Raw genomic sequence first — 288,358 nt, forward strand, 5'->3', positions numbered from 1 at the left:
TTCGAGCAGTAATATTTGTCGCTGCCTGTACGTGGGTCGGCTTTTGTGCGCATTCAACCTTTAATCCAGGGATGGGAAACCTGAGGCCCACCCAATGTTGGTCTGCAATTCTTTTCCTCCATGACCATTGGCCATCCTGACTGGGGCTGGTGAGAGTGGGGAGTCCCAACAGCAGGTGGAAGCTTTCCCCATTCCTGTTTTTAACCTCTCATTATCCACACCAGCAGGGTCGTCTTAAGCATACCTGGCGCCGTGGTGCGACGGATCCCTCCGGCGCCCCCGCCCCATTTCCCAGCGCGGCCGGCGGGTGCAGCGCGGCTGCCGCCTGGAGGGCCAGAGCCCTGCGCAACCCAGCCTGGCCGTAGGGCCGGTCCTGGGCCAGGGGGCGCTACCCGCCCCCTGTTGCGACGCCCCTGCGCGTGGCGGAGGCGGCCCCAGGCCCGCGCGCCTCCGGAGAGCAGCTTGAAGCTGCTGAACAGCTGAGAGGTGCGCCTGTGGCGCCGCCGCTCCTCTCAGCGGGCGCAGCGGCGCCCTGGGTGGCCTGGTGCCCCGCGCCACCGGACCTGGGCCTAGAGACGGTCCTGCACACCAGTCTTCTTCCTACATATCTAGACCATGATCAAAAAGAGGGCAAATACCACATCAGCATGTGTACCCAGCAGAACCACTTGGTATTTCTCTTGCTTTAACAGAAGGCCCATTTCAGGACTAATGGAAGCGATTCTCTGGTTTGCCTCCATTTTTTTTTAAAAGGTTATGCTTGTGCAGAAGCCAGAGGAAAGGGGTGGGTGGCAGGTCTTTCCTGCCCCCCCCCCCGCTTCCCAGAGTGCTCTATAAGCCTCTCCCAAGTGTTGGAACTCCTGAATGGGCTGGGCTGTACGGTAGTAGGAAAGTGGATTGCTAAAAATTCGGCTAAAACAGCTCTACTGCTTTTGGCTATCAGCTCTCCCCCTCAGACCCCCAAATCACAGCACATCCTATTCAAGGGGTCCCCTGAATGTCAAGAATGGTGTTTCGGGGTGCTGCCAGCAGGTGAGAGGTTAGGAAAGTCATGTGCTACGTACCTCCTTTTGGTGCTTCTCCAGATTCCAGTTCTTAGTAGATTGTGCTCCTCATTCCCATGTGAATATTCCTCTTTAGACCATTTAGAAGAACAAATGACCAGAACTTGTTAGAAAATCTGTTTGAGGCAACTGAAACGAGACATTTCCACCCCACCCCACCCCATTTCAGACATTTGAATCAATCTTCTTGAAGACACTTCAATCAAACTTTCTGCATGTAATGGTATATGAGAACCCTAGTTTACAAACGAAAGCTTTGGCTTGCATCCCAATCCAAGAACTGAGCAAGAATGCTCATGAAAAGCTGATCCAAGCAAGGAAAATGGACAGAGGTAATAAGTTAGATATGATTTGGAAACCTGACGATATAACTGGAGCGTTTGTCCACAAGTAGGCATATTTCTATCCATGTACAAAATAGACAGAAGGGGAAGCATTTCAGAATTAGCAGCTGCCAAGTATGGGGCATTGATGAAGTTTTTCTTTAAGAATATTATTTAACATCTAAAATAAATACTGCCCCAATCCCTCAAATTCATATGCAGCTAAGAATTACTGTTTAGCATCTGTGTACACAGAAAACAAAGAGCTGATTTGATGTTGACTTGATCCTCTTTAAGCAGCTCCCTTTTTGTCGTTGGCCTGGTTCAATGCCTAGCCAAATGTTGGCTTAACAACATTTCGGCTTCCAGAGAGCTCTTTGCTCTTCCCCAGTTCTTTTTGCTGCTGTGCTAAGTCAGGTTTGTCTTATCATGTCAAAACATGGGCTCTGCTATTGAGCTACATCCCTCTCTCTCCCCAGGTGCATCTCTACTTCAGGTACCTAATGAAAACTTTCAGGTTCTATACCAGATTTGCTGTCAAATGATTTGCCGTGATTATTTCCCTGTCCTCTTTGGGAAATTGCTCCCGATTTCTGGTCTGCTTAGGCTGCAGTCCTGTGCATGCTTGCCTGGGAGTAAACACCAGTGACTTCCTTCTTAGTAAACATTCCTGGGATTGCACTGTTATAGCAAGCCTGGGTAGCTCAGTTGGTTGGAGCGTGGTGCTGATAATGCCACCGTTTCAGGTTTGATCCCCGTATGGGACAACGACGTGTTCCTGCCAGGGGTTGGACTAGATGATCCACAGGGTCCCTCCCAATTCTGTGATTCTATGAATCAGATATTCACATGTTCCATTGTAATTGCATTGTTTTATTTTTTCAGGCTCCCTGTTGAACGAACAGGACATGCTGTTGCTGGAGCTCCTGAACTGGTTTAAATGTGATTTTTTCCAGTGGGTAAATAACCTTCCGTGCAGCAAGTGTGGGGGCCAGACAGAATCTAAAGAAAATTTGTCGCCTAGCGATGATGATCTGAGATGGGATGCGAGTAGGGTTGAAAATCACTTCTGCAACCAATGCCAATTCAGCAACCGGTTTCCAAGGTTTGTATAGGGCATAGGTGGGTTAACAATTTGATCTGTGTTTGAAACGGTACGCTCAGTACAGTCGTACCTTGGTTCCTGAACGCCTTGGCACTCAGACGTTTTGACTCCCGAACGCTGAAAACCCAGAAGTAAGTGCTCTGGTTTTCAAACATTTTTCAGAAGCCAAACGTCCGACGCAGCTTCCGATTGAGTGCAGGAAGCTCCTGCAGCCAATCGGAAGCCATGCATTGGTTTTTCGAATGGTTCCGGGAGTCGAATGGACTCCCAGAACAGATTAAGTTCAAGAACCAAGGCTCCATTGTACATTTTCGGGAAGACACTTTTTCACTTATTTATTGACTAATCCCTCATATAGCACGTGAGAACGATAGCGCCCTGTGAAGCAGTAGCATGAAGATACTCTTAGCCCTGCATTCTGTTTTGCTGATAGGTAGCATAGAAGAATAGATTTGTCACTCAACTCCCTTAAAGCCCAGCCAGCTTAACCCAATGGTCATGAGTGATGGTAGTTGTAGAACCTTTGGCCCTTCTAGATGTTGCTGTACTACAACTCCCATGATCCCCAGCAAGCATGGCTAATGTCCAGGAATGATGGGAGCTGTAGTTCAGAAACAGAGGGCTGGCCAGAGGTTCAACCACCCAATAAAAGATGGGTTCAGAAGCACTGTCGTCATTCAGATATCCCGTGTTTCAGTCTGAATAAATGCAAAATATCAACATACCGAAGTTAGTTCTGTTGGCTGTGCTTTTAGCAGAGGTTGTAAGATGGGATGTCCTTGGTCCGCAGTTACCGTACTTTTCTGTGTATATGACTAGGGTTTTTTTTAAAACTAAAAATAATTTTAAAAAAGGGGGGTAGTCTTATACATGGGGGCAAACTCCCCCCATTTTCTTAATTTTGAGTCCTCAAAAATAGGGGGTGTCTTATACACGGAAAAATACAGTACTCGGTTTGATAGTAGGAAGGGATTTGGGGGTTTAAAGCAGGGGCTAGATCACAGAAGAAGCCTATACATTACCACTTTATGTACTACATTTGTGTATTGCTTCAATGTCATTGCACTCTAAGTGGTTCCCACCTCTGAGCGTATTTTAATAATGTAGCATTTCAAAAGGTTGGCAGCTTATGCTAATGGTTTTAGGTATTCATGGCAATGACGGCAACACCCCCCCCTTTTTTTAAAAAAAAATTGTGCACAGGTACAACAATCCCGAGAAACTTCTGGAAACTAGGCGTGGCCGTTGTGGAGAATGGGCCAACTGCTTCACCCTCTTCTGCAGAGCTGTGGGTTTTGAAGCAAGATATATTTGGGATGCAACAGGTATCATTACAACTCTCTCTCACACACTCTCTCTCTCTCTCTCTCCCTCTCTCTCTCTCTCTCCCTCTCTCTCTTTATAGCTTCCTGAGATGGAGGAGGTGCCTTTACAATGTTGGTTACTTTCCTCTGGCTTTTCTCTCCTGCAGATCATGTGTGGACCGAAGTTTACTCCTCATCCCAGCAGAGATGGCTTCACTGTGACCCTTGTGAAAACGTCTGCGACAAACCCCTCCTCTATGAGATGGGCTGGGGGAAAAAGCTCTCCTACATTCTGGCATTCTCTAAAGACGAGGTAGGGGAGGCGGTGTGGATCTGAAATACAGTGGTACCTCTACTTACAAATAACTCTACTTACGAATTTTTCTACTTACAAATGGAGCTCCGTCCGCCATCTTGGATGTGGTTTAGATAGGATTTTTTCTACTTACGAATTTTTGGATAGGGTTGCTTCGACTTACAATTTTTTTCTCCCAATGCATTCCTATGGGATTCGACTTACAAATTTTTTCGACTTACAAATGTGTGTTCGGAACACATTAAATTCGTAAGTAGAGGTACCACTGTAAAGGCAATGCTTGCAAGGGAAAGTTTTCCCTTTAATCATTTTTATAGCAGTTCAATAATTCCTTGACAAAGGAAAGAGGAGCTCTTTCCTGGAGTAGTTCTGATATTGCAGTGCGTGGAATTTTGAGCTACTTCATAGCCAGTGTGGTGTGCTGGTTGGAAGGTCAGACTAAAAGGTAAAGGGACCCCTGGACGGTTCAGTCCAGTCAAAGGCGACTGTGGGGTTGCGGCGCTCATCTCGCTTTCAGGCTGAGGGAGCCGCGGCGTTTGTCCACAGACAGTTTTCCGGGTTATGTGGCCAGCAGGACTAAACCGCTTCTGGTGCAACGGGACACCATGATGGAAACCAGAGTGCACGGAAATGCTGTTTACCTTCCCGCTGCAGCAGTACCTATTTGTCTACTTGCCCTGGCATGCTTTTGAACTGCTAGGTTGGCAGGAGCTGGGACGGAGCAACAGGAGCTCACCCCGTCGTGGGGATTTGAACCGCTGACCTTCCGATCAGCAAGCCCAAGAGGCTCAGTGGTTTAGACCACAGTGCCACCCACCTCCCTACCCAGAAGTTCAGACTAGGCCCTGGAAGACTAGGGTTGAAATCCCCATTCAGCCACGAAGCTCGCTTCCGACCCTCACCAGCTCTCAGGAACCTACTTTGCAGGGTTTTTATAATATGCAGATGCAGAGAGCCCTGTACGCCTCCATCTTGACTTCCTTGGAGCAGGGAGTGGGGAGATGGGATATGTATATATATATATATATATATATATATATATATATATATATATATATATATATATCAAATGCTGTATGTAATACTTCGTAATTTCACCCCCCCCCCTCTTCTTTTCCAACTCATGCTTTTCAGGTTGTTGACGTCACCTGGCGCTACTCTTGTAAGCATGAAGACCTGCTCCCACGGAGGACCCAGGTCAAAGAAGCAGTCCTTCGAGAAACCATCAATAACCTTAATAAAGTGGTGGGTCCCTTTATCTTAGCGCAGGCTGGTTAAAATTGCACAGGTATTGAAACGTAAGCTGCCCTTGAACCGGGGACTCAATCAACCAGTAGATTTTTATTGTTTATAGCCAGTGGCCATCACAATATAATACAAGCACAAATCACACGACCGCAGAACGAAAGACGTTACATGCACCAGACCAAGACAAATCTACAATGTCCAGAATGTCTCCCCACGTGTTGCAGTTCAAAGTTGTTAATAAGAGGGCAACATGTTGTGAAATATCGTTTCTGTTTTTTATTATCGTTTTGGGGGGGGAAATGACTTTTTACGTGGATGGAATGACTGTTACAAGACAATGGAATCATGGTGTTGGACCTTTGCCATAGGAGTATCAGCTTGTGACTAGAACTGGGTGATATATTGATGAATTGTCTGGAACTGGTATGGTGTTAAGCTGGCAATGCATTGTGTCTGTTCAAATGGCCTGCAGGTGGCGAAGGCACAGCCAGGCAGAGCCTGAGAAGGTTGCAAGCAAGCACCTTCTCAGGCTCCATCTACCTGCCTGCTTGCACCTTTGAGGATGTCGCCTCCCCCTCTGACTCACATGAGCTGGTAGGGCTGGGAGATCTATCGTGGCAGCTGCTGCTTCTAAGGTGGAGAGGAAGAAGCAGCCGAGATACATTCCAGAGTCGGACGCCGTGATACATCAGCATATATCGTAGTATCTAGCTGCTGATAACATAATGATGTTGAAAAACATATTGCCCAGCCCTGCTTGTGACACCAGGGAAGCAGGCAGCACGAGTTGGTGGCAGAAGGGCACCTGCAACTAGTTGGGCCTGCAATCTTCCAGGCTTTTTTCTGCCACCCTAAGCACATCCATTTGAAAGAACTGCCTATGTACAGTTGAGCATGCTGGAATAATGCTCTCTGAAATTTTGGTTTTGGCTAGTGGCATATTTTCTACCAAAAAAAAAAAGTCCATCGCTGTTTTAAAACAGTTACAGTTTTTATTATTATTACACTAAAAGTGCTTGGTTCAAAACGGCCACATTGAGTCTCATTTTACAGTTCTCTTTCCAAGGCCCATGCCAGTTGTGAGGTGGTTTCAGGTGGCTTACTAGCCACTTGGGATGCAGGTGGTGCTGTGGTCTAAACCACTGAGCCTCTTGGGCTTGCTGAGCAGAAGGTCAGCAGTTCGAATCCCCACGACGGGGTGAGCTGCTGTTGCTCTGTCCCAGTTTCTGCCAACCTAGCAGTTCAAAAGCACGGCAGTGCAAGTAGATAAATAGGTACCGCTGTGGCGGGAAGGTAACTGGCGTTTCCATGCGCTCTGGTTTCCGTCACGGTGTTCTATTGTGCCAGAAGTGGTTTAGTCATGCTGGCCACATAACCCAGAAAGCCTCGGCCTGTGGACAAACACCAGCTCCCTCGGCCTGAAAGCAAGATGAGCGCCGCAACCCCAGAGTCGCCTTTGACTGGACTTAACCATCCAGAGGTCCTTTACCTTACCTTACTAGCTGTGCCTGCCTCACCACTGCAATCTGGCAGGTGCCTATGAATCACTTGGTATTTTAACATTCTCACAATGCCCCACAATGTCATGCAGTGATGGTGAACCTATGACACGCGTGTCAGACGTGACACGCAGAGCCCTCACTGCTGGCACGCGCCCCATCGGCCCATTCACGCTATTGTTGTTGTTTTTTCCCCTCCATTTGTTCTCCCGCTCCTCCTACAGCTTGTCTCCGCTACAGTTTGTCTCCACTGTTAAAACCTGGATCCTTTTTTTGTTGTTGTTGTTGTTACTGGTAGCCAGAGATTGGTTTTTTTAACCCTTTCTGTGCTGTTTTTTCTGGCGCTTTGGCAGACTATGGGTGTAACAGCGTTCATTTTTTAACTTGTTCTGTGCTGGTTTTTGGGCGCTTTGGCAGACTGTTGGTGCCGCGTGTTAGTTCCAGCGAAGGTATTAGTCATCATTTATTTCTGTTCTCTTTCCCCCCTAAAAAGCGCAGCAGCTTTGGGGCACCCCCCCAAAAAACCCCCTCCAAAACATGTCAGCAGCTCCCCCCCAAAAAGCTCAACAACTCTGGGCACTTTGTGATAAATAAGGGGTTTTTGGTTTGATTTGATTAAATAATTAGTTTTTGGTTTATTAAATACAGTTATATATTACAATTATACATTTTTGTTATTTAAACTATAAATATTGTGAAATTATGGATTTTCTTCTCAAAGTGACACACCACCCGAGTTATGCTCGGTTTTTTGGTGAATTTTGACACACCAAGCTCAAAAGGTTGCCCATCACTGATGTAGTGTCACTCTGGGAAATTGCAACAATTTGAAAACGGCATTTCCAAACTTCCTGATGCTGCTCAGGAAACCTCTCAAGGGACAGAGGTGAATGGGAGCAACCAACATAGGGCAAGAGTCAACGTAGGTGCAACGTGTTGGGACCCTGTGTCCTGGCAGCTGTCTTAGGTTGTAATAATAATAATAAATTTATTATTTATACCCCAGCCATTTGGCTGGGTTGCCACTCTGGGCAGCTTCCAACGCATATAAAACATAACGAAACGTCAAACATTAAAAACGTCTGGATACATGGCTGCTTTCAGATGTCTTCTAAAAGTTGTGTCGTTCTTTATCTCTTTGACATCTGATGGGAGGGCGTTCCACAGGGAGGTTGCAGACCCTGACTCTACCTGTAAAGGAAATTGATGCTTTGTTTTGTAGGATTATCAGCAACAACAACAACAAAAGCAAACACACCTTCCAAATATTTTGTTGTTTTTATACTATTGCTTCCAACTTTTTCTGAATTGTACATTGAAAGGGCTGTGTTTACCATAGGTAAAGGTAAAGGGGCCCCTGACCATCAGGTCCAGTCGTGTCCGACTCTGGGGTTGCGACGCTCATCTCACTCTATAGGCCGAGGGAGCTGGCGTTTGTCCGCAGACAGCTTCCGGGTCATGTGGCCAGCATGACAAAGCTGCTTCTGGCGAACCAGAGCAGCGCACGGAAACGCCGTTTACCTTCCCACCTGAGCGGTCCTTATTTATCTACTTGCATTTTGATGTGCTTTCGAACTGCTAGGTGGGCAGGAGCTGGGACCGAGCAACGGGAGCTCACCCCGTTGCAGGGATTCGAACCGCCAACCTTCTGATCAGCAAGCCCTAGGCTCTGTGGTTTAACCCACAGCGCCACCTGGGTCCCTGTGTTTACCATATATGGGTAGAATTGTTCGAGGCTTACATGAATTGTGACTGATATACTGTAGCTTGAATTGGGCCTTTCAATTTAACATGTGAGGCTCTGCAGGGAACAAAATAATTGATCCAGGCATTATCCTTCCTTGAATTTTCTCTCTTATGTAATAAAATGTTAGAGCTCAGCAAAACGCAGTGAGTTGGAATAAGATATACAAACCTTGTAAATCCAAAACTTAATTTCCAAGTTAATTATAAAGATTTGATACTGGTCCAAAGTAGTGCGAAAAAGGTTTCAACCTGCTTTCCTGTTGCCCTTATGTTCAAACGGTGCATTAATACCAGGGTGGATAAAAATCAATGATTTTTTTAAAAAAAAATCAAAAAAATCGGATTTTTTTGATTTAAATCGGATTTTTTTGATTTAAATCGATTTTTTTGATTTAAATTGGATTTTTTTTAATAAAATGCTTTTTGAGGAAAACATATTACCATCCAAAGGTTATTCCATCATGAAATAAAGATTAGTTTTTTTAATTATGTAGTATAAGGTTGTATATGTTTAATTTTTGGGGTAAATAAATTCCATTAATCCATTCACCTCTTCCAGAGGTTTTTGTAAGATTATTGGGCAGTTTCTCTGCCTACAAGATATTATCACAGGTGCTTGGTTTACTTTTGCAGTTCTCAAAGCTGAATTTGACTCAACAGAGATCACATGCCTCTTCTTCACAGCAAAAATGTTATAACATGAACAGAGTTGAGAAAAAGACCTTAATCCTATTGTTCTACAAACCTATGAATACAGAAGCAACCCCTTCAGTGCTAAGTTTCAAGAAGTTCAATGAATAGAATAGAAACAATATTTTTCTGATTGTTTGGACAGTATTTAAGTTTTTCATGTGTAGGCTGGGCTGACAGTCTAAGTTTCTTAAAATATATATATATTGTTTTTGTTTAGCCAAATTAGTTAACAAACATGGATGTTTGTTTAAGCAAATAACATTTGCTGAAATGTTATTGTTTCTGTTGAATAAATCTATTTAAATTGTTATTATTAAGGTAATGATTATTTTTCTCCTTTCTAAGTACAACAGTAAAGTTGTCCAAATATGAATGATTAACCTATTAAACTGGGGATAAAAAAACTAATATGAAAAGTTGTTATTCTAAAAATCTTCATCTACTTGCATAATAAAGTTATACCAGCAAGAATTAGTCTTTATGATTTAAATCAACTATGATTTAAATCAAGCCTTACTGACTAGTGATTTAAATCGTGATTTAAATCAGTTTGATTTAAATCAAATCCACCCTGATTAATACAATTTTACGCCTATGGTTATCTGGCCCATCTGCAGTGGTTTCTGACATTCAAAGAGATTGTATTGAAATAAATGATTTGCATTTTTTAAAAAAATTGTTACACCAGGGAGAGTGGTAATACAGTTGAAATTAAAAAAATTTTTAATCATTGCTTTCTGAAATCACAGAGACAGCAGTCTTTGACGGAAGGAAGGAGAAGGGAGCTCTTAGAAAGAATAATTGTGGAACTTGTTGAGTTCATTTCTCCTAAAACCCCTAAGCCGGGAGAACTTGGCGGAAGGGTATCAGGATCAGTGGCTTGGAGAGTCGCCAGAGGTGAAATTGCTTTGGAGGTATTTAATGCATCGATTGGTGATCATTTTAGAATTCTTAGTTTATGGTCCAGTTGCAGCTTATTGGCTTTAGGGCCTCAGTCCAGAGAAAGTTAATCATGCTGTAATTAGTCATGAGTTACTTGTCCTATTGATTTCAACGTAGTGATAGTAATACTTGTTTTAGCCATTATTGAGAACAAAAAGAACCCGAACGCCCACTGATCTATATATAGATGGAAGCAATCGAAAGTAAAGCAGGTAACTTGTTAGGATAAAAGTAATAATTCACTCCAAAATTTGTTGTCAGCTGTCCCAATTACATCTGCTCCGGGCAATCAAAATAGATTTGTTTTGTGGACATCAAAGCAAAAGTGCTAGGGTTTTTGTTTTAATCCTAAAGTGCTAGGATCAATGATGGCATTTTATCATTGCATAGCAGGGTATTGCCCTACGTATTACTACTACTACAACAACAACTAATAATAATAATAATAATAATAATTTATTATTTATACCCCATCCGTCTGGCTGGGTTTCCCAGCCACTCTGGGTGGCTCCCAACAGAATATTAAAAACACAATAAAACATCAGACATTAAAAGCTTCCCGAACAGGGCTGCCTTCAGATGTCTTCTAAAAGTCAGATACTTGTTTATTTCCTTGACATCTGATGGGAGGGCATTCTACAGGGCGGGTGCCACTACCGAGAAGGCCCTCTGCCTGGTTCCCTGTAACCTTACATCTCGAAGTGAGGGAACCGCCAGAAGGCCCTCGGAGCTGGACCTTCTACAAGAGCTCTATCCCGCTTTTTGATTGAATTGTCCTCTAGGCAACTTGCAATAGATAGTGATTGCACGCATAGAGCCCAAATGCATAGAGCCCACAGCTGTTAGTCACCTGCCTGAGGGATGGGGCCAGAGCAATCTGCCCTTCAACTCTGCAGTCCCAGGGAAACTTGTCTGTCCATCCTGGCTGATGGATGGGGGCAGGTGCACCTCCTCCTTGCCATCATGCCATTTCTGAGAGGCCGAGGTACAGCCTCCCAGTGGCCCTTGGCATGTTCTCTTCCACTTTAATGTCATTGACTTTCTGAAGACTTGATACCAAGGTCTCTGATTCCCTCCTATGCCCCCTGGTATCCCCAGAGCCCCCCTTTCACAATTTAGGCATAGCAAAACACTCCTAGACGAGACAGTTTACCCTGCTAATGTTGCGTTCTCCCTCTTCCTATTTAACATCTAGTGTTGACTGGTGCATAGGATATAGAAGTGATACAGTTACAGTCATACCTTGGTTCTCGAACGCCTTGGTACTTGTACGTTTTGGCTCCCGAACACTGAAAACCCGGAAGTAAATGTTCCGGTTTTCAAACGTTTTTCAGAAGCCAAACGTCCGATGCAGCTTCCACTTGAGTGCAGGAAGCTCCTGCAGCCAATCGGAAGCCGCGCCTTGGTTTTCGAACCGTTTGGGGAGTCGGAACGGACTCCCGGAACGGATTAAGTTCGAGAACCAAGGTTCCACTGTATTACTCAGAGGGTTTTGAGTCTGTTAATTTATTTTCACTACATACACTTTGTACACAGTCTTACTGACCAAACCCTCTTGCAGTTTAAAACGGTGGTGTACCATCTAAGGTATATGATTCAAGCGGGGGAAAAATGAATGAGTAGGAAAGAGGGGTGTAATGAAAAATGGTGGTATCGATTTTGTCATGTTGTTACATAATGATCTCAGGGACAGTTCTGGAAAGGAGCCCAATACCCAGCTGAAGCGATGTTGCTTCCCCTTCTCCCTCACTGAGGTGCTCACATGAAGAGCGGCTAACATGCGGCGGTTCTGGGCGAAGATAAACTAGGTTTACTCCATTACTAAGCCAAACCACCTTGTCGGTTTCTGAAGATGGCAATCAGGCAAGAAGATTGCTTCCACAACCTTCTTATTCTTCCCTGGGCAAGAACTGTCAAATTGTGCCAGAAATTCGCCCAGCAAGTCCTTTCTCATGTGGTTGCTTCTTTGACCCTGGCATCATATTGCTGGTTATTTTGGCCCTCCTCGTTAGATTGATCAGGATGAGGTTAAGGGGAAAGTACACTGAATAACAGGAAATATGATAATGGGTGGACTCAGGTGATCAGTCTTCTGAGATATCTTTGAAGTCACCCCTAGAATATACTTGCGTATGTGTGTGTGTCTGTGGCAGATATTTATTATAAGTAATTAGGGGACTAATAAATATCTAATGAAAACCTAATTTGTACCTTTGGTCCTAATAGAGCAAAGAAAGAATTTTTATTCCAACTGGAAAAGAAAAGGCCTCTAAGCTTCTCCACCTTCGATACAATATAGTAGAAGATTGTTACACACGGATATCCAATAATAATGAAAAGATTAGTGGCTGGGAAAAAGGAGTATGGAGGATGGACTCTATGTGGAGAAAGGTTGAATCAGACTGGAAAATGGTGAGTATTGTACCAAGGAAAGTTATTTTATAAAACTTATTCGTTCTAAGTGTAATCATCTTGAAGCTGCAAGGTTTTTTTTTTGTTGTTGTTTTTTTTTTTTGCACCAATGCTTCTGTGGATTTTTGTGTATTCAGCTTGAGTTGGTAAATATTAATGTCCAGCTTCAGATCAGATTGCCGGATGACCAGAGTGGCTGGGAATAAAAAGCAGTGTGTCTTTCAAAGCAGGATGGTAGAGTTGGCTGAAGATAACAAATATCTGTTCAGATATTAAACCTTAAATCTGACATTTCCCATTCATAGGTGGACTGGTATAAGAGCTTCCTGTAAAAAAAGAAATCCTGACTTTCCATAAAATTATTTTGTCAGCTTCACGAAAGGGTCTTTACATTATATCCTTTTTCTTCATTGCACACGAGTAGGTAGAATTTCCTAATCCAAAGTGTTTCTTCGCCATCTGCAAAGCACCAAAGTACAGTGGTGCCTCACTAGACGAATTTAATTCGTTCCATGGGTCTATTCTTATAACGAAAAATTTGTCTAGCGAATCCCATAGGAATGCATTGAATTTTTTTTTTAAAAAAAATTGCCCATAGGAACGCATTAATTGAATTTCAATGCATTCCTATGGGAAACCGCGATTCGCTAGACGAATTTTTCGTAAAACGAATTTGTCTAGCGAGGCAACCTCCGCTAGAAAAATCCTTTCTTTAAGCGAAAATTTTGTCTTACGGGGCAAAAGTTTGTTAAGCGAGGCACCACTGTATGCCAGTCAGCTTGCATTAATGAAGGTCCTACCAAGCTCATTTTCATTTCTAAAGAAACTAAATAGCAGTTGGAACATATGCTCACAAATCTAAGGAAAGGAGACTGGCAGATTACGATATGAAGAAAGCATTGGGCATAAACAGCAAATCAATTCCACAATCAAATCAAAATGATGTATGAGAATTCTGCAAAGTATTATTATGTACAGTATATGTTTCAGTAATGAATCGAGCTATTCATACATGTTAAAAAATTCTGTCCAATAATGTATGTTTGCTCCAAAATAAGTCCCATTTTGCCTAAACACACTTGCTAGCTAGGGAGTAACTCTCATTGAGCTCAGCGGGATGTAAGTTGAATTAACATACATAGAATTGTCATCGGGTTCATACTTAGACTCCTTAGGTTTTGCTTTACAAGATTGTAGCTATAACAAATATCATTTTTTTAGTGTTTTATGTGTGCATTTTGTTTCTAAATAGGTTTATTTAGCTCGAAAAGAAGGATCATTATCTGGTTACATCTGCTGGAAGTTTGAGTGTGGCTCAGTTGGGCTAAAAATTGACAACGTTTCAGTCAAAACGAGCAGCCAGACATTTCAGAGTGGAAAAGTAAGGTGGATGCTGCGATCTGGCAACACTGTAGTTGATGTAAACGGAGGCAAGTGTGAAATTTCTAAATTTTTGAAAGTGCGCTTGCAAGCAAAGCTAGAGCAATTAAGATTGATTTATGTACAGTATATTATTTTAACTATGCATTACAGTGGTACCTCGGTTTAAGTACACAATTGGTTCCGGAAGTCTGTACTTAACCTGAAGCGTACTTAACCTGAAGCGAACTTTCCCATTGAAAGTAATGGAAAGTGGATTAATCCATTCCAGACGGTCCGCGGAGTACTCAACCTGAAGCGTATTTAACCCAAAGTATGAGTGTAATTGGTTCTGGAAGTCCGTACTTAACCTGAAGCGTACTTAACCTGAAGCGAACTTTCCCATTGAAAGTAATGGGAAGTGGATTAATCCGTTCCAGATGGGTCCGCGGAGTACTTAAGCCAGGCATCCCCAAACTGCGGCCCTCCAGATGTTTTGGCATACAACTCCCATGATCCCTAACTAACGGGACCAGTGGTCAGGGATGATGGAAATTGTAGTCCAAAATATCTGGAGGGGCAGGCAAAGTTTGGGGATGTCTGACTTAAACTGAAAGTAGTCAAACCGAGGTGTACTTAAACCGAGGTATGACTGTATCTTAATACTGTTAATAATGCTTATTCATCATCACAACAGCCATGCAAAGTAAGCCACCGGTTCCATTTTACAAACGTGAGACTGAGTGATAATAGCTGGCCCAAGGTCACCAAAAAAGGCAGCGGCTGAAATCGAACTCCAGGTGTTTCTTACTTACAGTACAATCCTACCCATCTTTCCTCAGAAGTAAACTCTACTGTTCTCAGTGGGGCTTACTCTTAGGCAAGTGTGGGTAATATTGCACCCCAAAGCTGTAATCCTAAACCCACTTAATTGGGAGTGAGCATCATTGAATGTTCGATCAAGCACCTATGGGATGCTACTGGTTTTTTTAGATTTTGTGGATTGAAAAGAGGAACATATACAATTCTGAGCTGCTCTTTGTTGCATATTGGGGAGGTGAACCTCCCTTGCGCCACCCTCCCACCAAGGGCTGCATTCCCTCAATGTGCGTTTACCTTCCCGCCAGAGCGGTACCTATTTATCCACTTGCACTTTGAGGTGCTTTCGAAGTGCTAGGTTGGCAGGAGCAGGGACCGAGCAACGGGAGCTCACCCCGTCACAGGGATTCGAACCACCGACCTTCTGATTGCCAAGCCCGAGGCTCTGTGGTTTAGACCACAGGGTTGTTGTTGTTTTTTTGGTGTTTTTTTTTAAAAGGGTATCGCCCAGCCCTGGTTGGAACTGCAGCAACTGAATGAACACATGAGATTTCCCCTTCAGAACCTTTTTTGACCCTGTCCTGCCCTCTGCTTAACCCCCTCCCCTCCAAGGATGTATGGACATTGTTTGGTTTCATAATTCTCTTCATCCCCTCCCCCCCTTAAATCCTTTGCATGATTGCACATTAAAGCAGCATGTCCGTATTCCTTTAAATGTGCTTGTTTTGCTTTTTCTAAATTGCTTCCTGTCCTGGACACAGTGTTGGCCCATCTAACCCATCTCCACCAATCTGGAATAATTTTTGGCATGATAAACACACACACACACACACACACACACACACACACACACACACACACACCAATTTCCAGATCTTTACAATGCAGATCAGATTTACATTATATATGACTCTGACCTGGGGGGTGGGGGTGGGACCCAAAGAAGAGAAGCCTTAAGTCAGTTTAAATGCTAACATTCAATAAGCTTGTGTCTTGGGCTATACATTGGAACAGGCATCGCAAATCCCTATTTGATTTTAGTATATCTAGGATTTTTCCTGAAGCAGATAAAGCATTAAAAAAACCCTATGAATAATAAATTAATTTTGACAATGGCCCATACAATTATCATTAAACAAAAACAAATTTGCAGTGTGTCTTTCGCACTATCCTTCTAAAATCAATGTTTTATATTGGTATTTAATACATTTTGCTTTTTTAACAAAAATAATTTTTTGTCTTTCCCTTCTTTGTAGATAAAAGTCTTCATTCTTATCCCGGTATTTCCAACGTAACAGATGTTATCTTGGAAGCTGAACTGAGTGGAGGGGACGGTGATATTGCATGGCAACACACACAGCTATTTAGGCAAAGTTTAAATGAGGCTGAGGATTGTTTTGAGATCATTTTAAAATTCAGTGATCTTTGAATATCTGGATAGATATTTACAGAAGACATCTGTATCAAGCAAGGACTTCTGGCACAAAATATAAAAGAAATATATGAACTACATGAAAAAGTCTTGTGCAAAACATTGTATCTTACTTATGACTGTTGAGAAGAAACAAATTTTTGTTAATATAAAAAGTAAAGAAATCCTTGAAACCTAGCACCAAATAGTTACATATCAAAGGGAAATGATGTATCATTTTGCATTTAAAAGGCAAGAGAAATTAAGTCTGCAATTCTATGCACGTTTACTTGAAAGTAAACTCCATTTGACAAAGTAGGAGTTACCTCTGATTAAACATGCATAGACTTAGGTTGCATATAATTGAAAATTAATATTTTCTTATGTTCAATCTGTACTGAAAGTTTTTTTTAAATTACAACTGAATGAAGATTTTAGCTTCTTTCAACTTTGGATTTTGGAATTTGTTAAAAATGCCTCATGTTATGTTTTGTGTCATCTGTTTGCTCATAATTTTATAATAGGCAATTTATTGCAATACTAATATTGAAGTAAGATTATGGAACTGCAGAATGATTACTAGCTCCTGATATCATTTTTGCTTGAATTTATTAGGCTTTCTAAATTGAAACTTTGTAGACAAAATAACTAATTTTGATGACTGTTAAGTCCTCCTTAAATCTCCCCAGATGAAATTTTATATATATACCGGTATATACTAGAACTAAATATTTTGGAGCTTGGTTGGAAAAAATAAAGGTATTTTGTCCCCGAAATCCTGTTCTGGCCTGTGATTTTAAAAGATACATTTAAGGTAGGTTATCTCAAAGGATGGAATTTTGATAAATAAATAAAAAATCTCTTTTTTGCTTATCTTGTACTGCATAAATTTGGATTTACCCAGTTTCTGTAAAGCTGCTACTTCTGTTACGTTGCTTGTAGTCACTCAATAAATGTCGTCTTGGGCCAGCTTGATGCATGCAGAACAGGCTCTCCACTGAAGTTATTGCAAAAACTTTTGAGAGGGCTCCATGCCTGCCACAGATCATTGGATACTTATACTGGCTTTTAAAAAATGTTATGCCACAATATTAACTGGCTGTTGTTTTGATGCCAGTCCAACAGAAATGAATGGGGATTGATTGCATCAGAGCAGGTTTTGGTGGAAGGTACACTAAAATTGCTGCATTCACTGTTTTACTATTAGCTTCCTTCCTTAAGTTGCTGCAGAAAGCTTTGTTCTTGCACACTTGCTTGCTGAGTAGATGAAATGGCCCTGGTCCAAGTCTCATTGGACTCGTGACTCATTTATCCGTTGATTTCAAAGAGACTTAACCATAGCTAAATTCAGAGTCATGGGTTCGAGTCCCACCTTGGAGGGAAAGATTCCTGCATTGCAGGGAGTTGAACTAGTTGATGCTTGTGATTCCTTTCAGCTCTACTATGATTCTATGAAACCAGTGTGAAACTAAAGTCGATTATAGACATGTATATAGGGATGTAGCCAACTAAGTTCTACTCCGAGTAGACCCATTGAAATTAATAGATCCAAGTCATGTCCATTTGTTTTGATGGGTCTACTCTGAGTATTACTAACGTTGGATACAACCCAGTATCTTGGCATTCAAAAGGACGGACAGAAAGTTAAAAATGATCCTCCATATTGCATAAGTGATCATAAGGGTCTAAACATGTTTTGCTTATTATATTGACTTTCTAAAGGCACACTAAAGCTTTGCAAATGCAATCATGCTTAAATCACTAAAAACCTTTGAATAAAAATATTAGAAATAGATCCACTATTCAAATTTAAAACCCTACATTTTACTATGGTCATTATCCTGCAATCCTATACACATACCAGAGCATAAGCTATTTTGAACTTAGTTTGGCATACACAGCTGGACATAACGCTCTCCATTTAACGGAAGATTTTTATGTGAGCAGAAGTCTACATACAGGCAACATAGCTTAGTAAAGAGGTCAAGTTAAACAAAATATAAAGAGATGGGCACTGGGGGAAATGTGCACTTTTAGAAGGAAAATAATTCTTTGTGTTTTGAATGTTATTTGGGCCTTTACAGTTCATAAATTCAAAACGTTACAGTCCAAACATCCTGTATATTAGGAAACCTAGAAGGGATCTGCAGTCCGATATCAATTCAATTGCAGGTATTCTCGCCATGGGTTTGAACCTACTGTGCACAGAACGGAAAAGACCATTCCATAAGAAGTTGTTATGTAGTGAAGAATAACAACCCTACGGCTTTGGTACCTTGCAAACTAACACATTTATTGTGGCATGAGTTTGTGCAGGTTATAGATTATCAGATTAATAAAATGACCGGTAAACCTGGTTAGAGTTATGTTCAGTGAAGAAGCAGGATTGTAAAAAAAGAAGAAGAAGAAGAATACCGGTAATATGCTAAAGTTTCTGAGATGATCGCCATGTTAGTCTCTTGCAGCCAAAATAACAGAGTTTTGTCCTCAGACCCAGTCCTAAAATCAAGGCAAATAGTACCAGCCGGGCCAAAGCATTTCAAAATCGCACCTAATACTATATGAGATAAAATCAATGCTTTAAGTATGTTAAATCTTGGAGACTGGAATGTTCAGCCACTGAGGGATAGCCAACATGGTGCCCTCGAAATGTTGTTGGACTCCTACTCCCATCAGCTCCAGCCAGCATGGCCACTGGTAAAGGATGATGGGAATTGTAGTGCATCAACTAGCCACCTCCATTGTAAAACACTTCCTTATCTGTAGGAAGGCGCTCAGCCTCCATTGATCATATCAGTTTCCATAGACTAGGAAACTACCTAGACTCATAAAAGCTTAGGCTAAAACCAGTAGTTCGTTCTGCAGCACATTTAATGTCCTATATTCCATTTATATAAGAGATGTGGCTTTTCTTTTCCATTAGATGGGAAGCAGAGCTATTCCATCCACTCTGCTGAGAGATTAGCTCATTTTTTGCTGCTTTTCTCCTTGAACTGTTGGAGACCCAGATGATCGCTTTAAGAACTTTGCAACATTCAGAGCTGGTACCTGGGTTTGCTTTTTCCTTGTGTGTCTTGTGCTGTAGATTTTAAGCCTGCTCTGGGAGCCTCTTTGGCTGAAGTGTAGGATAAAAATGCTTTCAGTAAGGGTGCACTAAATAAAGGTTTATTATATGAATTGAGCACAGCAGGAACGTATGTCTGAAAGCTGTAATACTGGTTTGACAAAGGTGGAACATAATTGTGTGCCTTGGGAAACACAATATTGCCACAGCCTGAATTGAGAGTATCGTGAATGCATAAGCATGTCTCATCGCATTCTTCCCATGACCTGACATGCATGGCTGTCTAGTCCTGTAAGGTGATAGACCATAATTTCTGCATTATCTGCAGGCTCTGGTGATGATCTGGAAAATAAGATAAAACCATACAATAAAGTTAAAAGTTAAAAACAAAGGTCAGTAACCCATTTGAGGGGAATGCGCTCTTAATTGCCTGCATAGGCCTGGCTGAATAGAAAAGTTTTCAGCAGGTATGTAAAAGTTGGCACAGAAGGCACTTGCTAAATCTCTATTTGTTGAGTATTCCACAGGACTGGGCTGATGACATCAAAGGCTCGGTTTCTTGTCAAACGAGGCTCCTCAACTCTAAACAGTCAGTGATGCTCCTGTAGATAAGATCAGGCTGGGACATAAGCGTTCAGGTGATCCCTGAGGTACCCTACATCTAACTAGCTTTATAAATGAATACAATAACTTTGAACCTGGCTTGGGCAAGGTAGGGCAGCCAGTGCAGCTGTTTTAACAACGGTATCACATTTTCTCAACCAGACCTTCTGAACCAGATGCAATGGCTGCCAAGTTACTTCTTCATAGAAGAGCAGGATATGAAATGTTTGTATATACTGTATGTTTATGTTTCCAACACATAAACACTTGTAGTGCATTATGCAGATCCTTATTTGTAGTAATTTCAGAGTACGGGGATTTTGAAAGGTTATATAAGTGTTTATCAGGGAATTTTAATAAATACTGGCTGGTTGCCAATCTTTCTTGGAGGAAACGTGCTTGTCTGCATATGTCTGGGTGCTCTTGGATGAAGTTGATTATCTGATTTCAGTCTATATTTGGGTGTGGCCAGGCCCGGCTCTACGTAGACCCCCGGTGGCGCAGGGCACCATGGCGCCGGCCCGCCAGGAGGGCGCCGCGAGCTGCGCCCGCCCGCTGGCTGGCCGGTCCGCTGCACAGCTGCGTGTGGCGCCCACCTGCCCACCGCGCTGGGAAACGGGGCGGGAGGGCGCCGGAGAGATCGCGCTGTGCCTGTCCGCCTGCCCGCCATGCAGCAGCGACGCGCCCACCCGCCCACCGCACTGGGAAACGGGGCGGAAGGGCGCCGGAGAGATCCGGCGCACCATGGCGACAGGGGCGCTTAAGATGGCGCTGGGTGTGGCTTTGGCATTTCACAAATAATCTGCAATGGGTGAAAGATGCCAAGCGAACAAATCCCTTTTCTCCCAGGCCTTTGGCTAATTAAACAATCTATGGCCTATTAAACTGGAGGCAGAGAGTATTCTTTTGTTTGTTATTATGTTCTGTATGTTTGTGTTTTTATACTGTAAACTGCCCTGTGATCCTCGGATGAAGGGAAGTATATGTATTTAATAAGTTTAAAACATAAAAACATAAAACAGAAGAGTGTGGTCTTGTGGCTTCTCATAGACCTCTCATTAGCTTGTTTCGATTCTGTTAAAATTTAATCCTTGTGGGTGATCTGTCTAGGATGGAGATAGGAGGTACTGTTTTGCAGTGGTTCTGCTTCTTCCCGGTGAGCAGATTCCAGAAGAGTGAGGGAATTGTGATTTGGTACTATGGCACTTGTGCTTTGAAACCTCAAGTTTTTTATCTTACATAAACATTTACACAAAACCTGGATGAAATTGCCTGGAGAATGGGAATGAGATGTGAACAATATGCTAATGACTCCCAACTATATTTTTCTTTATACCTGAATCAGGCATGACAGCTTGGAATTAGAGATGTGAAGGCCCGGAAAAAACCCGGAAAAATTAGGGGGGGAACCGGGGGTTTTCCCGTTTTTTCCTGAAGGTTTTGTTTTGTTTTGTCCCCCCCCCCCGAAAAATATGGAATGTTTTATTTTAACACGATGAATAAAATATTTTAAAATAATCGGTTCAAATATTTTATGAATATTTTTTTAAAAAAAATATGTATGGTATCAGATTATTCTAATTTCTAATTTATGAGAGGACAAGCAAGTCCTAGTTACAAACTGAACTCTCCAATGCAAGAATAAGATACATTTCTTCCTTTAGGAGGTGCTGTTGTCACCAGAAAAGAAAAAGGTTTCAGCTTTGTTTTTGTATCCGTGTGGATGGGGTCTGTTCCTCTTCACTAGGCCTCAAAGCACTGGAAGATCATTACACCTCAGAAAATGATTCTGATTAAATTTCATGCCCATTCATTGAAACTTAGTCCCACTTCCTTCTTCCATTCTTTTTATGAGAATGTTGTTGTTTTTTAAATACTGTGAAGTGGAAATATGAATAATTGTTACTTCTGGATTTTTAAATTTTGTTTTGTGGAGTTTTTTTTTTGGTGTTTTTTTTTTTTGTTCCACATACACTAGTAAACAGTTCAAGAGATTGTTGCTCCATTTGTTACAAATACAAATAAATATTATTTTAAAAGTAAATTCTATTTGTAATAATTGTTTGGATATACTATATTTTTAATATGCTAGTTGTGATAATTTTATGCCCATTAAGATTGTCCATAGTTATGTTAGAGCCATATGTTAGGTTAGAGCCGATAGAGCCATATGTCCATATGTTAGGTTAGAGCCGATAACTAATGAGGCTCAGCTGTCGGACTTGGCTGATAGCCCGGAACTGGAAGGGAGGCTTGCTTTGATAAAGGAACTGGCTGGGAGGGGTGAGCAAATGGCAGAAATAACTCAAACCTCAGAAGAGAGTTTGTCCGAGTCTGTTCCTAGTTCTTTAAAGTTACAGGAACGTAGGAGGGGAGGGTTACAGGATAAGAGGAAATGGCAATTACAGAGAGAGAGGCAGAGGGCGTTGTTCGAGCGTAGGAATAAAAGGAGGTGGACTCACGCTAGAGAGCTAGATGAGTCATCATCTGATTAACTAGTGGTCTTGAGCAGGAAGTTGCAGTCTTTCTTGTGGTTACTTGCCTTTGTTTTGTCTATTTGGAATAAAACTCACTATTTACACACAGACTGTGTGCTAGCCATTGCTGTTGCTTACAGCATGACTCATCTAACTTGCTGCTGAAGGGGAAGCATGTGGATTTAAGCAAGAATGGAAGAAAAGGGGAAGCAGCAACCGGCTGGGGATTTATCAGTCGGCGCAACAGCAATGGAGATGAAGTTAGAAGATAATACTGAAGCTCTCTGGGCAGAGAACCAAGAGTTGAAGGCAAGATTAGCACGGCTGGAAGGAGTGACCTCAGAACAAGCAAGACAACTCTCTGACTTATCTGGCAGGCAAGTGGCAAAGAATTTTGTTCCCCTTCCCCCACGTTTTAGTGGGAGCGGTGCAGAGTATGATTCATTTCGGGCTTCCTGCTTGTATTATTTAAGGCTTAAGGGAGAAGAATACAGAGATGATGATGCCAGAGTGGCCCTGGTGGTGGGGCTTTTGGAAGGGAAGGCGCGGCAGTGTATTGCCCCTTACCTAATGTCTAATGACCGAGTGCTCACCAACTTATCAGCCTTCTTGAAGCTTCTGGATAGCATGTTCAGGAATCCTGCACAAGAAGCAGAGTGGGAACAGGAGTTCTTGAGCCTTAAGCAAGGAAAGGGAACTGTAGCACAGTTCTGGTCCTCTTTTGTGAGACTTGCTAGACAACTAGGCTGGGAAGGAAAGGCCTTGGTTGGATTGTTTAAGGCGGGACTCAGTGAAGAGATTCGGGTGGAGTTGGCAAAAAATCCTGGGTTGAAGACCTTGGAAGAGGTGGCACAAGTCGCCTTGCAACTAGACCTGAGGTTCCAATCGCTGGACAGGTTGCGTAGGGGCCAAGGAAGGTCAGAGAGCCGCAGGACATTTGTGCCCTTAGAGCTGCCGGATTCACGAAGGGTGGAGGAAGAAGCACCCATGCAACGTAGTTCTATCAGAAGGGGTACAACACCTAGTATTACACACGCTGAGAGAGAGAGAAGGTGGAGAGATCGGTTGTGCCTTATCTGCGGCTCCCCCAATCACATGGCTCGTCAGTGTACTGTAGGAAGAAACCGAGGTGCGCTGTCTGGCACAAATGTAACAACACCTGGAGAGGGCATAGTGGAGCAGTCGGGAAACGAGATGACCCAGCCCGTTCTGGAGGCCTCGGGTTGGGGGAAAAGAGACCCAAAGGGCTTCCACCTGGACCGATCTTACCAGTAATTACAGCATTCGCAATGCTACGACTCCCAGATGGAAGGGGCGAGCGTGTGGAAGTTCTTATTGATTCTGGAGCCTCGACTGATTTTATAGACATGGACTTGGTGAGCAGGTTGGGAATAGAGACACAGTCATTGGAAGAACCTTTAGAAGTTAGAACAATTGATGGTAGAGTGTTGCTGTCTGGCTGTGTGTCAGAGGCCACAATGCCAATTGGTCTAGAACTGCCGGGACACCGAGAGGTCATTGCATTCCATATCACCAGGTTGAACTCCTACCCCGTGGTTTTGGGGATGAGTTGGCTATCCCGTCATGATCCGATGATCTCCTGGGGCCAGAGATCGATGACCTTTTCGTCAGTGTATTGCCGACTACATTGTTTGGGAATCAGGGCGGAGAAGAATGGTGAGGCCAATGGTACGCCAGACTGTGGTCCGCTCACTGGGGAAGAGAGACAAATACCCCCACAGTATAAGTCTTTTAGAGACGTATTCTGCGAGAAGGAGGCAGATCGGTTACCACCGCATCGCCAGTACGATTGCAAAATAGATCTGGTGCCAGGGGCTGAGATACCCGCCAGCCGTATCTACGCTATGTCAGAAGTGGAGTTGGCAGAACTGAGGGAGTTCCTGCGAAAAAATTTGGAACGGGGTTTCATACGGCCTACCAAGACTCCGGGAGGAGCTCCAATTTTCTTTGTGGATAAGAAGAACACTTCTGAAAAAAGACTTGTAGTTGATTACAGGAAGATCAACCAGCGCATGATTCCCAGTCGTTACCCGTTGCCACGAATTGGGGATTTGCTGGAAAGATTACGGTCGGCTAAAATTTTTACAAAACTGGACTTGAGGGGGGCATATAATTTGATACGAGTAAGAGAGGGAGATGAATGGAAGACGGCCTTTAACACCAGGTACGGCACATTTGAATATCTTGTCATGCCGTTTGGACTACAGTCGGGCACGGCCACCTTTCAGGCATTTATTAATTACGTGTTGTCCGACTTGTTGGATCGTTCGGTCCTTGCTTATTTAGATGACCTATTAATCTACTCGGAGAGTCTGGAAGAACACGTACAACATGTGAAGGAAGTGTTAGAGCGTCTAAGAGAACATCGATTGTACGCTAAGTTGGAGAAATGCCACTTTCACGTAACAGAAGTGGAGTTCTTAGGCTATAGAATCACCCCAGAGGGGGTGCACATGGATCCAGCAAAGGTTCAGGCAGTAGTGTCATGGCAAAGACCCAAGACTCGAAAAGATGTACAAAGATTCTTGGGGTTTGCCAATTACTATCGGAAGTTTATACCAAGGTACTCAGGCCTTACAGCACCGATAACAGATTGTTTGAAAGGCAAAAAGGCGTTTAAATGGACTGAGGAAGCCCAAAGGGCGTTTGAGAGACTTAAGAACTTGTTTGTGGAGGAAAGATACTTGGCTCATCCAGACCCGTACAAGCCGATGGTCGTGGAAACCGATGCTTCGGACAAAGCCATTGGGGCGGTGCTTCTCCAGGAAGATGACAAAGGGGAACTGAGACCATGTGCCTTTCACTCAAGGAAATTAAACTCGTCAGAACAAAATTATACTATATGGGAGAGAGAGTTGTTGGCAATAAAGGATGCTCTACAAACTTGGCGGCATTTCTTGGAAGGGGCGCAGCATCAGGTGGAGGTACGCACTGATCATAAAAACCTAGAGTACTGGCAGACGGCTCGTCAATTGAACCAACGACAGATTAGGTGGGCGCAATTCTTTGCCAGGTTCAATTTCCGGATTAAGTATGTGTCTAGTGCTCAGAACCAGCGGGCGGACGCATTGTCCCGAAAACCGGAGTATTCCGAAATAGAGACCGGGTTAGAACGGAGATTGATCCTGAGCCCCGAACAACTGCAGCTAGCAACAATGACGGCATTAGAACGGTCAGACTTTCTCCAACAAACGCAGAAGGATGGGTTCGCTCAAGAGAAGAGGAAGGCAATACGTAAGGGGGAAGTCCAAGGGAAGGAGTTTACTGAGAGAGGAGGGCTGCTGTACAAGGGGGAAGCTCTCTATGTGCCAGAGGGAGAGCTTCGTGCGAGGGTGCTGAGACAATGCCATGACAGTCCAACAGCAGGACATTTTGGGCAGTGGAAGACGGAACGTCTGGTATCAAGGGATTTTTGGTGGCCACGGATGCAGGAGGAGGTCAAGGAGTATGTCCGGGCATGTGAAGTGTGCCAACGGTCCAAAAGACCTCGCGAAACACCAGCCGGGCTACTTCAACCACTGCCCACACCACAAGCACCGTGGGAAGGCATTGCTATGGACTTTATCACTGATTTGCCCGAGTCGCAGAAACAGACAGTGGTTTGGGTGGTAGTAGATCTGTTCTCCAAGATGGCACACTTTGTTCCTTGCAAGAAATTACCGTCGGCACAGGAGACCGCGCAACTCTTCATAGAACATGTGTTCAAATTGCATGGATTGCCGCAGAAGATTGTGTCTGATAGGGGAACGCAGTTTACCTCCCAGTTTTGGAGGAGACTGATGCAATTGCTGAAGGTGGAGGTGTGCCTCTCATCGGCTCGGCATCCTCAGACAAACGGAGAGGCCGAACGGACGAACGCGACGTTGCAACAGTACCTACGTTGTTACGTGAATTATCAACAGGATGACTGGGTTGGGAAACTAGCGTTGGCTGAGTTTGCTTATAATAATGCTGTGCATGCTTCTACACAGCAGACGCCATTTTTTGCCTGCCATGGGCGACATCCACGGGTGTTTCCAGGTCAGGGAGATGGACTGGCAGTGCCTGCAGCTGAACAGTTCGCAGAAGAAATGGAAGCGTTGCACAGTATTCTGCGAGAACAGCTAGAAAAAGCGAAGGCTCTGTATAAGGCAGAAGCTGATAAACACCGGCAAGTGGGCAAGGAGATAAGGGTAGGGGACCAAGTTTGGCTATCCACTAAAGATTGGCCGAGCAAGGGACGTTGTAAGAAGTTACTGCCGCAACGGGTAGGGCCATTCGAAGTGTTGGAACAAATAAATCCTGTTTCATATAAGTTACGTTTACCGACTTCAATGAAGATGTATCCGGTGTTCCATCGGTCACTCTTATCGCCAGTAACGCCAAGACACCGGTATCAGAAGAGGAAGGAGCCACCACCTTTGCCCATCTGGGTGGAGGGTGAACCGGAATATGAAGTGGTTCAGCTATTGGACTCTCGTAGAAGGGGCAGGGGGGTACAGTATTTGGTGGCTTGGAAAGGGTACGGACCAGAGGAGAACTCATGGGTGAATGCGAGTGATATACATGCATCTAGGCTGCAGAGAGAGTTTCACCATAGGTACCCTAATAAACCCAAACCCCGGGGTTGGGTAGAGGAGCAGGCAGAACAGGCAGACTGGGAAGCTGAAGTGAATGGTGGGTTTGAAGAGGAGGAAGAAGTAGAAGAGTCGCAACCGGGTTGCAGTTATTGGGGAAGTGAAGAGGGAGAATGGTGGGAGGTATCTCATAACGCCCCAAGTAAGGAAGTGCGGAGGCGGGAGGAAGGAGAGGAGGCCCCTAGAGGGGGGGATGATGTTAGGTTAGAGCCGATAACTAATGAGGCTCAGCTGTCGGACTTGGCTGATAGCCCGGAACTGGAAGGGAGGCTTGCTTTGATAAAGGAACTGGCTGGGAGGGGTGAGCAAATGGCAGAAATAACTCAAACCTCAGAAGAGAGTTTGTCCGAGTCTGTTCCTAGTTCTTTAAAGTTACAGGAACGTAGGAGGGGAGGGTTACAGGATAAGAGGAAATGGCAATTACAGAGAGAGAGGCAGAGGGCGTTGTTCGAGCGTAGGAATAAAAGGAGGTGGACTCACGCTAGAGAGCTAGATGAGTCATCATCTGATTAACTAGTGGTCTTGAGCAGGAAGTTGCAGTCTTTCTTGTGGTTACTTGCCTTTGTTTTGTCTATTTGGAATAAAACTCACTATTTACACACAGACTGTGTGCTAGCCATTGCTGTTGCTTACAGTTTCTAAAGTAACAGAATGACTTTCAATCTGGAAAAGAAAAAAGAAGTGCTAATGTAGCATTTTTTTCCATTTTTCCGAAAATTTCCGTTTCCCCCTGAAAAAAATCAGGGGGAAACCGGGTTTTTCCCCCCCGAGCTTTTCTGGAAATTTTACATCTCTACTTGGAATCAGTTATGGCTAGATGAGAAATAACTGGAGCTTAAACCACATAACATGGAGCTGCTGTTAGCTGATTCTGGGAAGGTCTTTGGTTTGCTTGGGATGCATTTGTGCACAAAAGGCCTTTCTGTAACAGATGCAGCTCATCCTAGACAAAACATAGTTATGCCACAGTTATCCATGTTCTTGTAACATCCTGACTTAGTTTAAGATATAGCAGACTGCCCTTGAGAAAAATGATGCAAAATCAGGAAAGTACCACTGAAAGGGCAGGGGGGAAGAAAGGGATAAATTTAAGGTGTTTGATGAAATATTTATCTCAGATTCGTATGGGATAGCTCAGTTAGTAGAGCATGAGACTCTTAATCTCAGGGTCATAGATAAATGATGTAAGTAGGGAGCTGCAGCCCAAGATAGGAAAAGAGGTAGTATGGGAACACCTAGCTACTTTAAATTTCCAGGGCCCGATGAGCTGCATCCAAGTTTACTAAAGGAGCTTCTGGGTGTAATTTCAGAGCTTTTGAGAATTCTTGGAGAGAGAACAAGTGAGGTCCCTACAGACTGGAGGCAGACAAATGTTGTCCCCATCTTCAAAAAGGCGGGGAAGGAAGACCCAGGTAACTATCAAACGGTGAGCTTGACATTGATACCTTTGATCCTAGAACAGACAATTCAACAGTTGGCCTGCGAGCATTTAGAAAAGGATGCTGTGATTACTAAGATCCACCATGGGTTTATCAAAACCAAGTCATGTCAGACTAATCTGATTTCTTTTTTTTTTAATGGAATTACAAACTTGGTGGATCAGGGAAATATTGTATCTTGATTTCAGGATGGTTTTTGACAAAGTCCCCCATTTATTCCTGTGAAGAAGCTGATAAAATGTGGGTTGAACAAGGTAACTGTTAGGTGGATTCATAGCTGGTTGACTGACTGAACCCAAAGAGTACTCATTAATGGTTCCTCGTCATCCTGGGGGGGAAGCGAGAGGTGGGGTGCCGCAGGGTTCTGTCCTGGGCCCGTTGTTATTCAACATCTTTATGAATGACTTGGATGAAGGAATTGATGGGATGCTAATCAAATTTGCTGACAGTACCAAACTGGGAGGGGTAGCTAATGCTGTGGAAGACAGAATGCCCTTATCAGATTGGAGAACTGGGGGCAAGCAAACAAAATGAATTTCAATGTGGACAAATGTAAGGTTCTGCACTTACACAGGAAGAACCAGCTGCACAAATATAGGATGGGGGACACCTGGGTTACTACCAGTATATGTGAAAAGGATCTAGGGGTCTTGTTGGACCAAAAGCTTAGCATGGGTCAAACAGTGTGATGCAGCACCAAAGCTAATTCTATTCTGGGCTGCATCAAGAGAAGTATAGTGTCCAAGGGAAGTAATAGGACCACTTTATTCTGCCTTGGTCAGACTACTCCTGGAATACTGTGTCCAATTTTGGGCACCACAATCTAAGAAGGATATTGACAAGCTGCAACATGTGCAGAGTAACCAAGATGATCAAGGGTCTGGAAACTAAGCCTTACAAGAAGCACTTGAAGGAGCTGGGTATGTTTAGCCTGGAAAAGAGGAGACTGAGCCATCTTCAAATATCTTTAGGGCTGCCACATGGAAGAGGTAGCATGCTTGTTTTCTCTTGCTCTGGAGGATAGGACTCGAACCGATGGCTTCAAGTATAAGAAAGGAGATTATGACTAAACAGTCAGAAAAACTTTCTGACAGTAAAAGCTGTTCAGCAGTGGAAGAGACTCCCACAAGAGGTGGCGGACTCTCCTTCCTTGGAGGTTTTTAAGCAGAGGTCATCTGTCATAGATGCTTTAGCTGAGATTCCTGCATTGTGTGCGTGGACTAGATGACCCTCGTGGTCCCTTTCAAACTCTACGATTCTATGATTTATCGTGTTTGGGAACAGTCCTTCCTCACAGGGATGTTTTGAAGAGCTGTTCCCAAGTGCACAAACCACTGTAGGAACATGAATCGCTATACAGTACACGTGTTTCCCTATGCGTGTTTACCCGGGTCCCATTGGGTCCAGTAGTACTTAAATCGCTTAACTTTGTTCAGTGGGTCTAGGCGGGCGCTTAGGCTTTGTCCCTGACCTGGACCTGGACCCCGGAGCTGAAGGGAGTACGTAGCTAAGCTACCAGGCACCAGTGGCTCTCCCGTTACTTCAGCGCCACGGCCTCGCGGCTCACCTCTCCACAATTGGGGAAGTACAAGCGAATTCAGGCGTCTTCTTGCCGCGCGCGGTGACGTAGGCACGCCCGTTTGACGGGTTGTGGTGGGCCTTTTTCTTTTTAAGCGATTGGCCTGCACGGCACTTTCCGCTCCTAATTGGCTGACAGGGAAGGGAAGGGGAGGGCGGAACCGCGAGAGCTCGGTGGCTGCGGTGGTTTATGTTGGACGGCGGTGGGTGGGGAGGAGGGGCAGCGCAGTTATTGTCTGAGGCTTTGGGGCCTCGGCGCTTGCAGGGAGCCGCTGGCGGTTAGGCCGGGCGGCCTTTTAATTCCACCCCGCGCCTTCCTCCGCGGGTCCTTAATTCCCAATTCGGAGGCACCTCCAGGGGGAGCGGGTTCCTCAGCTGCCCGTGGGCAAGGTCCGCAAGCCGCGTCTCGTCTAGGGCTGCCGCCACCCAACATTTCCGCCGAGAACAGCGCCGGAAAAGGAGCTCTTTTTAAAAAGACATATTCTGGTCCCTCACGGGCCGTGTGTGTGTGTGTGTGTGTGTGTGTGTGTGTGTGTGTGTGTTTTGTCACTTTTCTACACACACGCACACCTACCCACCGACTCCTTCAGACGGCCGGCCGTTATTTATTTATTTTAGACTGAGGTGAAAAGCTCAAACGTGAAATAAAACGTCCGTGGCCCTCAGCTCGAGCTATAGAGACAGGAAAAGGCGGCGAGGGGGTGGTACTACGCGCGTGGCCGTGGGCTCGCGCGTGCGCGCTGAACCTTTGAAGGGAGGAGGGACAAGGGAGGAGAGCCTGCGGTGTGAGTGTGCGCGCGGCCCACAAAGCGAGAGTGTGTGTGAGAGAGAGAGGGGGGGGAAAGGGGGGAGTTCTTCCTTGTGTGGATGCGCGCGCGCGCGCATTAGCGTGAGGGCAACCTTGGGGCCCCGTCGGACTGCGCGTGCGTGTGTGAGGGCGCGCGCGCGCGCGCTGGGTGGGAAAAGGATCTTTCTCTGTGTGGGAAGGAAGGCCCCCCATCCCCCCCCCTCACATACACGCCGCCACCCCCCCCCCCAAATTGCGGTGCATGAGAGAAGCGTGTGTGTGCGTGCGCGCGCCTGCAGCCGTGTGCCGGCCGCGGGTGGCTTCCCTCTCCCCTCCCCCCACTTTTCTTTTGAAAAAAAAGGCTTTTCTATATATATATATATATTTATAATTATTTATACTGAGGTGAGGGACAAAAAATGGCAAAATCCGGAGGAGGTGGTGGAGGAGGTGGAGGCGGCGGCGGCGGTGGAGGAGGAGGAGGAGGCGGCGGCGGCGGCAGCGGGGGTTTAACCTGGGTGGTAAGTTGCCTTGGCATTTTCTTTCGATTTCTCTTCCCTTCTCGGTGGTTTTGCTTTCTTTTAACAGGCTTAGCTTGAAATGGGAGGCGGAAGGCCTCGGGGGAAATAATGGAGGAGCGGCGAAGATGCTTGCAGGGATGGAGAATGGGGATGCAGGGAGAAAGAGAGAAGGGGGAGGACTAGGCTGCTTCCAGGGTTGGGTGTTTGCCGATTATGGCGAGGAAATGGGAGCCCTGGCTTTGGTGGCATGGGACCTTCACTTGCTGACTTTTTTTGGGGGGGTGGTGGTGGCCTGCCAGAGGTTTGCAGAGTTAAAGGGGGGTACGTGGCACCCACTTGTTTTACTGTCTCTTCCTCAGTGTGCTTCTTGAGTACAAGCACACTGTATAAGATCACATGGCTATTTTGTTTCTGTTGATCAGTTGATAAGAGAGGGGTCTCCCCACCCCGCAATTCCTGCAGAGTGGAAAGGTTGAAACAGGTTTTAAGGCCTCTTAGATTTGTTTCGAGTCTAGCCAAAGCATTGAACTAGGAGGCTGAAAGTGAACCATCTCTCAGCTGGGCCACTGCAGAATTCACACCTGAACTAGTAGCAAGGAATTGGGCTTTATCAGTTTTCTGAAAACAGGCACTTTGGGGTCCATATGTGCAAGTACCTTTAGCTCCATCCCTACACAAAATAGGTAAATTATGAGAGGATAAGCTTTTGGGTCTTGATATAAAAATACAGTGAGTATTCTGGTGGGAGAAATTTAGTGGGAAAGGGAGAGTTAAGTGATCACGAAGCCATATGATGGGTTTTAAGATTAGAGGTTGTGATATGCTGTTTCTGGCCCAGTTGAAAGAAATCCCATTTGGAAAGACCCCAGGAGGGAGGAGATAGCTGAATGGATACAGTTCCCCAATCATTCATTTTCTTCTATTTCTCTTGTTCAGCAGAGAGTTCAAACCAGGGTCACTTCCTTAATGTAACTGGCAAGAAAAGGCAACACAGCACAATGGTGTAAAGGAGCAGTTTTCTTCAAGACGGGCTTGCTGCTACTCTAGAGCTTCATGTAGTAATACAATGTTACTACCCTAACTTCATTAGGACTCTTGCTCTGAAAACAAAAAATATTGCCATTCCATTGTCTTTCCATTACAGGTGTCCTGTAAAGGAAAGACAATGTTGCTATTCTTTATACAGTAAATTGAAAAGTGGCAAATTCTATGTGTGTCCCAGAATGCCTATTTTTAGGTACATAGTGGCAGCCACGCTTTAAAAATAAGGCACCAGGCAACCCGTGGAATATTGCAATCCTTGCTGACAAGTAGGCTATGTTTCTATAACCAGGAGGGCAAACTATTCATTGTTCTTCTGTTGTACTTGACTAGCTGCAGGAACAGTTGACATGTGCAAAGAGCAGAACAGATATTAATGTAAATGTCCCAGTTTGCTTTGTAGAGCAATAGACTGGACTGTATGAGTGGATTTGTGAGCAGGGATGGTCTTCACCTCGCTGCTTCATATAGCAGTGGTACCCACTTTCTGATGAGCGGATTGACTTGATGATAAATATGCCTACTAGCCATTTGAAACAGTTAGTTGATCTCATAGATCTATCAGATGCCCTTGCAGGTGCATGTATCCAGCCAGTTGAAAGTTTTGAGGGAATGTCATTCTTAAGTGCTTTCTAGTCTTTCTTCTTTAATAAATTAACTTTGAAAGTGGAGCTGTAATAAGGGTCACTATTTGGGATGATGTATTAACTCCACTAGCTTTTTAAAAAATATGTCCAGAAATGCAAATTGAGCAAAACATTTAGTTTGGACACAATGCCATTAATGTTCCAGCTAAATTCCCAACTATCTTCGAACTTGCACTTTGAATTTAGTAGTTGAGGGCTGGGATTATTTTCCTAAAAAGTGTTGCTATTTGTGTGCATTGTGTGTATAGTTGTAATTGTCTGCTACTTCCATAGTCCTTGTTCTTTCGGCTTTCAAAGTGATCTTTCATTGCTTTACAATATTTGTATTAAAATTGTGATTCTGTGCAGATAAAAATTGGCAAAGCCTCAAACACTAGACATAGTGAGCTCTCTGCTAAAGGAAGAATTAATGTTCAAAGGTGTCTTTGACAAATTATTACTATTTATTGTGAGTTAAACTAGTACATGCATCCTTGGCAGATATGCCTTTTGGAATTTCTTATGGATAACACCAGTAAAGCAGTAGAGTTAGGATCCTTAAATGGAACTCCCCTCTCCCCAAATTGTGTATATATATGTTTTGATATTAATATAATAACTTAATTACTTTTTTTAAAAAAAAAGTTATGCCCTCAAAACTTTTCTGAATAAATTGTGGAAGTTGAGTAAACTGTTTCTTTTCAATAAATATTAAAGTTAAAACTGGAAATGATTCACAGTGATTTCCCCCATTGTGAGTACTGGATGTAATGATCTATATCTCCAAGGGGAGGTATCTGCTCTAATCTATTTTGTATCTTTGCCAAGGGGGTTACCATTTACAGCGTATTAAAGAAGTTGAGGAGAGTTTATCTGTAAAAGGAATATAAACTTTAACTTTACAAACATTAGCTTTTCTAGCACAACCTTTTTGTCATAACAAAAACCCCTTAAGCAAGGAGATTGGTACACAACTAAAGCTTTTATTGTGTTTCCTGTGCAAGATCATTTTCTGCACTCTCACCTTGAATGTTTCTGCACATCATGCCAGTAATACATCTTAGAATAGCATGTTCCTAGAATAAGGAACCAGAGCAAATACGCATATAGTCACAGTAGATTTGATCCATTCGGCCTCTTATAGAAGGGAAAGGGGGGGAAATGTAAACAAAATATTAAGACTTCTTCCATTTTTGCTCAGAGGTTAAAAGCATAAAATAATTGGCTTGTATGTATGTACAGTATGTAGCACTAAAACTTGGTTTAGTGCTATGTCTGAGCCTTGGCTTGTATGCTCCTCTCCGCTCCCCTCCCACATGGCCTGATGGAATTCTGTACAAGTTTTACTTTCCACAAATCCTGGCTTGTTAATGTAGCAGCCAAATAGGCAATGATTTAAAACAAATTTTGGTTTACCAAGCCAGCTTCATGACTGGTTTGAAATTGTTTTGTTTAGAAACCTATCAGTATTTATTTTAAACCATGATACTTAGTTCAGATGCCTAAAAGCCAGGTTGCATGGAAACTTAAAGTAAACACTGTAAAAATCTCATGGGGTGTGCATGTGGCTTCAGGCTTTTTCCAGGTGATGCACATAGCACTAAACCATGTGCACTATCCATCTATCCATCTTTTGCTGGCCATACATTTGCTTGCTTGAAATCACACTGACATTCGAAAAGCTTGTATCTATTACTATGCTCAAGTGATACATACAAACAATACAGCTGACATGCAGACCAAGTCCAAAACTGCATTTAATTTATGAACAGGGCCGTCTTAAGCATATTTGGTGCCATGGTGCAAAGATCCCTCTGGCACACACACACACACCTCTGGCACACACACACACATTTCCTAAAGTTGTTGACCTTTTTTTTAGGGAGCTGACACCATGCTTACACATTATCTCTAACAAGCCCTTAGAATAAAATGAAAAGGCAGAAGAAAATCTAATGCAGTCCTCAATTCCAAAGCAAGACTCATTCAAGACTCAGCAGTTCTTCTAATTCATCCTACCCGATGCAGACATTTTTTGGCAGCCCCACAGATTTCAATGTTTTGCGAAGGGTCCCCCAAAGTTGTTTCCCCAAGAAGCAACTTTATTCACCTCAGCAATTGGCCATAGCAACAAGAGAACATTACAATATACAGTACACAGAACAAAATAAAAGTTGATTATAAAAACACAGTTTAGAGTCCTGAGTCAGCAGTCAGATAGTGGACCTTAGGATCCCCCAAGCAGGGTCTCACCAAGCTGCTGAGCTACCTTTAGGGAGACTTGCTGTGCGGAACAGGATTTCTGTGGAACAGGAGTGCACATGCCGGCTGATGGGGATGTGCAAGCTGCCAGGCGGGCGAGCGCCACAGCACAGAACCGCCCGGTGGGGATTTTGACACCAACCCTGGGGGATGACACCAGGGCCAGCCCACCTTGCCCCTGTCTCTTAGTACATTTACCATTGCTCTAAGGAGCTCAGGGTGCCATGCATAGTTTACCCCTTCCCCATTTATCCTCACAACACTGTAAGGTAGGTTAGGCTTGCAGACAGAGAGTGGCCCAAGGTCACCCAGTGGGCTTCCGAAATTGCATTTGGATAGAATGGCCTTACAAACAGTGGACAGCTCCAAATGGATCAGAGGATGGCAAAACAGAACGCACACATACAACTCGTCTGCCAAAAAGGGGTTGGGTGTCACACCAGGGCAAAATCGGTGTTTTCTTTTTGTATTTAAAAACATGGTACTCTGGGAAAGGGAGCAAGAAAGTCTTATTTGAATAAAAAGTCCCACACCTCTCTCACACAAAGCTTGAGTGCATTTACAGGGTGGGGTAGCAGATGCAGCCACGCCATCCAAGTGTTTTATTTTGGGTCTGTGTGTTTATTTTAAAGACAGAAAAAGCAAAAAGAAATGGAAAAGCGGAAGGAGAAGGAGAGAGAAATGCAGAAAGAGGAAAGTAGGGTGTCCAGCAAACACAGTATAGCATAACATTAATAATAATAATAATAATAAATTTTTATTTATACCCCGCCCTCCCCAGTCAAAACCGGGCTCAGGGTGGCTAACACCAATAAAATTACGATAAAACATAAAAAACAATTAATTAAAATACAGATTAAAATACAATATTAAAATTTAAAATGCAGCCTCATTTTAAGTAGTCCATAAATCCAAGCCAAGGGAGGAAAACACAGGGGTCAGACTAAGTCCAGCCCAAAGGCCAGGCGGAACAGCTCTGTCTTGCAGGCCCTGCGGAAAGATGAAGATACACTGGGAAATAACATTTGGGGTTGAAGCCCCATCCAAAGCACCATGCACATCTCTACCGCTGCCACCAAGAGTCCCGGGAACTGTAGTTTACCCCGCACAGAGCTACCACCACCAGCATCCTGATCAAACTACAGTTCCCATGATTCTCATTCCACCTGTGTGTGAATGTGCTCTATGTATATGCACCAATGGATACCATCCAAGAGGCCCTGCCGGAGATCTGAAGGCTGGAGGAAGTGGCTGCTGGCAAGGCGTAGTAGGCAATCAGTGTAAAGCAGATTGGATCCCACTGCGTGATCTTCCTGCTGGTTTTGCACCCACGGCGGTGCATAGCGTGCAACATGCATGTCTGAATGGCAAGAAGGGGTGTGGGGGGAGGAATACTTGTGGAGCCGTTCCTCTCCTGGCCTCCCCGCAACTCTCGCGCTGAACCCTCCAAGCTCCTCCCCGCCTCTCCTGTCGCTTCCTTGTTGCAGCGGTGGCCGTGCAAAGGCGAAGTGGGGAGATGGTTGCTGGCCAAAGGCTCAGCCTGACTGCCCGGCCACAGTGCCCGACTAGGGGAGGGGAAGGAGGGAGGGAGGCTACCAAGGCAGCCGGCGACGGAGGCGCTGCTCTCTCTCGCTCTCTGCAGCCAAAATAAAAAAATAAAATAAATTCCTTCCAGTAAGTAGCACCTTAGAGACCAACTAAGTTTGTCATTGGTATGAGCTTTCGTGTGCATGCACACTTCTTCAAATACACTGAAACACAAGTCACCAGACCCTTATGTATAGTCAGAGGGTGGGGAGGGGTAATACTCAGAAGGGTGCTGGGAATGGCTGATTGGCTGATAGGAGTGGTAAACCTGTTGACGACTGTTAACGACTGCAATTGGTTTTGCAGGAAAAAGCAAGGGGTGAGATGGCTAAAGAAAGCTTTATCATGTATAATGAGATAAGAATCCAATGTCTTTATTCAGACCAGGTCTCTCCATGGTTTTAAGCTTGGTAATGAGTTGCAATTCAGCAACTTCTCTTTCCAGTCTGTTTCTGAAATTACTAGTAACTAGTTCTCTGCAGCCAGCCAGCTGAGCCCGACGTGCAAGCACAAGAATTGCACGCTTTTCTGCGCCTCCCTTGTGTTTGCGCGCCGGGTTCGACTGGTTGGCTGCATGGGGGCGTGGCACGTGTCTCAGGAGGGCGCAGGGCATGCTGGGGGGGGGCAGCCACAATGGCACCCTTTCCCAAAATGTTGCCGGGGCAGTGCACCCCCATTGCCGGGGCGTTAGTTGCCTATTGGGTAAGACACCCCTGGTTATGAACTGGTGGAACAAATGCAGCCTTAATTCCCAGAGCTACTGGCAGCTGAAGATGGACCAATACTTTCTTCTTGCAAGCATATATAACAGGTGACATCTGTGCCCAAAGAGATGTATAGGGCTGCAAATATTTAAATGCGTCCATCTGTGATTAGTTGTTGATCAAGGAGATAATACAGAGAATGTGTAACTGTTAGAGCTGAGAACATGATCTGGACCATCTGTTCCATAGTTTTGCAAAATAATGTGTATGTTAAGGAACACCGCTTTAAGATATTACAAGACAGCTTCTCTTCTGATGGAGTTGTAAAGTGTTTGAATAATGAACATCAGAATATTTTATACCCTATGTACTTATGACCTTAAATAAATCTCATTTTACTAGGAACTAGTAAAAGGTGGTTTCTTGAAAGGTAACGATAAGTGTCTAATAATTTGGGAACAAACCATCTATTCTGTCACCTTATGAGAAGAAGCCTCTCCTGTTCTCAAGCCAATTTAACACATTTACATCTTGGATCTATGTATGCTGACTTAGGAGTAAGTCCCAAGTCATAGGATTACAACCTTAGGCTTTGTGAATTAAAACCCAACATAACCATTTGTTTGGGTTGTTGTTTTTTTAAGTGCTATTTTGGGGTTCTCGGACAATGAGAAGTAGGAAAAGTGAGGCAGCAGCTGTAGTTCATTTTAAAAAATTAAACCTCATAGTAGAGACTTCAATGCAGTTTAAAATATATCTTTGACCACACCTTCAATAAATAGTTGAAAAAGGCACAATGCTTTAATGGCATAAGAGCTTTGTCTGATCAGGAATCTCACAAGACTGCTGAAATAATACGTTGCATATCTGTCTAAAACATAATAGGAGTTTGTCATTACAAAGTGTTTTGCAACCTTGGAACAACAATAAGACTGGCTGTATTCACATACCACTTGGAATTCTGGTTAAGCTTAACTATGTCTTAAAATGCACCATGCTGGTGTGCAGGGAGAAAATCACTGCCGCTTCACTCCTTCTGTGGTGCTGCAGCATTATGGGAGCCTAGCCATGGTTTGTATTGGAGTTCTGTCTGAAGCTGGACTTGTGGTTTCTCTCTCCCCCACCCTCCCTGTAATCCATGAGCTATAAGCTTGGTTACAGCTTGTGCTTCGGGAGAGAGACAAACCACACTTCTGAGTTCAGACTACCAGTACACTAAGGCAAACCATGGCTTAAAAAGGTAAAGGCAAAGGTAATCCTGACCATTAGGTTCAGTCGCGGATGACTCTGGGGTTACAGCGCTCATCTCGCTCTATAGGCCGAGGGAGCTGGCGTTTGTCTGCAGGCCTGGCTCTAGGGGTAGTCTCGGTGGCGCCAGGGCACCGGGCCGGCAGGAGGGCGCTGCGCGGCAAAGCCGTGCGGAACCCGTGCTGCACACTGCGCCCACCCACCAGGGAGGGGGCGCTGGAGCGATCTCCGTGCCACGGCGCCACGGCGCCCGACCGGCTTGAGACAGCCCTGTTTGTCCGCAGACAGCTTCTGGGTCATGTGGCCAGCATGACTGAGCCGCTTCCGGCGAACCAGAGCAGCGCACAGAAACACCGTTTACCTTCCCGTATTTATCTACTTGCACTTGCTTTCGAAGTGCTAGGTGGGCAAGAGCTGGGACCGAACAATGGGAGCTCACCCTGTTGCGGGGATTCGAACTGCCAACCTTCCGATTGGCAAGCCCTAGGTTCTGTGGTTTAGACTACAGTGCCCCTCACGCCCCTCTAAACCATGGCTTAGATCTTACTAATGGAGCAGCAGGAATAGGGGAGGAGTGAAGCGATCATGATTCCCTGTGTGCTGGTGCGCTGCATGATTCACCTTTAAACTATAGTTAAGCAGTACTCTAGTTTAAACTGAGATGTTAACTATGCCAGAGTTTCTGGTCCTGTCACAGTTTTAAACCTTCAGATATGCTATTCTTTGCACATATATCATTCATACATACATCATTTCATTTGTATGTCCCCTTTCCGTAGTTAACACATTGCTCAAAGGTGCCTTACAATATGAAGAAAATACCTTAATTATAATCATAGAATGCTTACAAAAATAAAAAAGTACACAACCAGATTAAATAATTCCCACATAAATCATAATAAGATCTAAAATAAATAAGATCTAAAATAAAATAAATAAGATCTAAAATAAAGATACAAAACAACAACACTCCCCCCCCCCCAAAAAAACCTTTCCCTGAAACATACCTCAGCCAAATAATCTGCTCAGCAGCCTCCGCTTTTGTAGCCAAAATGGTATAGTAGCCATATATGTGTGCTGGGGAAGAGATCATGTGGGGAGAACAACTTCTTAGCATATATAGGCCATGGAGTGCTCTAAAGCAGGTATGAGAACCCTATGGTCTTCCATATGTTGCTGAAATGCAACTCATGTTATCTCTGATGTTTGGTAATGTTGGCCGAGGCACCTGAAGAGCCACAATCCTCACTCCCAGTTCTGAAGGTAACTAGCACTTTGAATTAGGTTCCAGTGCTACTTTTTCAGTGGGGTTGCTGGTGTTGCTGTTGTTATTCATGTCACATATATACTACTTTATATTTTAAAGGAAAAAATCTAAAGCTGACTACAATACATTGAAACATCAAATAAATTTGGGGTGGTGGTGAACCATGTACTCCTTGCAAAAAAAAAGGTGGGATTTAAATGCAATAAATAAGCTCTTCAGCTTACCTGCTTAAGAAAGCCAGATGGAGATGTCAGTTGCCAACCTGCAATCAGACCTGCACCAGTTGCAAAACATGCTTGGAACATGGCTAATTTCAAACACTGCTAAAGCTAAACCACAATTTTGCCCTGAGCCTTTTAGGTGTCACAGGCCTACATGTTCCCTCCTCTCTGTTGTTCTTTCCCTAGTTTGTGACAACCAGGTGCTTTGGGTTAAATATCAAAATATACATTTTGCTACAAACTGGGAACCTGTGGATTATGGAGTGTGTGAGCTGAAGGCTCATTCACCTAGTGCCAAACCATGGTTTGGTGTTAACCTTTGAACCAACCCTATATGGCACTCTCCCTCCCTTTTAAAAGTGAGGGCACTTTTAACATTATGGTTTATGGTGTGAGGATGTTTCCTGTATAGAAGGGTGGAGAGAAATCTTTAACATGACCCAGTAGAAAGTGCAGAAGGTAACAGGGCAGGTAAATTCCCATATTATATATATATATATATATATGTGTGTGTGTGTGTATATATATATATATATATATATATATATATATATATATACTCTTCTGCCAAAGCCAACAATATGGAGGCATGTCCTCTATGCATCAAGAAAATTCCCTCTTGGTTTGTATCTTTTCCCCTGGTGGCAACAAACATTGCTACTAGCTCAGTCTTTGCACAAGGAAGAATTAGAAAGCTGTAGTTATTTTATTCATACATTCTTCCTTGCTGTTGTAGAACAGTTGGGATGAATCAGTGTAGTTTGGTTACCTTTCCGCCTTTAATTTCAGACACTTTTTGATAATCAGAATAATGCTGCAAAAAAGGAAGAACCTGAACACATGAATAAGAATGATTCAAAGAAGATGTCTGTTGAGAGAGTTTATCAGAAGAAGACTCAGCTTGAGCATATTCTTCTCCGTCCTGATACATACATTGGTTCAGTGGAACCTGTAACTCAGGTAATTTTTTATTTTTCTCTTTATTTAAAATAAGTATTTGTAACTGAAGGTATCAAGCAATGTTTCTGTTTGTGTGTCCCCCCCCCCATGTCAGTCCAAATGTATGGGAGGAATATGGAGGGGGGGGACAGTGCTGAGAATCCATATACCGTATTTTTCACTCTATAGGATGCACCTGACCATAGGACGCACCTAGTTTTTTAGAGAAGGAAAACAAGAAAAAATGCTTTATTGAATTGTCCTAGGCGCGGCTCTGGCTCTGTCTTTTGCACGGGCTCTGGCTCTGGTCAGGCTATGTCTTTTGCGCGGGGCTCTGGCTCTGGCCAGGCTCTGGCTTTTGTGCGGGGCTCTGGCTCCATAGGACGCACAGACTTTTCCCCTTCCTTTTTAGGAGGGAAAAAGTGTGTCTTATGGAGTGAAAAATACGGTATATAAAAATGTAAACTGGCCATGTGGGTGTGTCTCCACTTTCCGCTGAAACCGCTTGACCGATTGCGTTCAAATTTGGACACAGCATCCCATGCGAATATGCGAGTTACCATATACAGTTCGCATAGACAGATGTAACACCTACGCCAGATAAAACCCCAAAAGCCTCGTCTTCCAGAACTCACAACTCACCCTAAACTGCATGCTGGGAAATAGAAGCCAGAATCAACATCCTAAAGTGCATGCTAGGAAATAGAAGCCAGAATCAACATCCTATCCCTAGACCCCAGCGTCCCAGTGTCAGAAAAATCCCTGCCACACCGTGCCGAAAACCAGACCATGCCCCACTGTTACGTCAACAACAACACCAACAGCATCCGAAACAGGCCGGACCCCGGGTGGGGGGAGGAGGGGTCGGGATAGCTCATGGGTCGGGACAGGGGGGTGAGCTGGGGGAGGGGGGAAGAGGGACCCAGATACCTCATGGGTCGGGACACCCTGGGCGGGACTCATAGGGATGGCCCATACTGATGATGAGGGGAGTCTGAAGGGGGACTCTGGGGGTCCATTTAACAGACTGAGCCACAGCAACGCGTGGCCAGGCCAGCTAGTTAAAAATAAATATGTTCTGTGAATATTTAAAATGATAGCAGTAAATATTTATTTTAAAGTTCAGTAAAGTAAACTCTTGTTTCTTCGTGTGTTTCTGTGTGTAGCTGATGTGGGTGTTTGATGAAGATATAGGAATGAATTGTAGAGAGATTACCTATGTACCTGGCTTATACAAGATCTTCGATGAAATTCTTGGTAAGTGTTTATAATTGTGATATTCTGCCATCCTCAGCATTTTCAAAGTGCTTACAATGGAATAATTTAAGAGAGTTTAGAACTGGTAAAAACATGTTAGTAATCAACCACAATAAAGAGTAAGAATAGATTGTGGGATTGCATGCTCCCCTCTTTCATGGTCATACTCTTACAAATTTCCTCCACTCAACCCCGCTACTCTTAACTATGAATTGGGTTTATGCTAATTTTGAACTGATTAATGTTCTGTGTGTATTTCCAGTACAGAATTTGCAATGATCCAAATGGTACATAAGGAGTGCAGTCAGTTCAAAGTTAACCATAGTAATTTTTGAGGAACTCAGCATTGTAAGGGACATCTAGGGTCATCTAGTATAACTTCTTGCTGATTCAAGAAACTCCACCACTGCAGCACCACTGCATAACACTGTAACATTGCTAAGGGTAGAGGGGAATGGGAAATGAACAATCAATCCTACAGCTTTTTCCCTGTCTCCTAATAATAATAATAATAATAATAATAATAATAATAATAATAATGGCTATGTACCATCACAGCAACCTAAAATTCCTTTAATTTTATGTGGAACACTAGAACTATGCATTGGTGAGGTTTTCAATTTTACATTTTGTGTGATCAAGGATTATGGCTGCATTGGGAACACCATAATTGAGGCTCACAAATAAATCAACACAAGTTATTAGCTCTAAAGTATATTACCAACCTCCTATCCACCCATGTCCAGGTTGATTGTCTGTGAACCTAAGAAGATAAAAATGCCAACTTTTGTAAAGATTCCTTCCCCTGGTCATTTGAAGATAATTATTACTTGCCACAGGTGACTAGTGAGTGGATATTTACAATCTTGCAATCATTTTACATCAGGAATCTAGCTCAATAGTAACTTCAGCGAAAGTACTACTGTACCATCACCAATATCATGTACAATTTTATTTATCTTGTTGTCATTTCATATTAGCTATTGGCACATGCTTGCTAAAATATTCAAGCATATTAAAAAGCTGGGAAATAGTCAGTCTGATCCTCACTCTGAATCATAATACTTGATTTTAGACCATTTTATTCATCTGAAAGCCTTTATTATCCCCCCCCACCTCTGTAGTATAAATAAAGAGATGTCTGATGACTTTTTCTGTGAAAATAAACAGTCTACGAAGTTTACCGTTCAACAGCACAGAAGTATTCAGTAACCAAAGTATGGCTGGTGCTTTAATCATGCTATTCCACATGTTATTGCAATTTTCTAAATTACAAGTAGGGTTACCACATTTTATTAGCAGGCTCTTACACATTTCATAGCTCTTTTGCAGGCAGAATTTCAACCGGAATTTCCTCGCATAAATATGCATTATTAGAATAAGTTTCACAAATTGAATTAGACTGTTGTGCAGCTGTTAAAAACACGGGACCTCTGTCAAATTAGCTGAGAATTTACCCCTTAGTCTACTTTTTAAAACATGATTTGTCCACATATAGGCCAAATTCATAATATTCAGTTCAGTAAAGTGATTTTGTTTTAGTGGGCCAGAGTACTGTTTTAGTGATTTCAGGGAATTGAATTAAAATTTAATATTGCCAGATCTAATAGAGGCAGGAAAGGATTATATATGTGTGTATGATGTTCTGTCACATGAAAAACTTTGTAATCATGTAACTAAAACTACATGTCAGACTATTGAGATTCGAATCCTATAACCACTTAGTTAGGAGTATGCCTCATTGAAATCACTGGAGCTTACTTCTGAATAGATGTGTATGGGGTAGTACTGAACCAGATGGCAGTAGTACTCTTGCCTTCTGAATCCTGTATAAACAAAGACTTTCAGCTTATATCCTTCTTTGCTGTCTTAGAAACAAGGCACAGTTGCTGGTCAGTGGTGGCTAATAGCCATGTGTTTGGTGTGGAGGGGAGGTGAAAAGGGAGAAGCAATTAAGAAATGCAGCATTAAATAACCATGAAAAATAGTGGAAACCGCAACAGCAAAAAATTAAAACAAAATGTATGTGTCACAATGGCATTCTTCATCTCATAATGCCAGTAAGAACTGGATAAACTAACTAGAAGTGTGTTGTAGTGTATTTTGTGACTAATATTTCTTAAGGTGAATTAACTGGTACATTTGAGTAGCCTTTTACTGATTTACTCTTATTCCTGGGAACATATCCATGAACTCGGGAGTCACAGATTTCTCTTCCAGATTTGTGAGCTCCAACATTTGAGTTGCCAGGGATCACATTACTTTGGGGAGACATGCTTATCTTGAAAAACTGGTACTGGCATAATGTGTGAACTATCAATTGGTATTATTTTTGATATCGAAAAAGTAGAAAAACTAAAACAAGAAAGTTGGGGCCATTGACACCAGAATGAAATAAGTAAGAATGCAGTGATAAGTAACATACTAGAAAGGTCCGAATGAACTCAGTGGGCTGGAAAACCAGAGGTATAGCATGTGTTGCATGTGAATACAAAAATATTTATCTAGTTGAAGTTGGTTGGATATTTAACTAGGTAAAGTTTTTTTTACTGCCACTAAGAAATGTTTATTCATTTTTAGTAAATGCTGCAGACAATAAACAGAGGGATAAGAATATGACATGTATTAAAATATCAATTGATCCGTAAGTAAACTTCTTTTTCTAATTTACCTGAGAAAAGGGCATTCATATTTTTTTTGTAGTTGACATGTTTAAGTAAAATTTGGCTTGCATTATTTACAGTACTTAGAGCAAAGGAATGTTAAAATACATACCCATATAAAAGGCAGTTAAAAATAGTGGGGAGAATTTTGAATGTCATAGCAGAAGGACATTTTGAATGTTGAGTCTGCAGTAGGCAATTGTCCCTGTTTTTATGGATGTGAAATAAAACTGAGTACATTTTTTAAAAGAGATTACTTCATTGAGTACTCAACATATCCAGATTTTAATTTGTACGAACAGTTTTGTTTTTTTAAAGCGGAAAACATTCATGTGATACCAAAGGTGCATTTCCACTAGCAGAAAGCTTTCTTTCATGGAAGGGCTCTTCACTTGGTGGAATAGCAATACATGATAAAAGTGACCCCAGTTCAGAACGGTTCTTGTGTAAGACTTTTCATAAACTTATTCTTGGGTCTGTTCATTGCTTGCTACAGTTTATAGCCTACAGCCTGTGTTTTCCTTATTCATTTTTATATAGTGTAAATCTGAAAACAACCCTGGTTACTTTGTGGCACTGCACTTTCAGAATTTGTGGTACAGCCCAAATATAGTGTTTCTTTCTGCACATAGTTATTTGTTTCCATCTTATAGTATGTATATACAGTGGTGCCTCGCTTAACGAATGCCCTGCTTAACAATATTTCCGCTTAACGAAAGGATTTTTCGAGCGGAGGTTGCCTCGCTAGACGAATTCGTTTTATGAAAAATTCGTCTAGCGAATCACGGTTTCCCATAGGAATGCATTGAAATTCAATTAATGCATTTCTATGGGCAAAAAAAAAATCCCCCAAAAAATCAATGCATTCCTATGGGATTCGCTAGACGAATTTTTTGCTATAAGAAAAGACCCGTGGAACGAATTAAATTCGTCTAGCGAGGCACCACTGTACAGTCAGACCTTGGAAGTCGAACGGAATCTGTTCCGGAAATCTATTCGACTTCCAAAACGTTCAAAAACCAAAGCGCTTCTTCTTCTTCTTCTTCTTCTTCTTCTTCTTCTTCTTCTTCTTCTTCTTCTTCTTCTTCTTCTTCTTCTTCTTTTTCTTCTTCTTCTTCTTCTTCTTCTTCTTCTTCTTCTTCTTCTTCTTCTTCTTCTTCTTCTTCTTCTTCTTCAAATTCAATCTTTATTGGTTTATAATTGACACGGACACACGGGTGTGTGTGTGTGTGTGTGTGTGTGTGTGAGCAAACAGCACATAACTCGCAAGAAAAGAAATAAAATAAAACAGTACAACGTGAAAACACAAAAACATTTCAGCCACCGACTTCCGACCTCATTGGCGAGGGTTCTTTGTTTCCTTGTTACCTGCCTCTATTTTTCAATAATTGTAACCTGTATTATATCTTATTTGTGTTATTTATACCTTATGCAATTCTGAGAGTTTTTCAACGCATTCTAAAGTTTTAATATGGGGACAATGTTCTTTTAAATATTGCCTATAGATCTCCCATTCCTTTTTAAACTTTTGGGTCGTTCTATCCCTGATCTTTTCCGTCATATTTGCTAGTTCCATATATTCAAGTAGTTTAACTTGCCACTCCTCTTTTGATGGAATTTTATCTCCTTTCCACCCCTTGGCAATCCAAAAACCAAAGTGTGGCTTCTGATTGGCTGCAGGAAGCTCCTGCAGCCAATCGGAAGCCCCATCAGACATTTGAAAACACTCACTTCCGGGTTTCGATAGTTCGGGAGCCAATTTGTTCAGGAGCCAAGGCATTCAAGATCAAAGGTACAACTGTAAAGTATTTTGAGGCTGCAGTCAATGGGAAAACTGAGAAGGTTGGGTTAAGGATGGCTTTGTATTTGTGAAATCCATGATTTTCACTTCTATATTTTGCCTGAAAGGTGCCCTGAAACCTGAGCTTTCTTTTTTTTCTTCTTAAAGTAAGGTTATGGGGGGAAATGTGTAGGCACCTTTTCTGTGAAAAGAGATTGAATGCAGTGTGATCAGTACAGTACTCACTTTTCCTGGTACAGAGGAATGTTCCCTGTTGCTATTAGACAGCAACATTGTGTGTAAGTGTATGCAAATTCAACATTGTGTGACGAAATATTTTTTGACAAAATATTTGTTTACATCTCCAGTGAATCAAATATTATAAGTATCTGGAATAATGGAAAAGGCATTCCAGTTGTGGAACACAAGGTAGAAAAGATGTATGTTCCTGCCTTAATCTTTGGACAGCTGTTAACTTCCAGCAATTATGATGATGATGAGAAAAAAGTTACAGGTAAACATTTTGTTCAGGACCTATTAGAGGACTAATACTAATTTGTTGTCATCATTTTGTAATGCTTGGTTTATTTTTGATAGAAGGGAAATACTTTGGTTGGCAATAAAGTATATGCAAGATTTAATTTTACATTCCTCTAGCTTAAAGTTCCTAATCCTTCATTAATACATAATGTGTATACTTACTGGAATCCCTTGTGCGCACTTAGTATCATTAGGAAATGTTTAGTAGGACAAGCAAAATTTTGGGATAAATTGTTTTCTAAATGTTTTTCCCTTGTTTTTTCAGGTGGTCGTAATGGCTATGGTGCAAAACTTTGTAATATATTCAGTACAAAGTTTACAGTTGAAACTGCTTGCAAGGAGTACAAACACAGCTTTAAACAGGTATGTTGGTTTCCCTTTAATTCTTTGGACTTACTCACTTTGGTTGAAAAAAAAACCCCACCCCTTTTTAAAAGCTTTATATTGCACAAAATATATCCATTTGTAATTCTTGTGAAAACACCAATTAGCTCAATAAGATGTTTGGTCCATTTGCATCTTAAGGATATTTGTGTTGTTTGAAAAAGTCCTAACATAAAACTATAGAAGCATGTGTGTGATTCTCCTTAATTGTCTTAACCCTAGTGGAGAACTAACAAAAACTACTATTGTGAAGAATCCTGTGTCATCTTTTCCAGTGCATTCAGTTTCTGGTTAGTGTGCGTGTAAATTGATTTATCTTCTCACACAGAGGTCGTTGGCCTGGTTTAGGAAAATATTTGGAATCTTCATTGCTGTTGTTACCATATCTTTTGAGATAAAATGGGGCCTCATTTCTAGCCTTCTCAATATGGCATCTGTCATTAGTACTGTATTGTTTTTTCACCTAAAAGCTGCTGTTACAGATATGTTGCAGCATAGGATGAAAATGTCTAACTGAACTATCCATTTTGTAATTTATGAACTTCTATGTCTTCACACTAGGAAATTTTCAAGGAAAATTGAAAAACAAAAATTGTTCAGAAATTATGTTTGACTTCCACTGTTAGTATTCCTGTAGGGTTAGCAAACTTTTAAAATAATTTTGTGATTTATTTAATTTTGGAGTCACTCTATCATCGTTCTGAATCAATGATGCAGTGGCACAATCAAGTTATTTGGTTGCAGTATCAATTATGACATGGGAAACAGTTATGTTATACTTGCTATGTTGTTGCTTATAATCATGTTGGAGTGGTATTTATTTTATTTTCGAAGAATAAAGTTTAAACTCTTCATACTACCCTTGAATATAGATTTAACATACCTGCAAATTGCAAGAATCAACAATCTTCTATGCACCTTTTTTTGGTAGAATATAGAAAGATTGCTATTGACATGTACACCTCCTCTCTTTCTCTCATTTTTAAACAAAGACTTGGATGAACAATATGATGAAGACTTCTGATGCCAAGATAAAACATTTTGAAGGCGATGACTACACATGTGTCACATTCCAACCAGATCTTGCTAAATTTAAGATGGAAAAACTTGACAAAGATACTGTGGCCCTCATGACAAGAAGAGCTTATGATTTGGCAGGAGCATGTAAAGGGGTCAAAGTTATGTTTAATGGAAAGAAACTACCTGTAAGAGGCTTAGTAAATTATTTCCATACTTGTATTTGTGTGCTTTAAAACAGTAAGTAATTAATTTTGTAAAATCACAGGTGAATGGTTTTCGTAGTTACGTTGATCTTTACGTAAAAGACAAGTTGGATGAAACTGGAGTTGCTCTGAAAGTTATCCATGAACTTGCAAATGAACGCTGGGACGTGTGTCTCACTTTAAGTGAGAAAGGATTTCAGCAAATTAGCTTTGTGAACAGTATTGCTACCACAAAGGTGAGTTGTTTTACATAATTTACCGTGGTTGAACTGGCAAACAGCATAAAGTGAAATGTGGCATTAAAGTACTCGTGAATGTCATGTTACTGTGGTTAAAATGTCCAACTTTTAATTCCCAAGCAGTATGTCAGTTCAGTTCTTTAAAGAAGACTTTCAGTTTAAATATTTTGCAATAAATTTCCTTAGTAGACGGACAAGGTGAGAGACTGGAATAAGGCATGAATAGATGCACCCAAGTGTGTCTGAGATTAGGTTATTTTTCGTTTATTGCAACATTCACACTTTTAAACAATGCCAACCTTCCCTAACCTGATGCCTTCCAGGTGTTTTGGATGGCAATTCTTCTCATCCCATACCATTGGCTGAGGCTGATGGATATTGAATCCAAAATATCTGAAAGGCACCAAGTTTGGGAAGACAGAACTATGTCAGTGGTATGCATTCCAGGTTTGGCAATTTGTAACATCCTGTGCTTCCACACATCTTAGGCTCTCTTAGGCAGTTCATGGAATTGAAATATATATACAGTGGTACCTCTACTTACGAATGACTCGACTTACGAATGTTTCTACTTACGAACGGAGCTCCGTCCGCCATCTTGGATGCTGTTTTGATAGGATTTTTTCTACTTACGAATTTTTAGATAGGGTTGCTTCGACTTACGATTTTTTTCTCCCAATGCATTCCTATGGGATTCGACTAACAATTTTTTTCGACTTACAAATGTGCGTTCGGAATGCATTAATTTCGTAAGTAGAGGTACCACTGTATAATAAAGAAGGCTTGTGGTGTATTTTGTACACATGCACCTTTACTAGTTTAGAGATGTTAGAATATGAGGGAGAGAGCAAACATCTCTGGGTATCTTATTTCTTTGTCCCTCCTGTGGAAACTACAGATAAATTAGTAATTAGTAATTCTAAAGTTTAATTCTCTCTCTTTACTAACTTTCTTTGATTTTTAATTTTAAGGGTGGTAGGCACGTTGATTATGTTGTAGATCAAGTTGTTGGAAAATTGATAGAGGTGGTGAAGAAAAAGAACAAAGCTGGTGTTTCAGTGAAACCATTCCAGGCAAGTTGATCCTCGCTTCAGAGAAAAATATTGGTCTATCCTCATTTCAGATAAAAAAGGTTTATCATTTCAGTATCTTTGATTCCTTTATTGTTTGTGTGTGTGTTTGCTTTTTGAACAGGTAAAGAACCACATATGGGTTTTTATTAATTGCCTCATTGAGAACCCATCTTTTGATTCTCAAACGAAAGAGAACATGACACTTCAGCCTAAAAGTTTTGGGTCCAAATGCCAGTTATCGGAGAAGTTTTTCAAAGCAGTAAGTATTGCATATGTATTTGATATTTTTATGGGAAATATGGGAAATGTCATCCTCTTTGCATGAAGGAAGGGAACTATGAAATTCAGATTTATGTGGTTTTCTAGTATGACAGTGTTGACTGTTCAGAAATGACTGTTAATGTGGCTGAATAGAAAGTAATGAATTACCAGAGTCCTCCTGGTTTTGCTTGTAAAATACCCTATTTAATAAATAAAATATCAAGGTTATTGTGCACAAGAAAAATGTTGACACTGCTTTTGTGATGCAGTATATCATTCTTGGAGAGAAATGGATCCTGACACTTCAGTACTGTATATTTTATTTCTATCAGTGTGAACCTAAGAATGACTGTGATATTTGTTTGTTTTGTATTATAGGCCTCTAATTGTGGTATTGTAGAAAGCATACTGAACTGGGTGAAATTCAAGGCACAAACACAGCTGAACAAAAAATGTTCATCAGTGAAACACAGCAAAATTAAGGGCATTCCAAAACTTGATGACGCTAATGATGCTGGTAAGAGCAAACTGTCTTCTAGCATAGTTATCTGTATAAAATATGCATTTTATTTTTTCATAAAATTTTTGAACAAATATATTTTCCCTTTAAAAATGTCTCTATTTCAGCATAAATGTCTTCACACTGTACACGATTATGTTAAAGCAAGCTTCTCATTTCCTCTTTATATTGTTTGCTGCTGAAAGATTAATTCTGGACAAAGGGCTTAAAACACTTTCTTATATAATTGTTGGTTAAAAGAAGCAAATGTCAAATATGCATCTTTGCCTTTTTAATCCATCAGTTGCTTTTAAAAAATTGAGTTAACTGTGTGTTGCTTTCTTGTATATAGTATTGGCTGAAGATTTCTTCAACTTATTTTTTTCTCTCTCTCCCCCTCTCCCCTCCTCCCAATTTGAAGGTGGCAAACATTCCTTGGATTGTACATTGATTTTAACTGAGGGAGACTCTGCCAAATCTTTAGCTGTCTCTGGCTTAGGCGTTATTGGAAGAGATAGATATGGGGTGTTTCCACTCAGGGGTAAAATTCTCAACGTTCGAGAAGCGTCTCACAAACAGGTAAGGAAAAGCCATTTAAGAATGTGGCTAATGAATGTATACATCAAGCATCCCCAAACTTCGGCCCTACAGCTGTTTTGGATTACAATTCCCATCTTCCCCGACCACTGCTCCTGTTAGCTAGGGATCATGGGAGTTGTAGGCCAAAACATCTGGAGAGCCACAGTTGGGGATGCCTGGTATACATAATGCACATATAACACACACATGTATGTCTCTGTGTAATATATACATGCTAAACTGTTGCTTGCCTCCATTTCTGCTTTCTACACAGATTATGGAAAATGCAGAAATTAACAACATCATAAAAATTGTAGGTCTACAATACAAGAAAAGTTATGAAGATCCAGAGTCTCTGAAAACATTAAGATATGGCAAAATAATGATCATGACTGATCAGGTCAGTTAAAAATTTAGAATTCAAACAACCCATTCCACGTTGTCACGCTGCTTTGAAGATAATTCTGTTCTCCTTAACATCTCTGTATTACTTTTTATATCACTTGCTTGGCTGCCTCTCAGCCTTTATTTCCCACCACCTTGGCAACACCCCCACTTTGCTCCTTAGTGATTCGGACATTCATATCTGTTTAGCCCCCTTAAGTCCTGTCAGGGGAAAAGGTGTGGCATAAATAAGTTTAAAATATTATTGTTTAAAAAATACTTCTGCCTTATTCAGCCTTCACATTTCATTTATTTTTTATATTCAGGATCAGGATGGCTCTCACATTAAAGGCTTGCTGATCAATTTTATTCATCATAATTGGCCTTCCCTTCTGAAACATGGATTTCTTGAAGAATTCATCACTCCAATTGTAAAGGTAAGTACACATTCTTCTGACACTAATTATAAACATACAGGGACAAACATTCATGTTCTTTTCTGATGTCAAACATTTTCAAAACAACATCCTTCTATGTAGTAAAAATATATATATTTAGGGAATAGATACCTTGCTGAATTGAATGATGTCCTAAAGCAAAAAGTGACAACAGGAAAGAGAATAAACTCAGATACAGTACATACAAACCCTTTCTTGGAATATACCATCAAAAGAAAAATGTGAAAAGTTGAAATAGAAAAAAGTGCCTTTTATTTTATTTTTTCTTCTGACTTCGGGGAATTTGGAAAGGGAACTCTGGGTTAGAGAGTTCCATTTGTTTATACAAATGCTGTAATATGTGATTTATTTAGCATTGGCACAGGCATTCACTGCATAAACTTGAATTAAAAAATCAGTTGCAGGATCTAACTGGTATATCTTTCGTTTTTAAGGCAAGCAAAAATAAGCAGGAACTTGCCTTCTATAGTATTCCTGAATTTGATGAATGGAAAAAACATATGGAGAACCATAAAGCATGGAAAATAAAGTACTACAAAGGTTTGTGTTTTAACTTCCTTGTCCAACAGCCAAGTGCCAAATCCTTTGAGATCCAGTCCAGTTAAACTTATTAATAACTAACAGCCCGGTCTTTACATGTCTCCCCATAAGTAAGTTCAACTGAGTTTAGTGGGGCTTACTCTCAGGTAAGCAGGTATAGGATCATAGCCTCAACTCAAAACCAATGGAATAGTGAGTTGAGACTTAGCTACTCCCAGGGCGTTCAGTGAGAGTTAGTCGTTACTAACTTCAGCTAAATTGGCCTTTGGATTTCTTCAAGTGTAATAATTGACTGGTGGCAAGCTATTTTATCTTTTGCCTCTTAAGATGTCCTCAAGTAGCTTTAAAATTAATTTTGTAAAAGGTTGAGGATGGAAGATGGACTAAATTGGCATTTTTCTTTCTTTGTCTCTGGGGTAGGTTTGGGCACCAGCACTTCTAAAGAAGCAAAAGAATATTTTGCAGATATGGAGAGACATCGAATTTTATTTCGATATGCTGGTCCTGAAGATGATGCTGCCATTACATTGGTAAATACCTCCTGCACTAATTTCTTGCTGTCTGTTATCCCCTTGCCATTTGTAATTATATAAAACTCTGTCTTTCCACTAAAAGCCCCAAACATTTTTTCCCAGGTTGGATGGCATTCTAGCCCTTTGATCATTTTAGATTTCTGTTTTTGTGTCTTTCCTAACTCTTGTGAAAGCACTGTTGCTAGAGACCAACCAGAACTGTACCACAACTGAGCCAGACAGTAGAAGATTCCCCTCTAAAAGTATTATTTTAAAGGAAGTCTGTTTAACTTATATCAGGTCTGGATCAGAAATGCAGGTCTGCCAAGATAACATGGAAACCATATTCACCATCCTCTGGCCATGTGTACAATTGTCTCTCTTTTATAGCTTGCGGGATCCAGGCTAAAGCATTCCCCCCCTCCCAAGTTGTGCTTTATCTAACTATAGCATGTGAAATGTTTGTAGGCCTTCAGTAAGAAAAAAATTGATGACCGAAAAGAGTGGCTGACAAATTTCATGGAAGATAGACGACAGCGTCGATTACATGGATTACCAGAGGTAATGTTTCAGTACAGAACTAAGATGGAGTTGCAAATGTTATTTCTGTTGATGTTAAAGTAATAATAGCTTCTATTTATTTTAGCAATTTCTATATGGTACAGCAACCAAACATCTCACTTACAATGACTTCATCAACAAGGAGTTGATTCTTTTCTCCAACTCGGACAATGAGCGATCCATTCCATCCCTTGTTGATGGTGAGTGAACCTTCATGGAATACAGCATCTTCTTTTGAAGAAGAGATATGGAAATTCTTTAAAATTTGTTTCTCAGGCATATAATTATTGAATGGGGTATTTTTCTTCTATTGCTAAAGAGTACAAATTTTTTTTAAAACGTGTTTTTTTAAACTTGATTGTTCAACACAGGTTTTAAACCAGGACAACGCAAAGTTTTGTTCACTTGTTTTAAAAGAAACGATAAGCGTGAAGTTAAAGTTGCTCAGCTGGCTGGTTCTATTGCTGAGATGTCAGCGTACCATCATGGAGAGGTGAGTATGAGGAGAAAAAGAGGAGCAGGGAAACTGTCTGCGCCTTGCTTATCACTTATTTAGTTTTGCAAAATGGTTGGTTTGGAGTGGCAGGGCAAGGCAAGTTCTCGAAAGTAGGCCTAGCCTCACTCCTTGCTTCATCTCTGGTGGTTTCAGGGATGAGTGAGTATAGAAGACTCTCTCAGTTCAGCTCCCAACTTCTCATCACTGTTTTCATCACTGAAGCTATACAGGTGAAACTCGAAAAATTAGAACATCGTCGAAAAGTTCATTTATTTCAGTAATAAAGGCTGACATATCTCGCTTTGCATGTCATGAGTCTGTCAAGCCTTTATAACTGAAATAAATGAATTTTCCGACGATATTCTAATTTTTCGAGTTTCACCTGTAGATTTGTTGCAGATAATGCAGGACTCAGATTAGCATTTTTTATTTTTGGTGTGAATGTGGTGACACTGGGATGGTGAATGTGTTAGGGAAAGAAGTTCCTAAAAAAGTGACAGTCCTTAGATGTGGTGCCCCCTTCCCCAACTTGATGGGCTGTTTGCTAGTTATGTCAGTAATTTATTCTGCACTTGTTTTGTAGGTTAGTTTTTGGTGAGGAAAATGTGTTGCAGTAGTAACAACGCTCTAAACATTTTCTTCCAGCAAGCTTTGATGATGACCGTTGTCAACTTGGCTCAGAATTTCGTTGGAAGTAACAATGTCAGTTTACTGCAGCCTATTGGTCAGTTTGGTACTAGGCTTCATGGTGGCAAGGATGCTGCAAGTCCTCGTTACATTTTTACTATGCTAAGGTAAAATTTTGTTCAAAGCGCAAGTGGAACTAGTCTTATTTAAGTGGTATAGATTGTACATATTTGTGATTGAGGGAGATAGCTAAAGATAATTAAATGAGTATTTCAAGTCACTTGCAACTTTTCATGGATTGTTGGCAAAACTATGTGAGCCTAATTGTAAATGTGGCTTGATTTATTTTTAGCTAATGAAATCTCCATTCCTTCCATTTCCTAATATGCAGTGGTTAGGAAAAGTGAATAGTTTGTGCACTGCATTTCATTTGAGACAATTGCCTCCTGTTTTCCCAAAGAGGAGAAAACATAACTCATATATATCTGGAACTCTTGACTTTCTGCTGTTTAATGCTTAAACTCTGACTTCAACGGGTGAAACATGTTTTGGCATTCGCACATTGTAGCAGAGCACTGCTTATATATCCACTGGGCATAAGGCACCAAAAGTTTTTTGCAACTAGATCCCATTTTGCAGTCTGACTTTGCTTTTGCCAGATTGTGCCCTTGAAGTTAGACATAACATACATACATACATACATACATACATGCTGCAGCAGTTTCCCCAGTTTCTGCCCCCGAGGCATTTACTTGTTATATCTGTTACTCCTGGTGACATAGTGGGGCTTCAAGCCTAAACACTAAGCCATTTGTTTTAATTCTGCTGTGCTCACAGGTTGGCTCACAGATGAACTAACAACAAATGGCTTACTTCTCTAAAGTGTGATTTCTTTTCCAACTGCTCTTTCCTGTAAATAATAAATAAATAAATAAAATTTTATTTATACCCCGCCCTCCCCAGTCAAAACCGGGCTCAGGGCGGCTAACACCAATAAAATTACAATAAAACATAAAAAGCAATTAATTAAAATACAGATTAAAATACAATATTAAAATTTAAAATGCAGCCTCATTTTAAGTAGTCCATAAATCCAAGCCAAGGGAGGAAAACACGGCGCTCAGACTAAGTCCAGCCCAAAGGCCAGGCGGAACAGCTCTGTCTTGCAGGCCCTGCGGAAAGATGACAGATCCCGCAGGGCCCTGGTCTCCTGTGAAAGAGCGTTCCACCAAGTTGGGGCCAATACTGAAAAGGCCCTGGCCCTAGTAGAGGTCAATCTAGCCACCTTATGGCTTGGGATCTCCAGAGTATTGTTGTTTGTGGACCTTAAGGTCCTCCGCGGGGCATACCAGGAGAGGCGGTCCCGTAGGTACGAGGGTCCCAAGCCGCATAGGGCTTTAAAGGTCAAAACCAGCACCTTTGCCTTTATAACTTGCTATGGTTTGGGATCGAGTGCGGGAACAAACCATGGTAAAGCAAGTCTGGGTTTAGGTTTGGACTTAACATCAAACTATAGTTAAAATATACCATGCCTTCACGTTGTGGTTTGTTGGTGGAACACAATTTACGTTTTCCTACTGGGTTTTCCTTCAAACCATAATTAACCCTAGTTAAGTATTACAAGCAAACCAGACTAACGAATGAAGAGAGAAAGAGATGAAATGTTGTAGGAATGAGCACCAGTAAAATGATGCTGATTTCACTGTGAATTACATTTCCTAGAACTGTAGGGTTTGGAATTAAAGATTCCTTGTTTATCTCTCACAGGCTGCTTGCATAATATCTCTGGTATATGTTTAGTAGGTGCAGTGACAGTGGGCTATGGTATCAAAGTAGTGTTCTGCTGTGAAAATATTGAGCTAAAAATATCTCCTGAATGCTAAAACAAATGTAAGGATGACAATTCAGATGATAAGCAGACAGAAATCTTTGGTGAAGGATGACACTACTGAAATAGATAGGCCAATGGTCTGATTTGGTATTAAGCAAATTCCAATTTAAGTGCACTTCATACTAACGGATTTCAAAGAGACAAAAAACATTATTTACTATGCACAAGGCTGTACCCCAAAATCTGTTTCAGAGGCTTCTTACATGCACAGGAGCTCTGGCTCTTGCACATTTACAGGCATCCTGTTGAGTGCATTATTGTTTACTGAGAATGCTGTGCAGTATGTTAGAGGAACCATGATGCTCTCTGCTGGTGCAATAAAAAGAACAGTTTATAACTTAATAACTAAAAAAAAATCTTTATTTCCTTTCTCTTTAAAGCCCTTTAGCAAGGCTGCTTTTTCCTGCAGTGGATGATAATCTGCTTAAATTCCTTTTTGATGATAACTTGCGTGTGGAGCCTGAATGGTACATTCCCATAATTCCCATGGTCTTGATAAATGGTGCTGAGGGCATCGGAACAGGATGGGCATGTAAAATTCCAAACTACGATACCAGAGAGATTGTGAACAACGTCAGAAGAATGCTGGACGGGTTGGACCCACTTCCTATGGTAATGCAATGTTCACTGCAGACCAATATATTATAATGCTTTCATAAAGAAGACAAACTCGTGACCCCTCTCATATGCCATTATTTTATTCCGTCTTGATAAATTATGGTATTATTGTGGCTGAACGTGTTTTCTCAAAGAAACTTTAAAATTTGCAGAACTAAAATGGAAGTTCTTTTGTCACCAAATGAATCAATAATTGGCTATGATCCATGCTTAGCAAAGCTAATATAGGAAAGCTCGCCTATAGGAAAGCTAGCTTTCCTCGCCTATAGGAAAGCTAGCAACTTTTCACTAGGTTTTTCTCTAGAGTAACTTTCAGACTTGGAGTGGAAGGGTGATATGCAAAGGGGCACCTCTGCAGTTTCCACAGTTGTGGCTGCTAGAAAAAGGTGTAGCCACAATGACTGCCATGATTCATCCTAACCTTTAACTGCTCCTTGTGGTACCTACATGCAGCATTGTATGGAAGAATTACTGGACTGGACTTGGCCACAGAAATAATGTTATACTGCTAGTTTCTAGGTGGACATCATTTTAGTTTTAAATGCCGATAGAGCATCACAAGTTGCTAATATGTCACAAATAATCCTTAATGTTACAGCTTCCAAACTACAAAAACTTCAAAGGAATGATCCAGGAACTTGGTCAGAACCAATATGTAGTGAGTGGGGAAATATTTGTGGTTGACAGGAACACAGTGGAAATCACAGAGCTTCCAGTTCGAACATGGACTCAGGTGAGTACTTTTAAGATGATTTTCGGTTTTGAACATTGGCAACCCCCCCCTTTTAAATAACTATTTCCCCTCCTTTTTAAATGTCTGTATAGGTTTACAAAGAACAGGTGTTAGAGCCGATGCTGAATGGAACGGAAAAAACAGCAGCATTAATTTCAGATTACAAGGAGTATCACACTGATACAACTGTGAAATTTGTTGTGAAAATGACCGAAGAGAAGCTTGCTCAGGCCGAGGCGGCTGGACTGCACAAAGTCTTTAAGCTTCAGACAAGTTTAACTTGTAATTCTATGGTAACTTTTCTATATGTTTGACTACCAGCTCTAATAGCACTTTAATCGTTTTTCTGTTGCCATGGCAGCAATATATTCTGTACACCATGTGACTAAAATGCCTCCCTTCATATTTCCTTCGATACAAAAAGCAAAAGGGGGCTAATAGTAATTTGAGGTGGTAAACCTTAACTTCAAAACTTTATCAGACAAATCTGGTGTAAAAAGTGTAATCCCCCCAATAATAATGATGATGATGATAATAATAATAATAATAATAATAATAATAATAATAATAATAATAATATATTTATACCCCACCCATCTGGCTGGGTTTCCACAGCCACTCTGGGCAGCATCCAACAAAAGATTAAAAATACGTTAAAACATCAGTCATTAAAAACTTCCCTAAACAGGGCTGCCTTCAGATGTCTTCTAAACGTCAGATACCGGTAGTTGTTAGTTTCTTTGACATCTGACATTAGGTACAGATGGGTCTCATATCTGGTCATTAAAAAAATGGTACAACCTGGACAATGCCTATTCAGGTGATCTTAGAATAAAAGCACTTTGACTCACTCAGCTGGTGATTTGTCGATCATTTTAAAGAGATTACTCAAGATTTGAGAATTCCAAACTCTTGGCAAAATTGGGGGGCGCTTAACTCTTTCATTATCTCCCTTTGAAAGTGGGTATGGGACTTCAGTTGCCATTTGAATTTGAAAAAAGAATTATATTCTCAATATGTGTACCTAATTGCATTCTGATCACCTCATTGTTTTCAACAGCATGAATTATTTACAAAGAAATAGAATGCTGAATTGCAAGTCAAGCCAAAGTCGTCCTATACTTGGATAATGATTTTAATATGAAATATTTGAATTTGACAAAAATTAAAAATTCATATATACTTGGCAATAAAGCCTGTTAAATGCCCAGAAAAACCATCAGTACCAGCTTAGTTAAAATTCATTTCAAATAATTAAAATTGAATCTGAATAGGGAATTCTTTAAAGGCTTCATGCTAGTTGCATGCGCAGTCGTATACAGTGGTACCTCGGGTTACAAACGCTTCAGGTTACAGACTCCGCTAACCCAGAAATAGTACCTCGGGTTAATAACTTTGCTTCAGGATGAGAACAGAAATCGTGCTCCAGCGGCATGGCAGTAGCAGGAGGTCCCATTAGCTAAAGTGGTACCTCAGGTTAAGAACAGTTTTAGGTTAAGAACCTCCAGAACGAATTAGGTTCTTAACCAGAGGTACCACTGTAAAATATTCACACAGCTTGTACTTACTTAACCATATGCAGTGTTGAAATAATCAAACATTGGCTGGGAAGGGAAGACCTTCTAGGGTTAGAGACTGGGAGAAGAAAGGAAAGCTCCCAGGTGAGAGCTGGGAGAGTCCACAACTTTTCGTGTTAGGCAAGGGTGAAGAGTTACTTTTGAGAGAGGACCCTGAATTTTCATTTCTCTTTCTCTGTTTTTGTTTTTGTTTAGATTAGTTTCTTTTATTATATTCCAAAAAAAGCTTTAATAAAATCTCTTTTTTTAGAAAAAGAAAAAGAAAGAAAATAAACATTTTATATTTGTGGCAGGTGCTATTTGATCACATGGGGTGTCTGAAGAAGTATGAAACTGTGCAAGATATTCTGAAGGAATTCTTTGACTTACGATTAAACTACTACAGCTTGCGCAAGGAGTGGCTTGTAGGGATGTTGGGGGCAGAATCCACCAAGCTTAACAATCAGGCTCGCTTTATTCTAGAGAAAATACAAGGGAAAATTACCATAGGTAAGAAACATGTGGAATTTAAAGTGCATTATGAAATTGATAAAAGATGTAAGTGGAGGAAAATAGAAATATACCATTTAAGAAAATTGTAATTTGTTTTCTTCTGTTTCACATAGAAAATAAATCAAAGAGAGATTTGATTCAGATGTTAGTCCAGAGAGGCTATGAATCTGACCCAGTGAAAGCCTGGAAAGAAGCACAAGAAAAGGTAAACTATTTAGGTGACAAGCAATTGCCTTTGAATGTTTAATAGATTTTAATGTTTAATAGATTATTGTACTTTAATATTCTGTTGGAAGCTGCCCAGAGTGGCTGGAGTAACCCAGCCAGATTGGCGGGGTATAAATAATATATTATTATTCTTATTATTATAACAGACTTTTTAAAAGGAAAATATGTAACAATATTAATCTTGGGCCTTTCCTTCTGTATGAGAGGATGTTTAGGGTTGCATCTTAAATTAGTCCCAGATTATGAGTAGTTAACTAATTTATACCAATGCAAACTATACATACAGCTTTTGCTGGATGTTTATTATCTTAGAGAAATTACATTGTTGGCTTTGGTCTTTGCCACATAGTTTATGGAGCTGTACAGAAATAGCAAACAGCTATTTTCTGGAGTACATGTCCCATCATCCCTGGCCATTGACCATGATGGCTGGGGAGAATGAGAGATGCAGTATGACAACAGCTGGAGATTACCCTATCAGTACCTCAAGCTGAGTGGCAGAACTCCTTCTCCCAGTGAAAATGCTCTGGCAAATAAATTAGCAGTTTCCAAAGATGAATGAGATGTCTGTAGAAAATCATGTGAATAATTGTCTTCTGATTATGCCAAACTCTGCCTCCATCTGCCATAATTTTTATGAATAACTCTGCCCCTAAAACAGGGGCATTGTAACTGGTAGGCCACAGTAATTTTCAGACATTTCAAGTTAGATTGTCTGAGAACCCATTGCTGTATTGTATAGAGATTTGTGTGTTTCTAGCTGCACATAATAGCAGCTTTGGAACTTTGTTGTCCTGGGTACTATGCCATGATTTTTTTTCTATTTTATTTGTTTATTTTTCTCCTACCAGCATTCCTTGAGCTTTCCCTCTGTACATCACCAATATAGTAGAAATATAACCTAAATAAAATACAAAGTCTTAAGTATACCCCTTTGTAGCTGTAGGATATATGAATAGCAGCATAACTATTTTATTATTATTATTATAGGCAGCAGAAGAGGAAGAAATGCAGAATCTCAATGATGACAGTTCCTCCGTTTCCGGATCTACCTCAGGCCCAGATTTCAACTACATCTTAAATATGTCTTTGTGGTGTCTTACTAAAGAGAAAGTAGAAGATATCATTAAGCAGCGAGACACAAAAGTAGGTATCTTTCAGGGTTCCTGACTGGAAAGCACTTCCTAATCTGATGTAGGTGCAGCTGCATTCTAAATTCTAAAATTTATCCCCCAAACCCAAACTTGTGTCTCAAAATTTGCACATTGGTTTCACCATTGCAATGCTATTGATCAAACATATGTTTATAAAAGGTAATATGTGCAGATCTTTGCATGAGGATGACTGTCATTGTCCTAGTTTGCTTATCTTGGATGTTCAGAATATGTTTGTTCAAAAATCCTTTCTGTATTTGTCACCTTGAAGGGAAAGGAACTCACTGACCTCAAGAGAAAATCTCCTTCAGACCTTTGGAAAGAAGATTTAGCAGCCTTTGTAGAAGAGCTTGATGTATGTACAGTACCAAGGATTAATGTTTCGGTTTCAGTTTGTCAACTTGAATCAACCATAGTTTTTGTTTCAGCAAATAGTCTAGCAAAACTGTTGTTTTTTAAATATATCAAAGTCTGTTGGCAGAAGAGGTGAATGGGGATCTGTGTAATTTTACACTTCAGAGCTGTGTTCTCAGACGCATATTTTCTGCAAGTGTTATTGTGGCAGAAAACCCAGAATCCAGGGGATATCACCAGTCTGTAGGTTTTGCATTTAAGTTTAGCATGTTTAGCTTTAGGTTTTGCATTTGAGTTCAGCATGTTTAGCTTTGAGTGTCTATAGTTGCTTACGGTACTTATTGCTCAATTTCCCTACATACTTGTTCTGTAACGTGGTCTACCCATGTTTCTTGGCAAAGACATTGCATGTATAATACTTCTCTTTTAAAAGCTTTTGACTGGTTCTCAAATTGAAGACATGGGAGGAATTACATAGATCCCTGCAAAGACTGATAAATACTTAATAATAATAATAATCTTTCATCTGCTTTACATATGGCTTTGTCCAAAATTACTCAAATGTATTACTCAAATATTCCTTAGGATTAGTAGCTAGTATTGGCTGTCTTAGATGAGGTAATGCAGTTATAGCATTATTTTAACCTCTTAACGTTTTTAAAATCTCTCTCTTTTTTTAAGCAGTCACTGATTTTCTATATGTAGTAGTAATAGATCCTCTTTGGAGGTGTTTACGTTTTTCTTTCATTTGTGTTTATTTTAGAAAGTAGAAGCACAGGAAAGGGAAGATGCCATGTCTGGCATGACAGCAAAGCCTATTAAAGGCAAAGTTGGTAAACCCAAGATGAAGAAACTTCACATAGAAGAGACAATGCCATCGCCATTTGGTAGGAGAATAGTTCCACAGATTACATCTGCTATGAAAGCTGATGCCAGTAAGAAACTGCTAAAAAAGAAGAAGGCAAGTCAATATATCTTGTTCCTTGTCCTTATATATTATTTATTTTTTGTACAATTTATATTTATATCCAATATACTCAAGGCAGCTCAAAGACAATTACAAAAATGCTAAATAAACACATAAATTTAAAACACTAACGACAGTAAATGTAATATGATTTAAAAGCATTGGTAAAACAAAAGTCAATCAAGAGGAAATAACTTTAAATGCCCCTAGTGCCTGTCTTCAGTGCCCGCCTAGAAGTGGACGACTTAGCAACTGAGGAGCCAGGCATCCCTGTCAAGGGAAACTGTCCTGGGCACTACAACCAAAAACACCCTATGTCTCACGTTGGTCCATTCACACATTGGCTAAAGGGGACACAGAGAAAAGGTCTTGAAGACTGAATTAAGTGACTTGGACTGGTTCATATGGGAGGAGGCAATTCCTGATAAAGCCCTAAATGGCCTGGGATCGGGGTATACAGATCAAACCAGAACTTTGCCAATCTGTTTCTGGAATCCATTCAATCACTGAAGCTGGTAGATGATTAGCATTAAATGATCCAGTCTGGTTACCTCAGGCGAAACACGGACAGCTGCCTTGTCCAATTGAAGTTTGCAGACTTCAAGGGCAGCCCTGTGGAATGCGCACTACAGTAATCTAACCTGGAAGTATCTGGACTGAGTGTGAACGACTAAGGGTTCCCCCAACCCCCCAGATTGAGGACCTCATTCTCATCTGGGCAACAACAACAATAGGCTAGTTTCCACACACACATACGCCTCCATCCGGGCAACCAAGAGGCATTATCAGGTTGAAGGACATTCCAGCAAGGCAGAAATGTTCAGGGAGAGTAAGACTGGCGAAGGTGGTGACCTGGGGGTGGGGGGTTGGGGGAGTCCTAAGGACCAGATAGAGAGGCCTGCAGGAATTGAAGTTCCTAGAAGCACTCTGGAATATTGTATCAGCTCAGCAAACTTTATTACATCCAGCCATTACATTGACCTAATTAGTTTGGTTAAATTTCCAGGGAGAACTGGATACTCTAGCAATAAAACTGGAATTTGATGAAGAGTTTGGTGGCATACCAGTCGAAGCTGCTGGTGAGGATTCGCTTAATACCTCTGTCCCAGTGGCTAGCCCAGTGGTTAGCCCAGTGGCTATCCCAGTGGCTAAAACACCTAAGCCCAAGAGAGAGAAGAAAGAGCCTGGTAAGTAAACAGAGAGTGACTTTGGATGTCACAAAGAAGCATCGCTAGCTGAAGTCACATATATCGGAAGGAAAGCTCATGTGGATAAATTGAGTGGGGTCTAGATTCACAGTGCCTTGTTCCAAGGAGGACCGTCAGCCAAATATTCAGTGTGCAGAACTGCTCTGTAATGCCCGAAGCGATAGCACATAGATATGCTGCAGATATAGACATATATATATAGGAATTGCACATCTTGGTGTGCAGCTACTTTCTGGATACCCAGAGTTTTCCTCTCTTCACAGCAGCCAAAGACTTTGGGTTTAAGAAGCAGTCTTCTCTGAAAGAACTTGAACAAGCACTTAGTTTAGATTGGTTGGGACTATGTGCTCAAGTCAAAGGGACCCATGTTAAGTAGTCTCCATGGTTCTCACAAAAGCATTGATACGGATTACTGTGGCTTATTTGTTGCCCTGCCTTTTGGTTAACAGACTTGTGAAAGGTGTGAATTGGCCAGGTGTTTTGTCAAATGCATTTAAAAAAAACTGTGTAGGGAGTATGTATAATAAAAGATTCTTTACTGTACTGAGAATAAAATTTTATTCTAGGCCCTAGGGTGAGAAGAACACCATCTTCCGCCCCAAAGTCCAGTGCGAAGAAAGTGAAGAAACGGAACCCGTGGTCAGATGATGAAACTAAATCTGAAAGTGACTTGGAGGAAAACGAACCTGTGATTATTCCAAGAGACTCGTTACTTAGGAGAGCCGCAGGTAATAATGGAAATGTGTTTTTCGGTTTATGTGCAGAAAACAATGAGAGCCTTCTAGAGGTATTTAGCTAAAAAGAGGGCAATGCTCCTTTCAAGGGATACTTGCCCACTGTACCTGCTTGTGTGCACAGGGTTTCCACTGGATATACCTTAATAAAGGCTCACCATAATGTTCTTCTTGAAATGTACAGTATTGTACAACAGATGACTGTGTTTGGGCATCATGCAAACCATGGGGAATGAGCCGCAGCCTTAGGTTCGGCTCTCCTCCCTCTCAAAAGCCAGCTTCATGACCCATAGTTTCAAACAAACCATAGCTAAAAATAACCACAGTTTATTGGGTGGTTGACAGAAGTAAAAGCTTCCAAATTCATCTTTGCAGCTTATGCTCCAGGAGAAAAGTGTGCAAGCCTAAAGCTTCCTGTGGTGTATTATTTCCATGATTACCTGTGGTTTATCACGACATCAAAATGTACCCTATATTTTGCATAGCTTTGGTCTCAGAATACAAACTACAGACTTTTTAAAACAGATGTTCAAATGTAGGTTACCCACTGAATGATTAATTGGAGAATATTAGCCGGGGAATTCAAGCCAAACATGCAGAAACAAGTTTTTTCCCCTGGGAAACATGATTTCACTGGCAGGATTAAGAGAAAATAGGTGTGATGCAAGCTGGTTAAAACTTCAGATGCCAAGGACCAAAGTAAATATCACCTATCCCATAGAGACAATTATCCTTGATAATAGATGCTCAGTGGGCAAGATACTGACACTTCCTCATCCTGGCACTTGGCAAGGCTATGATTTTCAGTGAATCTTATTACCTCCCTGGTTATAAGTGTGTACACACATAAGTATATATAGACACCTGTAATTTTATTTTTATGCTGCCATAGTTAAAATGATGCTTAAGGCGGCTTACAAAATGAGAAAAATACATAATTAAAAGCATAACAAAAGTAATAAACAAAAAAAATAAAATATCAAAAAGCACACAAACAAATTGAACAATTTCCAATTAAATCATAAGATCTAAAATAAAGATGCAAAAAATTAATATCAATAACAGCAACAGCTACAAACCACCCCCACCTCTGCAACGCCACAGTCTAAGAGTCTGTTCAGCAGCAACTTACATTCGTAGATGTAGTCAGCCGCACCCTTGCAGGCCAGGTGGGAAAATGCCTGCAAGGCAGGGAGCAGGTCTTCCAGGACTCACAGCCAATATGGGGTGAGTGAGTGAGTGAGAGCAAGAGCAGAAAACAAAACAGTCGTCAACACAATTAAAATACATTTAAAACCACTAATGGAAAATATGCTCATGGGATTCAAAACCCCACTAAAAGCCTTTCTAGATTACAGTGGTTTCAACCAGTGTCTAAAAACAGAAGGGGTTTTTCAGGGGACCATTATGGAGGTGCTTTCTTGCCACAAGGTGCAACAAAATTAATGGCAAGTTAATAATAATAATAATAATAATAATAATAATAATAATAATAATAATACATTTATTATTTGTACCCCGCCCATCTGGCTGCGTTTCCCCAGCCACTCTGGGCAGCTTCCAACAAAGATGAAAAATACATTAAAACATCAGTCATTAAAAACTTCCCTAAACAGGGCTGCCTTCAGCACAAAACTACTTATTGTTTGTCTGAGTTTTATTTTTCTTTACATGCGTTCTGGTGCCCTGGGCAGAAAATGCCTAGCTCACCCTGGCAACTAGCAAAACCCGTTTTAAAGAGGCAAATCACATTTTTTTGACCCAAATATCAATGCTTATTGAAGTGGAAGTGATTTGAACATCAATCAAGTAGGGAGTGGTCTCTGTCTCTTTATTGTAAATTGGCCTAAGCAAAAAAACTGATTGGATAGTCAGAAAATCATCTCACTGGCAACTGACCAGCAGTTAAAGCACACCATTGGTTTAGAGCACTATCCAGAGCAGTTGAAGCAACACCCAGCTAGACCAATTAAGCCAAAGGAATAAAGAAGACAAATAAGCCAGTGTCAGGAGAGGAAGCACCAGAAACTGAAGTGGTTAGATGCACAACCTTCAAGCCCTTGACCCCCTTACAGTCCTTTGCAAACTGACACAGCAATTATTATTATTGTTATTATTACTATTTCATTTTATATACCACCATTTATCAAAAGATCTCAGGGTGTTGTACATTAGAAACACATTACAAAACATCCATGATAAAAACACAGTAAAAAGCATTTTGACGGACGGCCTAATAGTATAACAACAACAACAACAACAACAACAACCCCACTTTCACAGGCCATAGTTTATTTAATAGCCATAGGCCTGGGTAAAGAAGAATGTTTTTGTCTTGCGTCTAAAGATATGTGGTGATGGCGCCAGGCGAACTTCTCTGGGGAGACCATTCCACAATCGGGGAGACACCACAGAGCATAAAAAAGGACCTCAGATGACAAGCGCAGGGTCTGGGTCAGTTTGTATGAGGAGAGACGGCCCTTTTTGTCAAGATGGATGGCACAGTTCCATCAAGGAATGTTTGCTGTGTTTAGTATGTGTGTTTACCAGAGAGCTTTCTGGTAGCTTTCCTTTAGAAGAGATTGCAGTGTAGTTCATTTCTTTGTTGTTTACAGATCATTAGTGTCTCCCCAGGGATGGGCTGCTAGTCTTTATCCCTTATGGGAAAAGTTACTTGTTCATCTTTCTCTAAGCTGCCATACCCTACACGTTTGTCGTTTTCCTAAGGTATGCACAGTATCTTGCATCAAACACTTTAGGGTTGACATTTATAATGTGCAGGGTAGAAATTCACAAATAAATATTGATGCCTTTATCTGTCTTCACAGCTGAAAGGCCTAAGTACACCTTCGATTTCTCAGAAGAGGAAGACGATGGTGATGTTGAGGGTGACGAAGATGCTAACAATAATAATGATCTAGATGAACTGAAAATAAAAACATCTCCCATCATCAATGACAGAGAAGATGAATTTGAGCCCTCGGATGGTCTAGAAAAGGATGAATATGACTTCTCCCCAGTCAAATCGAAACCTTCTCCAGAGTAAGTGCAGTAACTTCAGGAAAGTGTGTTTGAGGAATACTGTATCTGAGAACAAATCTACCTGTTTGAACAAGTGGCCAGTCCTCCCTGGTGTGGTTACTTTAGCCTTAATATCCTTTGAAATACATGCCACTGAGGCACTCTTTGATAAAAATCATTAGACCAGGCACAAGCCACCTTGGTGCTGTTCAGATGTTTTAGGCTACAACCTCCATCAACCCCACTCACCATGGCCAGTGATCACAGATTACTGGAGTTGTAGTCCACAAAATGTGGATGGCCCACTTTGCCTTAAAAACTTGGATTCTCATCTGTACCTATTAATATTCGTTTTCTGTAGAAGAGCCCCATATTGCACTATTAATACCCAACAGCCAACTACTGTGGCTTGCCAGGTGCTTGACAACTCCTGTCCCCACTTAGGCATGTCTTTAAAAAGGTGTGCCTTGGATTTGGATGAATCCCGAATGCCGCCTCTCTCATGGCTGCAATTTTCAGGCCAGCTGCCCCCCAAATGGTAGGAGAGATTAAGTGATTCACACCCCAGAACTCTTGAGAAAAACAACAACTGTAGCTATCCTGAAATTTTAGCAAGATTCAAGCCATCAGAAGGAGAGAAACCTTGCCTGCAAATTTAATATAATTCTGGCCAAAAATAAAGAAGGATTCTTTCTTTGGTTGTAATGGCGGGGGGGAGAGAGAGAGAGAGAGATAGATACAATTCAGTTGTGTACAGCACCCAAGCCTTTGGATCTAGTTTGGTTTCCCCATTACTGAATGGGGTGGGCAGGGGGTGGGTAACTTCAGTCCCCAAGCTGAATTAGGCAGCACTTATGAATTTGTGCAAGTCAAGTTGGACTCTTTATGAAGTGGTGAATCAGGGTCCGTGATTGGTGACCTGCATTCAGGCTTATGTGTTTGCAAATTGTGCAGAGCTTCTGCCCTTGTAAAAGTAACTAATGGTTTCAAGTGCATGGTGCAACAGATACTTAAGTTTTCATTTTTGCAACAGGAAGATTTCCCCAGAGAAGACTAATCAAGACTTCGGCAACCTCTTCACCTTTCCTTCTTATTCCCGGAAAGCCAATATTGGTAGGTGTGTGTGAATATAGTGAGTATTTCTGATATATCTACAAAGATAGCAACGTGCTTGGGATATATGAATTCCTTAGGTCTGCCTCCAATTGCATACCTCAAGGAGCGATCATTTTCCAGTCAGGCAGTCAGCCATCAAGATTTCAAAACTTTGAATTGTATGCGCATGAAGGAAGCAAAAGATGTTTAGTATGCAGTGTGCTGGTCTTGTTCCCAAGAAGCTTAGAAGCTGTCTGGAAAAAGCTCTGCCACCGTGGTCATGCCAGATGCCAACCCCCCCCCCCCCCCAGAACCTATGTCCCTGAAAATGGTAGGCCTGCTGTGTTGTGGTCCATCCCTGAGATATGACAAGCTGTAAAAGGGTTGCTAGATAATAAGAAGACCAGGACCGTGCTGTATGAAGTACACACGATGCTTCAACTTGTTCTGTGAACCGCCCTGAGACCTCTGGGATATATATATATATATATATATATATATATTTCCAGTAAATAATAATAATAAATCACTTGCACTGGTTTCTCAAGGGGTGAGACAACTTGGTGTGCAATCCAGTGAGCTTTGCACATGCTGAGCAAGCCGACCACTTCTCCCCGTTAAGTGCCCATCCATCATCTGCCACTGTGTGGGTCACGAAGGAGTCATCCATACAAAGGCACAAACTGTGTAATCTTAGAATTAAGTGGATGCTGGCGAGCTTGAATGGGAGGTAGCATATTTCAAACATTGTTTAAGATCTTGTCTGTGTGTGTGTGTGGAGGGGGTAAATTTAATTTAAATGTGAGGAAGTAGAAAGCGTTCCTATATTTAGCCTAACTGTGAAAAGGGTGATGACATGACATGTTAAAACCTTTTATTTAGATACATCCAAGTTTGACAGTGATGAAGAAGATTCAACACCAGTCTTCTCCTCCTCTTTTACTCAGAAACAGACAGAGAAACCTCCAAGTAAAGTAGTAGTTGCTAAAAAAGGCAAGTATTTGGATTTGTTGGTTACCCTGCTCATTTAAAATAACGCTCTATTGTGTTGCAGCAAAAGAAGTGGTAGCATTAAAGGTAAAGGGACCCCTGACCATTAGGTCCAGTCGTGACCGACTCTGGGGTTGGCCGAGGGAGCCGGCGTATAGCTTCCAGGTCATGTGGCCAGCATGACAAAGCCGCTTCTGGCAGACCAGAGCAGCACATGGAAACGCCGTTTACCTTCCCGCTGTAGCGGTTCCTATTTATCTACTTGCACTTTGACGTGCTTTCGACCTGCTAGGTTGGCAGGAGCTGGGACCAAGCAACAGGAGCTCACCCCGTCACAGGGATTCGAACCGCCGACCTTCTGATCAGCAAGCCCTAGGCTCAGTGGTTTAACCACAGCGCCACCTGGGTCCAAATTAATATCATGGCAAGCCATGACCTGAATACGGTGGTACCTCGCAAGACGAATGCCCTGCAAGACGAATTTTTCGCAAGACGAATGCGTCTTGCGATCTGATGGTGACTCGCAAGACAAATTCGTTTTGTGAAAAATTCGTCTTGCGAATCGCGGTTTCCCATAGGAATGCATTGAAATTTAATTAATGCGTTCCTATGGGCAAAAAAAGAAATTTCAATGCATTCCTATGGGAAACCGTGATTCGCAAGACGGAATTTTTGCAAAATGAATTGTTCGCGGAACGAATTAAATTCGCCTTGCAAGGCATCACTGGACTATTCTTTAAGCATCAGTGCCAAAGCCTTTTAGTTCCATAATCCACCTCTAAATATATTGGGGGTTTTTTGGGGGGGGGGTACCTTTGGTCTGCTTAGCCTTGAACTGTCTACCCTGACTGGTAACGGCTGTCCTCTGTCTCAAGCTGAGGGTCTTCCCCTGTTTTGCTACCTTTCTGACTGCAGGTGGCAGAGACTGAATAGGACAGGGGTCAGCAAACTTTTTCAGCAGGGGGCCGGTCCACTGTCCCTCAGACCTTGTGGAGGGCCGGACTATATTTTTTTTTTGGGGGGGGGGAATGAACAAATTCCTATTCCCCACAAATAACCCAGAGATGCATTTTAAATAAAAGGACACATTCTACTCATGTAAAAACACGCTGATTCCCAGACCGTCTGCGGGCCGGATTTAGAAGGCAATTGGGCCGGATCCGGCACCTGGGCCTTAGTTTGCCTACCCATGGAATAGGATTTTAATGTTCTTTAATGTTCATAGTATTATTAATTAAATATGTTAGTACAATTTTTTAATAGACAGCTAAGAAAATACATACCTTTCAGTCTCAAATAAAATCACCAAGGTATTTAAAACTACTTAGTAGAGATATCCATGATTTCACTTCTTTGGATGTAGCAAGTTTTTCTTCTACCTCCTTTCTGGAGAATGAGTGCAATGCAGTTCCAGCATGAAAGGAATACTTTGCCAAGTTTTTCTACTTGATAACCGTCTGCTGTCTACACTTACGGACTATGAACTTTCACACTAAGAAAGTACAGCAGTTGCATGTGGAGAGAGTCCCATGGACATATATTGCCTCCACAAAGCCCTGCTTCCCTGTTACCTTCTCCCACTTCAGCCTAAACTAAGATGATGAGAAACGGAAAGACTGAAGCAAAATATAGGAGTCAGACGCCCACTGACTATCCTATGTAATCTTTGCCTGTGCTAGGGTGAAGGGAAAGAAGATCAAGGAGAAACTTGTGTGCATATTTTCTTTTTGTTGTTGTTAATATTAGCACAACAACATTGGACGCGGGTGGCACTGTGTTCAAAACCACCGAGCCTAGGAGGTTTTGTGGTTTGAATCCCCACGACAGGGTGAGCTCCTTTTGCTGGGTCCCAGTTCCTGCCAACCTAGCAGTTCGAAAGCACGCCAAAGTGCAAGTAGATAAATAGGTACTGCTCCGGTGGGAAGGTAAACGGAGTTTTCGTGCGTTGCTCTGGTTTGCCAGAAGCGGCTTTGTCATGCTGGCCACATGACCCGGAAGCTGTACGCCGGCTCCCTCGGTCAGTAAAGCAAGATGAGCACAGCAGCCCTAGAGTCGTCCGCGACTGGACCAGGGGTCCCTTTACCTTTACCTTTAATATTAGCACAATTCTTCTGTAGTGCCCTAATATTGTTTTTAAAAGATAAATCCATAGTATCACAGAGGGATAATGTTAATCATAACAAAATATGCAACAAAACCCCGGGCACTCAAACTAATATATATATATATATATATATATATATATATATATATATATATATATAAAACTAGCGTATTACTAAAAGAATATTCTATATTACCAGAAGGGTATTGCATTCCATTTCTGAATTTCACTAATATTTCCTATAATAAATCAAGCATACCTATATCTGTTTTCCAAAATTCATCTACATGAGTTGTGTTTAAAAAAATATCAAATATGGAATTTAGTTTTCAACACACAATATAACACGTCAAGAAGCACAGCAATTACCCTTCTTTATATGTTAGAATCAGAAGCAGAAAATACTGGTGTATAGTTAATTGCTAATAGGGGCAAAGTTACATGTCGCTCAGATTTGGAAATAACAGTTGCAGAAGATACGGGACTGAACTGACGTTATTAGGAAAGAATATAAAATAACCAGCAAGACAGGTCCATAGAAAGATGGGGATTTTTATTAACTTTTGGAATAATATCCTAGAAATAATATCCTAGATAACATAGTCCTGTGTAATTCTTTCCCACCCACATGATTTTGCATCCCATCTTCTTTAACAAAGTCAGATTTCTAATCCTTTCCTTCTTACTTGTCGAACAAAGCAAGCAAGTTTGTGGGTGGGTGGGTTTGCAATGAACACAAAGGATATCTGAACCCACACATGCAGAAATTCACAAGCCATTCCTGAGCCTTTAAAAGTGAAAAAGAAAACGTAGGGAAGAAACAGAGCATTTCTTTGTAGGGGCTCGGCATACTTGTACGGAAAATCTGTTGTACTCATGATAATGTAGTATTTCTTAATATAATTAGCAGCAAAACTGCCGGCGGATGTGCCCTCTAAACCGAAAAGACCTCCTAAGCCCAAGAAGATGGAAATAATAAACTCTGATTCAGAACCTGAATTCGGCATCCCAAAGAAGGCTGCAACTCCCAAAGGTAACACTTTGGATGTTGCCTATTTTCGCTTGATGTAGCAATGTGAGTGTAGGTGATACCAATTCTTTTTTTCTTTATCTCGGAATGAAGATCGTTTAATTGGAATGAAGCAGGGGCGGAGTGCAAATGAGCTGCGGCACTTCTTTCTTGCTGTTGCTGTTAATATGTGAAAGGGAAACTGACCTTTTAGCAAGATGTACATTATCTGGCTGTGGATGCAGATCACACATATCATGCCCTTGTGGGGGCTTGCATTTCTTATTCACACTGGCAGCGTGAAGAGATGATGCATGAAGCTGCTTTGAGGATGGGATGGAATGTAATCAGGATGTGGAATCAGATATGATAGCCTATGATAGCTTATGATAGCCTAGCTGGAGAGTCACATTCACACAAACTGCTATGTAGTATCACAAACCCTTAGCAGACCTTAAATCTTGTGTTCAACTGTTGTCACCGAGAGAGAGAAAAATACACTTTAAAGAGAAATAATTTTTTTAAATGGAAGAGTTTGAGAACTGCAAGGCACACTGTGCTATTACTATAAACTTTATAGTGGACACAATGTTTTTCTTTCTGTGAATGCAGCTGTAGCCATAGCCCTTACTGAGTATGAAAGCCCCATGAAGTTATGCTAAAGCAAGAGTGGGGTACCTTTGTTTCCTGCCTGCCCCCCCCCCCCCCATGTTGCTGAACTACAAATTCCATCAGCTCTAGCAAACATGGATAGTGGCTAGGGATGGTGAGTGTTGTAGTTCAGGAACATCTGGAGCCTGAAAGGTTCCCAACTTTTGTGCTAAGGGGTGAATTGTAATAATTAAATCAGTCCACAAATGGTGAATGAACATTTAGCAATGGCAAGTGATTTTTGATGAAAAGGTAGCATGTCTTGGCTCTAACAATAGTAATTGTAATTGTAATCAGTCAGCAAAAAGAAAGGGAAGTTTCCTGTAACTATTGGTTGTCTTAGCAATCAAAGGATTACTTCTTCCGCAGTTCTTTAGTCCCTAAAATGAGACTCCTGTGAAATGAAATAGAATTTGAGTTCCATAATTAATGTCTTGTTTGATGATGATAGAAGATACTGAGCTGCTAAATTGGTAGCATTAGCTTTCATTTTGCACTAGTACAAAGGTCTGGGTTGTGGAAATTTGGGTCTGACGTTTCTGGAAGAGGCAACAGAATGTGTTGCATTTCTTTTGATGCTCAGGTATGGGGCATATACTGGGAAGTTTTTTAAAATACCTTTATTATTGTAGAGGAATTTCAGTTCTAATGTGTTTTGTTAATACACATAATCAAATTCCTGTAGAGAATCATAGGTAAAAAAATTCCACTTGATTCAATCTATATTCTACTAAAACTGTCAAATAACTTTCAGATAATCCAATTTGCTGTTCTGAAACATAAAAATAACTGTTGCATATATATTTTCTTTAATGTTTTAGTAGGAAAAGGCAGAGGAGCAAAGAAAAGGAAAGCATCTGGTTCTGAAAACGAAGGTGAATATAACCCGGGGAAGAAAACACCCAAGTCTACGCCAAGCAAGGTAAATTCAGCATCTACAAGTTATTCCGACTTGTATTATTTTTATTCCAACAACATAAACATTCTCTTCCTGGAGAATACAATAGTCAGTTAGAAGGTTAATAATAATAATTTAAAATTTCTGCCGGCAAACACCAACACGTTAATATAAAACATTTAAAAACAATTACAAGCCCTAACAGCTAATAACCTTAAGGTTTCCAGGGACAATATCTTTCAGCCATCAAATTCCTGAGTAAACAGGAATGTTTAAAGTTCTTTCTAAACATTTCTAAAGAGAGAGATGGATGCAGGGAGGGCAATTCCACAAATGGGGAACTACCACTGAGAAGACCCTTTCGTGGATCTGTGCCAACAGTGTCATCCTCAACAGGGTCTCCCTTGCCAGTTGTAGAGCTGGAGATATGGGGTGTACTCCTAGGTGCTTGTGTCCCAAGCTGTTTATGACTTCATATGCTAGTACTGACACCTTGAATGGGACCTGGTAGCTCACTGGCAGACAACGCAACATTTTCAGAAGTGGAGACCCATGTGTCTCATCAAGCTGCTCCGTTTACCAGCCTAGCAGACATATTCTTAAAAGACCTACATTGGCTCCCAGAAAGTTTCCGAGCACAAAGTGTTGGTGCTGACCTTTAAAGCCCTAAACAGCCTGGGCCCAGTATACCCGAAGGAGCGTCTCCACCCCATCGTTCACCCTGGACATTGAGGTCCAGCTCCAAGGGCCTTCTGGTGGTTCCCTCGCTGCAAGAAGTGGAGGTTACAGAGAACCAAGCAGAGGGCCTTCTCGGTACTGGCGCCCAGCCTGTGAAACGCCCTCCCATCAGATGTCAAGGAAATAAACAACTACCTGACTTTCAGAAGACATCTGAAGGCAGCCCTGTTTAGGGAAGTTTTTAATGACTGATGTTTTAATCTCTTGTTGGAAGCCGCCCAGAGCGGCTGGGGAAACTCAGCCAGATGGGCAGGGTATAAGTAATAAAATTGTATTATTATTCTGCAGTAGCTGCAACTTGCAGTCTTCGAGTTAATGTAGAGTCCATTACAGTAGTCCAGGCAGGAGCATGGACAACTAGGCCAGACTATCACAGTGCAGGAATTGCTGCAGCTGGCAAACTAGGCTAAGTCACAGAAACCACTTTGAGAAACCAGGAGTACTCCTAGACTACAAGCATATGTATGTTGAAGATTTTGGTTGATTAAGCAGGGAATTTAGGTAACAGTTAAATTATCGAATTGATGTTAAAAGAACACTTCACGTGTGGTCTTCACTAACTGTAAAAAAAATAAATAAAAATCCTTATCAAACAGAAACCGAAGAAAGCCTCCTTTGATCAGGACTCAGATGTAGACATCTTCCCCTCAGAGTTTGCCTCTGAGGCAGCCTCCAGGCCGCGGACTGGACGGGCGAGAAAAGAAGTGAAATATTTTGCAGAGTCTGATGATGACGACGATTTTGCGATGTTTAATTAAGTGCCCAAAGAGCACACAAACTTCCAACAAATATCTTATGTTGTCCCTTTGTCCCTTTTTGTCGCAGACTTTTTGTACATTTGACTTATTTTATGTGATGATGTAATTGATGGTTTTTTTCTTATTGTGCGTAGGCATTTTAACATTTTGTTCTTACACCGACAGTTTTATGCTCTTTTTTACTCATTGAAATGTCATGTATTTGTCTGACCGGCTTGTAGAAATGTTCTAGGGAGCTGTGCAAAAGCACACATTTTAACTGTCATGGTTGCAAACTGCAAACCTGCTTTTTGAAATGAAGTTTAAACATTAAAAAAAATATAAAAACCATTTCCTTGTGCTTGGGGGCTTGGACTAAAAAGACACTGTTTTTGACCACAGGTTTAAAATAAATATATTTTATTCTTTGCCAGGAGATTCCATGGAAAAAGGTAAACAGTATATGAACATAGAAAGCATTGTTAAACAATCTCAATGTACAAACAGAGCCAGTGAAAGTACATCACAGACTTGCTAGAATATATAAAAAAAATTCACTAGTGCTTTAAAATGAAACCTAAGAAACTGACACTTAAAAATTGTAACCACGCTACCACATTTTCCACTCTGTTTTATGGTGATTAACAAAGTCAAAGAGGCAGATTCTAGTCTCTGCTTTTGGGTATTCTAGTGACAGCCCCTTGTTACCAGAGAGGAGGACTGTGGGGCTTGGGGGCGGGGAACGACAGTTTCTCCATATTTGTTTTCACTAGTGTCACCAATTCAGAGGTAGTGAGTATGCCTGGTCATTATTAGCCCACGAATTTTCCCCTAACAGCTTGTGAACAAGTGAACAAAAACAAAAACAAAAACCCCCACATTAACACTGGAAAGTGTTTCTGCCTTGAAGGCTACAATTGAAGTTAAAAATTTAGTATTTATTTTTAAATGTAGAGAAGTCAGCCAAGTAACAAACCCCCTTGTAAATTTTAAAGTGACATTAACAGTAAAACAAATTACATCCAAATAACTGGTCTGGCAGTTACATGTATACAGAAGTTCCTTCTGCTAGTGCAGTGAATTTCTTTGTATCCTTTTACAGGGAAAGAAAGAAATACAAACCAAGGCCATTAAAAAAAAAGAGCAAAGACAAGTTTTCATCCTAACCAAATTAGAATGTCTCTTAGAACTTTTTTTCACCTGGACATGTAAGCGGTCCATTTCGTAAGCATGTTGTCTGGGTCATTTCATGTACGTAAGAGAAAAGGAGAGCACCAAACATCCAGTAGAGAAAGTACAGGCCCATATATTTTGTTTATGTACAAAGTCATCAGAAATGGGTAAAAACCATAATTTTAACCTCTTGTCTGAGATCTGTCTTGTCACCGTACAATCTTGGATTTCCAGCAGAAACAATTGAAGCTTAACTAGTTTATTATTTCATGAACTAGTTCATTTAGTATTTCAAAAGTTTATGGTTTCAAGTTAAGCTGCAAGGCATCTGTTTGGGTATGTGTGTGTGTGTACACATAATACGGATACACATGAAAAGTTCTTGGTCCGTGTTGGGTTTTAGTGTGTTTATATATAAGTCCAGAAAATGAGCAGCAGTAAAGACTATTCTTGCGTCTCATCCCTGTCTATAAAATGTAAGGAATGTCACTGGAGAACATCTTATTGCACCAGTGGGGATTGACTCACACTGCTGTTATCCACGGAGCTTGGGGAGATGCTAGGACTGTGCTCTGTTGTGGTCCCGGTTGAGCTTGGGGTCAGTGGTTCGTGTCCTTCTGAGTTTTCCAACATTTCTTGGATAAGAGGCGGCATAGAGCCAGGGATTTCCATTTTCAGTGTAATAACACGTTCAGCGCCTTTTAAAAAGACAAATACAAAAACAAGATTTAAATTTATCAAGTTGGGTTTCTTTAAAGTAAAATGCACAGCATTCAGCGGACAGGAAGCCCAGAGACTAGGATTAGCCTCTCTTTCAGGCGGAAGAGAGGCTTGTGCACGGCAGGAGCCAGTTCTGTGTATGCACAAGAAAGGGAAAGTGCTCAGAAGCAACGTTTGCCCAGGTAGAAGCACCTTGTTCAAAGCTGCTGAAGAACACATCCTTTTCATGCCACAATAGACTATACTAAAAGTGGAGTCACAGGTCACTTACTTCAGGGGTCACTTTAAAAAAGAAAAAGCTCTTACATATCAGGGGAACCCATATTTTGTAATCATCAGCCACATAGCGCAGCAGGCTTCTGTAGGCGTCTGCTGCTTTGGATGCCCAAATATTTTTTATCATGCTACATAAGTTATTTAGCTTACCAATGCCAGGTTATTGTAGCTGTGCTATCTATGACCGATTCTTGTGAATGGTTCCATCTCCCACTAAATATATCAATTGCCGGTTACAGTCATACTTCGGTTTAAGTATGCCTCAGTTTGAGTATTTTCAGTTTAAGTACTCCGTGGACCTGTCTGGAACGGATTAATCCACTTTCCATTACTTTTAATGGGAAAGTTCGCTTCAGGTTAAGTACGGACTTCCGGAACCAATTACACTCGTACTTCGGGTTAAGTTCGCTTCAGGATAAGTACGCTTCAGGTTGAGTACTCCATGGACCCGTCTGGAACGGATTAATCCACTTTCCATTACTTTCAATGGGAAAGTTCACTTCAGGTTAAGTACAGACTTCCGGAACCAATTGTGTTTGTAAACCGAGGTACCACTGTATTACCAATCTGCTGCTATAAAGGGGTGTACGTTTAAAATACTTAAGCTCTCGTCACCATTGCCTAATTTTTGCATTTTATTCCCATTCGACTACCCCCTTAGAATTTTCACCTTTAAAAATCTGCCAACTAAGATTTCATTTTGTGTATTTAATGCACTGAATGCGAGTCCATGACAGTGTCCAGCCAAAATAAAAAAATTAGTCTACTGCAGCAACAACAAAGAGTCTAGGTTAAGACTAAATATTTAACCAAAGATGCAGAAGCACAATAATACTTGGCTGACTGCATGGACAGGTTACAAAGGAACACAGGGCTGCTTCAAGTGGTAATCATACAGTAAGTAGTCCTAGTATTCCACCCTTTATATGTTAAAAGCCATAGGTGCAAATAGAGATGTGAAGGCCTGGAAAAAAACCAGTCCCTCACCCCCCCTTTTTTTCAAAAGCCAAAATGGGGGGGGGAGTGTGTGGAATATTCAAACGATATCAAACTCCCCCCCCCATTTTTACGGAACCCCCCCACAAAAACCTGTCCCCCCCCATTTTTTCCAGGCTTTCCCATCTCTAGACAGTGCAAAACATTTGCTCCTATTTTCTCCATGTACTTCTCTGCATGGAAGATGTGAGCAACAGCTATAGAATGGCAGGAAGGAAAGTCAAAACCCATTCAATTTATCTCCGATTTCTGTATCTTCAATGCTTCAGGACAAACAGTAGTGGAGAGTACTGGAGGACGTTGAAAGATAAATTTATTTACCAGAAATCAAATAACCACCCCCAACTTCCTCTTATAAATTGGTTTACTAACAAAACTAATGGATCAGTAGGATTCTTTTAATCACTCCTGCCTAATGAGAATGCGGAATTATTGTGTCACAGAGAGAGTGAAAAAAGCCTTTCTGTTCAATTGGTGGGTTATGTTTTCACATATGTCTCGGCGGGTTCCAAAGCTGAAATATAACTGGAAACATTTACAAGTTAGCTAAGACCAGGCACCCCCAAACTTGGGCCCTCCAGATGTTTTGGACTACAATTCCCATCATCCCTGACCACTGGTCCTCTTAGCTAGGGATCATGGGAGTTGTAGGCCAAAACATCTGGAGGGCCGCAGTTTGGGGATGCCTGGCTAAGACCTTTAAACACGTTCCCACTTAAAACTTTCAGTTTGAAAGCATGTGAGGACACGAAGTTCGGAGCGAATAATTTCTAACCACAACCTTATGAAAAGTTAGAGTTGTCTATACTAATTGACAAACACTGTTGGGTTGTGGCTATAATGCATTGCTAAATGGGAGGGCTGCTCACATGATGCTAAGCAAAAAGGGAAAATTGACTGTCCTTATATACAAGGTATTTGAGTTTATACACTTTAGGCATCTCCAAGGAACTGCAGAAGGAACTTAACCTCCAAAGAAAGGGCATAACACTGCAGACACATTAAACAGCCACAATCTCTTCATTTAGGCACTCTAGGCAGCTTTCCTATCAAAGGGGGCCCATTTCTTATAAAACCAGAGAGGTACAGGCAGGTTTTGCCTAGAAAACAAACACACACAGGCAGCTGCCAGGTGTTGGGAATTCATTCCCCTGCAATAAAGTATAATAATATAAACTGACTGTTAAGAAATTCCTGGAAAATTTTCTTAGCTTAATGCAGTGCTAAATATATATACTGCTATCGTTTATGCTTTCTGTAATAATTTGGTATAATAAACCAATGTAGCCTCTATATGCTCACTGGAAGGACAGATCCTGAAGCTGAGGCTCCAATACTTTGGCCACCTCATGAGAAGAGAAGACTCCCTTGGAAAGACCCTGATGTTGGGAAAGATTGAGGGCACTAGGAGAAGGGGACGACAGAAGATGAGATGGTTGGACAGTGTTCTCGAAGCTAGCAACATGTGTCTGACCAAACTGCGGGAGGCAGTGGAAGACAGGAGTGCCTGGTGTGCTCTGGTCCATGGGGTCACAAAGAGTCAGGCACGGCTAAACCACTAAACAACAACAACAGCCTCTATATATGATTGCATGAGTATAAACAGTTCAATCAGAAATAATGGTTCACTAGAATCACTTGGAAGGTTTTCTTCAAGAAGGTACTTCTACATTTAGAGGGGCTGTTCTTGGGGACAGGTATGTGATCATAGCGCTGGAGTTTGCGTATGCCCCTCTGAGCTGAATGCTGCCATGGGTCAAGCCCATCACCGCTTGAACGGCATGGCAAATCAAGTTCATCCATGGTTAGATGACATGACTCAATAGCTGGGCACAGGACTCTAGACAAATTCCATTTCAGGAATCAGAGCATAAATGTTTTCCTACCAAGCAAGAGTCATTATTCCATAGGAATCTACCCTGTTTCTCATATTTTAAGACATACCCATAAAATAAGCCATAGCAGGATTTTTAAGCATTCAAGGAATATAAGCCATACCCCGAAAATAAGACATAGTGATAGGCGCAGCAGCAATGCCGGCCATGGCAGGAGGAGGGGAAAAATAAGCCATCCCTTGAAAATAAGCCATGTGTGGTTTTTTTGAGGAAAAAATAAATATAAGACGTGTCTTATAATATGAGAAACACGGTAGCTTACCTTTTGCACTGATACTGCGTAGATCTGTGATTTTCATTAAGATCTTTGGAAACATATGAGGCTTGTTGGGTCTTCTTTTTCTGATGTATATTTTGAGAGCCTCCAACAACGGCTCTTGTAGTTCATCTACCTTAGCTGGTTCTTCGAGGTCCTGGCGGTCTGGAAAAAAACACACAAATATTACAAGCAGTGAAAAACAGCAAACGGCAAAACTTTAGGGTCGGCATTCAAATTAACATGACCCAATTCTGCCTGTTGCAAATTCTTTGCTTTCCATGGCCCAGATCCAAGCTAGCATGATGACACTTCTGGGCTTTTCCTGAGCAAACTGGCAATGTATTTAACAAGTCTGGAAAAACAGTTCCTGTTCTTCTTTAAGGCTATAAACAAAGACAATTGCACTGCCATAACTAACTATATATTTGTGTTTACTTAAGAGACCAATAATAAAGTATAACTTTACTCATTTTGAATTTGTAAAATGAAACCCAACTCAAAAATGTTTATTTTTCTACGGGATATCTTCTGGCCATTTCATCTCTCAATCGGAGCGCAATGCTATTATCCCTGTGTGCCAGTAGGTGTCGGCATAACACTGAGTTAACTAAGAGCCATTGAGTTAAAAATAAATAAATCGGAGGCATGTCACTAGTGCTTCCTGTTTAATACATTTGCCTCCAGATTTTGCCTAAAGGCAAAGGACTGTCCTGTTTAGATGAAACATCTGTAAGAGTCTCGAGCGATTCAAAAATACAGGATTTGTGAAAACTTTTGTGGTTCATTAAACTACAATGGTTTATCTGTAATGTACATAGGATTTGATGATCTGCACATGATATCTATACATTAGGAATAGCTTCAAAATCCTTTGGCACAGGCGTAGTCCAGAAATGGAAGATTGAAAGAAAAGTTCAAACTTCTGCCTTCTCAGCAGCCCCAAATCCAGGGAAGGGGTGATTTTTTTAAAAAATTATTTATTCTTATACATCATCCAAACAAGCATTGAATAAAATGAACAAATAATACAAAAACAGAAGAAAATGCAAAAACAAAATTACAAGGATGTAAACATAATAACATAAATTGCAATAAAAATATAACACATTAAAAAGGTAAAGGTAAAGGGACCCCTGACCATTAGGTCCAGTCGTGACCGACTCTGGGGTTGCGCGCTCATCTCGCATTATTGGCCGAGGGAGCCGGCGTATAGCTTCCAGGTCATGTGGCCAGCATGACAAAGCTGCTTCTGGGAAACCAGAGCAGCACATGGAAACGCCGTTTACCTTCCCGCTGTAGCGGTTCCTATTTATCTACTGGCATTTTGATGTACTTTCGAACTGCTAGGTTGGCAGGAGCTGCGACCGAGCAACGGGAGCTCACCCCGCCACAGGGATTCGAACCGCTGACCTTCTGATCAGCAAGCCCTAGGCTCAGTGGTTTAACCCACAGAGCCACCTGGGTTAATGTAAAAACACATTACATTCTCCTAAAAAAGGAAAAAGAACAAAAAATAATACCAAAAAAGAAGGGGGGGGAATTGACTTCCAACTAATTCCATGTTAGAACATTTCTCCAAAAATTTAAATGTTAGAACATTTCTTCAAAAATTTAATCATTACAGATAACCAGCGATATGAGGAATAAAGATCCACATGGAGTTCATAGGGAAGAGGTGATTTCATCCCTCTTTCTGCAGCCTGTTTTGTCATGACTGCAGCTAAGACAGCAGGGCAATTTCTGGCTACATTGGCTCCCATTTTTTCATATGGTGTGTGTTCCCACTAGTCTTTGTGACACACCATAGCACCATATAGTGTCATTCCCCTCTCCCCACACCACTATTTCCCCTCAAAAAGCCATGTTCCTCAACCTTGGGTCCCCAGATGTTGGACTACAACACCCATCAACCAAGCCAGATTCACCAATGGTCAGGGGTGATGGAAGTTGTAGTGCAGCAACACCTGGGGCCCAAGGTTGAAGAACACTGAGCTAGGCAAGTTCAGTAGAAACGTCTCCTTGGAAACAACTCTTCATGAATTCTAGTAAACCCTGAAGATACTAGCACTTGTCGAACACAACTTCCTTCTCTGGCCTGTGCTCATTTCAGCATATCAAAAGCTAAAGCAAGACATACCGCCACAGATTAAGCAGATGGCACTAAGCAGGCCAGTTTCCGTGTCATCCATTTCCAAGGGCAGGAGCTGATTGGCAAACGTGAACACAAGATCTGTCAAGGGACCAAATCCTGCGTTATGCATCTGAGTTCGGTTCAGTGTAAGGCCGTCGGAAAACGTCATCGTGTCTTGTTCGGGCGTGTATCTTGTGCAAATTCTAAGGATCTGGGGGTCGGGAAGAGAAAAGGCATTTTGTTTATGGACATTGCAATTACGGAATTTATAGAGTCCAGGTGCCTGGATGTGTTCTTCAAAGGCAGATGAAGGAGCTGTCTCAGTCATTGGGAAAGGACCACATCAGATTATGGCCTTCTTGAGAACTCTACAATTATAGGACCAGAGAAGGAACGACCGCTGGGAGGAGCGCAGGAAGAAGCATCACACCACTAGACGCCTTCATCTGCCCCAGCTGCAACAAAACATGTCTCTCCCGTATCGGTCTCTACAGATAACAGCAGGCACTGACTTCACTCCCAAAGGCACACTCCTCTGTTGTCTCCCAAGACAGACAGATAAGATAAGATAAGATAAGATATCTTTATTGTCATTGTCCCCTTGCGGGAACAACGAAATTACTCGGTTGCTACATCCACTCAGATAAAGCATTCCGCATAATCCAAAATTACAAAACCTAATTAAAAACAGTAAATATAATACAAATAACAAGTAAAATAAGATGACTTCAAAGTCCAGGCTTTCCATTTAAGGCCAAAATCGCTCTAGAGAAGAAACTGTTCCTGAGACGGCTCATTCTTGCCTGCATAGTTCTATATCTCCGTCCCGATGGCAGAAGCTGAAACAAATGGTGACCAGGGTGCGTTGGATCTCTTGATATGTCTAGTGCTTTTCTATGGCACCTGGTGGTATAGATTTGTTCTAAGGTGGAGAGTGAGCAGCCAATAATGCTCTCTGCTGTTTTAATAATTCTACACAGCCCTGCTCTGTCCTGAGAAGTACAGCTTCTGTACCACACACATAAACCGTACGTGAGCATGCTCTGTATGGCACAGTGATAGAAGGCAAGCAGCAGCTTTTGTGGAAGATGGTTTTTCCTTAAAATTCTCAAAAAATACAGTCTCTGCTGCGCCAACCAAATCTAGCTGAAGTTCAGTACTTCCTACATCCTGATTTTAGCCTGATGCTTAAGTGCAGTGGGTGCAGCCAATCCTACACATGCTTAGGTGAGACTCGGTGAGTTCAACAGGAGCTGCTCAAAAAGCGAAGCTTGAACAGAACCTGCAGCCACCGTCTCTCCCACTGGAAAGGTCCCAATGGGGATTTAGGAGGGCTTAATCTTGGCTAGATTGTGTCCTGCATTCACCCCGCACACGGGTTTGGTTTCTGCTGTTTTCTCAGATCCCCTTTGACCCATAGATCCTTATTAACAGCAACTTTTAGAAAGAAGAATGACATAAAGGTCTGAGAATTGCCAGTGGGAAGGATAAACATTCTGAGATTTGCAGTCTTAAATCCATGTCAAGAAAAGTAACTGAGGAATACTAACACCACCACCACCACTTCCATTTCTTGTGCCCAAGGAAAGCTTCTTAGCTGTGGGCGAGAGGAAGGTGGTAACAGCAGCTCCTAGGAGCTGCATGGGCTGACGAGGTATTCAAGCAACAAGGGTTTCCTTTCCCAAGGTAAGGTAAAGGTAAAGGGACCCCTGACCATTAGGTCCAGTCGTGACCGACTCTGGGGTTGCGCGCTCATCTCGCATTATGTTTACTGTTTGCTGTTTACCTTCCCGCTATAGCGGTTCCTATTTATCTACTTGCATTTTGACGTGCTTTCGAACTGCTAGGTTGGCAGGAGCTGGGACCAAGCAACGGGAGCTCACCCCGTCACAGGGATTCGAACCGCCGACCTCCTATCAGCAACCCCCTAGGCTCAGTGGTTTAACCACAGCGCCACCTGGGTCCCTCCTTTCCCAAGAACCCACCTCAAATGTCCACACCATTCTTATCACATTATTTGCAAAGGTATCCACAAAGCATATAACATACGCAGAAGTTGCATGATGATAGGTTCTTCTGCTTCCAGCTCAGCATGCAGGAAGAAGCCACCTGAATCTATCCCCTCACTCTTCTCTCTCCCCCCCCCAGGAGAACGGGAGAAACAGTGGCTCATGCTATGCCAATAGATTTGAGAAATAAAGTGACATATCCCAGACTTTTGACAGACCAATTCAGAGTTTGGTGGGAGGAGGCCAACTCTGCTTATTCTTATTCTCTCTCTCTCTCTAATTTGTATTTATTATTTTTATTTATAAATGGATGTCCTGCCTTATCCATGTGAAAGAGCATCTTTGCACTCTGAAAAACAATGGAATTTGCTACCACAGGATAGAGCAGGCACCCCCAAACTTCGGCCCTCCAGATGTTTTGGACTACAATTCCCATCTTCCCCAACCACTGGTCCTGTTAGTTGGGGATCATGGGAGTTGTAGGCCAAAACACCTGGAAGGCCGCAGTTTGGGGATGCCTGGGATAGAGGGATGGCTATTGACGTGGATGACTTTAAAAGAGGATTAGACAAATTTATGGGGTGGGGATAAGGCTTTCAGTGGTGACCAGCTTTGAGTAGAGAACAGAATGCCAGACTAGATGGGCCTTCGAAGCCACAAGAGCTCTTCCAATTCTCTAGTCTATTTTCTTTAACGTACGAAATTTATCTACGACAACGTCCTCTTCCACCCGGCTGCAATAAGATATATTGGTAGGGTATGAAGCCTGTGTTGTGGCTCCTCTGGCAGTATTCTTGGTTCAGCCCTAGGCCGGTTTTCCAGAGCAATGGCCAAAGGAAAGAACCGGGGTGGTAGGATCTTCCTTTCCCCCAGAAGAGTCTCGCCAAGAAATAAAACAGCACATCTGAGCAGGTTTTCTTCAGAGAGGAGGGGAACAATGGGCAACGTGAGTGAAAAGGACCCTTCCCACAGTCCCCGAGAGCAGCTGACATTCAGGGAACCTGAGCTGCCTCTCGTTGCTACTTGGGGAGAAGAATGTGGTCTCTTTGGGTTACATATCATACTGCCAGTGACAAACGCGGCGGCATATTCCGATGCAAGGCGTTTCTCTTATTTCATGCTCCTTGTTGCTGTTGACCATAATCTGGTTTTATCGAGCACAGCAAACAGGAGGGTTTCATGAGAAATTATTTATGAATGGCAGGAGCATGGGAGACACAACCCCAGAGAACCCCACCCCACTATATTCGCCAATGAGGGCAAGATACAGTTTAGAAACTTCCCACTGTGTTTCTCGTGTTAACACACACACACACACACACACACGGACACAAACTCAATGCGATGATTAGCAGGCCGCAGTTTACAGCTACGTTCTCTGTTCTGCAAATGGTTCTCCATCAGGGCTGATTTGGGGCGCAAGCAGCTGCGTTTCCTTTCAAGGTGCCACAGCAAGCAAGGGAAAGGTGGCTTACACAAATGCAGCTTCAATCTAGTTTCTATACTGAAAGTTCTCATAACATGAGATTCGTGTTAAGACTCACAATTAAAAAAAACACACGACAGGCAACAGCTGAAGAAAAGCACACACAAGATCCCAGGGTATGGTCTGCCTGCACATGAGGTCTCCGCCTTGCTGGGGCTAAGCAGATAAGGGTCTGGTTATGGGCTGGATGAGAGACCACATGGGAAACACATGTATGCTGCCTTGGGTTCCATGACAGGAGAAAGGCAGGATAGAAATGTTAGGGAATACACAAATCCAGTGACATGCTCATTACTGGCCTTTTCAATGTATTTGCCCAATGCACTGCTCACTCTGCATGGGGCTACCTTTGAAGGGGACCTGGAAACTACAACTAATCCAGAATGTGGCAGCTAGACTGGTGACTGGGAGCGGCCGGACTGGTGACTGGGAGCGGCCGCCGAGACCATATAACACCGGTCCTGAAAGACCTACATTGCTTCCAGTACGTTTCTGAGCACAAGAAAGTGTTGGTGCTGACCTTTAAAGCCCTAAACAGCTTTGGCCCTGTATACCTGAAGGAGCGTCTCCACCCCCATCATTCAGCCCGGACACTGAGGTCCAGCTCCGAAGGCCTTCTGGCGGTTCCCTCGCTGCAAGAAGTGAGGTTACAGGGAACCAGGCAGAGGGCCTTCTCGGCAGTGACACCCTGCCATCAGATGTCAAGGAAATAAACAACTATCTGAGTTTTAGAAGACATCCGAAGGCAGCCCTGTATTGGGAAGGTTTTAATGTTGATGTTTTATTAAGTTTTTATATGTGTTGGAAGCTGCCCAGAGGGAAACCCAGTCAGATGGGTGGGGTACAATTATTATTATTACTACTACTACCACCAGTACTACGGTACTACTACTACTACTATCTACAACCCAGAACTAAATGAAAGGGAAGGAAAAACTGGAAATGTTTGGGGAACTCAATCTTTGCAAGTCCCGAGTTTATAATGACCCAACTGCACCACAACTGGCTGCCAGGGCGCAATCCACCAAGCTAAGCAAATATTTACGAGGATAAGGAGGGTGTTCTTAAGCAACCAAAATTACAAGCGATTGTGTCTGGCAGCTGACAAGCATTCCTGGAACTGACAGGCTGAAAATAGATGGCAGGCATCTTAAGAGTGAAGGGCTGGAGAGGGAAGTTTAAGCTATGTAAACTCTCGCTCAACTTTAAAACAAAACAACAGCAACAACAATATATTAACCGTTGTTTTTTTGTTTTTGTTTTAAATTGCACTCTCAACCTCCGTTCAGCTCCCTTCTCATATCACTGCAAAGGAATATGCTTGGGAACCGTGTCATATTTTATAAATTAACAGTACACTTTCCTGGGGGGGGGGGGTAAAGAAGAAGTTAACTATGCCTTATCATAACAGCGCTCACCAAGGCAGGCATGCAGTTCGTAATAAATGGCTCTGTCTTGTGGTGAGACCACACACAAGAAGGAGGCGACGGCAGCAGGCCAGTATAAATAGACGCCGGAAAGAAGAAGAAGAAGAAGAAGAAGAAGAAGAAGAAGAAGAAGAAGAAGAAGAAGAAGAAGAAGAAGAAGAAGAAGAAGAAGAAGAAGAAGAAGAAGAAGGGACTCTGAGACGGGGATCTTGGGAACTGCAAGGCCAGCTCCTACGATACTTTCCCTCTCCTTTTCCACTGTGCTCTCTTCACCCATATACATCAGTGTCCTACGGTAAGGACTGTTTGCAACAGCTTGTGACAAAGCAACGAGAAGAAAAATGGTCAGAGCAGGTAATATTCTCCTCCCCGGGATCTTGTGTGAAGTCACAAGGAATTATGGGAGCCCAATTCCTTGGATGGGAAACTTTCCTGAACAAACTGTAGGCTGAGCCAAACACAATATGCACAGCAGAGGACTGGGCCACCCAACAAAGGGCGGAGAGGAAACAGCTGATGATCTGACACCCATATATTGCAAGCCCAGACTTTTGTGGAGCTGGACTGCCCCTAAAGGAAAATGCATGTAGTCGGGGGGGGGGGGGTGGTCCAAAATCCAGAGTTGCCACTTGAGGTTCAGCTCATAAAGCATCTACAACCCTATCTGGGCAGAGATAACCTTGCCACAGTTCTGCAGGTAAGCTCCTGGATAGATTACTGAGGAGTTACACATGGGGGCTGCCCTTGGAAATGCTTTGTAAGCACCAGGTGGCCCCCAAAAAGGACAGCAAGACCATTAATGGGGACTTTGTCATCTGTGCTAGCTTCCCGTCTATCTCCAGGCCCAATTCAATGTGCTAGTCCTAAATGGCTTTGGCGCAGGTTACCAACCTCTTCCTCAAGACCTACCCAGACCTTAAAATATTCATCAGAGGCCCGTCATCAGCTTTCCCTGTCTAAAGAGGTGAGGCAGGTAGCCAGTACGAAAAGAGTGTTTTCCGTTGTGGTACATTCCTTGTGGAACGCTCTGCACATAGAGGTTTAGTGCCAAGCGAATATCTTTTTAACCTCCCAGGTCTTTTACAAGTATGTTTCAGTGCATTTTAGTACTCAGCACACATTATTTTAAACTGGATTTTAGTACAGTTTTAGAATGATTTTATCCTACTTGTGTTGGTTTTATATGGATCGTTCCACTAAGTTTACTTTTAAAAAAATGGATTAATGGGTGGTTATATGCATACCTAAATAAATAAATAAATAGACTAGTTAGAAAAGCAAACTATTCCCCCCCCTCTTTACATGATGTTATCTTGAAGAAATTGACATTTGTAGTCTGCCACTCTTCTGATGTCTTCCTCATAGCACTTCTTTGAGGATAACAAAGCCAGATTTAATATCAAGGCTGTGTGTGTGCTCTTACACTTCAAGAAAAGACATCACAATTTTGCAACAGCTTAATGCAAATTCTGGTAAGAAAAGTTCTGTGACCTGCATACAGCACAAAAAACAGCAAATTTGAAGATATTGGCATAGTTTAGTTCTTAGAAGAGGTGAGGATCATCGCCTGAAAATCGAAAATCTTCCTGAGACTCATCCAGCTTTGAGGGTTAAACTATCTATTGCCCAAACACTTAAACTCTCCACAAACATATTGCAAGCCTAGTTTAGTAGAAACCACATAGATAAAGGCCACTGTTTGTGTCCATGTTTGCTTTCAGCAACATAGAAAACCTGGTTTCAGTCATTCAAGTTTCTCACTATACAGTGGTTGGGTTGCAGTCAAGTGAAGGGTTAGAGAATTCAGAAGGAAACATTGTTGCTCCTCAAGTCATTTCAGTGGAGCCTGCAAAGGATACACAATATAAGTCCCTTTGAACTAAATCACAGCTGAAACAGTTGCTTAGCAGTGGGTTGGGCCATTGCCTGGGTGTTGCTGTTGTTTCAGCCACCAGTAAATGACAGCAAAATGCAAGTGACTCATCCAAAACGAGAAGATACGTACCAAGATGTCCAAGCATGCAGCTTTAAGTAGTGTGATCTGGTCTGCAATTGTCAAACTTGTAAAACCAGGCAGCCGTTTTGCAAATTCCACTATCTTAATAATACACTTGGTTGCAAGTTCGCTGAATTTGTCCCAGAGCCCAAGGTCCAGCCGAACTCGATGGTCAGCGCTAGAGTTCTAGAAAGAACAGAAGGAATCATAAGATCAGCCAATTTCTGTGCAGCGTAGCTGAATCCATATAAATAATGAAGAGTGGGGAGATCCTGCTGCAAGCAATTTTTATTAGCAATCTGAATTGCAGTGAAATTTGCAGCTAGGAATGCTCTTGGTGTAATCATTCAAAAAATGAAAGCTGCCATCTGTCCAGAAGGCAAAATAATTTTCAGCCTTTCCAAATACCATTGCCATTTTTCTTTCCCTTTAATTATGCAATGTTTATAAGCTGGGATTTAAATAAGTGGAACTGGAACACTGGTTTCCATATCTAGGAAAAGGACTATGTCTGGTGGCACATAATTTCAGCACCATGGCTGTGCTCGTGTGCCATGAAAAGTCAGTTAATAGTCTGCTGTGAATACGCAGAGCACACCAGCTTCATGCCCCTGTGCTAGCGAGCAGAAGCAAGAAAATCTGGGTCAGTGTTAGGTTCAAACTGGGTATCCAACAAACCACGACTGGTAAACCAAGAACATAGACAGATTGTGCTTTGTTTGGAGCAAAACAAACCACAACTATTAGCTTGGACATAACACTCAGCCACAGCTTATTGGTCTTGCTCACTAGCAGGGAGGGGCAAATCAGGAGGAAACTATGCATTCATGGTAAACCATGGCTTGCTATGACATGCAAAATGCAGTCAATGTGAGATCTTTTCACATGCTATTGGTTTAGCAAATTAGTTCAAAATAGTTTATCTTGTCTATACACTGGAAGAGTTTTAGCGCTCTGTCAAAAATCAGTGTTATGAACAGATGAGCCATCTGTTATGAAAAAACTAATGAGCCATCTTATACACGATTACAAAACCCTGGATTAAAAAAACTAACACATGTGGTATTGGAGAGTGATCTCTTTATCTCAGCGCACAAAGTTCAACAGTTGTGAAACGTTTGCCTATCAAGAAAATGAAAGTTGTGATGTTTACTTAATGCGTGCAACACTATTCCATGTAGCGGATTTCACCCGGTTTAGCTTTAGAGCATCCCAAAATGATTCAGGCTCTTCCAGCCTCAAAGAAAGAACAGATTTGTAATGCACCTGGACTCTGCAAGCTGCCTGCACCTGTGAAATGTAGAATTAAACATATCCTAAGTGTGCCCCTGCTATTGGAAGAAACCCTTCTTGTGCTTTATCAATCAATCAATCAATCAATCAATTAATTAATGGCCTGTCCTAAGCACTGTGGACATAAAGAAAATGACATTGGTTTAGAACAGGAAATGAACCTTTCACGTGCACAGTGCTGCTACAAAAGTGGGACAAAGAGGAATGTCTGCAAGAGAGCCCAGCAGCTGAGGGTTCCTGGTTGCAAGAAGAAGGGATTGGGGAGAGGTTCAGTTCAGCTTAGATTCTGTCTAATCTGCAGTTTGTGAAACAATATGCAACGGAAGCCCTATCTTCCTTCAAAATTCACACTACTCCGAAATTTGTGCTTCTCCAGCCAAAAAACGTGTACGAGTGTGCTGACAAGTTTCCTTCAAACCTTCCGGGAAAGTCAGGGGTGGAGCAGACACACCCAGGAAACATGGGAACACTGGAACAGGGGTTGAAATGTTCTCCCCATTTAAAGCCTTTGTGCCTTCTTTTGAAGGCGTGAAGAGGGCTACTGAAAGGCCAGGAATGTCACGAGACTTGCTGCTGCTGCTGCTGGATCCACGTCTGAGGCCTATTTAAAACGGGTTTAGAATCTGGGCATTCTCAGACAAGAACTAGCACAGGAGAATGCAAAGGCCTGAAGGACAAAGACTGGTACCAACTTGATGAATGGGATAACTTGAAAACGAGGCAGAGAAACTCAAAAGTTCTGATGAACGGTATAGGTAAATTCCAGGTCCTGGAGCAGTTTGACAAACAGGAAGAGGATCACACAACCATCTTCCCAGCAGCTGAGCCTGCACTCATTTGCTGACAGAAACAAGGCACTCTTGTGACATGTGAAGGAAATGCTTTTGCTTGGGCAGAAGGAAATGTCCCCACAAAACATTTCCTTTAGGAGGCACAATCCAACAGGAACGTTTCCCACGCATGTTGTGCAGAGATGAATTTTGATGCTGAGACTTGCCCTAGGACATTCTGCGCCATAAAGGGGTTAACAGTCACCGCTTTGCTCATGGAAACTTTTCCTTCTCCTACCAGTGAGTCTGCATCCTTAAGATTTATTTCAGACCATCCTCAAGGACCTCAGTGAAATACTGTAGGTGGGGGGGTGGGGAATAATATCAAGATGTGCAGCCATTCAGGTTGTAATTAAATTTAATAGGCAGTTTATCCACTTCCACAGGGGGGGAAATGGCAGCGCAGAGCAGAGCCTAGAGCAGGAAATCATTTTACAATAGGGTATCCATCTGGAAAGAAGACGTTGCATGAAATCAGCTAGTGTGAACAAAATCTTGACCGGGATCTTATGAGCTCGGTTTATCATGCTCCTCCGCCCACCATCCCTGAGCCAGGCAAGTTTGACAGAGATGCTTTTGAGCGGATGCCCGGCAGCCTTAACAAAATGCAAATCTGATTTGGCGATTATGCAAGCTGATGAGAAGAGGTTAGTCAATAAAGCGCCAAGTTCACTTGCTGTTTTATTGCACTGCTTTGCTATGTCAAGAGGGACCAAAAATGGCTGTGCCTCACCTTACGAATGCTGTAACCAGAAAGCGCTGCAACAACATTCTATTCGGTAATCAGAGCTGCTAAAAAGCACCACTTGGAAAAAAACAAGCACGCTTGTAGTCGTTCCCCTCGATATGGAAATATAAAACTGAGTCAGCATTGATATGCAGGCTGATAAAATATGGAATTAATATAAAAGAAGGTTAGAAGCGGAAATTCCAGGATTCACTCTCCATGGGTTCTGAGAAGTATCAAACTGGTGGAGTTTTGCTGAATGTTTTACAACAGCATGATTTCCGAGTGTTGTTGTTTTTTCCAAGAGTGTTCAGGCATGCAGCTTAAGGACCACATTTCCCATAGTGCTGCAACGAAGGACATATGGTGGAATAATACTATAAGGCCCCCTAGTGACATTTTTATCAGCAGAAAAGCCCAGCCATGCTGTAAAATCCAAACACATGGCCATTTTTAAATTTTCTTTATTTTTATTTTTCATCTAAATTGATCCCCTTTGGTGATTTTTTTTCAGGTTTTTTTTTTTTTGGCAGCAATCTGCTGCATCTCCAACTAAGAATATAGTCGGTATCTGAAGAAGTGTGCATGCACACGAAAGCTCATACCAATGACAAACTTAGTTGGTCTCTAAGGTGCTGCTGGAAGGATTTTTTTATTTATTTTGTGAAGAATATAGAATAAGATATTTATGGAGACCCACACTTTTTTTTGCTCCTCAATTCTGTTTAACCTATTGAACACAATTTCTGGTTTGGTTTGGTTGGGAGAGGCCTGAGCCCCTGAAATGAATGCAGACCTCCTCTAGTCAGCCTATCGGGGGGTCTCAGGAAACCCTCATTTGTTCCTGACCGCTTTGGAGAACAAAATGACAGTTTGCAAGCGCAAAGCAGATGGGCTGGATTAAACGGACGGCTCACAAATTTGGGAGGTGACTACCTTATCAAAAGCAACAACACACTATTTTTTGTTCAACGGGCTGCAAAACATTCTGTGCAGATTTCTATGCCAAATAAAGCTGGAGTTTATAAAACATACCATCTTTCCTCATGAAAATACCTAAGAAATTTAAAATGAGGGAGCTGTCCAATTTATTATTATTATTATTATTATTATTATTATTATTATTATTTCTATATGGCAAATTCATATTAAAATCTATGTGGTGTGCAGAATCTGGGTTAAAACAAAAATTAATTATCAATATGGTATGGTACTACAATATTATCCAATATAATATGAAGACTGGTCTTGGAATACAAAGCAATCCCCATCAGGGAAAATGTGTTCATTTCTCTTGTTTGTCCTAGCAGGAATGAGCAGACTTTCCCCCCTACATGGCAGAGATTTACAACTCACTCATCACTTTCCTCTTGCATGTCCTCTAAGTACCTTGCAGCTCCTCCAGAGTGTGGTTCTTCTACTCTCGATAGGCCTCTGTTTCTGTGATTCCCACTATGCTATCATTGATCATTTCAAAATCTTTAAATTTTTGTTTTATTAAATGGATCTTTTTTGCCCCATCACCTGGTATGTGGCTCCCTCCTGCTCTCACGCATAGCACTACACAGCCTGGATCATACCAACAAAGAAAGAAAGAAAGGCTTTTGGTATGAAAAAGGCTTCTGTTTCACAGCATGGGGTTGAATTAAATACTTCCTGGTCCCTTCCACATCAATTAACGTCTGTGATTCTAACAGCCCACCAGACCCCTCCAGTCTTCAGTGCACATATCTCTTACCGTAGTGTATTTGCCCAGCTGGCAGAGAGAAGGGAAGGTTTCCTGGTGAGATTTTCGGATTTTCTCTGTGAGATCATCCAACTCTGCCGTCATTTCGTAATTCTCCATAAACTCCTGCTTTAAAGGCTCCTTCTTCTTTTTGTTCCTGTCATTTCTGACAGCTGGGAGGGGGGCAAGAAGGGAAGCAGTTCAAGTATGGCACACTAACCAAAGTCCAACAGCTCTTGGTTACAGCACCAAACGTTAAAGAAGCAAAACATACCGAGAGCACCAAAACACCACTAAGGAGCAATAAAATACAACAGGGATATAGGAAGTAAGATCACTGGTCCTTCTAGCAAAAGATCACCTAAACCAGGGTGGCTAACCTGCGCCCATCCAGGTGTTGTTGGACTGCAACTCCCATCAGCCCCCAGGCAGCATGGCCAATGGTGAGGGCTGATGGGAACTGGAGTCTCAAAAGGCCTCATGAGGAATGTTTGAAGGAGGTATGTTTAGCCTGGAAAAGAGGAGATATGACAGCCATCTTCAAATGTCTCAAGGGCTGTCACGTGGAAGAGGGAACAAGCTTGTTTTCTCCTGCTCTGGAGGGTAGGACTCGGACCAATGGCTTCAAGTTACAAGAAAGGAGATTCCGACTAAACACCAAGAAAAGCTTTCCGACAGTAAGAGCTGTTCGACGGTGGAACGGTCTCGCTCGGAAGGTTGTGGACTCTCCTTCCTTGGAGGTTTTTAAGCAGAGGTTGGATGGCCATCTGCCATGGATGCTTTAGGTAAGATTCCTGCATTGTAGGGGGTTGGACTAGATGACCCTTGGGGTTCCTTCCAACCGTAACATTGTATGATTCTAAGGTCTAGAGAACCACAGGTAAGCCACTCTCAGTCTATGCAAACCATCCATGGCTCAACAGGATTTCAGGAGTCTTTACCCAGGCCTACCTAGAGATGTTGAGGACTTGATCTGGGATCGTTTGCACACAAGGTATGAGTTCTACCATTGAGCTGAAGCATCCTACCCCACAACCCCCAATAATAATAATAATAATAATAATAATAATAATAATAATAATAATAAATAATATCCTTCATAGTAAATTAACCCAGATTGACATTGTACGGTAAGGCTGTTCCTAATACAGTGCAAGGATCTCTCTTCAGTTATTTATAGGCAAACTTCATGCAATGACACATGATATTATAATATTCATCATTGGCACTGCCCATGGAATCACTTTGTGCTATAAGCAAAGGTGTTTTTACCTCCAAGTCTTTTACCTCTTGGAAACGGCATTTTGATATGTTTTGCTGCAATTTCCATTTTTATATAGGATCATGCTGCTTGGTGGCCAATTATCATTAGATTAACACCGAGATACCAAACTCAGTAGTACCACAGGGACAAAGGCAACATTCCAAGTATGGAGTGGATTGAAATTGTGGTTAGGGTAATACTGTATATGTCTGGGCTGAGGCACTCTGGGAGATAAACTGAATTAACCAGGTGAGCTCTAAAGGGAATAGCACTACATCTAGACTCTGATGGAGGATTAAGCCTACTGTTAATACAATGCAGGCCCCAATGGAATCAGTATATGGAGTCAGCTACCCACAATCCCCAAGAAGCCCAAAATGTGATGTCATTGAAAGAGCACTGGGTCAAATCATGACTGCCTTGCAATAAGTTACCTATGCCATCTTAACCAGTGACAACAAGGCTAAACTACAAACATGGTTTGCTTGTATAGTCAATGAGAAGAGTGTAAATGGAAAATTAAGAACCAAGGGTGATGAAAACGTTGGCCTAGGGAAGAGTTGGACCAGGACTGTGTAGATATCATTGGTTATTTGGCTACCCCATTTTGTTAATGGCTATTCTCCTGCTGCCCTCAAAATTGTTTTCTGTGAATCCTTTGGAGCTCATTTTATGGACTGTGTAGTATGGAGACAGGCTCAAATCCACTTGTCCCCTTTTCTCCCTCTAGGAATAGGTAACCAGTTCACCCGCAGAGAGAATCCAGCCCACACCATCTGAAAATACCTTCCTCGGAGGGACGTGAACCGTATGGCAAAATGAAGCCAGAACTGCAGCCAAGCTCACAGGGTGGATTTGATTTAAATCAATCTGATTTAAATCACGATTTAAATCATGATTTAAATCACTAGTCAGTAAGGCTTGATTTAAATCATAGTTTTCTACATAAAGACTAATTCTTGCTGGTATAACTTTAATATGCAAGTAGATGAAGATTTTTAGAATAACAACTTTTCATATTAGTTTTTTATCCCCAGTTTAATGGGTTATTCATATTTGGACAACTTTACTGTTGTACTTAGGAAGGAGAAAAATAAGCATTACCTTAATAATAATTTAAATAGATTTATTCAACTGAAACAATAACATTACAGCATATGTTATTTGCTTAAACAAACACCCATGTTTGTTAACTAATTTGGCTAAACAAAAACAAAATATATATATTTTAAGAAACTTAGACTGTCAGCCCAGCCTACACATGAAAAACTTAAATACTGTCCACTCTAAACAATCAGAAAAATATTGTTTCTATGCTATTCACTGAACTTCTTGAAACTTAGCACTGAAGGGGTTGATTCTGTATTCATAGGTTTATAGAACAATAGGATTAAGGTCTTTTTCTCAACTCTGTTCATGTTATAACATTTTTGCTGTGAAGAAGAGGCATGTGATCTCTGTTGAGTCAAATTCAGTTTTGAGAACTGCAAAAGTAAACCAAGCATCTGTGATAATATCTTGTAGGCAGAGAAACTGCCCAATAATCTTACAAAAACCTCTGGAAGAGCATGACATTGTGAATGGATTAATGGAATTTATTTACCCCAAAAATTAAACATATACAACCTTATTCTACATAATTAAAAAACTAATCTTTATTTCATGATGGAATAACCTTTGGATGGTAATATATTTTCCTCAAAAAGCATTTTATTTAAAAAAATCCGATTTAAATCAAAAAAATCCGATTTTTTTTATTTTTTTAAAAAAAATCATTGATTTTTATCCACCCTGCAAGCTCATCACCCAATAGCAGAAAAGAAACCTAGAAACACAAAGCAATTCCCATCTGAATCATCTGGTCTCTGGGAGTTCTTGGCAGCAGCTCGCAAGATTGCCCTAAATAAGGTGTTTGTGTTCTACAAGCTGTTCCAAGCTATTGAGCTAAGTAGCTGCTGAGGCCTTATGTTTAGCAAATGTGTCAATCAGCACACAGAAATATATGCAAATGGAGCTCTATGGCAAGAGGCCTGCTGCTCCTTGCAGTGGGAGAGGAGTTGACATAACAAGGAAGCAGGGCAATTCTACTGCCTTGGCACAGCGCTGCGTTTGCTATGCTTGACCACCAGCAGCTACCGTAGCTACGGTAGCTGTTGTCCATCATGCACTCTGGAAAGGCACAGGAGCCGCGTTAGAACAAAGGTGGCAATCCCATAGGCCACTGCTGCTGTTGTTGGGGGTCAAACATATGTCCTGTGTGTCTCAAGTCATAGGGGGGAAACTTCGTTTTCGGGTGGCGTGAGTTAGATTTGTGTTCTGAAGCAGTACAGGGAACCTGAGTTGATGGAAAGAGAAGTGAAATATTACACTGACAGCTAACACATCCCTCCAGGTGTCCCTATTTTCCAGGGAAAGTCCCAGCTTTGCAGAAGCCATCCCAGTTTCTCATGTGATCCCAGAATGTCCCGCTTTTCCTTAGGATGTCCCTATTTTCATCAGAGAAACGTTGGCGGGTATGGAGTTATCTGACCCCTGAGCCATCTGAGGGCAGCCCTGTATAGGGAACGTTTTTAACGTAAAATGCTTTATTATGTTTTTATGTATGTTGGAAGCTGCCCAGAGTGGCTGAGATAACCCAGTCAGATGGGTGGGCTAGAAATAGAATGATGATGATGATGATGATGATGATGATGATGATGATAGATGCCCTTATTTTCATCAGAGAAAGTCATGCCTTTTAATGTAATTGTGCTATCAAAAAAGCCCCACCCTTTAATGTCAGGCACACTTAAAGCTGCTATTCTGTAAACACTTAGAATCATAGAATCATAGAGTTGGAAGAGACCACAAGGGCCATCCAGTCCAACCCCCTGCCAAGCAGGAAACACCATCAAAGCATTCTTGACATATGCCTGTCAAGCCTCTGCTTAAAGACCTCCAAAGAAGGAGACTCCACCACACTCCTTGGTAGCAAATTCCACTGCCGAACAGCTCTTACTGTCAGGAAGTTCTTCCTAATGTTTAGGTGGAATCTTCTTTCTTGAAGTTTGAATCCATTGCTCCGTGCCCGCTTCTCTGGAGCAGCAGAAAACAATCTTTCTCCCTCCTCTATATGACATCCTTTCATATATTTGAACATGGCTATCATATCACCCCTTAACCTTCTCTTCTCCAGGCTAAACATACCCAGCTCCCTAAGCCATTCCTCATAAGGCATCGTTTCCAGGGCTTTGACCATTTTCGTTGCCCTCTTCTGGACACGTTCCAGCTTGTCAGTATCCTTCTTGAACTGTGATGCCCCGAACTGGACACAGTACTCCAGGTGAGGTCTGACCAGAGCAGAATACAGTGGTACTATTACTTCCCTTGATCTAGATGCTATACTCCTATTGATGCAGCCCATAATTGCATTGGCTTACTTGGGAGTAAGCCCTGCTGATCTAAGTGGGGCATACATTTGAGTAGAAATGCATAAAATCTGCACTGTTAAGAAAGTCAAAGTCAGATGAAGCGATAATTTAGCACTTACACAATTTACTGAAAATGGTGAGGTGCAAATTTGAAGGGTGTAAAGAACTTATGGACGAACAAAGCAATACACATACTCAGTGATATCGCTAATTCAACGTAAAAGTCAATGGCAAGACTCTTCTACAGGCCAGGGAATTAAATAAACATACAAAAATCAGTAAATTCCAAGCTAGTGTTCCCAGAGTGACTGTAACTGCCGTGCTGTGCAAATACAGAATATGTGATTATGCTGTATATTGTATTTTATGTAAGTTATATCTTCCCAAAGCTAGTTATCTCTGCACAAATCCCAAGTGCAAGATCATGGGCTTTAATGAAGTCACACCAACTATGAATCTAACTATTGTATTTAACATGCCTGGAGTAATGTTGATATAAGAATTCGTTATAGCCATTAAATACTTAGGACTCAAGTGCTGCAGTATTTCATCGTTCCACTGAGTGTGTTGAATGGGAGGCAGAATGCTTTGGAGAGCCAGGCTATTAAAGGGGAAACACTGGCACATATTTGCACACCGGGTGTATATAGCTGCACTCACACGTTTACGTTTTATAACATATCTATACCTACATGCAGAGCCAACTTTACCCAATGGTTGAAGTGGGAACCAAAGGCAGGGGGAAAGGAGCTTGCTCTGAATCCTACCAGATGGGTGTAGACCCTAGGGTACAAGACAACAGTCCACACCATTTTCTCCCTGGAAGGAGACCAGCAAAGCCTCCTATTCACCAAGAGACTTCTGTAGAGGCGGCATGGGGGTAAGGCTGCAGGGGTGGCAACAAATCTGGTCTCCAAGGACTGTGTTGCAGCTGTTACTGCCACTGCCGCAAGAGCAGTGGATGATGAGTTGCTTGGAGGCTGGACCTTTGCTGCCCCTGTAGATCCTGACACCCAAGGCAGTTGCCACACCTTGCTTCACGGGTTGGTCGGCACTGCCTAACGGCCGGCACTGCCTAAATCTATTTAAAAATACAACAGCAGGGCCATCACATACTTGGTTTTGCATTCATAATAGGCATCATTCATTCACTGAGTGTACTTTTACCCCACTCATCCATTGTGATAGCCATTCTCAGGGTGGTTTACCACATATTGAAAAAGCCAAGCAGCTGAACAGTTTTTTAAAAAAGCGTATTAGTTTTCTTAATTTAGAGAAACGGCATTAGTCAATGTCCTCAATTCGCTCACATATCCCTAAAATTAACACTCAGCAACAAGTGGCTAAGAAAACTTACTATTAAATGATTAGTGAATAAAGAAATAAGCCAAACTTTTTGTCACCAGCCAGCATCCACAGCACATTGTTCGACCACATGTACATCCCTACAGCTCCATACCCAAGCAACTTATGTATCAATAATAATAAAAAATTCACAGTATTAGATTAGCATATAATATAGCCATAAAACAAGGGCTTAGTTGAGCAAAGTTCCTTTGCTTCGCAGGTCAAATGCCTGCTGGAAGAAAAATATCTCAACCAGGCAGCAGCAAAATTCCAAAAGAGGTGGCTGAAAAGACCTCACCTGGCAGGGAATTCCACCACTTAGGCATTGCCAGAGAGAAGGACCACTCTTGCATCCCAACTACAGTGGTTGCACCTTCACCACTGGTGGGGATGTGAAGAATAAGCCACAGGCCTTATTGAGCAGCCAGGCTCATATGGGAGATGGCTCTTTAAGTATCCTTGGTCCAAGCCAAGGATCATACTACAGTGGAACCTTGGTTTTCGAACGTAATCCGTTCCGAAAACCGAGGATCAATGGGCGGCCGGCAAAATCCATTGGAAAAATGGAGAAACACACATCGGAAGCCGTTCGACGTATGAGGCACGTTTGAAAACGGAAGCAATTACTTCCGGGTATCCGGTGTTGGCTTCCGAAACGCTTGAAAACCGAGGTTCCACTGTGCATAGTCCCTTTGTCTTTCAGAAAGGACAGAGCAGATTACCCAAGGCTCACAGTGGTCTTCTATCCAGACACTGATGAGGTTTACATTGACTTCACTACATGAGCCAGCCTTGCTGCTTTAGTTGCTACCAATGAGCACAGGGCTGATGTCAGCACACAGCACCATCCCAGGGCCCTGGCAGGCTGTGCCACTTATGTCAGCCCTGCATCATCCGTGCTAGGAGGCTGGATCTGTGAGTTGTTCACTGCTTTGATTTCCTACAAAGCCTTGGTTTGATGCAAGATTGTGGACAATTAAAATGCCAGGTGGTTCACCATTGTCAACTGTCAGTGGCACCAGCTGATTCTGACGTGGGATGGGACCTGAGATACCTTTCAAACATTAAGCTCTCGAATGGACACCTTAGACAGTTGTACCACTCCCATCGTTCAGCCCGGACACTGAGGTCCAGCGCCGAGGGCCTTCTGGCGGTTCCCTCACTGCGAGAAGTGAGGTTACAGGGAACCAGGCAGAAGGCCTTCTTGGTAGTGGCACCCACCCTGTGGAACACCCTCCCATCAGATGTCAAGGAAATAAGCAACTCTCTGACTTTCAGAAGACATCTGAAGGCAGCCCTGTTTAGGGAAGTTTTTATTGTTTGATTTTTATTGTGTTTTTAATATTCTGTTGGGAGCTGCCCAGAGTGGCTGGGTAGGCCCAGCCAGATGGGTGGGGTATAAGTAATAAGTTGTTGTTGTTAACTTCCTGAAGTCTGCCACCTTGGTGTTTCCCCCCTATGTTGTGCTTTTTCATCACTTCCTCTTAAGATATGCTGAATTTGCCTTAAGGGGGGGAAAAGATTAAGATGATCAGCTTGGGCTTAGTGCCAGAATCTGGTAATAGCTGTGCATTTCATTTATGATTTACAGACTACCCTCACTACTGGAAAGGAAACTTCCAAGCAGGGGTTTATAGAATGTGAGAGCAGGCAGAAGGAAGGAAGGAACATCCTTCCTTCTCCCGGGTTCTTCTTAAGAAACAAGTTTATGCTTTCACTCTTTGCGCCAAAAAGGTGGCATGGGAATGGAAAGGGGTGTGTGGCAACCCCAGAACCTATCCTTCTGTCAGGGAGCCCAGTCTTCAGGGGACATCAAATAGTACCACAGATTTAATGAAGGGTGTAAGATGCCTGAAAATAACTATTGGGTTGTTTATTATTATTATTATTATTATTATTATTATTATTATTATTATTATTGTTATTATTAAAAGGGTATTGTATGAAGGAAAACCAGATGACACTAACTGATACATACACAAGGCACCCACAGAAATCATCAGTATTCCAAAGGTAAGGTTAATATGCACAGTTTTAAAACACAGTTTTAAAACACAAACATCCTAAATGAATTTTCACACTGATACATGTAGAATTTAATATACACTGAATATATCTAGGGGCTTGATACATTCAGATATATCAGAGGCTTCCTACATCACAATTTCAATTTCAATTTCAATGGTGTTTGAAATGAGATGTTAGTGTATAAATATTCAGCACATGCAGACACGTATTAAAGTAAAGCACATAGCAAAAAAAAAATTACAATATAATAAAATAAAATATATTGTGTAGTATCCAGCACTATCTGAACCAGCTTCCGAAAATGTGAAGAGAGCTTCCTTTTTTTCCTCTTTCCCCTCCCACCAAGCCTCCTGCGGCCCTTGAAATCTGTTCCACTAGTGAACAGACACATTTTTCAGTTATGGATTGAGTTATTCTACAAATCAAAATTAAGGTACTGGAAACTGGTACACTGTTGGTTTTCTCTAGGTGCAGATATAGTTTAGAGAGGCAAAGCCCTCAATGTGTCCACACTTAAAGACATTTCTCTAGTAGATTTGTCCTTGCTAATTTTTAGCATCCTCTCACACAAAAGGAGGCAGTAGTTTTGGAGGAAACCAAAATGCTTTAAAGGACTCGGACAACACATGAACCACGTGTACATCACAATTTCTAGACCCTGCCAAACAACACATAGAGACTGAATTCTGCCTGGTTTCCATGTACTTTTCATTCATTACATAATTCTTGCTATATTGCTATAAACTTGATCTATTATAACCTTCAGTACTGTACATTAAATGACATTGAAAATTAGATTATTCTGATTATTAGAGAAGTGAAAAAGGTACTAAACATCTGTAAGCCTCATAATCAATCACTGTAACCATCCGAGTGCAATAAAAATCAATCAGGAGCTAGTGCATTTAAATCTAATTTTTTAAGCATGACATTTCCCTCCAAGTTTCTTTCTTTAAATGTCACCCTTTTCTAGTACAATGATTGATTCTATCCCCAGGGACAGCCCGTGAACACGAGCAGTTTCATCTACTCTGTGGAACAGATATTTACCCCTAAATATAAAAAATAACAGTGAGCACTACATTTACCTTAAGCAAAGAGATATTAGTATTAATTGCTAGGTGCTGAATATCAGATACAAGTGGTTAAAATACACCCTGGCCATCTTCACTGTCAACATTTTGTGTATTTTTATAGACAACAGCTCCTAGAGGAATAGAGGCAGTCATTCAAAATAAAAGCTTATGTGGATTTTTAAGCAAGGAGTGGAATAATTAAGTTAAAGTGAACATTGAATTGCCATTATTAGGCTGCTATTAGGCAGAAGACACGCCCATAATTAGGGATACATGAAGTTTTCCATTGCAGTTTCTCATTTGTCAAATCAAAAGTTCAGTTCTTCTTATTTCCACATCAGTTTGAGTTACCGTATTTTTCTGCCTATTTTGGGGGACTCAGATTTAAGAAAATGGGGAGCGATGTATCCATGTATAAGATGCCCCCTAATTTCTGACATTATTTTTTAGGGATAAAAATCTAGTCTTATACACGGAAAAATACGGTAGTTAGTTGGGTTTTTTTTTAAGTCCTCGTGAAAATTCACCAGTGTTAATTGCATACAGGTTTGTATGCAATTCTGCCTAAAATAGTCTGCATTATCATCATTGCTAAGAGTACCCAAATTCAAAATTGTCATCTAAGAGCTAAGTCCCAACGCATAGTCCCAACAAAGGCTTGGGCTCTCTTTTATTAAAGCCAATATTCCTGATGCATAGAGATTCCCAGTTTTGCCCATCTCACAGGTGAGAACATGGAAACCTCTGCAGATCCAAAACTCTGCCTATTTTTTGGAGCTGCTTGGTTATGGCACAATTCCTTAATGTGGGATGAGCTCCGATATCATTTTGATTGGAAGCGCTCACACACGTTAGAATATATACATGCACGATCTTTTCTGCCCAGTCTACAAAAAGAACAGCAGCTGCCTTGAAACAACAAGCATTTGGGCTGCAATCCTACACCTGCAAGTTTACCCTAAACTCCATGACACTTACATCTGAGTAGACATGTACATCTGAGTTTTGACTGTTAATGCTTCCATTGAGAAATCTGAAAAAATCCCAAGTATTTAAACTATGAGACAGAGGCCACAAATAGGTCATTAGCAAGTTGTCTCATCCGATTCCAGCTGTTCAAATGCCCTTTGGAGCTACCTTCTTGAAGCCAATGCCCTTTGGACCTATGGTTTTGAAATCTGGAACAGCAATTTCCATGGACAGTGGATTACAGAAATAAATAGCCAAATTTGACCTTCCTAGCATACATCACTCAAAGGCTGGTCATCTAAGAATGTATGAATATTACATTAATGCTCCCTAAAAGTCAGGAGAAAGCCGCCTAATTTGGAGAAATGAAGGTCTCCAGAGATCAGCAGATCAGTTTATTGGATTTTTGAAATGAGAAAACATTGATAGTAACCGAGTACACTGCCTGATATCAACCCTCCGTTGATAGTAATTAGCTTAATTTTACGGTAGGCTTGGATAAAGTACAGTCGTACCTTGAAAATCGAACAGCTTCGTTCTCGAACGTTTTTGGCTCCCGAACGTCGCAAACCCAGAAGTGACTGTTCAAGTTTGCAAACTATTTTTGGAAATAGTGTTTTGAAAAAATAAGAGGGTTCTGACCTCCTTTGCCTGGTCCTCGGACCCTAGTGGGCACAAAGAGTCCTTGAAAAAGAGTACTTTGCAGAATGGTGCTTTTATTACAAAAACAAAAACTTCTCCAACCACGACCAACAGCTTTACACATCAAACGCAACCAGCTTTCTACCCTCTAACCCAGTGTTTCCCAACCAGTGTGCCTCCAGATGTTTTGGGACTACAACTCCCATCATCCCTAGCTAGCAAGACCAGTGGTCAGGAATGATGGGAGTTGTAGTCCCAAAACATCTGGAGGCACACTGGTTGAGAAACACTGCTCTAACCAACCAACCAACCCTAACATTGACCACTCTATATATACAGGTACAATTAGGTGAAAGGTTGCATGAGTCCTTATAGGCCGCTGACTCATGTTGACTTAAGAGTTCTTTTAGCATTTAAGAAACAGCGGCCAATTTTTAGCCATGACAAACAGAACGTCCGACGGGGCTTCCGATTGGCTGCAGGAGCTTCCTGCAGCCAATCAGAAGCTGTGCTTTGGTTTTTGAACATTTTGGAAGTCAAACGGACTTCCGGAATAGATTGTGTTTGATTTCCAAGGTACGACTGTAGTCCATAACATTTAACACTGGGATGGATGGAACAGTCTGTTTTTGCTCTATATCTGTTTCATTCAAAAGTCTGTTCTATCCAATTTCCACATTAATTTGCATTTTTATATTAAAAAACAAAACCCACAGAAATGTTGTTTGAGCAAGTACAGAATTTCAAAATTTGGAGAAATGCATGATCCAAAGAAAAAAAATTATGTTCCAACCCATTCATTAGGTGGATCAGTTACTTCAAATCAGAATTCACAGAAATCGTATTCCTTAAGCATTCCTAATGCAACCTGCAAATTCTTTAAAAAAAAAAATGAAATAAAAGATATTGAACAACAGATGTTCTTATTTCAAACACATCATTCTTATTTCAAACAACTGATGCAAACAGTCAAATAAAAGAAAGTAAAGAATTACTCTCATTCTCTGAACTTCCAGAATGGTTGCTTCTGAGAATATAAGACATACCTTCATAAAAAGGAGACTCATTGCATTCAATAACCAATCGCTTTGTCCTTGAACTTTTGCTGTGCACTTAGAGATGGAGTGACATATAACAGGCTCTGAAGCAATGTGCTGTTTGTGATGTCCATGCAATAAAGAGCATGTCATCTCCACTCAAGTTGTTCTTATGAAATGATGCAATGTAATGGCTTAGACTACGAGCTTTAAACAAAGAAGCTGCTGGTTCAGGGGGTGCTCTTATTAAAGCCACAATCACTCAGTTTTCTGTTCATAATTAACTTAATTATTGTAGTGCATACACAGAGGGTATGCATTTCAAAATGATCAGAAGACTGCAGAATAATTGTCACTATAAGCATGAGAATACTGAACGTTTTGCAGAGATTCACATTGATTTGATTTGGGCTGGTCTGTTTTTCTAAATGTTAATAGTTTGGTTCCCTAAGGACTCATAGTCTAGGACGAATGGAACTATGGTTCCTATTATGCCTGATCATCATCCACAGGGGTGCCAACCTGAATAAAATATTCAATAATTCCTCACAAGATGCAGCACACACACACCATTTGAATGGCAATGCCCATCAACTTTTGGGGAAGGCCAATCCTCTCAAAACAATTTTTGGGACCTCAGCCCCTAGAAGCTGGCTCCTGTGATTGACCATGGTGGATGTGGCTGATGGGACTTGTAGTGCAACAATAACTGAAGGACCACAGTTACCACCCCTAGTCTAAGACATCTGAATGGTTTGACAGACTAAAGAATCAAGGGAAATGAAAATGACGTTGTTAATTGTAAACATAGTGCATTATAGATCACTACAACTGCTAGGAAGTCCCGCTTGGACTACTGCAATGCGCTCTACGTGGGGCTACCTTTGAAGGTGACCCGGAAACTGCAATTAATCCAGAATGCGGCAGCTAGACTAGTGACTGGGAGTGGCCACCGGGACCACATAACACCGGTTCTGAGAGATCTACACTGGCTCCCAGTACGTTTCCGAGCACAATTCAAAGTGTTGGTACTGACCTTTAAAGCCCTAAACGGCCTCAGTCCTGTATACCTGAAGGAGAGTCTCCACCCCCACCATTCAGCCCGGACACTGAGGTCCAGCACCGAGGGCCTTCTGGCGGTTCCCTCATTGTGAGAAGTGAGGTTACAGGGAACCAGACAGAGGGCCTTCTCGGTAGTGGCACCCGCCCTGTGGAACGCCCTCCCAGCAGATGTCAAGGCAATAAACAACTATTTTACATTTAGAAGACACCTGAAGGTGGCCCTGTTTAGGGAAGGTTTTAATGTCTGGTGCTGTACTGTTTTTAATATTTGGTTGGAAGCTGCCCAGAGTGGCTGGGGAAACCCAGCCAGATGGGCGGGGTATAAATAATAATTTATTATTATTATTACATTATTATCTTTCCAAAGGTGGAATGTTTATTAGATATCCAGTTTTTAGCAGTCTAAAGCTGTGTTACACACCATACATTTAAAGTACGGTGGTACCTCGGGTTACAAAAAGTCCTGCTTACGAACACTTCGGGTTACGAATTCCACAAACCCGGAAGTAGGTGTCCCAGGTTGCAAACTTTGTCCCGGGATATGAACGCAATCCACTTTCAAGGCCACGGGAATGCCCGCCTCGGGTTAAGAATGCTTCGGCTTAAAATGGACTTCCGGAACGAATTAAGTCCGCAACCCAAGGTACCACTGTACATGGTCCCCCCCCCCCAAAAGAAAACATTGGGAACTGCAGTTTACCCCTAAGAAAGCTACAATTACAAACTACAGCTCCCATATGTATGGTGTGTACAAAGCCTAGGTGTTTTCAGTTGTCCCAACCCTACGTTTGCAAGTAGTGTGCTGTGAATAATGAAGATTTGACCATCTTTATCAATACAGCACATTTTATTTCTTGCACTTGTAAACCAGCTGCTCTGGAAACACCCTTTCTTGACATTAACGTTTGTAGAACTTGATAACTTCAACACTCCTGCACCAATTTAACTTGGTTCAATAGAAAGAAAAACATTTTCCTACTTTGTCCTATCCAACATGCAATCTCCAATCTATTGTGCTACTGTGATATTTTATAGTAATTCTTCCTCCATTCCATCTACATCCCATCAATGGATATTATTAATGCCTGCAAATATCTGAAGAAACATGCATTCCAGATGAAAATCTTAGCAACTAAATACCAAAATTGCTATATGACAATGCTTTATGATTTAAAGCCTGTTCAAATGTACTTCCACCCCCCCCCCCTGCTGATTCAGCTGTGATCCTAAGGAATATCTCAAGCCTGTAATTATCAGACTGGTTTAAAAGCTGCAGTCTGCAACATATGGTCCAGACTCTCCAAAATTCTCATTTGATCTACTGATAATCTTCTCACTTTTCACTTTCTGCTATACTGTTTTAAGCGAAATGGTTTTAAGAGTTACAAAGGCTGATCTAATTTACTGATCAAAACAAGTGGCAAAGGAGACAAGGGGGGGGCAGTTGTTTCTGGAAACACTTCATTTTTCAAAAGAAGAGTGGTGGGTTTTTTTGTTTTTTGTTGTTGTTGATTTAAATTCAACATTATTACAGAAGATCCTGGATAACTTCAATGGGGAGACTTATTGCAAACCAGGAAGCTTGTTTCGATAAGGCAAAGCAGCAGCAGTCCACCACAGAGTTAACTCAATAAAACGATGCTTTCTACTTGGATTAACTGACCCAGTTTCCAGACTCCTGCATGGAAAACAAAAGATGAAACTTGGGTATTATACAGAATAGGAAGCAAAGGACAGGGTGTTCCAGCTCACTGAAGGCAGACCCTTTCCCCTCGAGCCTGCTGTCTGGTTTCAACAAGTGGCCACTCATTAGATGGTGGTGGTGGCCCAACAAGGAGGCCTGAGCTGGTTGTAATTTACATCACAAACGACTGCACATGGTATGGTATAATTTGGCATAGCTGCTGATCTCCACTCCCAGAAGAGAGGAATGCATGGCTGATGATCCTGCTCTCGCAGGGCAAAACCACTCGAGCTGATAGTACAAGTTTCACCAGGGAAGTCTTGGGGTGCAGCTGATCCATAAAAGGGAACTTTTAATCAAAATTAAAGAGATCAGAAACAGGGTGTGGAATTTGGCAAATCTTTCTGCTCTCCAGAATGCAAGCATACCTATCTTCTTCAGAACACTTTCACAGGAATAATATCCCATCCCAGTTGCAGAACGCCCTCCCCCTTGAGATTTGGCTGGCACCAGGGCTGTTTAAGCAGAGGCTTGACAGGCATATGTCAAGAATGCTTTGATGGTGTTTCCTGCTCGGCAGGGGGTTGGACTGGATAGCCCTAGTGGTCTCTTCCAACTCTACGATTCTATGATTCCCCCAGCCAGAACTCAGTTCCAGCACCTCTCAGGTGGGCCACACTGCCATTCTAAGAGAACGATGGAGGTGTTCATGGCGAGTTCCTGCACCTCTTTTTCTAAAAAAAATATTGCACTGGCTGGCACAAAGGTGACTCATCTTTCACCAGCAGCTAAATACCTTCCTCTTCCTCCATGCACTCTAGGTATGCATTTATATAGCCTGCACAATGATATAGAGACCAGTGTCTGCATTTAAGCACAACTGATGATTCCCCTTGTTTTTAATAGCATTGTATTTTGTGCCTTTACACTGTTGTTACTCATCGTTTATTCATTTAAGATGAATGGAAGGGTATAAAGTCTAACAACAATAACAACAACTAATAATAGTACTGTCACTGAAAGAAGTGAAGCAACATCCTTTTCTGTAATTTTTCACTTCTAAAAAAGAGAGAGACCGTATTATTCACTCCATGTTATGTACTGCAGAGTAACTATAACTTCAGCTCAATTTCAAATCAGTATTCCGCATTGCTACTGAACATAACTTTATCGTAGTTAATGAATATAGGTCATTTGCCTTCAATGGAAGTAAGTCAGTTTGCTGTTTTAATGCGAAAGTGTACCTACTGACGCACAAATCAGACATGCACGATCACATTTGTGTACCATTATTTGTTTTAAAAATATGGATGTGGGGGCTATGGTATTTTTTATGAAATGTAAAGATACAGAAATATGACACTACATTTAAGGCTGCAATTCCGATCTCATTGAATCCAATACAACTTACATCTGAGCAGGCATGATGAGGATTGCTCACCATAAACATATAAACTAGTCTGGGTCTTCAGAGAGCTGTGGGGTGAGGTGTAGAGTAGACTGTCAGACTAGACGTGAGCAAAACTAGGTTCAAATCCCCACTCAACCATCAGGCATACTGAATGATCTTGGGCCAATTACCAAATCTCACCCTAACCTGCCTAACTGGATTGTTGTGAGGCTAGAATGGGAGGCAACTACTATGAACTCAGAGCACACACAAAAGGAATACCAATTGCTCTAGCAGTGTTTAACATTTTCCAGCCTCCACACAGTCATTTGGCATCTGGTTTCCACTATCTGATTTCTGGGATTCCATGATAATGCTTTTGTTTATTTTTAGACCTTATAAGTGGAACAGTAGAAGTGGAAGGGGGGACAATAGAATATGGTTGTCTTCGTTCTAACTTCAGTGCTGGAGAATAAACTATTTCTGCAATTGCAAAACTGCATCGCTAGCATGCTCAGTACGGAGGCAAATGGCGCAACTCTTGCTTTTGCACATCATTCCACATGTTTTGGAGTTCCATGAAGCACTTACCTAGTCAATGTGCATTATTTGTCCAGTCTGTCATTTTAATACAACCCTAATGATTGTTCCTCCCTCTGCTTTGAGCTTGGATATACAAACACAACAGGAACACTTGTAATTCCATCCTTAAGACTTCCCCATCTGTGCAGAGTTCAGTATCTAAATTATTTACTTTTACTGTATAACAAATAAATACAGATTTGGCTTTAAAAGAGCAGTGAGAAAACTCAAGTAAATGATTTTTTTTTGCACTCTTGGCAACCCCCCCCCCCCAGTTAGGCTTCAGTTCTGCACACCAATGAAACTACTTGATAAAGTGCTGGGCTTGACCAATTAAGGCTGCAATCCTAACCCCACTTACCTGGCAGTATGCCCCCATTTAATTCAATAGGACTTGAATAAGCCTAGCTAGGATTGCCCTGTAAGTGGTTGTGGACTTTTCTCAAGTTCAATTTTCCGTCTGCAAAATGGAAATAGTAGGAACCTACCCTGCAAGGTTACCAAAAGAATGAATAACAATTGTAAACAGGTTGCGGGTTGCAAGTGATGTGTGTATGATCTCTACAGCCAGCAAAGATAAGTCTCTTGGCAGTTTTATTTTAGTTTGTATCCATCAATATTCCATGTATTTTAGAAATCATTAATTACTGGTTTTATTGGCTTAATAATTATTCAGATCTACTTTCTAGTTTTACTGGTCTCGTAAAAAAAATATTGATAGCCCAATACTAAAAAAATTAGTAACCCAAAATTACGAATTAAGAATATGCATGTTGGACCCTAATTACATTTGTTAAGCTAACTCACTGGATGAAGAAAGGGAGGTGGGGAGAGAAAGGATGTAAAGAAGCACAGCTCAGATAAATTCTTAAAATATTACAGTAAAGACCCTGTTCTAGGAGCAATGAATTAGACAAAAGTAATGACTAATTAGAATTGAAGTTTTTATTGTGAGTTAATTTGATGCAAAGTTCTTCAAATTAAATGGTTGCAGGAAGTAAGGATCATTATTTTTAATGAAGATTTACAGTAAGAATTCTAAATGGATATGTGTGATTAAGAAGAAATGATTGTAATTTAGTAGTTTTGTAACTGAGAAATGGGACGAAAATAAATATCTAAGTCTGAGACAGAAATGTATGAAAAAAATAAGCATCTTGGCAGTGGCCTTTCTATGCAAAACCTGGATCAAGACAACCTTCAGGGGGAAATTTCCAGTGAACATTACCCAACTTTTGGAATTCACTTCCATCCAGAGGTTGTAAAAATTTTGAGGTTAGATGCACAGTAACATTTGGGGGAAGAAGCAAATATTTTGTAGCTTGGACCGAGCTAGGGATAAATCATAGAATTTGTAGAGTTGGAACGAACCACGGGGGTCATCTAGTCAAACCCCCTGCAATGCCCAGAGTCTCATGCTCTATCAATTGAGCTAGCCCAGCTGCCAGTCCACTGGCTTCAAAAAAATATTCTAGGGGCTTCGGGTTCCGCTCCACCTTAATAGAGGCAGCCCCCACGACAGTGGGAGATCGTAGGCCAAGAAAAAACAAGGATGACTAAGGGTTAATCATCATTGCAAATTCCTTCCAGGGACCGGGGGGGGGGGGGTGGGACGGGCTTCACTTGCAGTTCGTCTTGGTACCTGGATCTTGCTCCAGCATGGAGGGGACAGGGAGGTGCTAAGTCCAAAAGCACTTTCCCTGGCAAAAATCCTCCAACGCCACCATTAAGAAGCAGAGGTTCTGCCTTCGACATGGTCAATCATGAACTTTTGGACCACTGCCTTGCCGACGTAGGGATTCAGGGCACAGTCTGACAATGGCTGTGCTCCTTTATCTCAGGTCGGGGACAGAGGGTGGCGCTAGGGAAGGAGTTGTCGTCATGGCACTCCTTGGTGTGTGGAGTCCTGCAAGGCGCAATCCTTTCCCCGATGCCTTTTAATATCTTTATGCGTCCCCTTGCCCAGATTGTCCGGTGCTTTGGGCTGGGTTGTCATCAATATGCTGATGACACCCAGCTTTATCTGTTGATGGACAGCCGCCATGACTTGGCCCCGAACACACTGACCAGATGCTTGGAAGCTGTGGCTGGATGGCTGCGTGGGAGCCAGCTGAAGTTAAATCCTTTGAAGACGAGAGATCCTCTGGCTCGGTCGGGACGACATGGGGTTGGGGGGCCAACTTCCATCTCTTGCGGGGGCTCAATTAGTGCCAGAGCCTTCTGTCAAGAGTCTGGGTGTAACCTTTGACGCCTCCCCTTCTATGGAGGCACAGGTTGCAGCCACAGCAAAGGTGGCATTTTTCCATCTCCGTCATATCAAGCAGTTGGTCCTTTATCTCTCTCGCCCTGATCTGGCCACAGTGATCCATGTGACGGTCACCTCCAGGCTTGATTATTGTAACTCACTCTACGCGGGGCTGCCCTTTGAAGCAGCGGGTGCAGAATGTCGCAGCGAGGCTCCTTATGGGGTCTTTGCCGCGGCATCACATTCATCCAGTGCTTTACCAGCTGCACTGGCTCCCATTGGAGTACAAAGTAAGGTTTAAGGTGCTGGTTTTGACTTTTAAAGCCCTATGCGGCCTAGGACCCTCGTACCTACGGGACTGCCTCTCCTGATATGCCCCGTGGAAATAAATAAAATCATCAAATCTGGCATGTGGGGCCCCACTTTAACTAAATTATATAATTTGGTTCTTGAATGACTGGTATTAATAATTGCATTATAAATTGATATTGTAATGAGGTTAATGTTTGACTGAAATTGAAAACTAATAAAATTGATCCTTTGGAGACAGGCTCAGTTAAAAAGTCCGAATCCATTCAGGAATTAACAGGGAAGCCTGGTTAATTAACTTTAATACAGTCATACCTCGGTTTAAGTATGCGTTGGTTTGAGTACTTTCAGTTTAAGTACTCCACGGACCAGCCTGGAACGCATTAATCCATTTCCCATTACTTTCAATGGGAAAGTTTGCTTCAGGTTAAGTACGCTTCAGTTTAAGTACTCCGTGGATCGTCTGGGACGGATTAATCCACTTTCCATTACTTTCAATGGGAAAGTTCACTTCAGGTTAAGTACGCTTCAGGTTAAGTACGGACTTCCAGAACCAATTACACATACTTTGGGTTAAGTACGCTTCAGGTTGAGTACTCTGCGGACCCGTCTGGAATGGATTAATCCACTTTCCATTACTTTCAATGGGAAAGTTTGCTTCAGGTTGAGTACGCTTCAGGTTAAGTACAGACGTCTGAAACCAATCGTGTACTTAAGCCGAGGTACCACTGTAGGTCTTCTCTGGGTAGGACTAACAAAAAAACCCTCAGTCTCATTTCTCTCCCTTGGTAAATAGGAGACCAAATGCAGATAGAGAGAAAAGTAATACCCAACATTCTGAAAGCCCCACAAAAACACATTTAGATCACTTAATATATCATTGGTTCCTAAAGGGTATCCCTGAGGTGGAGTCACTCTAAATCATTTAGCAAAACTTGAAGCAGATCACTCCACTCATTAAAGCTGTTGAAGCAGTTGATGGGGGGGGGGGAGGGAGACGGTCCTGCAAGCAGCTCACTTCCCCAGAGAGAATATAAACATTCAGATTATCTTTGAACTGCAGAACTACCCTGAGAAAACCTCAAATTCTTTAAAGAAGCATGCAGTATAGAGAAGCTCCTTGAAGTTGTATCGAGTTTTCCAACGAGTTTCTCTATTAACATTTTATTTGCTTGGAGCAGTGGTTAAGAAATGAAGTAAAGAGGGAAAAGTAGGTCAGTGTGCTTCTCTTGCACGTCTTCCTGACGCCATTAAAAGTGCCTGTCAGATGACTAGCCAAGCCTGTAATCCACAGTAAAAGCATGTTTGCATTCAGCTGCACTTTCTGCCAGGGGACACGCGGAATCCCATTTAGCTCCAACTCCCAAATTTAGGCATGTGTCTCGGAAACGCAAAGAACCTCTTCATTGTGGATATATATCCAAGCCAAGTCTGCAATGTGCCTGCAATAGGTGACCTGTTACAGATTTTTGGGACATCTAGCATCCTAGAGATAATGAAACACTTTCCCAGCCTTAGGCACACTGCCTGTAGGACCGAAGAGTACAGCTTTTAAAAGTCAGTTTCAGAATCTTCACTAATAGACTTTTCACTAGAACTAGAATGAAAATACCTTAAAAAAAAAACCAAAGCTATTTTTCTGGGACGCACGCAAAGGACTCCACTGGAAAGGGATGGGATAAGAGGAGAAATAAGCTAAGTTTGAACCCCGTAATTTGGAATTTCCTCCAAACCTGCACCAAAGTTTTGCAGGGTTTTTGTTTTTGTTTTGCAGCATTTTGCAGTGAAAACCCATGTTTTGCAGCGCCCTACAAATTGAGTAATTGATACATCAAACATGGGGTTCATACTTAACCCCAAAATTTGGGATCCTCTAGTTCAGGGGTGGCCAACTCTGAAGAGACTGCAATCTACTCACAGAGTTAAAAACTGGCAGTGATCTACCCCCTCCTTTTGGGGTGTTCAGGTCAAAGTTGTTTAGGGAGGAGGAAAGCCCTGTTTTTAGGGGTTCAGTTCAAAGGTGTTGAGATTTTTTTAGGAAGGAGGAAGGCCCATTTTTAGGGGTTCAGGTCAGAGTTGTTGAGCTTTTCTGAGGCGGGAAGAAAGCCCTGTTTTTTTGGGGGGGGGTGAAGGGCTAAAATGTTTAGCATTTTTAGGGGAGCCAAAGTTGTTGAGCTTCTTTGGGCGAAGCCAGTGATCTACCAGTGATCTACCACAGACGTCCAGTGATCTACCGGTAGATCACGATCTAGTTGTTGGACGTGCCTGCTCTAGTTAATGGGACCTAAACATTTCACTGTAGAGATCCCTGCAAGTTTTCTCCTGTTACCTGCAGCACTTACGGTAAACTGCAATCCTATACATACGTACCTAGGAGTTCAGTGGGACTTGCCATGGATATACACACATAGACCAAACTGTGTCTGTATGCTATTTTAAGGGAATAAGAAGCTTGTGGGTACCTCCATGTCTCCCCCTGCCCATCTCTTTGCTCAGTTTCCATACACATTTTGGGTGGGCTTGGGTTGGGGGGCTCTGCTATGCTTTTAGGATTCTTCTAAAACCCTAAATATAGGGATTATAATTCACTTATAACAAATATTTTTAAGAGTTGCCCTTCCACTGCTCGCATTCTACTTCCTGTTTTGTTTGTTTCCACGTAAGCAACACATACCCAGGTTTGAACATTGCAGAGGAAAGAACTGCCAAACGAGATCTTAAAAAATGCAGTTCAAGAGAGTGAAGACACTTCAATCGGATGTTATTTTTAGAGCCAAGCCGTCAGGTTAGCATCTTGGCATGAAGCCAATAGGAGCTGAAACGTGGCAGAGAGCCACCGCAGTAAGCTGGCTTGTCAAGATCGCAGCTTTCGATAATCCGCGCCACAGAAATATGTACGCCGTACTGTTACTGAAATAAGCAGAATCACTTATTTAAGATGTATAAATGCACGTTGCCCTCAAAAGGTGGTGTTCAAAATTCTGTAGAAAACCCCCCAACCATCAGATTTAAAATTATACCTCAAAATTATCAGTAGCAATCAATACATAGCTATTAATAATAGTGTAGCCAGAATGCCTTAAAATCAACAATTATGGAGCTTATACACTTTTCTTAAGAGGAAAGGAATTTCATGAACACAAGGCCACCACCGTGAAAATTGTTCCTGGCATTTCTCATTGATAAGCTAGGAAGCAGGTCCTCAAAACAGGTCATATTGCCGCAGGTAAGCCTTCAGATAACCTGGTCCCAAATCAGTTAGGGATATAAACACCAAAACCAAACCTTTAAATTGCACCCAGAAACAAACTGGCAGCCCATGTAACCAGTACAGAATCCGTGCAATGTGGTCCTGTCATTTGGAATCCACAAGTGTTCTTGCTGATGTTTCCAGACAGTCTCCAAAGGCAGCCCCATGTAGAGCGCATTGCAGTAACCCAGCACATTCTGAATGAAACCAGAACATGCGTCACTGAAAAGGTCTGCATGCAAAGCACTGAGCTGCACCTCTTTCTCTAAAAAAATATTAAATGTGGACCTTCCTGTTGCTTAGTCAAACTGAAGCAACAACATATTCGCTATGAGAAGTCAAGTTACAGGGAACCAGGCAGAGGGCCTTCTTGGTAGTGGAATGCCCTCCCACTAGAGTTCAAAGAGAACAACAACTACCAGACCTTTAGAAGGCATCTCAAGGCCCTGTTTAGGGAAGCTTTTAATTTTTGATGATTTCTGTATTTTAATATTTTGCCCAGATGGGCGGGGTATTATTATTATTATTATTAATAATAATAATAATAATAATAATACGTCCTGGAAGAAAACAAGAGCTGGGATGGTAGTGTGACCATCCTTGGAATTTAATAGTAATAGAAGTGGAACTGATGAGGATGGTTATATTTGTTATATATCCCATTTTCCCCAGACCAGGACTCAAGGTGGCTTACAGATAAAAATACAAAAACACAGGCAAAACAGAAAAAAAGCTTTTTAAAAAAGGTAATTCTTAAAAAGCAAGTAAACACTTTACAGATCAAAACAACAATAAAAGCACCACAGCACTAGCCTGCTCCATATATATATATATATATATATATATATATATATATATATATATATATAGCTTAACCAAAATACAGGAGGGCTGGCAAGGAAAGAAGGATTTTGAAAGAAAAGCAAACCAGACAAGAAGTGGGCATAATTTTGACAAAAACGGATGCTGCTGCAGAAGAGCAGTGAAAGGCTCCCCACAGATGTTATACCTCAGAGAATAAGGCTTAGCGCAACGCCCAGCTGAGGACATGAAATCAATCTTTGTACGAGCTTATTAGCTGCATCTCCCTTATGTTACTCTACCCCAACAAAGAAAACGAAAAGGCACACACAAAACGGGAGGGCATCAGTAGGATGATTCAACTAAAAAGCACTAAAGCTCATGTTTCTGCTACGATGGGTCTCACGGCTGTGTGTTGGAAATGAAAAAATCAATGTCAGAAACTAAAAATAATTCCGTTCCCCTGCCCCACAAAGCCTGGAAAACTGAAAGGAGCTATTCCAGAACCAACTTAACCTTCATCTGTAGTAGGCATGGACCCCCTTCTCTCAGTAGCAATCATATATTTTTCATTCTCTTTCAGAATCCTCAAGTACTCCTGGGTCCATGGTCCACTAGGACAAACACCCTGCCCCCCCCCACACTCTGGACTGTGCAGCAGTAATTCAGAAACATCGCTCCTTCCTTCTTGGATCCTGCTATCTGCTATCCTGTTTTCCTGAGTGTTCTTTGTTAAGATTTGTCTCTGGGTTTCCTCTCCCCCCCCCCAACATCAAAACTCTTCCCCCAACTTTATTCTTTAGCAATTCTGAAAAAGATGCTAGTCACAAGGCTCCACAGGGGGAAATTGCCATTTTCTACACTTGCCCACTTCTGAACATAGCCCCATTGAGTTCAACAGGATTTACTGTTGGTAAGCATGTTCAGGATTGCAGTCTTAATGTGGGGTTTATGTTGCTGTCATAATGGGCTCAACCTTCCACTATCCCCCCCCCCATATATATATATATATATATATATATATATATATATATATATGCAGAGAGCTGTATCAGAGTGGTACCCCATCAGATGCATGCAATGCCCCCTTGCCCCTTGAAAGGCTACAGTGCTCCCACGGCTTCAAGTGCACTGCAACATTTCCTGCCATTCACAGTGGAAGAAGGTCTACATCTTCTTCTTCTTCTTCTACATCTATGGGCCTTCTTCTGAATGGGGTGATCAGGTGGAGGACTGGCAAGTTATGTTTTCCTTCCCAGAGTTTGACCTGAAGGCATGTGGTGACCCTTCCTTGGTTGAAAGCTCAGCAGGTCCGGGTACAATCAGTCCCTGGGAAATCGTGTGCATGCCACATTGAGCCCCATTACGATGGGGGAAGAGGTGGAATATAAACACAAGAAAACAAATAAATAAACCACATGGGGTGCAGCTACCCCTGCAACTGAGCAGGACGCTCAAAACCTTTTGTTGTTTCTTTCGGCAGGATTATTCAATTGTCTAGAATGCTTTTTTTCTGAAAACCAAACGAGTTGCAAATGAACTCGCAAGCTATTAGTTCGCTGTACATGGCACGGGAGAGAAAGATCATTAGATGAGTTTGGTGCCGTTGCTGCTATTACATAACCATCTCGGAAGAACATGGGTTTCATTTTGGTATTAATAATTCACTGGCGTTGTTGCTTTGAAACCTTAAAACTGGCAGATGGAAGGCAAAGTGAAACCAGGAGGACGAGAGAGAGAGAGAGAGAGAGAGAGAGAGAGAGAGAGAGAGAGAGAGAGAGAGAGAGAGAGTGTCTTGCAGGTAAGAGAAACAAAAATACCTGCTTACAGAGGGTTATTAAACACTACCCTTAGAGGAGAAAAGATGTTTAATTCGGGGTGTGTGGGGTGGTGGAATACACAGATATATTTCAATTTGGTCTAAACTAGGCCTGGCTGATGTATCAATACATCATCCAGGACCAATTTGAGGGCCAGAGTGCAATGGTGCCCAGTGGTTGGGTTTGCCTCTGCCTTACTTTCTCTGCTGCCTCCTACCGGGCGCTGGTAGGAGTGGTGGTTTCACCCTGGCGGGGCCGAGGCCAATGCAGCGTGTTCCTCCCTCCACTTTCCAACATTGTGATGTATCACTATATTGCGATGTTTGGCTGGTCATAACATCGAGACAGGGCCGGCTCTAGGTAGAGTCCCGGTGACGCAGGGCGCCAGGGCGGTAGGCGGGGCGCTGCGCGGCAAAGCCGCGTGGAAGCCATGCTGCGCCCTGCGAGGGCGGGGGTGCCGGAGCAATCTCCGCCCCTCAGCGCCAGGGCGCCCGACCTGCTCGAGACTGCCCTGCATCGAGATGTTGAAAAGCCGATCATGCCCAGTCCTAGCCTAAACCATGCTTTTATCTATCAACCTTTGAATTATACAGGACCAGTGTCCCTAACCTGGTGCTTTGAACTATAACTTCCACCAGGAGTGTATCTAGAAAAGGTAAAAGGAAAGAAAATGGCCATCCCACCTGAAGGCACACAAGTGCAATGTGGCTGCCTTTTCTCCTACCATAATACAGCGCCTGCCTCAATTTGGACTTGAGGACTGGACACTAATCCAAAGAGAAAAATTCAAATCTGCACCTGCCATCAGTCTTGGCTCATTAGCTCTGCAGAGCACCGGGGGGAGGGGGGGAAACCCCTACAGTAAAAAGGGCCATAAAATCCCTGGATACGTTCAAAGAGAATAATTATTCTGCTACAAATCTCTGAATTAATTGCAGCAGCTCATCATTTACCTATTTGAAAGTAAACCGCTAGTTAGTGAAAGAAACAGGGTCTGCTGCTCTTCTTCACAACCACATTATACTCATGGACGCCTTTAAATTCCTATCCACGGCAGGGACTGCGGGAGGAGGCGGGCAAAGGCTTTACGGACGCAGCTGCTTTCCGCTGAAACCGACTAAAAGGGCAGCCTCTGGCCGCAAGGCTGAGAGTATCTTCTTCGTAAAACATACAGAGAACCCAAACAGTAATGGATACCCAGACAACTTTGCACAGCTCTGGCTGGGCGCTCATTCATTCTCTGCCCTTAGGAGCAGGCATGTGGGTTGCTATTAACGTTGTCCACCATGATTAACTTGCCCATTGGGGGAGGGGCGGTTAAGCAGCGTAGGCTTGTTTCCCTGCGGAACCTTGGGAACATCTTCTTGTCCTTTGTTTGTGGCACTCATGTTGTACGGGGAAATGCGCTTGCAGCCAATCAAGCACTTTGTGAACAGAACGGCAGGAAGGGGAGGGAGACATCACACACACACACACACACACACACACACACACACACACACACACAGCCATATAGCTGAAGTGGCTTTTGTCGAAACACTTTCCTAAGGGAATAACCAAAAACAGTGGGGAGTATTTGACGTGGTTTTACACAGAGTAGGCCTACTGAAATTCATGGGCCGAACTGAAGTCATGTTCATTAATTTGAATGGGTCTACAGTGGTGCCTCGCTAGACGAAATTAATTCATTCCACGGGTCTTTTCTTATAGCGAAAAATTCGTCTAGCGAATCCCATAGGAATGCATTGAATTTTTTTTGAATTTTTTTTTTGCCCATAGGAACGCATTAATCGAATTTCAATGCATTCCTATGGGAAACCGCGATTCGCTAGACGAATTTTTCGTAAAACGCATTAGTCTAGCGAGGTAACCTCCGCTCGAAAAATCCTTTTGTTAAGCGTAAATTTCATTAAGCAGGGCATTCATTAAGCGAGGCACCACTGTATTATGAGTAAAACGTAAGTTTGATACCACTCAATTCATTCAGGAATGCTAGTTTTTTAAAACTGTTAGTTAGGAACACTTTGCGAATGACTAATTTCCCATGTAGGCATTACTTTCATGTTTTTAACATCTTATCTGTGTACTCCTTCAGTGGGTGGGATGTTTTAATCCTGCCTTTTAAAAATAAAATTGCCTTTTAGATATTTGTTTTTCTTCTGCGTAGGTATAATTAATAAATTTATTATTATTATTATTAATCACAAGTCACTTTGAGTTGCCTTGGTAGAAAAAAGCAACCAATTAAATTTAGTAAATAAAAAATGAATAAACAAAAATAACTTCACGGTAACCTCGTACTGTGTTTCATACTAATGTTGCATTACCCTTATTTGCACCCAGAAGATATCAATGGCTGCACTTTTATTACTCTGCTTCCCTGCCAACTCTTGCAACTGAAAAATTATCAACTAAATATTTTATGTGGACTCCAAGTTGACACTCACCATCCAAAATTCTGCTGCGAGACAGCTAGAGTTCAAAAAGTAATTTATATAGGCAACGGCTGTATTCCTCCCTCTACTACAGCATTGTTTTTCAATGCAGGTGCACGGAATATCTTGTTACACACTCTGGGCATCTTGCTTTTCAGATTCCTTCTGATTCTGGCGCTTGTAAACACAAGACAAGAGTTTAAGACCTGCTTTGCTTTTGCATCTAAGTTTGCAGCGCTGTATTCTATCTGAGGAGTTTCAGGCGATTGAAGAAACACAGATGCTCAAGATTAGTTTAGCGGTGTACATTACAGCCCGGTTAGAAATCTCACCTCTTAGGCTCAAGCACAGAAAAAAAATATTAACTTAACAATATGCACCTTGCGATGCACCTTACGATCAAAATGTTCTGTACCTGACCCACTAAGAGGTCAGAGGTGGCCTAGTAGGGTGCGACTGGTGCGATCACACTGGGTGCCGAGCTGCAGGGGGCGCCAAAACGAAGCTGTAGAATGTGGTGTGAGAAGTGGGATGCTGAATTTTAGTGTCATACATAGAATCATAGAGTTGGAAGAGACCACAAGGGCCATCCAGTCCAACCCCCTGCCAAGCAGGAAACACAATCAAAGCATTCTTGACATATGGCTGTCAAGCCTCCGCTTGACCTCCAAAGAAGGAGACTCCACCACACTTCTTGGCAGCAAATTCCACTGTCAAACAGCTCTTACTGTCAGGAAGTTCTTCCTAATGTTTAGGTGGAACCAGGGTGCTACTGGTGAGGTATATAAAAGGTAAAATCCTGACTTGAAGGGCTATTGCACTCAAGTCCTCCTGCCTGAGCTTCTGGTGGGCAACTGGCTGACCACTTTCAGAACAGAACGCCTGGCTAGACGGGCCTTTGGTTTGATCCGGCCGAGATTTTCTTATGTCCTGATGGCATTTTCTGACATTCACAAGCAAAGCTGTGAAATGTTGCAGCACATCCTCGGCCCCTATTAGGACTGCTCCTTTATAGGGTTGCAGCTAGGCAATGCCAGGATGTATAAGTTGCTCCTCACTGTCCGTCAATTCACTGTTTTTCTTTTCCATCTGACATGCAAAATGTCATAGCTTTAGAAGTTATTGTATATACTGGATCTTCATTGAAGGGCAGAGGAGCCCACCATGATTTTTAAGCATTTTTTTGGGGGGGGGGGGCTTTGGCACTTCTGCATATCTTGGAAATCATGCAAGACTGCTGATATCTCCCCTCTTTTCCTCCCCCCCCCCACCTCAGAGGCCCTTTTCTGGCTCTGATTCAGTTGGCATGTAGGCACTGAATTTCCTATGAGAAATTCCCTGCTAGCTGTGTGCATATCTACAGGGACTGCTGCAACGTCATGAAGCATGGAACTTGGGCAAGAAAAGGCCATCACACTGCATTCTCTCAACTTTATTCCATGGCACCGTCAAAGGTTATTTGGACAAACATTTCATGACTCTCTCCATAGGAGCCAACTCTTAGGGGCCGTGGAGCTTTGGCCCCGACAATAAAATATTTGAGGGGGCCAGGCCCCCACAAAGTTGATGTTGCATTCCCATTCAATGGTGTGTGTGCCCAGCATCATGTGATTGATTATGCGGTGCGGGGCTTACCTGGGGCTCCCCAATATTTTATTCAAGTTGGCACTGCTGACTCTCTCCATCCCACCTTTTGTCCTGACACTTGTACGTCAGTATTTATTTTTACTTCTGACTCTGCACATGTCTGCTTGCTCACTGGTCTTTGCTAACAGGCACCTCCTTCTGTTCTAATTTTGCATGGGCCTAGTTATTAAATCATTTGAGAACTTAATTTTTAAGCTTCTCTTCAATCTGCATGTTTATTATCAACATATTTCTCTCTAGCAGATGAATCTGCAACATTCGGCTTCCGGATTGTGTGTGTGTATATGCACACATAGAAATATGTTTTTCTTACAAGCTCACCTACAGAAAAAATATATATACCAGGCTGCTTGGTCATAATGCAAGTGCTAAGCTAGATGTATAGGAAGCAGTCCCCACAAAAAGTGAGGTGTGTGAGACTTGCACTTGATTCATTCATGCGGGCTGCACAACACATGGGAGCCCTACTGTGATCCTGCTGTTTGGATTGGGAACAGAGTTGCTGTGTAGTTTTGCAGGGATTCGAGACAACCACTTATGGGCTCTGACAAGGTATAAAAAAAAAGGTAAAGGACCCCTAGACGGTTAAGTCCAGTCAAAGGAAACTATGGGGTTGCAGCACTCATCTCGCTTTCAGGCAGAGGGAGCTGGTGTTTGTCCGCAGACAGCTTTCTGGGTCATGTGGACAGCATGACTAAACTGCTTCTGATGCAATGGGACATCGTGACGGAAACCAGAGCGCATGGAAACACCGTTTACCTTCCCGCCACAGTGGTACCTATTTATCTACTTGGACTGGCGTGCTTTCGAACTGCTAGGTTGGCAGGAGCTGGAGCAGAGCAACGGGAGCTCACCCCATCGCAGGGATTCGACCACCAACCTTCTGATCGGCAAGCCCAAAAGGCTCAGTGGTTTAGACCAGGCATCCCCAAACTTCGGCCCTCCAGAGGTTTTGGGCTACAATTCCCATCTTCCCTGACCACTGGTCCTGTTAGCTAGGGATCATGGGAGTTGTAGGCCAAAACATCTGGAGGGCCGCAGTTTTGACAAATCCCCATGTGGACATGTGCTATATGAAAAAAGGGGGGAAAGGAGGAAGAGACATTCAAAGTAGCATCCACACTAATTTCTGACCCCAATATGTCTGATTAGGAAGCCACATCCCCATGACCACCACTGTAATCCAAATATAAATAGATAAGTAAAATGAGACAATTTCTACAAGCAACTCACATTCTTTGGACATTCCCACTTCAAAGCACTTCTGTAGTCTGCAGTACTGGCAGCGGTTCCTAGTGACTTTATTAATAACACAGTTCTTATCTCGGTGACATGTATAAACCATGTTCTTCTGAATGCTTCTGCGGAAAAAACCCTGCAATCAAGCAGAAGGGGAAAAAGGAATGAAATGAAACCTCTCGTCATGTTTCCAGTTACTCTGCGAAGTGACTGAAATGCATGCAACACTATGACTAGGTTTGATAACCTTCGAGGCTTTATGAAATATTCAGCATCTAATATGATTACTTCACAACATGGAAAATACCGTTTAATCAAAAATAAACAATGCTATTTACCAGTAGGGGGAATGTAGCCCAGTACACAGAGCAAGGATTCAGAAAATAGAAGGAAAAAGAAATGTTCATATACTGTGTTTGGGGTGGGGGGTGGGGGCAGGCATTCTGCAAGAGCCCACAATAATTCTGCCAGAGCTTAGTAGAGGAACAACAAAAATCGCCCCTTCCACCAAGCAGATAGCTTGTGGCACAACCCGGGACCTCTGCATTAGTGCTAAACTAAAAGTACATTGTATGAATTTCCATTTTGTTGACGCCTCCAGGTGACCAGCCATTGATTCACATGGCAGCAGCACCCCTTAGGTTCTTTCAATGCCACCTGGCTGAATGTATGAACCAGGGCAAATCTTGTGTATTTGTTGGCAGACATTTGGATACCAGCAACATAAAGAGGAGGGGGAGGGAAAACATATCATGGCGGTGAACAGCAGAAAATCACACTCATAAATAAGTACAAAATACATAAGTACAAAGTACAAAGCACAAAACAAATCACTCCTGAAAGAAAGCCTGGGTGAACTGGTGAGTTTTAACCAGGTGCTGAAATGCTAATACTTTAAGTGCCTGCCTTACGTTCATTGGGAGCAAATCCCAAAGGAATGGTGCCACTACACTCACGTCTGAGTGGACATAAAACGAAGCCTTGAAGTGTACAGCTCTATTAAGAGCATCTCTCCTGAGGATCGAAGCGACCAGGCAGAGGGATACAAGGAAAGACATTCCCAGAGATAATCTGGTTGCAAGGCTTTATATGTCGATCGCAGAACATTAACATTATAACACCCTAGTTAGTTTACTTTATTTTTTTAAAAAACAATAGAAAGATCCAGTTCTGAATTTAGTAGTAAACTTTGTAAACAATGCATTCTCTCGGCTGGCAAAGCAAACAAGACAAGTTAACTGCAATGGGATGCCTGCCTGTATTTAAATTACGGAGCCACACTGTTGCCTTTTACTTTTCATAACGCCACTTATTTTAAAAACCAGAAAGGGGAACGATCACAGCAAAGATGAAGAGGCAGTTAGTTCAACCGAAGTACGATGGCTATGGACTAAGGAATAGAAGCCATGTGACAGGTCTGAACCAACAGCAAAAAAATTCAGAGTGAAATATCTGTTGTGCAAAGCAGTGGAAGCAGGGGGAAGAGATCACATTTTGCGGGGGGGGGACATAAACAATACAACATCATCTCAGTGTTGGCACCTTCCTAATTTTAGGGATTAGTTTGGCCATTTCAGGATCCCGAAATGATTGTTTTCAGTGCTTCACAACTAAGCAAGATTCAACACACACACAATAAATCTATAGGAAGGTATCAAGCAAAATTAAATGTGGCTTCTCAGATATTTCTTAATTCTGAAAGGTTATCTGGTAAAATAATTTCTTCTCGCGCATCTGTGTCTGAATTGAGGCTTTAGTCCTTCTGAACAAACACCATGGCTTGAATTCCATGAACCATTTGAGGTTTTCGTCTCCTCCTTCCCGCTGAAGCCCTATAAAAGATGCTGCTGAGAGCTGGGGGACCCTCCAGAAAGGTGTGCAGTACAAATATGGGGGCTGCAGCTGTGGGTGGGGTAGATAATGAATGGTAATCGGAGACGCCCAACTTGAATGAATGGAAGAGCCCCCAGCTAGTGCAAAGGGGATCTTTGGAACCAAGTTCGTTCTCTTGCTGGTATTATAGGGAAGTTGGGCAAGAAAACATTTAAAAAAGAAATGAGCCACCCTATCCACAGAACACGGGGAACAAAACCCACTATATAATCATTACAAGAAGGGATACTCGACCCATTTGACTTGCATTTATAGGTCACCTGTTCAACAGTTGTCCTCTTAGGCTACGAGACCCAGGCAACCCTTTTAATTTAATTTAATTACAATTGCTCAATTACAATTGCTCAAGAAGGAAAATGAGAAGGCCCCTCTCACTTACGGGAAGAGGTTGGATAGGCGAGTACTGATGTCTTCCTGTTCCCTGTGGTTGCAAATTCATGAACAACAGAGGGAGACATGCATTTGTCCCTTTGGTTCAAATCAAAAAAATTACTTCCATGCAAATATTCCTGTGTACGGAACTGGCAACTGCAGAAAAGCTGACCCACAATAAATATAAAGGTTTCCAAAGACTTGGAAGATCCAAAGCATTTTTATACTGTGTGGTGGGACTTTATCATTTTTATGAATACAACAAACCTGTAGCGCCTTTAAATTAAGGAAATGGATATGCGGCCCCCCCTCTGTCATTTCTGATATTTTAAAATTTTGCTTTTGTTTCTATTTATATCTTATGTATTGAAAATAATAAAAGATTCCCTTTTATAAGATAAATTGTAAAAAAAAACAAAATCAAACTTCTAGTTTAGCACAAAAGAATAAAGGTCGCATCCTATGGTGAGGGCTGGCTCATGAGGCAGGATCCATGGGGGCAGGAGATCCCGAAGTAGATCTTTAGTCGTCCCTTGTTCTTGATCAGGCATCCTCAAACTGCGGCCCTCCAGATGTTTTGGCCTACAACTCCCATGATCCCTAGCTAACAGGACCAGTGGTCAGGGATGATGGGAATTGTAGTCCAAAACATCTGGAGGGCCGAAGTTTGGGGGTGCTTGTTCTTGATGTATGGGGCCGCTATTTTGTGACTTGCCATCAGGTGCCAAATGTCTTGGGCCGGCCCTGCCCTTGGTGGGCCTTGGAGGGTAGAAAGAAGGGAGGCCAAGAGTAGATGGAGCCAGAGTCAATAGGTTAACCTAATGCTAGTCCTCCTCAGAACAAATCCATGGAAATTAATGGATGCAAGCCAGGTTCAGTAACTTTCAATGGGTAGGGCTAGTGTTTGACACAACTCAATGTCAGGCAGAGCTAATTCGCCCCCTTCCTCCTCCCTGTAAGGGCAACACTGAGATGGAGGAAGCTGACAGGCAGAACCACCTCCTGGATAGGATATGAGTAAGGCAAGTGAGTTAGTCCTGTCCATTAATTTCAGTGGGTCTACTGAGAGTATGACTAACATTGAATAGAACCCATTGGATCTCTCACCCACCTCTCCTCTACATTGAGATACAGTCTAGGTATCTCACTTGACTGTCGGCACTGAATATGCCATACTTGTCACAACATTAACCCCAGGAAGGATTTTCTGACAGAGGTATTAGACGGTAGAACAGACTCCCTCGGGAAGTGGTGGACTCTCCTTCCTTCGAGGTTTTTTAAGTGGAGGTCGGATGAACACCTCTCATGAATGCTGCAAGTTTAGATTCTTAAATTGCAGGGGTTGGACTAGATGACCCTCGGGTTCCCTTCCAACTCTACGATTCTATGATCTGAAGTTGACAGCCGGCAAGCAAGAAGGAAAAGTACACAAACAAGGGAAAGGTGCCAGGAGGAAGGAATGGAATGGAATGGAATGGTGGGGGAACACCATACAACTAAGCATAAGTAAAAATGCGTAGAAGAATCTCCCTTGGCCTCTGCTGCTCAGTTCCCCTTGGCTTAATTCCAAGCAAGGGAATGTGACAGCCCTTATTTATGGTATTTTATTTCTTGAATTCATATCCCACTTCCTCCTCCCCCCAGGAGCTCAAGGAGGCATACATTTAATCCTCATTTAATCCCCACAATAACCCTGTGAAGTAGGCTAGGCTGAGGGGCAGACTCAATGGCTCCAACCACTATTTTGAAAGCCCACTGTTGATGAGAAGGGTATCTTATTAAAGCACCCCATGACATGGGAAAAGTAATCTCTTTTTAGAAACTGAACTTTAAGGTTTATAATGCATAAAGATTGGAAATCTGAATACAAGATAAGCAATTGTAGGAATGGTTACTTTTTATTAGATGTTATTGAGATTAGAAGATATTTTTCGTGACTTTTTTTGTAATTTAAGGTTTTTTTAAAAAAAAATGTTGCATTTTAAATTGCTGAAACCTGTCCTGGGACCTTAGGGTGAGGGGGTGGGTATTATTAATTAATTAATTAATTAATTAGGGCAGGGCTATTAAAGAGATCAAGGCAAACATGTGCTCCCAAGCTTGTATTTCCTGGTGTACTGCAATGAAGAAGTATTTGCAAGTGAAAAACTGACAGGTGGGAAAAGGGAGTGTTTAACTCTTCCCATGTCTGCTGATTCTCCCCTGCAAATGCCTCCCCTCAGCTATTTTCAAGGACATTTTTCTGGTTTCAGAGACTAGCTGGCAGGATAGGCTAAAAAAGCAAAGTGGGTGGGAATGGACTAAAAAGACACCATTTGCTCAAGAGAATCTGTAAGCAAAGAGAGATGTTGGAACTATTCTCCTGCCGGCCAATTCTTCCCAGAAATTGTACCTCCACATACCTGGTGGGGTCCCAGCTCACTCTGCCTTGCAGCATCCAATCCCAAATTTCTCCCAACCCACTTTTGCAACATGGTGGGGCCACAATATTGGTTTGTATATTTGAAATTCTCTTCCAGGAAAACTGCCCATGCCAAGAGGGAACACATAATTTATTATCTATAATAACAATAATTGTAATGATATAATGCCTTTAAATTAATAGCCATCAGGGTATGAAGTCTCATACGTTACTTTTTTTTAAAAGGACCCATTTGCCCACATTTTGCTCTATTTATTAGTGTTGAGCACTCTGACGAGGGATAGATTATGCCTGTGAGGCATAAGGAATTTACATGAACAATTCTCATTAGTGTTAATGGGCGCTATAGCACCCGTATAAATCCTCTTTGATAGGAGCACTGGAGCTGCACACACGCACGCACACACACACACACACACACACACACACACACACACACACTGCAAGGCTATTATCCATGCAATGCAAAATCAAATACACTCAGCAAGCAAAAATGTGTTGTTTTACTATGGCCTGCTTAGAAACCTAGAACTGTAAGGGTGCCCAGGGTCATCTAGTCCAACCCCCTGCAATGCAGGAATCCTGTCCACAGCTGTCCCTGGGTGGACCCCAACTACCAACCTTCTGGTTAGCAGCCAGACACACTGACTCATTGGGCTACCAGGAGGTGGGAGGAGAAAAGAAGAAAACAGCAGTAGTTCCTTCTAGCATGCCACCCACCAAATATTTCATCGGGAGAGTGCCGACGCTTCGTATTTAATTTACTGAATGAAGGAGCAGCGGTAGGAGCCAAATTAATTTGGCATTTTGAATTTTTCACTTTGCTGCTTCTTTTATCAGTTTGCAAATGCAAATCCTGATGAATAGAAGCTTGTTTTTTTTTTGACCCCCCCCCCCAAACCCACCCACCTCCTTGCTCATCACAAAACCAGACTTGGCTGTATCGCTCCTCCCTCTCCCCTGCCTCCTCCCCCCGCCCTTCAGCATCTTCTTATCTTAACGAAAGATGGATAGAGTATCATCCTGGCCATGTCGCATTAGGTGTCCTCATTTACAGATTGCGAGAAGGAAAGGGGGGGGGGTTGAGACGACTGGTATAAATTATTCAAAATCTATTGTATCAGTGTGTGTTCTCTGAGCATTCACCACTGGCAAAGCAGACAGATTATTTTTCACTTTTAATTGTGTTGATACCTTATCTGCCCCATTGAAAGTGGAGAATGGTATATGAAACCACATGTACCCGGCGAGCAAATAAAGCCAGTTACTAGGTCTATTATTTAAAGCCAAAGTAACCCATTTAGACAATGTTACTTTAACACAATGCCAGAAAAAAAAAAGAGGCCAACCTTGTTGCTATTTACTTTTGTAATGCTTGTCTATTGCTATGTCAAACATGAAAGAGTTTAGTTCAGGGATAGGTTGCTTAAAGAAGATCTGAACAGATTTAATAACCAGTGTCACAAAGGACTTCAGAATGCCATCTGGGTACAAAGGAAGCCATTGTGTGTATCACTTCCTCTGTGATGCTAAGCCAAATGCCCCTTTGCTCAGAATTCAAGAGCGTTTTGAAGGATTTCAAATCCTATGGAATGCATTACCTTAATAGCAAACACTATTATAAAACAACTCCGTGCATCTATACCAAAAAAAACACTATTACTTCTACTTTCTACGTGGCAACTCCTATGATTTAAAAACCCTCGGTTATCCTCATGCTGCGTCTCAAAAGGAAATATGGCCTGATAGGGGCTTGATTTCTTTTGTTTTTAAATCACAGGAATGTGTTGTCCGGCATGTGGCATGCCTCCTCTTATTGACAATGGCAGATAAACAAATTCCAAGCTGAGATTTTTGACTTGCAAGTTAGCTGCTGTTATGTGACTTAAGGAGAAAAGTGGGTTGGTGAAAAAGAGCGTTTTCAGGGGAGAAGCTCACTCAGCAAACTTCTGTTGATGGCAAATATCCACCCTTCTAGATAGACTATTGCACTTGTGCCACCTTGCCCCCATGATTGAGGGGGTCTGGGGTCACAAGACGTCAGCACAGCATGTGCGCATGACATCAGCGCGCTCTGACGTCAGCACACGCCGCAGCATGCTGATGTCACACACACACACGCGACATGGGGCATGCTGACATGTTGTGTGGACGGGACACGCCACGGGGTGAGTGCCCTGTTATTTGGAATTGGGGGGGGCTTGGCCCCCATGGCCCTCCATACTTGGCTCCCGTGGACTACTGACGAATACAGCTTTTCTGCATTTACAAAGAATAGACATGCCTGAATGTCATGTATTAGAATATTAGCATAAAATACAAATCTACACATACAGTCATTTTCCAAGTGCTTATGTGCTTATGTAAGATTCATTTAGATCAACGTGGTCTGCCTGCTCAATGGGACAGTTAAACAACCTGAGCCAAAAGGGAGATTAGGAAAAAGCTTTGTCTAAATTCAGACCGGTTAATACTTGCTCAAGGAAATTCTCCATCTATCTCTTTAGATAGATTAGGGTTGCCAGGTCCAGATCTTGAAATGGCCCCTGTATCTTGGAGAGTTGCACAGAAAGCAGAATTCCTCTCGGTGTGGCCTCGCTCCTCACTAACTTAGGAGGAATTTTGCCTTTAATGTAATGATCAGGGCCGGCCCTAAGGCAAGGCTGGGTGGTGCAATGCGCCAGGGCGCTGGGCCACCAGGGGGGCACCGCGCTGCACCCGCCAGACAGCCCGGCTGCCCTCCCACCCACCGCAGGTTTGAGTCCCGGCCTCAGCCTGGCGGGTCGGGGGCATGAGGAGGACAAGAGGCCAGGCGCTGCATGGCACTGCCCCCCCCACAGAGGCCTCCGCGCAGGAGGAGGCAGTTCTGGCGCCCTGGAGGACAACCAGGCAGCCCGGCCCACCTGCCACGGCGCCCCTGAGCCTGGCCCACCCTCAGCACCCGCCCTGCCCATGCCATGTCCCTCCTCTGTGTCCACGGTGAGTTGGGGGGGGCGGCGGCGGAGGGACCTTTGCACCACAGCGCTCGATGTGGTTAAGACGGGCCTGGTAATGATGCTCCCAGGACGGTGGGTGGGGAGAGAACTGCAGCAGTGGAAGCCCCATAAGTTGGCTTTCAGACTACACTTGAATGCAGGGAAGGACCCCCGAGACAAACCACAACTTACCTGCAGAAGGAGTGGAGACTGCAGGGTGTGTTCCGGTGATATGTTTCCACATCAGACATGCTTTTACGAACCTGATGGTGCTCGCCCTGAATCACGATGAAGGCATTTGCTACGTAAAAGTTGCTATAGGACTCCAATTTCAAAACAAATCCTAAGGTTAAAACCTTAGGCCTCTCCCAATGAGAAACCACACAGAGCCTTAGATCAGGCATCCCCAAACTGCGGCCCTCCAGATGTTTTGGCCTACAACTCCCATGATCCCTATCTAACAGGACCAGTGGTCGGGGAAGATGGGAATTGTAGTCCAAAACATCTGGAGGGCCGAAGTCTGGGGATGCCTGCCATAGATCTTCACAGCAGGCCCTTCTCCAAGTTCCCACTTGGAGGGAGAATCAGAGGACGGTGACATAGGATAGGGTCTTTTCAGTTGTGGCTCCATGTCCATGGAATGCTTAGAGCTTTTGCTGACATCTTTTCTGTGCCAGGTAAGCACCGACCTTTCTTCCCAGGCCTTTGATAAGACTGAGATGGTATCTTGTCACTAGCATGCTGCCAAAGCTTCCTGCGGATGTTATGGGGCCTGTTTTCCTTTGCTTCTATGGCATGATGTATTTATAATCGTGTTTTTAAATGTATTGTAAGTTGCTTGGAGACCTTCAGGTAACAAGCAAGTAATAAGTCTAATAAATAACTACGTAACTAAATAATATCATGGCATACATTTTTGTGGACGACAGTCCTTTTCATTAGATGCACAAAGTGTTATCCTGAGTTACAGGAATATAGGCAGATGATTTGAGGGTGGAGGGGTTGTGAACAGTAAGGCCAGAAGAAAATGAAATGCAAAAAAGTACAATTCCTTTGACTTCTGAAACGCTCAATTTCCAAGGCACGGCTTCTGATTGGCTCTTGCAATCAGAAGAGCCAATTGGAACCTGCTTGTCTGCCGCGTCAGACGTTCGGCTTCCAGAAACATTCGAAAACTGGAACACTTACTTCTGGGTTTTCAATGTTCGGGAGCTGAAACGTTTAGCAACGGAGATGATCAAAAACCGAGGTTTGATTGTAGTAGCAAATCACAAAACAGCTGTTAACAACACAGGCACCCTGGCACTGGAACGCTAATTAATGCATACAATGTGCTAAAAGTCTCCATTCAGCGATACATTTAACCTCTTGATGTATTGTTGTGATTCAGAATGTTTGCCCCAGAATGGCCACTCCAAAATCATTTACAGAGCCTCGCAGAAGTTTAAAACATTTCTCTCTAGATATTGTGACTTTTAATGTTATGGTAGGCCTATTCATATCAATATCACCAGATGTTAATAATTTTAAAAATGATATGTGCAAACAGTTTTTTCTTGGCCTTTTAAAGAGAGCAGACCATTAAATAAACCAAACAGGTCAATCGTTAATGATCACTTCATCACTAAGCCAGGGAGAAACCACATCTGTAGAACTTCTGCCTGTGTGCAGTTGCTAAAGATACAACAGCCTGCTTCCTGTTGTGTTTTTCCAGGAAAAACCCTGTAGTAACTCCATGTACATGGTACTGTATATAGCTATGGTTTTAAAATCTTCAGTCATTCCCTTCCTTCACTTTCACTGTTTTACATATTTTTTAAAAAAACAAGAACAAGGGTCACTCAACAGCATAGAACAGGCATGTCAAACCTGCGACCTTCCAGATGTTTTGGCCTACAACTCCCATGATCCCTAGTTAACAGGACCAGTGGTTGGGGAAGATGGGAATTGTAGTCCAAAACATCTGGAGGGCCGCAGATTTGACATGCCTGGCATAGAACATTTTGTTATGAAAAAATAACTGTGTAGTTTTCCAGCCAGTGTGGTATAGTGGTTAAGAGCGGTAGACTCGTAATCTGGGGAACCGGGTTCGCGTCTCCGCTCCTCCACATGCAGCTGCTGGGTGACCTTGGGCTAGTCACACTTCTCTGAAGTCTCTCAGCCCCACTCACCTCACAGAGTGTTTGTTGTGGGGGAGGAAGGGAAAGGAGAATGTTAGCCGCTTTGAGACTCCTTCGGATAGTGATAAAGCGGGTTATCAAATCCAAACCCTCCTCCTCCTCCTTTTTAAAGCACCAAGAAATTCTGCTTTTCTCTCTCTATTCCAAAGCAGTCTTACATACTCCAAAGTCAGTCCTAATGAAATCAGTGCCCATCTTTTGACTCTATTTGCTGTGACTTCCTAGGCCTGAGGCCACACACTGCTAACATATTCTTTGGAAGGCATTTGAAATAACATTCACCCCCTAATTTGGTATGATGCAGGAGAAATGCTCCAACACAGTTGTACTACAAATACGAGTCATTTTTTAAATTTCTTTTTACGAATGATACAGGAAACAAGCTCCCGTGCCTCTCTTGGCCAGCTGGCAGAAAGACAATTACAAGTGCATTAATCAGCTCTGCAACAGGGAACAAAACTGAATTGTATCATAGACACTGACAAGGTTCGGTTGTGAACTGTCAATACTATATTTGTAGCAAACAACTTCCGGCAGGGTGGATTTGATTTAAATCAATCTGATTTAAATCACGATTTAAATCATGATTTAAATCACTAGTCAGTAAGGCTTGATTTAAATCATAGTTTTCTACATAAAGACTAATTCTTGCTGGTATAACTTTAATATGCAAGTAGATGAAGATTTTTAGAATAACAACTTTTCATATTAGTTTTTTATCCCCAGTTTAATGGGTTATTCATATTTGGACAACTTTACTGTTGTACTTAGGAAGGAGAAAAATAATCATTACCTTAATAATAATTTAAATAGATTTATTCAACTGAAACAATAACATTACAGCATATGTTATTTGCTTAAACAAACATCCATGTTTGTTAACTAATTTGGCTAAACAAAAACAAAATATATATATTTTAAGAAACTTAGACTGTCAGCCCAGCCTACACATGAAAAACTTAAATACTGTCCACTCCAAACAATCAGAAAAATATTGTTTCTATGCTATTCACTGAACTTCTTGAAACTTAGCACTGAAGGGGTTGATTCTGTATTCATAGGTTTATAGAACAATAGGATTAAGGTCTTTTTCTCAACTCTGTTCATGTTATAACATTTTTGCTGTGAAGAAGAGGCATGTGATCTCTGTTGAGTCAAATTCAGTTTTGAGAACTGCAAAAGTAAACCAAGCATCTGTGATAATATCTTGTAGGCAGAGAAACTGCCCAATAATCTTACAAAAACCTCTGGAAGAGCATGACATTGTGAATGGATTAATGGAATTTATTTACCCCCAAAATTAAACATATACAACCTTATTCTACATAATTAAAAAACTAATCTTTATTTCATGATGGAATAACCTTTGGATGGTAATATATTTTCCTCAAAAAGCATTTTATTTAAAAAAATCCAATTTAAATCAAAAAAATCGATTTAAATAAAAAAAATCCGATTTTTTTGATTTTTTTTTAAAAAATCATTGATTTTTATCCACCCTGACTTCCGGAGAAGTGCACATTGCCTTTGCCTATAGCATTCCTTCTGACTGCATTTAATTTAAGCAGTGGTGTTAAGTTCAGTACAGATCAGCAACAGTCACATGGGAAGAATATATGCACTGTGTTCTACCACACTGAGTCTGCACTGAAATTGCACCACATTAAATCTAGTGTGCTGCTACTGCTGCCTCCTTCTCCTCCTTGCTTGGGAAGGATATATAACACCAAAAGGATAAATTAAGTGATTCAAGAGCTAGATTTCTCTTAAGTGCAAATTTCTACCTTGTCATCTATTCCATAATAGGCTGATTAGGCAGCTGATAAGGCATAAGAGCCTCTAAAATCAAAACCAGGTAGCGATTCACTTAAAATCCAGCATCATCTATCCAACATTTAACAGCATCTGAAAAATAAGCGTTATTTGTGGCATCCAAAGGTGAAGCAATGTGTGATATCTTGGGTGCTGGGTAGATATAGAAATATAGAAGTTAAGCAATAGGAAGCAGATCTCAGGATACGGCTCTTCTTCCCTGCCCTCACCTCTTTCTTTCAGCAGCACAAATTTAACCTTCCTGTTCCCAGCTGGAGTTTGCCATGGATGGCCAAGCTGCCAGCAATGCTAACCATAGTTGAGTTAGGTAAGCAGAGTTTCTTTCACTTATCTGAAATTCCGGTTAACCAGATCGTTAATCCTTAAACACAGCCTGTTTCTTGCAACACAGTATGTAACCAAGACAAGTGGCAGGAATTTTCACTCCAGGCAGGCATGTTTTAGACTACAATTCCCATCTTCCCCAACCACTGGTCCTGCTAGCTAGGGATCATGGGAGTTGTAGGCCAAAACATCTGGAGGGCCGCAGGTTTGACATGCCTGCTCCAGAGGGTACGGGAGGAGCGCAGGATGCTATGGGCTCCTCCAGGTTCAAAAGTGGTACATTTACAGCAGCCCTAAGTAAAGTCGTACCTTGGATCCTGAACACTTCCTGCAGCCAATCAGAAGCAGCGCCTTGTATACACATTTGTAAAGTTAAACCTTAGTGGGCCATCCAAACTTGCTCATTTCACGAGACTGCTATGCTGGCATGAATGAACTACTCTCTCGTGTAATGTAAAATGAAAGCCCCCATCTGAATCTGACTAGAAATGGGAGTCTGCTGCCAACCTAGAAATCTTCTCTCACTCCAAAGTATAAAATTCACAACTTTATGGTCAAACGAAGCATATACGCATATTGCATATTATGCCATTTCCACTTCCACCTCACTTCTAAGTCCACATTCAGAGTAACAGTAATTTATTATCATTTATAACTTATAACACCTACAATTTTCTAAGCCCTGTGCAGAGATTAAAAGGGAAGGCAGATGCTTTCCACGGAAAGGTCACTTTCTCCACATTATCATTCTTCCCCTGCGATGCACAATTGCAGGAGAGCATCGTGCGGCTGTAGCATAGCTTTGCCTAACAAGGACCAAACATAAATGCAGTGGCAAACGATTGCCAAGAGTAGGACGTGAACTACTCTGAGTTAAATCAAGGCTTTAACTAATATCCATTTGAATTTTGAGACATATGTCTACAATAGTAAGAATGTGGGGGGTTTTTTGGGGGGGGGAGGAGAAAAATGAGTTCATGAACATACTGGTTCTTCAATTTCCCCCCCAAAATTCAAATAAGTATCGATAAAAGTAGTAAAACAACAAGAAGAACACACTTCTTTCTTTGCAAAATCTGCAAAAATACTTGAACCTCGTTGGAAACACCAGATGGGAAACTTCACTGATTTAATATCAGGAGCAGAGATCTGAAAGAAGCTCTGATCTAAGAAAGAAGGAAGACCCCTAGACCTCTGCATGCCAAATACAGCGATGAATCATCTTTTCTTTTTTAAAAAAAAATTCAAGACACTCTAACCTAATTTAGGTAGGGCTAGACCTCTAACCCACTGAACTCGTAAACTGTCACAATCCACCATTGTGCCCCAACACCCAGCTAGCACTTCTCCTGAAGACTATCCACTGTTAACTGCTCTTCGTTTTTCTTCCTGCAGGGCCTCAGGATTTATACCTCCAATTAAGACAATAATGAGTGCCCCAGGCTGACCTCCCAGGAGTAAGAATTAATTAAGCACAGTATTTCTTACTAAAGAATGACACTTTCCCAAACCATTTATGTAGCTGCTCTCCCCCACCCACCCACCCAGATATTATTGCATTTCCATTCCATACTCCCAAATTATTATCTCCAAACTAGTGCAACATTTCTTCAGTGCACATTTTCCCAGCGCACTATGAAGTTTTACATCTTTTGTGTTCAAGAATGCTTTAAATGAATTTAAGTATACTTCCAAAAGCACGTTTGTTTTTTTTAAAGGAGTGCAAAGCAAAATTTGGTAAGCAGATGTAGATGAACAAATTACATTATGATCTTTTCTCAATGTAACTTGTTTAAGCCTTCAAGCCACTGAGCATTTGTGGAGTTATTTGAAACTCGTGACACCTTCTGTTGCTTTTTCAAAACCTGTCTTTGGTGTCGTCGTCCCCCCTTCAATCATTTTAGGCTAAAGGCTGCTAAGGAAAAGACAGATTTAAATGTGTATATTTGTTAAAGACTTGGACATCTCCCACCTTCACTTCAATATAATTTTATTCACTATTTCTCAGGGCAGCCAATACAAATTATGATGAAGTAACAGCCCAATATTCTCAGAACAATCTCAGTCTTCAGAGCATTGTCCCAAAGAGTATCTTACCCTATAACAAAAAGAAGAGTAAAGAAGTAACTTATCTGAAAAAAACTTTGACTTCCTTATACTCCTCAATACCAAATGCAGCGATGAATTCTTGCTTCTTCGGGGGGGGGGGGATCACTGCACTCTAATCAAACTATACTGGCACTACCGGGCTCTTATAGAAAAGAGGGATAAAAATGCTTAAGTTTATTGCCCCTTTGTAAGCTACCCAACAATTTTTTTTTGTTTTTAGAACTATTTAAGAAGTAAAGAAATAATAAAATGGTGGGGTGGATAGCTTACCCTCCACATTTCTCCAATGAAAATAGGGATGTCCAAAGGAAAAGCGGGACATTCCAGGATCAAATCATAAACCAGAACAGCTTCTGTAAATCTGAGACTGTCCCTGGAAAATAGGGTCTGCTATTCTCGAAGCTACGAACATGAGTTTGACCAAACTGCGGGAGGCAGTGCAAGACAGGAGTGCCTGGCATGCTCTGGTCCATGGGGTCACGAAGAGTCGGACACGACTAAACGACTAAACAACAACAACATTGTGGCATGGAGGTGCTGCTGTTCATTATCTCATAAACATACCAACTGCTGCCTTGTCTTTTGCAGAAGTATGGCTTATAACAGATTTTCTGCAGGAGTTCAGTAAACTGTGCCCTACAGGCTGACGACAGACAGGCTATGAAGTCAAATCAGCAAACTGGGATTTTGTGGGTTTGTGGGATCCATTTAATGAAGATGCTGCTTCAACCCCATTAGCTGCAACGTTTTTTGGGGAAGCTTCCTCAAAAACCCTTTAAATTTGCAACAGAAAGTGCTTGCCTTTTTACCAGTCAGTATTTACACACACACACACGCACACACACACACTACCAGCCAAGCAAACTCATGTTCTGGTCATGTACGCTGCAGAGCCTGCAGCACTCATCGACTGTAAAGGAACTAATGAGATATATATGCAAGATCAATAGGCAAAGAAGCAAGAAGCAAGTTAGAGGATTTCTTCAAAATAATGTAATCAAACAGTTAAAGAGTTCCTGTATGCTACATGTGTAAACAATCACCTCGTTGTACGTGTCTTAAGGACCTCAGGTCCAAACTACATGTTACTTTGCCTATATACCGTATTTGTGCCTTTAAAAAGTGCAGGGAATTTTTACACAAATTTCCAATGCTGGGGGCCTCTTCTGAACTGGGATCCTAACTTTGTGACCTGCGCTATGGGTTTGATCTGGATCAGGCTCTCCACTCCTGCAATTTGTGTGGGATGGGAAAACTTCAACTGAAGCCCCCTCAAAAAAACAAAATGCCCACTGTAGTGTGGGGGAGCCCAAACTAGACCAGGACTACAGTGGGAGCTAAAGAGTTAAATCCTCCTACATGCCACTCCCATCCTGGAGTCCTGATTCACATTGGCAATTTGTGCAAACAAGCAAAACCCAACAACCTTGCATTTAAAGGCACATATATAAAGTCATGGGAAAAAGAAAGCGCAGCCTCTTTGAATTCTGTGGTCTTACCTATGAAGATATAATAAACAACCATGTGTTCCTTAGCAGGTCTTAAAATTATGTAGAATCATAGAGTTGGAAGAGACCACAAGGGCCTCTGCTTAAAGACCTCCAAAGAAGGAGACTCCACCACACTCCTTGGCAGCAAATTCCACTGTCGAACAGCTCTTACTGTCAGGAAGTTCTTCCTAATGTTTAAGTGGAATCTTCTTTCTTGTAGTTTGAATCCATTGCTCCGTGTCTGCTTCTCTGGAGCAGCAGAAAACAACCTTTCTCCCTCCTCTATATGGCATCCTTTAATATATTTGAACATGGCTATCATATCACCCCTTAACCTTCTCTTCTCCAGGCTAAACATGCCCAGCTCCCTAAGCCTCATAAGGCATTGTTTCCAGGCCTTTGACCATTTTTGGTTGCCCTCCTCTGGACACATTCCAGCTTGTCAATATCCTTCTTGAACTGCGGTGCCCAGAACTCGACACAGTACTCCAGATGAGGTTTGAACAGAGTGGAATACAGTGGTAAATACAACCTCAGATGAATAATAACACATGACATATTACACCGTGTCATGATTTATTTAACCAAAATAAAACCAAAATGGAAAAGCCCAAAAACTACCGTAAGTACACCTTATGATTCAATTGCTTGTAGAACCACCTTTAGCAGCAATAACTTTGAAGGAATCATTTTCTGTAGGACAGTCTCTCACATTGTACAGTAGTGGAGGAATTTTGGCCCATTTTTCTTTACAACATTGCTTCCGTTCATTGAGGTTTGCTGACATTTGTTTATGCACAGCTCTCTTAAGGTCCCGCACAGCATTTCAACTGCGTTGAGGTCTGGACTTTGACTGGGCCATTGCCACACCTTGATTCTTTCCTTTTTCAGCCATTCTGTTGTAGATTTGCTGGTGCGCTTGGGATCCTTGTCCTGCTGCATGACCCAGTTTCAGCCAAACTTCAACTGTGGGGCAGACAGCCTTGCATTTGACTGTAGAATACGGTACTTTGGTATACAGAGGAGTTCATGGTTGACGCAATGACTGCAAGGTTCCCAAGTCCTGCAGCTGCAAAATAAGCCCAAATCATCACCCTTCCACCACTGTGCTTGACAATTGGTATGAGATGCTTGTACTGATATGCTGTGTTTGGTTTTCGCCAAATGTGGTGCTATGTGTTATGGCCAAACACCTCCACTTTGGTCTTGTCTGCCCAAAGGACGTGGCTCCAGAAATCTTGTGGTTTGTTCAGATGCAACTTTGCAAACCTAATCCGTGCTTCCACCGTGTTCTTTTTAGAGAGAAGAGGCTTTCTGCTGGCAACTCTTCGAAACAAACCATACTTGTCCCGTCTATTTCTAATTGTCTTTTCATGAACGTTAACATTTAACATGCTAAATGAAGCCTGTAGGGCAGGGGTCAGCAAACTTTTTCAGCAGTGGGACGGTCCACTGTCCCTCGGACCTTGGGGGCGGACGGGGCGGGCTATATTTTGGAAAAAATTATGAACGAATTCCTATCTCCCACAAATAACCCAGAGATGCATTTTAAATAAAAGCACACATTCTAATCATGTAAAAACACCAGGCAGGCCCCACAAATAACCCAGAGGTGCATTTTAAATAAAAGGACACATTCTACTCATGTAAAAACATGCTGATTCCTGGACCGTCCACGGGCCGGATTTAGAAGGCGGCTGGGCCACATCCGGCCCCCGGGCCTTAGTTTGGGGACCCCTGCTGTAGGGCCTGAGATGTAACTCTTGGTGGTTTTTTTTTTTGCAATTTATCTGAGCATTGCACGGACTGACCTCAGGATGAATTTGCTGAGACGTCCACTCCTGGGAAGATTGGCAACTGTCTCAAATGTTTCCCACTTTTGAATAATCTTTCTCATTTAGAATGATAGACTTAAAATTGGTCGGAGATGGCCTTAGAACCCTTCCCAGTTTCATTGGTGGCAGCAATTGCTTCTTTAAAAGCATTGTATATTTTTCTGACAGCCCAGTCTGAATACTTTATGTCAGAGGTTTTCAACCTTTTTGGCTCCACAGCTCCCTTGAACAACTACATTCTTTTCCTGAGGCACCCCTGTGGGACTCAGGAGCCCAGTTATGGCACCCCTTGCCTGCAGAGCAGACATCCTCTCACCCTTTTTCAGACACCCTCCCTTGTGGAGTGTTCCCTCCAGATGTCGCCTCCACCTACCAGCAGAACCAACCAGCAAAAGTTGGGCGGCACTATGTTGGCTGCTACTTCTCTCACTACTTAGAATAAAGGACCGAGAGTGCTATCTTATGCATATTTAGCCTTAAGTCCCATTGTACAGACTCGAGTTCACTCAAGTAAATGTGCATAGGACTGCAGTCTGGGGAAATGGTCTAAAGCAGGGTTTCCCAAACTTGGGTCTCCAGCTGTTTCTAGACCAGGCATAGGCAAACTCGGCCCTCCAGATGTTTGGGGACTACAACTCCCATCACCCCGACCACTGGTCCTGTTAGCTAGGGATCACGGGAGTTGTGGTCCCAAAACATCTGGAGGGCCGAGTTTGCCTATGCCTGTTCTAGACTACAACTCCCATCATCCCTAGCTAGCAGGGGCAGTGGTCAGGGATGATGGGAACTGCAGTCCCAAAACACCTGGAGACCCAAGTTTGGGGAACCCTGGTCTAAAGTAATTCCACTTCTGCTGGTTTGGGTCTTCCCAGTAGTCCCAGAATGGGAGACCACACAGAAGCCTCATGTGTTCAGACTTCTCAGGAGGTAGAACGGGATCCAAGTGTGTGAAAATGGAAGCAAAAGCAGCTTTATCACTTACGCTTCTCTGGTACTTATATCTTTTTTAAGGCGGAAATTTTAGTGTGAGCTGATGCATACACAATGATGGTCACTTACTCCCTAATGTAAATTTAGTCTCATTTATTCAGTAGAAAGCTACCAAATACATTTCCCACATTTAGATTTGTGGCTATTTAAGATGGATTTCAAACCCAAACAAATTTGCCATGCCTGTTCATGAGGGAAGCTATTTATGTTAACAGCCTCACTCCTCAAAGTGCTGTTCTGTCACAAGCCCCATTAAAACTAATGGGGCTTGCACTATCACTGTGACTTGAGAATTGCAGCCTATGGCTTTTTCTAAACTAATCGGGCAGTGGGAAATGACAGCAAATGACATCCACTCCTACTTTAAGGGTCCTCTTCACTGCCAGGGAAAGTAAGCTGTAAATGTACATCTGCCCCAACATGATTTAGATTCAGGGGGCAAAGGAGTCCATCTTTAATGATCAGAAGAAAAAAATAAATGTGGCTGCAAAGAATGTTGCTTTGCAAATCTCGAGCTCCTGGGCCCACATTTGATTTCTGAATGGTTTCTAGTATCTGTAGAACCTGATCATGAGACAAAATGTACAGATACAATCCTTCTTATTTAGGGAAGAAATTACATCATTTATTTTTTTTACTTTGTACCCACCCACTCCTGGAAAAAACCTCACCTCTCTGGAAAAATTCTTGCAGACACCCATGTTCTCCATCCTTGATTTAAACAAACAAGGGTTTCCTTAGGAAAGCTGGACTTTGTTTACAGATGTGTAAGAAAGAGCAAAATGAAATGACAGACCTCTGGTCAGTAAGTAATCATGAAGAAGAACTGAACAAGCGGGAACACAGGTAGCATTTAGAGGACTGGGTAAATTATAGGTGACATCAGGAGACCCATGTCATAAACTTCATTCTTCCCTTTTCTTTTCAAGGTATCATCAGCCTTGACATGGAAGAACTTTTCTCAAAGCATTGGCAAATTTTCTCCATGAGACCTGTTTCTAGAAACAAGGAAGACGAAGTCAGGCCTGATGATTTTAAAGCACTACGATGATTTCTGGTGGTTCCCTCACTGCGAGAAGTGAGGTTACAGGGAACCAGGCAGAGGGCCTTCTCGGTAGTGGCGCCCGCCCTGTGGAACGCCCTCCCATCAGATGTCAAGGAAATAAACAACTATTTGACTGCAGCCCTGTGTAGGGAAGTTTTTAATGTTTGATGTTTTATTGTGTTTTTAATATTTTGTTGGGAGCTACCCAGAGTGGCTGGGGAAACCCAGTCAGATGTGCGGGGTATAAACAAAACAAAACAAAACAAAACATCACAACACCACTACTACTACAGCCTGCCACCATCTTTGAACTGCACCAAGAAATACAGCATTTTCTGCTTTGTAAACAGAAAACTTCAGCCTGAAACACGAGGCCAAATGCTGTCAAAGTAGGGTGAAAGCTATTCTTAAAGAGTGATATCAGGACATACAAGTCTAGCAACTGGAAATGTGCAATGATAAGGCAAAGAATAGAATATTATGCTCATTCTATGCTGTACCCTTTCCTAATCTGTCAGGACTGCATATGGAAACTGATGGCTCTTCCCTACAAACGGAAAGCCTGAGGACGTATTTCAAGCCATGGAGAATGTCCTTGGAATATTTAGTAGTCCAATATGGAATTCAATTTTGTTGGCTTGGAAGGGAACTGTAGCCAGAGGCAAAATGACCGGTCTGTAGATATGACAAGGACATTGGGGTGGTATTCTAGTTCAGAATTTTGATTATTTTTTTTTCATAGTTTCCTGGCATGGATGAGGAATAGCTGATGGGACAGAATTTGGTTTAGAGTTCAAAACTTTAGACTTCCACGAAAGCATCTTCACAGATAAGGAAGACCTTCCCATCAGGCCCTGCCCCTATAGAGCAGGTCCTGCCCTTAGCTCTTTCTAAGACTCCTCCTCTCTTGGATGCTTTCTCAGCAGTCTCAAACTGTGTCTGCCCACCTCTGTTCTGCTCTCCAAATCTTGCATGTTCTTTGAGACCGGGGGGGGGGGGGAGAGATTCTCACAGCAGGAGAGGGAGACCCCCCTGGATTCTTCAACAATCTCTTGATCCCCCTCCTCTGAACTGCTCCCTGTCACAGGTTCCTCCTGTTCATTAACCCCTGTTATCCTTTCAGCACCTCCTCCCAATCTTCTCCCTCTGACCTCTCCTCAATGACCCACCACCAATCCCCAAGCTCTGAGCCTTCCTCCACTGGGCTTTCCCATAGGGGTTCCCCAGCTAGCGCCTCCCACCACACCTCATTGCCCAGCCAGTCCCCGATAGTGACTGGTTGCAGCATGATCAGGTGACCCAACCAATCAGTCCTCTTCTGATTACTTTTATTTCCTATAATTTCCAAATAGTATACACCAGGCATCCCCAAACTTCGGCCCTCCAGATGTTTTGGACTACAATTCCCATCTTCCCTGACCACTGGTCCTGTTAGCTAGGGATCATGGGAGTTGTAGGCCAAAACATCTGGAGGGCCGCAGTTTGGGGATGCCTGGTATACACGACTTACCCCAAAAGAGTACTTATTTGGCTGCGTAGAAAGGCAGCAAAGCCAGACAGACATGTAAATTTGCACAGCCCTTTCGCTCAGAATGCGGCAACATGGTTGCTTTTGACATCTGTCCTAGGTGAAGCTTTATTAACAAATTATTTAATTGGGGATTGTGCTTTTTTTGTTTAAGATTGACACTGATGTGGGAAACAACTGTGGATTGAATTTATGGGCGTTTTGTCCCTTAGCATCTACAAGAGACAGAGCGGCACCTCTGCTGTGCAAACAAATTTGCTGGCTCCCACTATAAAAATGTGAGCACCCTTTGTGCTTCCTGCCGTTTTCTCACTCTTTTTTTGTCTTAAATTGCTCTAGGCAACTTTGCTACATACACAGCTTGTGCCAGAAATCCAGGCCGTGTGTTGCGACCAAAGGAATGTCGCCTTCTAACTGCTTAGAACAAGGGACAAGGCTCTAACAGACAGCTGAATCTGCCAGAGCATTGGTTGTTCCTATTCACCAGCACAATGCTGGCATTATTTGGAAAAGCAGACCCACTACACCCAAAGCCACCCCCCCCCCGCCCCAGTCTTTTGCAGGCTGCTACAATGAAGAGTAAAGTCAGTAGCAAAGAGTGGGGCTTTCAGGAAAAGCCTTACAACTGCTGAGACCAGCGTTTTAATCCCCCCCCCAACAAGCTGAAGGTCAAAAAGCGGACCAGAATAAAACAGCCTCTGGAACACGCCGTCTCTATCTAGAATATTAGCTTTACACAGAATCACAGAGTTGGAAAGGATCCTACAGGGCATCTATTCCAAGCCCCTGCAATGCAGGAATCTCAACTGAAGCATCCATGAGACGGCCATCCAACCGCTGCCTAAAAACCACCAAGGAAGAAAAGTCCACCACCTCCAGCCGAGTCCACTCCACTGTCGAACAGCGCTTACCACCTGAAAGTTCTTCCTAATGTTTACTCAAAATCTCCTTAGCATATTAGAATATGGTAATATTCTTTCCAACACTAAATGGATTTTCTTGTGCTTACATAATAGCAGCCGCCCAGAATGGCTAGGGCAACCCAGTTGGATGGGCAGCATATAAATTGTTGTTGTTGTTGTTGTTAGGCTTGTGCCAAGCCGGAGCACTTGGGTTGCATGCACCAGCTCATGAACGGTAGGGATTCATGAACCATGTTACATGCATATAGGGACGCAGGTGGTGCTGTGGTCTAAACCACTGAGCCTCTTGGGCCTGCTGATCAGAAGGTTGGTGGTTTGAATCCCCACAACAGGGTGAGCTCCCGTTGCTCCTGCCAACCTACCGGTAGCAGTTCAAAAGCACACCAGTGCAAGTAGATGAATAGGTACCTCTGTGGCGGAAGCTAAACGGCGTTTCTGTGTGCTCTGGCTTCCATCATGGAGTCCCGTTGTGCCAGAAGCGGTTTAGTCCTGCTGGCCACATGACTCGGAAAGCTGTCTGTGGACAAACGCTGGCTCCCTCAACCTGAAAGCGAGATGAGTGCCACAACCCCATAGTCGCCTTTGACTGGACTTAATTGTCCAGGGGTCCTTTACCTTTAACCTTACTGGCTTATGTAAACAATGGACCTGAATGCAAAGGTCATAGCTCAGTGGTAGAGCATTTGCATCTGGGAGACCAGGGTTCAAATTCTGACTCAGGCATGAAGCTATTTGGGGAGCAATGACTTTGAGGAAGTAAATGTTCTTCAGTTTAATCTACCTCAGAGGGTCGTTGTTAGAATCCTGTGGGCCACCTTGAGATCTTTGGAGGAAAGGCAGGAAATAAACATAATAGGAAAAATAGCAAATAAACAGGGCCCACAAGAAAGCACAGTTCTGCTGATTCCCTAGGAATGAACATGAAGCTGAAGTTTTCAAAAATCTACCATGCTCTTGGGAATCCTAACTTAAGACAGTTTTTAACCTTGAAGATGTACTAATAACCCACCAATTCACTTCTTCCCAATGATCTAATTTGGATATTTAAGCAATCTGGTGTCCAACATTTTCAATACATCCTGGTAAACTGCAGGCATATTAATGTCAGGGATTGAAAAATAATACAATTTATTCCTAGCCATTATTCACACAGCCTCATTAACACCATATGGCGTTTTATTGCAGGTTTTAAAATATTCCATGCTCGGAAGAGCGAGTTGCAGAAAATCAGATGAGAATAGGCTGTAGGGAACAGCTGAAGAAGAATTATTGCCGAGGAAGATGGGGTTAAGGAAGGCCAAAGGGGAAAGTGTTTGGTGGAGCAAAAGAAGGAAATTCTCAGTTCGGAGGGATTACTGCAAGACAAAGCGACTTACGACAAGATCTCAGGGCGAGGGAGTGGGGGGAAATGATACAGAAGAGGTTGAGTTAATCAAGATGAGAGAAGACCAATTTGCTGACAAGTGCTTTTGCGAAGATCCTGAGCTATGGAGTATTTGGGTCATGATAAAGCGGAAGAAGCTGCTCATATCCTTATCTGAAGTCAATGAGAGTGTTTCAATTGACTTTGCCAGGCGTTGGACTAGCTCCTGAGAATGATTACAGGTGCATGTCAATGAAACAGCAAGGCTGCCAAGGAGGTAATAGAACTGCTTGCGGAAATCAAAACCAAGGAAGAGTCTCTGCATTTTCAGCTTTTAAGGGAGTTTACTTGACTGGAGATGGGATTACTACAGCTCACGGTCTGCAAAAGCATCACAGAAGCATAGGATTTTATAAAATTCAATTTGGAAGAAGGAGGCATGGCAGGAATACACTAAAGCGCAGAGCAACCTCCAGGCTCCAAGAATTATCCATCTACATACAGTGTTGGCGAAGAAGGAACAAAACAAGAAATGGATGCAAATCATAGGCAGAAGAACACGAAGAATTATGCAAAATGGACATGCATCAGGCAAGAGGTAAAAGGAATCTCTGCAAGGTTCAGTTGGTGCAGGCGATAAAGGATAAATATATGCTATTTTTTGATGTATGTTCCAGGCTGCTATCCGATGCCTATTTAGTTGGAAGTGAATTCTACTTAACTCAATGAAGCTTACAATGCATAGGATGGTACTGCTGGACACATCAGGTGTCATAAACTGATGAAAAATTGGTTGTTTCAGTCCAAATATATCTGTCTGTTTATCTATCTACCTAGATACCCACCCACACCCAAGTGATCTCTGTGAGATTACAACTACCCGTTGATCGAAGAGACAGTAAGATATTGACTTTTTAACCCAGCCCAACTGGGCATCAAGGACAACAGCAAATCAATGTCAACTTCAAAAGGTCCATGCACATTAATCACAGACAGACAGACACACCCATGCAATATATTCTAGCTAGTGCTTCTGATGCCATATAACACTCACAGCTGCTATATGGAATCATTGGCTAGAAGACCGGATCCTTACAGCACAATCCTATCCATGCCTACTCCCAAGGAAGTCCCATGGAGTTGAATGGGATTCATATAGGACTGAATCCAGTTTTCCTACAGACAACACTCAAAGATGAAAGTGTGGTATCCTTAATCAAGTTTGAAACCCAAAAAGGCAAACGTTGTTTCCTACGAAGGTTTAATGTTTAGCTTCCACTGTGATATGTGGCCTTCAGAACAGAATTTTACTTTAGCTGCGTCGAGCCACTGACTTTTGCCATTATTGCATCTAAGTGTTTCTTCTCCTGCTGGCACAACACTTGAAGTTGTGCTTTTATTGATGTGCCCTGTCAGGGTCTGTGCGTAGCGCAAATTATATAAACAACAACAACAGCAGCAACTGAAAGGAGCCTGAGAGTTTGCATAACGGCAACCCTGGGTCTGCAACAATTCAACACGGCTTCAACTAAGTGATCCATAATAAGCAGCGTGGAAGTACCAAGCCTTAAGGGACGATGCAAAAGTTGAACACAGACGAGAGCTAGTGTGAACTAAATGATAGGGGGAGAGAAGCCCTTTTGAAGTTTTGCTAACGATACAAAAGAAACGGAAGGGAGACAATGAAATAGCCCTCAGACAGGACAACAGAGGCCATGGATGGAAAAGACCACTTGGTCCAGGTTTCCCCCGCAACCTGTTCAACCCACTTTACCAGCAAAGTTTACCAGGGAGGCCTGGAGACTCACCTTACATCCCTCACAAGCACTGACGCCATAGTGATATCCAGAAGATTTGTCCTGACAAACGAAGCAGGGCTTGTAAACACGAGGAGGAGGAAGCGGGGAAGGCGGGCTGGGAACAAGTTCTTCAGAACTGGTGCTCTGAGTTTCAATTGCTACAAAGAAAAAGAGAGGAGGACGTTTTTAGTGCATTCAGATATTGGCTTTGCCATATGCAACCAGCTGATCCACGCAACAGATCTCCCATTTCAAATGCAACTTTTTCTGGGAGTTGCAACATTTCAGACAGATAATTACATTCAAAACCATCTCTATTAATGTGCCCACTCTGTCCTTCCAGGAAGCATTAATGTGCAGAGCATAATAAATCCCCTGAGCTGCCTGTGGGGTGAGCTTCGCACACCTGCTTTGTAGAGTGTTGCGAAAACCAGCAAGTGCTTCATTCATTTAATTTATTTGCACCCTGTTTGTCCCTCCAGAAATAGGGCAAGGTGGCTAACAACATCATACAATAATTAATATAATCATTTCAAAAGGCAATCAATGTGAACAAAATATCTGATTAAAAAATGCCAAGCTGCAAATGAACTTTGAAATCAATACTGAAAGCACATTAATTCAATTAAAAATTCAGAATGCATAAACAATATCAGTAAACAAGGGGATAATAAAATGCAACCCACGTTTTAGTCAAAAACTTACACACTTGATGGTCTAGAGCCTTAATTGAGAAATTAACATGACAAATTAGAATACAAAAAAACCCAGACATTAAAGACATCTTCCATGAAGAGTGCCTATGTATGTATGTACCCACAAAAAGAATATGATTCAAATCTTTCTCCTACACAAAGTCTACTCTGGAAAGTGTTGGGCTAACCATTGCAGGGGCGGATTGGGGTGATCTTTCATAATATGGCATCCTATGCAAGCTCAACATTTTGCACCCCCAAACGGATCTTTTCAATTATGGATCTTCTCAATTTTGCACCCCCTCGGCTTGGCGCCCAGTGCAGGAAAACCTCCCTGCACAGCCCTAAATCCGTCACTGCCAACAGTCTACATGAAGGAACACAATTCTTCAAGGAAGACAATTCTTTCCATTTTTTCTGAGAAGCTGGCAAAATGGGAAACTACATGTAAGCTCTGAAATGAAATTGATTATTATTGTTTTATAAGCTGTGCTTCTTTGTTTCTCAATTTGATCCTTTTACATAGTTTTGTATGTTTTGTAGTATTTTATGCATTGTGATTTGCTGATACTTTTATTGATTATAGATTGGTAATTCTTTATTGTGGTTAGAACTGTTTACTATTTGCTGATGTTTAATTTTACTGTTTACTATCAGATTCTGATGGATTGTTGAATGTTGCTTTGTTTTATACAAGTTGTTTATTTTAAAGTTACTGTGACTTTTATATTGGATCAGATTGTTACTATTAATGTTTGATGTTTTAGTGTCTTGGAAGCCGCCCAGAGTGGCTTGGGCAACCCAGCGATATAGGTGGGGTATAAATGAAATATATCATCATCATCATCGTTACTTGAAAATAAATTAATATATGTTATTTTAAGCACTCCAGCAGCAAACACACTAGAACAGGGGTTCTAGAAGCCTGTGGCCTTCTAGATGTTGTTGGATTCCAACACCCATCAGCCCCAACCAGCATGACCAGTGGTTAGGGATGATAGGAGTTGGAGTTTAACAACATCTGGAGGGCCACAGGTTCCCCATCTCTGGAGCAGATCACACAAACCTTTAGCTAAATAAGCCAAAGCTGCCATAGGCTAGAGCCAGCAGAAACCAAGAGAACTACGCACAACTAACAAATACAGTAATAGTGAAATATTCAGATCCCCAGAAACTCCAGTGGGTGCAGAATGCCACGGCAAGGCTCCTTACGGGGTCCCTGCCGCAGGACCACATTCATCCAGTGCTTTACCAGCTGCACTGGCTCCCGGTGGAGTACAGAATCAGATTTAAGGTGCTGCTTTTGACCTTTAAAGCCCTTTGCGGCTTAGGACCCTTGTACCTATGGGACCGCCTCTCCTGGTATGCCCTGCGGAGGACCTTAAGGTCCACAAGTAACAACATTTTGGAGGTCCCGAGCCATAAGATTGGTCTCAACTAGGGTCAGGGCCTTTTCAGAACTGGCCCCAACTTGGTGGAACGCTCTCTCACAGGAGACCAGGGCCCTGCGGGATTGACATCTTTCCGCAGGGCCTGCAAGACGGAGCTGTTCCATCTGGCCTTTGGGCTGGATTCAGTCTGACCCCTATGTTTCCCTCCCTTATGGTTTTGATTTGGGCTACTTTAAAATGAGGCTGTATTTTTTTAAAAATTAAAATTTTAACCCGTATTTTAATTAATTGTTTTCTTTCTTTTATGTTTTATTATAATTTTACTGGTGTTAGCTGCCCTGAGCCCAGTTTTGGCTGGGGAGGGCGAGGTATAAATAAAATTATTATTATTATTATTATTATTATTATTATTATTATTATTATTATTATACCTTGTAACCCTGTCATGTAAAACCTGCCCACTCATCTCAGGTCAATACAGATAAAAGGGATGCACTTGTTTCATGCCAAATGAACAAACAGTAACAAATTTGCAACAATGCCGTTGGTATTATGAAAGAAGTGTATCTCTGATCCCATTAGCTAAAATGGTACCTCAGGTTAAAAACGGTTTCAGGTTAAGAACGGACCTCCGGAACGAATTAAGTTCGTAACCATAGGTTTTGAACGTAATCCGTTCTGGAAGACCGTTTGAGTTCCGAAACGTTCGAAAACCGAATAGAGTCACCTCGGTTTAAGTACGCCTCGGTTTGAGTACTTTCAGTTTAAGAACTCCACAGACCCGTCTGGAACGGATTAATCCACTTTCCCTTACTTTCAATGGGAAAGTTCGCTTCAGGTAAGTACGCTTCAGGTTAAGTACGGACTTCCAGAACCAATTACATTCATACTTCGGGTTAAGTACGCTTCAGGTTGAGTACTCCGCGGACCCGTCTGGAACAGATTAATCCACTTTCCATTACTTTCAATAGGAAAGTTCGCTTCAGTTAAGTACGCTTCAGGTTAAGTACAGACTTCCGGAACCAATTGTGTACTTAAACCGAGATCCCACTGTACTCAACAGCCGACAGCTAGGCCTCAGGATCTTGCACTCAGCAGAAGCCACATGGCATGTTTGACTTCCGAGGCATGTTCGAAAACCGAAGCATTTACTTCCAGGTTTACGGCGTTCAAAAACCGAAATGTTCGTCAATGGAGACATTTGAAAACCAAGGTACTGTACTGTACTGTACTATATACTGTTTTTCTGGGCTGCACCACTTAAAATCACAGTGGAGAGTGGGAAGAGTTGCACATTTGAACAATCTTCTGAACACACAAAGAACACCTCCCAAACACAGAAAACGAAGAGTGAGAAGACTAGACTGGATTATTTAATCTTCTTTTCTATGAGCAGGAAAGGCACTGACTCATTTTATTCTGCACCCACCTACAACATGGCACTGTCTTTTAAGACAGAAATTGCCAAAGCGGTGCCTTCTACAACTCCCACTAACTCCATCCGGCATAGTCAACCACCAGTGATTATGGGAGTTGTGGTCCAAACCATATAGAATGGGAAGATATCACTGGTCCTCTTTCCTGTCCACCATGTCTGTGAAGACTGGGTCTTGGTCCTGCTTCCCGAAAACCAAAGAATATGTTCACAATTATGTAAAATGTTTTTCAGGATGGAAACATTAATGCACTCCATTCCTACAACATGATGCAAAGTGCCAACATCTGCACCAACCATAAAAAATGTCACAGAACACTTTATGACCATTGCTGTGAAGTTCTCCCTTTTTAAAGGGAAATTCCCTTATGCTCAATAGGCTTCCTCGCGAGAAAAGTGAAAACTTGACAGCTATGTATATGACACTGCCAGTAATATTATAAGGGCACCATAAAACTATATACATTGGTGCCTAAAATCCATAATTCTTTCAATTCCCTGTGGATATGCAATATATGTTCTTATTTTGCTGTTTCTTGGGGCATTTTGACACTAAAAGGTAGTGCTGAGGCTCTCTGAAGTTATTTTGCCAAAAGAGAATGATTTAAGTGTGGAAGACAAAATTCAACTTGCCTTCTAGCTGCTAGGTGTTTTATATTCGCATTAGAAACTGGATTAAGCATAAATAGATGTAAACCTTACGCGTAAAAAAAATACCCCAACCTTAGGCAAAATAGCTAGGTTTGTCTGATGATTCAGAGAAATGGCAAAGCTTTTTATGTAGCAAAAACACAAGAGCAAAACCTCTACAGAGGCTCAAGTATTGGTCTCATGGGACATTCCTCTATTGAAAAATAAATACCGATTTAGATTTGCAGTATATTATATTTGCCACGTTTCTTAAATTCTGTCTTTTCATTGACCCCACGTTTCATCATTGGCTGCTGTTGATTAGAATTCCAGAATGTCAGAGAGTTCTGTTTTTACAGCTAAACACAAAAAACCTTCAACAAACAGTACAACTGTACAACAGTTACCAAGTTCAGTCCGTAAGTACAAAGCGTCTCCACACTGAGGCACAGGTTGATGTTGGTGGGTACACCAGCATGAAACTAAGAAACGGAAACCAAATCTTTTTGAATTGGTCCCACTCTGATTTACCGTCGGCCACTTTATGATGCTGTGTAAGATGCTCACACAGAGCAATATCTCATGCACTATTCAGCTAACCCCACCTTAGAAGGTTCCATTGTTGATTTCCAGCACCTAGAGATCTCAATTCTAGCTGTTGCCAGTAATAAGGAGATTCATTCTTCATGCACCAAAAGCAGATTGTTTCCCTAGTCTAAAGTCAATGTTTGGCAGGTCATGGATTATCTCCTTAATTGCCCAGTCACAAAAGAGCCATCAGTTTAGGACACCCCCACCACTTATGTAAGAAAATCCCTTTACCAACACACACCTCTCCACCATGGAGATGAGGCGGACTTGTGGATTTGAAATCTCCTCTTGGGGGGTCTAGTGCCAACACAATAGACTTTTGAGCCCTGCTTCCGAAATCTTATCTGAGGTGGTTATAAATAGGGATTGAGGCCACAGCTTTTCCCAGGCATGGTAATCCATCTGAATTCCTAAATCCCCCCTTCCATATATCTTTGAGGCTCTAAGTCACACATGGACATATCAATAAGCAATTTGTAAATCTCAAGAAGCATGGATGTAGCTTGGGGGGGGGCAGAGGGGAAGCTGCCCCCTTAAATCAAAAAAAGTACATAGCAAACTGAGGTTTTGCTCCCCCCCCCAAAAGGTCTGCCCCCCTCCAACAAAAATCCTGGCTATACCCATGCTCAAAAGCAACCTCTTCAAGTGTTGGTTAGGACGAGTGCAGGGAGCCTAAAATAACGTCAGCAAGCGAAGTCCTTCCCCTTTGCCAGTTAATCTATTTGTGAAGAAATTAATTTGGAGGACCTGAAACTAATTCAAATTGAGACCTCACTTTTTCCTTCGAAACACTTTCTGAAATGGGGTGCCCTGAGATTCTGAATAAGTCCCTGGATCACAGATCTTTAAATTGAAGGTACTTATTACTATGACAGAAATCTAAAGATTATCTAAGAGTGGAGTGAGAGGAGATAATCCCCGGGACCAGAATAATGGCAATACTCTTTCCGCACTGACAGTGTAGCCCAGAGGAACAGGTTGCTTAATTTATGTAAGGCTTCTCAAATGGGACACAGAAACGTGTGTGCCAACCAGCCAGTTCAAAACAAACATGTACAGATCCAGCTTTTCGAATAGATTCTACAGAAAGACAGAAGCGCAATTTTCTCAATGATCATTTTTGTTGCCATTTAGAATAGGCATACAGTGCTCTGGGAATCGATTGGTGCACAGTCTTGCTGCTTAAATCAATAATCTATTAGTCCTTTAAAATTAAAATTAGATTCATCAAATGCCCTTGAGAGGCCTCAAACAGTCTGCTCTCCTTATTCCAAGCATGCAGTTCCCAAACAGTCTAGGAGAGGATAAAATTCCTCAAAACATTCAGCTCTATCAGACTACAATGATATATATATATTTAGGCTTTGTGGTGGTTGGGATACATGGACATTGAAAACAACTGTGCTCCCTGTTTTTTAAGGTCCCAGTGCAAACAAAAAGACCAACATCCACCACCTACAGTGGTCAAACTGCTGACCATGTGTAAACAAAATTCAGGCTGATGCTAACCAACCTACTGGAATTTGGGTTACCAGTATTCAATATATCAAGACAGCTTTGCAGATGCACAATTCAGAGCCAACTACATACATGCAGAAAAAGCTACCACTGAGCTCTCTGGCAAAACAGTCTTCAAGCTTGATAAATCTGGGTAAATGTCTACCTAAAAGCTCTAAAACAGTAATCCAAGTATTGGTTTTACACCGGAAATAATTAACTGCTACTGAGTTCTATCCGTCGCAACGAAGTATTTATACAACCAGAAATTTTCAGCTGCCAATAGAAATCCACATCACTTATCTCCAGAGTTATTGAACCAGAGAGGCCTGGAATATTCCTGGCTCTGCAATGGATTTCTTATGAATGGACTACAAATACTGCTTTGCAGCCTGACCTCACAGGAAGGGCTGCAACGATCTGGGTGTATTGCTCAGTGAAGTAACCCAGCTTTCTCTATGGTGTCAACATCTAAGCAGATGTTGAGTATGAGCCCATTCCTATCAAGCAGAAAGAAATAGGGAATGGTGCGCAAGATGGGGCTCTGAGCAGTCAAGTGAGCAAATGGGAGCAGGATGTGGCAAGTAATTGTTACGTTTTAGGGTTCTCTCTCTCTCATAACTTTGGACGATAATTCTTAGAGGCACGCAGCAGTTTGCAAGTGGACTACCATCTTCTGCTTCCCCATTCAGTGGCATTCAACAACAGGATCTGACACCCTTAGTCAGGGGTCCCCAAACTAAGGCCCGGGGGGCGGATGCGGCCCAATCACCTTCTCAATCTGGCCCACGGATGGTCCAGGAATCAGCGTGTTTTTACATGAGTAGAATGTGTCATTTTCTTTAAAATGCATCTCTGGGTTATTTGTGGGGCCTGCCTGCCTGGTGTTTTTACATGAGTAGAATGTGTGCTTTTATTTAAAATGCATCTCTGAGTTATTTGCAGGGCATAGGAATTTGTTCATTTTTTTCCTCCAAAATATAGTCCAGCCCCACAAAGGTCTGATGGACAGTGGACTGGCTCCCTGCTAAAAAAGTTTGCTGACCCAGGTGGCGCTGTGGTTAAACCACTGAGCCTAGGGCTTGCTGATCAGAAGGTCGGCGGTTCGAATCCCTGTGACGGGGTGAGCTCCCGTTGCTTGGTCCCAGCTCCTGCCAACCTAGCAGTTCGAAAGCACGTCAAATTGCAAGTAGATAAATAGGAACCGCTACAGCGGGAAGGTAAACAGCGTTTCCATGTGCTGCTCTGGTTTGCCAGAAGCGGCTTTGTCATGCTGGCCACATGACCTGGAAGCTATACGCCGGCTCCCTCGGCCAATAATGCGAGATGAGCGCGCAACCCCAGAGTCGGTCACGACTGGACCTAATGGTCAGGGGTCACTTTACTTTACTTTACCCTTAGTGGACAGTGTCAGTTCATTCATTCATTGCATTTACACCCCACCTTTTTCCTCCGAGGAGCTCAAGGAGTACATGATCCCCCCCTTCAATTAATTCCACAACAACCTTGTGAGGTTAGGGGTCCGCAAACGTTTTCAGCAGGGGGCCGGTCCATTGACCCTCAGACCATGTGGTGGGCCGGACTATATTTTGGGGGAAAAAATGAACGAATTCCTATGCCCCACAAATAACCCAGAGATGCATTTTAAATAAAAGGACACATGGTATAATGCAGGGGTAGGCAACCTAAGGTCTGTGGGCCGGATGCGGCCCAATCGCCTTCTCAATCTGGCCCACAGACGGTCCGGGAATCAGCTTGATTTTACATTAGTAGAATGTGTCCTTTGATTTGAAATGTGCCTCTAGGTTAGCCTGCTGCCTTCCAGAGCAAGTGCTTTAGTAAGAGTCAATGGCTAGCCCATTCAATTTCTATACATGGAATGGAGGGAGGCGGTCCTCTTGTCTCCCTCAGGCGGCAAAAGGTCTTTGATGAGCATCCCAGTACACCCATGTGCAGTAAAGGAGGACCAGGAGGCTGGTTTCCCTATAGAGCAGGGGTCAGCAAACTTTTTCAGCTGGGGGCCGGTCCACTGTCCCTCAGACCTTGTGGGGGGCCGGACTATATTTTGAAAAAAAAAGGAATGAATTCCTATGCCCCACAAATAACCCAGAGATGCATTTTAAATAAAATGACACATTCTACCTAGGTAAAAACACCAGGCAGGCCCCACAAATAACCCAGATATGCATTTTAAATAAAAGGACACATTCTACTCATGTAAAAACATGCTGATTCCCAGACCGCCCGCGGGCCAGATTCAGAAGGTGATTGGGCCGCATCCGGCCCCCGGGCCTTAGTTTGGGGACTCCTGCTATAGAGTCTAACTCATTTGACAGGTTGCCAATCCAGTTCCCTGCCTGCAAAATGGGAAATGATATACAATGAATTGAAAAGGATGTTCAAAAGAACTTTTATTCAAAAAAAAACCAGAAGCTTTTCTTTTGGGAATTATAGGGACAGAACTACCTAAATTGTACAGAATTTTTTTATGTATGATACTACAGCAGCAAGAATGCTACTTGCCCCAAAGTGGAAAGAAGCAGAAGTCCCAGTAAAGGAAGAATGGATACAAAAACTTATGGAATATGCAGAAATGGCGAAACTTACCAAAAGAAAAAGAAATCAAGTTAACAATTTTTTTTATAAAAGAATGGAATGATTAATTGAACATTTACAGATAAATTGCAAACAGATAAAAACTTATTGTAATAACCTGCAGTTTCACAAGAGTATAGATTTAAAGTAGATAATTAAATGAATTTGGATATGCAGAAGGTAAAAAAATAAATAAATTTAAGGAACCACAGAAAGGGGGGAAGGAAGTCAAATTTTGAAATGTTAAATTGATTGTAAAACTAATAAAATGTATAAACTTGAAAAGTATAAATATATATTTTTAAAAGGAGGCTGGTTACCCTATAGAGTCTAACTCATGGGTAGGCAAACTAAGGGCAGGGGGGCTGGATCCGGCCCAATCGCCTTCTAAATCCGGCCCATGGACGGTCCAGGAATTAGTGTGTTTTTACATGAGTAGAATGTGTCCTTTTATTTAAAATGCATCTCTGGGTTATTTGTGGGGCATAGGTATTTGTTCATTTCCTCCCCCCCAAAAAATATATAGTCCGTCCCCCCACAAGGTCTGAGGGAGAGTGGACCGGCCCCCTGCTGAAAAAGTTTCCTGACCCCTGCTCTAACTCATTTGACAAGTTGCCACTCCAGTTCCCTGCCTGTATAATGGGAACCGTGACCTACCTACTTCACAACATTTCTCCGAAGGAAAAAAGAAATAAAGATGATTAAAGCATTTTGCACAGTAAAAAATATTTGATAAGTATCTAAACACGTTGCAACACTGGTTCAAATGAATTCAATTACTAACACATCATAAAACCAGGTCCTACTTGAAGGGTAAGAGGCTTAAATCCAAAAGAACGGTGCTTTGTACAGAAACAAAGTACAAGTTTGAACAGAGCAGAAAGAAAAAAGAAGAAGCCAGTTGTAAGTGTGTGCCACAGATGAAGCAAGGTTGCCAAACAACATCCAGCTAAAGAAATAATACAATTCTAGAAATAGATTTCCTCAAAATGAGTAAATTAAGTTTATGTTGCTGCTGTACTCTACAACCTTAGCTCACCAAGAGGCACCTGAGACCCACTTAAGAATTCCTTAAACAATAGCTTTTAAGTCACAAGTCTTCACATTTGATTGTTTTTATAAAGTTTAGCTAAAGCTGTAGATAAGATCTTTAAGTAAGTGAAGTGTGCTTTACAAGAGCTAATTTACTGTTAGTGAAACCATGTTGACAGATAGAAGGGTTTTAATGTTGTGGCTGATTAAAAACAGGGCAAGCATTTATGAAATCTCTCTCTCTCTCTCAATATATATATATATATCTCAACAAACGTAGATTATTAAATGCTGGGTATTAATGTGGTCTCTTCAGGCAGCTGAGCCTTAAAAGAATAAGAAGTTGTAAAGCAAATGGCATTTCCTGGATAGCCCCAAGGGAAGTTGGAACATTGAGCTGTGAGTCCCTGGTGGGATGGAGCAATTTCAGCTAATTAGGGTGAATGGCAAAGTGTTGCATTTGGTCAAAACATTCTGTTAACCCTCATTTTTACTGGCACCAAATAAAGAGTCAGTCTGGATCTGGGTATGTGGTGTGCGCGCACACAAATTCACTCCAGAAGTGCAAAGCACACGGCTCACATACATTCGACAGAAAGTCAAAGGAAACGCCAAAGTTCAACTAGAGTACAAGTAATTAGAACCAGATTCTTTGCAGCTTCTATGTGTGCTTCATTGTAGAAGTTATTTATAAGCTCCAAACAGAAGGGAAAAAACCCCAATATCATTTAATTTTCATGTCTAGTCTGGAGCAAAAAAGAAAGAAATCTGTTTTAATAATCTTCCAGGAGAAGAAACGTCTATGCATTGGAAACACAGCACTTAGTTATTTTACTGCACTTTTTTTTAAATGCACATTTCAAAACTATAATATAAATGCAGGTTCCAAAGCAACATATGATTTCCCCCTCCTGCGGCTTCAAAAATAAAGTGTTTTGCACATTTTTGCAAACTTCACGCTGCTGTTCTGGAGTGAAGGTGACATGCAACCACTTAAGCGGGGTGAATAGAGGAGAAACAAAACATTAGCACAGAGAATTGCCAGCCTTGACTTGGTAACCTGGCCATGACCCTGGACTGTGTTTGACCCGGTCATAGAAGGGCTCTGGCTGAGTCCTGTTGCCGGTTTATGGTGACTCCCTGCTATTCTTGCCACCCACCTACAACAGGTGCAGATCGCAGCCAGCAGTGACAACAAAACAAAGGACGTGACAGGTAAAGGCTTTGATTTCTTTTCTCTTTTTTGGAAAGATTTCTTCTTCAACAAAAAATACTGGAAGAACGAATTCGAGAGCCGGAAGACCTCTCTCTCCATCCTTAGCTTCTCAGCATAAAGTATTTGCAAATGTGCAAGAACTATACAGCTGTACCTTGGTTGTCAAGCTTAAACTGTTCCGGGAGTCTGATCGCCTCCCGAAACTGTTCGAAAACCAAGGCACAGCTTGCGATTGGCTGCAGGAGCTTCCTGCACTCAATCAGAAGCCGTGGAAGCCACATCGGGCATTTGGCTTCTGAAAAACTTTGACAAAATGTAACACTCACTTCCAGGTTTGCGGCGTTCGGGAGCCAAAATGTCTGAGTACCAAGGCATTTGACAACCAACGTATGACTGTACAAGGCTTACAGAAGGCATTTTGCAGCACGGCATGACCCAATATATGCACCCCAAAAGCCTTGCAACGGTGTAGACTGAATTCCAACTCTCATCAGCCCCAGTCAGCATAGCCAAGGGTCAGGGATGATGTGAGTTGTAGTATCTGAAGGGCCATAGTTTCTACCATCCCTGGTGTAGCTTTTGCACAGTCACAACGCTTGGAGACCAGGGTGAACTATCAAAGAGAAAACAGTTAGCATTTTGGATGTAACTTCTTAATTCGTATTGGCTCCTTAATTAATACTACCCTCCCATCCCAATTTAAAGTTATGAGAGCTCTGAATTGCTAAGCAGAAGAGTATCTGTGATGGGAATTAGACCACGGCTGGCGAATAAAACTCAGCATGTTGGAAGGACACACCCCTTTGTTATCTCCCATTTGTCAGCTGTAATAGGTTCATGCTTTTTAGCTATTACACTCATCTTTGTCTCTAAAGCTATTATTCTGTGAAACATATCATTTTAATTTTGGCTCATAATTTTCTGAGGATCGATTTAAGCTGCAGTTTGGTTCCTCCAGACAGGTTAGTGTGTGTGTGTGTGGTTTTTTTTTTTTTAAAGATCAGAATCAGCTAATTGCTCTATACTATAGTTATATGATGGGCCAAAAGCCAAAAAATGTGTGTGTGTGTGTGTGGTCTGACTTCTAATATGGCAACTTACACTGTAGTTGTAAAACCAGCTCTGGAAAATTAAATACTACATTGATTTTTCTTTGGTTAAGCTCATCCAATTTTCTTCTTCATTTTATCAGCAGAAGGGGGGGGGGGGTTAACACCATCCTTGAGACCCATGTAATAGCACGGAGACTTACTTCTGAATAGGATTGTGCTGTAAAACTATTAGCCTTTAAAGTGTCACAAGACTCTGTTGTTTTTGCTGCCACAGATTAAGATGGCGATCCCTCTGGAATTTGTTATACTGTATTATAGCATGCGGAGTTCCTGCAATATGCTTCCAAGTACTGTACTTGTCAAGATTACCAAACATAAACACATCATTAAATACTTAACAACAGGCTCCAACAATTGGGTTAGTTTCAGTTTAACATTTCAAACCCCCCCCCCCAATTTCTCTCTCATGCTACATCACAATGCTCAGGCATTTATAAACACTCTGCAATGCTGCCGCACTGGGATCACCGCACTGGGATCACCAACCCTTTCAGGACCGTAAGCACAACAGGACTCACACAACAGCTATACACACCCTGGCAACCACACTAACACGCTCTCTCCTCACCCTCTTACCAGCAAGTACCGTAGGCTTGAAGAAAGTGTTGTGTGTGAATGAACTTCCTGAAGAATACAGATGAGATGGGGATGGCTAATACTCACTCTGGCTCCAATCTCCAGCACCTGCAACAACCAGGCTTGCAAAAAGCCTTATATTGGAGACAAGTGAGCCACCCACTTCCATCCCCAGGTGTGACTTTCTTGGCTGAAAACATCCCCCTGCACCACAATTAGGTTTGAAAGAAGCCTCCTATATTGGCTGGAATAGATTGGCTTCTTTCAAGATGAACTGCAAGGAGAGATGCAATTTCAGGGCAACCTCAGTTTCAGGATGGAGAGTACTCCTAAAGAAGGTTGCATTTGGTCACCTCAGTTTGCAGGATGGGGAAGAAGAAACCTCTAAAACAGTCCAATAATTTCCTCATTTAATTTGGGTGGGAAAGAAGTTTAAAAGGGCCCAGACGTCTCTAGACAGTACAATTGCAACTTGCTCCGTATCCTTATGCGCAATTGCGGCATATGACACTTTTAAACGAGAGCTTCTTCCTCAAAATGTGTGCCACCGTGTTTTCCAATCGACATGACCCCCCTTTAAAATTACGCTAGCGCCGTGCTCTCCGTTTCCTATTTGTTTCTGCAAAGCTTAGGAAGCTGAAAGAGTATGAGTAAGATCCTCTTCCCTAATGCCTTTCATCTAGAAATTGCTACTTTCCAATTGCAGTAGCGTAACATTAACCATTGGAATCATGTATCAGCAGCTACTGGAGTTAATGTGAATATTGACCCTGGCCCTGTGACAGGAGTATATCTTTTTGTAATGCTGGTCCGCATCAGCCTCTCCGAGTCAGAAAATAAAGCAGAGTGCCTTATCAACATGCCGATCTGCTGGAGATGTGTGCCTGCTTCCTGTAATAAATGTGGATGCAAACTCATCGGAACCCTGACATTTGTTTACCTTCCCACATTTAAAGGCTTGTGCATTTTTTAGCAATGCATTTCAGCTGACTTGCTTATTTTAAATATCTTTGTTGACAAAAAAAAAAAAGATCCAAGGAGGCCTGCGAGTGGGACTCACACGGTATATGCCCCAATTTTGGTATCTGCTTCCAAAGCAGTAACTCCGCTTGCCAAGTTAATATATCTGCCATTTGTAGCCCTTCATCCCCATGGATGCTGCTTCCCAGCATAATTTTCTTCTTCTTTTTCTTGCCATACTTTAAAAAAAACTGCATTATGCTTGCATCTGATGTCAAGAACAGATGAAAGCACTTTCCAGATTTGCAGAAGTCAGGGCTACCCACAACCTCGCTGAGTCCTTCCTACCCTGCAAATCCCTCGGCAGAGCTGCCTTCTGCTCCAATTAAGCTGCATGGTGCAGTTTCTTCTGCAGGCCGTACGCTGCACCTAATAGCTGGGATGCTAAGTTTGGAAAGGAACCTGAAGAGGCAACAGGCACAATCATAAAAGCAGCACAGGTTTAGGATTGCACACTAATTAGAAAGCTACTGACCTGATCAGAATTTTTGGCTTGTTTGCCAGACTGCAATGCTAGAAAAAGTTACAGCCTGAAAACTCGTAAATTACACTATCCATTTAAAAATCACATTTTTATAATTTATTTAATTCTTCAAATTCCTGGGCAGCACCGGGCACTAGTGTCTTAAATAAATAAGGTAGTGTTTGGATGGGTGTGGGTGTGCATGCCCCCCCCACAATTTTATTGATTTTTTTTAATGCACACCACTCATAAATGCAAATAACTAAGTGGTATAGAATGTCACAAGTAAAACAAATACAACTAAAAAAATTGTGGAAATGTTGGGCAATGAATTCAGAGGCCCAGCAAACCATGTTGCTTGTTCCTTAAAGAAAAAAAGAAATAGAGGTGGCTGGCACTATTTTACAGGTGAAACTGCATGTAGGTAAGCGTTGGCTTCCCAGATGGATTCACTGCAGACAACCAGAAATAAAGTTGTAGGGAGAGTTCCTCTGAAAGAATGTAAAACACATTTATGGCAATCAAAACTAATAAAAAATTATGGACAGAGCTTGTTTAAAAGAGGAATATAATCTCTTTATATTGCTCTTTAGAGCAGCACGCTATGATTCTTTGGTTTACCTCAAATGTGAGATATTCCTTATAAAAGGGAAAACAAATATGCAAAACATATAAGGAAGAACTCACTAGAGAGTAGGATTTAAATGTATTATTGATAGGGGAAAGTCCATTTATCAATAGATACGGGGATACTAATAATAGTAATTGGCATTAGAAACCATTGAAACACACTCCAAAAAATGTCATTTCAATGGGTTTTTTTTTAATTAAGTGTCTCCTCCATGGGGTATCCGGATTTGTTTTGGCTCCCAGTGAACTGTGCCATGGGTCTGGCATTTTGCGGTTCACCCTTACTTCTTCGCCCACACTGACAGTGGCACACAGAATCTCCACTCCCTAAGAAACGGCCTAAGCATGAGATGACTGAAACTCGTTTGAGGAGGTTTGTTTCTGTTCTGGGATTTATCACACTTTGCATCCTGGTTCAGAGCCAGGGAAAATATGGGAGGTTTAATACCTTTAATACATTTTTCAGTTGTCCAATATCACACAGACAAACAAAAATGTCAGTGTTCTAATCACATGCAGTAGAACTGACCTGTCAGGTGATTATTTCATGTGGTACTAATGCACTTCTCAATTTCTGTGACTGTTTAATTAAAGAAATGTAAAACTCCACAGCAAAGTTTAATCCTGAAATTAATGCACTGACTTAATGATCAGAGATATTTCAAGGTTAGTGCCACATTCTTTGAAAATTACAGATCATCCCAATTAATTGGGATGCCAGATGCAGTGATGTGAAACTTTAATTTCCTACATACCTTCCTTTTCACGTCCATTGGAAAGGGTCGTTTAAAAACTCCGCAGATATGTTTAACTGTAATATTTCAATTGTTCTAAAAAACAAGTGGCAGTTTATATCTTTCTCCTTGGATTAAATCACATAATAGTGTACTCACAATGTTGAATTATATTATATGTCACATTTAGAAGTATTCTCCCCCCATAGCTGTTTTGCTTTCTATTACAATTATTATTATTATTAGTGGGACGCAGGTGGCGCTGTGGGTTAAACCGCAGAGCAGAGCCTAGAGCTTGCCGATCAGAAGGTCGGCGGTTCGAATCCCTGCGACGGGGTGAGCTCCTGTTGCTCAGTCCCAGCTCCTGCCAACCTAGCAGTTCAAAAGCACGTCAAAGTGCAAATTATTAAATAGGTACTGCTACAGCGGGAAGGTAAACGGCGTTTCCGTGTGCTGCTCTGGTTTGCCAGAAGCGGCTTTGTCATGCTGGGCACATGACCTGGAAGCTGTACGCCAGCTCCCTCGGCCAATAATGCGAGATGTGCGCCGCAACCCCAGAGTCGGTCACGACTGGACCTAATGGTCAGGGGTCCCTTTACCTGATTTACTCATTTTTCTAAGGTGTGAAGGGCTTTAACTCAGCAGAATGTTTATTCAGTAACAAATAATTTCCTGTTTACAAAGCAAAGGGCATCACAAAGCAGGTAATAGCCCCATTGTTTGGAGCAAGTTTCTGAGCTGTTCTCTGCATGCTTTATGTTTCGTTAGTACTCAAAACAAAACAAAACAAACCAGAAATCATCAGTGCACTAGGCAATTGCTTAACTAATTGGCCTTGTCTCATCTTAGGGTCAGCCAATTTTTACAGGTGCACAGGGTGATCTATGCAGCAGGACAAAGTTATTTTTAACAGTTCCTTATCAAAATTTCTGCTGCTCCCTCTACAAATTCTCTGGAGGTTCATATTCAGTTTTTTTAAAAAACAATGTAATGGGGGATTTACACTAAGGCTGTGCGATATCTGGTTTCCAACATCGTGATATACCACCAACTAAATATCGTGATAAATAACAATAAATAAAAATCCATTAATTACAAAGTTTATCGTTAAAAAAACATTAACCCCACAATTGCCACCGATAACTACAATAAAACAGTGGCCGCAGCAATCAACTGTCTATTAAAAATAAACAGCTTACTCTATCTCAAATACATGCATAAAATTCAGCAAAGAGGCACACAACCAGAGCTCTGCAAGTCAGAGGATGAGCTGGTCTAAAGCTGCCATGCTGCTTACTGGTGAACTGGTCCAGTCTCCTGACATAGAGCCTAAGGCTGGTGGCTGGGACCTCTGTACAACTGCTCCTATCCAGAGGCACATAGAGTTTAGTAAGTGGGATGCCTCAGAGAGGTGAAGTGCCAGTCCAGGCAGTTGGCCTTTTAAGGATCTACTTTCTTCAGGCAAGAGGGCTGGGTGAAGAGGCCCTGTGGAAGCAAGTGGCTCACTATGAACTGTCCGTGGTGCTGCATTCACCATTCCTGCTGTCTTGCTTGCTATGTCTGCCTTGCTGTTCATGTCTCACTGCCCGGCTACCGCTCTCCATGTGTACCGATAAGAGCATGGGCAGATATAGAGTCTTGATGTGCTTGACAAAATTGGGTGATAAATAAAAAATAACCATTCCTTCTAGCTTACTCATGGGGGCTGTTCTCAAAAATCAATGGTTAACAAAACCAGACACGCAACTTTAACGGATTAGTCAATTTGATTCATCAATTACAATTGGGAGGGGGTTTCAATTAAACTTAGTGCTTCAATTTATCAGGCAATGACCCTTCACCATCACTGTCAATGGTAACCTGGGTGCCAGTGTTTGCCAATCAGGGTATTGAATACCAATAATTGATTATATTGATTTTTATGTTTTTCATGGTTTTTATGGCTGGAGTGCCAGACTACTAAAATGGGATGTTCATCTGGTTGCCAGTCACCTCTAGTATCAGTACCAAAAGGCAACAGACACAGAGTGCTTCCCAAATGCTTTACAGTCATACGGTACCTTGGGTTACATATGCTTCAGGTTGCGCATTTTCAGGTTGTGCACTGCGCTGAACGAAGAAGTACCAGAATGGGTTACTTCTGGGTTTCGGCGTGCGCACATGTGCAGAAGCGCTAAACTGCGACCCGCACGTGCGCACACGCAGCGCTGCGGGTTGCAAACGTGCCTCCCACACGGATCACGTTCGCAAACCGAGCATCCGCTGTATTTACACTTGTATTGATTTAATAGAATTTTCAAAAGCAATATTTCACCACAATGTGCCAGGAAGGAAGAGGAGGGTGATGAATAACTTTTACTTGTCTCCTCCAGGATTTGGAGTGCAAAAAGCCAGATGACTGTGACAAAGTGCTGATAGTTCAGTTCTGTAGTGGGGATATTCCAGGCATCTGCAGTGGTTGGAACTTTAGCCAGGGTCTCCAGCTTTAGCCAGGGTCTCCAGCTCCTCTTGTCTTGAAGACCCACCTCAACTTATATAATAAATAATAATAATAATAATTTATTATACCCCTCCCATCTGGCCGGGTCTCCCCCGCCACTCTGGGCAGCTTCCAACAAACATCAAAATACATTAAAATATCACACACTAAAAACTTCCTTAAACAGGGCTGCCTTTAGGTATTTTCTAAATGTCAGGTAGTTGTTTACCTTCCTTTGTCTGCCTCCTCTGAAACCTCACCAGAGCCTGTTGGGACCACATCACATGCCTCCAGCCCCTCAGATTATTCTCTGCCTGTTCTGGAATCTGACCCCTAGAGAAAATTCCTTTTATGGGAAACCTTTGAGCTGGTAGAGCAGACAAACTAATGAGTACCATTGTGAGGATGAGTGAAATACTCAGTGAACAAGAACAGAATTATAACTAAGATCCTATTTGATTTTACTCATAGCAAAAAGGTAAAGGTAAAGGTAAAGGACCCCTGGACAGTTAAGTCCAGCCAAAGGTGACCATGGGGTTGTGATGCTCATCTCGCTCTTCAGGCCAAGGGAACTGGCATTTGTCCACAGACAGCTTTCCAGGTCATGTGGACTAAACTGCTTCTGGCGCAACGGGACACCGTGATGGAAACCAGAGTGCACGGAAATGCCGGTTACCTTCCCGCCGGAGCAGTAACTATTCATCTACTTGCACTGGCATGCTTTTGACTGCTAGGTTGGCAGGAGCTGGGACAGAGTAACCGGAGCTCACCCCATCGCGGGGATTCGAACCCCTGACCTTCCAATCAGCAAGCCCAAGAGGCTCAGTGGTTTAGACCACAGCTCCCCCCACGTCCCTCTTAGCAATAAGGATATACTGGATACAGGGCTAAGAACAACCATGTAGATTTCATAGGGTGGCTTAGAAAATTTATAGCCTTACCAAGGACAAAAAGAGTGCATTTGAAAATGAGTCATTCCCACTACCAAGCCTAGATTTCCAAGTTGATTTATTTGGTTGTTTTGTTTCACTAAGTGGTCATAAACAGATGAAGCTACATTATATTGGGACAGTCCATCTGAAGCTCCCTTGCATTATTGGCCTGTGTGGCTCAGTAATGTCTACATTGGGCAGATGGCAACTGTTCAGGGTTTCAGACAGGTATATTTCCAGCTCTACCTGGAGATGTTGGGAGACTGAACCCAGGATCTTCTGCTTTCTAAGCTGGTTAGAGATTTGTTGTTGTTGTTTAGTCGTTTAGTCGTGTCCGACTCTTCGTGACCCCATGGTTAGAGATAGCAGGGTGTTTTATGGCAGTTTCAATATTTACAAACCAGTTTGTCCAATCACTACATTCCATTGTTTCCTCAGATAAGCAGGACCCCGGTGAACAATTAAAGCTTTCAATAAATAATCTGTAAGCACATTCATCTGATTTACTGTTATTTGATACAGCAGTTAGTTTCAATGGGGCAGTTAATATTGATCATGCAAAGCACTACACACAAACAGGAAACACTTCCAGAACTCCATGGATTATTACTTTTTATCTGCCACTCATCACAGTTACTTGTAATTGTAGTGAGATTTAAAATCAATAATAATTAGTGTTCTTGTGCATTTAAAAGAAAGGAATAGGGTAAGTTATGTTTTGGTTTGGGCAAAAATCAGACACAACCGAGAAGCTAAACATACGAGGGCAAGGCAAGTTTCTGGAAGAATATTCAAACAACATGGATAAAAAGTCAAACAGGTATCAAAAAGTGAAACATGTATCAGACCAAATAAAGAAGAAAACAGCTTTGCCAGGATGTGACTAACTTTGGAGTTAAGTAGGAACCAAGATGACAGCCATGACAATGACACCATCATTTTGAAGGAGGAGGAGGAGGAGAAACAGCAGCAGTATGGGAGGTAGAAGTACAAAGGCAATCCAGTTTGCCAAAGCAATTTTGACCAACGATAAAGAATTTGCAGGCACAATTATTTATCTTCAAATTAGTACACCTTGATCTGTGCAAATGGAACTTCGTTCATTCCCATGTGTTTTAATACAACACTGCCAGCCGAAAGCTTGTTAAACCAACTTTGATTCAGCACTGACCCAAAGTAAACATGCCCAATGGTTTGTTCTGGAAGTGGAAAGCTTGTTTGGTTAGACTCATAGTGATAGTAAGAGGTTGCTAGTGTTGGTCTCCAGTTCTTTGTAGCTAATACTGGCAGCCGTGTACCTTTCTCCGCACTTCTGCCAAATGAAACTGTCACTCCACTAGAGACACGCACTGAAAGCCGTTTTTTTCTTGCCAGAAATAACAAGGGATTCACTGTATGGGCAATGTTAATTTTTCTCCTTTGAAAATGAACAGGAATGTTGCCACTGATACAGCAATGAAAAAATCCATCCTCTAACAAGCATACCCATTCCAATTAACATCCAGAACTGCTGTATGTGAGATATTGATCTATAACGAGTACTCTTCATTGCTTCTGGTGCACATAATGTGAATTTAAGAAAACCTATGAAAACAATGGTATTTTTGTTGTTTCACTACTGTAATAATTCTAGATAATTAAAATGTGAAGCGGTAAAGGACATATTTCATTATTAAACTGCAATAAGAGCTCTGTATGAAACAAACCATTCAAAAAGATTTCTTTTTCATCAATTATTTGTTATTTATCTGATGCAACAATATGAAAGGCTGATTAAAATGTATGATTCCATATGCAGTTTCTCGTCATTAAAGCCAATGGAAGGATTTTGAGGACCATAATGAAATAATTACATTTGCTTTCAAGTATTCTCCTCTTCAATAATGTACAGCAATGCAGCACTAAATTAAAACATTAGGAACTACATTTCACTTGTATCTATTTCCATTTCAGCTAATTATATCCCCAAGCTTTCCAACAAAGTAGGCCCTAAAAATCTTTTGAAGTTGAAATGGCCCAAAGAAAAATACTTTTATAGTTAAGAGCTTTGATGAAAAAACAAAGGCGATTCAGCCTCAGATGACTAAATATTTCAAGGAAATAAAATATATATTCAGGAAGAAAGTTGGGCAAAATTCAGGGAATTATTTAAATATTCAAACTTAGTTGTTTAAATGTGAATGTTGTGATTCTGGCTCCATCTATATTTGGCACTTCTTCATCCCCCCTGAACAAATTAATGTCTTCCTACCACAGAAGAACCACTAAAAATGGGTTCAGTTCCTAGTTTGGGTTTATGAATACTCTTCAGCTCTTCAGTTTAATTATACTCGAGATGTTAGATTTTTTATTAATTTTTTTCAAAAAAAGATTTTGTAACCACTTCAGCCACCATGAAGCAATTTTGAACCAGTTCAGGCCTTCACAACTTACAAGAACTCCCAGTTTGATAGTAGGCTACCAGCCAACATGACAGGTGCTTGAAAGGCTCCATCTTTATGCACTCCAGACGGACAAGAAAATCAGGAAGTTGGCTGTGTGGTTGGGTAGGCTGCCTTTGGATTGGCAGAGCCCAAGCTGCAGAGCCTTGGGCTAATGTTATAGCATTAGGGAAGAACTGCATCTCAATGAACTACTTTGAATCCCAAAGAAAGTGTTTCTTCAATACATATTGCAGGGTGGGGGAATCACAGCACCTGATCATGCTAATAAAGGTAAAGGGACCCCTGACCAATAGGTCCAGTCGTGACCAACTCTGGGGTTGCGGCGCTCATCTCGCGTTATTGGCCGAGGGAGCCGGCGTACAGCTTCAAGGTCATGTGGCCAGCATGACAAAGCCATTTCTGGTGAACCAGAGCAGCACAAGGAAACACTGTTAACCTTCCCATCGGAGCAGTACCTATTTATCTACTTGCACTTTGAGGTGCTTTCGAACTGCTAGGTTGGCAGGAGCTGGGACCGAGCAACGGGAGCTCACCCCGTTGCGGGGATTCGAACTGCCGACCTTCTGATCAGCAAACCCTAGGCTCAGTGGTTTAACCCACAGCGCCACCCACATCCCTGAGCATGCTAATTTGTTGTTTAGTCATTTAGTCGTGTCTGACTCTTCGTGACCCCATGGACCAGAACACGCCAGGCACTCCTGTCTTCCACTGCCTCCTGCAGTTTGGTCAGACTCATGTTTGTAGCTTCGAGAATACTGTCCAACCATCTCATCCTCTGTTGTCCTCTTCTCCTTGTGCGCTCAATCTTTCCCAGCATCAGGGTCTTTTTTCCAGGGAGTCTTCGCTTCTCATGAGGTGGCCAAAATATTGGAGCCTCAGCTTCAGGATCTGACCTTCCAGAAAGCACTCAGGGCTGATTTCTTTCAGAATGGATAGGTTTGATCTTCTTGCAGTCCATGGGACTCTCAAGAGTCTCCTCCAGCACCATAATTCAAAAGCATCAATTCTTCAGCGATCAGCCTTCTTCATGGTCCAGCTCTCACTTCCATACATCACTACTGGGGAAACCATAGCTTTAACTATACGGACCTTTGTCGGCAAGGTGATGTCTCTGCTTTTTAAGATGCTGTCTAGGTTTGTCATTGCTTTTCTCCCAAGAAGCAGGCGTCTTTTAATTTCGTTACTGCTGTCACCATCTGCAGTGATCATGGAACCCAAGAAAGTAAAATCTCTCACTGCCTCCATGTCTTCCCCTTCTATTTGCCAGGAGGTGATGGGACCAGTGGCCATGATCTTGGTTTTTTTGATGTTGAGCTTCAGACCATATTTTGGGCTCTCCTCTTTCACCCTCATTAAAAGGTTCTTTAATTCCTCCTCACTTTCTGCCATCAAGGTTGTGTCATCAGCATATCTGAGGTTGTTGATATTTCTTCCGGCAATCTTAATTTCTGGCTTGGGATTCATCCAGTCCAGCCTTTTTGCATGGTGAATTCTGCATATAAGTTAAATAAGCAGGGAGACAATATACAGCCTTGTCGTACTCCTTTCCCAATTTTGAACCAATCAGTTATTCCATATCCAGTTCGAACTGTAGAGCATGCTAATACCTCTGTTTGAAACCCTTATCTGCACTATACATTTAAAGCGGCATCATGCTACTTTAAAAACAGTCATGACTTCCCTCAAATAATCTGGGGAACTGTAGCAGGTTTTTTTTAAAAGGTGCTGAGAGCTGCTGGAACACCCCCACTCCCCTCACAGAGCTACAATTCCCACAGTTCTCTTGAAAGGAGAGTGTTTAGCTACGTACTCTGAAAACTGCAGCTCCAGCTCTAGAATTCAAACCGCCAACCTTCTCATCGGCAAGCCCAAGAGACTCAGTGGTTTAGACCACAGCTCCACCCGCATCCAATAAATGCGTGAGTATGGTACCCCCCAGACATGCTGTGTTTGGCTTATCTGCTCAGGCATGTCCACCCTGGAGATTGTGGCATTCTTGTTGCAGGATTGGAAGGGAGGGATGAGGGGAATGTCTCCCCTCTCCCCCATTTATAAAAACTTGCACTTTTTTTCTGCACGGAGAATGCTTTCAGAGGGGATGGGAAAGGCATGCACATGTTCTGCCCTGTTCCTGTCCCCCTCCACTAGTTTGAACAAAAAAAGCAGAAAGGTGCAGGAAATTGGTCAGGTAATCTAGAAGGATTGTTAAAAACCTGCTAGCAATCAAACCAGCAAAATCCATGCACTAAACCTCCCAGCTAGAAGCACGTTGTGTTAAAACACTGACGGGATAGCTCAGTACATGAGACTCTTAATATCAGGGTTAAGGGGTTTGAGCCCCACAATGGGCAAAATATTCCTGCATTGCAGGGGGGTTGGACTAGATGAGCCTCAGGGTTCCCTTCCAACTCTACAATTCTATTATTCCGTGTTGTGATGCACAGCACATATGGCCCAAGCAGCCCATTTAAAAAAACGGTACGATGCCCAGTGAGGAAGCCCCATCCCAAGTAATTATATGTAGAAAGGAGCAGCACATTTGGAGTATTTTGTAAAGCTTTTTAAAAAAATACATATTCTCATCTACTCTATATTAATTGCACCAGTAATACTACTGCTCTGTATCACAAAGCTCAATGAGTCATGCTCCATTCACAGATATGCTTTGCAAGAATGGGAAAAAGCTTACTCGTTTAACACCCTGAGTCTGTGTATGCAACAGTGTGGTGTGGAAATGAATCACCTGTAACTAATGTAGTGTTGAGTATGCCTAGCAAATTAACAAGTCAAAGCCAAGCGATAAGGATTCATTCATCAGATTATACCAGCCAGTTGAAATTCCATTCAAACAGATCCAAACGTTATTCTTCATCTTAAGGCAACAGTTATGTTTTGGAAATGGATCAAAACAAAAAGATAACTCTGTTACTGCCAGAATTTGTCTGCCACACCAGTTTTTATTAGTAGGAATAGCTAATGTGGAGTCCACATCATCTGGAGTATACTATATAGCTCTGCTGCCAGTCAGAACTGGGATAATGAACAATTGGTCTAATCTGGGATAAAGGAGGCTATGCAAATACTTCCAACCCTCAAATTAAACTTTTATATGCCCAAATACCAGTGGTTAAAGCAGCAGCCATCTCAGGTGTCGCCAATGTGTGTGTGTGTGTGTACAGCAAACTTTCCATTACCAATTAAATTCTGGAAGTAGAATTAAAGTCCTTTTTAATTCAAAAATAATTATCAACACAAGCTGAAATTATTGTGAATGATTGAAGACGTGAATGATTGAAGATGCTTAGTTTGAGCAACAAATAGACCACTGCTGCTGTTTCCTTCTTGGCCATCAAAAGTTTGTTGCATGAAATGGGCTGAAACGTTTCGTTCCTCACACTAACGAAGTTTACGGGAGTAAAACTGAGCCGGCATTCCATCACAAATCAAGACAGCTTTAAAGAGGTGCATCTGTTAAAATACTTGAAAACAGGCTAAATTGACAGCTTGGGTAAAAACAACGGAAATAATACCAAAACAAATGAGACGCGCTATTGAAATGGCGATGAAAGCAAATACTAATCTCACCTCCCTGAGAGTGTATTTGAAACCAAAGGAAGTTGACTTTGTGAAACAGAATGCTAAGTGAAGCTATGTTGAGTCCACTACACTTCCCAGAGCTTGAGCTGCCCTAAACTGAAAGTATAGCTAAAAATGTTTGTCTACAGCAGTGATGGGCAACCTTTTGAGCTTGGTGTGTCAAAATTCGCCAAAAAATCGAGCATAACTTGGGTGGTGAGTCACTTCGAGAAAAAACCATAATTTCGCGATATTTATAGTTTAAATAACAAAAATGTATAATTGTAATATATAACTGTATTTAATAAACCAAAAACTAATTATTTAACCTAACCTAACCAAAAACTCCTTATTTATCACAAAGTGCCCAGAGTTGTTGAGCTTTTTTTGGGGGGGGGGCTGCTGACCAAAGTTTTGGAGGGTTTTTTTGGGTTTTTTTGGGGGGGATGCCCCAAAGCTGCTGCACTTTTTGGGGAGGAAAGAGAACAGAAATAAATGACGAATAATACCTTCGCTGGAATTAACACGCAGCACTGACATAGTCTGCCAAAGCGCCAAAAAACCCAGCACAGAACGGGTTAAAAAACCAATCTCTGGCTACCAGCAGCAGCAACAACAAAACAGGATCCGGGTTTTAACAGCGGAGAAAGGGGGGGGGGACAACAACAACAGCGCAAATGGGCCGATGGAGCGCGTGCCAGCAGTGAGGGCTCTGCATGTCATGTCTGGCACGCGTGTCATAGGTTCGCCATCACTGGTCTACAGGCAAACAGGGTTCCCCTAGTTCTGTCTGCTTACATCACCCCATGCATCACAAATAACTATTTTTCTGTGTAACAAAAAACCATGCCGCCACCCCCCTGCCCCGCAAATAAGCATTTTTGATCCAGTAACTCAGCATTATTTAGCTGAAGAGACTAAACTCCCATCTGCTACAAACAGCACACTTTCTTTACATTTCCCTGCACTATTATACTTCCAGAATTTCTGGGGAAATGACAGGTCTCAGATTGTAATCCTGGGCTTATTTACACAAGCTCAAGTACCACTAAAGTCAAAGCAGCTTACGGATCCATAAAGACAGCTATTTCTGTTGCATAAAACGGTCAGCATACCAGGACTCCAAACAAGTCATAGAAAACTTTGAATTCCACCTCTTTGCAAGTCTTCAATCTTAGGTGGATCACAACTTTTTGTTTAAAATCAGTATTGTGAGCCTTCACAATTGCACAACTGCAGTCTTCTCTGCACACTTGAGATTTAGGGAGATTTAGTTCTAAGTAAACGTACAAAGGTCTGGGTTGTTAAATCCTTGTTTTCAAAGACAATTATGCTCTGAAAACTATTATGATGTGTGGGATTGAAGGAAAGGGGTGTATTCACTGGTTGTAAAAAGGCTCCTGTCTAAAAATAACATCCATATTCATGAATAAATATTTTGTTCTAGATACTTAAAAGTGGGCACTCAGCTGCCACTTAAAGCTATGTATGTTGGAGTTGGAGTCCTTTGATTTTACTCTACAGCCCTTTAATTGTTAATAATGGATAGGAAACAAGACAGATGTATTTCATTGACGGGGAAATCTGAAGGGAAATTCCACAATGATGCAGACTGACTTATTGATAAAGCCCAAGCACTGAACATCAAAATTCACAAAGAACAATAAAACGAAGGCAAAAGGAAGTATCTGCAGACCTATTTACATGTTACTCATGCGTAGAGCAGGCAGAACTTTTAGCCTTGTCCCCGATGTTGTGTTTTCTTTCCACAACAGCGACTTCAAGGGAAGGAAGAGTACCACTCTATTTCTGCCTTGATCAGACCACACCTGGAATAGGGTGTCGAATTCTGGTCACCACAATTTAAGAAGGATGTTGACAAACTGAGACATGTGCAGAGTAACCAAGATGATCAAAGGTCTGTAAACCAAGCCTTATAAGGAACGGATAAAGGAGATGGTTCTGTTTAGCCTGGAAAAGAGGAGACTGAGAGCAGGTATGATAGCCATCTTCAAATATCTCAAGGGCTGTCACATGGCATAGGGAACAAGCTTGTTTTCTCCTGCTCTGGAGGGTATTGACTTGAAGCAATGGCTTCAAGTTACAAGAAAGGAGAGTCCGACTAAACATGAGGACTAAATTTCCGATTGTAAGAGCCATTTAACAGTGGAACAGAGGTTGTGGACTCTCCTTCATGGGAAGTTTTTAAGCAGAGGCTGGATGGCCATGTGTCATGGATGCTTTAGCTGAGATTTCTGCATTGCAGAGGGTTGGACTGGATGACCCCCGGGGTCCCTTCCAACTCTACAATTCTATATGCAAGCAGGACACCCACACAGCCAGGCTCACTGATCATATGGAGTTCAGCTGTGTGGGCTCGGCTTTCCTTACAGACAACAATAAGTCCACTTTGAAAACAGCTTTCTTTTCAGCTCGAACACATCTTTTATGTAGCCTTTAGGATGCACTGGGAAAACGAGGTTGCAAAGCCACAAAAGCAGCATGTGAAAGCTTTAATTTTATTCTAATTGACTAGGTTTTCAACTTCTCTTGGCAGTATCCTTTTAGCTTTGTTTTTAGATAGTATTTAAATGGACTCCTGTTGGAAATGTTGGTTGACCTGATTGGCATCCTATGCCCTTTTAAAATGTGGCTCTTTGGGGTGTGTTTGTGTTATTCTTATTTTGATTTTATATACTGTGATCTTTTCTGTGAACCGCCCTGAGACCTCCGGGTATAGGGTGGTATATAAATTCAATAAATAAATAAATAAATAAAATTAAAAAAAAATGTTTTGCCTAGCAGCTTTTCTCAATCTGTGTGTGGGTCTGTATCTTGCAGCCTGCTTTAAAGCAGTTTCCATGCTGGAAAACAAATATAGAACAAGTTTGCTATAGACACACCCAGTACGACACCATCCCTACATAAGCCGCTGCAAAGTTCCTCTTTGCTGGATTTTTTGCCATTTAACAGTTGCAATTCTATATCCTGTTCACTGACTATGCTTGTCGAAGTCTCCCCAACCCCACATTGCCATTGATTTTGGAGCCCAGCTTGTTGGGGGGGAAAGGACATATTGCCTAGCTAGGAATTCAGAGCTAGGCATCAAAACATTTTGCCATGGGTTCAAACGCACTGTTATTAACGCCAACTCAATTTGCCAGCTGTATAAAACAGCAAGATGGGAAACGTAAGTGACACAGCAGTTGAATTCTAATGCTGGTGCGCTTTGTGATTAGAGTAAGCAGACAGCCCTAAAGGCAATCAAAGTCGTATGTAGAGCAGCCGCTTGGGGAACACACACTTGGGGTGGTGTATGTAAAGAGTACATTACTTTACATACACCACCCATGACGCTATGTGTCAGATAAAAAGATGCTAAAATTCAGGAGTGCCTTGTACAAAACTAGAGGGTGCTTTGCTTTGGTCACAGTTTTAAAACGAACAATGAATTGGGCCTGCCATATCAAACAAGAGATCTGCTTGGACTTTGCTGCGTATGAACAGGTGTCCTATTCCAAACTTCATAAAGGAGATAAATTTCAAGGTATTTGGCAGGCGTTTTAAGTTGGTTGCACACAGCCAAGCTAACGTAAGGGTTTAAGAATTAAGCTCAGTGCAGGGTTAAGAAAAGAATGTGGCCCCCCACCCCCACCCCCTTAGTGTATTATTAGCTGAGTTGCATGATTTGGTATGTTAATATGTCCTATGGGCATATGATTCCGTAACATGTCCACTTTGCAAATGGGCACAGAAGGAGATGCGGGGAAGGGTAAGATTTTGTGTGTGTTGGGAGAGTGGAGCAGTTTGTGATGAAAATGTTGTTTGTTACACTATAGGAAAAAGCTGGCATAAACTGTTAGTTTTTAAAAAATGTAAAGAATGCTAACTTCTGCACTAATGTTTCACATGCATGTGCACGTGTTTGCGTTTGTGTGTGTGTGTGTTTTAAACAGAAAAAAGTTTGATAGTCTGGAGGAAAACAAACAAGTTATACTGTGACACAGAGAGAAATTCAAGACACTCAGATTTCATTGCTTTTCAAAAGTGCATTAAATTAGTTTGGGTCCAATTAAACTACCAGGGATCAAGTGTCTTTTAAGAAAATTTGCAGCAAATAAAAGCTTCCTATTAATCTCTGCATTAGGAGCTTGCATTGAAACTTTAAATAAAGGAAAGGTGCATAAAAATAAACCTTGCCTTCTGCAGCTGAAATGCCGAACTTGCCAACAGCACCTGCTGCAATTCAATACTTAGGAATGTAGATTTCCAGGCATGCACTTCAATGTGTTTGTTTTTACATTCTGACTGGAGATATGAAAGATAATAAAGCACTGAGTTGTATGTTAGGACAGATGTTTCTGGGCTTTTTTTTTATATATAAAAAAACCGGGATAGCATAAGAATTCACAAAGTCCTAAACATTACAAGCCGCCAGAAGTTTAGCAATGAATTTTTATGGATTGCAGGTTTTGTTCACAGCAGGTTTTATACAGAATTGCAGTCTATCATCTTCATTTAACATAAAATCTTACTGGGAAGCTTTGTTATTCTAAATTAAGCACTATTAAGGTCCCATTCATTCCAACGGAGCAATGCAGGCCGTAACACTAAACACACTTGCAAAATGGGGCTTACTGGGTAATAACACAGTGGGACCTACTTCTGAATAGACATGCCTAGGATGTGCCTCACTTTCTCACTGAAATCAAAAGTATTTAAAAAGCTCAACACTGGGTGACATCCAACTAAGTCATACTAGGAAGAGAACCACTGACAATGGTCAATTAACTTTTTATGGTTCTACTCGGAGTAAAACTAATATTGGCTATCATCCACTGATTGGTTCAGGCGCTTTATTTTTAAAATGTTTAATATCTGCAGAAAAGCTTTTTTTTATTATCGGATGACATCTTTCTTTACAAGACCGTCAAAAGTCAGAAATAATATGTCCATTAGTTGCATACATACTGCTTTATTTCTGATCAGGCAACATGAAATAAAACCATCTCATCATCTTAATAATCAAGTATCTGAAATTTCTCCAAAGTTCCAAGTTAACCCCTTCATCACACTTGGCTGCCAGTGAAACAGAAATCCATATTTTACCTTAAGATAAAATAGAGTATTTATGTAATCTTAGCTTTAGACTTAATTCTCTAATTCAAGTCGATCCCTTTGATTATGGTGCACTGACCCCGATTTCTTAACCGTTAGAGGGAAGAGCTTATTGGTAATACTTTAAACTGCAATCAATCACAGTTCTGCTCCGTTTCTTTAAGAACATTCTTTTCTTTAAACAAAGACTTTCGCATAGTTTTAAGTCGCACACTTTTGGGGGGGGAGAATTAAATGATTACAAAATTTCTATCCCAAAACCTTAAACACATAAGAGTTAAGAGGATGTAGTGAAGGACATTACATATTCTGGACGAAGCATTTTATTGACTGAATTGCTTCTGGAGAGAAATGTTGATGCTATTCTGCTGCTCTTTTCTGAGATTAATGCAGCTGTTATGCTCTACCTGGCACCCTAGAATTTCATCTCCATTGAAGATGCATGCCAACCGAGGTGTAAATCAACTATTGCCATTTATACAGCCAAGCCCAAATCAGCTTGACTCACTCGTATCATATGAACTGACTGTTCATACTAACAACAGAGGACTTAGCACAAGAAGGAAATGCTTGTCGTCGGGAGTTACACGTTCTTTTCCACTGCAGCTGCAGAACACACTTTGTTGACTTCGCACTTTTACAATTCCAAGTAATACATTTAACCACTAAACTTGAAAGACAAAAAAACCCACAAAAAACAAAACTTGAAAGACGAGATATTTAAAACTCTGCTTACAAGTTAAGAGTTCCAAAGTACTTTATGCATGACATACAACCACCTGCATTCCCGGCTTGCTTTGATAAATGCAAATCTTAAAGTTTTAAAGTTTAACAACATTGCAGTTTAAGCTGCGGTCCTTACAAAATTGGGAATTCCTGAAAGCACTTTGCTATACCTCCCGCCCCCCTTTTTCTGGTTAATAGTTCCTTTGATTGGCTTCCCTTCTCCTTCTAATCCAGCCTCTTTCCTTATCTCCAGCTCTAGGCAAATGACACATTTAACACTTGCTGCCTGCTGATAATGCCCCCCCCCCTTAAACTTGCTCAGGAGAGAAGGCAGCATATATACATACAGTATTTTAAAAGCTGGCTCTAATTAATGGCATTGTGAAAGACTTGCAATGTTTTGACTTCAAACAGATCGCCAGCAGTAAATTCTCCAAACTATTTTTCTAGAAGTTTGATATTGTAAAAAAATAAAATACTCAATGTATGCTCTTATAGAAAACTTGCTAAGAAAACAAAACTTTCCAGAACATATTTACAAACTTAAGTAAAGTTCTTTCTCAGTTAGCTATACAGCATTAACACAGTCTTTGAACCTGCAAACGTGGAAACGCCTAGAAAATATTTGGGGTACATTTTCTGATTTGCTTGTTTTGGGTTTGTTTTTGACTTTGCCTCTACTTTCCTAAAGAGGCAAAAATGTTAAAATTCTCCAGGGACTAGCTTCTAAGTTTTGTTTGCCTGTCCAAGGCTAACGAAGACCGAATTGTGATGAAAATATGTTGATTGTAGCATTAGCTCTCATGCTCACACCACACATCTGAACAAAATTCCCATTTCTTTTTCTTCCCTTGTGGATTCAGCACTCTGAATAATAATAAAAAAACAAAAACCTCCACCTATTTCAAAGCAATTGGGATACCTAGGAATCACAATGATATCAAACATACTTCTATAGTCAGTGCCTCATTGAGGTGTCAAAGAGTATGTTAAAAAAAATGATAGATAGCCATCATTTATCTAAATCAGTGTCAGAGCAATGAAGCATCTTTCAAGGGTGTTCCCCCCCCCCTTTTTTTAATTCAGAGAAAGTGGTGCTGGGACTTTGCTATTTCTTGCTGCTTCTCAGACTTGAAACATAAGATTGAGGATTGCCGCTGTTTGCCACCAATGTTCTCCAGCACTATGTCAAGATCTGATAACAAAACAGCAATAATTTTTTTAAAAAATAAAAAAACCTGCACCGGCGAAGCAGCAGCTCCCTTTTCCTGAAAGTCCCAGGCTCTGAACAGATTCGGAAAGCCCTGAGATAATTGATGGGGAAACACAAGGGGTGTTCACAGTTAGTTTTCTAGCAAAAACAAGGACTTCTTAGAGCAACAAAGTAAAAAGGAGAAAGGTGGCAGCAAGGTCAATGCAAAGAAATATTGCCTCTTCTCCCCACCCCACCCACGCCCAGAAAAAAAAAAGGAAAACATTTATGGGAGTTTACAACTCCGAATTCTGCCCACCCTATTGAGGCTAAAGTCACAGGGCAGCACACTGCCAAATTAACTGGTTGCTTAGGTGTTAAAAGGCACCTGGAGAAAAAGATATAGACTAAATTCAAAACAGGGTATTAGAAGAGCAAAGAGCCTGTTCAGATCAGGAAAATTTACACACCAGCTACACTGAATGATAAATTAATAGTAGTAGTAATAATAATAATAATCCGTTTCCCCATGAACAATAAGGCTATTCACAAGATGCAAAGTACACACTAGAGAAGCAATACTGCAAGTGGGAAAAGTGAAGCACCCCTAGGTTGGTGTTCTTTCAAAATGTTTGCGGAGTATTTGTATGCACAACCACATATCTGAATAGCTGTAGTTTGGAAAGCATGCCTCTTTCACCTGGTTGTGTATGTAGCTAGTGGCTATTATTATTATTATTATTATTATTATTATTATTATTATTATTTCATGCAAATAAATAAAACAGAGGGGGGAAAGTGGAGCAAAATAACCGCGGGACCTACATTGCGCACTGTGCCGGTGGCGCCATTCTGTTTGTGCCAATCCACTGAAGCATGCTTTGAGAGCCTTCTCCTGGAGCATGCAGGAAGACGGACTTGCAGTGTAGAAATCCAGCATTTGACCAGGGCTTACTGCTAGGACATCCATGCAGTCAAACATGATTCCCCCTCCACAGTAGGTCTGGAAAAGTGCCTTCCGCTAGGTGTGGAGGAAAATGGCATAGGAAAGTCCCTCCAACTCCATCAAACTCTGCCCCCTTTTTGGCACGTAGGCTGTTGGTCTTTTTCCCAGACCAGAATCATGAATTATGACAGACAACACAGCTAAAAGCCTGTAATTGATCCAAATGATCATTTACCATTTTCCAGCCTGTTCAGCCAATCCGGCAGAATAGGAGGGGGGGAGCAGGGAGCTTTCCAAGTTTCAGTTCTCCTCCATCTCTTCCTCAAAACCTCAAAGGAGCCTTCTTGCCTCTTAGGCTTCCACTGAATAGGTGTTTTAAAAAATATCCTGTGCAGCGTCCAAGTTTTGCAGAGAAAACAGGCTTCGATAAGAGCTCTGGATCCCCCTTTGCCGGCGAATAGATCCTTCTGCCTGCGAACAGCTCACTTCCTACTACTTGTGTCACACAGAATGAAAGATTGAATTGCTTAATATATGCGAGTGAACTTTCCATGAACCCTTCCCAGGCTGCTAACCTTCAAATGACCCAACCAGTCTGACATCACCAACTCCCAGGATTCTCACACAGCTTAAAAACTCCCAGCAGCCTTGCAAAATAATGCAGGCAGGCACAGAAGCAGGCAGCCAGTAGCTGCCGTTCCTATAATAACGTCCCTTTAGAAAGGAAGGCAAACACTTTTGAAAAAAGATATAAAATAGAAATAAGAGTTGCCTCAGGATTCTAAGTAGCAATGCTGCACACACACACAGAGAGGGAGACATGCCTTAAAGTTTACAAAATCTCTCTCTTTATCCTCCCTCTGCTGTTTAATTCTTCTCCAAAGCTGCTTTTCTACAAAGATTTCCTTCCTTTGAGTCAAGCAAACATACACGCTCGATTCTACGCATAAACATGTCCCAATTCTCTCCTGGCATCCTCCAGGAAAGACAACGGTGATCTATTGCATTCACTCTATTATATATAAAAACAGACTTAATGGGGGACAGTCTTATACATACGGCTCACAATGATTTGCCAGACCAGCGTTAGAGCTCTACACACACACACACACACAGAGAGAGAGAGAGAGAGAGAGAGAGAGAGAGAAACAGTGGAATTCCCTGGATAGGGCAATACGTCTATGCTTCCAGTTCCCCTGTATATACACTGCCATGGTTAGATTGTGCTCAGAAGCTACAGCACACAGCAAAGTCCACACTAGCACAATTTGTGCATGCAATGTTGTTGATAAGTGCATGCTTCCCCCCCCCTTCATAAAAGTTATTGTATCTCAACATATGGGGGTGGGTGGGAATCATGCGTGAAACAGCCCTCAAATCCTTCAGCGGTTCAGTTGCCAGTATTTTTTATTTTTTTTAAGTCCAGTGCACAGCAAAATCGCTCTGTCCCTGCTTTCAAAACGACCCCCCCGCAACTGTGATAATGCAAAGCTATTGGTGGCGATGAAAGCACAGAAGCCAAATCCTGCTTTTTATCTGCCCACACAGAGCTGTTGATCTATGACAGGGATGGAGAACCTGCGGTCATCCAGAGGTTGATGGATTATTCAAGTTCCTTGTTGGGCGAACGATTCTTGGAATTGCGGGGGCGGGTTTGACTAGATGACCCTTGTGGTCCCTTCCAACTCTGCAGTTCTAGGATTCTAGGAACCATTGGCTGTGCTGGCTGAGGTCGATGGGAGCTGAGAGTCCAACAACATTAGGAAGGACCACGGGATCTACACACTTGGTCTACAGCAACCTGCATCAGGTTGCCAGGATTTCACACAGGGGTCTCTGCAGCCCTACCTGGAAATGTCAGGAATTGAACCTGGAACCTTTTGTATACAAAGCATATACTCTGGCTCTGAGCTACTGGCTTTTCCTGCAATTGCTTAGCCAGATTCTTCTATAAGGTTAACAAACAGAGCATAAATAGCAAATACTGTTGGCACCCATCACCTGTTTTCTCAGCAGTATGCTGCTTTTACATATGGAGGCTCCATTTAATTGATTGGCCAGGAACCCATTCATTCATTCTACTCTTTAAACAAAAAACAAAAAAACCCGCCTACGCTTAAGGATACCAATCTTTCTGAGACCACTTGCAAGTAGAATAATAAGACTTCTTTAGATTGTTTTATGCCTTTTCAGATTACATCTGGCTGTGTGTGTGTGTTGTGTTTGTGTGTGTGTTGAATACGGTTTGTTTTCAATTTAGATATATCAATTTCAAAAGAACTTTTTTTATATGTGTTCTTTGAATCTTCTCATATTCAAGTTTTGTTAACCCAGTCAGCAAGCAGTGTCACTGAGCTTTTAATGAATAGCAGGCCTCTTGGGCGGTGGGAGATGGGACCATGTGTTATTGTGAGAATATTCAACTCTTTGAGCTGAAATAGCCACTGTGCAGGAAAAGTTTTGCTTTCATCTTAACAGAAAGGAAAGCAGCAATTGATATGAACTAATATTCAAAGGCCTGTATGACAACTCACAAAAAATAAAACTAATATTCAAAGGCCAGTATGACAACCCACGAAAATTCTAAAGAACTAAACTCATATTAACATTACTGTCCTTATGTAACTCAGCCGGCGTATAAGATGACTCAGCGTATAAGGCGACCCCCAACTTTTCCAGTTAAAATATACAGTTTGGGATATACTCGCCATATAAGAAATACGACCCAGTATATAAGACGACCTCTGACTTTTGAGAAGATTTTCCTGGGTTAAAAAGTAGTCTTATACACAGGAATATACAGTATTCATTGGCGCTGAGAGGATTCATGGTGACAGATTTTCTTAGTGACAGATCCTCAACCAAGATCCTGGGGCACTGTTGATATGGGGATTGTATAAAACTGGATTAGCTGGCAACTGAAAGAATTTTGGGAGGGGATTATGGGAGTTGTAGTCTAGCAGCATTTTGAAGACCTCAGGTTTCTGAATCCTGCTGCAGACATTGCTGAGCAAGCTGACCAATGGTATAACATATGGACCAATGGTATAACGATACAAGGGAGCGGGTGGCACTGAGCCTCTTAGGCTTGAGCTTGCCAATCAGAAGGTCAGCGGTTCGAATCTGTGCAACGAGGTGAGCTCCCATTGCTCTGTCCCAGTTTATGAAAACCTAGCAGTTCAAAAGCAAGTAGATAAATACCTGTAGGTATTGCTGCGGCGGGAAGGTAAACTATGTTTCCGTGTGCTCTGGCACTCATCATGGTGTTCCATTGCACCAGAAGTGGTTTAGTCATGCTGGCCACATGACCCGGAAAGCTGTTTGTGGACAAACTCCGGATCCCTTGGCCTGAAAGCGAGATGAGCGCCGCAACCCCATAGTTGCCTTTGACTGGACTTAACTGTCCAGGGGTTCCTTACCATTTTACCATATAATTTATAGTCATAGAAAGGGTATGCTAGACTAGATAAATCTTTGCTTCTTATATTTTGCTATCTTAAGACCATCCTGTGCATAACCTGGCCAATTTAAACTGTTTCAAAGGAGGCTGCAAGACCCCATTCTGAAGATGCAATAGAACTGAAACGAAGACAGCTGAGATGCACGTTTTGAAATAATTAAGTAGAAACATAAGACATTTCACCATTAAGGGGGAAGACTGAGACCAAGTGATGTGTGCCCCTGCTCAGCCCACTGTCCAAGTAAACCTGAAAAAACGGGTAATGAAGACAAAACCAGAGAGTAGAATTGAAAACTCATCGAAAGCCAGGCAAAACAAGCCCATATTACAGTTCATTTAAAGCTAAGCAAACATGGATCTAGCCCACGGGTCAGCAAACTTTTTTAGTGGGGGGCCGGTCCACTGTGCCTCATACCTTGTTGTGGGGCGGACTATATTTTTTGGGAAAAGAAAAATGAACAAATTCCTATGCCCCACAAATAACCCAAAGATGCATTTTAAATAAAAAGACACATTCCACTCATGTAAAAACATGCAGGTTACCGGTCCATCTGTGGGCCAGATTTAAAAGGCAATTGGGCTGGATCCTGGGCCTTGGTTTTCCTACCCATGACCTAGCCTGACTTCTCTAAGGAAGGGGTTTGAGAATCAGGATGCAGTTATAGACAAGGGCCTATACCCGCTACTCACCCAACTAGGCTCTATTGGTGGTGGAAGATCCCATACAGCAGGGGCACCAACTCCAAGGGACCGAGCTTCTCCTCCTCCTGATAGGGAAGGAGGCCAAGCATGAGAGAAGCCACTGGCCACCACGTTTGGCTCCACCCACTGGCTCCTCCCAAAAAGTGATGCAATGTCGCACGTGTGATGTCGAAGAAGGAGAAGGAGAAGGAGAAGGAGAAGGAGGAGGAGGAGGAGGAGGAGGAGGAGGAGGAGGAGGAGGAGGAGGAGGAGAAGGAGAAGAAGAAGAAGAAGAAGAAGAAGAAGAAGAAGAAGAAGAAGAAGAAGAAGAAGAAGAAGAAGAAGAAGAAGAGGAGGAGGAGGAGGTGGAGGAGTTTGGATTTGATATCCCGCTTTATCACTACCCAAAGGAGTCTCAAAGCAGCTAACAATCTCCTTTCCCCTCCTCCCCCACAACAGACACCCAGTGAGGTGGGTGGGGCAGAAAGACTTCAAAGAAGTGTGACTAGCCCAAGGTTACCCAGCAGCTGCATGTGGAGGAGCGGAGATGCAAACCCAGTTCACCAGATTACGAGTCTACTGCTCTTAACCACTACACCACACTGGCTCTCACAGTCGTGGTATCAGCCCCCTCTTTGGTGTAAGTTAATACATCTGCCACACAGTCTTTGATGAATATTGCAAATTTCAGGCAGGCTCACACAGGAGGCAGTGGTCTATCAGAATATCCTTTGACCATTACACGTAAGTACCAGCAGCTTTAATTATGTTCAGAAACACACATATATTTATAGTTCCATGTTTTACTCCAAGGAACTCAATTGTGCCCATTTTATCATCACATTATTATTTTTGTAGTTTATAAAAAATGCAACAAAAACCCTCCATTTCAATTGTACACATTTGACGTGCATTGGATAGGCATTTTATACGCATTCTCCTACAATGTGACTTTCGTATGCTTTTCAATGCAATTCCTCCTAATGCAACACATTTTTGTGTTGCACATTCTCTGTCCATTTTTAAAGCCTAAACTGCACTTGAAAATTCAAAGTACACAAGCCTCATTGCTGGCTGCATTCGAATCTGCTTGTAAGTTTGGGATTGGCAAAGTAAGCCAACTGGCTTTAAAATGCAAACCAAATGAATTTCTTCTCCATCCCTAGCTACAGGCCATATTCTTTGATCCACCGGATGGAAGCAATGAAAAATTGGGAGATGATTTCTTCCTGAGGGTAATAATAGAGGAGATAAAATAAGGCTGAAAACAAATATCAGTATGCTTATTTCGTATTTTGTCCCTAAAGGATTAACATGCTTATGTGATGTATTTTAAAAGTCACACAGATTTTTATAAAAATAAATTTAGTAATTTATGCCAAATTGCCTCGGAATTGAATTAAGATAGCTTTTTTCATAATATATCCAAATTAGCTGGGTAGTTCTGGATGTTTCATAATGAATTATGCCTATGGTAATGCTTGGTTATTATCGAGTCCCTGTGTAATTAAGTAACATTAATTCTTTGGATTATCTAGATGCCTATTCTTACTATTTCTTCCCATTTTTGTAATAAATTAATTAGCTCATATTAGCTTTTAAAATTATATTTTTTTTTTTTTGTGTGTGTGTGTGTGTGTGTGTGTGTGTGTGTAAACCTTATATTCTTGGCAAAAGGGAATTTTTTTCAAATGAAACTAATAGTCATTTAAAAGATACAGCTTACTATTCATTATAATTAGCAAGAATATACACTGAAGCAGTAATTAATTCCTTAGTTAATTTAAACGTAATGAGGTGTGAATATTTTACACTCTTATCCGTACGTAGTTCCTGAAAGATGGTAAAGGGGAGGCAGGAAAATGCTATGAAATTCTTCTTGAATCCCATATGAAAACAAATTTCTTATTTTGTGTCACCTATGCGATCTGTTTCCTTTCCATCTTCACTGGCAAAAACTGTACAATAAACATATTCTTAGCCATAAAGGTAATAAAAGCTAAAGTAATGGTCAAAATTCTATTTCCTTTGGTATTACTATATGTATTTCTTAGGGTGACACAGTACTTTTGAAGTCCATGTTCATAAAACAACAATTTGCAACCAAAGTTTTCGTTCTGTATCTGTATTTCTGGTTTTTGTTCAGCAATGGCCATTGAGGACCATGAATCACGCTGCAAATAAAATATACTTGTCCTGACCGCCTTATGCAAAAGAACAGGAGTCTGCAGACCTTATAGCAAACCTCCCAGAGACAGAACAGCAAATCACATTTCCTATTATTTTCCAAGCTGCCTAAATGAAAACATATGGATAATGAAAAAAATATGGATCTCTCCCTTATTGTAAAACAACTACACTGGCTGCCAATCCATTTCGTGGCACAATTCAAAGTGCTAGTGATCACCTACAAAACCTCAAATGGTTCCAGAATACCTAAAGGACCACCTTCGACTACATAAATAAACATGCTCAGGGTTTGTGGTCATCACCTGAAGCCTTTCTCTGTGTTCCCTTGCCAGTAGCGGAGCTTCATGCTCTGGCACCGGGGGGCGGAGAGCAGGCGTGGGCTTGGCTGGCATGAATCGGGGGGGCATGGTGCGCGTCCTGGGGGTGTGACGCACTGCCTGCGGGGGCGTGGTGCCCAGTGTGGGGGGGGCAGTCTGTTGGGAATTCCTCCCGTGCTGCAGATGTGTGTGTTTGGGGGTTGTTACATGTCACAGGTCTGTATACCTTGCAGCACTAATTGTTGGAGTCTTGTGAGTCTGTTTAGCTTTTGCAGCTCTCTCTCCGAGGAAGAAAGACAGAGAGAGGAGCCATGTTTTCTTTGTTCTGTTACGTCTGATTTAATTTGCAATAAATTAGGCTTAGATGTTACTCCTCAAGGCTGAGCTTCTGTTTTGAATTCTGCTTGTCGTGTGCTCATGTCCCTGGATATGGGCCACATCAGCACGACGGGAGACCGGAGGAATGAATCCCGGGCAACGCTGAGTTGGGGGAGACACCAGGACTCGGCGTTATCACCCCACCAGGATCGTGGTGCTGGGGGCGATGCGCCCCCATTCCCCTCTTCCTCCACCAGTGCCCCTTGCCATCTAACGTTGGCTGTTCTGATATCAGACACCTTTTTGGTCATAAATATTCATCTTGAGAGTATAAGTTGTTTTGTGTTTTTATCTGTTTTGCCGTATTTTTTTGGCTTTAGCTGCTGCTGTTTTATTCCTGTGCAGTAGTAGTTTAAACGTTTCCCTTTTTCTATTGTACACTGTGCTGGGAACTTTATTGAAAAGTGGTGATGGAATATTTAAAACAAAACAAAACTAAGCTTCCACCAGGGTAGTGGCCAGAAGTTGGAGCCCCCCCCCAGCGCCTCCCACACCCAATGCCCCTAAGCGCCCGTTCTCTCTTTTAAGGTGGCAACCCTATCAACATATCCCCTATTTGTTTAAAAAAGTTGTTCACTGCTGCAATAGCAGCCATGGCAACATCTTGTCACCTTGGGGCTCTGAGAAAAAGGCAAAGAGAGGTCCTTTCTTTGGCGCCAGACCTTCTGGGTGAGGTGACCAGGAGAATGCCTGCACTGTTGCTGTGGTTCGCTACAGCAGCTGGAGAGACTTTTAAAAACTTCACAGAGCCTGCAAGAAACCCAGATGCCAACTTTGCTGCCACGTACACCCAGACAACACCATCACTCAACCCAACAACATCAAACATACCATCTTAGGCCTATTTAGAATAACAGAATCATAGAGTTGGAAGAAACCACAAGAGCCATCCAGTCCAACCCCCTGCCAAGCAGGAAACACCATCAAAGCATTCCTGACAGATGGCTGTCAAGCCTCCGCTTAAAGACCTCCAAAGAAGGAGACTCCACCACACTCCTTGGCAGCAAATTCCACTGTCGAACAGCTCTTACTGTCAGGAAGTTCTTCCTAATGTTTAGGTGGAATCTTCTTTTTTGTAGCTTGAATCCATTGCTACATGTCCGCTTCTATGGAGCAGCAGAAAACAACCTTTCACCCTCTTCTATATCACATCCCTTTATATATTTGATCCTTTTATATATTTAATTGCTCATCTTCTAACATTGTGTATGCCATCAAATGCCAGCAGTGCCCTTCAGCTCTCTATATTGGACAAACAGGCCAAACCCTACGCCAAAGGAAAAATGGACAAAAATCTGACACCAGGAATCACAAGACAGAGAAGCCAGTAGGAGAACACTTCAATCTCCCAGGACATTCAATACAGGATCTCAAAGTAGCTGTCTTATTACAAATGAATTTCAGAAATAGACTTGAAAGAGAAGTTGCTGAATTATAACTTATTACTAAACTTAAAACTATGGAGAGACCTGGTCTGAATAGAGATATTGGATTCTTGTCTCATTACACATACTAAAGCTATTTTTGGTCATTTGCATACTACCCCTTGCTTTTTCCTGTAGTAGGACTAATTGCAGTCGTTAACAGGCATCAACAGGTTTAACATACCCATTGAGTCAACCACCCATCTCCTACTACCCTCCTGAGAAAAACCTCAGTCCACCCTCCCACTATATATAAGGGTCTGGTGCGTGCACACTTCATCAGATACAGTGGTACCTCGACTTACGAATTTAATGTGTTCCGAACACACATTCGTAAGTTGAAAAAATCCTATCTAAACCGCATCCAAGATGGCGGATGGAGCTCCATTCGTAAGTCGGAACATTTGTAAGTCGAGTCATTCGTAAGTCGAGGTACCACTGTATCTGATGAAGTGTGCATGCACACGAAAGCTTACACCCAGAACAAACTTAGTTGGTCTCTAAAGTGCTACTGGACAATTTTTAATTTTAATTTATTTATTTTGACTGCGTCAGACCAACATGGCTACCTAACTGAATCTAGATTCACAGGGAGTGCTAAGTTTTAAAGTCCTTTGCACATGCCGTAGCAAACTGTAGTGCTGGTGCAGGCATTTCCCAGGCCAACTCACTCAGAATGCCTACCCTTGGCACTTTCTTAGACCTCAGAGGAGGCAGGCGGCTAAGCAGTCACCATCAATAGGAGCAGAGTGCAGTCTCCATGCCACCACATGGGCATAATGGTAAAGCAAGTCAGGACCATGAGTGCTGCTTCTGAACTCTGGAGCCCTTGGGCAGTGCCCGGTTTGTCCAAGCACTGGCACCAGGCATAACTCCTACTTCAGCAATGTTTGGGTCCTTGACTGTTTCTGAACAGAGATAATGCGTAGAACTGTCCTGCAAATGTTGAACTACAGGTCCCATCAGTGCCAGCCAGCATGGCTGATGGTCAGCTATGATGAGATTTTTGGGATGCGGGTGGCGCTGTGGTCTAAACCACTGAGCCTCTTAGGTTTGCAGATCGGAAGGTCGGCAGTTCGAATCCCTGCAACAGGGTGAGCTCCCATTGCTCTGTCCCAGCTCCTGCAAACCTAGCAGTTCGAAAGCATGCCAGTGCAAGTAGATAAATAGGTACTGCTGCGGCGGGAAGGTAAACAGTGTTTCCATGCACTCTGGTTTCTGTCACGGTGTCCCGTTGTGCCAGAAGTGGTTTAGTCATGTTGGCCACATGACCCGGAAAGCTGACTGTGGACAAATGCTGGCTCCCTTGGCCTGAAAGCAAGATGAACTCATAGTCACCTTTGACTGGACTTAACCATCCAGGGGTCCTTTACCTTTTTACCTATACCTATGATGAGATTTGTAGTTTATCAACACATGGAGATCCCCATACAGAATATGGTACAGATTTATCATTTTATTTTGCTTAAGTAGAATCGATGCATATCCCCGCCAAGTTGTCTGAGATACCATTTTAAAAGTTTCAATTAGCATAGCAGAATTATAATGCAAAGTTAATTCAGAAGATACAACTGTATTTCCTGTAGTAGCATAAACATTGCCTCTCTCCGATTCTCCAAATCCAAAACCTGTTTGTAATTAGCTGCTTAGTAAGGCAAAAGCTGGGTTGTCCTTTTGTGTTTGTCTGGGCTACAGCAGCCCTTCAAATAGTCTTCCAAAACAGAGGCTTCTTGCTGGTGACGGCTTTGTACAATTTCAGTAGTGAACCAATAGTATATAGCTAATCCTTTAGCATATGTTGATCCTGTGAAACCTGATGTAAAAGCATATGTCGGCACAGCTTCGCTGATCTTATGATGCAGTGATATACTCCAGAACCCTGTAACACCAAGTAGTCTGTCAGCAAAAATAGAGCCAGGGATTGTGGTGAGGACAGACAGTCTATTTGCTCTCTCTTATTATCATGGGTATTGTAAGGGGGGGAAAGTACAGAGAACCGCCCCCTTGCATCAGAAGTAGCTCCTCCCCAAGTAGTGAGGGTAGCGAGGGCTCGGAGGAAGTTAGTGAGGGAATGGAGAGAGAGGGCCAGGGCTCCAGCAACATGAGAGAGCCCCGGTCACACAGGAGTGAGGAAAGGGAGGGGGAGAAGGGAGAAAGCGAAAGCCTGGAGCGTAGACCCCTTCCTCCGGTTCCGGAATTATGCAGAAGAAAGAGAGGGAGGAGATTCACTGTCTCGAGACTACTATGTTGGAGAAGGTCACGTGGGGGGGGGGGAGTGCCGGATTCTGCATCGGACTGAGCAGACATGTTGTACATACCCAGCTCACTGTAAATAGCCTGCACTAAATAAAAACTGCTGAAAGACAAGCATGTGAAGCGTCGTTACTCTAGAGTAGTCACAAGAACCTCTGACAGGTATGTTCTCTTCTCATTGTACCATGCACTCGTTTGTTGACCATGTGAGAAAGAGCCTCTTGAAGTGTCCCACCAAAGTGAATTGAAAGGACGCCCTGTGCTTCCTCTCCCTATGCTTCCAGGTCTTGTCCAAGTGGAAAGGTGGATTAACATCAATGCTGCATGTTCTGACCCGACATTGAAAGAATATAATTCCCTGTGGGCGATATGAACATCTGCCTTCGGGTGAAATGGGAGCCATGGGGCAAGAAGAACAAATCATTCATATTTCCTCATTCACCATTTTTTTTGCGTGAAATGTCAACAATGGCAGCAATCACGAGGAGACTTCAGTTCCCAGTTGGAGAGCAGGGGAACCAACCCTTAAAAAAATCTGTTGGTCTTTTCAAAATGTCTGCTTCCATTTGCTGGAGTATGTCAGTAAGCAGATCAACACTTCCAATTCCCCATATACCGTATTTTCCTGTGTCTAGGTTTCCCCCATAAAAAATGTCAAAAATTAGGGGTGACTTATACATGGGGCCATCTCCCCCCATTTTCTTAAATTTGAGTCCCCCAAAATAGAGGGAGTCTTATACATGGGGGCATCTTATAGACAGAAAAATACAGTAAATTCTAGATCTACTAGGCCAGGCATAGGCAAACTCGGCCCTCCAGATGTTTTGGGACAACTCCCATGATCCCTAGCTAACAGGACCAGTGGTCAGGGATGATGGAAATTGTAGTCCCAAAACATCTGGAGGGCCGAGTTTGCCTATGCCTGTACTAGGCCTTCAATTATTATCCAAGTAACCTGTGCCTTCCTAATTAGCTGAGGAATGGTGTCTTAATAAATTACATTCCTATCTGAACTATACCCAAGGCCATACTCTGCCTTGCATTCAGAGTAAATTCAGAGAAGCTTGTGGGCTTCCACTTAAGAACCATAAGGACTTTCATAAAGAATTCTTCCTACAACAACATTCTGATTTTCCTTCTTGTCTCCCAAAGAGATACATAAAAACATAAGAAATACCAGCTGGATCAGGACAATGGCCTCTCCAGTCCAACATCCTGTTCTTACAGTGGCCAGCCAGATACCTGTGGGGAAACTGGCAAACAGGACCTGAGCCCAAGTGCACTCTCTCCTCCTGTCACTTCCAGGCATGGGCTTAGCCAGCTGCCCCCCCTCCCCAAGCATCACTGCCTCTGGGAGATCCATTGGTTGCTCAAGGATGCAGTTCACAAGTCTTTGGTAGGGGATGCAAGCATGCGCACAGTCAGCCACCTGGATAAATGTAAGAGCTCACTATGAGAATCAGTGATGGAACTGTGACATTGTCTAGCGTGGGATGACCACCAGATCTGAAGTTTATTGTTAATTCAGTAATGTGCTGAAAGTTATCTTACTGCCTTTATTAACTTCTCTACAGCAATCTAGAGGATTTTGAGTTGTGTTTTCAAATGCCAAGCTGGTCTTATCCTAATCAATCACCTTCAAAAGCTTCTAGACAATCGTAACGCTTTATAGAAATATACATCTGTATATAAACATATTGGCTTCATCAAAGAATCTGTGTTGGAGCCAAGAGTCTTTGGAAAAGCACAATTGGCTCATACACACACACACACACACACACACACACAAACACACACACACACCATAGCTGCCAAGTTATCCCTTTTTTAAAGGGATTTTCCCTTATGCTGAATAGGCTTCCTCGCGAGAAAAGGGAAAACTTGGCAGCTATGACACACACACACACACACACAGAGAGAGAGAGAGAGAGAGAGAGAGAATATTATATAGAATATTGCCACTGCTATAAAGTTAGAGTATGTTTAATGAAGTCATGGGGGAAAGTTTAAACTAGGAATAGTTTTGATGCAAGAAATATTATTAGCTGCTTAAGCTACAAATCTAGCCACTGTAAATCCACATCCGTTATGTACATGTAGAAAGGGCCTTCACGTGGTTTTGTCTAAATCGAATAAAATGCATTACAATAAAGTATAATAAAATGTATTACACTTCCAACTTCCATCCAATACCCCACCTGCACCTTTAGCTATTAGCTAAAGTCCTGTGATCTCATGGAACAACTATATTCAGAATATTAATAATCAGTCCAGCTTAAGTTCTGTATAGGATATCAACATTAGGAAAGCACTCAATAGAAAAGACCAAGGGTATACAAGGATTACACCAACTAAAACAGGCACAGGGAACAAAAAAAGGCTTGGGGGTTGAATTAGGTGATGTAGCTGCAGGTCTAATTTGGCTCACAAGACTCCCCCCCCCCAAAGAATCCATACCAACCTGACCAACAACCGACATCACAGGAACACCAGCTGTGGGGCAGGTAAAGATGCGGCTGCAAATGAACTATACTCCTGGTTGTTCCTTTGCAAACAGGACTCGCATCTGGCACCTTTTAATTCGGCACCATTTGCAACCCCCGATGCGATCAGATGCACTTTGAAATACCCGGGTCTGGATTTTCCAAGCGCATCTGATCCCAAATGCTAAAAGTTGGGCTTGAAGATGGTGCTGTATGCCTTGGCTTTGGGCAGGAATCTTCCTTTGCAGCCTGGCTGGAGCTAATGCTGGAATGCAAAGGGTGTGTGTGTGTGTGTGTGTGTGTGTGTGTGTGTGTGTGTGTCTTTTGCAGAAGTAGCTTTCATTAAAGTCATCCCTGCAAAAGAAGGGGGGGAAATGGGAGTGCAGTTTTGAGTGCGTTTGATTCTTTCCTTTGAAGCTGGGTCAAAGTGGCCCACAGGTGGTGAGGGAGATTAAGGATCTGGCCCACAGAAGGTGGGAGAGCTCTAGGTTTGGCCATCCGGCCAGATCCTGTTCCCCACCCAACCTATAATGATTGGAAACTTCTTCGTTACTTTCCGTCTTGAGAAACATAGTGGTTTGGTTCAACCCAAAGCGCTTTTAAGTCCTATTGATTTTACTGGGAAGTTGAACACAGTTGAAATCAATGAGACCTGAATCAAAGTAGCTGGATAGCATCTTTAGTTGATTTTTAAAGGATAGAGATAGCTACATGCAATATTATATTAAAATGCCTTTAATCAGAATGCATCAAACTGTGGGATGGCTGTTGGGCAGAAGATGGGTTCTAACCATTGGGATGAACTGAATGAATTACTGTAACCCACAGATTCAGAATTAAACTTCTGTTATCAGGTAAGTTAATACCACTGGCTTCAAGGCAGTTCCCGAGAGCAAATGGTGTTAAGTTTCTCTATAAAGAGAAGCACCGGGATCCAATAAATTACACTCATATTGAAACTATGCTTTCATATAAATGTAGTGTGTACTTAGAAGATCCTTCCATCATGTATTATATCACAGCTTCCAGGCATAATGCAGAAACAGCTAAAAATTTAAGTGTATTGTAATGTTCTGGAATTAAGGGAGACATACCAAAATAAATGTGTAACTGTATCATTCTGTAGGTCTTCAGTATTACTGCTTCAGTACTATAACTGTAATTAGCTAGCTATAGGTCAAACTATTAATAAATCTCCTGAAATTAAATGTGTAATTTGTCAAAAAACCTTTGCAAATTGATTAGTCAGAATTTAGAAGCTTTTTAATTAAGTAGAAATTTATGCAATGCTGTATGTTATAATTACGAATCAGCTCTTCTATAGTATTTTTGAGCATCAGCAGAAATTAAAATATTGGAAAACATTATTGGGTCACCGTACTATGTCAATGTCAAAATCAACACATGGGTTAAAAGATATCTTACATCTTATATAGTGTTATGATCTCAGAGCTGGAATCATTAGCCAAATACAAAATCAATGAGCAAAAAGACCTAATTAAACCATTTTTGGAGTACACATTCTCTAACTGATTTACAACTGATTGGTTCAAAATTGGGAAAGGAGTACGACAAGGTTGTATATTGTCTCCCTGCTTATTTAACTTATATGCAGAATTCATCATGCGAAAGGCTGGACTAGATGAATCCCAAGCCGGAATTAAGATTGCCGGAAGAAATATCAACAACCTCAGATATGCAGATGACACAACCTTGATGGCAGAAAGCGAGGAGGAATTAAAGAACCTTTTAATGAGGGTGAAAGAGGAGAGCGCAAAATATGGTCTGAAGCTCAACATCAAAAAAACCAAGATCATGGCCACCGGTCCCATCACCTCCTGGCAAATAGAAGGGGAAGAAATGGAGGCAGTGAGAGATTTTACTTTCTTGGGCTCCTTGATCACTGCAGATGGTGGCAGCAGTCACGAAATTAAAAGACGCCTGCTTCTTGGGAGAAAAGCAATGACAAACCTAGACAGCATCTTAAAAAGCAGAGACATCACCTTGCCGACAAAGGTCCGTATAGTTAAAGCTATGGTTTTCCCAGTAGTGATGTATGGAAGTGAGAGCTGGACCATAAAGAAGGCTGATCGCCGAAGAATTGATGCTTTTGAATTATGGTGCTGGAGGAGACTCTTGAGAGTCCCATGGACTGCTAGAAGATCAAACCTATCCATTCTTAAGGAAATCAGCCCTGAGTGCTCCCTGGAAGGACAGATCGTGAAGCTGAGGCTCCAATACTTTGGCCACCTCATGAGAAGAGAAGAATCCTTGGAAAAGACCCTGATGTTGGGAAAGATTGAGGGCACTAGGAGAAGGGGACGACAGAGGACAAGATGGTTGGACAGTGTTCTCGAAGCTACGAACATGAGTTTGACCAAACTGTTGGAGGCAGTGCAAGACAGGAGTGCCTGGCGTGCTATGGTCCATGGGGTCACGAAGAGTCGGACACGACTAAACGACTAAACAACAACAACTGATTTATATCTCTGTAAAACTTTTGCCTTTTTTCCCTGTAGTTTTTACAGCAAGGTCAGTGCTGTGGCTTGAATATTACACTGTAACTGCTCTTTCAAAGTGGTCTGTTATATATTGATTTAAACCTCTACCTAAGCTTTGCCTCAAAGTCTCAAAGGACCAAAAACAAGAAGTTAGGATATAATATGAAGCTACTAAAATAGAACTTTATAAATAATTAAAAATAAATGTATAAGAAACGTGCAAGGTGTGAAGATCACTTAAAATTAATGAGGATTTAAAACTGAAAACACTCATTACGGGTACTTGCTGTTTTTCACACAAACCAAATAAATAAAGGAGAAAAATGCCTTGTTTCCTTGGCTACAGATATGGAGTCCAAATAGTGCTGTTAAGAAGGCAGTCTTGTTTGGACTTAGGAAAAGTGACATGTCTTAAGGGAAGAGGAAGCCTCTTGGGTATGGTGGTTTTGAAGTGCGCTCATGAGACAATATAGAATCAATAGCATTAAAAAAACAGTGAACTCCCACTGGGGTGTTGAGTTCTGCATCCACAAGCTAAGTTCCAAGAATGTAGGGCCTAGGTAAAGTGAGTTAATATCAAAATAACAACAACAAAAACTTTATTATTTGTATGCCAGCTATCTGACTGGGTTGCAGCAGCTTCCAGCATACACAAAAACATAATAAAACATTGAAGATGATGAACTTCCCTATACAGAGCTGCCTTCAGATGTCTTCTAAAGGTTTTTATAGCTCTTATCTCTTTGACATCTGATGGGAGGGCGTTCCACAGGGTGGGTGCCACAACCGAGAAGGCCCTCTGCTTGGTTCGCTGTAACCTCACTTCTCGCAGGGAGGGAACCGCCAGAAGGCCCTCAGTGCTGGACCTCAGTGTCTGGACTGAACGATGGGGGTAGAGACGCTCCTTCAGGTATACTGGGCCGAGGCCAATTGGGGCTTTAAAGGTTAACACCAACATGAAAAGGCTAGGCCACCAACCTGGATGGCTTTAAAAGGGGATTCTACAAATTCATGGAGGAGAACCACCAGTGGCTATTAGTCTTGATAGCTATATTAATTCTGGGTGCTGGTGTACCTCTGAATACCAGTTGACTCAGACAAAACAAATGAGAAGAGTGCTATGGAGCTCATCGCATCTCTGTGTGCTTCTCATAAGCGTCAGTAAGTACAGCAGGACTTTTTGGGTATCAACTAGGACTGACCAAAATCTTTGAATGAGACACAAATCCAATGTGAACAGTCCCACTTCAGAGGCATTTGGACAGCTTCAAAAGGTGAGTAAATTCATATGTGAAGCAAAGTCATTCGGAGGCTTAAGACCTGCCTTGGAGCGTCGGAAGGTGATTTTTGACCTGTTTTGCTACATTTTTTTTGCATTTGCTCTCTATAAATGGGAAATTGTAGCAGAGGAGAGAGCAGGTGGGGTCGATCTGTGACTGACAGCTGTAGCTGTCAGGGAATGGCTTTTCTTTTTAACTGCCGATCATATACAAACTACCAACCAGTAGGTTTCTTTTGGTGTTTTCACTGCTTTTTGCGCCTATGTTTGGGCAGAAGTGGCAGTGGTCTCTGGGAGATGCTGTTCCACTGCTGCCTGTTTAGTAGGTGACCAATATCTAACAACTTGTTCAGGTAATGAATGTAGAGTTTGGCAGAGTCCTGATAACCTGAACTCCTCTCATGCACTTTCATGCCAATATTAAAAAACATTTTTTTAAAAAGAAAAAATAATCATAAAGGTATACAACAAATGATTTTTTTTTAAAAAAAGGTCAATGTATGATGTTAAGACTAAGGATAAACTCCGTGCTATTTTTCTAGAAAAAGAGGTGCCATGAATGTGCAATGGAGCCCTCCCGAGATGTGCTGGAACTGAGTTCCGGCTAAAAAAAAAAAGTCCCAGCAGAATCTGGGGTAAAGAAAGTATGGCAGCTCAAAATGATCTGAGCTTCCTTATAACAGAGCTTAAGTTCCTTTGACTGTTGGCTCAGATGATACAAAATTAATTATTTCTGATGCAGGAGGTATTTCTGAAACTACATTACGTAAAACACAGCAATTTCCCTAGCACCGTAAATGGGAGGGGTCCAAAACAAGACCAGGAGCATTGTAAAGTCACTTAAAGCCTCTTCACATGATAATAACCAATGTTTCTAGCTGGATTTCAAATTTGCCTTTTGATATTTGACTTACTGCCCACTCATTCCACCCACTCCTAGGGATGGGAAATGAATTTGATTCAGTTCACCTGTAAAAAATGAATTTGCACTTTACAAAGCAATATACAAACCAAAACACAGCCACCCTCTGAAATTCACTCCACTCTGAATTTTGCAATTCAGTTATCCAGCCAAGTAATGTGTACATGTACATGTATTGAGGTGACATGTGCATAGAGATGCAACTATGACTGAAAATAGCAGACAAAATAGCATTATGCATTGTATCAAGGAAAACAGCTTTGCAAAAATGTGCACAGTGGGCAAAATTACATACAAAAATGTGTATATTTAAGGAAATTCACACTAAAAGGCTGGTGAATTTTAAAAATATCAAACAGATGTGGAAATGTGAGGAAACGGAAGGCAGGAAAAATAAGTACAGTGATACCTCGACTTACGAACGACTTGACAACCAAATTTTTCGACTTACGAATGGGGCACGCTTACGAATTTCTCGACATCCAATTGGAAACCGCGGCGGTTTTAGATAGGGTTTTTTCGACTTACAAATTTTTCTGTTTCCAATGCATTCCTATGGGAAATCGCATTTCCAATGGCGCTTTTCGACTTACGAATTTTTTGACCTATGAAGGTGCCTTCGGAACGGATTAAATTCGTAAGTCGAGGCACCACTGTAGCTGAGAGAATCTGATATTGGCAGATTTGCCCATCCCTATGCCCAGCTCCCATGGCATAGAAACAGGACCTCAATCTCCAAAAAGGCTTGATGGAGGAATTTCAATTTTGTTCACATGCCTGCCCCAACCATATATAAAGCTGGAGTTGGAAGTCTAATGTTAAGATCAAAAGAAGTGTGCAGATAAGGGGAGCTTAGCAGGTCCCCACAACCTTTTGCCCCAAGCCTATTCTCCCAGCATGGGTCATGTCTCATATTGCTGCCATTTCAAGCGATAGACTGCAGGGAGGTATTCAACTTCTCTTCCCGTTTTTGATGTCAAACTTAGAACCAGGAGCCCCAATTCATACCTGGATGCAGGAGAGGCATAAACAATGAATGCAGTTGCTGCCATTACGTCTAGAATGGCTCTCAGTGAGCATGAAGCAAAAAGCCTCAATAAAACAGTCCTGAATAGCTTATGCTGTGCCATCTCGGAGAACGTAATCCTGCACTTACATATAAAAACAGAACCAAAAAGAATAAGAGAAAGATACATGCACTTTAGGACAAGTGTGCACGCAGTACTGAGTCAGTCCTTGAAATCAAAAGAAACACAAATAGGGAACAAGGACAAAGTAACAGGTATTAAAAGCTTATTTATGCCCAATTTGCATGAATATACAACCACCATTGTTGCTGTTTCTAATGCAGTTTAATTCAAGAGAGTGTCTCTTGCTTCTGTATGAATATGGTTTCCTTCTTGAGTGTGAGTATATTCCCTGTATCTTCCAGCAATACGTATGCCGCTGTTTCCCGCTATACTGTGCACTCTGCCTTTATGGCAGGAAACAGCATTATTTCCAACAATTATTCCTTGCTAAACAGCATCTACATGACGACAATGACTGTGCCTCTACAATGTTGAATGTACAGTATATCAGCCCACCTACTGTTGTGGTGCCAAACCTCACAAAGCAAGCCACATTCACAGAGCAGAAAGAATGTCTACCACTTACAGCTCTATTATTACACAACAGCAAGGGTGCGGAGAAATTTGAAGTATGAGCTGATGCACTCCCTGCCTCATTACAGAGCTATTCCTGGCAACTAAAAATCTCCTGAGCCTTATTTAGCATTGCAGAAGGATGGCTTATGTGGTCTTCATGAACCATGTGTGTGTTGGTAGAATATAGGTGCAACCTCCTTACCTAAGATGTACCCCCAAAGTTCTTGCTGCGATTGAGAGTATCAAACGAGGGCTGTGCAATTCTCCTCCGTTTTATTATCCTGCCCCCGCTTTGTTTTGTAATGTTTGCTAAAAATCATATTTACTTCATCAGCCCCCATTTGAGCAGTATGCGTTTTGTTTTGCTTTCATTGCTCACATCACAAAAGCGAAAATATGTGTGTTTCTTCCTTTAGCTATTAGTAAAGGTAAAGGTAAAGGTACCCCTGACCATTAGGTCCAGTCGTAACCGACTCTGGGGTTGCGCGCTCATCTCGCATTATTGGCTGAGGGAGCCGGCGTATAGCTTCCAGGTCATGTGGCCAGCATGACAAAGCCGCTTCTGGCAAACCAGAGCAGCACATGGAAATGCCGTTTACCTTCCCGCTGTAGCGGTCCCTATTTATCTACTTGCATTTTGATGTGCTTTCGAACTGCTAGGTTGGCGGGAGCTGGGCCAAGCAACGGGAGCTCACCCCGTCACAGGGATTCGAACCACCGACCTTCTGATCAGCAAGCCCTAGGCCCAGTGGTTTAGCCCACAGCGCCACCTTGTTTTGCTTTCATTGCTCACATCGCAAAAGCCAAAATACAGTGGTGCCTCGCTAGACAAATTTAATTCGTTCTACGGGTCTATTCTTATAACGAAAAATTCGTCTAGCGAATCCTATAGGAATGCATTGAATTTTTTGAATTTTATTTTTGCCCATAGGAACGCATTAATTGAATTTCAATGCATTCCTATGGGAAACCGTGATTCGCTAGACGAATTTTTCATAAAATGAATTCGTCTAGCGAGGCAACCTCCGCTAGAAAAATCCTTTCTTTAAGCAAAAATTTCGTTCGTTAAGCGAGGCACCACTGTATGTGTGTTTCTTCCTTTAGCTATTATCCGGCCACAAAGAGCGATGGCAGTTGTCATGCCTTCTCCAAGTTCTGAGTCAGGTTGTAACGGGGAGGTCCAGTTCTGGTGCAGCTAGACCAAAGTCTAAAGGATCAGACCCGGAAGATGCTCTGTGTGGTGGTCAGGCTCTGGCTCAAGTAAACAAGGAAGGAGAGAGATTTTGTGTGGCCACTCATCGGGAGGAGTTGCTCATATGGACTGGCCAAACTACAAGTTGTGCTCAATGCAGTACACTTGCTTTTTTCTACTTTATTTCGGGTGGCCCTCCCCATTGTGATAGGAACTGCAGTGCATAAGGAGCCAAGGTTTATCACTTCCATCTCCAAATGTGACTCCCCTCCAAAGTACCCACATACCCCTGGGTTGGTTACAAAGATTAGTAAGACGTTACGACTGCTGCCAATGGGAACATTCTGTTTATTTTCTACTAACTTGTGTAGACACACCAGGGGGACAATTTTCAAGATTTATGTAGCTGATGAAGGAAGGGATGAACATTTTATTCCCCTACATATTTAATAGATGTTATATTTTTCCCATCCTTATTTCTAATATTGCTGTGTTATGCTAGAGCTTTTATTATCAGATACTGATTTTAAGTTATTGTTAGTAATGGAATGCTTAAAACATTCTATTTGGTTGTTCACCATCTTGAAAGTTGGGTGGGATGCACCCAATTATTATCTCTTGAATAATCCATTGGGGGATAATCAGTTATATGCTTGTTGTTGTAGTTTAGTCGTTTAGTCATGTCCGACTCTTCGTGACCCCATGGACCAGAGCACGCCAGGCACTCCTGTCTTGCACTGCCTCCCGCAGTTTGGTCAAACTCATATTGGTAGCTTCGAGAACACTGTCCAACCATCTCGTCCTCTGTCGTCCCCTTCTCCTAGTGCCCTCAATCTTTCCCAACATCAGGGTCTTTTCCAATGATTCTTCTCTTTTCACGAGGTAGCCAAAGTATTGGAGCCTCAGCTTCAGGATCTGTCCTTCCAGGGAGCACTCAGGGCTGATTTCCTTCAGAATGGATAGGTTTGATCTTCTTGCAGTCCATGGGACTCTCAAGAGTCTCCTCCAGCACCATAATTCAAAAGCATCATTGATCCCCTTCATAGATCAATGCCTTGTCGTGGCAAAGGGGCTTGAATAACTCAGAGAAGCTATGAGCTATGCCATGCAGGGCCACCCAAGATGGACAGGTCATAGTGGAGAGTTTTGACTAAACGTGCTCCACCTGGAGAAGGAACTGACAAGCCACTCCAGTATCCCTGCCAAGAAAACTCCATGGACAAAGACAACAGGCAGTTATATGCTATTGATGATCAATACCGCTTATACGGTGATGCCTAACAAAGTTTTTTGGGGGGAGATCTATGGTACTTTGTGGGGTGTATTTTCTTAATAAAAGCTTAAAACTGCAGCAAGTTTAGTAATGGGCAGCCACAAATATATCTATATCAATAACCATTTCTGCTGCTATAGACTGGGTGATTTCATCATGTTCTTGAACGTTTTTCGGAAGCCAAACATCCGGCGCAGCTTTCACTTGAGTGCAGAAAGCTCCTGCAGCCACTCAGAAGCCACACCTTGGTTTTCGAACAGTTTCAGGAATCGAATGGACTCCAGGAACGGATTAAGTTCAAGAACTTTTGTATTTGAAAAAAAAAATCATGACATGTTCTGTCTTGAAACATCTGTTTTGTTTGTTTGCAATTGTTACATAAAACCCAGCTATAAAAATATGGGGATCATAATTGCAAGAGGTTATGCCCAACTAAGTTCTACTCAGAATACACCCATTGAAATTAATGAACTTAAGTTAATTTTGTCAATGGATCTACTCTGTGCAGGATCAGCATTGGATACAACCCATAATCACACCACATGTGCGTTCACTGTGCTGACCCAAAAGACTTTGTTCGCCACATGCCAATGACACATCCTCAAACATATTTCTAATACAAAACCTTATTGACTGATTAATATCAGATGACATTAGAAGCTACTGGGACCTTGAAGCAACATCATTTCTCCCAAACACTAGTGCAAAGATCAAAGACAGACTTTCTTCCGAAGTGGTTGGGTGTGTTGTGAAGATTAAATCAAGCATATATTTAGAAAGCAATTTTGTGAAAGCAGAAGACACGGAGATGCTTCTGAAGAACCCAAAACATTGTGTAAATTGTAAAGCAAAAATCAACAACAGCCACCCATCATTTGGAACAAGAAAATAAGATTCTTCAGGAAGGAACACTGGTCATTGAGCCCTGATGAAAGAGGGGTTTGCGCATCAAAAACAGATCATGAAAACTAAGCACTGCACAATTTAAACAAGCAACTACTGCATGGTATTAAGTGATGGCATGAAAACTGCAGGGCTAAATTTATACAACTATAGGAGACTGAATGGATCAATCACCTGAATTTCAGGTTTGCCCATGGTTTATTGAATGGATGGATTGAACTGGAATGTACTTTTGCACCAATCACAGCAATAGTTCTGAGAAGCACGAGAATTAATCAGTTCCATACCCTGGTCCAATTGCCCTAGGGAAAAACTTGTACCTCTTTAGAGAGCCCACATTGTATTTCAAGCACCATGGGTACTTGTAATCCAAAAACAGTGCCACTCCACAAACTGCACCATTTCCAATACATGATGATATTATGTTATATTGTTGGCAACCTCTCTTGGCATTGTAAAGCAATTGAAAATGAAGGATAAGAACTGAAAGGAAAAGCTCTTGGTTGTTTGAAGCACTATATTTTGTTGGTGGGATGATTATTGCTAACTTCAACTGCAAACTGAACCGCTGCCAGTTTATATATGTGATTTAACATCCTAATTTTCGGGGCATGCTCCCCCCATCTGCTCCCAGTTAAACTGAAAAGGTACATTATGCCGAGGCACATTGCAAAAGCTGAGTGCATTGCAGGACAAACACTGAATGATTTAATAATTAAAAAAAATTCCAGACAAGTTTGAGATCCTGTATTTTTGACCGTCTACGCTATTAGTAGAGCGAGTGAGAGTTTTACTGCCAGAAGAGCTGAACTACGAAGCAGATTTTTCCCATTCCTGCCAAAGACTTGGATGCAAATTGCAGAGGTATAAATCCATTGAAGACAATGGATTACTACTGGAGTAGCAAGGGAAAACTTGACCCTATGTCCTCCTGACACAGGGCACCAGATAAACCTAACTACAATTAATCATGCCCAGAATTCTCCTGGCATGTAACCATGTCAGATTTCTGAATAAGTACACACCCATATATATTGCAAATGATGCGCTGCAGCTGTTATGGAAGTCCACATATTCTTTTACTATGGCTGTGCCCTATAGGATATTTAGATAATTTGGCAGACCTGGACATTACTTGAGTTGATTGAGCAATGATGTCAGTAACATTCAGAACTTGCATTGAAGTGCTCGCCTACAAAGCTTCATGCCTATACAATGGCACCTTGGTTCTCAAATGGCTTGAACAAATCAGCTCCTGAACGCCCCAAACCCGGAAGTGTTCCAGTTTGTGAACGTTTTTCAGAAGCCGAACGCCCAACGTGGCTTCTGCGGCTTCTGCTTGAGTGCAGGAAGCTCCTGCAGCCAATCGGAAGCAGCGCCTTGGTTTTCGAACGGCTTCGGGAGTTGAACAGACTTCCGGAACAGATTAAGTTCGAGAACCAAGGTATGACTGTAAAAATGTTGGGGCATGGCACCTCTCATTATGGACATAGATGCATGCATAGGAAGCAGTTTGCATCATCTTATTTTCCCTCTCCCTATCTGGTCCTCAGCCACTGTGGTGCACTAGCCATTGATGGAGAGCACACCTGTACCTTCCTTCCTTCCATCCATGCATGAAGCTGCCTTATTTCCCTTGCTAGGCATACACCTGCAATTTACCTGTACTCTGTTACCCAGGTTTCCAAGTTATCACCTTCAGCAAACTTTTTCAGTCCATTGCCCCTCAGACCTTGTGGGGGGTCGGACTATATTTTTGGAAAAGAAAAAAATGAATGAATTCCTATGCCCCACAAATAACCCAGAGATGCATTTGAAATAAAAGCACACATTCTACTCATGCAAAAACACGCTGATTCCAGGACCGTCTGCGGGCCAGATTGAGAAGGCGATTGGGCCGGATCTGGCCCCCGGGCCTTAGTGTGGGCCTACTCATGTTCTAAGAGCTAATAATATGGTAGGGGAAAGCAAATGTATCACTTTGCCACCTTTATCTCCCAAGGATCTCAAGGGGGTGTATACATGGTTCTCCTCCTCCCCATTCAATCCTGACAACAACCCTGTGAGGTAGATTAGGCTAAGAGATAGCGACTGGCCCGAGGTCACCCAGTGGATTTCATGGCTGAGTGAGGATTCAAACCCCGGCCTCCCACTCTAACCATTCCTCCACACTGACTCTTCCACTATCAAAGGTTGTGGGGACACTATCATGCAAAGTGAGATGGAAAGATGAAGGAACGTTGAGGGAATTTTCTTTCACATGTGGTGGACTTGTAGAAGGGTAAAAGAGTATTGGGAAATAATTCATAATGAATTGGGGGGGGAGTTTAAATGTACTTTCCAAAAACAAAAACCCAGAGTCATTTTTGTTGGGGATAATTTAGACTGAAATTCCCAGGTGTCAAAAAAGGTAATTTATGTATGCCACTACTGCGGCCCATGTTTTGTTAGCCCCAAAATGGAGAACAAGCAAGGTCCCAGCTAAAGAAGAATGGCAGCTTAAAATGACAGAAAATGCACAGCTTGCAGACTTAACATATAGAATAAGAGAGCAAGAAGAACATTGAGAAGTTTAGGGAAGATTGGAAAACGTTTATTGAATATATGGGGGGGAAATTGTGTACACCTAAAAACATTGGCAGCATTAAGATCAATTCAACAGTGTAAATAAGTTTTGATGGATGCAATAACGGAATACTGAATGGTTTAGTTTTTGTAAAATATGCAGGGATTTATGATATGCAAAATGAACCATGGAAAGAGAAGAAGGGAAGTCAGTGATAATTTAATAAAAATTATTTACATATATATAAGCGATGGAAAGATAAAGGCCTATTAAAAGTGCATTTTTCATCACTAAGAAACATTACCCAGCTGTTCAGGCTCTGTTTTTACTCCTGCTCAAGACCACGCACCTCAAATTCAGAACTGTTACATCTACTGCACTGTTGACTGAGCAAAGCAGAGTAGAGGCAAAGCAATGCAAAAGATCCATTTCCTTCGTCTTCCTTCAGCTGCCCAAGAAATCCTGGCTTCAGATTAGAAAATAAGTAATGATTGCGCATCTCAGTATGATTTGGAGTCCCCCTCCCCTTTTTTTTATCTCTACATGGCAGCTACCTGTCAACATATGGTAGCAGGCGTAGTGCACTGGGAGTTCATACCCACCAAGACTATCTAAACAGGCCATTAAGTGCTAGTAAAGTAACACATGTGAACGACAGGTCAATAAATTTTAGGCAACCTATGTTCACTGCAAAGCGCTGGCAGCTTTAGAACATACACAAAATCAATTTTTACAAGCACCTAAATAATTACAAGCACCTAAATAATTACAAGCACCTAAATAATGCTGGCCACATGACCCAGAAGCTGTCTGCAGACAAACGCTGGCTCCCTCGGCCTATAGAGCGAGATGAGCGCCGCAACCCCAGAGTCGTCCGCGACTGGACCTAATGGTCAGGAGTACCTTTACCTTTACATAATTAGGAGCACCCCTCAATGATAATAATCATATTTAGAGTTTAATTGAATAGCTTGTCATAAACTTAAATTTCTGTATTCTGTGTCCCTATCTATTAAAAACGAGAAGTTATGCCTTCATAGGCTGCATATTAGTTTTTAGTTTTGGCTAAATCAGTAGCCACTCTTGCTTAATAAGCTGATTAATACACTGGCAAATAAAACCACCAAGGTATAAAAACACTGGCAGAATAACCCCATTCTGAATACAAGGTATTATACGTTAGCTTCTTCAGAGACATCCCCAATACAAAGGATAAATCAAATGCCACTGGGAAATATATAATTATGCATCGAAATTTTCAAACGAGCCGCTTCCAATTTTATGTCAACGTTGGGACTTTCGGGATAAAGGTTGGCTGATCTCTTAACCTTCTGACCCTTCCTTGTCATACCAGACGGTTAATTATACAAGAATATGTAGCTCTACCAGCAAACGCTAAGAGATAACCTGAACCCACAAAGATGCAAATATGAGAATGAATGCTGAAATCAATCTTATTTCATTACCATGTGGCGTAGCAGCAGTAGGCTGGCTGATTTATGGAGTAGAGTTCCCAAATAATTTTGTTGCTTTGTGCCTACAAGCAAAATACTTTAGTACAGTGTGTGTGTGTGTGTGTGTGTGTGTGTGTGTGTGTGTGTGTAAGTATAAATTCACATTTGCCATGGGGATCCACAATGCCATCTGTTCCCAAAGCATCTGCATAAACCATGCCAGTGCAAACCATCCAAAACGGCTCTTCGTCTGCGAATCCTTGGGCGGCCAATACCACGGTGCGCATTTGCAATTTCCAGCGAAGAGCCCTTGAGTTCCCTTTTCGCCGTCAACCATTTCACTCACAGGCACACCAGAGAGAAACCTCTCACCAGTATCTTTTTAAAAGGCCTTTATAAAACATCTTGTCTCTTGCTTCCAGCCATTGTTCACGGGTATTTCTTGTTAGTACAAATAAAGATATATTTGGACAGAGGCTAGCTCAGGAGTGACTAAGGGGGAGGCAAGGAAAGCATGGTTAGGTTCAGTAGAAGGAGTGCTTTTGCCCAGCTCTGAAACTGAGCGCCTGCTGCTGGGTGGAGGGTTGAAATTTTGCACCCAAGATGCACAACCATGGGAAGCTGGAAACAACATGGAAGTTCTGGCCCCTTGGTGGCCGTTTCATTGGTGGGACACACAAACCATGTTGCTTGTCCCATGGTAGCTTGTGTCTACAACGGCACTGGAACACAACACAGATATGTATCTTTGGATCCCACTGAAAGCCACGAAACTGCCCTAGCACACAGCACAAAGGATAGGCCGCTAGACAGATTATTTGTGCAAAGTGGCATTTAGACCATATTGTGTCATACATTCAATCATGGGCTGCCAGTGCAGCAGCTACAGGTACACATATAGATCCAGAGTGGTCCACGCATGACCCTAGACCTCCCCCCCCCAAAAAAAAAGGTTTGGAAGAAGCTGAGCCTCTTGGGCTTGCCGATCAGAAGGTTGGCAGTTTGAATCCCCGCAACGGGGTGAGCTCCCGTTGCTCAGTCCCAGCTCCTGCCAACCTAGCGGTTCGAAAGCATGTCAAAAAGTTTAAGTAGATAAATAGGTACCGCTCCAGTGGGAAGGTAAATGGCGTTTCCGTGCGCTGCTCTGGTTTCGGTGTTCCGTTGCACCAGAAGTGGCTTAGTCATGCTGGCCACATGACCCGGAAAAACTGTCTGCGGACAAACGCTGGCTCCCTCGGCCTGTAAAGCGAGATGGGCACCAGAACCCCAGAGTCGTCTGCGACTGGACGTAACTGTCAGGGGTCCTTTACCTTTTTTTTATGGGGTGGAGGCGACTGCAGCGTTCCCACCTTTGAACTCTTCCACAAAATGCCCCACACTGCAATTAGGTTTGAAATATGCTTTCTCTTGTAGTTAATAGAAGGATTTCCCCCAAGTCTAGGTGAGGACCAATGTGTGTGAGGGGGTCACAACTGGCGAGATAGGCCTTTTCTCCCCAGTTGTGACAACTCTCCACCCCCAAATCTCCCCTTCCCACTGCAAGCAGACTTGAAAACGGGATTAGATTGAGTGAAATTGGGGACAAGAGGGCAGCCATGGTTTTTCCCTCAACGATATCCATTTCTATTTGATTGATTTCTACATCACTATTCAGATAAAAAAGGCACCTTAAAAGAACTCCAAGCCTAAAATGTACATATATAACTGGCAGTGTGGCGTGAAACTTTTCGTAGGGGAACAGTTAAGGCCAGCTTGCACCTCTGGGGTGATGTCACATGCTTGACATCACAACATTCTGATGTCACGCTCATGAGTATCACACATAACTTCCTAAGCCAGAAGGAGGCGCCAGGGCTCTGACAGGATGCTGGACCCCTCCTGCCCTCCTTCCCCTTAGCCCACTGACTGCACACCACTGTATACAACCACTGTATGTGGGGCAGCATCTAAATCTTTTAAAAGCAGAAATAAGTGATGGCATGAATGCTGATACAATGGCTTGGTTTGCATGTCATGGTAACCTTGAGTATGGTTTACAGCAACCGTGTGAACGTGCTGGCTACCAGAGAGAAGACTGCAGCCTCTCCTCTCCCTTCCTGGGCTTTTAAAGTCAGTGTGGGATGGCAGCTAAGTCAAAGTTTGGTTTAGTGTGTTATCCAAACCTGGGGTCATGGTTAAAGTCTCTCCTCCTTAACCACAGGCCTATAAGTATAGGACAAATCTTGGCAACAGATTGGGGTTAAGGAGAAGATACCTTAGCCATCATCAGTGACCTAAAACAAGTCTGGGGAAGAGCTAGGGTTGCCAGACTCAATAGGAGGACAGGACTTCTGTGCCTTTAATTGCCCTGCTCTCTTTTGAGTCTGGAAACCTTAAAGAGAAACCAGCAAACCCTTTGTTTAATTTCCAAGCAAAGGGTCTTCTGGTTTCTCTTTAAGGTTTCCAAACTCAAAAGAGAGCAGGGCAATTAAAGGCACAAAAGCCCTGTCCACTATTGAGTCTGGCAACCTTAGGAAGAGCAAATCTGTTGCAAAACTAGCACTTTCACACTAAACCATGGTTTAGCTCTGTGTGACATGTGAACATGTGTATGTAAAGCCAAATCAAAGTTCAACTTTTTGTGTTCTTAGTTTCTTACTTCATCAAACCTGATTCTTCACTTGCCTTCCAGGCTTTCTAAAAGGCATTTCCACTACTGCTGTTCCTCCGGATCTTTCAGTGCACTTGACTCAAAACAAAGACAAGCACCCAAAAGCAAAAGCAAACCACAAAATGCTTCTTTCTGCGATGGTTGATAAGCTGGCTTTCATTGAGCATGTTGCAACAGCAGCTGTCATTAATAAAATGTATGGGTTTCTCTGAACATCTGCAGGTCACATTATTTCTTGACAAGGCAGCAAGAGGAAAAGTAATACTTAGGCAGGTTATTAATCACCTGCTTGCAACTTCCTCTGTGACATAAAGTAAATAACCGCCATAGCAGGTTATAAAATAAAATGAGGAATAATTAACATGAATCTCAGTAATATTAAACTACTAAGGGGGTGGGTGGGATCCTATCTGGTTCACTGAAGTTAAGACCAGCTTATTTCAGTAATTTCAATATACATAGCTGTATACTCAGAGGACACACGGCTAGCCACATAGCAACTCCTCTCCAGAAATGGGACAGGGAATTTTAAATATTTAAGCACTATTATTTCAGGCTGCCGTTAAGGATAGCATCAAGGCAGGTAACAGAGTAAAAGTAACATACAAAAACCCACACAACTGATGAATAAAAGCTGATGATTTCAATAAAACAACTATCCAGCCTATAAATACTAAAACCCAATGCAAAATACAGCTAAAAGTCATAAGCCATAAAAAAAACCACAACAACAAAGTTAAAGACACAAACAGGGGTTTTAATGGTTTCCTAAAGTCCCCAAGGGCCAACAGATCCTAAATTTGAGTGCAATCTGGGATGGAGGGGTGTTGCAAAAAAGGTGCTCATCAATCTGATTGTTCTCAGGAGGCCAGCAGGTGAGAAGGGCCTCCATTGGTGATCTCACAATGTGAGAAGGCTGGTGTGGATGAAGATGGCTCTTTAAGTAGCATGGCCTAGAGGTGCCAAGTTTGGGGGGGTGCGCCTCGACAAGTTTGTGACGTCACATGTTCAACACAAACGTGTGACGTCATGTGCATTAGGAAGAGGCTGTGAGGCCAGAAGCGGCCTATCGCCACCGCAGGGAGGCTCAGTCCCATCATTATATATTTCGGGGAGGGGCTGAGGTGTCCTCAGTCCCATATAGTTGGTGCCTATGGCCTGGCGGTATATAAATAAATGGTGGCAAACAGGTTGAGGTTCAATCCTGACAAGACAGAAGTACTGTTCTTGGGAGACAGGAGGCGGGCAGGTGGGGGACGACGACTCCCTGGTCCTGAATGGGGCAACTGTGCCCCTGAAGGACCAGGTGCGCAGCCTGAGTGTCATTTTGGACTCACAGCTGTCCATGGAGGTGCAGGTCAATTCTGTGTCCAGGACAACTGTCTATCAGCTCCATCGGATACGCAGGCTGAGACCCTACCTACCTGCAGACTGTCTCGCCAGAGTGGTGCATGCTCTAGTTATCTCTCGCTTGGACTACTGCAATGCGCTCTACGTGAGGATACCTTTGAAGGTGACCTGGAAACTACAACTAATCCAGAATGCGGCAGCTAGACTGGTGACTGGGAGCGGCCACCAAAACCACATAACACTGGTCTTGAAAGACCTACATTGGCTCCCAGTACGTTTCCGAGCACAATTCAATGTGTTGGTGCTGACCTGTAAAGCCCTAAACGTCCATGGCCCAATATAGCTGAAAGAGCATCTCCACCCCCATCGTTCAGCCCAGAACCTGAGGTTCAGTCTGAGGTCCTTCTGGTGGTTCCCTCACTGCAAGAAGTGAGATTACAGGGAACCAGGCAGGGGGCCTTCTTGTGCCCTGTGGAACGCCCTTCCATCAGATGTCAAGGAAATAAACAACTATACAACTTTTAGAAGACCAGGCAGCCCTGTTTAGGGAAGTTTTTTAAGTTTGAAGTTTTATTCTGTTTTTAATGTTCTGTTGAAAGCCCCCCAGAGTGGCTGGGGAAACCCAGCTAGATGGGAGGGGTAGAAATAATAAATTATTATTAGTATTAGTATTTAATAATAATAATAATAATAATAATAATAATAATAATAATAATAAATTTACTTGCCCTCATTCCTTCCAAAACAGCGTCTAGGTGTTCTGCTTTGAGGAACTCTCTCAGTCGTATAGAAGTGAGAGGCAAAGCTTCAATAGGACCCTGGACAACTCCATATACCATCGGTGTCAAACACAAGGCCCGGGGGCCAAATCCGGCCCGCCAGACCTCGTCATGTGGCCCGCCGAGCGCCCCAGCCAGCGGGACCCAGCAGTGGGACCTTGCTGCTGAAGCGCTGCGCCAACAAAGCGCCGACAAACAGCTGGGACCGGGGAAATGCTTTTTGTCCCTGGGTCCCTTCACGCTCTTTTCTGGCGCTGAATCAAGGCGGCGCCCCCCCTTCCCTTTCTTTCTTCCTCTCTCTTGTTCTTATTCTTTCTTTCCCTCTCCTTCCTTCTTTCTTTATCTCTGTCTTCTCTCCCTCTTTCTTTTTCTTTCCTTCTTTATTCCTTCTTTCCTACTCTTCTTTCTCTCACCTCTTTCCTTCCTCTCTCCCTCCTGCTCCCTCTTTTCTTTCTTTCTTTCTTCCTTACTTCCTTCCTTTCTTCCTTCCGTCCTTCCCAACTTTCTTCCTCTCCCTCATTCTTATTCTTTCTTTCCCTCTACTTCCTTCTTTCTCCCTTTCCGTCTTCTCTCCCTCTTTCTTTTTCTTTCCTTCTTTATTCTCTTCCTTATTTCCTACTCTTCTTTCTCTCCCCTCTTTCCTTCCTTCCTTCCTCTCTCCCTCCCACTCCTTCCTTCCTTCCTTCCTTCCTTCCTTCCTTCCTTCCTTCCTTCCTTCCTTCCTTCCTCCCCTCCTCTCCCTCTCCCTCTCCCTCTCCCTCTCCCTCTCCCTCTCCCTCTCCTCAGAAACATAGGATGCTGCTTTATACTTCTGGCCCTTAAACCCTGGAACCAGGAGAACAGCTCCAGTGAGTCAACCTCAGCCAGTCCCTTTGGTGAAGGGTGGTGGCTCACTGGCAGAACATCTGTCCTGCATGCAGAAGGACCCCAGCATCTCCAGGTACTAGTAGCTCTGCAAAGGTCCTGCATGAAACCCTAGCGAGCCTCCACCACCCAGTGCAGTTACCAAAAATCATTTTTCAATAAATTGTACAATAATTGTACATTTGAATATCTACTTGCCATTATTCTGACTATGTTTCTGCTTTCAGAGCTAGTTATTACTTACATTATTACAAAAAACAGTAATAATTGAATGCAGTGACAATAATTTATGATAATAAAGAGTGGACTACAGATACAACCGGCCCTTTGAGGGTGACCAAACTGCTGATGCGGCCCCTGATGAATTTGAGTTTGACACCCCTGCCATATACCCTCAGCCTGGACCAGTCCATAAAAGCACGTTTTGGCAGCCGACATCTTCACAACAAACCTTAAAAACTCTGCCTCCATGGTCGAAAGCAGTATGCTTCAAATACCAGATGCTGGAAACCACAGGAAGGGAGAATATACTGTTGTACTCGGGTCTTATTTGTAGACTTCCATGGGCATCTGATTGGCCACTGTGGGACAGGATGCTAGACTAAATGAGCTACTGGCGTGACCCAACAGGGTTTTCCGGATTTCAAACCAGAACAGTGGTCTGTGATACAACACGGTTGTCTTCTGGGATATATGACATAAGAGCTCTTTTAGTTTATATCAGGGGTTGTGCACATGAATGATTTTCGGCAAAAACCGACTCCAGGCTGCAGTAGTAGAGCTGACCTCCATAAAGCTGGTATTTCCCTTCTGAAGGATGGAGCTAGGTATTCTGAAAAACCCGACAGTGAAGTGCTTGACACACTGCGGGTCCCCAGTCCCCCCCAGCTCCTTTCTTTATTAGGAGACCAAAAAAAACCTCATAACAGTCAGCATTTACCAGGCGATTAGTCAGGCAGGCCTTCAAAGGTTATCTGTTGAAACCTCAGCTAAATAATATGGTCCAATGACAGAAGAGAAGGAACAGATCCCCTTATGGTTGACCCTCAGGCCAGTATTGTATAACACTAGGCAGCTTTCATTTATAATGTAGAGAGCACACCTGGAAATCTGCTTGTAATTAGGAGGTGATAACGAATCCATCTATCAAGCAGGGGCCTGTTTGTCAACGTCTCTGGGTGGAAAGCGAAGCTTTTTCTTCCTTTCTTTTTTGCATAGGCCAATATCTATAGAATGGGTATCACAAAGCCAGCCCCCAGGACTTTCTTATTGGAATAGGCTGCCTTTTTTTTTTGGAGGGGGGAGCATATTTGCTTTCCACAGTCAACAATGGGATTCGGCAGAATATGTGGTTCTTTGGACTGACGCTATAATCTTGAGTGTCATTCTAATGAAAGGATGAAAGTCGAATGTGACAGGTTCTGAAAATCTCTTATTTCACACCACTGAATTCTCCCAGCATAGGAGCAAAGGTGTTTAGAGGTTCTGGTTATGAGGAGCATTCAGGCAAGAAAAGTCAAATACAAACTATAGATAAGATATGAGCTATAAATTATGGTTACCAGAATGTATGTGGTGTATTTTATCTATTTATCTAGCTACACACACACACACACACACACACACACACACACACACACACACAGCACAGCACACAGCTTCCTAAAATGTTAGAATAGGTCACGTAAAACCAGGCAAGATTACCAAGATGATACTAAGACTGTTTCATAAATAATCTGATTAACATAGGTTTCTAAAGGAGGCTCAGACTCAAAGAAGACTGGGAGATTATGAGCTTTGGAAACTGGGAAAATAGAACTACCATCAAAGGAGCCTGTCAAGGTGGATAAAAGGGAAAAGAAGAAGGCATTAAAACGAAGAGCCATGACAGTAACTGCTCTGATTTATCAACTTTCAATAGACGGTACTTACAATCAGCAAAACCTTATTTTCGGAAAAAGTTATTCTTGCACCTGAAAAAAGGCATTAGCGGCATTTGGGAGCCTATCTCGGTATTATTCTCCTGGTATGTCGGTTGAGGCAATGAAACTGGGCTTTTCCACAATTCCTCCTTGCTCTCCTAAACAACAGTAGCAATATCTGACCTAGGAGATCCCATGGTTATTTGAATATGGAACCTTCTTTATGCTGAGTATTGAACACACTGTCTCTTGTGGATTAAATAGTTTGGATAAGGGGAATCCTGCATTCAAGTAACAGTGCCATTTTGCAATTTCCTGGCTCAGACGTTGCCTTATCCAAGTCGTAATTAGGGGTGCTGAGAGTTGTTTGGCAAGCCCTATTCCCCCCACAGAGCTACAATTCCTGGAGCTCTCTGGGAAGAGGGATTAATTTTTAAAACAATCTGTGAATTATAGCCCAGCAAGGGAAACGGGGGTCTCCTAGCAATTCTCCTAGCAATTAACAAACTACAGTTCCCAGGATTCTATAAGGGAAGCCATGACTGTTTAAAGCGGAATGATACTGCTACATAGTGCAGATGGGCCCTTTGTCAGAGGACATGGTACTAGTTGTATCTGAACAGGTCCTGGGGTCATCTAGCTCACTGCACAACTGAAACAGGGTGAACATTGTACATTTGTTACCGTCTAAGTATTCCAAGATCCTACAGTTATAGAATTATTCTAATATGGCATGCAAGTCTACTAAACCCTCATTTTTAATTTGAAAAAAAGCAATGAATACGTGCAAGTGCTTTATTGTGAAATTTGACAAAACCATACTCCAATAAATCAGAAGTTTTAAATAACGTACTTTGGCTCGTAGCCAACGCAGCGCTAAGTTAAAGTCACTTAACAGTATGCTTGTACCACTGGCAAAATGTTTCATGCCAGGGAAATGTTGTGCAAGAGAATGCAGAAGCAGGTTGCTGGCAACTTGGCTGGACAATAGATTGTGCATTCTGTTGCACAACAAGTTTCTGCTGGCTCAACTACTGTGTTGGATTATTCTGTGGTGCAACACTGGGAATCCTTCCCATCTCTCTGGTTGATATGGAAAGGTTGTGGTTTGGTGGGTATGCCCAGTACAGTGATACCTTATTTATTTATTTATTATTTATACCCCGCCCATCTGGCTGGGTTTCCCCAGCCACTCTGGGCGGCTTCCAACAAATACAGAAATACATGAAAATATCACAGATTAAAAAATTCCCTAAACAGGACTGCCTTTAGATGTTTTCTGAATGTCAGGTAGTTGTGTATCTCCTTGACCTCCGATGGAAGGGCGTTCCACAGGGCGGGCGCCACTTCCGAGAAGGCCCTCTGCCTGGTTCCCTGTAGCTTTGCTTCTCGCAGTGAGGGAACCGCCAGAAGGCCCTCGGCGCTGGATCTCAGTGTCCAGCCTGAGCAATGGGGGTGGAGACACTCCTTCCAGTATACAGGATCGAGGCAGTTTAGGGTTTTAAAGGTCAGCACCAACACTTTGAATTGTGCTCGGAAATGTACTGGGAGCCAATGTAGATCTCTTAGGACCGGTGTTATGTGGTCTTGGCAGCCGCTCCCAGTCACCAGTCTAGCTGCCGCATTCTGGATTAATTGCAGTTTTCGGGTCCCCTTCAAGGTAGCCCCACGTAGAGCGCATTGCAGTAGTCCAAGCGGGAGATAACTAGAGCATGCACCAGTCTGGCAAGACAGTCTGCGGGCACGTAGGGTCTCAGCCGGTGTACCAGGGTAGACAGCTGCCCTGGACACAGAATTGACCTGCACCTCCATAGACAGCTATGAGTCCAAAATGACTCTCAGGCTGCGCACCTGGTCCTTCAGGGGCACAGTTGCCCCATTCAGGACCAGGGAGTCGTCCCCCACCTGCCCGCCTCCTGTCCCCCAAGAACAGTACTTAAAGAATGAACTGCAGGGAGCCCAGGGGCTCCAGCAATGGAAGCCTCCTTGCATCAGTAGGCCAGTACGGAAATCAAGTTATCTACAAACACTCCAAAGTATTTAACAAAAAAGGGTAAATGAAACCAAATATTGTGACCAAGCATGAAAACCACTGTAACAATATTATTAATAAAACTTTTTCAGTGTACAAAAATGATCCCAATGAGCCAACTCAGATGGCAAAATGTATAATTAAAAGGAAAAGCCATTTTTACAACAACATTACCCACAAAGCTAAACATGCTTTTAGAAGTGCTGGCCTTCTCAACTGTCTGCTAGAATGCTCCATTACAGAAACTGTGAAATGAAGATAATTGGGGGAGATGACAGATGTTGGATTATGGAATCACTGAAACACAGTTAAGTGTGGGCATTACACATGGCCGCAACTTCGGTTTGTTTCTTTGCTTGTTTTGGTTTTTTTTAAAATCTATTACTTGCTTTCAATGCAGTAATTACTATGCAAAATCGTCTGGATAATTTCGTGACTGGGGCAATTTTTAGACCATGTTATAGATGTCACACAAAATGCCCCAAAGATTTGGCTTGTGGCCTTGGCACAGATTTGAAGGAGACGGTGCATGGCTGAGGATTACCACGTAACCTACGCTTGTTAAAGACAGCATGCATGTAACCACACAGGAAGCCAGTTCTCTGTGACATCCAACCATATATTGAGAAAAAAATATACCACTCCCCTGCAGCAAATCAGCAATACAGGGAGGGCAGAAGGGTGGTAAAATATTTCTCATTGCGTGAACAGTCACAACAGATGGCCAGCTTTTTGTGCAGTTTCATGAGCACTGAAAACAACCATTGGTTAAACAGTCAGCTGTAGCCACCTCATATCTTATTTATCTAGACTAGAGCATTTATAAATTGCCCCCCAATAATGTAATTTCCTGGTTGGCTCACAGATTAAAAAAAATTACAATATTTAAAATATCATAAAAAACAGCTGTAGCATTAAAATTTCCAACAGTGATCTAAAACCAAATGTAACTAAAAACATGAAACGGTTTCAAGATCATGGATTTCAAAAGCGTGGTTGAATAAAAATGACTTTTTTGCACCAAAAAGGCCACAAAGAAGGCACAACTTTTGCCAAATTGATAGGTCCCTAAGCCAGAGGTTCCCTCTATTAAATACTTCTGTCAGAGAGAAATACGCACACCAAACTTTTCAAATTTACTAAATGCAATCAACAAAAGGTGAATATAAAAAGACATGGTCCAAAATTAAGCAAAATCAAGTCCTGTTTATTTATGAGCAAGAGATTAAGTATGTGATTCACTGTGCCCTAGACTTAAAAGGCCTTAACACTGGTGACCGGAGAAGTGATAAGACTAGGAAAGTAAAGAAGAAGAAGAAGAAGAAGAAGAAGAAGAAGAAGAAGAAGAAGAAGAAGAAGAAGAAGAAGAAGAAGAAGAAGAAGAAGAAGAAGAAGAAGAAGAAGAAGAAGAAGAAGAAGAAGAAGAAGAAGAAGAAGAAGGGGCTTCAGACACAAGCATCTCCAGTATGCCAGAGGATTAGGAGTAATGCAGGAAACTATATCTGAATCAGCTCGACTCTTAAAGCACATTACATGTTTTCAAAACAAGGATGAGCTTCAGGATGAGGCTAATCAAACATCAAAATTAAATTCACCAGGATTAAATTCGGCTGACATTGAAACCTAATCAGATACAGCCAAACTGCAGTCATTAAGATAATCTAATTTGTTTTGCTGAGATTGGTTGACAATCAAAAGAGTAAGCGAACAGATGACGGGCAGAAAAAGAGATGAGGTGCTGAAGTCGAAAAGCAAACAAAAGAAATCCGGCAACAGGTGCTGCAATGCTCCGCTACCATCCAGAGAGGTAATTTGTTGGGGAGAGAATAAAACTATGCCCCAGGCATCCAAGAAACTTAGTGTCATGGCTGGAGCAGAAAGTTTTTAAGGCCCTCTTGTGTGTGATCAAAGCAACCCAGCTGAGAAAAAGCAGAGGATCTCTGTCATTGAAGGATAGTAATGGCATTCGTTTGTCTAGATTATATATATATAACGTATTAATAGGTCTGGACCGCTGGACCTAATGAAATCCATGACTGGAAAGACAAATGGCATGTACAGTACCTTCCTTTTTCTCGTAATTGCAGCTTTTCTAAATCAGACTTTACAGGACAAAGCAATTAGCTTTCCTTCCTGCTATATCCATATGTGGAACATGCAAAGCTGCCTTGGTCCACCTAACTTAGCATTGTCTACTCTGGCGGGCAGGGATGCTCAAGGCATTCAGTCGGAATTTAAGTGAAATGACTTGACATGGCTCTAAAGACACAGCTGATCCTCAGTTTACACACTTCTCTGAATTGCAATTTTTTGGCACGGAAATGCACCACGGTGTGTATTTCAAGCAAAAATGAGTAAAACTTAAAAGTAAAATTTGTGATAAAATGTATTGAAATTTTTGTTTGTGTGTGTGTGTGTTTAAAATTTCAGGTTGATATGGAAACTTTCACATGATGTGAAATTCACTTCCAGGAATATAGAGGAATATAGCGGAAGCTTAGCATTCATTTCTATGGTACTTGCAAACAGATTTTTTTTTCCCTGGAAGCAAATATCATGGTGCTAAACTTGCACTATATTCTGGAAGCAGAACAAAATGAACTTCCCTGAAAGAATCCCGAGAGTTATTGGGACACCCCTCACATAGCTACAGTTCCTGGCACTCAAACCAAACTACATCTCCCAGGATGCTTTTTGTCAGGAAGACATGACTGTTAAAGTCGAATAAGAGTGCTTTAACTGTATGGCATGGTTGTGGCCATGAATGGGATTCAGCCACTAAGCCCCACAAGCTCCAGAGGTCCTCAGTGGGGGGCACCAAGGTAGACAAAGGATAAGAAGAAGAAAAAAGTTGCCTGGATAAACCTAGAAACTTATCATTCCTGATTAACATGCACAAATCTTTCTGAATATGATTGCGTGGTACATTGCAACTTTCATAAGCCACTTTGAGAGCCCCAAGTGGGATATACAGTGGTACCTCGGTTTAAGTACACAATTGGTTCCGGAAGTGCGTACTTAACCTGAAGCGTACTTAACCTGAAGTGAACTTTCCCATTGAAAGTAATGGAAAGTGGATTAATCCGTTCCAGACGGTCCGCGGAGTACTTAAACTGAAGCGTACTTAACCTGAAGCGAACTTTCCCATTGAAAGTAATGGAAAGTGGATTAATCCGTTCCAGACAGGTCCACGGAGTACTCAACCTGAAGCGTACTTAACCCGAAGTATGAGTGTAATTGGTTCTAGAAGTCTGTACTTAACCTGAAGCGTACTTAACCTGAAGCGAACTTTCCCATTGAAAGTAATGGAAAGTGGATTAATTTGTTCCAGATGGGTCCGCAGAGTACTTAAACTGAAAGTACTCAAACCGAAGCGTACTTAAACTGAGGTATGACTGTAATGCAAAATGGAAGCCTTTTAAATAAGCAAACAAATAATCCATTTGTAAGCAAAAAGACAAAAAAAATTTACTCTGCACCTCTCAACCATCTCCAGAAGCTAAGCCTGGAAATGAACAGGAGCAAGAATGTGCTCAGACAGAGCTTCCGCTGATTTAAAAATGAGGTGCAAAAATGAGGTACAGGGGTAATGAAAGTCTGTAAGGAGAACACACTACAGTATCATCATATGCAAAGTGTTAGCAGAAAGAAAAAATTCTCTCCATCTTCAAAAGCCTTATCACCAAGAGACAATCTAAAGATACATATAAATTTCCAAATTCCAACATACTTATTCCTGCTACAGCTACTGACGCAAAATTGTAAAGCGGAACAAAAGCAGCCATTGCGCAGAGATCAAAGCACAGAGCATTTCCTTTTAAGCCCAGACTTTAATATGTGCTTCAGCCGATCACTGTCATTGTTCTAGATTATGAATCACCGACACATACATTTTCAAGTGTAATGACACTCCTGCTTATTAAAGACCTCTCAGCTGAAGGGGCAGAGTATTATGAACTGGCCAATCCATTCATTTTCTTGAATATGTTATTCAGTATTTTATGCTAAAGCGGCAATACACCATCCATTTTAGTACAATGATCCTTATGTTCAATAAAAGTGAAGTGCTGCACCATAAATCATTATAGTCATTTATTCTACATTAGACATATTAGACACTCTGTTCCATAATCTATTACAATAAGGTGGATTTAAATATACCCCAAGGAACTGCAATAATAACTCGAGAACCAAATATAGCAACTGCGGATAAAATATAGTTAACCTAAAATTGCACTAGCAGAATGGGCAGTGGTGAATTTCTAAATGAAATTCAAAATGTGTTATAATCTGAATCCAATAAACAAGCAGCAGAGAAAACAGTGCAATCATCTCTAGGAAATTTGCTTAAAATATATTTAAATTATTCACTTAGATTTTGCAAGGACTATTTAATGTATGTAGACATAAATGAATCCTTTTTTTTAATAAGGAAACTGATTTAAAACAACTTTGAAAAACAACCACTAAATACCCCTTCTGCTATGGATTTACTATTTCCTTCTGCTTTGTATATACAGTAGTTATCTTACAGAAGCTCTAGTTTCTTCAAGCTGCACAATTGCTCTTCCTAGCAGCTTACCTTTTATTTTTAACCATTTTTTAAAATCCATGTGTTTGGTGGCAAAGTCCCAGCTGGCTTTAATGGAGCCGGATTGCACCTTTTGGCCATGATCCAGTACCTCTGCATTCAGAAAACAGGAAGCTGATGAGTGAAGGGAACAGACAGAAAGGAAGAACATAATTTCCTCTTATCTCAACTTCTTGGTGTTTCAAAATATAATTCCCAAAGTGTTTGTTCCATGGGGCCAAAACAACACATTAAGTTCATCTCATGGTTTGCCTTTAAATACAGGATTTCTCTTTCCACCAGTAGCCAGTTTGGTGGTGGCCCCAAATCGGGACCCTGATATGTGGCGGACAGGGGAGTTAACCCTTTACTCCTTGCAACATTTTTGATCTGGAAAGGGAGTCTGCCCCTCAATTTGTATTGCTGAAAAGCCCAGAAGAGCTTTCCTATTATGAAAATAGTAGTCACACCCTGCCATTAACAGAATTGAGACCACAGTGAGGACTACAGATTATAGCATCCTTGACGCCCACACCAGGGTCTTGATTCAGTTTGGGGCCTACATGCTATCTGTAAAAGGAAGGTCTTGCAGTTAACAGCCAACTCTGTGGTAAATGTATTGTAAAGTGTGCCCATAAAAAACACATACTTTATGCCACTGTATGCGAGCCTGGTATACCACCAATGCTGAAATAAGTCATTGGTGAGTGCCAACTGATTCTTATTCCAATTACATCTTATAGCCTGTGTCCTGCTGAGCCACGATACCATATAAATGTAATGTCAGACAAAGCAACACAACAGGCTTAAGCCAATGAATTTTTTCCCCTTCTACACCAAAGCCTGGAACTATGAATCCTTGCACAAAGACAAAAACCCATGGATGACTCCCCGAGTACAACTGAGTTACTTAGATTTGTGTACAATTAAAGAAACCGGGTTGATCATTTCGGTGACCTTTGAAGGCAGCACATACAGACCCACATGAGTAGATACATTTAACATGAGGGACAGCAGGCAAGCAGTTATATACGACAGAGATAAATAAAAAATCTGAGATGCAAAGAGCCTAGAACATCAATTGAAAGCTAGCATTGCTTGCCATGCGCATGGAACAGCCAAGGGGAATTGTTGTATTCTCATTTCTATGATGCTTGCTTAGCACTGAAAGTCACAAGCAGGAATGCTTATGTTAAGTGGGAACCTAACTATTTTAATATTTTTAATGAATGGATTAGCCCGTCAAATTGTTTTGAGACTAGGTCACCTGTGCTAAGAACAGATACAAGGTGGCACACGAGATAGGGATACGCAATAATGTTATATCGGTTCTGCCATTATTAAGAAGAGCCTGCAGGTTCAAGCCAAAGGCCCACCTAGAACAGCATCTAGTCCCAGAAGCCAACCAGATACCTGCAGGAAGTTTGTGAGTTGACCCTCGAGTACAACAGCACTCTTCCTACCTGCAGTTCCCAGCAACTGATAATCAGAGACAGCATCCCTCTGACAGTGGAGGCAGAATGTAGCCAAGATGGCTAGTAGCCACTGGTAGCTTCAGACCTTCTAAGTGTCCCTATTTTCCAGGAACAGTCACAGATTTACAGAAGCCATCCTGGTTTCTGATTTGATCCCAGAATGTCCCGCTTTTCCTTAGGATGTCCCTATTTTCATCGGAGAAATGTTGGAGGGTATGGAGTTATGCGACTCCCGAGCCAAGGAGATCAGTAACTATACAACCTTTGGAAGACCTCTGAAGGCAGCCCTGTATAGGCAAGTTTTTTAAATGTTTAATGTTTTATTGGGGGTTTTTTTTGTGTGTGTGTGTATGTTGGAAGCCATCCAGAGTGGCTGGGGCAACCCAGTCAGATGGGTGGGGTATCATCATCATCATCATCAAATAGGACAGCCCTATTTTCATCATAGAAATGTTGGAGGGTATGCAATTTTATCCTCCATGAATTTTTCTAATCCTCTTTTAAAGCCATCCAAATTGGTGGACATCACTACTTGACTAGTGGAACAATACTAGTAATGAAAGAGGAAGGTTTTGGCAATTCTTGATCATCTAAGGCTGAATCCACACAACAGTTCCCCCCCCCCATGTATCCCTAGCTCAGTGTTTCCCAACCTTGTGCCTCCAGCTGTTTTCGGACTACAATTCCCTAATTTCTACATTATATATTTGAGCTTTCACATGATGTAAAAGTCACTCCCAGAAAAATAGCGGAATATGGGGCAACTTTAATGCTCATTTCCATGTTATTTGCTTCCAGGAAAAAGAATCTGTTTGCAAGTAACACAGAAATGCACGCTAAACTTGCACTATATTCCTGAAAGTGAATTTTACATCATGTGAACGGTTAAATATAATGCAGAAATGAACAGTTAGGGAAATGTCGAGACAATGGAACCAGCTGCTGAGAGAATGCACATGAAAACAGTACTTGCTTTTGTAAGCCCTGATCAGTCCATTTGTCAGAGACCTATATTATTGTGGTCCTATCCTGGACACAAACCAGCTGATCTGTGAAATATGGATAGAAATCTCCACCCAGCATCATAGGGCTTCCACTTTTAAGGCATCAAATAAATTAAACAGCACAAACCTTACTTGCCGACCCTTAAAAGACCATCCTCTTTCATTTATGTTTCCTCTCCTTACGAACCACTATCACAAATGGTTTCTTAACAGTCCAGATGCAATATTTCCACCATTTTGTCCTTCACCACTAATTAGATAATCCAAACAATCAAGTTTATCTAGCGTGATTTGTTTGCTGCAAAGCCACACTGAACGTAAGTTATGGGGCCATTAGCCTATTCTTCTCTCCCTACAAGTCTCATTATTTTGCAAGTCACGGATATTAGGCTTAGGGCTGACTGGCAATTGCCAGAATTGCTCATTTCCTTTTTGGAGACACAGGAAGTACCACTTTTCATTACTATCAATCCTCTTGCTCTTGATGAGTCTTCAAATAGCAACTGCAACTGATAGGTTAAGTTTATTAGATCATTTCCCTCAAGACCTTAAATACAAATTAGGTAGGTTTTCTTATTCGCAGAGAAGATACAGCATTTCCTCCCACTGCCATATTCTCTGTTGCAGCTACAAGGTAGAGTTGCTGCTTATGCATCATGCCAATAAAAGGACAACAGAGAACTGATTCACAAAAATGTGCAGATGACAATTTACATGCCTAGCTGCAAATTTTGAAAGAATTACTTTGAGTAGAAATACAATACATCTCACCATAGTGGTGAAGAAGACTGTTCAATCGCTTTCACATTGCTCCCTGTTGACTAGCAACTAACAAGCCATTAACCTCTCTTCTTTTGGTTCTTCATTGCTAAACCAGGATTGGACAGGACAGCCATTCAAACAGAGGATCTCACTCACTGGAGAACTGCCCTCTACAAAGTAGGACACATGGCCACCCTAGCTATAAGAGATTTTTCATGTGGCTGTTCAGGCGCCAGGATATTTTATCTCTATGGAACATAACTGGGTGCTAGTTTGTCCAAAATTAATGTCACTGGAGAAAATTATGCACATTTTGAGATTCCGCGAAGGACTAGAACATCTAGACACTTTTTATATGATCTGGCATTCTTTTATGACATATACAAAGGGTGGGGCTGTGGTCTAAACTACTGAGCCTTTTGGGCTTGCCGATCAGAAGGTCAGTGGTTCGAATCCTCACAATAGGGTGAGCTCCCGTTGCTCTGTCCCAGCTCCTGCCAACCTAGCAATTTGAAAGCATGCCAGTGCAAGTAGATAAATAGGTACCGCTGCGGCGGGAAGGTAAACAGTGTTTCTGTGCACTCTGGTTTCCGTCACGGTGTTCCATTGCGCCAGAAGCGGTTTAGTCATGCTGGCCACATGACCCGGAAAGCTGTCTGTGGACAAACACTGGCTCCCTTGGCCTGAAAGTGAGATGAGCCCATAGTCACCTTTGACTGGACTTACCGTCCAGGAGTTCTTCAACCCTGGCAAATCTGGAACTATACTTAATAATTTGATATTGTTGAGTGTTTACTTGGACTTTGTTATTTTGACTCATGTGCAACTACTCATTCTACATGCCTATTTTATAGGGTTGTTTTTCATCTTTTAATTTTTATCTGTTATAATTGTTCACTCTGTTTTGTATACATTATAATGTAAAGGTAAAGGGCGTTATTGGCCGAGGGAGCCGGCGTACAGCTTCCAGGTCATGTGGCCAGCAGACAAAGCCACTTCTGGCGAACCAGAGCAGTGCACGGAAACACCGTTTACCTTCCCGCTGTAGCGGTCCCTATTTATCTACTTGCACTTTGACATGCTTTTGAACCGCTAGGTTGGCAGGAGCTGGGACCGAGCAATGGGAGCTCACCCCGTCGCAGGGATTCGAACCGCCGACCTTCTGATCAGCAAGCCCTAGGCTCTGTGGTTTAACCCACAGCACCACCTGTGTCCCTGTATACATTATAATATGAATTAATAATAAAAAGCTTTTAGAAAGCAACAACAACTGGGTGCTTGTTGGAGGAGCACCGTGCAAGAAACTGACTAGTTATAATAGAGATGTCCTTGAAAGAAAAATTGCATATCATTGCCAGGTTTTCAAGAAAAACTTACCAAATGCAATCTTCGCCTGCTGATGTTGATCAAACTCTTCTTCAGAGTTTGTTTATAAAAGTATTTCTGTACTATCATATCATAAAATATCAGAATGGTGTAGGGACTATAAAACACCATTAAAAACAACGCTAATAATCCTATAAGTGGCTGGCTATTAAAACAGCTGCAAAGGCCCCTCAGCATAAAAAGGTCTTCCAAGAAATGCCTGAAAGTCAAAAGCAAGGATGCCTGCCAAATTTCTGCTGGATATTTAAACCAGTACCGAGTTCACATTTCACCTTTTTTCCCCTAAAAAAACATTCTGACACACATACTGTACACAGATAAGACATGCACAAGCTGCACCTACACCCTTGTTGTGCAAATTAATTGAAACAAAGCATGTTTTCTATCTTACTCGTAATCCTGTATTAAAACACACACACACACAAATCAGATGATCATTATGGTGTCGGAAGCCTGTAGCCAATAGAATGAATGATGCGCTCGCCACAATATATTGAGGTTCTACGAAAGAAAGCTATTCCAGAGCTGGAAAAGAGGTATCCTGACAGTACTGGGAAATTGCAGCAGGACCTATCCCCCTGTCACACATCGAAAGTGGTGAAGAAATTCATGACAGAGCAGCAAATACAGGTACTTGATTGGCCAGCGAATTCCCCAGATGTAAATCCCATTGAGAATTTGTGGGCTATATGCAAAAGTCGCCTCTGTGCTGTAGACGGTACGACTATGGAGAAGCACATTCAGGCGCTGATTCAAGTGTGGTACTGGGATCCGAAAATCAACAGTGACTGTTCGAAACTAGTAGACTCCATGCCAAACTGTGTTCAAATGCTGCTTAAAAATAGCGGAGGTCATATCTGTTACTAATGTACGTATATGTGAGTTTTGTACAGTAAACTACATTGTTTGTTTCAATTGATTTGCACAAGGGTGTAGAATGCCCAACCAAGAGCTAAAATAGTGAAAACTCCGCCCTCCCTTCTTGCCTCCACAAGAGCTTCTGAATTTTGTCCTGTGTTGTGAACCGTAGAACCACATGACCAATTTATTCCCTCATGCGTGGTGGAACACCTTGCCCTGCACTCTGACCATGAACCCATTTCTTCTACATAAACAAATCACCACCCAAACTTCTAAGCAGTTGGTACTTTCTCCAAATCTAGGTCCTTCCTGAGCATGTTTGCTCTGACTCATGACCTGGAACCAGCTGCTCTCAATTCAAATTCAATCGCATTTCCAGGTGAGAAAGGCAAGCTTTAGTTGAGCTGGAAATGCAGAAACGCTCCTTCCCAAAGGAATAGTTTCTTCCTCTTGCCTTGTCAAATCATACAGTACCAAAGTTTGAAATCATAGCAGAGATTTACAGGGAAGGAGTTTGGGATTTAAAACTTGTAGTATTTATCTCTCCTGTGTCCAATATCCTCAAGAGTTAGACTTAAACACAGCTAGATGGAAAGAAGGGGAGGGACTCCTAATTAGTGTTAAACCCAAACATTTCAGAAGAAATTTTCTATTGAAACACAACCTAGTGATGTGTTGCTGATGTTTTATCTACACTTACTTTCCACACTGAGACCATTTTTAATCCCTACGAAGTTAGCTTATTCTCTTCTACTACCAACACATCTGCAATTTATCAATTTCACAGAAGTGTCCTAAGAAGGATTTGCTATATTTATCACACACACACATACTTCTGAAATGGATAAAATAACTGGGGGGAAACAAAGCCGCTTGAACCTTCCCATGGTAAGAAAGGCAAAGCAAAAATGGGAAACTTTGATTTGCATGGACTGGACTGAAAGGAAAAGGCTGCCAATGATGTTAAAAAGAGGCAAATTCAGGAGATTTCACTAACAATTGTATCTATTCATGCATTCTTTTCCTCACACAATTAGAAAAGCATGGGGAGAGCAGGGATACACTCTTTAGGTCTACTCCACTGCATCCCGGGAGCGGCCGCTGGGACCATATAACACTGGCCCTAAAGGATCCATACTGGCTCCCAGTACGTTTCAGAGCATAATTCCAAGTCTTTGTACTGACCTTTAGAGCCCTAAACGGCTTTGGCCCTGCATACCTGAAGGAGCATCTCCACTCCCAAGATCAGCTCTGAGGGCCTTCTGGAGCTTCCTTCACTGCAACAAGTGAGGTTACAGGGAACCAAGCAGAGAGCCTTCTCAGTAGTGGCGCCCGCCCTGTTGAATGCCCTCCCATCAGATGTCAAGGAGATGAGTAACTGTATAACCTTTAGAAGACATCTTAAGTCAGCCCTGTACAGTGGTACCTCTACTTACGAATTTAATGCGTTCCGAACACACATTTGTAAGTCGAAAAAAATTGTAAGTCGAATCCCATAGGAATGCATTGGGAGAAAAAATTCGTAAGTAGAAGCAACCCTATCTAAAAATTCGTAAGTAGAAAAAATCCTATCTGAACTGCATCCAAGATGGCGGACGGAGCTCCATTCTAAGTAGAAACATTCATAAGTAGAGTTATTCGTAAGTAGAGGTACCACTGTATAAGGAAGTTCTTAATGTCTGATATCTTACTATGTTTTAGTTTGTTGGAAGCTGCCCAGAGTGGCTGGGGCAACCCAGCCAGATAGGTGGCATATGAATAAAATAATAATAATAATAATAATAATAATAATAATAGTAGTAGTTATTATTATCCCCCACCCGCCATGCACTGAAGGGCAAATGAAGGGAACCTAGTCTTCTAGCTGAGGTTCCCCAAGTGATTTGCAACCTTGTTTATGCAACCACTAAGGAGAAGAACAACGCCTGAATAAGGATCTTGGTGCTCATTGCTGTCAATCAAAACAACAACATATAGTTAATGGAGTAGATAAAGGTTCTGTCAGGGGGGACTCCCTACAGGGAGCCTCCCCCCATCATCCTGACCAGCACTTCGCCCAGCGACAGCGCTAGCAGCAGGTCAGGGGAAAGTGGAATGGAAGGGGGAAGGCTCCGCGAGGCATCAGAGCCCTGGCAACGCTCTGGGGAACAGACAGTGGAAGAAGGGCTCAGCGACGTATCAGAGCCCCTGCACCACTCTGACCATCTAGGGGAGGAGGGACGGCTCAGGGAGGTGTCGGAGCCCAGGCACCGTCCCAGCCAGCAAGGGGAAGAAGGGACACTGCTCCTTCCGGTGCCCGAATTGAGGCGCGCGCCCAAACGCAGGGCTAAGGGGCGGCGTTTCGGGGTGCCCAGGTTATTATGCTGGCCCCGAAGCAGACGGACGCCATTGCCGGGTTCTGAGAGTGACTAGGAGGTCATGTTTTCTGCTATCTCTGCACTGTAAATAGTATGCACAATAAAACCTTTAAAGACACAACGGACTGGAGCGTCTTTACTTGGGAGTAGCCGCAACAACTCCCTGACAGGTTCCATAGTGGGAAGCGGGTTCAATCTTTTGGAAACAGATGAAAGGAAAAATCCTCAATAGCTGCTGCCAAATCAGAGTAGGAAACGTTGGGCTCAACAAACCAGTGGTCTGCATCTATCTCCCAGTCTACAATCATGCAAATTGTACATTAAAGTCGCAACAAAACCTTTCCATGGAATGACACCAGGAATCTGAAAGGAACTCGGGCTGTCCTAACAACTGCTCACACTGCTTTAGGGAAACCGGTTTCACACTTTGAAAACCATTGGCCAGTGCCTGTTCCATGTTTTGGGAGGTCTCTGTTAAATCCTGCCCTCTGCTTCCATATTCTGACTTCGGTTGTTTTTGTTTACTGTGCCACGCTGTCTCTCTGTCGTGGAGGGAAAGAACAGGTGGGTGGGAAGCAAGGAGAAGTCAGATCTCCAAACAAGAAAAATGGCTGACCCAGGCCATTGATCATTGGTCAGTATCACCCAGGAGTATCATCCACGTCAATTCTCCTGTCTACATTTCAATAGGACATACGATGTTGAAGAAAAGGCGTGTGAGCGGGGTAAGAGACTTTCTGAAAACAGTCTCCATCCATCCATATTTACAAGTATTAGTTTGACCGCCTGACTCAATTTACTTGTCCCTGGCCTATATCCTATGGGAGTATTGTCAGTGACTTTTCAGCATCGGGCCAGGGTGAAGGTAAAATAACAAATTAAATTCAGTTTGGAAGATCTCCATATTTATTTTATGGTAATTGAGCAAAATGTCATCCATTTGGTTTAAAGAGCAATTAGCAATCTGAGCAAAGTGAAAATTGATCCGACTTAAAAGAAAGTAAAAGGATTATGCTAGAAATTTTCCCTTCTCTGTTTAAAAAGGCATTGCCTCATCATCCTATCTTTCCTTAGTGGCATATTACCCACTTGTATTGGGAAGATAATGTAGCATATTTGACATCACATTCATTTTACCGACTCTGGGCTGCAGTCTTATCAATATACAGTAGAATTCCTAGGCTTAACTTCAAAATGTGAGCACTGGAAGAATGCTCAAAAACCAGAAACCAATATTTGACTGGAGGGCAAGAGCATTAATAAAACCCCTGTCAAAAGAGGAATAATGTTTAGAATGTTGAAACAACAACAAAATAATAACCCCTTGCAAACGAGTTGACTGCTCATGAAAATATTTGGTATAACAGTTCTAGACAGTTTGGATATATGTATCAAACTATGTCTCTTTAAAGTCCATGCTCTGGGACAAAACCCACATTTAAATATCCATTTTTAGAGAAAAATAGATTTAAGTACATTCATGTTAAAGATTTTTTTAAATGCAGATTAATGTGGAAATGGAACAGAATTTTGGGTAAAAATATGCAAAAATATCAGAAATAGACAAATTCTCCTATACTTAAGGCTTTTCTTTTAAAAATAAATGAAAATAAAGTACTCTCAGGAGTTCAAAACCCGAAACCAGTTTAAACCCAGAGATATGAAACATAGAAATCAGGAATATCACCAACTTTTTGCTAAAATGGTCCAAACACTTACAAAAAGTTCTGATAGCTGTAATCCAAAGATGGAAGCTAGAAGATAAATTTATGTTTTATTTGCATAAGCGAAAGTTCAGATACTTGAGCATTACTGTTTTCAGATGTGTTACTCTGTTCTGAAGCCATGCAATTACATACACTGTTAATTGGGCTAATAAGGATATTTGGATAACCAACTTTTAGATACAGTAACTGATTTTAGAGTCACTGCATATGACTATGACAACACAGCAAAATTTGATACAAGTCACTCCTTGAGACATAATATGAAGCAAGCAGTTGATCTTAGCCACTAAAGCTTTAACTGAAGACAAACTTCCATAATAGGTGCTCAAACTTCCATAACAGGTCCCCTAATCATAGAAGATAGAATATATGCATACAGTGGTATCTTGGTTCTCAAACTTAATCTGTTCTGGAAGTCCATTCCAAAACCAAAGTGTTCCAAAACCAAGGCGCGCTTTCCCTTAGAAAGTAATGCAAAATGGATTAATCTGTTGCAGACTTTTAAAAACAACCCCTAAAACAGCAATTTAACATGAATTTTACTATCTAACGAGACCATTGATCCATAAAACGAAAGCAATAAATAAACCATGTACTGCAGTCACACAATCAATCAATCAGTAGCTGACTTGGGTTCCATACAGTCACAAAAACAAAACAAAAAAGAGCTGCAAAAACAAAAACGCAAAATAAATAGCAAAAACAGACAGACCTCAGAGTAACACTTAAAACGGAGGTGTGGCACTCAAATCGGAAAAGCATAACACTCAAATCGTAAGAGTAACACTCAAAACGGGAGTGTGGCACTCAAAACAGAACACATTCAGCTTCTGAAAAAAGTTCGCAAACCGGAACACTTACTTCCGAGTTTGTAGTGTTTGGGTTCCAAGTTGTTTGAGTACCAAGGCGTTTGAGAACCAAGGTACCACTGTATTTGCTTGTGGAGAGATCTTTATGCATACTGGAATACCCCAGGACTACAGAACGCTTTTCATATGAGTTGAAGACCTATGTGCACATACACAAACATATGGACCGCCTGAAGGTAGTAAACATCCAATTGGCATTCCTAGGCTTTTACAAGAACAGAATTTGCCCTCACACACATACACACCAAACATTCTAGTGGGCTTTTTTAAAAAACCAACCGAATGGAATGTAAGTTGCCGAAAATAATGACAAAGCGTCTAATACGACACCAAGCATCTCTACACGTGTAAGAACTTCTTCTGTGCCACAGATCAAAATTGTATACCGTACATAAAATAAAACCAGGCGTTACCAACTTGTGCAAGCGGGGGGGGGGGCAGTGTGTTCCTCCCTGTTTAACGCAATCAATGAACAGGAGCTGAATGAAGTGAGGAAAATTAAGAGGTCTAAAGATCAAGCGGGAAATAAAAGAAAGACACACAAGCAATTAAAAAAAAAGACGAATGGGCTGCATTTTAAAACAAAGTATTTTGAGACGCAGCAGCAGCTCGTTCAGCCCTCAGCCCTGCATTATGACAATGGCATGCAAATGCTAGCAAGTCAAGACTTTCCTCCCAACCATGTTTTCATTAAAGATTCTGCTTTTTTCCAGAATAATAGCAAATGACACGTGAACTTCATATGAACCATAGGTCATGAAAGGATTTAGCATTGGCATTTTTAATCTAAAAAGTCTGTGCCAGAAAATCAATATGTTTCAGTTGCGGCATTCGAATGCAATTTTCTTCACGTAACAGGGTTTCTTTCTTTCTTTCTTTCTTTCTTTCTTTCTTTCTCCCACACCCGCCCCATCCCGCTTCTCATTCTCTCTCTCTCTCTCTCTTTCCTCTCCCTCTCTCTTTTTTTTTTTAAAAAAATAGTGACTAATTCCCAGTTTTTCTATGAAACAAGCAGCTGTGTTATAAAGGTAATGACATCAATAACACATTACATGTAAACAGAAAATGAACAAAAAAATCATTCAAGGCCCTTTTCAAACCAGCGTGCTTTTCATCAGCGCTATTACTGGTTCCATTCACATTATCGGATTGAACCATGCTGCATAACCAAGGTGCTGACAAGCCTTGATTACCCAATAACTCCTGTATTCCTTTCAGGCAAGTTCACCGAAAGGACAGGAATGCAGGGCCTTCCTGTGGGGCAGACTGCTTTCCACAGAGACTCGAGTCAATGAAACCCAATGCCCTTGCGGCTCCACGCACCAAAATGGGGCTTTGCATTTCCTGATATGTATTTATGACTCCCCCCCCCTCCTTTGTTCTCTATTGTTTCAGATAACAATTTATTGTGTGGCAGAGGGGACAAGCCAAACATTTTTTTTAAAAAAGAAACTCTTTCCATAACACTTGGAAAGGCTGGAGACGGGGAACGGCTGGCTAAGCCATCTCTGTAGTAAATCTGTGATAGGCGCTTTCCCATGCTGCAGAGTCAACAAGCCCGCTTCTCACCCAGGGCAAATCCAGACACTACGACAACAGTGGAAACATGAGTCCTGCAGCCCAAGCTCCAGGGATCCTGTCCTGCAGGTCTGCTTAGCTGTCAGGTTGTTGCTTAGATTCCTCTATTCTGGCCTCTTAGGCCAGTTAGCATTCCTTTTTCTAACATAAACTACTCGCACAACACTTGGGAGGGTGTTATTTTCGAAGTGAAATGCTGTTTAAGTGTGGCACGAGGGCGCTGAGAATACAGATTCGCTCTTCCTAACTGCTCTGCCCAGGGTGTTAATGCAAAGCAGCCAAACAGCTTGGCCACCAGATATGCTTATGGATCCAAAGCAAAGTCTTTATGACTAGGGTTACCAAAGGGTCTTAATGCCCAAGCTACGCAGATTTCCTCAAATTTCTTGATGGATAAAATTCAACACCTCGGCTATCATGTCTAGAGTAATTCAAAGATAGATATATCAATAGAGATAGAGATATACAGCCCTACCTTGGTTTTCTGACAGCTTACTTCTCGAATGTTTTGGCTTCCGAACGCCACAAACCCGGAAGTGACTGCTCCGGTTTGCGAACTATTTTTGGAAGCCAAACGTCCATTGGGGCTTCCGTGGATTCTGATTGGCTGCAGGAGCTTGTTGACACTCTCACAGAACTCTAAAAGGCTAGCGGACAGGACTAATGCTATTGGAAGCCACACCTGTTCTGTTTCACCACGACTTGCTCTTTGATATGGTAAGTTCTTCTATATGCTTGGTAAGTCTGCATTTAATAATGTTTTTGCCAGTTTTCCTACAACAGATGTTAAACTAACTGGCCTGTCATTTTCCAGATTACCTCTACCGTGTTTCTCCGAAAATAAGACACCGTCTTATATTTATCCCCCCCCCCCCCAAAAAAAACCCCACTATGGATTATTTTCAGGGGATGTCTTGTTTTTTTCCTCCTGCTGCTGCGACCAGCATTACTGCTGCGCCTATCACTATGCCTTATTTTTGAGGTATGGCTTATATTCCTTGAATGCTTAAAAATCCTGCTATGGCTTATTTCAGGCATCCCCAAACTTCGGCCCTCCAGATGTTCTGGACTACAATTCCCATCATCCCTGACCACTGGTCCTGTTAGCTGGGGATCATGGGAGTTGTAGGCCAAAACATCTGGAGGGCCGCAGTTTGGGGATGTCTGGCTTATTTTATGACTATGTCTTAAAATAGGGGAAACAGGGTAGATACCTATTTTTTTAGGGGGGGGGACTCAGTTTCCAGTCCTCATGTATGGGGGTTGATCTCAATTTTTTTGTTAAAAGATAAACACTTTCACATTTGCATTCTGTAATAACACTTGGGGGGATGCCATCTGGACCTAGAGATTTGTTCATTTTAATTTGTTAATAAGGCCTAAGACTTCATTTCTTAACTTGGTTCCCGCTTCCTGAGAATGCTAGTTTAGGGAACTGCCCAACATCTTCTGGCCTTAAAAGACAGATGCAAACAATTCAATCAGCTTTTCTGCAATCACCTTTTCCTCCTTTGCCACATATTTGACTCCCTTGTCATCCAACTATCAGCAATGTGCTCCTTGAATATTTTTGCACTATTAATGTTATGTTAATGGGCGAACCTCAAGCTCATGCTGATGTGGCCACAAGGAGGAGATTACGAGTTTCTGCTTCCGTTTGTAACAAACCACAATTTAGTGTTATGCCTAAGCCCAGACAAACTGTGCCTTGCTGGGAAAAAGCCAACGTTAAACTATGTTATATGAAATTGGCTTGTTTCAAGAAACCACAGTTAAGATTAGCCATCAATGGGGATTTGGGCATAATGCTAAACTGTGGTTAAAACGAAAGCAATGGCCCATCTAGTACAGTACCATGTTCTCACTGTGGCCAACCAGATGCAGGATCTGAGCACCAGAGGTTAGTTTCCTCCAATGATTTCCAGCAACTGGAAACATTTCTGCCTCCAACTGCCTCCATTGATAAAACAGAGTTTACCATTATATCTAAGTGCAATCAGTTTATCATTATATCTAAATGCAATCAGTGTGTGGGCTATACCTGAATCAGAGAAGCCAAAGCTGGAACTGAACAGGATTCCAGCTGTCAAAAGGCTAAGCTTTGTTTGTTGCCCCTTTGCGCTTCTCCAAAACTAGCTAAAGCAAAATAATAATTATACACAATAAGCCAATATATAAACACAGCGTATTGCGGAATTTAGCCTTGCTCAGCAGAGAATATGGCGCTATAGGATTTGTATTTATATATGCATTTACTTATTCCGTAGCACAAAGTATACATGAGCCCTGGCATGTTCCCACTAGAAAAGTTTGCCTCCAATTATTTGAGTTTAATTAGGTTATGGATCAAGCTACAAGTGCCTCTGAGACTGAGTGGGGCCGCATAAGGAGGTTACATGTATCTGTCCCTAAGGAAATTATTTATCTAAAAGGAAAAATGTCACCAGCAGAAGATAGATTAAAACTATATTATACAATGCTGAACAATGGCTACATGGAAGTGGCATAAGGATGCTGTGTGATGATTCATTGCTATTAAATAGCAAAGCATTTGCCCCCCCCCCTCCTTGCAAGCTATCCAGGAACAATTTGGTAGAACAGAACAAAGTTGGTTGCATAACAATGATAGTGTTCTTCTAGCCACACAAATAAGCAATATTCAGCTTGCTGTTAGGTAACTAGAGAATAAAAGATGTGGTAGATCTTTAAAGTAGAGCACAAGTGGTTATACAACATGGATAGTGTTCTTGTATGGTCACAAATAAATAACATTCAGCTTCCTTTTAGGTAACAGTATATGTGCAACAATCTTTTGTCCCACAGCACAAAAGTAAAACCCTCTGTACTGGAATATGTGAATCACTTCTTGGCAATCTCTCAAAGTAAACAGAGTAAATTAAAAATGAATGTTCCCTCTCTCACACACATAGGCACACGCACACACCACACAGAGAGAACCGAGTGGATTATTTGCCTATCAAACATTGGAAGCAATCAAGTTCATCAGTCATTCAAACAAGCAACTGAAATGTGGAAATAATAAGAAAACAATCTCACAGAAAGAAGTGAATTTTCATGGAACCATTTGTCTTGTATAATTAATCCCATATGTGAGACCGGAATGGATAAGGGGGCGGGGGAGTAGCGAGAATCACTCTTTTGATGCAATAAATGTACAAATGAAAGAGGTGCCTTAAGACCTCTTTCTCGTTGCATGTGTGATGTTGAATCCAGCTAGCAACGGTGTGATCAGCAGTAAAAGCAGGGGTGGGGTTGTTTTGGGGTGGGGGGAAATGGAGTTATACTCTCCCACAATCCCCCACCCAATGATTTCCTTGGCCCTCCATGTTACTGTCAAAAACCAGTCCTGTGTTTGTCTTCCATTGCGCTGTGATTGCTCCATCGAGAGTTGACAGGTAAAACTTTGCTCCTATTGGTCTCTTACTGGGTTTTCGTGGCAAAACCACATTCTCTCTGCTTGTAGAGTAGGGCTTCTCCTTCTCTAAGAGTTAAGTGTGTGTGGATGCATTAGCTCTAAGTGCAACCCTGCATATGGGATAGCTCAGTCGGTAGAGCACGAGGCGCTTTATCTCAGGGTTATGGGTTTGAGCCCCACGTTGGGCAAAACGATTCCTGCATTGCAGGGGGTTGGACTAGATGATCCTCATGATCCCTTCCAGCTCTACAATTCTATGATTCTAATATACGGTTAAATTTACATTAGTGAATGCACATGCAGTCTCTGTGTGCTTTTCTTTGTAATAAAACTGATATTTCGTGAAGATTTGTGTGAGTGTTTCTTCGATATGGGTTCGGTCCTCATGTTTAAGAGAATCAACCAAATTTGCCCGTTGCCAACTAATACACAGATTAGAGTGCATCTATCTATCATGAAAGGGACACGGGTGGCACTGTGGGTTAAACCACAGAGCCTAGGGCTTGCCGATCAGAAGGTCGGCAGTTCGAATCCCCACGACGGGGTGAGCTCCCGTTGCTTGGTCCCAGCTCCTGCCAACCTAGCAGTTTGAAAGCACGTCAAAGTGCAAGTAGATAAATAGGTACCGCTACAGCGGGAAGGTAAACGGCGTTTCCGTGTGCTGCTCTGGTTCGGCAGTTGCTGGCCACATGACCTGGAAGCTGTACGCCGGCTCCCTTGGCCAATAACACGAGATGAGCGCCGCAACCCCAGAGTCGGTTACGACTGGACCTAATGGTCAGGGGTCCCTTTACCTTTACCTATCATGAAAATGCATACTTTAAGAGGGAAATGCAGACAATTTAAATATTGGTTTTTCCGCTGTCCCCATGCCCACCCCCAACAAAATGGGGGAAAGCAGACTTATGATTGAAGATATGTGAAACCAGCAGGGAACAAAAAGAGACGGATTAATCTTGCCATACTCTGAATGCCTGTTGGACAAACAGTGCAGAAACTAGGAACCCAGGAAGCTACCTTATATACAGAGTCAGACAACTGGTCCATCTGGCTCAATATTGTTTCTGGCAGGGGCTCTCTATCCCCCGACCTACCTAGAAATGCTGGGGATGGAACCTGGCACATCTTGTACTGTAGGTGTAATAGGAACAATGGGTCAAATGCCACAGTGCTCGGTCACATGTCTTGAGGAGCACATCCCCCATGCCTGGATGTTCTGAGATAAGGGTGCCAGGCGCATTGTAGCAACACCAGCGCGATCAAGTGTATGCCCTATTGAGTCATTCATTATTCTATTGGTTCGGGAGATATGCCTACATGTTGAGACAGGTATAACATTATGTCCATGTCTATGTCCTGGTGCTACCCTGATGGCTGTCAGGGCCCGATTCTGAAGCTGTGAGAGCCAAGGGAAGAGGCTATGGGTTTAACACAGCAGTGTTAGCTAGCATGGTGATGGCGCGAATGAATCTCTCTTTGCGTATGTATCTAAGACCCAAAGAATTGTATATAGTAGATAGTATGTTTAGCTTTGGTCTTGTGTCTGGAGACAATAAGCACTTCGTTACTTTGAACTGTGTGGGAGAAGAGTTTTTTCCCTTAACTGGGGACTCTGGAAGAAGCCGTTGTGCTAGGAGCAGGAAATCACTGAAGACTCTACTGCAGCTCCTCATACGCTGCAGATACATCACTCTAGTCGAGGTGTGATGAACCACCAACTTCCACAAGTCACCAACAGCTGCCACTAAGCTACAATCCTTTCCCCATGCCCTGCTTGTGGGTGTCCCAGAAGCATACAACTCACTACTCTTTGAAAGAGGGTGATGGAGTAGATGGGCTCTTTATGGCCTCCTGTGCAAATGGTCTTCTTATCTGGGCAGAGCTTAATATTTTTTCCCCTTGCAGTTTGCTGTATGTTTGGCTTTCTCCGTAGTAATACCGTTTCTACTTTACTTTAACTTCTGATCTCAACCAGCAAAGGTCGATAGTTGTTGTAATAACAAACGTTCATTTTTCTTTTCTTTTTTGACCTCACCTTTGTCCCATGTGAGAAAGCAACAGAGATGCTGAGTGTTTCCCAGTGCCTTTGAAGGAAATCTTCTCTTTCTATCAATGATCCCTAACTCTCATCCTTACATCAAAGGGCCTGGGGCTGGCTACATTACATTCCTCCGCATTCAACCCCTCCCCCACTCCCTTCAAATTCTGGCTTTTTTGATGATTCGATAAAATGAAGGAACCTGTTCCCCCATTGGAGGTTTGAAAGGAACTGAAAATTGCATGTCAATCACAAATATCCTTGCTCTTGACTGTAATCGAAAGAAGCTGTAAGGTGGGGTGCTTTTTTTATTATATATAAAAAAAAATTTCTGATAAAAAAAGTACTAACGGATTATATCTGGTCTTTGTTGGAGCATTCATTCTGAATTTTTTGAAGGGAGATTATATGACAATGACTATGTCTTTCCCTTAATCGTTATTTCAGTCCACATTTTACAATGCGTTTACTTGCAGCTGATGTCAAAGAGAACAACAACTACCAGACTTTTAGAAGACACCTGAAGGCAGCCCTGTTTAGGGAGGCTTTTAATGTTTAATAGATTACTGTATTTTATTTTTCTGTTGGAAGCCGCCCAGAGTGGCTGGGGAAACCCAGCCAGATGGGCGGGGTATAAATTTATTATTATTATTATTATTATTATTATTATTATTATTATTATTATTGTGCTGGGGCAGCACAGCACTTTAATGGCACAAGACTAAATTTCCAGGTAAATTTCCCCTAAAATGTGGACGGTCTGCGGGTGCCATAAGCTGGGTTTGATGGCAGCAGTTATGGGTGTTTAAGCACCAATCCACCCCAGTCTCAAGAAGAGGGGGATGGGGAGCTGTTTTGAACAGCAAAAAGGGTCCATTCTGACCCCTCCCCCACAGTCTATTCCCACCCATCCCACAAAGGCAGTTATCTCCCAAGTCAAACTCTGATGCCATGAGTGCACTTGTTGTTTTGTGGGAGAGCACCCAGAGATAAATCCCAACCCCAAGTGGGGAAATCCATGTTTAAATTCACTGTCCTGCTGCCAAGACCTCTGGTTTGCCCCTAAGCAAAACCCCACACCAATGGAATGCCAGGCGACCCTTGCCTGGAACAAGTTTTAAAAGCTCGAGAAATGCATCAACTTGCCAAGCTTCCTGAGAAGGGGGGGGGGGAATCCCATATGAGAGAAATCTGCTTGCCTGCCATCGCTAACAAACTCTTAGAATGGCCCAGAATTCAATAACAAGGCAGGAATATAGCTAGCCAAATAAAAGGAGAGATGGGGAGGATGGGAGTGGATGAAATGAGCAGCGGCTCAAAGATTAATATTCTGCATAGAGAACAAAAGGATGTTCTATTGTGGCACTGTGCTTATACCTCTGAATGTAAACATTTTCTGAGAACCATTTTTTCCTTGCGCGATCTTTAAAGGGTAATAAATTAGGCCTTGGACAGCCATACAAGCTGCTACTAGATGTGAATGTGAATGTGTCTGTAGAAAAGGCTGACTTTCAATCAAAGTCTATTGAAAGAATAGTTGGATTTTCTAAAGAAGCATGTTGTGCCTATTAACCAACTTACAAAAGAGGCTATTTTCTTGATTTATCTCTGGTTGCTATAGCGATCTTGCAATACAGACAGGCAGGTGAAGCTTCCACTTAACAGTCCCACAGGCTTTCACCCGCCTGCGTTTGGAGGACATGCAACTACAGTAGGTAAAATTCGCTCCACAAACATGCCACGTCTACCAGGAATCCCAGTTCAGCTTTAATCACTCCTGAGAATTTGCTGTGAATAAAGTGGAATTAATTCAGGTCTTTGTACTCTGAACCTTTGCCACACTTGGCAACAAAATCACAGGAAAGAGTTTGGGGTCTATTACTTTTTTAAAAAATCTTCCTCCTATCTGCAAGAACGCCTGTCTAATATTCACTATTTAGCAACAAACAGCACAAAATGGTATCTTCAGTTATGAATTTTCTGGAGGTTATGTAGCCAGATGATGAGGGTTGCAAAAGCTGGAGGCAGCTTGGGGTTTTTTGCAGGCCTATAGCCTTCCAGATGTTGTTAGACTACATCTTCCATCATCAGCACCCAGCCAACATAGCCAAGAGGTTGAATCCTGATAAGACAGAAGTACTGTTTTGGGGGAGAGGAGGCGGGCAGGTGTGGAGGACTCCCTGGTCCTGAATGGGGTAACTGGGCCCCTGAAGGACCAGGTGCGCAGCCTGGGAGTCATTTTGGACTCACAGCTGTCCATGGAGGTGCAGGTCAATTCTGTGTCCAGGGCAGCTGTCTATCAGCTCCATCTGGTAAGCAGGCTGAGACCCTACCTGCCCGAAGACTGTCTCGCCAGAGTGGTGCATGCTCTGGTTACCTCCCGCTTGGACTACTGCAATGCGCTCTACGTGGGGCTACCTTTGAAGGTGACCCGGAAACTGCAATTAATCCAGAATGCGGCAGCTAGACTAGTGACTGGGAGTGGCCGCTGGGACCACGTAACACCGGTCCTGAGAGATCTACACTGGCTCCCAGTACGTTTCTGAGCACAATTCAAAGTGTTTGTACTGACCTTTAAAGCCCTAAACGGCCTCGGTCCTTTTTACCTGAAGGAGCGTCTCCACCCCCATCATTCAGCCCGGACACTGAGATCCAGCGCCGAGGGCCTTCTGGCGGTTCCCTCGTTGCGAGAAGTGAGGTTACAGGGAACCAGACAGAGGTCCTTCTCGGTAGTGGCACCCGCCCTGTGGAACGCCCTCCCAACAGATGTCAAGGCAATAAGCAATTATTTTACTTTTAGAAGACAACTGAAAGCGGCCCTGTTTAGGGAAGTTTTTAATGTTTGATGCTGTACTGTTTTTAATATTCGGTTGGAAGCTGCCCAGAGTGGCTGAGGAAACCCAGCCAGATGGGTGGGGTATAAATAATAAATTACTATTACTACTGTATTACTATTATTATTATTAGAGAACCAGAGATTATGGCAGTTCCTCACCTCAGTTGCAGGTTCTCACAGTGCACCACAAGCCTGACTGAAAGCATATGAATAGAAGACAGAATACCAGAATAGAAAGTGTGCTGTGGCCTGTGCACCTCTAAAGGAAATTTTGCAAAACCAAAACAACACAGCAGCAGGAATTGACAAGTCCCCACATATAGTCATGGCAGATTTTTTTTTACCTATTATATTAGGATGTTCCTATTTAACCTACCAAATCAACATCTGTATGCTTTAAAGATGTAATCACACCTTCTGACTTACTCGAGAAGAATGCAAGCGAGGAAAAGAACACCAGAAATATTAGCTCTGATAAATTTTGGGATAAGTTCCCCTATATTGACACGACCTTTAATTTTGCCCCCTTCTATAGCCCAACGTTAATATAATGCTATCAAAATAGCACAGCTGACCAATCGTAGACTTGTATTGCGGACATCATCACCATCATTTCTATAGTACTTTTACAGTTTAACTTTTTTTGCTGCAATGAAAGCTACTATTATTCCAATGCTAGCAATAAAGAAATGAGGCAATGATTTGCCCATGCAATCCAGTGAGGCTGCCTGCAAAAGCCAACATTTAAGATCCAAGCCACATGTCTGAGGCCACAAAGGACCACCTGCTATTTGTGCCAACCCAAGAATTGAGGCAGGTGGATTTTTCACTGTACCGTATTCTAATTTCCAAAAGGTCACTAATGCATGGGGAAAGCTGTGTATCAACTTGCACAAAAACATGTCTCGAAATTTTCTCATTAACTCTAATTGTCATCATTAGCAGCAACCGTTTGTTAGAAGTTTGATCAATTAAATATTAATGTGACAAAGTAGGAGGGTTATGTATTTGTTCAATTACTTCATACTAGCAAAATGCCGATCATTTGTGAGAAGGGTGGGTGTGGAGAGAGGGCTTCTATAACGAAAAACCCTGGGGAAGAGTAATGCTTTCTTCATGAGCAGAGTTAAGTATTTCATTGATTTCTGTCCCCATCTGACTCTGGGAGAGAACCTCATGTGCTGGGTGGGGCTGAAGCATTGCTTGAAAGGAATAAGGTCTGCCCAGATTGTGGCAACTTCCCATTATTGCCATGCAGCAATAGAGTGATGTTGTTATCACACTGTCTCTGCATTCATAGTCCTTGAGGCATGCAAGGGAGTAGTTGTTAATAATAATAATAATAATAATAATAATAATAATAATAATAATAATAATTTATTTTTTGCCCCAGCCACTCTGGGCGACTTCCACCAAAATTTAAAAATACATTTAAACATCATAAAAAAATTCCTTCAGTAGCACCTTAAAGACCAACTAAGTTTATATTTTGGTATGAGCTTTCGTGTGCATGCACACTTCTTCAGATACACTAGAAACAGAAGTGAAAACATCAGTCATTAAAAACTTCCCTAAACAGGGCTGCCTTCAGATATCTTCTAAACGTCAGATAGTTGTTTATTTCTTTGACATCTAATGGGAGGGCGTTCCACAGGGTGGGTGCCACTACCAAGAAGGCCCTCTGCCTGGTTCCCTGTAACCTCACTTCTTGTAGTGAGGGAACCACCAGAAGGCCCTTGGCGCTGGAGCTCAGTGTCTGGGCAGAATGATGGGGGTGGAGATGCTCCTTCAGGTCTACTGAGCCGAGGCCGTTTAGGGCTTTAAAGGTCAGCACCAACACTTTCAAATTGTTCTTGGAAATGTACTGGAAACCAATGTAGGTCTTTCAAGACCGGTGTTACGTGGCCTCGGCGGCCGCTCCCGATCACTAGTCTAGCTGCCTCATTCTGGATTAATTGTAGTTTCTGGGTCACCTTCAAAGGTAGCCTCACATAGAGCGCATTGCAGTAGTCCAAGTCTAATATAACTGGGGACATCCCTCGGCCACACTACAAACCAACTTGCGTGCATCCAGCATGGGATATGTCATACAATGAACTCTGTATGCCTCTGGCATTGAATGGGATGCCCTCTTCTACCCCAGAGACATCAGTGGGGAATGCTAGCATAACCATTTCCCACAGCCAAAGATTCCCCATAGAAGAAAGAAATGGAATACATACATACCATTTCCCACATACATGCATTTTCTACTGAGGAGTGAATATCAAATTTCTTATATAAGAATTTCTTATAAAGGAATTGTCAGTGGGGTGTTTTTTGGATGGGTAGAAGTGGACCAGTCAAATATGTATATTTGGTATTTGAGGGGTCGGAATACAGAACATCAAAGCCAAATAATGAACCCAAAGGAGGGAGCAGCTGGTGTCATCTATTGTCCCTTCATTGTCAGCACAGGTGCCAACTTGAATAAAATGTTGGGGTGGGGGCAAAGGGACCTTGGCCCCTAGGAGTTGGCCCCTATGATTGTCAGCTTGAAGATGGGCTGCGATAGAGCTAGCCGCTGAAGAATGCTTTGGTATAGGTCAGTCTGTAAAGAAATGAACAGGCAACAAAAGCAAGACAGGGAAAAGGCAACTGCCATCAGAAGTGAAAGAGGAAAAAGTATTGCTTGTGTTTATTTGTCTGATTGCAATGGGGTTTTATTGTTCTATTTTATTGATTGCTACTGATATATTTAAGTTACAGGTAGGTAGCCGTGTTGGTCTGACGTAGTCGAAACAAAAAATAAAAAAAATCCTTCCAGTAGCACCTTCGAGACCAACTACGTTTGTCATTGGTATGAACTTTCGTGTGCATGCACACTTCTTCCGATACACTGAAACAGAAGTCACCAGACCCTTATGTATAGTCAGAGGGTGGGTGGGGGGTATTACTCAGAAGGGTGGTGGGAATGGGTGATTGGCTGATAGGAGTGGTAAACCTGTTGAGGACTGTTAACAACTGCAATTGGTCTTACAGGAAAAAGCAAGGGGTGAGATGGCTAAAGATAGCTTTATCATGTATAATGAGATAAGAATCCAACGTCTTTATTCAGACCAGGTCTCTCCATTGTTTTAAGCTTGGTAATGAGTTGCAATTCAGCAACTTCTCTTTCCAGTCTATTTCGGAAATTCTTTTGTAATAGGACAGCTACTTTGAGATCTTGTATAGAATGTCCTGGGAGATTGAAGTGTTCTCCTACTGGTTTCTCTGTCTTATGATTCCTGATGTCAGATTTATGTCCATTTATTCTTTGGCGTAGGGTTTGTCCTGTTTGTCCAATATAGAGAGCTGAAGAGCATCGTTGGCATTTGATGGCATACACAATGTTAGAAGATGAGCAATTAAATAGTCCTGAGATGGTATGTTTGATGTTGTTGGGGCCAGTAATGGTGCTGTCCGGGTGATGTGGCAGCAAAGTTGGCATCTGGGTTTATTGCAGGCTCTGGTACCAGTGTCTGTGTTGGTGGTATTATTGTGGGTGAGGAGTTGTTTAAAATTGGGTGGCTGTCTGTAGGCAATGAAAGGTCTTCCTCCCAGAGCTTGAGAAAGAGAACTGTCATTGTCTAGGAGAGGTTGTAGATCTCTGACGATGCGCTGTACTGTTTTAACTTGGGAGTTGTATGTGAATACTAGTGGTGTTCTGTTATTTTCTTTTTTGGGTCTGTCTTTAAGTCACTGTAAATGGCTTTGTGGGACTATTGTTCTGAACAGTGGTGTATATCCTTTAAAAACAACAACAAATAATAATACATAGCAGTAGTAGTGTGGGCAGTAATAGCCATAAAAAGGATTAATGCAGAATCACTGGGTTGCTTAAAACTAATTGGTTTGCATTTATGAGAATACAGGTTAGCAATGGATCCATGAATACAAATGCTCTTCTCTTGAATGGATAGATGTTAAGTACAAGGGCATTCAGAGGCCTCCTATTTGCATGTGACAAAGAAACTGGCCTGTAATCGTTTTTCGCTGCGTCTGTACATGTGTTTTAGAACACAACCAAAGAAAACTACCAAGTTTGGAAACGGCCTTAATATATGTGGTCACTCTTTAATAAATGAAAACAAAGTCTGTATACTGCTGATTTGTTGTAGCATTTCTGGACTTGACTTCTAGTGTGAAAGAGAGAGCTCCTCTCATCTGGCAGCCTGCTGGGTTTCTTTCTTTTTTTTAATTGAGTTTTATATACAAGAATAATGTTATACAAATAAATAGACCATGTTTTCTCATGCCATTTGTATATCACAAAAATAGCATAATAAGTGTGGAAAAAATATCTACAACATATGTTTCATTATTAGTGGTCAATGTGTACAAGTTCTTGGTTCATGAATTGGTTTTTAACAATTAGGAAGAAGGAGGAAAAGAAAAGGGGGGAAGAGGGAGGGGGAATGGCAGGTGGGGTGTGGCTGGGTGATTACGCTATTATTCTACTGGGGGGGGTGTGTGTCAGCGTTACCTGTATGGTTTCTCTGAGAGGTTGGGGGTGGCTTAGGGTGTGGTTGGTTGTCTTTGGTTGGCTGTAGTGAAAATAGTTTTTGTGAGCAGGGTGTGGGTGTGTATTTTTTCATCGGGTTAGCCAGATTGATTCGTATGCTGCCAGCGGATTCCTGTTGCTGTCCCCATACTGGGGTGAAGGCGTCTTCTATTTGTCCCCGTGTCAGTTTCAGTTTATTGGTTAGTTTTTCTAATACAGTGGAACCTCTACTTACGAATTTAATCCGTTCCGAATGCACATTTATAAGTAGAAACAGACTTTTAAGGCATGGAACCTGCAAAGCAACATTACCTTGCAGCGCAGGGAGCGCAGGCGGCGGCGACGAGGCTGCGGGAGACCGGTTAGTGGTGGCAGTGGGGGCCTGATCCAGCTGTAGGCCGGCTAGTGGTGGCAGCGGGGCCCGATTCGGCTGTGGGCCGAGCGCCAGAGGCAGCGCGAGGCCGCTATTGGTGGCGGCGGGGCCAGATCCGGCCATGGGCCGAGCTCCAGAGGCGGCGTGAGGCCGCTGGGAGCGGAGGCGGGGCCCGATCCGGCCATGGGCCAAGCTCCAGAGGCGGCGCGAGGCCGCTGTGAGCGGAGGCGGGGCCCGATCCGGCCGTGGGCCGATCGCCAGAGGCGGCGCGAGGCCGCTATTGGTGGCGGCGGGGCCCGATCCAGCCTTCGGATGTCGAAGAAATTCGTAAGCGCACCCCAATTAGTATCGTTCGTAAGTAGAATTTTTTGTAAGTAGGGTTATTCGTAAGTCGAGGTACCACTGTAAGGCTGTTTCCCATACTATTGGTCCATGCTTACTCCTGACAGGTCTCTCCAGTGTCTGGCTATGATGTTTCTGGCTGCTGAGAGTAGGTGGGTTATGAGCTCGTTATGGTGTGAGTGAGCATTATTACCTTGGAAGATGTTTAGTAGTTGGAAGATGTTTAGTAAACATTACTGTACCCAAGCAGCCCCTATCCATCCATGCATAAGCCAACAAAAGCTTCCACCACAAAGTAATGCAGTTTTATTTATGTTTTCTTCCCAGATCAGCAGACAAGTGAGCTACTTCCACAGACTATGGAAATATTGCTTCGTGCTTCTGTACTACAGTAGGAAATGTGTACAGCTAATAAGTTGAAGGGCAGCACTTGTCTTTCTCCTATTTTGCATATACCATGGCAGCAATGTTTTCTAGCTGAAACCACGGCATGTACGTGTGGTAAGTAAACATATAAGCATAATGGGGTAGTGATCATCCTGTAGGAAAAAAACGATATTTCATGCACTAAATGATTGATTAAGAATGCCTGATCATTTTTCATAACCGCTGCCTATTACTCTGGCTCATCCCTCTAGGCCTAATTTGAGGATCCTAACCTTCTGTGCAGCTTCAATATATCAATGAAACAGACAGGAAGACCAATGCACAACCAGTAACAGCTTTATTATACTTCAGCATGTCAACATTAGCCTTCAGTTCAATGGGTGATTTGGTGTATAAAAAATATAATGCTGAGCATGAGAGCGGGTCTGCTTTGCTAAACTGACACCCTCATAGCTGTGTATGACCTAAAGCATGACTAAAGCAGCCTGGTGTTCCTCCAGATCTGTTGGACTACATGCAGCTGCTGGGTGACCTTGGGCTAGTCACACTTCTCTGTAGTCTTTCAGCCCCACTCACCTCACAGAGTGTTTGTTGTGGGAGAGGAAGGAAATGGAGAATGTTAGCCGCTTTGAGACTCCTTAGGGTAGTGATAAAGCGTGATATCAAATCCAAACTCTTCTTCTCCTTCTCCAAGGACAGGATGGATGCAGAGCGACATACTTCAAGCTCAGAATCTGAAGGCGAGGACAGGGAGGGGCCAGATGCAGCAACAGCGTCACAGCAGGTGCCTGTTCCCTCTTCTCTGAGATCTCCTCCCGCTGTGACTTCAAGGTCACACACAGCTGTACATGTACCGGTAGCTGAACAGAAAGCTAGAAAAGCCTAAGGTACAGTCTCCCCGGCTCACTGGAATTTGTGTCTGCTTGGAAGAAGACTGGAAGAGGAGGGTTAGGAGGAAGAGGAGGTGCCAACATCTTCACGGAGGCAGCCATGGCAGAGTGATCTCTGTTGTATACTAATTTCCTAACTAAAACAGCTGACTTTACTTCGAGTCCCCAAGTCTCCCTTCTGAACTGTTGATGAACCTGCTCCCCTGACAGCTACAGATCACAGATGAGAAAGACTGTCACTGCATCCTAAGGACATTTTGGAGCTTTAGAACCTCTGCATCAGCCAAGCTCAAAAAGGTATTTTCTCTCTCTCGGTGTTGAACTCAAAGTTCATGAGCCTACCACATCAGCACTATACTTCAGGAAGGCTGAAAAAGTAATTTGAGCAGTCAAGTATCAATAGAATGGCTCTTGAAGCCAACACAGAGGGCATACATGTTAATTTCAAAAAGAAAATAGTAATATGAATGCTAGGAGCCAAAATCAAGAATATTAGACACCACATACAGCCTTAGCTCATATCCCATTAATAGAGAAAAACTCAGATGAACAAAAAGAGTTTTCTCAAGAGCAGTTTTCCTGGTATACTTTGCTATACGGTGGTACCTTGGTTCTCCGTTCGACTCCCGAAACTGTTCGAAAACCAAGGTGCAGCTTCCGTTTGGCTGCAGGAGCTTCCTGCACTCAAGCAGAAGATGCGTCAGATGTTCAGCTTCCAAAAAACATTCGCAAACCGGAACACTTACTTCTGGGTTTGCGGCATTCGGGAGTCAATTTGTTTGACCACTAAGCCATTCAAGGACCACGGTACCACTGTAATGACAAAGGAAACTGTCACCCTTCAACACAAGCCTATGGCAGTCAGGTAAGACTTTGCTCATGTGTACAGGAGATGTGTTGCATGGAAAGAAAATGTGTGCATGGGACACTGAACATGAATTCTGGGTTTTTAGGTCATGGCTCAAAGGCAGTCAGCGTTTATTTCTCCAAGGGTTGAAACTTTTAGTTGTTAAGGATATAAGAAGGTATAGTCTTCCATTCTATTCTGTATCTGTCACACATAGCCCTGTTTCTGTTCTGCTGCAGTTCATCTTCCTCCAAAAACTGTTATTCCTCGTGCTGCCCACAGCGCAGTAAAACTCAAGGTAACCCAGCTTCCCAGAAAATGGATGCAAAGAGGTGTACTATTCCACTGAATTGTTAAAACTTCAAAATGTTGCTGAGTATCTTTTGCTACAACCTGTGGAACAATAATGTTATTAACAGCCACTTGGTACTGTTATATTACCTTCCCATTAGTAGGGTGCCATAGTCACATAATTAAAATACACACACACAACCTTTTTCTAATATCCCACAGCCGCATGTCCAAATACACAACAGTCTAAACATAGCACACATCACAATAGGTGTGATATATAGCTATCAGACGTGTACTAATTCAACTGGGTCAGTATCTTTTCATTAGTTTATTCCTGACTTAGAAAATCATGAAAAAGTATTAGTAAAAATGCAATATAACTGGCAGGGAAGGGCTGGGGAAGGGAGAGGAGAGTCACAGCTTTTCAACTTGGAAGAAAAATAATATTTCTGACATTCGTTAAACAGCTATTACCGCTTGTGAAGGTTACTGGTCTGGTAACAATAGAAACTGAAGTCTTATGTTTATCTTCAGGCCAGGAGAGATGGAGGCAGCAGCAGTACATGCTTTCCTAGGCTGACCTGCTTATGACCTCCATCCAGGCCTGGAGGGACTAGTATCCCTTGGAGTCAGCGGATATTTAACTTTGATGCTAGTTCAACCTGGGGACGCCTTTCGAAGAAATTGCCAGATCTCCTGCCTCTTCTCCAAAAGAAAACCTAAACATAGACACAGAAACTCTGCTGAATGAGGCTTTGCCCTCTGAAAAGAGAACTCACAATAAAGGCAGGGGACATTTGTGTGTGCGTGCGTGTGTTTTCTCATACAGGGGATGGAAGGAGGGTTGGCTGATCACTAAACTAAGTTTGCACTGGTGCCTAGTAATTTTTGTGGGGGGTGGAATACATTCCAACCTTAGACATAATAGCGATAAAGGTAGGCACAGTTTTTTGCTCACTTGGTGTTCATTTAAATCAGGGGTCGGTGAGGTTTACCTCACCTGGGCCGGTTCACTCCCACGGAGATCACTCCATGGGCAGGATCATGTCTGTGCAGACGCAATTTCCGGGGTGGCGGCTCGGTTCGGGGGTGGCTCATGGGCCGTTTAAACGACCCCTGTGGGCCGCTTGTGGCCCATGGGCCGCAGGTTGCCGACCTGATTTGAATCATAGGTGATCAAACTATGAACAGTATAAAACTGATGTTAATTTTCACTTGGATCTATAACCCCCAGCATGCCGACTGCAAGAAGACCAAACCTATCCATTCTGAAGGAAATCAGCCCTGAGTGCTCACTGGAAGGACAGATCGTGAAGCTGAGGCTCCAATACTGTGGCCACCTCATGAGAAGAGAAGACTCCCTGGAAAAGACCCTGATGTTGGGAAAGATGGAGGGCACTAGGAGAAGGGGACGACAGAGGACGAGATGGTTGGACAGTGTTCTCGAAGCTACGGACATGAGTTTGACCAAACTGCGGGAGGCAGTGCAAGACAGGAGTGCCTGGTGTGCTATGGTCCACGGAGTCACCAAGAGTAGGACACGACTAAACAACTAAACAACAACAACATGCCAACCGCATTATTCATTCAAAATTATTCCTAGATTCTGAAAGCAGAAGGGGAGTGCATAATATCATAGGAAGAGTACTGGATTGTTCCCACTGTTTCTGGACCTCATGGGTGCAGGGGGAAGCTTGTTGAATTCTCTTCCCGGGGAGGCACATATGGTGCTCTTGCTATATGTCTTTAAGCACCAGGCAAAAACTTTCCTCTATAACTTTCCTTTGGCCCTTAATTATCTGTGTCCTTGTAGAAGTGGGTGGGAATTTTAAAATGGTTTTGCCCTTTCCCCTTAGTTTTAATGTAGTGCATCTTTGTGCGGTTCACTGTTTGGTTATAAGTTGCTTTGGGTTGACTGACAAATTTAATAAATTAATAATAAAAACGGAAACACAAAGCAGGTACAGCCCAATGCACCTGAAAAGTATTCCAAATATACAGTGCCTCATTTTTTCCTTGCAGCAGGAAGACAGCAATGGCATGGGCTCCTAACTGCTTTGATAGATTGCATGCTGTTGGGATACACACAGCTTTCCTGGATGTAACCCTGTGCTCCTTTAGTAGCATAGCTGAAGCCTGTAAACAAGCACTACACTCAGCCTCACCCAATGCAGAGTGGCCCACATGTAAGGGGAAAAGCTAATTTTAGAACTGCAATGGCACCCTGGTACAGTTTTCCTGCATCTCTGATGGTGTGCAAAAGCACAGAACGGGGAGCCGTGAAAGATTCCATATGGACATTCCTCCCCCTTTTTAGGATGCAATCCACCAAGCACAGCTTATCATTTTATCCTTTCTGACAGCAGCTCTATTCAAACCCAAATTGGAAGCCCCATAGAATCGTAGTACTGTAGTAGTATTTGCCAAATTGCACCCACAGGGAACATAAGAGTAGAGGAGAAGGTATTTATGCACCAGAGGCTGTGTTGCCCAGAATTATGTTTTTAAACGTGAGTCTTTAAATACAGGCAGGCCTGTTTAGGGAAGCTTTTAATGTTTAATAAATTACTGCATTTTAATATTTCTGTTGGAAGCCGCCCAGAGTGGCTGCGGAAACCCAGCCAGATGGGCGGCGCATAAATAAATAAATATATAAATAATATTTATACAGTCATACCTCGGGTTACAGCTGCTTCAGGTTGCGTCTTTTTGGGTTGCGCTCTGCCCCGAACCCGGAAGTACCAGAACGAGTTACTTCCAGGTTTCGGTGCGTGCGCAGGCGCAGAAGCGCTAAATCACGCTTTGTACATGCGCAGAAGTGCCGAATTGCAACCCGCGTGTGCGCAGATGTGCGGGTTGCAAACGCTGCGGGTTGCGAACGTGCCTCCCGCATGGATCACATTCGCAATCCGAGCGTCCACTGTATCTTATGAACACACATATATATACACAAACACAAACACACACACACAAACCAGTTTCTTTATTACTAAGAAAATGAAAGTTTCACCTATATACAACATGAAGGGTATGATCCAGTCCATGATCTACACATGCCATTAGCCAAGCACTGCTCTTCAACTAACGCAATTCGTGATGTGCAGAAAAGGAGGCTGAGAGCGGAGAGAAGTTGGCAGGAGGAAGAAGCAGAGTGCTTCACAGGAATCAGCAGCACCCTGGATTGTGTCCAATGTTTCTAGCCCTCATGGTTGTGGAAGAACGTTTGAAAGCACGAAGGGTGCACAGTTCAAGGCAGCCAAAAGATATTTAAAAAACAAAGAGCAAACTTTAAAATGACCACCTTTTTTTACTAGCCACAGATACTGCCAAATACGTGGCGGCAAAAGAGAGAGCCTGTGCTTTCCTGTTACACCTAACAAGACTTAGAACAATTTTACAAGGTTAACAGTAAAGTCATTGCAAAAATTTAGCGCTCACACCGACTAGCTGCAGTAACTTCTGCCAAAGCCTCTCTATCGCAGCCTCTGCTTCCATAAAATGAAGCTGTTTTCAATGGCTAGCTTTCAATGAGCCCTGCAAGTTGTCGAGTATCGGGAGTCTGTCAGGGATGAAAGGCAAGGGGCATAATTCACCAGAAGCATCTCTTGCAGGGGATCTGCTGGCATGGCTGGGATGTGCCCTAGGGAACTACAAGAGACATTCCTGGCTGGATTGTCTCCAGCAACACTGAGGAGCTTGGAGCCAAGAACCATTCATTTTACAGCTAAACTGTTTTATGCGGTTATAAATATGTAGCTCGGATTTTCATGGGAATTGAATATGGCATGGTAAGCAAACTTCATACAAAGAAAGAGCTCGACCTCTTGTTTTGTGGGGGATTTGCAACATCAAATGATTGCTTAGTCATATGAAAAGAAGAGGGGCCTTCCCTTAGACACAGAGAATGCTTATTTATACCTAAATATACAGGTCCTTGGGGAGAAACGTGAATTATTATGAAAATACTGAACTATTTAATATTAAAAACTGCCTGATCACAGATCGTTCCTTCCAGAGGCCTCCAGAATCTCCTACTCCAGGTGTGCTGTGGGGGAAATACATTCTCCTCAGAGAACCTGCTGAACAGTGCATTTTGTATTCCAATGAACTAATTATTAAAATTACTAATTATCGAAATAACCACATCAACTCCCAGTCATTAAAACCCTCCTAAACAGAGCAGCGTGATGGCTTCGGCTTTTAGAAAGCTTGGCAGCCACCCAAACGCCTACAATAGCTTCTAATTAATTGATCTCACCTCTAATCTGCTATTGTTAGCCCAGTGCTGATCATTTGTTTGGCCTACGGATCCTATTGCCCCTTTCATTTGATTGTATTTGTTACTGTACCCTTTCTATCTCTTTCAATTAAGCACAGGTTAAGTGGTTCAACCGCAAGAGAATAGGAGATAATGGCAGCAATCAAAGTAATCTCTTTAATTTGCTAAATGGATTACAGGGAAACCCCAGCCAAAGTGAAGTCATTGCTAGTGGCCTTCACTTGAACCATACACAAAAGAGTATCTAAGTATTAACCCACCGAGTGCCAAACTTAATACACTGGGGATAATCAATGCAACCGGGCATGTCCTTATTACAGACCTGGCCGTTGCGGAGGTATTCCCACCCCGGAGGGATGCCACAACTGGCACCAGCCCAACCGAGTCACATACCTGACTTCCCAAAGTTAACACCCTTGTATCTGGGCAGAGCAATCAAAAACCATTGCAGAGCTCAAGTCGAGCAAGCAGATTTATAATCTCTTTGAAGACATGCTCAGGGTAGGATTCATTTTTCATATTTGTACTATAAATGCAAATTCGGGTTCAGAGTCACTACAGCTTTTGCTGACGGAGTGAAAACGTTAACAGTAAACAAGCTTTGTCGTCCTTCTCCCCTCCCTCCCCTTTCCCTAAAGTGTTCCGGAGTAAGTCGGCTGCCAAAAGAGCTACATGACTAGTGTTTTGGCCGGGTCCGTCCTTGGCTGATCAGTCAGGCATCGGATTTAAGAATGTGAGCTGCATAAGAGCAGGGGTCATTTCCCTTCAATGACAAGAGTGCAGAGGGGCCCAAGAAACAAAGGAAAAAACAGCAGGAAGAGACAGCAGTATCTAGGGCAGTACCAGAACCCACCTCTGGCCAAATAAGCAAACATGGACTTCTTTCTTACCTTATTACCATGCTGCTGCTGCTGCTGCTGCTGTTGAAGGAGGTGGCAACTCAGTCCCTCCTTAAGAGAACATCCCTGGACCCAAAAGTAAAGGTAAAGAGACCCCTGACCAGGTCCAGTCGTGACCGACTCTGGGGTTGCGGCGCTCATCTCGCATTATTGGCCGAGGGAGCCGGCGTACAGCTTCCGGGTCATGTGGCCAGCATGACAAAGCTGCTTCTGGCAAACCAGAGCGGCACACAGAAACACCGTTTACCTTCCCGCTGTAGCGGTACCTATTTATCTACTTGCACTTTGACGTGCTTTCGAACTGCTAGGTTGGCAGGAGCTGGGACCGAGCAACGGGAGCTCACCCCGCCGCGGGGATTCGAACCACCGACCTTCTGATCGGCAAGCCCTAGGCTCTGTGGTTTAACCCACAGCGCCACCCGCATCCCTAGTACTTGACAGCTGTTGACCCCAAAGTACTCGACAGCTATTGCCTGGTTGCTTTTTCAAGGTGCTTGATAGAGTAGTGGTGGAACAGCTTCAGGTGTGCTTAGACGAAAGTGGCCCATTTCATACCAGCTCCAGGCATGGTTTGGGGGCCAGAATTGCCTTGGCTGCCCTGATTCATTGGGGGGGGGGAGAGATAGGGGATGCACAACCCTGTGGATTCTCTTTAACCTCTCAGCAGCTTTTGATACCACTGATCATTGTATCCTTCTGAACTGCCTTCGGGATTCAGGAGTTGGGAGGCATATTCCGCCCATATTTCCAAGGGTGGTCCCCAAAAGTAACACTGGGTGATTTTGGCCCCACAGCAGTTGTTTTGTGGCATCTCATTGGAAATAATTTTGAAGCCAATAATAGTTAATATGTATTTAATATGTACTCACCAGGGAATTTGGAGCAATATCTTGCTGACACCCAGGTTCTTATATTTCTGTTCTGTCAGGAGAAGCACTGCAGGTCCTGAATTGGTACCCAGAAGAGGTAGTGGGTGGGTGTGAGCTAATAAACTGAAATTGAATCAAGGCAAGGTGGAGGTACTGTGGGCAGGTAGTTTCCAGGTCCATGATTTGGTGGAACACCCTATTCTGGATGGGGTTGCAATCCCATTGAAAGAGCATGTATGTAGTTTGGAGATTCATCACAGTCACTTGAAGCTCAGGTGACTTCAGTGGCTAGGGGCATCAATGTTTGGATTCGGTTGAATGGGGGAGAAGACAAGAGGAGGGAATGTGCTTTCTGAAGGACTGAGACACCATCAACGATCTGCTTCCCAAAAAGATTGGAGGCACCTTTGCAGAACACCAGGGTTGAGGGAAAGGACTCCGCGGCTCCACTGATCCCTGCCAGTGTAATGTAGCGGTTACAATGTTGGAACAGGACCTGGGTGACCAGGGTTCAAATCTTCACTCAGCTATGAATCTCATTGGGCGACCTTGGGCCAGTCCCTTAGCCTAACCTACCTCTCACAGGGTTGTTATCAGGATAAAATGGGAAGGGGGAAATCATGTTTGTTACTTGGAGCTCCTTGGAGGAAAAGTGGAATATCAATCAATCAAACAAATATGTCCTTGAAGAGGATTACCCACACACACACACGTACACACCCTTAGCAGGGACAAAGTTACCAAGAATAGGTGCCCTCACTGCTAGATGACCAGAAGTTCACAATGAGGAGAAGCAGGAGGACGGAATGAAGATGCAACATCAGATGGGCTATGCTGTTTGAGATAGACAAAGAGTTCTTGTGCAAAATATGTTGTCTTCTGATGCCCTTGTATAGGCTACTTTCCCCCAGCTATCAAGGTGACCAGTTCCTCAAATTTCCTTCTTTTAAACGCCTTTTAATCTTGACACGCTGGGACCCAGGTGGCGCTGTGGGCTAAACCACAGAGCCTAGGGCTTGCTGATCAGAAGGTCGGCGGTTCGAATCCCTGTGGCGGGGTGAGCTCCCGTTGCTCGGTCCCAGCTCCTGCCAACCTAGCAGCTCGAAAGCACGTCAAAATGCAAGTAGATAAATAGGAACCGCTACAGCGGGAAGGTAAACGGCGTTTCCATGTGCTGCTCTGGTTTGCCAGAAGCGGCTTTGTCATGATGGCCACATGACCTGGAAGCTATACGCCAGCTCCCTCGGCCAATAATGCGAGATGAGCGCGCAACCCCAGAGTCGGTCACGACTGGACCTAATGGTCAGGGGTCCCTTTACCTTAATCTTGACACAGGCTGTCAGCATATGGTCAGAGAGAGAGAGGTTGGTCCTGTAACATCAGTTGACTAAGCATATGCTGATCTTAGTATTGTCTTCTGAACTAAAACCACACTGTCAAGATCCTGGCCAGGCATTGTTCCTTGTAGTTGCAGGGAGATGGGGCATCTTTGGCATGTGCCTTTGACCAGTTTTTTTGTTTTGCACACCAAGCTTTTCAATTAAGTTAACATTGCCTGTTGCTTCTTTCCTGGTAGATGGATGTATTATCTAGCATATTCAGCACAAACCCCCATGCCTTTTGCACGAATCCTACTAGTCTGTTTGGATTAGCACCAATCTGCATACAGTTTGCAACAGTTCTTGTGTGGCAGGCAGGTGTGCTGATTCAGAGCGCCTGTCGCCTGGGGTACCTTCCATCTCAAAATGCATGTAGAATGATGCATTTTGGCAGGACTATGGGAAAGTATTTAAAGAGGAACCAGAGTCAACAAAATCATAGAGAATAAACAAGGCAAAGTTTATCCTAAGTCACACTAGAGCAACATACTAATGCCAGGCCCTTTTAATTTGGTGCTAAATAGTAATAATAATTATAGTCTCAAATTCTGCAACCATGAAAGCCAAAACATACAACCTGTAAACGATGTCTGGGTTTGGGGTGTTGTGGTTTTTTGGGGGGGTAGGGGTAGGGGTTTGTTGCTGTTAGATTTTTTATATCTTCATTTTAGATCTTGTTGTGATTTATGTGCCAATTGTTTAGTTTGGTTGTGTATTTTTTTAACGATTTATTTGTTGTTAATTATTACTTTCGTTATGTTGTAGTTCTGAATACACAACTCTCATATTGATCATGGTTTGAACTGTGGAAAGCTGGCATACAAATAAAATTACCTATGTATGTATGTAAAACCAAGTGGGTATATGAATCAGGCTAGCTTCAAACATTTTGCATAGGTGTTCATTTTATTTTTGCAGCAATAACAATGCCAGGCCCAATTATTTGTGAAGCATTGAGGAGGAAAAAGAAGAAATAAACAAGGCTGCGGCCTCATACAGATGGGGGGAGACAGCAGGAAACAGAGGAAATTGTTTCGATTCTCCGTGGTATCATACCCAGGCCTTTCCTATTTTTAGAGCAAAAGTTTCTCTCTTTCAGTGATCACAAAAGGCTAGTTTTGAACAACTGGCAGACCTTCCAAAGTACTCCAGAATCCTGTATTCCTAAGTAATTCCTATTCAACTGTTGCAAAATTAGCTGTGATGTCACAAAAGGCAATGTCTTTTCTTCTGAATCGGGCTATTACTGTCCTGGGTGGGGGGAGCAAATTGATAGAAATCACGGGAAATGTCACTCTGCAAGCCTTATATGTTGCTGCTGATGGCATGGCTAGTCTGACTTCTGCCCTTCGAAAGCCCCTGATGCTCCCATTTCCCTGAATCCCTTTGAGAACAAATGCTCACAGTATTCTCTCTGCAAGGTGGGTCTCATTTAAGCTCTTTATGGTCCTTTTGGTTGATTCTCTGTTTGGGAACCATAATGGTTTTCTACTGGTTCGGGAAAATGGCATCGGCAAACGAAAGCCCTGAGGCCTCTTAAGTCAGCCTTGTTGCTTCACACCCCTTTTAGGGCTATTCCTAGAGCAATAAGAGAAACTTCTCTTAAGCTAACTCACCACTGGTGCTTCTCATCACTTAAATGAAGCTATATGAATCCCTCATTGTTCATGAAGTTTTGGAGGGGTGCCAGGACCGAGGCACTTACTTGCTTATGGGTGCCTTTGCCCCTATGCTGAGCTCTTCTGGGATAAGATATTTAATCAGTTATTGTAGATAGCTTTTATATGCCTGTTGTCTTCGTCCATGGAGTTTTCTTGGCAGGGATACTGGAGTGGCTTGCCAGTTCCTCCTCCAGGTGGATCACGTTTAGTCAAAACTCTCCACTATGACCTGTCCATCTTGGGTGGCCCTGCATGGCATAGCTCATAGCTTCTCTGAGTTATTCAAGCCCCTTCGCCACGACAAGGCATTGATCCATGAATCAATAGCTAAGCTATTGTAGCTAATAAGTAGATAGCTAAGCAAACTGTCCCTTACTTCTTGTTCTCATTGTTTCCTGGACTTAAGGCGCTCCATAAGGATTCGATGGCATTTCTCCTTGTGGGGAGTCTGTATAGGAGGATGGAAAATGTCCTCAGACTTTTATCCCTGAGGGCTGGTATTGGCATATTTGGTGCATAGATTTGCCTGAGAAGCTGATCCACACCATATGGCTTCCTCTGGACTGTTGCAAACCATACGCTTTTGCTATAACTTGCTTCTCCTTCAGCAATGACTCCGTAGTGGGACTACTTCCATCATCTAAACTCGAAGATCCTCCTCCTGATCTCCTTTCCCCCCAACTTAACTTCTTGTCAAATATGAAATTGACTCGTGGTTTTTCTTTCTGCATTCCCTGTTCTCTCTGGTTATCTCCATTAAATTGGTTTGAGGTTTACCTGTCTTGTTCTAATCTGACTCCACTGCATTATTTATATTACTCTCAAAATGTTTTAATGCAAAAAAAACCAACAACCCCAAGCCTTGGGTGTTGTTTCTTATTGTGTTGTAGTTATTCCAACTGGTAACCACAGGGGATGTCTCCATGCAAACTTGGTTGTATCACAAACCTTTCGGCAACTCCACATGCTATTGTGGGTGACTCGTGAAGGCCAAGAAGTATCTGAATTCGGCCACAGACTCAATCATTGTGTGTTAAGTTTGTGTTTAAGTTATCTAGTAGCATTACCAACACTGACAGATTATCATAACTAAAGAAAACCTGTTTAATGGAAGCTGTCAAATATCTATCTGGTTATATCTAAACACTCTGAAGTACGTATTGGAGAAAACCATTCCACAGTGCAGTTGATATGATACTGTAAATACATTTCTAGTGACATAACTACTGAACAGGTGCTAATAGAATAAGTAAGGTATCAGCTGACTTGGGTAATTATAATGCGCTGGCATATGCCATATGGGTGCCCTCATCGTTAGGTCAATTAAACCTGATAGGAACAACTCAATCAATGTAGAGCCCGATAATGGCAAATAACTTTCCAAGCAGGTGTATGAAGTGCCAAACAAACAGTACGATGTGTGTTGTTTTAACAAATGCAACCTCAAAGGAAATTTGGTTTCTATGAACTATGCACCAAAACACTGAAAATGACAGTAGTAGTTATTCAGTAATAATCTCTAGTAGGAAAAGATAACTAAATACAAACAAATTGTTCAGCAAAAGAACCAGTAACTGAATATTTAATAGATGGCAACAGCAGGGAGGTATTTTTAATAATGGTATTCCAACCATAAGGAAGGAGGAGACCACCTGGAATCAACCATTACATTCAACACAAGGATTTTTTAAAATGTGTATTGCATGGTTGGTGTGACAAATTGAAGCACTTTTGAAATGTTTATTTCTGTCCGGCTGGCAAAGAGTTAACCCACCTTTAGCCTGACTGACATAGAACTCTGATGGGGGCGGGACTGTGCCCGGTTTGAAAGGAGGGAGTGTCGGTTTGGTCAGTTAGGAGGGAGAGGGAGGAAGGTGTGGTGTGATGTTATGTGGTGGCTTATATGAAGACAGTTAAGAGGCTAGGAAAACTTAAAGTTAAATGTTTGACTGAGTTTATTTTGTACAACTGGAACAAAGCTAATTAATAAATGACACGTTAAAGAATCACTTATGTTTTTAACACAATAAAACTTCATCTCTGTTTTTGCCAACAAGAGGTCCGTCTGTATTTTTCCAGCGAGGTACCAGGACTCACAGCCGTGGTGACTCAAGAGAGGGCAAAACTCACCTCAGGCAGGGAGGTGGTGGTTTGTGTCCTGAAGTTACACGGAGGAGGCTAAGAAGGGTAACCTGAGGTGCCAAGAAGTTGCCAGAGTGCATAGGGCAAACTTCTACGGTGGGGGGAATCCAACTGAGGGAGACCCTTTACTGGAGGCAAGAGGTTATTCCTGGGGGACAGCCTAGAGTTTCTTAAGGTACCAGGCCACGCAAGCTGGAAGGCTCTCCTTACTAAGAAACCCATTAGTAAAAGGGGTTTATTTTTTTGAGGCGCCAGGAGAAGAGGGTAGGTGTTTTCCCCTCTGGATTCCTGTGTCGCAGTGATAGTAAGGTAGAGTGGGACCAGGGTCGTCACAGTTGGTTAATCAAGTTCAGATGAATTCAACATACAATCTTCAGTGCAATCACAGATCCTGTGCCAGTTTTATGTAGCCATAGTGAACTTCAATATACCACATCAGAATATTTGTCCCTCCAATTCCAGTACTGGCAAAGGTTCTCCAGGGTTTGGGGAAAAGATAATGTGATCTATCACTAGGATACGGTGCCTCCTCAAATTTATTACCTGAGCAATTATTTACAATAATAGTTCTTACTTTTTCATTTCATAGAAAGAAAACAAATATTTTAGGTGAAATGTGAGTGAGTTAGTTGAATTTCCAAGAGTTTGTTTGTTTTTTTAGAGAGAGAGGCAAAATTTAGGTAGGGAATTTCATTTCAGGTCTTACATATGCCGGGCATGCTACCCCTCTAACCTATTGGACTCTAAATTATTAATTCTTCTCAATAACCTTTAGTGATACGTTCTAATTTATCAGAGAACATTTTTTAAAGCACAGAATTGTGGGATGTATTACTACTAGAGCAGTCAAGCACAACCTTTTCCTGTTGCCTAAAATGGGCCCACAGCGGAATGTTGCTCCAGACAGGAAGGACTTCCTGTCATACCTGTTCTGGAGTTTCCTCCCTCTGTGTGTGACCAGGTAGATGGGCATCTCTCTCTTGGACTCTTACTCTCTTACTCTAACTCCATAGCTGCCAAGTCTCCCTCTGAAAAATGCAGGATCAGCAGCAGCGTGGCACCGGAAGTCGCTTCTACGCATGTCCGGACATGCGTAGAGGCGACTTCCGGTGCCACGCTACCCATGTATGGGCACCGGAAATTGGGCGGCGCCAGGACCCAAAATGGAGCCTCCCTGGCAGGTAGGAAATCCGGTGGATTTATGGGATTTTCCCCAATCCGGGCTGCCAGCGGGAAACGGTTTAAAATACAGGGGTTTCCTGCGAAAAACAGGAGACTTGGCTGCCTTGCTCTAACTCTTGGGCTCTCGCTCCCCTGGCTCTTAGCCAGGAGGATGGAGCCTACAAGCAGAAAGTCTGAGATGTAGCTCAGACTTCTTTTCACTGTAACCACAAGATAAAGCCTGTCTTCAGATTACTGCTGTGAACTGAATGTGAGTAAAAACTTTATTCTTACTTTTAAAGAAGACTGTGTAGTGTTGTTGTTGTTGATGTTGTTGTTGTTGTTGTTGTTGTTGTTTTAAGAGGGAAATAAAAGTGGAAACTTACCAGGAACAAGCCAGACTGGATAAGCCAGACTAGATTGCTTAATGAAAGGATTCCAATGAATCATCAGCTTGCTTCCAATAAGTTGCAAAGGGAATGTGCTCTGCTGTTTAATCACTAGTGTGAGTGAGGAGGGATAATATCAAAACAATATATTCTCTCCTACCTTCCTTAACATCCCCACAAAAATAACGAACTGGGCTTAGCTATTCCAGCTGATAAATGCAATGAATGTCTACAGGATTAACAGTTCCCAAAAGCCTGTTGGAAGGAAAGCAAAGAGGAAGGACACAAAGAGAGAGCTAGTCTAGCTTCTCAAGGGAGCGCATTGCAAAGTCTGGGAGCAGCCACCAAGAAGGCCCTCTCTTGCGTAACCACCAAGCCTGCCCCAAAGATCTCAAAACAGGTTCCTTTGAGGGAATATGGTATTTCAGAAAGCTTGGATCTAAACATCATAGCCCCTTACAATTATTGCTATTGTTGCTGTGGTTAAATTTCAATTCAGATTTTTATCATTGTATTAATTATGCCCTCTGATCATCCAAACCAGGACTGAAACTGTGATCTGCAGTCCTGGTTTTGTGGTATTCCTCAAGCCAGTTTGCCGATCCAGATATCACAGCAAACGGGACAATACATGGCTCACTCGTGACCTTTCAAACAATGCTTTGGAGGGCGAGAGAAGTGACGCCCTGTGACCTACCTTGCCAAATATCTCTGATTTAGGTTCACATACTTTGGAAAACACTGCAAACTGAGCCAAATCACAATCCCAGACAAGGCTACCACCTGTGAAAAGATGTCTATTTTTAGCAGGCAAATGCATATGACAGAGTATTTGCAAAACTAACCAGCAGCTGCTCTTTCTGCCAACTCTCTGTTGACAAAAGATGGGCTGGCAGTAACAACTGTCAGACACAGCATACTCAAACATATTCAACATGTTAATAATTGGAAATGAGGGGAAAAAAATCACTGAAAAATACAAGGGGATCTGAAGTCGGAAGGAACACCTGCTCACCGAACTGCAAACAGTTAGAATTCATGCCTGGTTTTTCTATTTCAGTCTTCAGTTTATATTTAAACAATATTACTAGTTTTCCTGCAAAATTATCCCCTCCACATGGAAAAGTACTGAGATTTATTTATTCCAAGAACTTTAGGAATCTTCTATCATGAATGCTTAGACAGTGAAAAATCTTATACTGCATTCTTAAGAGTTACACACACCCTTTTTTTTATTTGCGGGGGACGGGGACTAATGGGTTTGTACTCATAATAACTAATGCAGATTACAGTTCCAACTTTGTCCGTTAACATGCATTAACGGTGGTGGAAAAATAAATTGGATTGTTAAGTTCAATAATGTGGCTGAAAGTATTGCTACACTGGATTTGCAAGATGCAAAATCTGCAGTTTTGAAAGGTGAAGAAACATTCACAAAACGCTTTAGCTTTCACAGCTTGTCGATTTCTTTTTTGCCTGTTTATGGCTATTGTTCCCTTGCTCTGCTGCTGCTTCAGCACTTAAAAAATAACTTAAATGGACACTGCCGAACTCAATCTCTCTGCTGCAATGTGCACACAAGTCCAGCTTTAAAATTGTGGAATTAGTATTATTTTTAAGCCTATGTGTGCCAATGCACGCTATGCCTCATTGCAGTCAAGTGGGCGGGGTATGTATATATATAAAAATGTAAAAATCGTGAAAGTGCGGGATCCACTTTTCTCCGTAACCGCTTGACCGATCATCCTGAAATTTTGACACAGCGACCCAGGCCACTCCCCAAGCGTTGTTAGAAACAAAAATCCCTCAAATCTCACACCTCCGCAGGTACAAACCTCTTTTTCAACAAAGTAAAACAGCACCCTCAAGTGGATTTCCTCCCACAGTACACCCCCTCCCTTCCTGTGAAATCTACACCACACCCACAAACCCCGCCTCCACCACAAGATCCACCACTCACATACATCCTTCCGGCAGAGGTGTTGAAGACCAAACCAACTGAAAACAGGCCTTTTCCAGCAACAAGGCCCAACATTGCGAAGTGGAGGTAGGGGCCTGCCGGGGGGGGGGGCGAATAGGGGGCAGGGATACGTAATGGGTCAGAACAGGGTGGGGGAGACACAGGGATGAAACCTGCCCTCTCCACAGTATCTCGCCTCGACTCAGGGGGACTCTGAGGCTCGGGGGGATCTGAAGGGGGGCTATTACCCTCCATTTCACAGACTAACGCACAGCAACGCGCGTGCAGGGCCAGCTAGTAAGTAATAAAACAACAATCAATTAGCCCCTCCTATGTAAAACTCAAAACAACAAAAAGGAGGTAGAATTTGCTGTAAGCTAACACAGCAGTTCTCAAACCTCTTTTTTTTTGTGGAAAGCCATTTCCCTTCCCCAGGGAAATGGAGTTGCAGACTGGACATGAGCCCGCCCCATGCGCAGGGGTGTGGCTAGCCCCCATGTCATAGGAAGTCCCCTCCGCATCACGCCCCAGGCTGACCAATCCAGTCGGCCAGGGGGCGTGGCATGCTCTATTTAAACAGCCCGCGGGCGGGAACTTGCCCCTTTTTCTGGTCCCCGCTCACACAGAACACAATTTTTGGGATCTCAGGAAACCACTTAATAAACTGATTTTATTTGTTCTGCTGATCTAATATATAACTAATGCTTTTTAAAAAGTCACAGACTTGCTTTCACAATGAAGATAACATTTAACAACAACATTTTTCTTCAGTGCCAGCACCATAAATCAGAAACTTAGTATGAATGTGTTGTGAAAATTGTGGTCCCAAAGCCAACCTACGTAGAAAAGCCTCTTTAACTGATAATTTTGAAGGAAAAAATAGCAGATTACACCAGTGCCGTAACATGAAAGTCAAACTGTGGGCCCTTGGGCTGTTTGATAATCAAGCCCTGGTCAAAACGTAGAAATATTTGTCATTAGAAAAGCCAATAAACCAAGTGGTGGGCCAAGTACATATATATTTTTACTCTTTCCACAGATTACTCTGAATAATGTTTGCAGACTATCAGTAGCTAGTCAATTGACAGAGTTTGAGAATCTCTAAGAGTGAATAGAATATGGTGAAACCTCAACAGTGCAGGATGGATATTCCAAAGTTGCACAACTCCTTTTCTAGAAAGATACAATCGGTTTTCTCCTGGTATTATTCAGCTGGGCCCTAAACAATTATGTATTTAGTATAACGAGTAGTGCTTCTGTTTTCCGATAAGGGTTGGCTGATTGAACTGAATCTAAAATATTTAATATTTTATCATTGCTATTATTACAGTATCCTAAATAAAATAAAACCATTATAAATTATGTTGCATGGGGAAGACATTTTGCTTTGAATGCTGGCATATAAATTTATTAAATAAAAATAAATGCATACATATTCTGTGGCTTAAATAATTCTCATGCTGTTTGAAATGTGTGTGGATAAAGGAAGATTAGAGTTAGGTATAGAGAGGATAATGTATTTTTTTTCCTGATGCATGGAGGTTGCTGCAAACAAGCCAGCAAAGAAGGAAAGAAGGAAGGAAGGAAGGAAGGAAGGAAGGAAGGAAGGAAGGAAGGAAGGAAGGAAAGAAGGAAGGAAAATCTCTGTGAAATGTCCAGGATAAACGGCAGCCCAATAGAATCACTGGAGATAATTTACTGAGTTCAAGAAGGATTGGATTAGGCCTGGGCTTCCTGTGCATAAACACAGACATTAGACTAGAGAGACACTGAACCTCCTGCTATTTGTCCCTTGGTATCAGTCAAAGTGTGCTGCAGAGGTGAAAATATTCAGTTACAGGTAAGAGGCAAGATGTCAGCTGTGTTAATTTTTCCAGTATCCTTGCCAGCTGACTCATAGGTGAGGCTACACAGTGAAGAGTTTCACTAGTGAAACATAATCCACTAACAGTACTTAATGCTACTTTGGTATCTTGCTACATTAGCCAGATAGACTTCTCCCTTCTTGATCCTTCTGTTTAAATATATACGTATATGCCAGTAAACTCAGCAACGTTTAACTAGAAGAGATCATTTGCAACCCAACCATAAGCTATCCAAAGATGCTCAAGGGCAGAATTCTATTCCCTAGTGAAAGAAAACAACAGCTAAGAACATTCTAAATCCTCAATATAAATTCAATTAAAATATTAAATAAAACATTATGCTTAAGTGTCACGAACCCCCTCATCCCATATTACAGTTCTCATTAGACATCACTTTGGTATGACCTTGAAGAAAGAATACTGTAGTTCACATGAAAAACAAACACAAATTTGTATTCCAGAGCCATGCCAAACGAAAAACCATTCTGGGGTCACACCTAGAATCAGATAGTGATAAGACACAGGTGGGCAACCTGCAGATTCCAACCTAATTTTAAGTAGTTCTGGATGCCTCTGAAACTGTTCCATTCTTGCATCCTATTGGAATTCTTTCCTTCCTTCCTTCCTTCCTTCCTTCCTTCCTTCCTTCCTTCCTTCCTTCCTTGACTGTCTGGATCATGCGTGTATGGCACACTAAAGTAAAAAAGGAATTACTTTCCCTTGCTTTCTAGACCACTAGCTGTATTGTTCTGTTGTACCAAATAAAAAAACCTTTACAGTACTTGTATACTTATTTGAGGGTAATTCCATCAAACCCAGTGAGGCTTACTTCTGAGCAAACCTGTATAGGATTTGGAATTCTGATCTGAAGTACCCGTGGTAAAAATTGAAGTGGGGTGGTCTTGAATCCAGATTTATTTAATTCAGAACACTCTGTCCTCTGATTCCGCATCTGACTCTGACAGACTACCCCAACTGAATCAGTCTTCAACAGGAACAACCACAAAAAAAATTCCTCCCTGTCTCTGATGTGATGAAGGTACCATGGAAGAACAGCTTTGGTACACTTCCAGAGGGGTAGCTGTGTTAGCCTGCCGCAGCAAAACCAACAAAGGGTATTTGTAGCACCTTATGGTGTACACTTTATGCAGTTAATCATATGATTGGGGTATATCAGGGGCAAGAAGACCTCCTATCTATAAGTCACTCAAAAGAACAGCAAATCAAGCCTACAAAGGTTGGATTACAGAGACGGAGCGACAGGAATTCAGAAGAAGCACATTTTCTGTCTGTAAAATGTTGCGTACCGTAATCAAGAGATCGTTGTAGCTCCAGTTTATTTACTTGGTTGGTTAGTGACATGTGACCCAAATTCTGTCAATGGCTAATATTCTTTGTCTGCAGAATACTGCTCAAAATGTGAGGCACACAAAATCGTCACACAACTTTGCTCTGCTGGGCTATAAAATGCCCCAAGCAATTTCCATAGTAAGAACAAACCCACGAATCCTTGGCAAATTACCGAAAAGAAACAACCTATTTCCTCCCAAATGATTAAATATATTTGAAGCATTATTCATTGCTGTTTCGTATTAGTTTCAGCAGCGCTTTTACTTACAGGAATTGTGTCTCCTTCATCCTGTTTAGCTAAAAGGGAAATCTTTACATTTTCCTTCAACTCACAGTTTGCTTTTAGAACTCTGACGCCCCTGTAAGCTCCTTTTTATATTTTTATACGTCAGGTATTGTATATTCTAATGACTGGACACACACAGTAGGAAACAGCATTGGCAATACATTTGTTGGGTTTTGCTGTTCATATTCTAGCTGCTGACAGCAGTGGCGTGGACTCTTCTAAACTAGGGTTAAAAGGTCCTATCTTTTAATTTTAGTAGCATTTATTATGTAGAAGAAATCTTTGAAGAAGAATATACATCATAGGCTATTGTGTCCAATTCTTCATTTCTTAATAGTTAAGGAGATGAATGCACTCACCTGCATTACCGCTCCCATCTACCTTGAAATAAAAACTTCACGAGCCATAGATTACTCTTTATTGTTTAACTAACTAACAAAGCACTCTGCAGCACCTTGTATAGATTTTTCATTATCTTCAATAAAGCAGCCATCAATAAAAGCATCATTATGAAATTAGCACATCAGAACTGCCAGAATATCGAACCTAACATCTAATGGGGAGACGGGCGCAATCTAAACAACTCCTGAAGAAAGAAGCGGTGTAGTGAAGTGATAAAGAATACAAGCTATATGCTAGGAATATCCTGTTCAAATGTCAGCTCGGCAACAGATTTTCTCAACATACCATCCATTGTCTCATGCAGTGTGTTTACCTAGAAAGGAGTCACTTCTCAGTAAGTGTGCACATGCTTAGTCTCAGCCATCCATCTAAGATACGTGGATAGTGTTGAAAAGGGGGTTTCCCACTCCTGCCTTAAAAGGCTGGTTGTAAAGATTACCAGAATTATAAGATCAGTCAATCAGTTTATCATGGTCATATAGACCAGCAGCTATTGTATCTTCTTCATAACAAAAGCCTTCATGACAAATCTAAACTGTGTCTCACAACTCTTAAATAACGCATGATCTCCTCCCAAGCAATGTATTACCAAACATCACCCAAGGATCTCGAATTGTGGGAAAAGTTCTTTAGATCTACTGGTGTCAAACCATATTATTTAAGGCTTTAAGGGTCAAATCTGGGACTATGATTTAGACCAGGCATCCCCAAACTGCGGCCCTCCAGATGTTTTGGCCTACAACTCCTATGATCCCTAGCTAACAGGACCAGTGGTCAGGGATGATGGGAAGTGTAGTCCAAAACATCTGGAGGGCCGAAGTTTGGGGATGCCTGATCTAGACTCAGAAACAAGCAGGGATGATAGTACAATATAAGAAATGAAATCCTGTCAAGACTCTAGCTGCTGTTTTCTGGACCAACATAAACTCTCAAATACTTTTCAGGACACACTGCTGTTATTTAATCGGGGCATGTGACTAAGGCCTGTGTCCAAATGGCTGGACCCATCTTCTCCAGGAATAAGTAACGCTGATGTACTAGCCTAACCCAGAGAAAAGAAGTTCTTGGCCACAGTGACTACTCAGTCCTCCAGGAGATATGCTAGATCCAGGAACACCCCCAAGATGAAAATTTAAGGGAGGGGGGGTGCAACCTAATCCACAGCAGCCTGACCCTGGTTAACCAGATCTGCTGACCAACATCACCTCTGCCTTGGTCTGGATACAATTTCAGTTTGTCAGACCACATCCAAGATATCACAGTCTGCATATCAGTCACTACAGGATTTATTTGCTTAGTAAGAAAACCCCCAGCCATGTTTGCTATTACTGTTTGCCTCTCTACACACAATGGGAGGAGAGTTGGGCCAACCTTTCTTTTTGTTTGTGGTTCTTGCCAACGTGTCAGGAGAGTTGCAGAAAGTAAGCACCAGCTTGCTGGTTTACCAGCTGAGTTTTGGCCTGACCCATGTCACATCAATCAGCAACATTCCAACATGCCAAGCCTTCTCTCATTTGCCATGCTGGCCGCATCACTTGTGTCTCCCACTTGTGCAAGTGAGGCAAAGAGTGTGGGGTAGGAAAACAGGGTGGGGGGACTCTGATTCTTTCAGCACATAGGCACCAACTCTATGGGGCTGAAAATACCTCAGCCCCCTCTGGAATATGTGGGGATGGGGCTGAGCCACCCCCAATCTTGAGAGGCCAGGCCCCGCTGGGTCTCCCCGCAGCAGAGGGCATATTCAGGTCTCCCTGCAGGTCTCGTGGCCTTCTCCCAACTTGTGTGAGTGTGACGTCACACACATGCGACAAGCCCATGTCAGGCGGAACTCGGCGCTTCTGAACTCATGAATCTCATATGTATGTGCACACAGCTATCTAGCCAGTAGCAAGCAGGGGGAAGTCCAACATGAAAACAGGAAGCTGGGATTGGATTGAACAATTGCATCCATGCTTCCCCTTTCTAAGCTTTAATGCCATTCTCTGGCACATGAACACTAAGATTCTCCATGTGAGGGGGAAAACAACAGACCAATTTAAGATTCAGATTCAGGATAAAAAGGTATCTAAAATGCAAACACAGCAGGTCTGTCCCCCCCGTCCCCCGCCATTTCAACTCCCACCACCACCACTGTCTTGGCCCTTTTAAAAAAAAATCCAGTGCACCTAAAAAAACAAGCAAGGTTAGCTAATGGCAACGGAAAAGAAGCTTTTCAGAAGATAAGTGGAAGTCGTATGGGAGGAGAGGACAATTTTATTTGTTTTGTTTTGCTTTATGTTTATTTATCATATGATGGTTTAATTTGATTTAGTCTGAAAAATGATTAGATAGAAAAGGATAATGGAGTGGTATGATAAGAGTATGATAGAGTAAGATGGAGATGTGTAACACAGTATATTTATAATTTTACTTATCATTTGAAGGTTTGTAAATTTATGATTCGTAAATTTTATGTTTTATGTTTTTTGATTTTTTCAATAACGTTTATTTTAATCTAAAAAAAAGAAGAAGAAGCTTCAGAGTAGGAGATATGAACCTTGGGCTTGGAATATGTTCTCCTTGAAGATGTTAACCCATCACAGACATACCTACCCCATTCCCATCAAAGCCTAGAAAGTTCATTGATTTCCTTTTAAAACTTGAAGAACCAAAAAGCACACAAGTGGCAAGAAAGCTGCATGGCAAAAGTTTGTGGGGTCCCCCCCCCCAGACATGATGATAAAATCCCCCAGTCCAACTCGCTGCAAGAGCCAAATTAGTTACAGGAGTCACCACAAGTCACTGCCATTTACTGCTCTGAGTTCAGGGTGTTCAGCAGTGGTTTGCAGTCAGTAGACCAGGGGGGGGAACGGGACAACTAGGCTAGTTCCCTAAATGTTCCCCTGGCGTCTCCTTCCCAAAGCCCAGGAAGCTTCTGTCTGGCTTAGAGAGGGAGGCACGATGCTCATGTGTGCGCCATACGGACATCAGGACGTCACATGTGTGACATGCCCCACCCCATACAAGCTGGAGCCTCTGACCCAAACTGTTCCTCTATGAAGAAATTTACTGCACAGCACTGATGTTCAGCATTATGTTTTAATATAGATGTTACTGAACCAACCACCAGAACCCAGTCATCCTCATTGTCTCCAATAGGACCTGATCATGACCATTCGTATGATGATGTTAGTTGATGCTAACCCACGAATTACCCATGTGGTAGCGGTCTTTATGATGAAGGCCATGAAAGCCAGGGAAAGGTTTATGGATGACAAAGTAAAGACCCCTTCATCGTCTTTTTAACTCGTTGCTTGTTTTCCTTCTCTTCCTGTTTTGTGGGATGAAGGCTTTGTTGGGATAGCATGCAATGAATTTTAATATTTTTAATTATTGTTGTGTTGATATTTGTGTACAGGCATGGTCCTCACAATAAACGGATTTGTTGTTGTTGTTGTTGTTGTTGTTGTTGTTGTTGTTGTATTTCTGGTAGAAGTTTATTGAAATAAGGAAAACTTGTGGAAGGATTTCGCTCGGGACACTGCTTCTCTTTGTTGCACAGAAAATCCCAGACATCTATGAATTCGTGCAAGGGTGAGGGGAGAAAAGACAAGCTTTTAGTATCTTATTCCTATGACAGCTTCTCTTTAAAGGCTACAGCATATGCAAAGGAAAATGTCAATACAAAATGAAAAGGCTCTCCCATCAAAACTGCAGTGAAAAGGTAAACTATTGACTGGGAAGAAGAGATCAGTAATCTCTTGAGACTAGCAGGCAAGGGTTTTGCAGATCTCTCTCACTGCTTTCTCCTTCGTACGAGGATGCTGTCCATGCCAAGAGAATAACTCAGATCAGATTAGGAGAGATTTGGAAGCAAACTTACACGACTCCACAAAAACAAACAAACCCCAGGATATTTCTTGAAGGATAAATGCTGTGCTGCGTTTTGAACAAAGGAAAATATCAGAGGCGCATGCAGTGGCTCTGACAAATCTATCGGCTAAAGCATCATTCAGAGGGCTGCCCATCTGAAAATGAAGAATGCTCATGAGCCAACTTAAATCTCGGCATTTCCCTGCATTAGGACCACTTGCCATTTATCTCTTTGCAAGACAAAATGGAAAAAAGACGACCAAAACCTAATCTGAAGGTCATGTTGTCTTCATCTATTGGAATTAGACCGGATAAATATATGTTAACATTCTTACACAAATTATTACCAGGAAGCTGTCCTGTAACTACCAGACCAGTCACCTATCCAACTCAACTTTGTTGAAAGTAGAGGTGGGGGATCTGGAGCCCCCCACACATTGCTGAACGACAACTCTCATTGTCTGTGACCACTGGCCATCCTGGCCTGGATGGGAGTCCTGCAACATCTAGAGGGGTGCAGGATGCCTGTCCCTGGCAGTGATTCTTGGGTTTTAGAAAGGATTCTTTTCAGCCAAACTTGGAGACACCAAGGGATTGAATCTGGGACCTGCACAGCATGTGCTCCGCTGCTGAGTTATGGCCTTTCCCTAGTGTGTTAATATTTGTGTGAGATACAAGAAATGGCTACAGTCATCACGGAAAAAACCTCTGATGTGCTTGTGCTTTTTTACAGGAACGTGATTTATAAACATCAGCAAGGAAATAAGCAATACTGATGACGAATGTCTGCAAATGAAGCTGCCCTTTCAGGAGCAGGGACAAGTAGAACAACTCGCAATCCAGACTAGCCTTCAGTTTAGTACATTATAAAATTCAATTTAACACATAATGGCCACCATCCCACAGAGACTTCAGCACACTTATGCAACACAATCAGCTAGGGATAAAACATTACCCTTAGCTTTCTTTCTTTTTTCTGGTCTTATGTATTTTGTAAAGATTAAACCCTATTTTCCTCCAAAATCTTTCTTTGCATCTTCAGCTCATCTGGGTTTGGTAGCAGGAGTTAGCAAGTCTATGAAAAATGATACGGAAAGCAATGAAAATGCTGAAAGCAATGGTGGTACTACGTGGATAACATGACACAAACTGAATACATAAATGCAGTGTGTGTATCAGAAATCTTTTCTAAAATGATGGATGATCTTACATGATTATAATAAAAACAGGATTTGGACGCTCAGGTTGCGAACGTGATCTGTTCCACAGCCACTTCCGTTCCACAGCCACTTCCACCAAATTAACAGCAGCCTACATCCTCCAACGGGTGGGATGCGGGTGGCGCTGTGGGTTAAACCACAGAGCCTAGGGCTTGCCAATCAGAAGGTCGGCAGTTCAGATCCCCGTGACGGGGTGAGCTCCTGTTGCTCGGTCCCTGCTCCTGCCAACCAGGCAGTCAAAAACATGTCAAAGTGCAAATAGATAAATAGGTACCACTACAGCGGGAAGGTAAACGGCATTTCCGTGTGCTGCTCTGGTTCGCCAGAAGCGGCTTTGTCATGCTGGCCACATGACCTGGAAGCTGTACGCCAGCTCCCTCGACCAATAACGCGAGATGTGTGCCGCAACCCCAGAGTCAGTCACGACTGGACCTAATGGTCAGGGGTCCCTTTACATCCTCCAACAGAATACAGCTAGGACCACCACAAATTGACGAAGGTCTCTGTGTCCTAGAGTTAAACTACAGTATTCTGCAGTCATTTGTGTTCTGCAGAGGGGGGCTTATTTCCTGTGACACAGGAAAGTGGGTTTCGGACACGTATATATCTATAATGACATATATTAGAGATATAGTAATTGGACCCTAGGTTACTCATTAAGCTTTGTGATGGAGCAAGGATTGAAACCAGAGCTTCATAACCCAAGTTCAACATTTTGTGTAATTTATCATTGAAGTTCTCTTACTTAATGTGCTGGGAAGCCTTTAAAGCTGAAGGGGGGGGCAGAAACACCCTCTCAAATTTTTGCATGGAGACGTTACTTTCTCTCTCGCATTTAGAAATACCATCAGCCTCAGCTTCTTCCCTAGAAAACTCTGGAACTGTTGCCTTAGCTCTCTATTAGCAAGCTGTTTTCTCTTTGTCTAACAAACCATAGCTCACTTCATTAAGGAGCATCTTCTGAGTGAAGAGGATAAGCTACATTTTTGACTGATCATTCACACCTAAGCAATCAGTTACATCTTTTGTCAAAACTGTTTACTCTTTCACACTGTGCCGAAGCCATTAAGAAAGAACACTGAGCAGGGCTGGTTATTTATCCTTCTCCTCTTGACCTCCTAGGGAATTAATCTTAAACTTCCCATTTAATGGTTTGAACAAAGACCCACTGTAGAAGACAGTCAGTTGCAGGGAGCAGTGGTTGAAACAGAAAGCTTTTGAATGATGGAGATTTGTACAGCCAACTTCTTTCTCCACCCAATTTCCCCCCAAATAGATGGGGTTGTTTTTGTGTGTGTGTGTGTGTGTGTTTTTGTCAAAAACAGAATCCCAGCCGTTCAAGGGATATAACAGGCGTTGTATTTGCACACCATAAAAAAGAAACAACTGGAAATAAATCTAAGACAAAGGCAGCTCATTTTTAGGTAATACTGTGTTGAATGAACAGTTCACATATTCTGTGAATATTTTGCCAATGGAAAGTAATACATATTTACTAATGCATGTACATAAGATCATTACAGTAGGGGTTTTTTTTCCTCATTGTATGTAAAAAAGGATGAAGTGGAACTGCTACCATGATCCTATAGTTTGTATATTAAGTATTTAATGCAAAAATGCATATTTGGGTAGGCCTGCCTGTGTATTAGAACACCAGCTAGATGGGTAAGGTATAAATAATAAAATTATTATAAATTATTATTATTATTATTATTATTTATTTCCACAACTTAGGGTGCACTTAGGCATGGGGATTATTGCATTCGTTTTCTTGGTAGTAATGCTAGTGCTTCTGTCCTAGTTTCTTACTTTCTTTTTACACCACATTACCTGTTGCATTATGGAACTATGGCTTTTTGATCAAAGCGCCACCATGATGTGCTAAATTTATTTCATTCACACAAGTGGGCATGGTGTGGCACAACAGGGGGGCTTCGTCTGGCAAGTCAGCCCATTCTATGCACATATGTGCTTCTTTCCCCCCATAAAAATAGTGAGGAAGAACTGTATGCTGGAATACCACCCCAAATTTCACTGCACAGTATGATCTATCAGAATGTTGGGGAAATCACAGCATAAGACTCCCACAATTTTCCAGGTGTTAACGGAAAGTCTGAGGGCTCCCTTGGACAAAACAAGACTCCGGCCAAGAATATTAGAGCAAAACAGCAGCCATAGGCTTGGTCTTTATTAAAGAGAAATACTGTCGCAACAGGGCCCCACCTGCAACAAGGTGAAGCAAGATGGAGACCCCGAACAAAGGGGGGTCTTCCCTTTTTATTAGCATCCCACCACCAAGGTACACCCCTAAAGATACATCACTAATATGTCACTGATACATCACAAAAAGGAGGGGTCCACAGGTAGAAATTTGAGTACCTGGCCAGCTGCTCCTGGCCTCTTCTCACCCCCTCCCTGTTACATTCCACAAGACAAAGAGAAGTTTCACAGTCATTATGAAGGCGATAGCTGTTCTTTGATTAGATCCTGAGTCAATCCACTTTGGGAGGAAAATCCATTGTGTAGTAGTCGGCTGTCTGGCACAGTTGGAGGTGGAAATTCCCTTGCCAGAGGAGGCTGCATACGTGTTGTCTCGCTGGGTGAATCCTCCAAGATCCCCCCTTTGATAGTGAACCTATGTATTATAAGAATGAAAGGGGGGGGCGGTATTTTCCTGCAACACAGGTAAATGGGGTTGCAAACAGGAAATCACATGCTCTAGGTTAGCTTCATACTAGAGGGCAACACATTGTTTACCCCTGCATTTACCGTATTTTTCTGTGTGTAAGACTAGGTTTTTCCCCCCTAAAAAATAAAAGTGCAAAATTTGGGGTCGTCTTATACACGGGGGCCATCTCCCCCCATTTTATTAAACCGGAGTCCCCAAAAATAGGGGTCGTCTTATACAGGTACATGGGGGCGTCTTATAGACTGAAAAATACGGTAGGTTTTATGAGAACGAACCATACAAACCAGGGAAACAGAAGTTATCTGATGTATTTCTTAATCTGCCCTGATATTGTCAGTTTGGTATAGTGGCCAGACTTCATTCCCCAATGGGCCTCTAAGCCATGGTGAATTCAAAAAAAGGTAGCAAACCAACCTAGATATAAGTTTAAAACTTCCTCCATCCAGGCTTTTAACTGTAGAGTTCAAAAAAGCAAAAGGCTCGCCAAAGTCAAAGCCTTCTTCCGTCCAGGTCCTTGAACTTCCATTGGCTTCTCCAGCCCACCAACCCCAAAGGCAGGACTTCTGGATAAGGGGAAGAATTTCAGCAAGAGGAAACGATATGAAATTGAGCTTCTCAACTCACAATTCTATTACATTACCCTTCCAATTTCTAAATACAACAGAATTTTCAAAAAAAGTCAGAAATTGGCTTTTTCTATTACTTTCCCTATTTCCAACACAGAAAAAAAATGGACTAGGTGTCAGAATTCAGCCACAGAAGAGAAATTTTGGAGACAGGAAAGGAATAAACTTGCTATGTCCAAATTCTACCAACAGGGTCTGTCTTTGCATATTGAATGTGCTTGGCTCCCTCTTAGCCTCTTTCCTGTAGTCAGAACTAGAAGCAGGACATTGTGTGTGTGTGTGTGTGTGTGTGTGTGTGTGTGTCCCTCTCTTCTCTCCCCCCTCTCTATAATAAAATAAAATGAATTGGAAGCTGATTTTGTTTTATGTTAACTGAATACAACCAAAAAGGTAATAACAATTAGATAGACTACACTTACCCTTTAAAATGACTCTGTAGATATTTAGGGAATTATTTTTGAGAATTGAAAGTCTGAACATCTAGGGAAATACAGAAGTTAAGGCAATAGGGAGAAAAGAGGAGAGTAAAAAGTAGGAAAAGTGAGATACAAGTAAAAGGATGGGATTAAAGGGAATTAGGAAAAATACAGGATGATGAAAATTAAAAGAAATGAAATAGAAACTGTTACAGCTGAATTTAAAATGAAAATCAGATAGAGGGGAGTTGGGGAAGCAAAGGGGACAATGAGTTAAAAAGATGATATAAGATGTGTTTTTTTGTTTGTATTGTTGTGTTTTTGTTTTATTTTTGGTTATGTATTTGATGCTATAAAAACTTTCTAATAAAAAATATTTATTAAAAAAAATAATGACTCTGTAGACCAGCGCGCGCACACACACACACGCACACACGGAATTCTGCTCTTGGTTCGATTATCAAAAAGTTTTAGAATTTTTAGCCTTTTTGATCAAGATCTATTTTCTGCCAAGAGCAAACGTACATCAGAAAGTGATTGTGAATGTACACCAATTCCATGCTATTCAAAGATTCAAAACAGCCATTGATTTGTCCTCAACCCCTGGTTTTTGAATCGGGAAAAAAAAAAAAACTATTTTCAATATATGCCAATTAATTTGCTTGGTATATTTTCACCTGCATTCAGAAGCTCTGGCTTATGAACCTCCTAAAAACGAGGGCCACTCAATGTATTTTCTTCAACTCTTGCCACCACTAAGAACGACTCCGTTAATTCACATGCACATAAAAATCATAACAATATGTCTGCCCAAATATCATCCTTCCCCAGAGGCAATGCTTCTACAGTGCTGGCAAAAACAAAACTACACAAACATAACCTTGCCCTTTTTTAATCATCTGCCAGTTCCAAATACCACCAGCCAGACTGAACGAAGACATCATTAGAGGCAACTGAGACAATGCATAGAAACAACATGAAGATTATTCCACATAAGGGGTGTGTGTATATACGAAGCACAGAAGAATGGAGAGTGAATTATCCATGAATGGAAGCTATTCGCAGAACCTTAAACTACCTGCTTTTAGTAGCACTGTTATTGGACATGTCACATCAAATTACGTTTCTAGCAAGTCATGCTGTGACTCAGTCAGAGTGGAACATGATGCAGAAGGGCACAAGGCACAGGAGTGTATCAGGGATATGATAAAAACGATGATACTGGCTTTGATTGACTCCTGCTAAGATTTCAGCGATTGCTTATCCTTCTGAAATAAAAATACAATAAGTAGATTGTTTGAATGTTCACACAGTTCAGTGGGTTGTGTGTGTGTGTGTATCCCTTCCCCTCCCAGCTTCAAGAAAACTTTTTCATACTCTTTTGTTCTCCAGAAGAACTATGGACATCTTTCACAAAAACCCTTCTACACTCAAAATCATGACTTTGGACATGACTGAGAATCGCAGAGCCAGGGATGGAGAACTTTAAAGTGATAAGATCGGAATGTGGGAAACAGGAAAACAACAAGAAAAGCAGGAATGAGATAGCGGAAATATGCTTCAGAGGTCCAAGACTATGGGAATTCCGGGGGGAAAATGGATAATTAACAATTTGGATTACAATTTGGTTCTTTTTTTTTTTAGTTTATTGTTTTTAATTGGAATATTGTATTCGGAACATTATACTTGGCTGTTTGTTTTGGAAAATTAATAAAAATGATTTAAAACTAACAACCCTTCTACACTGAAGACTATTCTTGGCAGAAGATGTTGACCTTGTTGCGAAAACGCTATGTAGAAGTAATTAGTACCTTTCCAAAAATATGCAAATGGGAATGGCTCTTAGAAAACAATAATCATCTGGCCAGGACTGTTGGGAGTTCTTGTTCCTTTGTGTGCACTGAGAGAGTCCACCCTAAAACATATTTCACATTCTCTTGCGCTCTGCACTTCAGAAAATGTTTGGTAGTAGCCTTCAATGTTTTTTCAGGCAAACAAGTCTGTCATTCCTGAGCTTCTCAATGTGTAACCATAATAAGCTTCCATGTGATACAGCCAGTTAGCTACAGACAAATCTGTCAATTTGGCTTCTCTGTTTCTCCCCATCCCCACATTTTCGCATCAGCTTGCATTTTTTTTAAAAGTCCTCACAAAAATTTATCAGCATTTTTCCTAATATCCACATTTTTGCAAGCAATTTTCCCATACACATATATAAGAATTTCTTATATTACTTCAACTAATATATGCCTCATTATGCACACTTTAATATAAACATTTTAGGGTTGGAGAACTGCATTGCAAAAATCAGAGAAGTGTGAATTTCAAAGGAAAGGTGCATTTTGGCTTGCACATTGTTTCAGAAAGTGCAAATCGGGTACACTTGCTTTAAAATCCAAGCAAAACCAAATTTCTCTCCCATCCCTACCCCAAGATCACAATGTGTAAACTAACAATATAAGGGGGCACTCCATGTTTTCCTCCGACAGCCCTAGCCAGTATGAAACACTTGCCCCTCTCCTGCTGTTGACAGCATAACGCAACGTAGTTCATGGTTTACTGTGATAGTTTCTCATTTGCATTTTTAACATCTATCATGCCACTATCATGCCACTACAGTGGTACCTCGGTTTACAAACACAATTGGTTCCGGAAGTCCGTACTTAACCTGAAGCGAACTTTCCCATTGAAAGTAATGGAAAGTGGATTAATCCATTCCAGACAGGTCCGCGGAGTACTTAAACTGAAAATACTCAAACCAAGGCATACTTAAGCCGAGGTATGACTGTATGTCTATGGCCTAGGTGGTAGAGCTAATGTGATGTAGTGAAGTCAACAGCAGTATTAGACTCCAACCAGGGAAATGAAGGTTGAAATTCCAACGCAAATATGAAGGTTTCATGGAACCAGCCAGCATCTCCCAGCCTAAGCTACCTCACAGGGTTGTTGCCAGGATAAAATGGTCCAGGGATCTTGTACTCTGTCCGGGGCTCCTTAAAGGAAAGGCAGAATAAAAATGTGACAGCAGCAGCAATAATAACTACTTGAGATCATAAACTTTTGATCACATCCGATAGCATGCAGAACGTATCATTCAGCCAATGAGGTGCTCAGCTGCCTATATGCTCCTCCTCTGAGACAGAAGCTTTGTTCCCAAGACATTTACAGAGCTGGCAGAGATGCAACGGAACTTTTGAAATGGCATAGTTTACCTGCATGTTTGTGCTTTCCCCGGTGCTGAAGCCTTTTGTGGCTGCTTTGTTTACTAGAGATAAATAGGCTAAAAGACACTGAAATATGGTGAGGCTCAGTGCTGTTAATTCTGTGCGTGATTCTCACCAAACCAAATATATGTAAGTGGGCACAGTTCTACAGAAATCGATAATTAAGTAGCTAATAATAATAATAATAATAATGATGATGAAGTAATTTATTACATGTACCCCTCCCATCTCACTGGGTTGCCCCAGCCACTCTCGGCGGCTTCAACAGAATATAAAAATTCACAGTGAAACATCAGACTAAAAACTTCCTGATACAGGGATGCCTTCAGGTGTCTTCTAAAAGTCAGATAGTTGTTTATTTCCTTGAAATCTTATGGGAGGACATTCCACAGGGCGGGTGCCACTACCGAGGAGGCCCTCTGCCTGTAACTTCACTTCTTGCAGTGAGGGAACTGCCAGAAGGCCCTTGGAACTGACCTCAGTGTCTGTCCTTGAGTAGAGTAGAGTAGAGTAGAGTAGAGTAGAGTAGAGTAGAGTAGAATAGAATAGAATAGAATTTTATTCGCCAAGTACTTACATACTTGGAATTTGCTTTGGCTAATTTTACAATGCAAACGCACTTTATACAAAATATCTGTTAAATATCTGTGTGAGGATCGGAGTGTGCAGAACACTACGGTATTTCAAGCAAAGAGGAGCCACTCCGACTGCGCCTGGAGCTTTTGCCTTCTGCCCCTGTAGTGAGAGAACAGGTTGAGGTGGTTGTTGGTGCCTCTGGCGCCGAGTGAATTGCTCTAGTTGATAATGCTTGACTTTGCTATAAAAATGATTCAGGTCGTTTGCCAATTTTTGACTATCCGGAGCAGAAGAATATGTTCTCTTATATTCAGTAAAAGAAGATGTTCTCTTATATTCAGTAAAAGAAGATGTTCTCTTATATTCAGAAATGTATTAACGATGGAGATGCTACTTCAGGTATACATGGCCGAGGCTGTTTAGGGTTTAAAGGTCAACACCAACACTTTGATATGTGCTCAAAAACATACTGGGAGACAATGTATGAAAGGCCTTGCTCTTTCCAACTCCCCTCAGGCCAAAGGCTCATGTAGTCCAGCCTCTTGTTCTCACAGTGGCCAGCCAGATGCATCTGGGAAGCCTGCAAGAGGGATCTGATTGAGGTCTGCCCTCTTGTGATTCCCAGCAACTTGTATTCAGAGGCATACTGCCTCCAATGTTGTCATCATGGATAGAAACCGCCAACATAAGTTGATAAGACTAAATTTATACAGAGATGTGAAAGGCATAAGTACTCCTAATGCACCTAAATGTAACACAGAAAGCAGTTCTCAGTTCAGCTTGGGTAAAAGGCAATTAAACTGAACAGGGTCAATCTGCTCCTAGAAAAGCTACAGAAGGACATGAACATGTTTCAGCAAACTGATTATCCAGAAGTACCTTCTTTTGAGACCTTTACCCAACCTGGATGAAATTTTACATCGTATCTTTAAATCCATGTAGTACTGTTTGATCCAGGTAATACTGTGATCCAGGTAATACCAAAATTCTGCTGCTCGAGGTTATGAACCGGGGAAACGCACCCCAAAAGACACACCAATTTCTTGCATACACCAAAACTGCTGTGATTCAAAGTCACAGGCAAAGTCATTGGCAAGCTCAGAACATAGTTATGAATCAAAGGATTTGGCAAAGTGCCAGAGTTCTTGTCACAAGCTTCCAGTTCTCAGGAGTCTGCATAATTAGTCCCTGCCACAAACCAATGTCATTATTTATATAACATGCATTTGGAAAACCTGGGCTACACTCGGTGATTTACCATCTTCATAAAGTCAAACGCAAGTCTTGTTTCCTTCCAGCCAGCTAGTCCACACTAAGTTATAGCGTAGCAAAAAGCGGACGTTTACAATTTCTTGTAAACAGGATATACCAAATATACTCTTGCTCGCTGTCATACGAAACTCTGGTGTATTTTCTAGCAATCTTTCCTATTAATGTGCGGTTACGGACTTCCAAAAGGACTAATCCTGACACTAGGAAAGTCCTGCCTCCTTGGCTGCAGTGCTCAGAGCTGCCCCCACCGCAAAACCAGCTGCTGGAAGGGCTGGGTCTACTAACAGTGGGGGAGCCCAAACACAGAACAGTAGCACTTTGCAGATGCTTTTATTGGGTGGGTGGTGGGTGGGAGGGAGGGAGGCAATTGGCCACTCATGAACCATTTTATGAGCTGCAAATTGTGACCACAGTTACCAACGGTAACATAGCCTTCCATCGGATTGCCCTCAGGTTTTAGAGGCTGCTATGACAGGCTGTCAACCCACTTCTAAACTCAAATAAGAAAACCTACAGGAAAAAACTGAATGTGTTTGCACAAATTGATTATCTGTAAATATATTCTCATAACATGTTTGCTATTTTTTTTGGCGGGGGGAGCCTTGGGCTTGAAAATATCCCTGGAGTCTGAGAGGGAAGCACAAACATATGAGCAGGAGGTGACTTTGGGGGAGGGGATTTTACTTTTAATTATGAGATGGTGGTGACTCACCCCCCCTCCCTTCTTAAAAAGACATTTAGAAAGTGAAACAATAGCTTGGCTACATACATGGCTGCAAATGCCCCATCTGATGACATAGTGACAAAGGATGGGTATCGCTCACTTTCTTATTTTTCTACACTTGTGTTTAGTTATTCACATCAGTTTGTATTTTTTTTTAAAAAAAGTCCTTATGAAAATTCTATAGTATTTTAGTACAACTTCCTCCTAACAGACATTTCTGTATGCAAATTTGCCGGATGCATGCATTTTTAGAAAGCTGTTTTCCTTAATTTTATGCATTTTGTTATGTTACTTTCAGTAATGTATACATTTATATGCACACTTTACACTAGTATGTGCATTTTTCTACATGGTGTTTAGATGGAAAACTCTACCGCAAAATTCAGAGAAAATATAATATAATATAATAATATAATATAATATAATATAATATAATAATTTATTTATACCCCACCCATCTGGCTGGGTTTCCCCAGCCACACTGGGTGGCTCCCAATAGAACATTAAAAACACGATAAAACATCAAACTTTAAAAACTTTCCTAAACAAGGCTACCTTCAGATGTCTCCTAAAAGTCAGATAGTTGTTTATTTCCTTGACATCTGATGGGAGGGTGTTCCACAGGGAGGGTGCCACTACCGAGAAGGCCCTCTGCCTTCAAAATACATTTCATAGAATCATAGAATCATAGAGTTGGAAGAGACCACAAGGGCCATCCAGTCCAACCCCCTGCCAAGCAGGAAACACCATCAAAGCATTCCTGACAGAAGGCTGTCAAGCCTCTGCTTAAAGACCTCCAAAGAAGGAGACTCCACCACACTCCTTGGCAGCAAATTCCACTGCCGAACAGCTCTTACTGTCAGGAAGTTCTTCCTAATGTTTAGGTGGAATTTTCTTTCTTGTAGTTTGAATCCGTTGCTCCGTGTCCGCTTCTCTGGAGCAGCAGAAAACAACCTTTCTCCCTCCTCTATATGACATCCTTTTATATATTTGAACATGGTTATCATATCACCCCTTAACCTTCTCTTCTCCAGGCTAAACATACCCAGCTCCCTAAGCCGTTCCTCATAAGGCATCGTTTCCAGGCCTTTGACCATTTTGGTTGCCCTCTTCTGGACACGTTCCAGCTTATCAGTATCCTTCTTGAACTGTGGTGCCCAGAACTGGACACAGTACTCCAGGTGAGGTCTGACCAGAGCAGAATACAGTGGTACTATTACTTCCCTTGATCTAGATGCTATACTCCTATTGATGCAGCCCAGAATTGCATTGGCTTTTTAAGCTGCTGCATCACACTGCTGACTCATGTCAAGTTTGTGGTCTACCAAGACTCCTAGATCCTTTTCACATGTACCGCTCTCAAGCCAGGTGTCTCCCTTCCTGTATTTGTGCCTTTCATTTTTTTGCCCAAGTGTAGTACTTTACATTTCTCCTTGTTAAAATTCATCTTGTTTGCTTTGGCCCAGTTGTCTAATCTGTTAAGGTCATTCTGAAGTGTGATCCTGTCCTCTGGGGTGTTAGCCACCCCTCCCAATTTGGTGTCATCTGCAAACTTGCTCAGGATGCCCTCAAGCCCATCATCCAAGTCATTGATAAAGATGTTGAACAAGACTGGGCCCAAGACAGAACCCTGTGGCACTCCACTAGTCACTACTCTCCAGGATGAGGAGGAGCCATTGATGAGCACCCTTTGGGTTCGGTCAGTAAGCCAGTTACAAATCCACTGAATGGTAGCATCGTCTAGCCCACATTTTACCAGCTTCTTTACAAGAATATCATGGGGCACCTTGTCAAAGGCCTTGCTGAAATCAAGATAGGCTACATCCACAGCGTTCCCTTCATCTACCAGGCTTGTAATTCTGTCAAAAAATGAGATCAGATTAGTCTGACGTGGCTTATTTTTCAGGAATCCATGCTGACTTTTAGTGATCACAGAGTTTCTTTCTAGGTGCTCACAGACTGTTTGCTTAATGATCTGCTCTAGAATCTTTCCTGGTATTGATGTCAGGCTGACTGGGCGGTAATTGTTTGGGTCCTCTCTTTTCCCCTTTTTGAAAATAGGGACAACATTTGCCCTCCTCCAGTCTGCTGGAACTTCGCCTGTTCTCCAGGAATTTTCAAAGATTATTGCCAGTGGTTCTGAAATCACCTCTGCCAGTTCTTTTAATACTCTTGGATGTAGTTCATCTGGCCCTGGAGACTTGAATACATCTAAACTAGCCAAGTATTCTTGTA

At 42.2% G+C, this 288,358-nt stretch overlaps 3 protein-coding genes across 7 annotated transcripts in view; 2 read left to right on the forward strand and 1 right to left on the reverse strand.

Annotated features, from left to right (window-relative positions):
- NGLY1 (N-glycanase 1) overlaps positions 1 to 17,017 on the forward strand; it is a 19,349-nt gene extending 2,332 nt beyond the window's left edge. The window contains exons 3-11 of the mRNA XM_035129663.3: positions 1,234 to 1,396; positions 2,273 to 2,492; positions 3,696 to 3,817; positions 3,964 to 4,109; positions 5,247 to 5,357; positions 10,048 to 10,212; positions 12,467 to 12,652; positions 13,905 to 14,082; positions 16,087 to 17,017. Coding sequence (XP_034985554.3) covers positions 1,234 to 1,396; positions 2,273 to 2,492; positions 3,696 to 3,817; positions 3,964 to 4,109; positions 5,247 to 5,357; positions 10,048 to 10,212; positions 12,467 to 12,652; positions 13,905 to 14,082; positions 16,087 to 16,259 — 1,464 coding nt within the window. The 3' untranslated portion in view covers positions 16,260 to 17,017. The remainder of the gene's footprint in view (positions 1 to 1,233; positions 1,397 to 2,272; positions 2,493 to 3,695; positions 3,818 to 3,963; positions 4,110 to 5,246; positions 5,358 to 10,047; positions 10,213 to 12,466; positions 12,653 to 13,904; positions 14,083 to 16,086) is intronic.
- A 13,971-nt stretch (positions 17,018 to 30,988) lies between these two features.
- Positions 30,989 to 76,868, forward strand: TOP2B (DNA topoisomerase II beta). Of its 4 annotated transcripts, none has more exons than XM_060280662.2 (36): positions 30,989 to 31,347; positions 41,093 to 41,263; positions 42,409 to 42,499; positions 45,080 to 45,143; positions 47,311 to 47,456; positions 47,748 to 47,845; positions 48,859 to 49,071; positions 49,152 to 49,325; positions 50,300 to 50,401; positions 50,523 to 50,660; positions 51,041 to 51,179; positions 51,583 to 51,740; positions 52,015 to 52,140; positions 52,451 to 52,561; positions 53,017 to 53,122; positions 53,543 to 53,652; positions 54,103 to 54,195; positions 54,281 to 54,395; positions 54,567 to 54,688; positions 55,337 to 55,485; positions 57,590 to 57,821; positions 58,426 to 58,560; positions 58,653 to 58,853; positions 60,431 to 60,626; positions 60,743 to 60,834; positions 61,848 to 62,003; positions 62,283 to 62,366; positions 63,129 to 63,330; positions 64,343 to 64,519; positions 65,107 to 65,268; positions 68,103 to 68,316; positions 69,329 to 69,408; positions 70,273 to 70,383; positions 73,392 to 73,517; positions 74,966 to 75,066; positions 76,377 to 76,868. In XM_060280662.2, exons 1-36 carry the CDS (start codon positions 31,246 to 31,248, stop codon positions 76,536 to 76,538), a joined length of 4,959 nt encoding a protein of 1,652 aa, XP_060136645.2. In that variant the 5' UTR covers positions 30,989 to 31,245; the 3' UTR covers positions 76,539 to 76,868. The 4 variants fall into 4 exon arrangements, with proteins under 4 accessions (XP_060136645.2, XP_088509881.1, XP_060136646.2 ...); XM_088653755.1 differs by having other exon boundaries at positions 74,969 to 75,066; XM_060280663.2 differs by having other exon boundaries at positions 73,395 to 73,517.
- Positions 76,869 to 76,920: 52 nt separating this feature from the next.
- RARB (retinoic acid receptor beta) lies at positions 76,921 to 184,334 on the reverse strand. 2 transcript variants are annotated; one of them, XM_035128838.3, is made up of 8 exons: positions 183,689 to 184,334; positions 150,789 to 150,937; positions 125,693 to 125,834; positions 95,474 to 95,634; positions 90,895 to 91,071; positions 83,974 to 84,178; positions 81,840 to 81,998; positions 76,921 to 78,388 (listed from the first exon to the last, which is right to left on the reverse strand). In XM_035128838.3, the coding sequence occupies exons 1-8, from the start codon at positions 183,843 to 183,845 to the stop codon at positions 78,192 to 78,194; spliced, it is 1,347 nt and encodes a 448-aa protein (XP_034984729.2). In that variant the 5' UTR covers positions 183,846 to 184,334; the 3' UTR covers positions 76,921 to 78,191. The 2 variants fall into 2 exon arrangements, with proteins under 2 accessions (XP_034984729.2, XP_088509883.1); XM_088653757.1 differs by having other exon boundaries at positions 184,045 to 184,312.
- Positions 184,335 to 288,358: the final 104,024 nt, after the last annotated feature.

The sequence above is a fragment of the Zootoca vivipara genome, chromosome 11, assembly GCF_965207765.1.
Source record: "Zootoca vivipara chromosome 11, rZooViv2.hap1.1, whole genome shotgun sequence".
Classification (NCBI taxonomy): domain Eukaryota; kingdom Metazoa; phylum Chordata; class Lepidosauria; order Squamata; family Lacertidae; genus Zootoca; species Zootoca vivipara.

Excerpts from the sequence above, each read along its gene's own strand:
- TOP2B (XM_060280662.2), top strand. The coding sequence starts at position 31,246 with ATGGCAAAATCCGGAGGAGGTGGTGGAGGAGGTGGAGGCGGCGGCGGC. Across the intron at positions 57,822-58,425 it reads GGTTGGACCCACTTCCTATG|CTTCCAAACTACAAAAACTT; the intron begins GTAATGCAATGT and ends TTAATGTTACAG. Across the intron at positions 58,561-58,652 it reads CAGTTCGAACATGGACTCAG|GTTTACAAAGAACAGGTGTT; the intron begins GTGAGTACTTTT and ends ATGTCTGTATAG.
- RARB (XM_035128838.3), bottom strand. The coding sequence starts at position 183,845 with ATGTTTGACTGCATGGATGTCCTAGCAGTAAGCCCTGGTCAAATGCTG. Across the intron at positions 150,938-183,688 it reads CCACCGGCACAGTGCGCAAT|CAATTGAAACTCAGAGCACC; the intron begins GTAGGTCCCGCG and ends TTTTCTTTGTAG. Across the intron at positions 125,835-150,788 it reads GTGCTTGTGAGGGATGTAAG|GGTTTTTTCCGCAGAAGCAT; the intron begins GTGAGTCTCCAG and ends GCTTGATTGCAG.